The sequence below is a fragment of the Rousettus aegyptiacus genome, unplaced genomic scaffold, assembly GCF_014176215.1.
Source record: "Rousettus aegyptiacus isolate mRouAeg1 unplaced genomic scaffold, mRouAeg1.p scaffold_m13_p_13, whole genome shotgun sequence".
Classification (NCBI taxonomy): domain Eukaryota; kingdom Metazoa; phylum Chordata; class Mammalia; order Chiroptera; family Pteropodidae; genus Rousettus; species Rousettus aegyptiacus.
The window spans coordinates 17,508,365-17,796,722 of record NW_023416288.1 but is presented as its reverse complement, the minus strand read 5'-3'; the positions used below and the strand labels follow the sequence as shown (position 1 = coordinate 17,796,722).

The 288,358-nt window shown below is 34.7% G+C and overlaps 3 protein-coding genes across 5 annotated transcripts; 2 read left to right on the top strand and 1 right to left on the bottom strand.

Annotated features, from left to right (window-relative positions):
* The first annotated feature begins 23,439 nt into the window (after positions 1-23,439).
* CALCR (calcitonin receptor) lies at positions 23,440-70,995 on the top strand. Its single transcript, XM_036230204.1, has 12 exons — positions 23,440-23,497; positions 30,182-30,338; positions 32,045-32,155; positions 35,029-35,141; positions 39,205-39,296; positions 47,192-47,318; positions 54,496-54,649; positions 59,765-59,825; positions 59,911-59,977; positions 62,260-62,478; positions 62,874-62,915; positions 70,741-70,995. Exons 1-12 carry the CDS (start codon positions 23,447-23,449, stop codon positions 70,993-70,995), a joined length of 1,449 nt encoding a protein of 482 aa, XP_036086097.1. The 5' UTR covers positions 23,440-23,446.
* A 46,906-nt stretch (positions 70,996-117,901) lies between these two features.
* Positions 117,902-228,401, bottom strand: VPS50 (VPS50 subunit of EARP/GARPII complex). The gene is made up of 28 exons (XM_016161303.2): positions 228,260-228,401; positions 221,868-221,936; positions 209,326-209,448; positions 208,450-208,521; positions 205,516-205,569; positions 204,634-204,704; positions 203,829-203,946; positions 203,714-203,749; positions 202,508-202,590; positions 189,553-189,595; positions 188,133-188,231; positions 186,536-186,676; positions 172,822-172,954; positions 169,950-170,041; positions 165,697-165,791; positions 165,278-165,376; positions 159,339-159,429; positions 156,790-156,966; positions 153,520-153,638; positions 152,179-152,285; positions 141,130-141,251; positions 133,525-133,605; positions 127,365-127,513; positions 126,289-126,385; positions 125,090-125,248; positions 122,858-122,979; positions 120,885-121,074; positions 117,902-118,621 (listed from the first exon to the last, which is right to left on the bottom strand). Exons 1-28 carry the CDS (start codon positions 228,290-228,292, stop codon positions 118,502-118,504), a joined length of 2,895 nt encoding a protein of 964 aa, XP_016016789.1. The 5' UTR covers positions 228,293-228,401; the 3' UTR covers positions 117,902-118,501.
* A 5,786-nt stretch (positions 228,402-234,187) lies between these two features.
* On the top strand, positions 234,188-269,552 carry HEPACAM2 (HEPACAM family member 2). Of its 3 annotated transcripts, XM_016161321.2 has the most exons (10): positions 234,188-234,283; positions 241,520-241,870; positions 245,526-245,810; positions 252,823-253,119; positions 260,637-260,762; positions 260,849-260,873; positions 260,965-261,002; positions 262,400-262,473; positions 265,456-265,565; positions 268,529-269,552. In XM_016161321.2, the coding sequence occupies exons 1-10, from the start codon at positions 234,205-234,207 to the stop codon at positions 268,530-268,532; spliced, it is 1,389 nt and encodes a 462-aa protein (XP_016016807.2). In that variant the 5' UTR covers positions 234,188-234,204; the 3' UTR covers positions 268,533-269,552. The 3 variants fall into 3 exon arrangements, with proteins under 3 accessions (XP_016016807.2, XP_036086249.1, XP_016016808.2); XM_036230356.1 differs by lacking the exon at positions 268,529-269,552 and having other exon boundaries at positions 265,456-265,569; XM_016161322.2 differs by lacking the exon at positions 268,529-269,552 and having other exon boundaries at positions 234,189-234,283; positions 262,400-262,529; positions 265,456-265,567.
* Positions 269,553-288,358: the final 18,806 nt, after the last annotated feature.

Sequence of the window (288,358 nt, the reverse complement as noted above, 5' to 3'; positions counted from 1 at the left end):
AAATAGGTATTTGGGATTTATTTCTGATGCATATTTCATTTTCTCATTTCTTGTAATGCTTGGCATATCTCTTCAAAGAAAATTCAAGTCACACTTTCACTTCTGGTGTCAATTTTGAAATACTTTAAGTAAATGCTACAATCTTTAGTTAATATGGCCAAAGTTCTGAAAATTCACCAAAGTGCACATACTTAGTTGTACTATTACTCCAAAGTTTTGAAAATTCACCAAAGTGCGCATACTTAGTTGTACTATTTCTCGAGGCCCCTGGGTATATAAATGTCAATTTAATGATTAGTAGTCTACCTTGACTATTTTTAATGACCCTGGGCCTGATGAAAAATCTGTTTTGGAATTGTTAGAAGCACAGTTTGAAGTTTCTGATGAATTTCCAGGATGACTTAAAGTATATCAACCCAGAAAACTGTGCTTCTGTTTGCATGGACAGACTGTGAAATTTTCTGTTTGAAAAATCATTAACATTTTATCAGTATTGTAGGTCTTGAAATTAAAACAACAGCAGGTAATTATAGATATCTTTGCTAGGTCATATAGATAAATATAAATGAGATTTATCTATATGATAAATCTCATATAGAAAAAAGAAATCGTTTCAAACATTTTACAAAACGATACGTGAATAGCAGCATTGAGAGATTTAAAGTTAGATTTACCACCTGGAAAATTGGATCCTCAATTTTTAGGTTGATGAGTTTCTGGCTTCCTCTCTGATATGAGTGGCATGCTTTACACTACTTAAACAAAAATTCCCTGCTCAGTCACACACATATATACAGTATTTCATTATTATACTTATACTTGGGATATTATCTTGGAATTGTTAAAAATAAATACAAAACTGTGAAGGGAAGAGACTCAGAATTCACTGAAAATGATAAACTCTAGAAATGTATTCACAACTCTCTGATTACTCCAAGCTGATAGTATAAAGTCAGGGTCTAGTTACATAACAAAAAAATTTAGCAACCAGACTTAAAATTTTGATAAAGAGAAACTAGGACAGGTTTGAGGTGATATGTAATACAGTATGTAACAGATATGGAGATATCCATGAATCTTAATATTTGTGGTTCTACACAGTTCTGAATGGGAAAGTATCCCCAACAATGAATTTATGTGGATACAAAAAGAATGGGTTGGAAAAAGTCTAGGACAAAAAATAAAAGCAAACACATAGACCTCTAATTTTGACTCAGCAGCAGATTCTATCCCTAACTTTCTAATTACGGTATTTACTTTTTTGGAGCCTTAGCTTTTATGATTAGGTTAAAATTTTTTTGAGCAATGTGAATGTGTGTACTTTGGTAAATGGCCTATTCCTTTTTATCTATGAAAAGAAAGTTCCTCCCACTTACCAGTAGGATCTAAACAGTCTGTTTTTCATCTCCAGAGGAGGTGGTCAGTTGCTGCTGTACCACACATATTTTCTCACTAGGTGCTCATGTGTCCTTCGGCAGCTGGGTAGCTGGACAGACTTATGGCTTCCTGGTACTATGCAAAGTTACCAGGCCCACCCAGACCAGTCGTAACTTTAGCCTAATTGGCAACAAATCAGGCAACCAACTGGAACCTTGAGGTACTAGAACTTAAGAAGCTCTACAGATATTTACTAAATTAGAGTTAATGTGACAAATTATTGGGCTTCTTGAATAGCCTTACATCTACTAGGTCAAATGTCCGGACTTATTACTGGCTGTGAAAAAAAGAGAAAGGCAATATGCCTGCTACACAGGGCACCAACTGAGAAACACCAAATGATTCATAACTGTGGTCCCTTATTGCAGAAAACCACAGGACCTTTCTCAAATTGCATGCATTCACTGCTAATAGGCTCCTACACCATTTTAAAGTGGCCACGTAAAAAGTATAAACATAAAAACATACTTAACAGTTTGACCTTTGCTGATTTAAGTTCCATAGGCCTCAGAGTTTTTACTGGACTCACCAAAACTTAGCCATTATGTAAAGTGGAAAGTGCACCATGAGCCACTTAAAAAATAAATGAAAGGAAATCAGGCATTTTCTGTGGAAGAAAGCTTACATTTATTGTCAGAGTATTTATAACCACAGTCGGCCCTCTCTTTGATAAATCAATTTTTGTAGGGTTAGCTTTTTTTACTTTTTAGCTATAGGTGGAAATATTTTAAAGTAACATATTCTATTTAGTGATTAAATTACAGTATCAGTGACATGTTAAAAAAATATCTGGGTAAATTTCACACATGTTTACATGCCACATTTAAATAGAGTAAAAATTAACTAATTAAACTAAATTCCTATATATATCTGTATTCTCACTGACCCATCAGCTTGAATAACATTATTATTTTTCCTTTGTGAACCCTCTTTGGCAATTTTGGTTCAGGGTTTATTTTCATCTCATGTTCTATCTCTATTTTTTGCATATTCAATAATTTCTGCTTGAGAAATTGAAGGTAATATTTGTAACCTTGATATTTTCAACAAATGAGAAAGTTGTTTCACCTTCAGCAATAATAGCAATTTATTTTATTTTTATAAACATATTTTGGAGGTTGTTTGTATTTGAAGACCAGACTATATAGTAACAGAATAAAATTTGAAAATTACTTTCCAAGCATATTAATAATAATATATATTATGATCATTCGACACATTAATTGAATGCTTTCTGTGTTCCAGAGACTGTTAAACATTCTATGTGTATTTATCTAACCTTCCAACTGCTCTGTAAGGACTATCATTTACCTCACCGTACAAATGAGAAATTGAGTGGTTAAGTAACTTTTCAAGGCTCACACAGCTAAAAAATTAAGGAGCTGAGATATGAATTCAGAAAGTCTAATTCTAAAATCATTACCTTATAAAATAATTTCATTTAAAATTATTGTATTGATAATAGGTATCCATTTTCATTTAGGCTAACTTATGTTAAGAGAATCAGATGATTATGCTAACATTAATAATTCTAGATAATATCTCAACCAAATTTAAGGAAATCAAATTCACAAAACATAAACAGAGGAAAAGATTGGTAGGTATGAGAGAAGATGGAAACCCTTTAAGTCTATAATTTTAAAAAGGTCTTCATATAAGATTCTAAAACAAACAGGAGATTAGATATAGAAGTTAATGAGTATAATTTACTATGTATTTAGTATGATTTAAGCTTTATATTATAAAATTAACATGCTCATTATGTAAAAGTTAACTAATATAAAAAATTTACATAAAAATAAATATATTTTTTCTCTTAATTCCGCACTAAACTTCCCAAAAGAACCCACTGTAAACAATTTCTTTTGTATCCTTCTAGATACTTTTTAGATGTATGAGATATATATATATCTCATACATATAAAATGTGTGCACTAAACCAAAAAGAAAATAGCTTTGAGTAGAAAGATTTAGGTTCTAGTCCTTTTTTAAGCACTTATAAATAGAGTAATAATGGCAAAGTCCTAGAGCTCCTAGTCCTATGTCTAGCCTTTTATACATATAGTAAAACCTGGGCAAGTTCCACTTTTCTAAGCCTCATTTCCTTATCTGAAAAATGAATATTTTTGCATTTGCGATCTCCATTAAGGGTTGTTGTAATGTACAATTGAAATCATGTACGTGGAAATCAATTGCAAAATATAATGTAGCATTAGATTCGAAGACTCAAAACAATGCTAATCTTTGTATGACTCCTGCTCTTACTTTTCCAGTCTCTGTTGGTGTGAGGGATATACTCTTGATATGTAAGGAGATCAAGACTGACACAAACAAATGTGCTAATTATTCTGGAGAAGCATTGCATCTTTAAAATAAAAATTTCATCATAATATATTACAAGGAAGGTTTCCATCTCTTTCCTTGAACTATCAGTTAGCCAACAGTTTATTCTCATTATGTGGAAGACAGATATAACTCCCTAAAATAGGTCCTTTTTTGTCTTGGCCACAAATGGAACCTACTAACTTTTTAATTAGACCAATATCATGGCAGAAACAAATAACCAGTCAGCAAACAGAGTGGAGTAGATTAGATGTAATTGATGTCAATAGCATTTTCCTATTTTCAAGGCAAATGAAATTTCACATTTCTTAGTTTTAATGACTAAGATAAGAAGCTGGCCCTGTGGGTAGAGGTCAAGTGCAATTTAATATAGACTTTGATCCCAAAGTATATTAAACATCAAAACATTATATAAAAGAGTATGATGAAGTTTCCTGAGCTGTTATAAGAATTAGAAAATATCAGCTTTCAGGGGACCTTAGACATCAGCTAATAAAGTTTTTTTATATTTTATAGATGGAAAACTAGAGAGGTATATCGATTAGCCTAAGAAGATTTAGGTACAGTGAGTGGTAAAACCAGGATAAAGTATGAATCAATAATATCACTTGAATATTAATATTTGTAACTCTAGTAATTATTTACACTCTTTAAGTTTCCTTCTGATTTTAGTTGTAAGTGCTGCTTCATAGTTACTTAGTACACTCCCCAAAATGCTTTCTCCATCTGCCTAGGACAGAGAACTGGTTCTGTATACGAATTATATACTCAAAGAAAGCTTTACGTAGAGAAGAAAGAGAAGAGAGGTAGGAATGCAGTCATTCTACTGTTTTCGTTGTCACTCTTCCTTCTTCTTATTTCTTTAATTTGAAAGTTCTATGTTTTGCTCAGTTATATCCAGGATATCTAAGGCCTGAATATTACCCTTTTCAGGACATGCCATGTCAACTACTCCTTCCTCTCTTCTTAATCTCTCTGGGCCTCTTTTTGCTTATTTGTAAAATGGGGATGAGAGTAGTACCTACCTTATCCATTACTGTGAGAATTAAATGAGGCAACATATATAAAGCACTCTGAGCATCGCTCATACACAGTAAATGCTAATAACATTAGCTATCATTATCACCTTTGTTATTGTTGCTATTTGCTCAATCCTGTCTTCAGGCAGTGTCATTGAGATACCATTTTTTGAGGTGGTATGGCTATTCACTGGGCATGTGGAAAAATCTGGCCAAATTACTGCAGTATATTATTTGAGATTATTTAAAAGGCTAGTATAAGAGCAGAATAATTTTAAGATTTTATTGATTGCTTCTTATCATTTTAATAATAGTGTAGAAGATAGTTGTATATGAACAGAACTTTTTTGTCAATGTGTAAAATTTTTAATTTGATTAGGAAAGGACAAAGTTTACCAAGAATGCATAAAAACTATCTTATAAGTATGCAAATCTTTCCTGATAACCTTATGACACAAAGAAATAGAGGTTATTATCTTAATACTATAAGTTTTCTAAGGACTTTCTACTTCTCTGACTGTATCTGGGCCCCTTCTTGACTTATTAGGCTTTCTAGAGGCTACAGTTTTAAATTATAGTTTATTCTCAAAGAGCAATAGAACATGCTCAAGTCAAAATAAAAATAAGTGTCTACATATTGAATGCTTATTGCACACCAAGTGTTTTATGAACCTAACCTCCTTGAATTTCACATTACCACTGCAAGACAGGCATTAAGATCCTCATTTTTCAAATGAGAAAATGGAGCTTCAGAGAAATCGACTGACTTTTCCAAGGTCACACAGCTCATAAATGCCATAGCAGGGATTCAAACCTAGCTTGGTCATTTAACATTGCCATGTGGAAAGTTTAAGAGGTTTTACTGGGGGGGGGGGGGGGGTTGGGGGAATCTAGAAAATATTACTTTTTAAAACATAAGTAGAAATATTAAGAATAAAACATGAGAGCAGCTCAAATAAATGGAAATACAAAGACAGAAGGAAGAACTTATTAAATCAGATGTTCTGTGAAAAACCTGTGGTTCTATATTATATATACTTTTTCTCTGAAGGGTAGATATTACTAGAAAGTTTTTTTTTTCATTTTAACATTTATTAACATGAATGATTAGCATGATCTTCCTTGAAAATAAATAATTTTTTTCACACCCTCCATGGAACATTTGAAACTTCTAATAGCATTTGGCTTACTCATACCCCGTTTTTTTTCGAAGCCAGTATTACTGTAAGATAGTCCTGGCGGCACAGTGAGGGTTAGGGGGAGTCAGGATTTATACACAGGCGAAGACCATGTTTCCAGCTTCCTGGGGAGCATAGAGCACTATGGGGGAGCAGCAGCCCCCTGCAGCAGCTCTGTGTCTGGAATTGGGAATGGACATGTACTTGGAGAGTGTTAATGGTCACTCCTGGCCTTCATGAGGCCTCCGATTCACCTTAAATATTGTATTTGTTTCATGGCAGGCACTATTGCCTTATTATTTAGATGCCAAAGTAATCATAGAGTAGAAGAAAAGTGGTTATCATCAATTATGTCAGTGTTGCCGTTTTATCAAAAAGAAAAATTTTATGAGTGCTATTTAGAAACAGATACTTTCTGGGGAATTGTATGATACTCTTGCTAGGGTAAGAGGCAGAGGCAGCCAAAATGCATGCAGCCTCTTTTACTCTAAACGGGAGTTGATTTTTAATTCAACTTTCCAGATGATCTGTATAACTTATAGTAATTCATATTATCAAAAGTATAATTATCTTAAATATTTTAGGATCTCCAGTTGGAGTAAGCAAAAGGGTACTCCCATGTTTATACTCACCAAATGTTCATTGATTCCACATAAATTTTACACAAGTCTTGTGTTACATGTATTCTTAAGGCTTGAATTATAAATTTTATTACAAATTCTGGTATAAAACAAAAAAAAATGATTTTCTGAAATTAAGACACCATCGTGAGGTATTTGGAAAATTAAAATGTGAGATATAGAATCAGAAAGACCTAGGTCTGAATTTAGACTCTGCTTCTTACTAAATGGAAGTTTTCAAATAAGTCTCATAATCTCTCTGGGATGCAGTTTCTTCCTCAATAAAATGAAAAGATGCTATGTACCCATGCCAATATTGTTGTGAAGGTAAATAGCATGATGCGTGGTCATATCGGATCTCCAACAATTTTGAGTTTAAGATCATTAGTGTACCCTATGAATCCAATTTCATTCCATTCCCTTCCCACTCTGAAGCAATTTGTTAATATTTGTTATCCTAAAATTTCTAGTTATTATCTCTGTGATTTTTAAATTACATATATTTTGTTCCTAAGCAATATAATATTTTTTTTCACTTTACATATTTTTACATTTCGTGTTCTCAGCTCAAGGTCATCTCCATGAAGTCTTCCCCAGTTGCTCAGGCCTCATTTCCCCTACTGTCCCTGCTTCTAGCATTGTTCTTCCCCAACCCTTTCCCCAAATAAAATCCTGTCACTCTCCCAATTAACACTCTAGAGGCTCCCCAGTTCTCTCTGTCCAGACTTAGAGATGAGGGCTTTGATGCAAAACATGCAAACCGCAGTGTTATTCCTCGCTTTTCTCAAAACATTGATTAAAGCTCCTTTGGGAAGCCTTGCTATTCCCTGATGGATGCCTCCCTGTCCCACTAGGGTGTGGCAGAGTCTTCACAGAGTGGCCCCCAGAGAGGTCTGGAGGCTTTCTTACAGTGAAAGATGAGCCCTCCTTTATGTTTGCTGGGGACCTTTCCCTCTATGGCTATTAGACAGGTCTTTCGTTCCTCATGTTAGTTACTCTGAACCAGGTAAACGTGCAGCAGAGGCATGTTGACCTACTCTGACTTCAAAATATAGTTTTCAGGGGAAGACACATTTTTATATCATCAATGAAAATAATTTTAGAGTACTCACTACTCTGACTTCCACTCTGATCAGTGAAATATAATTAAATGCCTTTGCTCACAACAGGGAAATTTATAGGGAAAAAAAATCTCAAAAGTGTTTAGAAAAGATTTTTTAAAAGATATGGTTCATTGCAAATCATCTCTGACTATCCTTTCTATATTAAAAAATAGTAAAAAGTATTATAATGTCTAACTAATATGATTATAAGGAAACTTTAGGTCAAACTAATTATATAGACTAACTATTTCTATGTATTCGGCTTATAAAGACCTACATTTTGAAATTAGAATTAGCTATGACTAATTTTACCATAGAGATTTTTCAATTCTGTATTTATACTTCCAGGATTTACTGATGTCATCTACATAATTTACTTTATCTGAGTCTTATTCAAGGACATAGTCTACAAATGCAACATCGTTCTTGGAATAAATAAGATTCACTTGATGAAATTATTTCCATTGAGGAAATAAATTGAGAACTTCTGTATTTGGCAGAAACTTAATCTCCAATGTGAGTGTTCCAAATGTTTCTCTGGCCAAAATCTTTAGAAAGAAAATAAAGCTAGTTTCTGTTGTGAAGGCCATTGACCTCTCAAGTTTTAAATTGATTCTAAATTGGAATTTTTTGCTGAGTTGTCTTGAAAGTTTTTTCATTTTGTTTAATTTTTGTACTAGGGCATCTGTTTATTTATATGATATGAGGTTAGGAAGTCTGTTAGTTCTTAAATACCCGATCAGGATTTTCTCTTTCCCATGTAACAACATCATATTTCTAATAACTTGAGTCAGAGTCGCCAGCAACTCTTGAGAGAATGGCTCCTCAAATTATATTGTCAGAAATGTGCAAGATAAAACTTCATCATTTTTTGTCTAAAAACCAATATTGTTGGGGATAATTTAAGTGATCTGGGCACAAGAATTTCACCTGGAAAGCGTATAGCATCCTTTTCTGCCATGCTTTATTCTGAACCAACGTGGCACCACAATGCCTTGCTCAGCCCTCAGCTCAGTCACAGATCTCTCAAAGACCGAGTCCAACTCCAATTTCTAGAAACAAAACTTCATTCTTTCTCACTTAAACCAACTTTCAAGTGATAGTGTTCAACCTAATGGTCATCTAGTGTTGCCAATGGCCATCTTCATGTTTCCTGGGCAGAGAGACTGGTGTTTCTGAGATTAAAGTGATGCCCACTTACCTGATGTAGATATTCATTATGGCTCAGCTGAGTCATGGCCTCACAGCATGATGCCCATAGTTTATTTCAGCCATAGAGGATTTTTAATGTAGAAGTTGGATTTTGTATGTTCGAGAAAGAGGAATCGCATAATTTTCGTATAATTTTCTTTCCTCAAAATAACCATTTTCCTCAGTTAAGGATGATTTTGTTTCTAAAAATAAAATAGCATACCAATGTCCCAAGAGAGAAGTTCCCTTTTCCTCTCTTCTCTATTTCTCCTCAGGTAGAAATCTCGGGGAAAGTGAAGGGCAAGGGTAATATGAAGAGCTAAAGTTAATTTGAGATCCAACCAGACTTCTCCCCAAGAACTTAAGGGTATGATTTCTTACTGACACCTGGCCACACCCAGTGAATCAGAATCTTGAATGAGAGGCCAGGAAACCAGTGTGTTTTTGAAGTTCCCCAGGTGATTCTAGTAAGCATCCAGTTTTGAGAAGCCCTAGGGTTTCCAATTATGAAACAATATTGAATATCTCTTGTGTCCCAGCTTGTGCTTGCTACAGAAGTCACACTACCTGTGTGACTTTTAATATTGTCTGTACTATTTTCGCATCTATAAAGTGGAGGTAATGAGTGATAACAATTGCTCTTTAAAAAAAAAAGTAAAATGACTTACTTTCCATGTAACAATTCATTCTGTTTCTAGATGCTGTAAATGTGCATTAATGTTATTAGGATGATCAATATGTTATTTCCACTTCTCTCATTGTCAGAATTAAAGCTCCCAAGGTATTTAGTTAATGACTATTATGTTAGGTTATTTTTTTTAAGTTTTCATTTATTCATTTAATAAATATCCTTTGAGTGTACCTCATGATATTCCTTTACTTAGAATGTCCCATCATGGAATCATGGATCCTAGAACTGAAAGGAACCTTGTCCAGTTACCCCAGTTAGAAGATGGAAAAACCGAGCCCCAATGAGTATTGTGACTTATTCAAGACTAGTTACAGTAGGTTAATATATCTAGGTGGTCGTAGAGCTAGAAATAGATCCAAATACTCTATCTTAATCTTTTACCTGAAGCCCTTGAGGCATATTTTATTATAGTTATCTATTGTTGCATTAAAAATCACCCCAATATTTAATAGCTAAAAACAATCATAATCACTTATTAATATCTCACCTTTTTCGTGAATCAGGATTTAGACAGGGAACAACAGAAACAACTTGACTTTGTTCCTCGAAATCTGGGTCTTTAGCCGGAAGACTTATAGGTAGGGGGTTAGAATCATCTGAAAGTTCTTTCATCACATGTTTGGAAAAATATCTAGTGTTGTTAACCTACCAATGAAAGTCATAAGGCTTTTCAGATGGTTCATGAACTTTTTTCTTGAAGCATTAATGTTTATAATGTTTGTTTATAATTGCTGTCATACTTTCATTCTTAGCATGAACCAGTAACATATTTTTCCTGTCAATTCCAAAAAAGGAATATGTATGCAATGAGTATACATTTGTGTACCCACACCTGCAGTGGAAAGCATAGAAGGGTGAGATAAATGAGTCTTGAATTTCTTTGCCATTCAAGTTATCTGTAAACTGAAAATGTGAGAACCACGTATCTATGAAATATTTAATTACTAGTTTGCCTGAAATTTTCAGTTCATTAATTGATGTAATCTTTTCTGGCACTTATTTTTCATATATAGGTGCAGTCTATTTGAAATGAATTCTTAAAATATTCTTGATTAGTGAGTGCATTGGTATGTTAGTTGTTCTGCGGGTAGTGAAAAGTTTCGAAAACTATAGCCAGTATTTTCTGTACTTAGTACCTAGTTTATTTATTTTTGAACAAGGGAGTAAGAAAGAGAAACTCAAATTCCCAATCTTAACCCCGCTCTATGAAATTATAATCAAGGAGGCATTATTGCATAATCACTAAATACATTGACTATAGAATCTTAGAGATCTGATTAAATCCCAATTCTACCACTTTCACACCTACAGACCTTCCTCTTAAGGATGTTGAGAGAATTAACCTATGTAAATAGAGTAAAGGCCTTAAGCGCACTCTAGGCACACAGTTACTATCATATGACTAGGTCATTATAAGGGCTGCACTATACCTGTGATGCCCTTGACTGGACTTTCATTTCAAACAGGGTTAATTAAAAGTATTCTGTGACCCTACCCACTAGATATTCAACTAATATTTATAGTCATAACTTTCATTTTGTTTATTGCTACATGAGAGCTCAATGTCAATAGAAGCAGAATTAAGGTTTAAATCCAATTAAATTACATTAAAAGGCAATTGCATTTACTGCCTTAGAGTGTGTTGAAAAAGCTCTCCCTCCTTCATGAGTCCACATGCCTTCCGATAGCCATACTTCTGAGAGAGTAGTATATCCAACTGGAAAATGTTTTACATTTTGCTTTGACTTATTCCTCCCTTCCGTTGACTAAGTATATTGAATTTAGTTTGGGTAAAACACTCAACATAAGTATATTAGAATTCTCTTATGTTGACATTTGTGTAGTAAATGTTTACTGGTCTTTCTTTGGGTATATGCTAAATGGCAATAAAGACTTTAATTGCGTTTAATTCCTATGCTTCAATGAAATTCTCTGAGAGTATCCTATGACATATTGTAGACTTTATCCTGGAACTCCTAAGTTAATCAGAGATCAAGTTTTGTGAAATTGGGAGCCTTGATTCTTATAAGTGGAAATAGAAAAGAGGTAGTCATCTTCATTTCATCTATGTGAGCAGTTGCACGAGCAAATGCAGACTTCAGCCTGATTACAGTCCTGCACAAACAATGGTATAGAGGGTTTTTTTTTTTTTTTTCTGCTTTTCTTCTTTGGCCATGTGTTCTTTCCTGCTGGTCTGATTCTTCTTCCAGGCTGTTTCAAGAACCCCCATATTAAGGTCTCATACAGACCTGCCATACCTGAGTGATCCCTGCCCCTGTCAGTCCTGGCTCACTACCCTCCCTGCTCTTCATTGCCCTACAGACAAGCTGGTTAGACTTTAGAAATGCTGCTATTACACCAATATTTTCTCAATCAGGTGTTAACTGACTTAACAGCTTAATGTGTCCAATTTCTTTTACCACTCCTCACCCAATTAGTATATTTACCGTGTGTCTGTGTGTGTGTGTGTGTGTGTGTGTGTGTTCAATGAGGAAGTATTCTGCTGCCCCTCTAATGACACTAAGACTGCTTACTCTTCATTCTCACTAAACTAACCTTAATTTGGCTCTTTGGGACTTTATTCTTTTCTAATTATTAGCCACTTCCTGGAGGATAAGTTCTTTCTTAGGAAAGGAAGCTAATAAATTGAAATTCTCCAGATCTTATTCCCCAGTCATCAACTGAAGTGGAAAACAAACCAATCACCGCAAACAACTGTTTGTCCAAATGATTTAACAAACTGAGTCATGTGGATATTTATTTGATAGCACGTAATGACAACAGCAGAGTCCTTTTTGTTTTCTACAGGGCCATTTTGCAATTTTTTTCCCACATGTAGAAATCATTGTTTGGTTTTTGTTTGTTTGTTTTTTAAGGACATTAAGGAAACACATTAAGTGCCACCTTGGGTAGACACTCAAATGGTATCTCTTAAAGTGTGCCCCAAGAAACATGTCTCTAGGAGAGTATAGGTAAGAAATGGTTAATGAAGTTGGTATTTAGTGAAAACCGCTTAATGTCCTAAACCAAATTTAAATGCCTTCCCCACAAAATTTGGCCCTTTTCCAGGGTACCCAATATTAGTAAATCATAACCCCAACAGCCATGCTATAAAAGTCGGAAACCCAGGAGTCCTGCACACTCCCCATATTTAATCCATGATCAAGATCTGTCAGCTTTACCTCCTAAATCACTTCCAAATAGGCAATGTCTCTCCCTTAGAAAATGCAATCACCTCCTCAACTTTTTCTTCTATTCCTGCCCACTTCCAAATTTTCCTCCAAGTTACCTATCTATCATGTCACCACTCCTCCTTCCTCCCCTGTTAAAACACTCTAAAGGCTTTCCCATGGATCTTAGGTTACAGAGGAAAAGCCTTCATGGGGCTTGTACGGCATGTGAGTTTCCTAGGGCTGCTGTAGTAAAGTACCACAGACTGGGAGGCTTAAACAACAGAAGTTTATTTGCTCGTAGTTCTGGAAGCTGGAAGTCCAAGATCAAAGTGTTTATAGGGTTGATTTCCTTCTGAGGCCTCTCTCCTTGGCTTATAGATGGCTGTCTTCTCCCTCTGCCTACACACAATCTTCCCTCTGTGTCTCAGTTATCTCATAAGGAGACCAGTAATTAGGGCTCACCCTAATGACCTTGTGTAATTTTAATTATGTTTTAAAAGGGCCTAGATCTAAATACAGTCACAGTCTGGGATACTAGGAGTTAGAACTTCAACATATGCATTTTTTTGAGGAGGGACACAATTCAGCCTGTAACATATGGTTTTGTGTAATCTGACTTCAACTCCTTTCATAACCCCACATCTCACCTTAGCTCACAGAGATCTCAGATTCATCGTATTTCCTCACACCATAGGACTTTACAAAATATTTCCATTGCTCAGGACTCTCTCCCTCTCTACTTGCTAAACTCAGACTCTTCTATCACATTTAATTCCATCTATTCTGTTTCACGAATCTTTTCTGTCTACCTTTGCTAGGAAAAGTCCCTTGTTAGGCATCTCAGAACTCCAAGTTCTCCTTTATAATACTTATCATGGTTATGATTTTGCATTTATTCTCCTAATTTTTTTACTACCTGTTTCCTCAGTGTCACTTTAAATGCAATTTTGGTGGGAATCTTGTATATTTTTGTTTACTATTATATTTACAGGGTCTAACACACTATTTGGCACAAAATAGAAAGTAAACAAATATTGTTTGTTTGAATAAGTGATATAACTTTAAAAATTTACTGTGTTCACTAACACACATAACCAAGTGAATAAAATTAGTTTATAGAAATGGTATACATTTTGAAGTTTCCACAACTTTGAGTAGGAAATCAGAGATTTAACAGAAATCTCTAGTCATAACCAAAATCTAATATTTGTCTACTATGATATACTTTTCACCATTATTTGACTGTCACACAAGCAATCTAGCTGTAATAATTGTTAGTAGTTCATTCACAACTTCTGGTCACTTAAATAGTTACTATCGAAAATCTTATTTGTTTGATTCACCTTTCCTTCACAACTAGTAATGAGTATCTTTTCACGTGCTTATTGGTCATTTGTATATCTTCTTTGGAGACATTTCTATTCAAGTCCTTTGCCCATTTTTTAATATAGTTGCTCTTTGTTGTTGGGGTCTCTTTTTTTTTTTTTTTTTTTTTGATATATAACACTTGTCTCTTCCTGGGAAATGTCATGCTAAAAATATACCATTTCAAGATATAAGATAGGTGTAATTTACATAGAGTTCCCAATCTGGCATCTTTTTGTCAAAGATATATCACAAGTCTAGTCATTTAAGATTTTGAACATTTATCTCCTTTAGGTCTTAAACCTTAAGGATTGTTGTGGACATAAAGGCCTATCTTATTTACAAATACTATTTGAGTGTCTACCCAAGATGGCAGATCACAGATTTCACATACATTTGGGAGAAAGAATATGACTTGCTTAACAGAGGAAATAATATGTAGTTAAAGAAATCCTGCTAATATTCTTTGAATACCACATATTGCTGAGATTAGATATTGTAACTATCTTATGGTCTATTATTTTGCAGTCAGAGGTTGCCTTTATTTCAAGAACAGACATTGCAAAGGTTAACTATTTTTAGCTACATTTAAATAATGATAGTGTGTTTTAGGGAAGGCGAATGTAAAATGTAACATCAAATTTTTTGTTTTTTACCCTTGCCGGTGGGAATTTCCAAAGAAACAAAAGAATAATAAATAAAATGGAAACCATGGGCAATTTTCTATACTACCACTGAATGTGTTCTGCCTCTGTTTGTGTTTTATTGGGAGTTGTTTTTATGGGTATTCTTCATTGGCTATAGAGATTCATTTCCCTTTACAGCTTAGCAATTACATTTGTAAAATATATTTTTAACACCTAATCACCATCAGGGCACTCTTAAGAGATGTAATTACAGAGATCATCAGACATTCTGTCTCAAATGTATTACTAATTTAGTACTAACTCATTTTTTTTTTATTACGACTTGCTGTTGGTATCATGAATGAAGCTGTAATTATAGAGAATGGTACTCGCTGAAATGGCATTCCCACTGGTTTAAGTACCTTCTTTTAATTTGTGGCATATTCCAAACTGGGGATTATTGTCAAACATTTTTTTTTAAGTATACTTCCAGTTACTGGAAGGCAGATTGAAGTCAGACCCAAACAATTAAGATAAGATGAGTATAACTTTCCCTCCTCCTCTCTATAGCTTTCTTCTGTACTCCAAAGCACCGCCACAGGGAACATTCCTATTAGCGATGCTGAATAAAACCCAGAATAAAAGCGAATTAGTTTATTTATCGCTTTTTTTCGTTTTCTGTTTCAAAAGCAATTCCTGTATATTGCAAAAATTAGGAAATACAGATAAGCAAAAGAAAATCACCTGCAGTCCCACCTCCTGGAGAGGTTTTAGTACCATCTTTGCCACTTACTTTACCGTGGAAGCGTGTGTGATTTTCCTGAGAGAGAGAGAGAGAGAAAGAGAGAAAGAGAGAGAGAGAGAGAGAGAGAGAGAGAGAGAGCGAGTGAGAGAGAGAGAGAGAGAGAGAGAGAGAGAGAGAGAGAGAGGAAGAGGAAAAGAGAGAGATTGTTTCAAATTTTTCACTTTCTTCTTCCTCAGAAATGTCTTTTTCATTCCTGATACATTGACTTTAGGCTTAACGTATTGACTTGCTTAGGTAAATGAGATGTCAGTAGTTGTGCCTTACCTCATCAAAGCATAGCTTTTGAAATGTCATTCTGTGGTTTGGCTCCTCTGGCATGACAGCCCCTGCCATGAGAACCACATGCTCCAGATCAGTGCTGCTCCTTCAGTCTTGGTCACAGAAAGAAAGTCATGTGGAACAGATCCACACGGGAAGCTTCAGCTGTCCTGGAGTTCCCTGTAACCTGAACAAAAATAAACATCTATTTTTTAAAACCCCTGAGATTTGGGGGTTGTTTGTTTCACAGCAAACCTGACTAATCTTTTACCTAGCACCTCTAATACTCAGTTTCCACAGCTGCAAAATTACAATAATGGTAATAATACCAATATAGAAAGGTATTGAAAGGATTAAGAAAGATGATACATTGATTTTGCCTGCTGTGTATTAAGAACTCAAAATTAATTATATTGTATTGTTCAAGCCTTTCTTCTGTGCAATTATAAATATATACATTTATAAAAATAAGATTATACTGTATATTCAATTCGTAGTCATTTTTAAAGTAATAGTGTACCATAAAGCATCTATCTAGATAACTAAATATTCTAATACATATAATGTAATGGCTGCATGCTATCCCATAATGTAGATATACCAAAGTTTATTTAACAAATCCATTATTTTGAGCATTTAGTTTGTTTCCAAATTCCCCTATAGTTCCCATTACCATAACTATTAATGGATGACAAACAACATGAGGAAACTACTCACAAAATTGTTGCTTTTTATATTTGGAAATTCCTTTAAATTACACATTTGTTTCAATAGGGTTCTCCCTTTATACCTTTCTAAATTATTTCAACATTTCTCTTGCCAACGCTGACTCTAAAAGCATAGTTGATATGATATGAAACACATGGAAACATTTGGCTCGCTTTATTTCCCACAGTTCTTTGGTCCAGAGAGCCCTGGGATCAAGGTCTGTGAACATCGGCCTCACCACTTGTATTGGATTAAGAAGATCCTTGATGAATTGAGGATTTTGATTTTGATATTAATTTTCTTTCATTGTATAGATTATGCATTTGCTTCTGATAAAAGGAGAAAAATATAGTACTGCATTTTAAAATTACACATTGTAGGAACATTGAAGCAGTGAATTAAGAAGTATTTGTTGTAACATAGCCCAAAATTTAATTTGGTGGCCAACTCTAGACTTAACATAATTCTGCAGAGAACCACTTTGAAACTGACACTGAAACATGTGTGAATAATTGCTTCCATAAAGCTAGAGAAAAAATCTAAATTACTTATATCTGTCTTTAAGCAATAATTATTCTGAAGTATGATTATTAGTTTATATGCATGATTTAGATAAAAGTCAATATAGTCAATACTGCTGATCTTGGAAAACTACATTTGTCTAATGTTTTTAAAATCAGTAGCCATAAATCTCTCAAGTCTTTTAGATTTTTTCCTTATTGGAGGTTTTTGGTGGTTATAAAAGTTTGTTAATGAGAACTAAGAATCTTTGTTGGCCCATAACTCTTCAACAAGGAATGTTCATGAAGAGATTCTAAGAGAAGTATATTGTCATTATTAGGAATTAATTATTTTTAAAATGTATAAAAATTAGAATTCTATAAAAATGTCAAGTAAAATCTTATTAACCAAGAGAAAGAATGAAATACATTTAACATATTTAACAATCTTCAAATAGAATGTTGATTTAAGAGACAATAAATCTTTACCCAACTGCTATATTTTTTCCAGAGCAAAATATTACATAGTCTTTAAAACATAGTCTCATTAAAAAGAAAAATCATTGGCAACTTATTTTCAAGCTATCCAGACCTAATATTGATTTTAAATGTGTATGTGAAATTTGGAAAGAACATAGTTTTAAAGAAGTTTTTAAATTATGTCTCTGCCCTTTATTGAATATGAGAACTTAGTAAAGTCACTTGAAACTATGAACCTTTGTTTTTTTATATATAAAGTAGGCATAATGCTTACTTGTGTTTAATATGTGTATACTATATAGAATTACTTGACTTTTAGTATGAACTCAGCTCATTTTAATTTCCTTTCTTCCTTTCCAACCAGTTCACTTTTTTAAAAAGTCCTTTTAATACATTTTTTTAATTTGGCTAAAAACTACCATATATTCTTGAGCCAAAGTAATATACAAGTTTTCTTGATAAACATTAGGTTTATCTTTCCAAAGAATATCAGAACTTTCCTGAACCTAAAGCCTAAAGTACAAGGATGTATGTATTTCACTCATGCAGCTGAGAACAGAAACTGAGGGAAAAGCTATGTTACCTGTCACCTCCTTGCCAGCAGTTAGTTCAGGCCCCAGGAAGGCCTGCACTTTATCAGCTGTGCTCATTAGCAACAGCAGAGAAGCAGTGAACTCAAGTTAGAGTCAACTGGTATTGGAGAAGCTATTGCCAGTCAAAGTTCCTTTAGGGAAGTGTCACTGGTCCTGTTTGAGTAAACTCTTGGTCACTTTTTGGTTATTCCAATTCTGTTCATTGGCTTTGCTTAAATTCTAGCTCTTACTTCTCCAGTGCTTCCTTTAGCAACTTTCACTGAATGCAAATCACCAGAAAGAGGCAGAAGACATGCAAGGAGATGTCACAGGAATTTAGTCAGATATTGGGAAAATATAATGGGGATTAGAGGTTACCTAGATGCCCCCAGACACATTCCGAATTCACTGAATTTTGGCTGTGTGCTTCTCAGTTATTACTCCATTTACATGCTCAAACCTGATCATATTCATTAAGATTTCTTCTTCGGTGTTTCCAATTAAATTTGTGATTGGGTAAGTCTTGTTTTATGTACTATAACTTCTTTATATATTTAATTTTTTAAAAGTGAACTGGCAAAGTAAGTCATATGAAAGTGTCTCACAAGGACCAAGATCATTTTTTTAATAAAACAGGTTGCAAAATGTTTACTTAAATTGCCACATTGATATTGACTTTGACATCATTATTTTAGATAAAAGTCACCTAGATCAGAGCCTTGAATATTAGCTATGAGGGTCATGGTGGGAAACCACTGCTATGATGAAAACTATTTGTGTCATTATGGCTGACATTTAGGGATCCAACACAACTGGTCATCTCTGGTGTCATTAATTCCTCTGACTTCCTCTGTTTTTTCAAGGTAATCTAGCTAATTTGACAAAACTTTTTGAACTGCTTATACAACCATGCAAAAATAATATTTTCCAAAGCACTCGAATTTCAGAGAAATGGGTCCTTAAACAATTTAATGGGAAGGAAAGAAAAGCTCTGTGATGATTAAATTACATATGATAATCCTTTTCTCTATTAATGAATAAATAATACTGGATTTGGAAATACAGGGATAAACATGTCCCTCATAAGTTTGTATTTCACTTACTAGTGAAATATCTTTGTGTAGCCTTCCAGAAAAGGTGAGAAGATTGGAAAATGTGTATAAATAAGGGGGTACAAAGGGTAGCTCGCACTCAGGCATTTTCTGTAGTGCATAAAAACTCATAAGAGCAAGAAGTGCATCTGACTCAGTAAATATTTGATGAGTGAGTTTACAAATACAATAAATGCTCTCTCACTCTTTCCACCCTGCCTCCATCTCTGCAAACACAAACACACAGAGATACATTCACTATGAACAGCATGGTTACGGAAGAGAGAAGGAAAGAGGAGAACTCCAAGGCTGGTTTACAGCTGGTGAGCACTGGTATGACAGTGCCAGTGGTTAACAACCAGCGATTGTCCTAATTGGTGGATGTTTAAGTGTCAATGATAGTTAAATATTTTGAATAATATAGCATGTGAGTCCTGTCTTTATTTAATCCATTTTATTCAGGTCTAGACACCTTCTACCTTAAGATATCTTTGAAATCAGAATCAAACAGAATTTGTGAAGGTGATTAAGAAAAATCAAACTGGACTACAGGTGGAACTGTGGTCATGGGTTAATTCTATCCCAACCAGACTGGGTCTTAGAGGCTCAAGAGAGAAGCCAGCCAGGAAAATCTTTTAGTGTGAGGCAGGATAATAATTCAGAGTATACACTAGTTTGGGAATCTATGATAGAAGTGTATCCAGAGCTCTTCCACTAATTTTCTGATTTGAGCAAAATTACTTCAGTAGATTTTCGTTAAATATCTATACACAGTGAAAAGTTTGAAAACTTTGAATTCTAGAGCCCTTTCAATTCCATCGTCTAATGAAATCAGGCATAACTTTTCCTGAAAGAGGATTTTTTTTTCAGTAGTGTGTTTATATGGACACAAAATGTATATATAATAACTAAATCATAAACCCACAATTTTAAATTTCAGTTGGTATTTATAGAATGATTCGATGTATATATGATATTGAATCTACATAAATATTTTAATGTTTGACTTAAAAGAGTTTATAACTTTATCAGCCAATACAATGCCTCTCGGGAATTCTCCCAGGTAAGAGAGAAGGTCACTTTTCACATATCGGTATTTGTGAAAGAAGGCTTTTAAAACAAAGCACCAACATATTTAACTCAATCATCTATTCTTCAGAGTTACAATAATGCAGAAAAGTTGTGGCAAAGTCTTGCAATTTCTATTTCAATCTAATAAAGAAATGCTAAGTCTGTAACTCTTACCTATAACTATAGCCTTTTCTGCTAATAAAGAGAAAGCAACATGCTTTTCATTCACTGAAATCAGTGGAAATCAACTATTAGCCAATCTTGCCGATCCATTCCTTGAGTGTTGTTGCACATCATTACTGGTAAATATAACTAGTAAAAACAGCTAATTTAAATGAATTTATTTAAAAGGTCCATTGTTGCAAAACTTCTCAGAACCTTTAATATCTTACCAAATATTCTAACATAAACAAAATTTTTCTAGAAAAGAGCACATAGTAATCCACATTTCTCAAACTTTGTCCCAGTGAACTATTTTCTTTTCTGTTTTAAATGAGTGGTCATAGAGATCATATTTTGGAGAATGCAATGCAGAAAATGCTGATTTTGTTTATTTTCTATTAGAGGGTCAAATAGATCGACTATTTATCTACTCGCTGTGTTGTCTCTCTCTGAACAATATATTTTTTTGTATTTTATTGCAGCTCAATTAGAGCTAATGTAACCTTTAATTATGGTCCAGCAACCTAATTTTATAGATAATGAAACTGATGTGCAGAAAAGTGCAGTAACTTACGTAAAAGTCACGTAGTGAGTTTGAAGTTGTTCTAGGAGTAGAATATGGATCTCTTATTCCTTAACCCAGTATTTTTTTTTTTTCTGTACTGACTCTTTGTTCCATATTCACCATAGTGGATATCAACAGAAGTGCTTATAAAGAACCTGTGAACATGCTAATTACAATCAGGTGAATTTTAGGTTTCCAAATAGAAGACTCTGTTGACAACTCAAATCCTATTTGTTCAAAACTGAGTTTATTTTTTGTTATATGGCAGTATATATGTACTGACTAAGAACATGGACTTCAAAATCAGCCAACTTAGAATTTCTTCAATCCATGCAAGGATTCCCACATCCTCATCTTTGCTCATGTTGACCTTTCAGACTGAATTATTTTTCTCCCAATGTCTCCCATATTGAAGTTAAACTTTATCTTGAAATGGCATTAAAACATATGTAATAAATACATGATCTATTTCATTAAATTGATTAGAACCAACAATTTCTATCTCCCTTTTCCCTATCACAGATGCTACTGGAGATCTAGTACTAGAAAGAATCAGTGAGGTTACAAAACCCTTTCTTTAAATTAGTTTCAACTAGCCAAATTATCTATTAATAATATACATTTGAGTAATGGCACAATTTTGAACTGCACATGATTCTGAAACATTTCTCCAAGATCTCCACATTTATTAATGTTGCCAGCTGCATAATGGCAATCTATCTGATTCACTCAATAAATGTTTATTGAGCACTTATTATATCAGGTTATTGATGTGAGTCAAATAAAAAGTCTTATTCTTTTCAATATGACATTAGTTTTATTTTGCTTTACTTCTCATCTAGATTCTTCCTTTTACATGGTGTGCCAACCTGCTTACCAAAAGCAGCTCCCTGATTCAGAGAGCGCCGGTTTTTACCAGCTTGACTTGAAGTTTGGATCTAGATGGGCATTTTAAACTCATGATGAGGCACTCTGTTTTGCTTCATGTGGCAACATAAATTGGGTTTATGACAACCTTATGACTTGGCATATTAGTTACTGTAGTAATAAAGAATGATTTTCTAAATAGGTTATATAATTGAAGGTTATCCAAACGGAAGAGTGCTAAGGCCTTAGCCTATCCTGTGGTTTCACAAAATTCACTTCCTGCTCAGTCAGACTACATCTACAAACATATTAAATAGCTTCGTCTTCAAAAGAAATACCAAATTTCAAATTTGAAACAGATTTTAGATCTTGGGCGACAAAAGCCCATAGCTGCTTTTATATAAGCAATGCCCACCTCTTCTCGTTCCTATTCTTTGTCCACATCCCTCATCCTACTCCCTGTTTTCACAGCCAGAGTATTAGAGAGGCTCTTGACAAATAATGCTCCAAAGGAGCAATTGTCTCTGAGATGCCTTTTATAACTTTGGGTTTTGTACCAAGGCTAGGGAATATTTAAAAACTCAGAAATTCTACTTTTTTTCCATGGAAAAGAATTGAAAATTTTAAGTTAAAGAGCAGTTCTTTCTCATGACTTGCAGACTTAACTGGCTATGGTGGGTTAGAAATTGCCATTGACCCAAAAGAGTACTTTCCAAAGTATATTCTGCAATTGAGTTAATAATTGTTATTATAAATTTTCTTTTCTTGCTCAAACAGGTTTGGAGAATAAAGAGTTAAACTTAAACTAGTATTTTTGATACAGTGTTAGATACCATCATACCTACTCACCCCTAGCTGAAATATAGTTTTCACACAGATCTCACTGATGAAAAGAAATATTTTTTAAAAATTTTTGCCCTTTTATTATTTTTCCTTATCTAAAATTATCTGCAGAGTCATGAAAAACTGTTGATACTTGTGACAAAGCAGTCTGTTTCTCATTATTGTGTCTTGAGTCAAAATGGTAACCTATTAAGTGACATACTCAATCCTTGCTGTGAAAGAAATTTATTCTAATAGCAACTGGAAGCTTGAAGAAAAATTTGTAGGAAAGAAAAATAAGACTCCTTAAATAAAAGTTGGCCTTTTGATTACCTAGAAGGCATGACTATATCAATCCTTTACAAACCACACCTTTTACTTGTTTATACTCAATGAGGTGACTTCTTTGTGGATGTCCCTATTGATAATTTTAGCAGTTCTATTGATGCCACATGTTGATTGAAGCTCATAATGATTGCTCTTGATTCTCTGAAGTTTTTATTTTGTTCTTGATGTGTAAATGTGGCTCCAGGATATCTCATTAAGAGGACTTCAAAACACAACCAGACAACAATCTCTCCTGGATAAAAAGAAGGGCAATGGAATATGTAGCTACAAACATAATGTTCTTACTTACATGGATGTTATTTAGGATGTCTTGGGATGTTGATCCTCCTCAAGTCAAATAGAAAGACAAGAAAAAAGAAAGACTATAGTCAATATTAAAACTATATTAATTTAAATGTCTTTGTCATTTTTATATTTTCTAGGAATTAAAAAATTGTGTGCAAAAACAAAAATGAAGTTCACCTTTACTCGCTGGTGCTTCTTACTGTTCATCTTTTTAAATGTAAGTAAAACAAAATGATTCTAAGCTATGTCAATCAAGAATGATGAGATAGGAAGGAATGTTTTGAATATGAATGAATGGGCTTTAGCAAGGGTAGAACACATTGTTCTCCAGAAACAAAAACTAAGTTTCTCAAAACTATCATTTTCTTAATATTTTGTTAATAAATCTCCCCTCTGAACTTATACTGATTTAGGTTAGTGTTACTGTTACCCAGAAATGTGAACTTTGTATTTTTACAAAAATTTAGCATTAATTCAAGACATTTCTTCATTATCTTGGAAATTAACATTGAAGTTTAATAATGTGTTTGGATAAATGTTTTTCATGTTAGACACATAGATTTGAGTCATAGTTTCTGGGATGCTGTCTTTTTAAAAAAATATCTGAACTCTTTCAGTCTATTGATTTTTCAAATTTATTTCTTATCAAAAACTAACATGCCATCATCATTCCATAACTCTTCAGTCTTTTAAATCATTTTGACTTTACATAATTTTACATCGGTTTATTCCTAAATGATTTAGCAAGTATTTAGAACTATAATTGCCTTAGAAGACCTTACCAATGCCTATTTATTTGTGTCAGGTTTGCCAACCCACCATCATATCACTTTTATAGCACATGAAAAGGAGATGAGTAAATTTTACATAAATTTGGAGTTGTCTTGAACCTTATGCTATCTACATCAGAACAATAATGGCCAATGAGTGACAGCTGGTAGTAAAGATCACTTAGTATCTGATACTATTATACTCACCCAAACAAAGCTTGCCTAGGCTTTCAGGATTTCCATTGTTAATTAATGTGTCACAGGCTTACAAGTTTACATAAACTTTACATTTTTTAAGAAAAAATATTTCTAACATTCCACTAATGTTAATTTTTAAAAGAAATTTTTATTTTGTAATGTTATACATCAAATAAACAGTTTGTGGAAATAATTGTTGTTAATGTAACCCTTTTGTATCTATTTGGATAATGAGAATAGTTTATTTTATTATGTTAGATTATCATATTATCTTAACCTTTAGATAAAGTACAATATAATTTGCTAAAAGTAATCCAGTATTTGGAAATGCATGTGGCTATATGCCATTTGAAATATAATAAAAGCATTTAAATGAGAAATAGCAGAAACTATTAGAATACTTTATTTTGTCTGTAAAATGCCCATCTCTTACATATTATTCTACAGATAGAGAAATATTGGTATATTTTATTCATAAATTAATATTGTTATTTTTCATGGGTCAACTGAAATCCTATGTGATCAACTATTTGTGAATATGTCTATGTAATTTCATTTCATAAAAGATGTAATTATATTAGACATTGATAGAAGGAAAACTAAAGTAACCAACATATAATAATAAGATAGTTTAAGTATTATCTATTCACCTTTTCTATTACAAAGGCTACAGGTAATTTTTGGTGTGTTAAAAAAACTAAAGTAGGTCACTTTTATTCAAAACTTTTACCTGATATATTTTAAAATTTGAAGACTGAAAGAATTTCATGTATTTGCATGAGCCATGGACAGAAATGTTTTCTGGTTTGTGGGCATCTCTTTACTAGCAAACATAACTGCACAGGACACTTAAATGGTTTTATGCTCTCTTTGCTGTGACATACAGAAGTTTGTTTCTCTGTCTGATTTTGGATTACATATTTGATTTGGATAATTTGTCCATAAAACATTTTTGCTCTATCAATTTTCTTCTACCACACTCATATTTTCCACATTAATATTCCTCAGAGAAAAGTAATTTTTTTAACAAAATGACATTGATTTTAATTATTCCAAAATGTCACTTTTTAGGTATATTATTGTGAAAAAGCATTACTAATGTATTTATTGAATTCTAACAACCTGATTTCCAAAAGAACTTTAAAGTAGCAGTTTGGGTCACCACATTCCATTAGCCTCATCTACATTAAATCAAAACCACCCACTCTCTTCCTATCTCTTATTTGCAATAAAGCAATAGGCTTAAAACAGCGCTGAGCACACATAGTGAGCACTCAGAAAACGCTAGTAATGATGATGATAGCAATGACAAGACCAATGATGAAGACATAGAAAACCTAGGTTTTTCTGAGAAGCATCCCATCTACTATGCTGCATTCCCATTTGCTTTGAATTTGTTGTACATGCAGCAATTTTGTTCTTTATCTACTGCTTAAGTAGAAAGTAAACAGGATATTAACCAGGCATCTAATTGCCTGTGGAAGAACGAGGATTAACACTTTACAAAATTCTATTTTATCCTTCCTAATTTTGAAAAACAAGTAACTGAAAACTACATATAATTGTAACATATACATGATCATTATTAAGGACAGTGACATCGAAATCCTGTTGGTTTTAGTTGTGCATTTCGGGTTCATACTCCCCTTAGAGCAGTTCTGTCTGTACCGGACAGCAGGACTCTCTCCTTTCAGCATATTCGCAGGGGTCCCAATGCAGTAGATTTAGACCACTGCAGAGATGGACCATTTTTTCTATACAGAACAGCTTTATAATTGTTCTGTCTCTGTCCTTATAGAAATCATCCATAACACAAAAGTAGGCTGATTGTCTTCCACCAAAGCAGAAATTGCTTGAGCACATTACCATTCCCATTAGATTGCTTTCCTCTGGACTCCATGACTAGCGTGGACGAGACTTCCTAGACTGTAAGCTCCCTAGGGGCAGGGGCCTTGCCAGTTTTGTCCACTGCTGAATCTCCAGAACCTAGAATAGTGCCTGGCACATGGGAGGCAGTCAGAGTACTTATTACCTGAAAGAACCAGCGGTGTTTCGGCTGCGGACTACAGCTGTCGGTGGCAGCTTGGTGGTCGTATGTGTGGCGCCATTTACTTGAACTCTTAGGAGTGACATCACATATACGGCAGCTAAACTGCTGCATAGGACCACAATTAAGAGGTTGGGGTTTTTTTGTTTGTTTTGAAGATTCATGTGAGATGGCTTGTATGTTTGCATTGAACACTAATCTTCATTCAGAGATGCTATATGCTCTTAATGTCTCATTTCTATCTTCATATGAGCATAAAATTATATATTTATTTACAAAGCCCAAACATACCATATAAATATAACACTTATAAGTAGAATACTTTTAAGTCCTTTACTTGGTACTTTTATCTAATTACTACTGCTTCTAATTTGCTTCTTTATTGATGAAAATTATACCAACTTGCTAGCAATTTTTACTTGTATGAAATCATCAGCAAAAAGTTTAATATATTCAATGAATTTTATGAAATGTATATATGTATTTTTTAAGCAATAGTAATTCCATGATTGGAATTATATATAAGAATTTTCTATATAAATAATTACATATTTTATATATATTTATATATAAATAGTTTTATATACATCTATATCATCATATCTGTTATATATTTATATATAACAGAATGCCTCAATGTGTATGTTATTTTCAAAATAAAGTCACTGAACCATTCAGCTACCACTGGAAAAATTTCATCGTCAATACTTAAACAAGAGCCAGGCAAGAAGCGGACTCAGATTATTATGGCTCATCTAACAACGAAGTTCTGATTCCTCATTCCTTCAGTGCTGAAACAATCTCTACTGAACCGGCTCCAAACAAAGTTCACTGGAGATTGTTTCAATATTGCAAGAATGATAAGATTGACACTACTGTCTTCTGAATAAACTACACCTACTCTTTCAGATGGTCCCATCTTCACTATTACTGGTGTTAAAACTGTATTGATCCAAATAATGCTGTAATTGAAAGTAGAAGTATAATATTTTCCACCTGATATATCTGCACATACTGCCTCCCTATGGCTTCCATGAATTTCCAACTAGTGCAAGAACATTTCTTAATTGGTTATCCAGTCTACTTAAAGATAGAATTCAGAATTATACTTCTGGAAGTAATAAAGCAAAATAGTTCCTAGTGTCTAAAATATCTAAAATAAGTGACAGAAAAGATTTAGGTATGACATATTTCATCTTCTAATTTGATTTGAAGATGGCGAGAAAATGGCCCAGAAATAAATAATATATCAAATGATAATTATCATGTCAACTAAAGATTCTAAGAATAGAGCCACAAAGAATCTAAAATAGATACATAAGCTGAACCAATCATTAATATCTTTTATTACAAGGGTACCACAATTCATTAAAGATCATGGTTTCATGATTTTTCATTGAATTACTAATACATACACACATAAATGTGTGCACACACACACACTCATAGAAATGTTAGACTAATAAAATCCAAAATAAAGACTTAACATGAAATCTCTTTAAAATAATATTTTTTACTCCCAAATCACATTCCAATCCTTGATGAAATATCTGAGTATTTAACTACTGATAATTCTTTACTTTTCAGAATTTTCTGTGATATTTTATAGTGACCTTCCTGCTAAACTGAAAGGTCTACAAGGGCAGGGTCTATGCTTCTTTTATTCAGCACTGTATCTTCAGCATCTAGCACAGTGCTTGGCTCATCAAATTCAATGATTTGCTGATTAATCTTAAACTAGAAGGAAAAGGGTGTTCAGCTACATCGATAAAGAATTTGTACATTTTAAATCATTTTTTTGGCTCGTTAATTTCTGTTTCTTCTGTCAAATTCAAGAGGAATTGAAATTAGAAATAATCTTAATATTTAAATAGTAGTGTCAACTATATTCATAATAAGTATTCACCTAGAGTTATAATACCAATGTTATAATGGTAATTATTACTTACCCTCTTCAGTTTGCAAGTGATTTCTACTCAAATGGCTTGCTGGCACCTCCAAAACAAGTCCAAAAGAGAACTTACTTTCTTCCTGTAGTAAGATTTTTCTTTCCCAACACCTCTCTTTTCTCAAAGCTCTACCATTTTTTCCCAGTTACATAGGCTAAAATCTCTGGGCTATATGACTATTACTATTCTCCATTCCTTATTCAACTATGCCTTCACATTCTTATTATTTGATAAAATGCTGAGAGTTGCTCTTTCTTGTTCTGCCATGAGATGATCTAGTCCATACATTCAGCTTCCTGGCTGTTCTCCTCAACTAATTGATGGACATCTGATGCCTTCCACATGAATTTTACTGACACTCTCTCTTTACAACTTTACCACATTTAATAATATTAGCCAAAATTTATTGAAATTTTCATGTCTCAACACTTTGTATTTGTTTTTGCAGGGCCCTGTATTATCTGACTTTCCTTTACTCTATTCCTAACCCTCAAATATGCTCTCCTCTAGGCAGATGGTTTCCTTATAATATCTCATATATGTCATTTCCTACCTCTGGACTTATATGTGTTCCTTTCCCTCCATCCCTCTCCTCTGCACATGCATATACTACATATACTCAAGGTTCAATTCAAATTCTCCCTTGTCTCAGCAGCAGTCCCTGACTATTCTTGCAACATTCTCTCTCTCTATTCTGGATTTTTATCGTGTTGTGCACTGTACTATTCAGCATTTAGTGATATGCTGTCTCCTAGGACAGGATGCCCCTATCTACACAATGACATAGACTGGAGAAAAGTAAGGCTCTATCATGAATAGCCTGGGTTATATAGATTAACCTAATAAGTGACTGTGGGGATGAGAGAAAAGTATATAACACTATTATTTCATCAATACATATGAAAAAATTTCAACGTTAGAATAATTTAGACAGAATAAAGTCAAATAAAAGTGTATTTCAACAGGTGTGATAGAGAGAACAAGGGGTATTCCTAACTTTAGAAGAATAAAAGTCAGTGCAGCCTGAAGCTTGCAAGCCTTTTCCAAAAGAGTCTCTATGCAGAACATGGATATAAAAAAAATCACAGATTCAAGCACCACTAAAATATCATAGCATCTATATAACACAAATTAAGATGATATATTAGATAGTGATCTTTTTAGACACACACACACACAACTTTGATAAACAGGACCTATGATGGCAATGAGGATTAATAGAGACTGACAAAATTAATGTCAGCTGTACCAAAAATTCAAAAGATCTGAGAGAAATATTTAAGATTTACACTTATTTTCACCAAGAAAAACAAATTACCCTGTATAGTTCATTTGCTGCTGAAACCAATTAAAGAGATTAAAGCCAATTATCCAAGGCAGAATCTCTTAGAAGAACAGATTTGTTTGATTTATGGAATAAATGGGGTAAACTTTGGGCAGTGTGAACAATCTAAGCACAAAGAAAAATTAGCCAAAGAAATCCAATTTAAAAGGCTTACTTAGTGCACTAATATATCTATTTTTAATAACATGATTCATGATTCTTAGGAGTTCCAAAGAAGGTAAAGTTGATTTAATATTACTATTTTTTTGGAAATCAGGTTATATGCCTTGTCTACATCTAAATTTTACAGTGATAATAAAATTAAAACAATCTTATATGATAAAGAAGTCTGTGAGTTTGTATGGGCGCTATACATTTTCAGTAGTGAATGGAATAAATGCAAATATGAATTTCATAGGAAGAATTTGTAGATGAAATATAAATACTTATTAGTTGTAAAGCAAAAATATTTTACATGGAGACCATGCATAATTATTGCTTATAGAAGGAAATATAAATGTTTTTAAACTTTTTATTGCCTCATTTGCTTATGTATATACCCATCCCTACTTTTGATAACTAACTGATTTTTTTGTTGTTGTTTTTAATACAGCACCCAACCCCGGTTCTTCCTACCTCTTCAAATTACACCTATTCTCCAACACTTGAGTCCGAGCCATTCCTGTACGTCATAGGACGAAGGAAGATGATGAATGCAGAGAACAAATGCTACCACCGAATGCAACAGTTACCCCCATACCAAGGAGAAGGTAAAAAGAAGGATGTATGTAAACATGTGTTTCAGACATCATTGAAGGTTTATTTTCTTCCATGGGTAAATATGTGTTGACTAATTTTAATTTAATACACCAGGAGTTTTAACAGTAATTTCGTACCATGGTATGTTTGTGTATTTCCTGCAACAGACATACATAGTTTCTTTGTTCAAGTTCATCCAAAGACTTTCTGGCCAACTTCTGCACTTATGACAAAATTACTGCAATAACTCGGTATTCACACTTGGCAAGCAGGAACAATACAGGACTAAGCGAGGGAATGGAATAGAAAAACAATAGAAAGGAAATTGAAAAATGGTGGGCAGAGAATTTGTCTGAGGTAGAATCTGTCAAAACCCTATCTTTTTTGGGTTGATTAGGCAATATGTTTCCTTAGTTGTCACTTGGTTGACAACTCGTCTTATTCCTTCTCCTTTTCTACATCCATTTCCCAGAGAAATTAGAAAAAGATATCTCCTAGGCAGACACTAGAAAGTTTTGTGTGATTGCCCAAATATTCTCAGAGCCAAGCATATTCTATTAGCTATAGAGCCCCCAGAGGAAAACAAAAGGGAAGATTGCCAAGCATTGCTACGTCCATTTAAATTCTCTCCCCATCCTCTAAACCAGTTGAAAAGATCCAACGATCTCTTGTATACCTTTGTGTATTCTAAGACAACACTCTTGGAAGAGGGAAAATTGGTTAAATATACTCTATTACTACATATGGTTTGCCTTCAAATAGTTAGCTTTAATTTTTAGTTCCCATTTTTGGCATTTTTCTTTAACCAAAAAATCAAGTCTATAACAAAGATGCATGTTACTTTTCTGTATGCAGTAGTTTCGATGTTTTTAAGAAACTATAGAGGTATTAGATGCAACTTGCCCCCTCTGCCACCAAAAAAGAAACCATTTCTTTGGAGCAGATGAAACAGTAGAAACACAAAACTGATCTTTTGTGAGTACAATAACCTTCACTTCAGTCTTAGTTATCTTGAGAGGTTGAACTTTTGTGCTATTGATCATTATTTAAAACTTTATTTTTGAGATTTATCTTTTTAAAGATAAATCTTCATGTTTTAGGGTAGATTTAATTTTTGAAAGCAGTGAAAAACCGCTTGAAGCTAACATTGATAAATATATAAAATGATCAAACAGAATTGTTTTAGCTGGTAATAAAGTGTGATTCTAAAATAATAAGATTATATATGTGATCCAACTAGCTGCAAATGCATCTTTAGTAAGAATTTTGAACAATTGCATCACCCTTGCATTAAGACTGGAACCACCCAAGGCAATCCCTTTGAAGGTAGTGTTTGGTATGATACATACGTTCCAAAGCCATACAGTTTTTTTTTTCAAGGTAACCCACGGGTGAGACTGTGTATATTTTCACAAGAGTTCTCTTGTAGCAAGCATTTCTGGAGATATTTTAAAGGAAATATTTTGAAGAAAAGATTCCATACAGAAAACATGTTGTCTATGAGGAACAAAAGGAGAAAATCCTACAAAAATGTACCTTTCATTAGTAGTTGGTAAAGTTAATACCTTTATTTTGTTGCTGCTGCTCCTACTATTATTTTTAACATTTCAACATCCAAGGGGAGAGCCCCAGAATAACTATGTATGCACTGTTAAATCCTGCTGAGGATTCTGCAGTTTTTGACAACTGCAATGTTCATTTCTTTCTAACTCATCAGGTCCATACTGCAACCGCACCTGGGATGGATGGCTGTGCTGGGATGACACGCCGGCTGGAGCCATCACCCAGCAGCACTGCCCAGATTATTTTCCTGAGTTTGATCCAACAGGTGGAATACTTATTTTTATTTTATATTTTGTGTGTAGCTTTTAGAATTTCCATGGTCAAGAAAAGAAAATCAGATATAAAATATATCTACCCAACCATACTCTACACATTTTAGCATGTTCTGAGGCATTACCATAAATGAAATATTACCCAGTTGCACGAATATTACAAACTGTCATTATTTTTTAGGTAATATGACCTGCCAGTTGTCACATTGGTCATCAATTCTATTATATTTTGAATAAAAATTAACAATTTACATATTTTAAATATTTAATATTAAATCTTAAACATTTAAATTAATTTTGCTAAAACTACAAACAAATTTTTAATGTATTTTTTAGAAACTTTCAGTTGTCTCACATTTTGATAACTTATACAAATGCTTGACCTAGGGTTTGTGAATACTAGGCTGGTATAATATGAACAGTGGAAGTTTTATATAACCTTGAAAATGATATAAAACCATTATGTGTATGGGAAAATAAATTAGAAGGTAGTAACTACAGACACTAGATTTCTGTTCCAACAGTAGATTATTAAAATATGCTCAGAAACTAGAACAAATACTATTAAAATGGATCACATACCTAACTCTGTGTCCTACACAACACCAACAGTAAGCAAATGCCTGTTACATTAAATAGTGACACCATGTCCACTTTGGTTATAAAAGTAACATAGAAATGCTTTTCATTAAATATCATTTTTTTTTTTACTTTTCAAAACATTTTTATATATATTAGAGGAGTACCCTCTCATCCTCAGTTTTGTTTTCTGTGGTTTCAGTTACCCATGGTCAACTATAGTCTGAAAATAATAAAGGAAAATTTCCAGAACTAAACAATTCATAAGTTTTAAATTGAGCAATTCTATTCTCAGTAGTGTGATATAATCTTGTGCTATCATTCTCAGGAAGTGAATTATCTCTTTGTCCAGTATATTCCTGCTGTATACCCTACACACTCTTTAAGTCACTTAGTAGCCATCTCAGTTATCAGACCAACTGTCTTGGTATTGTAGTGCTTGTGTTCAAACAATCCTTATTTTACTTAATAATGGCCCCCAAGTGCAAAGGTTGTGATACTGGCAATTTGAATATGCCAAAAAGAAGCCATAAAGTGCTTCCTTTAAGTAAAAATGTGAGTTCAGTACAAGACATTTTGAGAAAGAGACCACACTCATAAACCTTTTATACCAGTATATTGTTTTAATTGTTCTATTTTATTATTAGGTATTGTTGTTAATCTCTCTTATTGTGCTTAATTTATTAGTTAAACTTTATAATAGGTAAGTATGCATAGAAAAAACATATATAAAACATTACACATACATGCACACACACATTCATGAGCAGAGTGAGCCTGAGCCTGCAGAGGGTGTTTAAGAGCCTCTCAGTGGTGAATCTGATCGGCTGTGGGACCAGGTAAGGCAAGCAGATCATTCCACCTCAATCTCCATACATCTTCTAACAAGATGTGATATAACATAACATAGTAATCCCTCCACACCTTACAGGGCTTATCTTCCTCCTTCTTTCAGTGTTCTTTAAGGAGTGGCTCCTCAGAAAGAGTTAAAACATCCAACCAGTGGAAGGGCATGCCAGGGTCTTGACAAAAGATCTTCTTTGAATTATCTGCTCTGGACTAGAAACAGCATTTTGAAAGGAGGAATCAGTGTTTATTTTGTGCTTAATGAACAATAGAAAATCGATCTCGACTTTAAGATTTTTTTCAAGAGTTGTTTGGTTAGAGTTTCTACCATGTTTCAGGGTCAACCAGCCTATTTGGTTATTGTCGCTCATTGACCATGAATGACAAGAGGCTAATTGCCAAAGACTGAAAGTGAAGACATCGGTTAAGAGAGAAAACAGCAGTTAGATTGCAAATCTAGTCAAGAAAGTTTCTGGAATTTGGATTAGAACAGAGAAATTAGTCTATTCCTGAAACAAGGTTTGGGAGATGCTTTTTGTGCTTTCTTCAAGGATGAGACCCTAAGTTCTACCCCAGCAAGACAGAAATAATGGAAATGAGATTTCAGGGGAGGTAGATAAGGATAAAGGGGGTCAAATACATGGCGAAAGAAGATGTGACTTTGGGTGGTGAAAAACTGGGATGTGAAAAGAGAAAGGGCTTAATCCTATTTCCCACTCAGCACTACATTACTGAAACTCCAACTAAATCCTTCAGATCTTTACCGACTCCTACCAATAAATGACGCTTCATTCATCTCGATTTGACAGCTCTATTAGAGGTAACTTGACTGGCAGAAAGAGCTGTTCTGCAGTTGCTCTTAATATGCCCTTTAGTTTTGGACTTTTTTGTTCCATTAAATTTAACCATATGAAATTGCCAGCATTTGACCCATTTGACCCCCCAGAAAACCCCCTGCAGTTTCATACAGTCAATCTAATAAATAAATATTGTGTATAAATGAAGAAAAGTATGGTCTTGCTCTTTCACATATTTCTAAAATCAGAAGTTTAATGTCTGTTAAAAAATATGAGGTATAGTGTAGGTAACACTTTGGAGTCTGAGGGACCTGGGATTAAATCCTAACTCACCCACCATTGACTTTTCAAACTCTATAACTTCTCTCACTCTCTACAACCTATTTGTAAAATGAAGATAGCAATGTCTGCTTTACACAGCTCTGCTAAAGATAAAATGAGGCAATCCATGTTAAAACATCTTATGTAATTAAAACATCTGTATAATCCAGTAGATTCACAATAATGTTTATTGACTGATATTTATTGATTGAACTTCTATAAAGTGGTTAACACTTCGGAATGGTTCTTAAGCCTTAATTTATTATTTTTCCTTCTTAGTATTTTGAAATACTGATGTAATAATGGTTGTGTTTTATTAACAGAAAAGGCTACAAAATACTGTGATGAAAATGGGGAATGGTTTAAACATCCCGAGAACAATAAAACCTGGTCTAACTATAGCATGTGCAATGCTTTCACTCCTGAGAAACTGAAGGTAGGTTCTATTTCAAACTTCGATGTTTGCTGAGAATGTTATTATTTGTACACAGAAATAGTGCATAACTATAAAGTGGTTGCTACCAAGAAAGTAATCTATATTATAGGAGGAAATCATATAGTGACCTATAAGTCCTATGGACTCTATGAAGTGGCATTAGAGGAAATGACATTTTACTTCTTGATTGGCACTCAGTGTCAATGAGAGTTCCATGAGCGTATGGAATCAGACAAGGGAAATAGTGTCCATGGAACGAATGATGGGATTCCCTATGATGCCAAACACTGGGCAGCATTTCCAGGGCCTCTCTAAGATCTCTCTTCTTCTGGAAGAGTTCCAAAACTACAGATTTTTTCATAAATCATAAGCTAACATTTTCCTCCAACTCTGCTCTGAGAAGTCTATGATAGTTTTACTATCAGACCTTAAAGTAACCCTTAGAATAGGGCTTCACCGTTTAGGTATATTCAGTGGAATTCCACTCTGATTTGTCAGTACATCTGCTTTATTGACTATTAAATATCTTTAATATCTCTACATAGAAACATTTAAGTCCATGGAAAAAACCCAAATACCTATTCTCTTCTTCATGAGCATCAGAAATATGAAAAGATCACTAAACCCACAACTAGTCCCCTCTCCCCACAGAGCTGGGAGAAACAGTTGCTTAGTGTTTAGTTACACAGAATATCTCTAAGCAACCCTGGTAGCTACAAAAGAAACCTATTGTTTTCTTCAAAAATATGTATATATGTTAAATAATTACTAAGTTGGAAGCTAAAAACACATGAGAAGCTGTAGAAGTATAAAATTTTTTTTTTTTTTATTAAAGACAAAACAAACAACAACCAAAAATGAAAAAGATGAACAGGTAACTTAGAAACCAGTTGACTAGAGGATACCTGGTCACAGGCACAGGTTGAAGGCACCAAAGCCAGTTACCTCTTCACAAATTGCTGAGTAACCCCTGTGAATCAGATGCATGTCTACATCCTAATGGAGATCTATTTACTTAATAAGGTCTGACATGTTACTTATTAAGGAATTTCCCGAATGAGTGCTGATTATGATTTTATAGGAATATATATGTAACATACATATATATTATATATATTTCTGTCCAGCAATAAAGCACATAACCAAAGGACTCTGCATGTTTTAAGAGCCTTTTAGCCAAATTAGTACTTCAATCTCAGAACCTTCATAAGAAAATTGACAAAAATCAGAATGTTCAAGGATGATTTGTACATAAATGCCACATTTTCTCCAGGAATTTAAAGAACTTCACAGAAATCATCCAATTTATCTATACTACATTTGTAGTTTTACTGTGGTCCCATAAACTATGGAAGGAACTGAAGACTGGAAGTCAAGAGACGGCATTGTCCTCCTTTAAAGTTATTTGTCCTCTCTGAGCCTCTGTATTTTTCATTCATTCAATGACTATTAGAGTTTATTTCTCTCCCAAACAAAACAGAGTAAAGGATAACCAGCTCTGAAAACAAGTTAGATGTTTGGGGGGTGGTACCAGTCAGTAAATAGAGAAAAAAATTCATTCATTTATTATCCGAGGAATACCAAAGGCCCACCTACCCACAAATGTCTCTCCTATGGGGATCATAAACATAAAAGGTGACACTGGAAAATCTAAAACTGTGAGGACAAAATAAGTAAAGAATTTAGATTTAACATTATTTTCTTATAGTACTTTCACCATTCACGTACCAGAGAACTTTATCTACCTGAGCCTATATCTATAGGTGACCAAAAATTACACCCAAAAGGTGTGATTTCTAATCAACTTTAGAACGTTCATTTCAATTTGTCGAAATTAGAGTTAGTCATCAATTGTCATTTTTTTCCATATTGATATTTAGCTGACCTGGCACCATTTATTGAAAAAATTTTTCCTATTGCTCTGTAGTATCGAGTGACCATACATGTCACTACAAGGTTCTGAACTCTTTATCCCAAAGGTTTATTTGTCTCTCCTTGAACTAGTACTACTCTGCTAGATTACAGTAGCTTTATAATAAATCATGATACTACATAGAGTAGGTCTTCTCACTATGTTCTTCTTCAAAATCATCTTTGCTATATTTTGTCCTTTGTATTTAAATATAAATTTCAGAATCAGTTTTCACATGCAAAGAAACTTAATAACTACATTGAATGTATAGATCAATTTGAAGAAGTTTGAGATCTTTATAAAATTGTTTTCCAAATATTGACTAGAATATGTCCATTTATTCATCTTATTATCTCTCAATAATATTTTGTAGATTTCTTTGTAGAAGTCACAGACATCTTTTTTTAGATTCATTCTGTCATTTGATTTTTGATGCAATTGTGAATTGCATTAAATGCCATATTTGAAATTTTCTTTCCTACTTCTTTATATATTAAAATTGTTATTATTTTTATATCAAGCAATTTTGAAAAATTTAGTTATTAATTTTAGTAGTTTATAAATTATTTTGCATTTTATATGTGTAAGATTATATCTGCTGCAAATAGTAACAGATGAATCTCGAGGTAACCATTAATCTGCTTCCTGTCTCTATAGAGTTGCCTATGCTGGACATTTCATATTAATAGTATTATATTATAAGTGGTCTTTTGTAACTGACTTCTTTCACTTAGCATAATGTTTCCAAGAATCATTTATGTTATAGCATATATCTGTGTTTCATTACTTTTAATGGTTGAATAGTATTTCACTCTATGGGAAAACCACAGTCGCCAGTTGATAGACATTGGAATTGTTTCCACTGTTCGGTTATTCTGAATAATGCTGTTATACACATTTTGTGGACATATATTTTCCTTTCTCTTTGGTCTTTTTTTTTTCTTTACCTTGATCGGCCTTCCCAGGAAGGATTGAAATTAATTTTTTTAAGAGCCGTTTTGTCTTTGTTGATCGATTCAATTATACGTTCAAGTTATTTTTATTGCTACCATTTCCTTTCTTTTACATTCTTTCTGTTTAATTTTCTTCTTGTTTGTCTTAACTCCTTTAGACAGAAACTTAAATAATTGATTTTCAACCATCTTTATTTCTCATATATGCCTTTTAGTCTTTAACGTTCCCTCTAGGTAGTTTCACCTGTCATTGCGAATTCTTTGATCCAATGCTCATTTAGAAATGTATCACTTAATTCTCAACAATATTAGGGTGTTTAAGTTACCTTTTTATTAAAGGTATTGTGGTCGGTAAAGTTGCTCTTTAAGATTTTAATTATTTGAAATATGTTGAGATTTGCTTTACTGACTAGTGTATGTCAATATGGATAAATATTCTTTGACTATTTAGTCAGCACTTGAAAAGAATGGATATTATGCTGATGCTGGGTGCAACGTTTATTATATGTGAATTAGTAACATTTGTTAATTATGTTTTTCAAATATTCTATAGCATATTTTTTGTCCCTGTGTTCTATCAACTACTATGAAGTATTATTTTTTGTTTTATGCTTTCTATGGTTTAAATTTATATTATTAGGTGCATAGAAATTTAAAATTATTATATCTTCCAGACAACATGTGAACTAGTATAATATTACACATTGTCTTATGGTTAGTGTTTATCTGGGTCATCTTTTCCCATCCTTTTACATCCAATATTTCTGTATCCCAGTATTTAGTGGTGTTTCTTATAAGCAGCATATAATTGCTTTAAAAATCATCCTAGTCCAACCAAATTATTTTACAGGTGAGGACCATTGAGGTCTAGAGAGGTGAAATGACTGACTTATGAAAGTCACATTCAGACTTAATGATAATATTCAGATAAATCCAGTTTTATGTTCTACATAAAACTACATCATGCATATTCTTAATCTTATAATATTCAATCTGTTAATCTAATTTATTATAATTCAATATACTTTAATTCTCTGAAATATTTGTTATAATTTTAGTAGGTTTTTTTAAAGGAAGAAAATAGTTGTTGGTGTATACTGATATTTAAAAATAGAAACTATGTTCTATTTTTATAATCATTTATTTACCTATTTATTTTTGTAATTGTTTTTTGTTCTTTTTCTTGTTATTATTCCAGAATGCGTATGTTCTGTACTACTTGGCTATTGTGGGCCATTCTGTTTCGGTTGTCACCTTGGTGATTTCGCTGGGGATTTTCACGTATTTCAAGTAAGTACCCTCATAGCATCTACTTTTAATTTTCTTCTTTAAGGTACTGAAATAAATGAAAAACACTGCAAAAGTTGTGTGGGGGTACCTTCTGCAAATCATAAAAGACACGGGACTCATGAAGTAGCAAGAAAAAATAACATTAATTAAAATATGCTTTTAATCCTATTTTTAAGGAAAATAGAATAGATTCACATTTTTCAAAATGCCCTCCTTTACAAAATAAAACTGTCCTCTGAGCCCATAAGTACACTGTGTTAACATGGTTAAGGTTCTATTTACCATGGCTAAGTGTTCATGAAATAGTGAAAAGGGGATCCTCCTCTTTCACCCTCACTCTAAAATACGGAGGCCGTGGCCATGAGTTCAAGTGCACCTTGTCTAATTATGAGCTGTATTACAAGTGGATTTGGTCAGAAGAGAAGGGGCCTGTGAGGCTCTGATAGTGTTTACACAGACAAGGAAGGTAAGTCTCCCTTCTGGCCTTGACTTACCCAGCCATAGTCATAGAGAATGTCTGGAAGATGGCCTGTTGTCAAGTGTCAATTTTTCACTCTTGAGAACCTAGACTTGCTAAGTGCAAGTATCTTTTAAGACACTGGGAGAAACAAAATTTCAATGAGGGTTTCTATTCTGAGGCTGTGTCTATACACTTGATTGCATTATCTGTGGCAAAATGATTAAGTATATATAGATATTGATTTCACAATAATGGAGAATTTAAAACGTTGATTCTGTAGTTTTGGAATGACTTCATAATGTATGTGAAATAGTAATATATATTAAATTTTGTCATAAAAACATGTCCTACATTTAGCCTAACTTTTTAAAACAAAGGCAGGAAGCACCACATTTTCCTTTCATGAGAATTTTAACTTCTACACAATGTGGGGTTTTCGTCCACTAATACTTTTTTTGTTGTCGTGTTGGTGTTATATGAATGGTGAAGAAAAGCTCCTTCATAGGCCCAGACTATAGATGATCCTTCACATTTTAAATATGTGATGTGTAATTAAATATACAGTAATTCATAAATAGAATAATAGAATTTTCATTTGATTTTTGTTAAAATATTATAATGATAATACTAAAGAAAATTAAGCCAAGGGAGAAGCATCTGTAAACCCACCTTTAACACAACTATTATTTTTTTAATCCTTTTTAATCTTTGCCTGTATCTTATATCAAATTTCTACATTATATTATGTCTATATCTTATGTAGTCAAGATTTTTATATTGACCTAGCAACATAACAGAATTTTTTTTTAAATGAGTAGCAAATAATAACTTAAATAGAGAATTAGCTCCTTCCATATATGATTTAACAGGAGAAAGACATACAGTGACAAGACATGATAAATCAACTACTAGAATTAGAATAAAAGAGTGTTTTCAATTACAATGATAAGAATACAGCAGAGTAATAACGTAGCATGATTAATCTTGAAATGTCTGTTCATTTTTCAACTGCACCTGACCATGGTGAATAAATACATCATCATGGCTCTCATACAACTTTGATTTAAAAGTCTGTCACTAAAAGGCTATTGTTAAAAATTTTTTAATATAACCTTAATAAAATTGGAATAAAAAGCTCCCAGATTTATAATGGTACAATTAGTAAATGTATTTAGGACTTTAAGGATAAAAAATGTCAAGGAGGCATTTCTTAGTTCTTTATTTCCTTAGTCACTTAAAAAAGTGACCAGGTGTGAGAGCCAAACCAGCAAAGAAAATAAGAATGTCCTAACAGTCATTTCTAAATCAAGCCACTGAAAATGGGTATTCAAAAGGGGAGCACATGGGCAGTGTAAAATATTTCTCAACTTCAATGAGTACCAAAACAAACTTAATCTGAGAGGATGTGGGAGCAGATTGTCTAGGAAGCACCTGATTTTGTCTTCTTATCTCTCAATCCAAGAAACTACCAAATAACAACTTAAATCTTGGGAAGAATAACAAGTTTTATTGACTTGCAATCTGAATATAATAATGAGAAGATATAAATTGAAATAGCTTGTTCTCCAGAACACACACAAGAGGCAAATAGAATATGAAAAACACATGCCAAGATGCTAAATATTCGAGTCCGCGGGAAGTCATATCTGGTTTTTATACTTGTTCTTAATCTTACCCTAAACCTACCCAAACTAAAAATATCTAGGGCATCTGTTTTCTTAAAATTAAAGTATGTTTCTGATTCATCAAATGTTTTCTTTACATTTGGATTTTCAAATATACTCAAAGTGATCGTGAAAAATAAAAGATAATTCTGATCTATCACTAGATTTTATCTTTTAATTAGCAACATTTTCCCAAAATTATTTTCAAATGTTCAACATCACCTTTATAGTCTTTACTGCAAATAGCAATGGAAGGTTTTATGATTTGTGCACTTAAATGGCATCATCTGTGTGAAACCTGAGCAAGAAATAATTATCGCTCCCTTGCTTAATCCTACATTCCCAGGGATGAGTTATTTTGAAAATCAAAACAATCAATTTCATAAAACTTTCATGAAACCAAAACAGGAAGTTACACCTAGCTCCACTTCTGACACAAAATGCCCCATTCATAATCATCCCATCGAAACCTCAGTCTAAACTAGTAAAATGTGCTTTGTAGGATCTATAAAAAGGAATAACCCTGCGGATGTATTCCTCAACCATCAGGCTAAAACAACCTACAGAGGAATTTAAAGCTATTGAATATACAGGAGGCTGTGGAACTGCCAATACGTTGCTCCTAAGTATCTTGGGCTATAACTTGGAATGAGATCAAAGCTGCCTTTAGTCATTACGTGATTTTATTCTGAGCATACCAGAGAAATTAACAGGCAGGGTTAAATAAATAAAATCTTGCTCACTGTGCTATCAGAAAATAAATGTAGAAATGTATATATAAAGCCTTTGTTATTCTAGACAATAAAACTGAGCTTGAAGAGAGCTGTACCCTCTTCAAGATAGAGAAAAAAAATTCAACAATTTAAATCATAGAAAAGACCATGCTAAATATTTTAACTGTGCACAAGTGGCAGAGTTAAAATATATTCAGCCAACACCATGCCATTTTGATTATTGTCGCTTTGTAGTATGATTTGCAGTCAGGCAGAGTGATGCCTTCAGCCTTGTTCTTTTTTCTCAGGATGTCACATGACATCACTTATATGTAGGATATAAACCTAAAAGCAACAAACAAATAGGACTAACAAACAGAGATTCATGGGCATGGACAATAGACTAGTGGTTACCAGAGGGTAGAGGGGAGGTGGGTAGGGTAAAGGGAGTCAAATATGTGGTGACAGAAAGAAATCTAACTATTGGAGGTAAACACAATATGTAAATATATATATGCCTTACTGTTAAAATGTATAGCTGAATCTTACTGGATTTCATTAACCAATGTCACCAAAAAAATAAAGGCTTTCCTTAGTAATGATAAAACTTCTGGTCCACTGGATTAAGGATGAAGACAGCCCCTTTAGGATAGTATTTAGTTTAGGACCTTTTTGGTGAAAATAGTTAAGAGCAATAATATGGAGAGTGATTAAATAGAAACATCAAATCAGTTTATCAAGACTCCTCATTACTAGATGCCAACATTCCTAAGAGAGTTAAAGGTGCAGATGCCCTTAGGGAAGACTGGCTTGAGAAAATCACGTAAGTGGCCATTGATTTGTGTTTGTTTCCTGGCCATTTTAAGCAAGTTTTCAATAAACTCACTTATCCTATCAGTTCTTCTTACAGTTTATTAATTGACATTTCTATGGAAGAAGCCTAATACCGAAACATCTCACAGTTTACTCTCTAGAAAGCACAAGAATAATTCATTCACATCTATTTTAACTGCTTAATACCTGTGCCTTACTGATTGTTAAGCATTTAGAATATTAATTACAGTTGCCTGAAAGTCAATAAAGACTTATATTGGAAGACAGAGACTATTTTCACTGCAATACATTGTCTACATTACATTACTTTAGCTATATCCACAAAAAAAAGGAGGGTTTCCACTGGGACCTCCAGAAAAAAATACTGATTCCTCTACTACTTATTCCGTACTCTCTATTATTCTCTGTCGCATCTGCAGTGGATGGATTGATAACTTTATTTTGTATAGTATTCACTATTATACATCTCTGGCAACCTTCCTAGTCCTCCAGAGAAACCATTTAATCAGTGGCATTAAAGATAACTTCCTTTCTCCCAATCCACCATTGACATAACAGGACACCAAGTAACTATCAGTCATATTTGGCTGACTGTTAGCTAAAAAAACAGTAGTAATAAAAAAGAAGCAAGAATTAGGATTGAGAGGAGTTCCTTAAGAATAAAAATTTTGTGCTAAATCTAAAGGTATAAAGTCTCTTGTGAGATAGAAAAAGGTATATAATATATTGTGATTTGAGATATTTCTAGGAATTTTAATGCAATCTATTTCACATTTCCTCTCCTCCCTTCACTTTTCTTGTTTATCATGAACAAGGTATGATACCTAGGTCAAGGAAAATTTCTAATTACACTGGAAGATGTGACCTTTCTCGTACCAATCACAACATTTATTCCAAATGCATATTTTTCATGCACTGGTAACTTTATAACAACTTTTACTTGTTTCCTTATTTGCTACTTTCCTTATTTGCTTTGAATGTGACCTTAATTATATGGTCTTATACGGTGTAAATACTATTCTTATTTGTCCTATGATATCAAATCGGTTTATGAGATCTACAAAACTTAAGGCAAATATTAAATGCTTCCTTGTGCAACTAAAAGCTCCCAAAAAGCACACACATACATAATAGGGTACCAATAACTCGAGACAAAATTTTCAGTGTGAAAGATTTGCACCAGGTACCACAACCATGAAAATGACATTTTACTTTAGCCTTAAAATACGACATCTTGAAAATCATGCTCAAGTAGATCGTTATCTCTTCTTCGCATTTGACTGACACCTTGACTGGACCAAGACAGAAGCAGATTATGTTGTCTTATCCTCCCCCTATTGGTGATTATGGTTCTGTGTCACTCTAAGAGTAAGTAATGTTCTGTCCATCTAAATATCTATTTTTTTATCAAGAGGAATGAAGTATAGCTAACCTCAGGTTTGTGCTATTTTTAAGACAGTTCAGATCTGACAAGAAAATGTTGTCAACTTCTCTCATGTTCATTCAAGTAACAAGATATTTGCACTGAGAACAATTTAACACATAATTACTTATGTTAAGGTTAGTTAATCCTCTTTAGCATCCTATACCTCTCCTTCAGAATAGTTATCACGATGAGAGTAAATAAGCAATTATAAGGTATATACAGTCTCTGAAGGCAGAAGCTATCTGCTTTGTTCACCCATATATCCCTAGCATCTACCAAAAGGTCTGAATTATTGTAGATACACAGTAATATGTATTGGGTTATTGAATGAATTTTAATAAATTTAAAGTACCTTTAACTCATTTCAAAAAGCTTAGTGTAAATGTCATCAAGTAAGTGTAATAAAATTTTTAAAACTTAATAAGCAGAAATTATATTGAAACCTTCAAGAAACAGAAACTCATATATATTAGTCATATTCTTCTTTTGGAGCCTAACAGCTTTAAATTATTATTTTTTTCATTATGTACATAATACAATACTCTATATAGGTTTTAGCTAATAGGATAATGTCCACTAATAGTTAATACCGTATTAAGAATTTGGAAAATGTTCAGCATGATACAAAGTATAAGAAATGAAATCATCTACCCTTTAATGTAATTCTTTGATGTATACTGGTGCTCACAGCTTGAAGAAGAAAATTGCTATTATATAAAAATTTTTTATTAAAAAAATTAGTATTAAACTTTACAATGTGTCAGACTGTTCTGGGTGCACAGAACAAATTGCTTTATTCTAGTGAGAGAAAAGAAGAAAATATTCAATAGAAAAAAATATATGATCTGTCAGGAGGTGAGAAGGAAAACAAAGCAGGAATACAGGGCCTGAGAATAAGCTAGAGGTGGGGGAAATACATTTTATTCAGGGTGGTTCTGGACATTGAACATTAACCAGTCCTTTAAGTTAATGTTGTGTATCAGCAGATTATTGAACTCCCTCTGATAAAAAGAAAATCAGTAATGAGAATAATAGCACTGTAGGAGGCATTCATCCACCATTCTTTAGTTCTCGATAATGTCAACTGTCATTGGATTAAACCAGGTTGAATCCAATAATGAAACCACAGATATTTGCCTCCCAGTGAGAAAAATTATAAAATACTACTTTGACTGTATGGAAAATGGTAGCTCACAAGTTTAACAGTGCAATATGGAAGAGTTTGTGCATTATAAACAGGTATAATGTTTTATGTAAATACTTTTTTCTTTTTAAGCCTTAAATTTGCAACCTACTTTTATAGCACTATTATAAAACCAATTAGGCTCAGTTTATTTAACAGTCTTTTCTGCTGCTAAATAAGGGTGTGTGTGTGTGTGTGTGTGTGTGTGTGTGTGTGTGTGTGTGAAAGTTCTTCTCTAAACCTCATCTTTACCATAAGCTGTCTCCTGGATATAAAGTTCCACATTCTACCCCTGCTCAACAAGTTGGGAATTTTAAGGTATTCTGTATTAACTATTTACTATTGCTTGTGCTTTCTGAAGAGTTAAAAAACATAGCTACTATAATCAAAATATGCTCTGACAGATGCCCCCATTACTTAAATTTACTTTTTATTACTGATAATTGACAATTCATTTTCCTTTGATTTGGAAATATAGGAAAAGCATCATAAGTAAACCCAGACCATTCTCATATTTTATCTTTACCCAGAATTTACTTTTCAAAATTTGTAGGATTCTAACTTTATTCCATGAAGATTTTTTAGGGATAGTTGCTATGCTTAGTCTTTAGTATCATTAACTGAATGTTTTAAATTTTCACATGATGCTAAACATTGTTGAACTGGATCAAATATGGTAAATACAAGGTTTTTATTCATCTAAGATAATCATTCCAATTTTGTTATAGCCATCCTATAGGCTTTCTTCATTTGCATCAAAAAGTGAAATAGGATACTCAAACTAATTTTTATTTATGTGAACATTCACACAAATACATATGTACAAATTTATGAAATGGAGGACAAAGGAATAAAAAATTCAACAAACTGCTTAGCACCCAAAAGGTGGGAAGTGTCTATGCCAATGAGCATAGGCATCCCTTGCACAGGCGTCCTTCCATCCAAACCACACTCTGCCTCTCAATGTCATCAAATTTGAGCCTACTTAAAATTCTTTGCTTGTGTCTGAGCTCCACCATCAGGAGGATGTGGAAAGGAGGAACCACAGAGTTGATTCCTGTTGGAATATGAGAAATAAAAAGATGTTAGAAGAAATGGCAAAAGAGAAGAATGACAGGAGACTTAATAAAGTCTGTATATGTGATGGATCAAGAACCTGGATTCAGTACTTGGTCACAGGCCTTGGTTCTGACTTCATGTTCTGTTATCCCATTTGCTACACAACTTCTGCCTGGTTACATCAAGGAACAGTCGACTTTTCATCTAAAGCACACTCCAACCCCTAATGGTTTCTCTTGTAAGAGTCCTTCTTTTAATTAATTTCAGGACATTGGTTATAATTAAAACTGATTTTATCACTCACTCTTTTAGTCGTTGTACAAAATCACTGTGGGGACCGAAAACTATGAGATACTGTGACTGAAAAACTGTTTAAATATCAAGCAGAAAAGTAGTAATATGTCTTAAAGATGGGGATACCCTCACTTATTTCTATGCGCTCTCTCATCTATTGCTAAAGGAATTGTTAAAAATATTACCAAAGGGTTTTTCTCCCCCAGGTACAGCAACATTTTGGCAGCAATTAATGCTTTTTTGTTACTTTTTTTTTCCCCAGGAGCCTTGGCTGCCAAAGGGTAACTCTGCACAAGAATATGTTTCTGACTTATATTCTGAATTCTCTGATTATCATCATCCACCTGGTTGAAGTGGTACCCAACGGAGAGCTTGTGAGACAGGATCCGGTGAGCACTGCATGATTTGTTTTTAATTTTTAAGGACATAATACCCATACGTAGTGAACATGGTGTTATTGTTCGACTTAAGCAGCTCTTAGCATGTGTAATTGTATTTACTTTTGTAGTTAAGTTTTGTATTAAGAAAGACTATTATTTCTATGTACTTATTGCAAGTAATTATATGCTATAGCAAAGGGCTGAAAATAATTCAATTATAACAAAATAAGAATTACACAACAAATCATGAGTTTTTACTACTAATTAAAAATTTATTAACATCTAAGAGTAGTTTACTGAGTCCATCTTGTGAATATAGACACTAGATGTATTAAGGCAATGCATCCCATTGGCCTCGGTGTGCCACTAATGGGTTACAGGTATGCCTAGACAATCCCTTCAGTGTTCTGACACCAGGCTGGGCCTGGGTCAGTCACTTCGGCTATGAGTAGCTATGTATTTACTCTAGTAAGCCATGTAAATATCATCATGGTCTATATCTGCAGGTCTTGAAAAAGGTTTAATGACCCCGACTTCACTCATTCTCATTTCTCAGTCTCTGCTGATGATCCCCCATTAACTGAGTTCAACTAGATACTAGAGGATAAGGAAGCCCTGATGGAGATGTACAGATCCATTTCTCTGGGCCCAGTGCAGTGAAAGCGTGGAAGGGTGGAGAGAGTGAATTTGAAAGCACAAACAGAAGCTATCTAGCACAGAATGAATGGCCAAGGGATATTTTCATTTTTGTTTCTCTGCTTAACTGTGTTATGCAAGCATCTGTAGATAGCCTCATCTTTCAAAACTGGCATTTAACTGCTTTGCCAACCCAATGACAAAAATGCGTGAAATCTGCCCAGAGCATGCATCCTGCGTGACAGTGGCGTGGCATGGGAAAGCAGCTTAATTTGGCTTCTAATGGATCCACAGTGTTAATAATGTTTGCAGCATGAATGTATCCAGAAAGATGATATGACCTATCTTTTATAACCATGGTGTCTGTTATCTGAGACAAAGTCTTGCCTTACCTGCAGAATGAGACCCAATGGGTTTACCTGATGAGTTTTCTTTCTTAATGTCAGCTGATTTTAATAAAAATAAACTCATTTCATTTAATCCTCATAAAACCCCAGTGAAGGGTGCATATATTACCTCCATTGCTAGCTGAGTAAACTGAGGCTCAGTGAGGGCACATGTCCTCTGTACTATGGATAGTTAAGATGGGATTTGAACCCAAATCTATCTCACATAGAACCCCATCTGCTCTCCACTATACTACATGGTGCTCTTGGTTATCTTGATCTATTTATTTGGGAAGACGTGTTCTTAAAGAAATTGGCTCAGCCATTCCAAAGTAATGGCTGTCCATAATTGAAGATGTAAACTACTGTTAATTAGGGAAGCTGATCCTCCACTAAGTTTAAAAAGAGATGTAGAAGCAAATAACTAAGCATCTCTCAGCAGAGAAGACTCAAATTTTTGGGTTCCCATTTCCCCGTAAGTACAGAAATCCTCAGAAAGTTATTGTCTGTACAAAGCAGACTAAGAAATGGCCATTCAGTTATTGAATAATCAACCCTGGGAGCAGTGCTAGTCAGATTATGAGCATTATAAATTCTTGAATAGACTCTCTCTCATCTCTCTTGTGAGGGTCTCGCACCAACAGAGCATACCAACAGAGCACTCTCTAGCTGTTAAAGTGTAGGGGGCTTCTCATCCATTGTGAAATTGTACTAAACCTGTTATCTTCCTGAAATAGTCTAAATTCAGAATTTGTCTATTTCGCTATTGAATTAAAGAAGCCATTTAACATTAGCCATCAAACGAGAATAAAAAAACCTCCCCACTTACTTCCTAGATGTTGTCCTAGAGTCTCAAAAAAAAAGCATAAAACTTTTTTAAAATCCCAAGGACATAATATTGCAAGCATTGCTCACAATTGCTCACTGCTAACCCTTGCCCTTGTGATTGGGTCTCTGCACATGACTTTCCCAACCAATTTGTTACTCTAGTCATCACTCTTAATGGTCTCATGGGTTATCATTGCGGAATGTTTTCACTTTCATCGGGTAGTTTAGGAGCAGAAATGTCGAGATGCTCCCTCAATCACTGCATACAGGCTGCCCCCTAGCCACCAACAAGCCGGCCCAGCTCGGCCTTGCAGCTTCCCTATTGCTTAGAAAACTTTAATATGCCCTGTAAGCAGGTGTCTTGGGACCTGGCTCAGCCTCTGTGTAGCCAGTTTTCTGGGAGAATGTAAGTGCAAGTGTAGGGGAGCCAGAGAAATGTACAGGAAGCCTTCTTCTGGGTATAGAGGAGTGAAGGCGGATCTTTCATATGTATTAGGCATCCTCAAAGTGACCTAAGTTTGAAAAACAGGAAAGAAGCTTATCTTTATGACATGACTAGCACTTGATTCTCTCAAATCAATATATTGTTAATATAACAGACTTGTTATTTTTAGCTATGCAGGAGCAAACTTTCTCGGAAAAAAAAAAACCATAAAATACTTGAAAGCTGGAATTTAATCCAGTCAATCAAGAGTTTTTGACTGCCCAAAACTTAAACATTAGTCTTCGGGATGAACTAAATTCATATTTTGTGAAAATATCTACTTATAACATTCAGAGAGTATGTGAGTGAGTGAGTGAGTGTGTGTGTGTGTGTGTGTGTGTGTGTGTGTAATGGAAAACAAAGGAGCAAAAAGTCTGTATGTCTAAATGAGAAGCCTCCTTTCCTCTGAGGGTAGACAAAATGAGAACAAGCCACCAATAACAGCCATTTACAATGGTAATGGGAAATGGGAAATGTCATGTGTGGACACATTGCCTTCTTTCACATTTCAAATGTCTGTTTCCTCCATAAGACAAAATTTGGAAACATATGCCTCTCATCAAATACATGTAAATAGTAAAGGCTAAAAACAAACTAATAGAATGACAAAAATTAATTTTGTTTGTAAATTGTGAAACATACATTTGACCTATCAGGAAAAAATTAGCTCATTTATTTTTAGTACTTTCTCTATTTGAATATAATCATTATTTTCCAGTAAGTCTTTGTTAAATCTCTTATCTAATCATCTATATACAAACAACACAAGACTAAGCAAACCAAATTAGATCAAGAATAGGCAGGAAAGAACCTTCAAGTGGATATATATGTTACTCATCTTTCAAGCTGCTTATATAATATTTCCAAGAGAGACAGAAGTCTTGAAACTTGAAAACACGTATTCTACCATAACCGTGTTTATAAAAGCCAAATTTCATGGCTATCTTTTCCCATTCAAAAAATTGTTAAAGTGAATCACGGTTGAAATTATAAATTCAAGTATCAAGAAAGAAGAAAATTTCTTTGTCAAAATATATGTAAGCATGCAGGAGACAAATAAGAACTAAAAAAGATTTAACTAGGAAAACTTCATCTTTCCTAGGAGTAAAGTTCTCTACCTCTAAAGAGACAAACAAACTAGCATCCAAACGATGAGAATAGTGTTATCAATATATTACCAAGTCACATGCAAAGTTACATATTTAAAATTTATACTTTAAATTAATTATTTGAAATATTGCATTTTTTTTGAAAAATTGACATTCCAGAAAACATTAGGATGAAGTTTTTCATAGCCAAGAATAGAGACAATAGAGAAAAATCCAAGAAGAGACAAAAAAAAGCACAAAATTTTTTTAAATAGGAAAGGTTTTGGACATTGCAAATCTGCAAATATTGAATGAAATTATAGCTAACATGAAAAATATAACTACAGTCACCAATTAAAGAAAAGCACGTCCATTGCCAGTTGAACACCCTGTGGCTCAGGCATATGTCTACTTTTGTTAAAAAGTGGAATATATAATTTTTAAAGATACATTAGCTTATGTAAATTAAAGGCAGAGTTACGGGGTTTTTTTTTCATTTTGACCCAATTCTCAGGTCACTGGATCAGCAGTTAGGAAGCAAAAAGATGTTACTTCCCAGTGCCCATGGGAATATATTTTAGAAAGTGATTTCTTGTAAAAGGTGGCTACATCATCCCAAATGCTGTTGCACTACTTCTGTAAGAGTTTATTTTGGGGAGGAGTGGGGTGGCAAAAGAAAACAGTGTTCTTAATCCTCAGTGAGTAATCCTATGGGTTTGTGGTCCCTTGTCCATCAAAGTAGTCAGTTTCTTTCAAGCAGATTCTCTCCTGTAACACCAAGTATAAGAATCTTTTTCCTTCACATTCTTTTTTTTTAAAAGTTAAACTCAGAATAACTTATGGTATAAATAAGGGCTGAATAGAACCTCAGTTTATTGAGTGATGTGAAAATTGCCCATTGTCATTTGTGTGATTTGAACATTTCATTCCATAATATCTAAAATTTCATTTTCTTGTTCTATCTGCTTATTTCTTCACGTAGAGAGTCAGAAGGCAGAATTAAAAGTATTGTTCTTGCTGCATCTAAAGGAAGCTGGCAGCATACTTGTCATTTTCTAGAAAGAAATGTCTCTTTGAACTTTTTATCTGGGTCTGAAAGGGACAATACAGGGAGATTAGTTTTTACTGGGAACTTGAGTACTTTGCAACTCAAAAGCCAAAACAATAGAGTCACATGTTACATAACCTCTATAAGTAAAGCAAACGAATTCCAAGTTCTGAAAAACAAAGTGAATTTCTTTTCATCCTCATTCGTCCAGAATACTTGAGCCACCGGACTATGTAGGAATTTCATCCTAGTCACAGGAAGAGCAGCTCAAAATGGATGCTCAGGACAGAGACACTAGGGACTGGTGACACCCAGGATGACATGTGAGGGAGGTGACAGGGACAGCAGAGTTCTTGAGATGAGAAACCAACGCAGATCAAGTTAAACTGGAATTATCCATTTTGGTAGCATATGGGAGAAATTAGATTGAGAATAAAAAGATATGATGGATTCGAGGGACAATGCAGAGAGAATAATGCCAAGGTGTGGGCATGGAATGAAGTGGCCTACGCTGGTCATTTATGCTACTTTACTTTACTCACATGTCCAAACCAATAAATGGTATTGCAACCAAGATTCTATGGTGCAGAACAGTATACAGAATTTCTTTAGTCATTTTAAATTTTATTATTTATAATCAACCTCTTTCCCATATGGTTTTGAAGAATTTATTCCTAGAATGGCTAGAAACATCAACCCAATATCCAGTTTCTCTCATCTGGTCAGTTGGGGTCATACTCTACACAGGAAATCAGTGGCTTACAAATGGTGTCTTGTGACATGGTTTATGTAGTGAGTCTTCATCTTAACATTGGCAGCTAGTTCCCTTGCTTTGAAAAGGCTATCATGCATTTAGCGCAAAACTTCTTATAGACTTATTTCATTCCCCAAAAGCTTCCAGTTGGGATATAAAGAGTTTTATACACTTCTTTGGGGTATGTTAGTTCATCCCTAGAAAGCTACAGAGCAACAGTCAGTTTGATGTTTGCTGTTCTTCGCTGGATTGTTCTTGCTAAACTATGGGATCTCAAATCCCAGCTCTTCTACTTCCTACCACATTACTCTGTAATCTCGAGCAAGTTGCTTAACCTCATTGTGCCTCACTAACCTAATGCGTAAAGTGGCGATAACAATAACACCTTCCTCACAGAGTTGTTCGTGAGGGTTATAGAAACCAATACACCTAAAATCCACAAAACAGGGTCTGACGCATAACAACTCTCAAATGTTAGCAATTATTATTTATATTATAGTTTTTACCATTGTCGTTAGGCCTTAAGCACTGTCCTTTTCTAACCGTGGCACCCAGTTTCATTTCCGTGTTACACAGCATAGGAGATATGGAAACTCAGAGCATTTATAAAGTATTATTTCAATCTAAAAGGTGCTAAATGTAAAAGCAGAATGCGGAATGTACTCAGAGGTCTATAAATCACAAATAATCAAAAGGCCTATGGTGTGAGACTACAAAACTTAATCAGTCGTGGCTTGAGATTCCCCAGGGAAGAGCAATATAATTTGCTCATTGTAACACATAAAGAAAGAGCCTTGAGCATAGCAAGCTGTTAATTTTTATTCCTCTGCCACATTTCTAACAGCCTTTCTTTTCCATCATGTGAGTATCCTGCTTTTCTATTTACTGTAGTTTTGTTTGCTGAACACTTCCAGAGTGCTTGCTTTGCCCATTTCTCAGTCATCTTCCAATGTTCTTATCTCAGATAGGACTTTTTTCTCCAGTAATATTTTCCCCCCTAAACACACCAAATCATTACTACAGTTCCACAGATTCAAGCTCATGTTGTCTGAAGTTTTATGAGAAATCAGCTCAGGATTGCATGACAGATTCACAGTTAATCAAAAACATTATATCTTAAAATTCCTCTGGGGAAAGACTTCGGTCTTTCCCTACAAAGTTATTTAATGCTGTCTTCCGGACTGAAAAATTTTTCTCTTTCATTCTGCTAGTTTTAAAGAGTGTAGAAGTTGACAGTTTTCAAGTTGACATGAGAACATTTTTGCCCTTTAGTTTATCAACTGCACTGACATCTTGACATAAAGTTGTACAATTCCTCCTCATGAGGTTTTAGTGTACATGTGACTCAAAGTCAGGATGTTTTCTATTGCACTGTGAATCTACTGGAACAGAAAACTCATGCTCTTGAATGGTCAGGATTATCAGCACTGGAAGGCCAATAAGTAACCAAAACAGGAGTCATCGGTTGGGTTCAGCATAGCTCCTGGCTCACGTATGAGAAATTTTTCACTTGGTTATCAACTCTTTGCTGATAAGGAGCTATCACCAAAAAATTAGTGAACTTCAGGAGCAGCATTAACAATTTCTGGGTTATTTGCCTCATTAACCATAGAAAAGGGGCCATAAAAGACATGTGACGAATCCTTGGATACTCTCAAAAATTATGGGTATCAGACATATTGCAGGAAAATGAACCTATCTAGTGTATATAAGTCACCAGAATGCAACAGGAAAAGAACATTTTGGGAACTAGGCTTCCATTCCCCTGGATGGCTATTTATACGTGGTGCTAATGATCTATGCACTATCACTCTGATTTGTGGAAACAGAGGGTGGCATGTGTTGACAGATGCTTGGGAAAACTGAATGCAGATACTTTGGCTCATTTTCACATTAACCTGCTGTTCACTGTTAAATTCTTGCCCATTTCTTCCGCTGATTATTTCCATTTCTTTCTGACAGGTGAGCTGCAAGATTTTGCATTTTTTTCACCAGTACATGATGGCGTGCAATTACTTCTGGATGCTCTGTGAAGGGATCTACCTTCACACACTCATCGTGGTGGCCGTGTTCGCTGAGAAACAACGCATGCGGTGGTATTATCTCCTGGGCTGGGGTATGTATTTCCCTCAGCTGAGTGTTGAGTCACCTTCGCCTTCATCTGTATATTCACAACCTCCTTCTAGTCTTAGTCTCAGAGAACCATCAGTGGCCAAAGTCCTTGAAGAATGACGTGACACCAGCGAAGACAGTTCATTCTCCAAGACAGCGTGGTAGAAGCCCTTTAACAAGTTCATACACATTGTGATGAACGTGGGGGTCAGTGCAGAGATGGAGGGGTATGATTATGAGTGTCCACAGGTAACCCAGCTAATGAATAAACAAAAATATGCCCTGATTGAGAGAAGACATGATTAGGCTCCCTTCAGTTATATCATCTACTTATAGAGCGAAAGAGAATTTCACATTTTGGATTCTGTTTGTCCTCCACCTTAGCCCCACTTCCCTTCCTCGTGAATACTCCTTCCTGTAAATTCATCAGCAGAACTCCTCAAGTGAAAGGTCAGGAAGTGGAGTCCAGCTGGGCAACAGACATAACCTGATGGGCCTCCAAGTAGAGCCTATCTGACATCATAGCACGTGGGGATGGTTTTGCAAAACCTGTGGTTGGATTGTTTAAACTGTGGCTGCTTCTGTACAGACTGACTGAAGTAGGTAGGGTGCTGAGGTCTGTGAAGGCTTGCTAGAATTACTCGCTTTCCCCCAGGGCTGCTAACAGTCTAGCTCACTCTGGTGCAAGAACAGATAGCAAGGTAGTGTGAGAGGGAAAAGATTTTGAGACAAAAATGCATGCTGCCTTACCAAAAAGACATATCCTACATTCCACATCGAAGGAGGATTCTCACCACAGAGCCAAGGCTGACCTTACTAACTACTGACTATGAGTCCCAAAGCAGAGGCTATGGATTACCTTTAACTAAACCTGCCCATTAATGCAACATTTGGGGGAGCCCTGAAAAATATTGATAAGAGGGAAGATTTACTGAGGAGAAAGGATAATCCAAAGCCTTTCTAAGAACATGAACCTTTGTATTTAAACTGCTCCCTAATAGGTATTGTTGCCAACTGCATAGATATGTCTATATAAGTAACCCAAAGACTTTTCCTCAATCTACCACAGGGCTGGCCTTATGCAATATTTGTTTCTATAACACTCAATCCCTATCAGAAATACATAGACTTTAACCCGTCACATGACCCAAACCCAAAGAGATAATCCGATAATAATGGATCGGTGCGGAAGATATTTGAGATATCTCAACATTGAACTGATGGTGCTACAACAGAGAATAAGATGTTCTAATTTAGGCAAAAAGAAAGAAATTATCAGAATCCGGGCTATCATATGGAAATCAAAAGCTGAAATATAGGTAGGCTTACAAAAGGGCTGTACCAAGGGATCAGACAACCAGGAGAACCCTCCCTCTATCCTCTGTGTCTGCTTTGCTCTGGGCATCTGTTTTAATCCTTCTCTTTCTCTACAAACCACAGATCACAGGTCTCTGTTCCTCAATCCTAATGGTAAATACAACCTACCCCAATGTTTCCTGAGTTCACATTTTTCTGTTCCAGCTACACAGAGATGCTAAAAGCTTGTCTTTAAGTCCTAATTCTGAATGGTAAGGCAAGCGAATCTGATTGGTCCAGCAAATCAGGGGGCCAGCCATGGTTCAATGAGCTGTGGCTAAGGATATTGAGAGGGATATTGTCATATAGTGCAAATATGTCTAATGTGGGTGACCTATCCAGAAAAAAAACAGTGGGGGGAGGTCTTTGTGAACCAGATGGCCATCTAGAATACACCCCAAAACACCTCATCTTGTGGGCCGCTCCCCCCTGAGAGGCAGCATGGGCAGTCCCAGTATTCTGTCTTTTTAACCATCCAGTGAAATCAGAAATCAAGCTTGTGACTTTCCTGCTGGTCCCACGACAGGTGTTAGGTTCTGTTCTTCCATGTCCTCAGAACGGGTCAGAATACAAAGGTCAAAATAGCCTTCTATTTTTTTTTTTTTTCTCTTAGCGCCAGCCTTTCACAAGAGGTTGATCTTTCCCTTTCCTGCCCTCCTCAGCCTCATACTTACATACGTATCCTCTCAACAGTTTCTAAACTTCCAAAGCTAGTCATGCCGGGAATCAATTAGGTACAATTTAATCTCCTCAATAGCAGTTTTGACCCCAACACAATAGTAATAACTGGTGCCGGTCACATGCCTTCTGATCGAAGGCCTGAAAGCACTATCTTACCCCAGGCAGGTATGCCACACGCATGCGCACACACAGAGACACCATTCGTATCCCACCCATTTTACTTATTTCCTGTGAAATAGAATGTATGGGTTAATTCTTGTGCATAAAATGTATGGGTTAATTCCTCTACTCAAGAACATCTATCTGCCACACTCAGAAAATTTTCATGGAAGAAAGGCTATAAATTTGTTCTTGCTTGTGACATTCAGCAGAGATTAGGGCACCCAGAAGGAACAATTTATACTGCTCTTTCCATACTGCTACATTGTGAATTAATTATAAAACTCTGGCATCATCACAAACAGCTTGATGAAGATATGCACTTAACATGCATAAACAATTCAAAGGAAAAAAGGAGCGAGCTTCAATTGTTTCAAAAGGAAGGTAACAAAAATAAATAAAATATTTATAGGATACCTTAACCTTTCTTACTCAATAACACTTGAAGCTTTATCAGAATGATTCAAGTGGAATCCTAAAGAACAATGCACTCAGTAAGATAACACAGAACTGTCAATTTAAAAGAATAAGAAGGATTTGCACTTAATTGATAGACATTTGGAAAAAGAGATGGGCAGCCAGTATAATTCTAAAATGTAATTATTTTTTAGCATGCCAGAGCTATATCCATCTTTCTTCGCTCCCCTCCTCACACACAAACACACACCCCAAAATTTCACCAAACTCTGAAATATTCAAAAATCTGTACCAAATCTCAACTCTGAGAACAAGATTGAGAGAAAGCCATGATGATGTGTTTTAAACCAATAACCTTCTCTTAGAACTTTAAGCAAGCATTATCTTTTATCTTTTGATGGGCAGAAAACAAGTGAATTACAACCGAAATAACTTTTTAAGAAGAATAATTTCACAAAAAGTTTAAAGACTTTAACAGACAATATTGTTATTGTTCTTTTGGCATTATTTTTACATCAAAAGAGTATTATAGGTCCTAAATTTTACAATGCCAAGACATAAGGCATAATCTATGCCTGAAAAGTCTAAAAGTGCAGCAGCAGAAAACTTGGCCCCAAAAAGCTGTCTTAAGACCTAATATCGTTTGCAAGTGACATACATCCCATGCATTCATTTCAGTTGTAAATAATACTACCCACTCCAGGATCTGGAAGAGATCTCAAAGAATTCTAACAGGCATGATGAATACTGTCTCTGAGTAAAGAGTATCTGGTGGTGAACCTCTCCCCATCAGAAAACGAAAGAACGTTTCCTTCAGTAGTTACTCCCTTACAAGTCTGCATGGGAAACCTTACTGGTCTATTTCTCTCAAATTGAAGCAACTTCAAATCCTGGTTTAGTTCTCAGAAAAAAAAAAAAAACATTTATTTCACAACTCTCTTCAGATTATTTCTTTGCCTGGCTGGTTCTCCTCTCTTTGTAAATCAAAGCACGAAATCCCCTCTTCCCGATGGACTTTTGCAATGAGCAAATAGAATTTATCTAATCCCCCTAAAAAAAATACTCAGAAACAAAGAATTATTCTTACCCTCATCATCTTTAGTAAGAGGGAAGGGTTGTTATGGCTCTTGGAATCTGGAGGAAGAAGAGGAAGAAGGGGAAAAAAGCAAATGCAGAAAAAGAGGCATCATGTGTAGAGGGAGGCAAAGAGCTCTAAGAAGAGCTCTAGGAATTAGCAGATACGGGGTTTATACTACTCTGTATATTAAATAAGAAACACACTTTCCTTTTTACAAAATAATGAGGTGGAAGTGAGATCTCCCTATGCCTCTCTTGTTGTCTAATTTAAAATATGTATTTCAGAATAAATCCATAGAATAAATTTCTCTTTCTAAACCCAAGTGGGTAAATGGTATGTTAGAACTGCTGTAAATACAACACAATTATGTTCTGTGTAAATAGTCAAAATCAAAATTCTTTCAGGTCAAACATTTAATCAATGGTCTTATTGAATTATTATATGCTTCATGGGTTTAGAAGCTGAAATTATTCTTGGGTGAAAACTCAATATCTTCAGGCATTCTCTTTTTGCATATAATTCACAGAAAATCAAAGTGTGTAGGTCTAATTCACTTCTGATCTGATGATAATTTTAAAACTCATTCAACAAATATCTCAACCAAATTAAACAATATTCTATTGTTAATGGGTACATCTGAGAAAAAAATGAGAATTTTTTTCTTACGAAAATTACAACTCTAGATTACCTTTATAGAATGAAAATCGATTTTAAAAAGGGGTAACCTGATGGGATGCATTGCCAGTAACTATCTCCATTGTTCTATTTATGAATTCAAAGTTGTTTTTTACTAGCCCTTCTAGTTTAGTCAGGGGAGTTGATACTAAGGTGCCTTAATAAAGATTCTGCAACCAGGACTGACAGGGTAAGGAATGAGTGCACCAGCTACTGGGAAGTGTTCTCACTGAAAGAGAACATTATCGGTACATCTGAGATAAACAGACAGAAAAACAGAAAGCCTAAAAGACACAAGTCTTTCAGAGCAATCAGACGATCATTTCCATATGCTGTCCCAGGTCATTTCCCTTTGTGGTGACCCAGTTTCTCTCCATATGAGAGCCCAGGTCACCTACAATAAAAAGCTTTCTGGTCTCAGTCAACAGTCATCCTCACCATCACACAGACATAATGGTATAATAGTCATAGTGAGAGTAACAACGTACCTGTCATGCTGGATAATTTGTAAACGGCTTTTAATTATTTGGGTGCTCTTAATCAAACTCTCTTAAAGCACGTGGTATTCTAACTGAGAGCATTTTTACCTGGTTTAATCAAAGATCATTTGTGGAGAAGCATCAGGGAAATATCTTGACAGAGACAGTTAATTTGCCATTATTTTAAAAAGTGAACTACCATTTTTCCCTGCAACTGAAGTCACAGCTTATGCCCAAGAAACCAGGTGTAATTTGTACCTTTTCACATTTTTAGGGTTCCCATTGGTGCCAACTACTATCCATGCTATTACTAGGGCGCTGTACTTCAATGACAAGTAAGTATTATCATGGTTTTTAGTTAACATATTTGTAAATAAAATGTATTTGTATTGATGTCTCCTCTTCCCCCCTTTTATTCAGCTGCTGGCTGAGTGTGGAAACCTACTTGCTTTACATCATCCACGGCCCTGTCATGGCAGCCTTAGTGGTGAGAATTGCTTTTTAAATTCATGATTAACTGTGTTATTCCTGGGGATTTCAGTGAAGATGGGTCCATTATAGCATATGTATTATAACTTCCAAATGAATCTAATTTAATGATAATCTATAATATGAAGAATAATTTGATTTTAGTCTTCAAACGAAAAAAATTTTACTAATATTAGAGGTGGGCACATAAGCTCATTTCTATATACACCATGACAATGATATAGTTTGGTTTTTGTAACAATTCTATAACTAAATTCTCCTAGTTAAAGGTAAAGACCAAGATGCTGAGGGATATAATGATAAAAATGTTGCTGATTAGAAAGTGAGAGATCACAAAGTCCCCCTGCACTATTTTCTCTGGGCTCTGCCAAACAAAACCATCTTCCACTCCATCTTTGATACATGAGCCATCATCCTAATTACCAATGATCATGCACTTAAAATTTTTCAGGCACTTCACATTGCCATGTTGTTTCTAACAACAGCCATTCAAAGTAGATACATCATCAGGACATTTTACTTATGAGGAAAACTAAACCCAAAGACTTAAGTAAACTAACCCACGATCAGATGGCTAGTAAGAAGCTGGGTTAGGGGAGAATATGACTGTCTGAATCTATAGCAAAGCTCTTTATTTATACTCATGGTTTACTATGTGTTGGCCAGCATCAGGACCATCAAATTTAATATTTAGACATTTTCCCCATTAACCACAAACATGGTATATTCTGTTCAAATAAGAGTGAAGAAAGTAAAAACAGTCTGAGTCATAGACCATGTTCTGCTCCTGCATTAAAGAGGCATCAATTTCTAACTGATTATAAATTGATTAGATTGTCTTCTAATTTTCCTAGGCTTTTAATGCAAATTCTATTTTGCTTGCTCATTTTCAGAGTAGTGAAGTACTTACTAACCCAACTGTCTTGACAAAAACCCACTGACACAGGCCTTGAATATTTACAATGCCCCATTAGAATTCAGTCATTACTAAAGGACTCTTTCCTTTCTTGGGCAGTAACATTTATTTCTTTTTCAGTTAGGAAAATCATCCTAATTATTTTTAAATAAATTATCAATTAAATTCTAAAAACATTTTATTCAAAACTAATCTTCATAGCCAAAAATAATTGTGCCCCACCAGAATGGCTAGTATTAAAAAGTGGCCGTACCGAATGTTCGCAAGGTGAGGAGCAACTGAAATTCTCATATAGTGCCGGAAGGAACATAAAGTGAAGCCACCTCTTGGGAAAATAGTTTTGCAGTTTCTTGTAAAGCTAAACATACAGTTACCATTTGAACAGGCAATTCTACTCCTGGGTACTTATTCAAGAGAAATGAAAACACACTTTCACGCAAAGACTCATATACTGATATTCATAGCAAGCTTATTCACGATAGTCAAATTGTGGAAAAGATTTCATTTTCATCAATAGAATGAATAAACAAATAATGTGCATTATTCATAGAGTACTATTCAGCAATAAAAACGAATGAAATGTTTGTGTACACGACATAGGTGAATCTCATAGGTAGTATGTTAAACCAAAGAAACCAGACACAGGAAAGTACAAACTCCATTTCTATGGTAATAGAAATCAGTGGTTGCCAGAGGTGGGGTGAGGGGGCCGTAGAGTACAAAGGGGCCGGAGGTGACTTTCCGGGGCGATAGAAATGCTCTTTTCTCGTTTGGTGGTGTTGTTACCCAGGTGCATACATTCGTCTAAACTTCTCAAGTGTAAACTTAAAATCTCCATATTCATGAATGTACATTATACCTCAGTGTAGTTATTTTCTTTAAAAAAAATGTTATTTAAAAAAGAAGGCTAGGTTAGCTGTCTTCACTATATAGACTTTACAGATAAAATTTTCAGTCCTCATTTCACTTAATTAAATCATCGTGGCTGTGGGATGTATCTTCATAATGAAAAGATCAGAAAGCAAGATCTAGAAGAAAGCAAGGTTTAAAACTTTTCTTCTTCGTAAAAGTAAAACTTAACAAACAAACCCCTCTGTATGGTTGGTTGAACCTAATATATTTACATGTATGGAAAAATATTTTCTTATTTAGAAAAAAATAAAGAAATATTAATTCAAGTCTGAAAAGGATCTTGGTTACACTGATGCTTTGGGGTAAATTTTAAATCTCTCACGCAGTCTCTCACATGCTATGTAGGTGACATCTGCTCCCCACACTGGACAAACAAGAATTAAGGAATGTGGGTGTCCTTAAGTGGTACTGACCTAGATGATTTTTTCATTATTAACATCATATCTTGGCAGGTCAACTTCTTCTTTCTGCTCAACATCGTTCGTGTGCTCGTGAAGAAAATGAGGGAAACCCATGCGGTCGATTCGCACATGTACCTGAAGGCAGTGAGGGCCACTCTGATCCTGGTGCCCCTGCTGGGAATCCAGTTTGTCGTCTTTCCCTGGAGACCATCCAACAAGGTGCTTGGGAAAATCTATGACTACCTGATGCACTCTCTGATTCATTTCCAGGTAAGGAAGTCATGGTGTATTTATTTTACTACTTGCTCAGCTGGTAGATGCAAGATGATCACTATAATCAGTATATTCTCCTATAAATCTCCATGTTAAAGCCAGCACTGTAACAACCAGATTGACTAGAGTTGTTCTTTTAGCTAAACAATAGAGTCACGACAACACACACACACACACACACACACACACACACACACACACATTTCTAATGGAATATGGAATATTCTTATAGCGAAGCACTGGATATAAGTGGTATTAATCATTTTTTATTGAGCCTTGACTTGCAATTGTAGTAGCAAACTATTCCTCTCCAGGTTGTCTATTTATATTCATTGTTAATCAACATAATGCGCGCATAATAACTTCAACTCTATTCTTCCTCCTCTTTTTAGGGATTCTTTGTTGCGGTGATTTACTGCTTCTACAACAGCGAGGTAAGCAGGCATTTCACATCATACCACCACACATTTATATAAAGCCAGCACTTTACAGTTTCCAAAGGGCCTCTTTGCGTTTGCTCTCACTTCTACAGTTTTCCTCACAGGATTTCATCACTTGCAGGATTGTGTTATTTCTACCACCACAAGCTGACTGTTTTCTATGTGTGTGTGGTACAATTACAGATATTATCCAGACAGGCAGCTAGGTTCTGATATCCTTGAATTGTACCATGAGCAATAGTGAAAGCTATTCTAGATTCCCATGAAAACACAAGTCATATCCTCATTCTCTTTAAAAAACCAAACTCTTCATGAGGGCAGAGACAATATCCAGGTCCGCTGCCTTCTTTTCCAGTTGCTTGGTGCCAGCGTCATACCACTTAATCAATGTTTTAAAAATCGCCCTGAAGTTAAGACGCAAAACAGATTCTAAAATAAGTAATTTATTCTGAATATTTAGATAACTAAAATCTAGAGAGCCTTATGGCCAGTGTTTTCAGGGGTTTTCAGCCAGAATTCTCTTTCTTCACATGAAATCTCACGTAGGAGCCCAGTTTGTACAACATAAAAGTGGAGCTGTTTAAATGGGTACCAAAGAACTCCCAGTGCTTCAGAGAACATTATTTGAAACCCCCCTCATTTTTTTCAGGCGAGAAATCTAAACCCCAGAAAGATCACGTGACTTGCCCGATGTTATAATCGTAGTTGAACCAGAACTAGAACTCCAATTTCCTGATCCTTAATTGAATGAACTAAACCTTCCACTGCACAGCTTTATGTCTATGATTTCTTCTGAATCTTTGTTAGTATGTTTTATGTAGTTACATGCCACATAACTTTTAATGTCAAAGTATTTTTCATAATATTAAACTAATTCCCATTCAGAATAATTCTATACTAAGGCAAATCATATTTTAAGAGATTAACATATTATTTTCTTGTAATTAGAAAATTTTCTAATAATTATTGATTGATATTTAATTGATTCGCTAGTCTTTATTTGTTCAATTGAGCAATATTTAGTGAGCACCTATGATATTTTGCCATTCTTTAACCTATTCCTCATCCTCAACCCTAATATCACAAGATTTTTGTTCCTTCTATTCTCCCTTTTACCTGGTACATTTTATTCTTTCCTTCATCCATTTATCCATGAACTCATTCTTTTATTCAATGAAAATATATAGTATATTTACTATTGCTAGGGACTAGACTGAAGGCCTGGGATAGAAATTAAAAAAAAAACATTCTTCTGTGGCCAACTGTTGAGGTGTCTCTTCCTTTAAAAAAAAAAAAAAAAAAGAATAGTAAATACTAATAAATAAGGAGGGTTTAGATCACCCTATCTTTATATCAATTTCTGTGGATGTATGTCCTTGCCTTTTAAGTTGTTTCAGTTTGGCGTACAAGCTAAATGTTTTCATCTAAAATAATATTAATATAGGGCTAATCTAAAAATCAGGTTCAAGAGGGGCATCCTTTGAAAACATGAGAAGATTGCAGACATTTGTAAAAATACCTCAGTATTTATTATATCTTAACTATGATCCTGTCTTTGAAGCGCCAGGCACAGAAAGCAACCCAAAGGTAATCCTAGCAACTGAATGTGTCTAGTTCCTTTGAATGTTATCTCTGCTTTTCGAAATAAAGAAACCACCTCATAAAATTAAAAACCATCTTAATTTTAATTAAGATCTCCTTGTCAGAGGAAGGTACAAGTGTGGCGTTGCTAATAATATAAAAGTTGCACTGTGCCAAGTATAGTATCACACCCCTGTTGGATTTAGGGATCTGGGTCTCAGCTGGGCCTTCCATGTAAGAGAATAAGTATCCTCTTACAACACTAAACACAGGCAGGGCACCCATCTGCATCAGAGAAGGGGCTTGGTTGAATCTTAAACATTACCAGGAACCTAGGGGACTAATATGTCAGTAATACAATGAGGATAGAGGCTTTAATTTTTATTTATTACCTATATAAGTGACTCTTATTATGGAAATAGCTTAGATAGTCAATGGATCGACTAGAACCCGTGAAGAAAGCTGGAGAATTACAGTCATACAAATCAAGAGATGACCATGAGAGCATGCTTCTCTATCAAATATTTCCTATAACAGCTCTTCCAAATATGTGGACACTGACCATCCAAACATTTCAAAAAATTATCGAGTATATGAGTCCTCAAAAAGATGATTATGACTCTAAAGATGCCCAATTTTCCCAAACAGTAGCTTAAAACTTGAGAGAATATGACAACACAGTGGATTTTCTCCTTTTTTCATGTGTCTTGCTATTGCCCTTGCATTGTGGATAAAATAGTTTGTAGATCAAAGCAGCATATGGGCAGAAGGATCTCAACTTAATGGTCACAAATTAGAGTGTATGAAAACTAAAATTTTGTTAATTTGCTGTAACTTACTTCATCTTGTTTTGAAAAGCCCACTATACTAACCTCTAATACAGGCATACCTCATTTTACTATGCTTTTGCTTTACCGCACATCACAGATGTTGTATTTTTTATAAACTGAAGCCAAGACCCTCCACCAGCAAAAAGATTATGAGTCACTTTATGCAATTCTCGCTCTATTGCAGTGATCTGGAATCAAACCCACTATATCTCCGAGGTATGCCTGCGGTTTACAACAGTCTCTTTCTAGAAAATGTTTAGGTCCAAAGCTTTTGTTCAAAGATACAGCTGGTTACCCAATATTATTCTGGCAGCTCACCCCTACATTGAAGTTCATGGTAGTTCCTGTCACATCTATGGACCCTCGAGGTCCTTTCACTTCGTAGCCTCCTCTACCAAGCCCCAGACCTCTTCTGATTCACAGTTCTCTCATCCGAGCCATCTGAGGAGCCCAGGATTTCCTGACCCTATCTTCACACTGTGACTCTGCCTTCAGTACATGTCCTAGTCCCTGCCGATCCACTGCAGGCATCATGTTGGGCATAGTACCAGGCCGAATGTGGGATTTCTTTCTTTACTGGGCTATCGATTTTCAGGACTATGCTTTCAGAATCAATGAGAAAAACCTGCTATACTGGGATGTTCCTATTATTCTTTGCTTGCTTTCTTCTCTCCATTTTTCCAGGTCTTCCCACCATGAAGGGAAAATGCAAGGTCATTATGTCTCTATGCCTCTCTCTCTCTCTCTCTCTCCTCTTCCCCTTGGAATTGGAAGAGCTCTACACTGACCCCTTCCACTTCCTGTCTGAAAGGGGCTCTCCCTATATCATATCCTACAATTTCTCTATGTCATAGTTTTTAGTAAAATTCTATTTTACTAAAAGTAAGGTTCTCACTGCATATACAAAGAGAAGCTTTTCTATTTAGAAATCCTTTCTTTCACTCAACGAAACCTGCTTTGTCAGAACTAATGTCTTTCTAGATATTCAGAAAAGTCAGCTTTGGGACTGAAAGCTAAGCAATTACTTCTTTATTCTAGACTAGTATTCTCAAACTTAAGTGTGCCTCAGAATTACCTGGAAAATTTGTTAAAACGGGTTGCTGGGCTCCTACCAGCAGTTTCCTATTCAGTAGATCAGGGATGAGGCCTAAGAATTTGCATTTCTAACAAGTTCCCGAGCGATGCTGATGCTGCTGATCTGGAGCCCACACTTTGAGAATCAGCACCCTAGGTAGAATCTAATTTGTCCTTTGAGCAATGAATGACCTCGACTTAATGAATGGAGGAGATGCAGGGCGATGTTATTTAAGAAACACAATAATTAAATATTTTCAAAAATATTAATTTTATTATAAATGATGCTTATTTATTATTATCATTTAGAATGAGATATCCATTCCAAACATAGAAAAGTTTGTAGTGAAAGGGAATTAGAAAGTCCTTATCTTGTAATCATCAAGTACTCAATTACCTTAAACTAAAGACTTATATAAATTATATAAGATAAAAAAATTCTGTAAGGTAAAGACCAGTAGAGATATTGCTGATATGTCTTCAAAAAGGGTGGGAAAAAAATATCAGTAACAACTTTGTGAATAATATTCAGAAGTATCCTTTAGCATTTAATTAATAGGATATAATAGGGATCCAGCTTCCAAAAGTCTTATCAAAACATTTAAAGCATGCAATTACTTTTTAACTTCCAAGTGAATTTAAAGTGTTTTTTTTTAATTACAATTTTTGTAAATTAATTAATTTAAAAAATAAAATAAAAGAAAATTACGATTTTTAATCTTAAATTAGATTGCAGCAGGTCTATTGGGTTGTAGTAGCAGAAAGTGAAGGAGTGAAGGACTGGGCCTTAAAATCTTTTTATTCATTGGATCAAAACTTCTAGTATAAACCCCGCCTTCTATTTAAGTACATAACTACAGGTGCTTATGATGGACTTAACAGGAAAACAAAGACTGGGACAATACTATTCGATTCCAATCTGATTTTCTTTTTTTAAAACAAAACAAAACACCTTTTTTACAAAAAGTTTTACATAAACTGAGACCCAAATAGAGCCAGGTGTAATAATTATGTCTTCAAATCGTCAGACCAGGACTGTTTTTTAAAGTTGGCAATAAATAAATTGATATAATCTGGGGAAACTCTAAAGTGACCTATGTTAATTGCTTTTATAACGGTGATGAATTCATATAGTAATTCAAAACTTTGTGCTATTTGTACATTATACTATTTATCCCCCTTGGCATCTCCTAACATTTCTGATGCTTCGGGGACAATGAAAATCTCCTTGTTTATTTATTTATTTTTTATTCAATGTCCTTATTCTTGGATCCAAGCAGCATCAGGCTCAACCTGTGGTATTGTAGGAGATAATTGCCCTTATTAAAGTGTGATTATTGAAGTGTCTTTTACATGCTGCCAAGGGCCTATTCTAATATGTGTGGTTTACAAATTAAAGCAGATTGCCATCTCCACAAAAAGGATAGGTTATAATTGTAAGATATAATTATAGAGGGCTATGAACATTTCTTAGTAATAATTTTAAAAAATTAAAATAGACTTCAAATGCTTTGGCCTCACGCTGAGTTGGGTACTTCATCAATATGCATGGTGCTCCAATGAGGATTATTTTCAAAAGACAAGTGAGAAGAAACAGGGGCTTCCTTTTTTTCCTGCTGGTCACTTTTACAAACTCCCTCTAAACTTATTATTGTCTACCTCAGACACCTCTAAATATCTGTGTAAGTTTTAATTATAAGGACAATTTCCTAACAGGGCATTTAGTGGTTCCTAGATTATAAACCTGGCACGTAAGGACCTACGTTAATAGGCAGTACGGCCAAAATAAAGCCACACCACCTCTTGGCTAGTCTCAACAAGAAAATATGTTGTGTAGAAATCTAAAGCCAAACTCCAAAAGAGAATTGGAAAGCCATCTAAATATAGACTAGATTCTTGAAAAGATACGAAAGGAGGAAATTCATTGCATGGCAAAAAGTAAAATTTACTCATGTTTTATCTGAAAGTGTAACTCGCTCAGTAGGGATGTGCTTTTCCAGATGTAGTCAGCTTTTGGTTTCATATCAATCCTTTCTGATATAATCAGTCTAGTCTCTCTCCAAGTCTGTAGCTCTCCCTATTGCACAGATTGCAAAACAAAAGCCCAGAAACTAGTCAGGGAAGCACAGGATCTTCTTGGAGAGTGATGTGGAAGATGAAGGGATCAATGAAAGGGGAGAGTCTGATGTACTTGCATTGGAAAATATATTCTCAGAGATGATCTCCCATTGAGAGTGTTTTCTTTCCTTTTCCCAAAAGCTCCACCAGCACCCTTTCCCCAATGCAAACCACAATGTGAACAAAACTCTTTTCATTTACATTAGCATCAGATATTTCACAGGAAGTGACAATTGAACATGATACCTGAAACTGCGTGTAATTGAGAGTTTTTTATTTTCTTAGCACAACCATCCTCCAAAAAAATGACAGAAGAGTTTCATTTTAATCTAAAGACTTGAGGTCAGCATCCTGTCATAATAATGGTATAGTAATAGTAATAACAGTGGCTTCGCTGTATGGTACTTCAAAGTTTAGAGGCCACTTTGATATGTCCTGTTACAATTTAATCCTTCAAACATCTAGGTGAAGTAGAAGAGTTATATTAAAGAAAAGAGTCTCAGAGAAGTTAAAGTTTCCTGCCCATGATTACATAGCTAATGTGGGCAGAGTTGGTCTCCCGATTCCATTCAATAGTTTCGTTTTTGGGGTTTTTTTGTTTGTTTGTTTGTTTTCATGGCATCACATAAAACCCAGTGAAGTGATCTAAAGGTTAAAAAGGAATAAAAAGGTGGTATGATGTTATTCAATGACAACCTTTCTCTCCTGCCCAGACGATTGCTGGTGCAATTTTACAAGTGATTCTCAGATTTTCCCAAAGTAGCAACCCACTTGAGCTCCAGGGCAATTCCCAGAAACATATACTTTCATGAGAGAGCCAGCAACAGTTGTAGAGGATTAGATGTCCAGTGGCTTGCATATCACCTCAGGGAGGAATTCACATTCTCCAAAACCTGTGATTCTAAGTCTTATATTAAAACCCAGGGTTTCATATTTGTATGAAAGAAAACTTTAGTTTCTCTCTGGTTCACTCTAGACATTTTCAGCATCCCCATCCTAATACTATCAGACACTGTCACACTAATTAAAACATAGTCATGGATGATCGTTTTTTGCACTGAAAGAGTTGTGAACTTGTTCTAGAATGACTGTTGGCAACCAGTCCACAGATATTTGTTGATTAAGTGCTTTATGCCAAACAGCATGACAAGTTCTGGAAATACAAAGAAGCATAGGACAGGGTTCCTGATCTTCAGCATTTCACCATACAGGAGGAAAGAGAGATATATTAAATCTTATTTTAAAAGGTAGTAAGAACAATAATGAATACCTGGATGAGTGCAACAAAAGCACAGAAAAGAGATGCCTAACTCTCTATTACGGATCAAGAAAAGTTTTCTGGGGAAGACAACAGATTTGAGTACTGAAAAGAGGTTTTAGCATTGGTGAAGGGTGGGCAAGGGGCATTCCAGGCAGAGGAAGTGAGTAGAGTCCTGATGGGAAGAAACCATACAGCTGGTGGGGTGAAATAGACAATTTGTTTCTTTTGGAGAATTAAGGTCAAGGCAATAAGTAGCTAAGAAACACTTTGGCAGAGAGAGGAGCCAACTCAGGTGAAAGCAGTGGAATGATGAAGGTTTTCACTTCTTCTCACTGGCACCGTCTCTGCCTGGCGTCCAACTGCTCCTACTGGACACTAAATCCCTCCTTTATGTGCCTGGCCGAGTGACTGAAATAGAAGCATTTTTGGTAAATAGCTAAAGAACAAAATTATCAGATGGAAATTTCATGTCACTTTCGATGTGGATTTAATCCCTTCTCCTGAAGAGAATAACCCTGATCAAGTTCAGCCCAGGTGAAATATGTCATCCATTGCTATCTTGAATGGCAACAGCTGAGTGCAGAAAGCTAAAGTGTGTGAAGGAATACACTGTTTCCAATTCTTTTTCCCTAATGGCATGTGTGTGCCATATTGATGAAACCAAATCAAATTTCATTCATTGGATGTAAGGGCTAAAGAAGAAACCTTTGCACAAAAATAGCAAGTAACCTTGCCATCGGTGGCTTCAGGCAGAAACTCAGTTCTCCAATTTGCAAATTCTTCTTCCAAGACTGTATTCCATAGCCAGAGCAAATTACTGCACCGCCCTTAAGTTCAGAATTGCAATTCAACCAACGCACCTCAATCTCTAATTAGTCCAAGAACTGCGCCCATAAATTTGACTGGGGTCATGTCTGACAATTATATGAGAACGAGACTCCCTTTTTTCTTCCAGGTCCAAATCGCTGTGAAGCGTCAATGGATCCAATTTAAAATCCAATGGGACCAGCGCCGCGGGGTCAGCAACCCCAGGCGCTCCCATTTCCGCGCCGCCGCTGCAGCTGCAGCCGCCGCGGAGGCTGAGGCTGGCGATATCCCTGTCTACATCTGCCATCAGGCGCCGAAGAACAACGAACCCGCCATCAACCTGGGCGAGGAGGGTGCTGAAGACATCCCTATGGAAATCATTGAGCAGGAGTCATGCGCTTAAATGTGAAGCAAATATAGCATTGTGATTACTGAGCCTTCATGCCCTGGGAGAAAGACCAACCATGCATTTAAAGTGATTCCCATCCTCCCAGGAGCCAAATATCATTTGTGAAGAATTAATTATTAAGTGATTTTTCCATAGTGAATCTGAAGAAAGTTCTTCTTGGTACTATTGCTATAGGGAGACAGTCTAAGGAATGGGGTCTCCCTAGGCAACACTTGTGAATTCCATCTTTCATCCAGGACTGAAATGCAGGTGTAATGCAAGCAAAGTATCCAAGAAAAACACAATTAAATTCGTTCAGATACAGGGTGCTCCTTATTAATCTTGAGCCATTTATACCTTTGAAAAATTAAAATCACTGTCACTATTTTTCTTTTTAACTCTAAACTTTGAATTAGAATATTTCTGTATTTGGCTATGGATCTGATTTTTAATTTTTTTTTATTTCAATCAATTCTAAAGTTACTCAGATGTTTTACCATCCACACGTGTAAAACACACAATTACAACATGACCTCTGCAAGACAAAGTGGCTTTCTAATATAGAGGTGACTGAGCATATGGTGGGGAAAGACCTGCATTTGGCAGAAAGATGTAATGCTTTGAATGAAAAAAAAAATTAGAGTCAATTTGATCAAAACATTAGGTGAGCCAATTTGTTAAATGGTCTATTAATATCGTATGCTCAGACTGGTCTTGGATGATCTCGTCCACTGGGCCGCCCTCACTGAGGTAAGGAGTTGGCCTTCGTGTTGAATGTGCTTTAGTCACTGACATTTTTAGAATGGGAGGTCGCAAAGAATCCTTTGCTAAATTTTTCACAAAACTGCCAAAAATATAATTCCTATTGGAAGAGAATACTCTCTTGAAAGAGAGTTCTCTACTTTCCGAAGCTCCAGGATTTATAAAGCAAATTACTCCAAAGTTTATAAAGCAGATTACCTCTTGCCCTTGGGTGCTATCTAGCTATAAAAGACAAATTTGTTTAAGACTGGTAATTAAAAGACTCCATATAAGTCCATTAACTGCCTTCATCCAGCTTCAAAGCTTAACAAGATCTCAGTCTTTTCCAGAAAGATCTGGTAGGGCTGATTAGAAAGCAGTGTGCAGTGACCTCTTGTTTGCTGCTATTAGCAAAACCAGAGAGAAAAAAATATAACAGCCACAAATTTAACCATATACCAAGTTATTTTTTTAAGTAGTTTCTCATTAAAACCCAAAATTATATTTCCATATCTCTCTTTGCTTTCTCAATATAAAATCATTTAAAATTCCTGAATAAGTCAGTATCATTACTGGCACCTGAAGTTAATTTGTGAATTTCAATAGTAATCAGTTTCTGATATTTCATTCGTATACTAAATGAGGTAGATACACTGAAACCTTCCAAATCTCAAGTCTCATCTATGTCATCTTATGCCACTGCCTTTCAGAAGTGATTTAGTTGTGAAAAACAAAAAATTGATTTGTTCTGCTCACATATTGAGTGTACCAACCCCCTCCCAAAAAGAAGAAAATTATATTCTTTCAGAAAATATTTTGGATACTAAAGTAGCTTAAGTCTCCTTTACTGAATGTAAGGGAGGAGTTAAAAAGAAGGTATATTTTCAATCACAGTGTTTATGTAATGATGTTTCTATTTTTGTTTACAAACATGGAAAACAGTGTATTTCAGGCAGCTCTAGTACAAATGTGATAATATATTGCTGAGATATTCTAGATGTTATTGAGCTAATATAGTAGGGGCTGAAAAAAATAGCTTACTATAGAATTGTACTTTGTGCCAAATTATGTGAAACGCTTATGCTATTATATGTATAAATTAATACAGAGTATGTTATAAGCAAAAAGGTGTATATTTGCATATTTTTCTAAAAAAATACATCCTTCATCTTTTCATTCATTCATTTTGTCTCTGCTCATTTCATGTTTTTTCATTTCAGTCATGGTCTGCTCACATCCCATTTGCCTTGTACAGCAGGGGAGGAGGGGGGGCAGAGATAAACCAAAAGCACAGGTTAGAAAACCAGGTGCAAAAACCTTAAAGTTATTATCTTTGTCAGTTCAACCATCTTCAATCTTAACCTGACTATACTCCATGGCACAGTTCTCATACTCTTGATAATATGAAAACCACATACGAGTGTCAATCTATATTGTATAAGTTTTGGAAGCACAGCAAAGAAACGTAGGCGAGAAAGTATCATTATCCTTTTATTTTTCTTGGGTTTTTTCTTTTTTATTATTCCAAGACCAGACTTGAACTGTCCAACATCATATCAGATCATTAGAGTTGTTACAATCATCAATTTTTAACATAGTTAGAGAGACTAGGCTGAGTAAAAGACAATTAATTAAATATCATTAGAATACAAAAAGGGCACTATTGGATTTTCAGATCTGGAAAACATGAAAAGGAAAAAAAGAAGGGTTAAATGAGAACTGTGATGGACTAATAAAGGGGAACAGGGGATATTTGGAGGTTCTTCATACTATGAGATAGCATCTGAAATTTTGGCCTCATGAGAGCTGGAGAACTTTTTCAAGAAGGATACATAAGGGCAACATCTTTCCCTTTATGTTCCAATGTGTGGTATAAGTAGATACTATTACCCCTGTGATGTTGAAGAACAAAAGTAATTTCCCATCATTCCATAAAACCTGATTCTTCAAGAAGGTAACTTGAACTGATATGGTCAACTGCCCATCTGCTTTGATCCCTATTATGAAGTGATCCAAAATAGGCCTTTGGGTACACATGGATATCATAGGTCTTGAAGAGGGAAAAATGTTGGAAAAGACATGACAGAAATGCCATCATCAATCATCATGGAACTCCAACTCTTCTCTTTCATTCCTTCATTCATTATCATTTATTCAATGAATGTTTCATATACCTTTCATTCATTTATACAAAAATATTTGTTAATTGTAGTTATCACGGCAAAGTTTCTTTGCAGTGGTAACTGCTTCTTTCCTATATCAATGGTAAAAATCAAAACCTGCTAAGTGAACCATTATCCTAAAACTATAACCACTGACACATGTGGTTGGATGTAGTAGCCAAACATGATCTTTCCTCTTCACTAGCACTGGGTGGGACAGTTCAAGAAACATCGTCAAAACATCTCTGCATAAAGCTTTAACAAGGACTCATTTTCTTGACAAGATCTAAAATGCTGATTCTTCCATTGGCCAGATTACAGTTCAACTGCTTATCACAGGAGTAAACACTTTTGACTTTAAAAAATAAAACACATTACTCACAAAAAAGGGAGATAAGAAGTCATATTTAGAAAAGCAATTAGGTAAACTCAGAAGCAAACTTCATTTGTTACTTTGAGAGAGGTGACAAGATGCCTCACTCTTATTGAAGCTTAGTAAAATTGATTTTGCTAAACTAATCCATGATAACTTGTGTGGGGTGGGAGGATTAGAGAAACAATACCCGAAAGCATAAAGAAAAAGGGTGATGATATGTGCGCGTGAGGACAAAAGAAGGTAGAAAAACCACATATGAAAATTAAGAACTAAGTATATTTCTGGTTTTTGTTGTTCTAGATGTAGAATTAACTTCTATTTGATATCTGTGAATAATATGAAACACTGAAGGAGAGAAACCAGCCACTGAAACTGGAAACTAACTTAAATCAGAAAGAGTTTCTAATATCCTATCTCCCTCCATTCAGATCAGCAAGCATCTCTGAAAGATTTTGGAGATTTTCCATTATTTTAAGCGTTGATCAGACAGTTTCTTAGGTCACTGATCTGTGTCCATTTTCCTTTTGCAAAAATTTGATGCCTTCTATCTAGCTTTCCCAGAAACCCTCCCATTGAGACTCAAACTGTGCCCTCACTCTTCGCTGATTGATCAGCAATGGCACTGCATGTCACCGCAGTCTCCTTGACTTAAGAGACTTATTATCTTATTTTAATTTGGAGAAATTGCCTCCAAATAAAATCTCAGAGTATTACTGGTGAAGTGCTGAATAGAAATTCAATAAAACCAGCTGAAATGTCTTTAATTAAAAAAAAAAAATCGGAATAGAATAGGGTATTGGTCCCCATCTAATTATGGCAGTCTGGCTGATCAAAGCTAGCACCCAGAGGCCCTACACTGAAACATACACCCAGCTGGAAACTCTCAAAACCGTTGCACAGCAGGGTAGGTGGTTAGCCTGAGGGCGGCAAATATTTCTCTCGATATAGCGTTTCTCCACTGTACCCATGCATTACAGTTTCTGTATGTTATCATCATGAAAAAAAAAAAAAAGATATTATGGGCCTTAAAGTTATAGATGACATCCCTTAAATAGAAATAATTTGAGAAATAAAAATGAAAGGAATGGTCACCAATTACTGAAACATTGCAGTCAACATAGACCTACAGACATTAACTTACTTACTCTTTATAACAACCAAAACTAGTTTCATACCCACTTTAGTGAAGAGAAAACAAAATAGAAGTTGGTTAATGTGTCCACCACAGTCACACAGTTAGTAAGTGTCTTAGCATCTTAGCTAGGATTTGAATCGTGAGTATCTAGCGCGTCTGCTGTAGTGGTTTGCCTTGATGTGCCATCCTGCCTCTCAAAGCAAAACTGTTCCTGGCTATTGAGAGGACAGACATTGTTTGCAACATCTATCTTTTCAGTCCAAAATTAAGTTAATTAATGGTCCACAGCTTCCTTCAAACATGAGGAGTCTTCAGATATAATTTATCCTTCTATAGTTTGAAAGGCTACTTTCTGCAGTGATGATTTCCTTCTCTAGCCAGAGGTTTTTCACACACGATGTTGGTTTGCAGCTTCTCAACTTTCAATGTGGTCCTCATGCAGATATTTGGGAGACAAAACATGTTTTGGGAAACGTTCCATGGTCACTCCACGGATACATCTGGCCTAACCTGAGGCCTGCTGAAGAGCTGGGTAAGAGTAGGCAAGGCTGTTCTTAGTGCTGTCTGTAGTAAGACTTCTACTTACTGGTTTTCGGGATTAATTTCTAAATAGATTAGATGGTGAGAACCATGGATATTCATTCACCCATTCTTCTATGAACCAGGTGGTTAAGAGAGGTGGAGAGTGGAGAAAGCAAAGGAACTGAGAACTTTAAGGCCAGCCAAGATGGCAAACTAGTTAGGGCCATTGGCTCCCTCCCCAGACATCAACCCTGGAGAAGCTATAGAAGAGGAGGAGAAACATGTATTTCAGGAATTGGTAATTAATGAAAAAAAAGAAAGGAAAAAAAATAAGGAAATAGACTTCTCAAACTACTGTATATTTTGAGGAAGAAAATAAAGGAGGAGGGGGTCTAGAAAACAGCTAGAGACCACAGGCAATAAAAAATAAGGTGGAGGAAAGAGTATTATTGTGTTCCACTCTTTGCTTTCTCCGTTGCTTTGGGAACTCACCTGCAGCAATGAGCCTTGTTGCTGGTCCCAGTGTCTGTCTATAGGATACTCTCACAGCAGCACTATAGCTCTAAAGGAGTAAGGACTTCATGAAAACAAACAAGTATGTATTTAGCAGTGACCTGGGGCATTCTTCTCCTATTTCCTTCTTCTCCAATTCCACAAGACTGGTGGATTACAACCTGAGAATCTTGCCTCATCCCCGTGCTTTTACTCTGCAAGCTTTATAAGTGGCCAGTTTAAGTTTACCTGATAGACTAGCAGCTGAGGAAGAGATCTAGGAGACTTCAGTAGTGACTAGGATTTATTTACTCTGGGACTTAGTCTTTCCATTCTCCTTAAATTCACCAGGATCCACAAAAGCAACACCCGTCTTAGGCCATTCCCCAATACACATTAGACACCAATTACTCCAGAAACAGGAACTCATAGGCAAAGATAATTAGATGTCTCAGGAATATAACTATTACAAAGGAAAGCCAACAAACTAAACTAGGTCTCTTTTCTGACAGAGGAACTGAGAAATGCTGATGAAGAATCCATATGAGCTTCCATATGTACATCGAGGGACATAAATACAACTTGTGGCAATATAAAAAGGAACACAAAATAATGCAGAATACTGGTTCTGAAAAAATGCAATACTTAAATAACTTTGTATGCAATAGTTAAATAATAGCAAATTAATAAGATGGACACAGCTCAAAAATGAATGAGTTAGAAGATCAGATTGGAAGTTTGATCTGCTCAGAGGAAACAGAAAAAAATACAGTGATAAAATATGGAAAGAAAAACAGAGATACAAGGGTGGAAATGCCAATATCTGAACAACAGGAGTACTGAAAGACCAAAAAATGAAAATGGAGAGGAAACAATATTTGAAAAAATATCTTTAAAATCTTCCAGAATTAAAGATAAAAGACCTCAAATAAGAAAAACTCAGATTGCTAAATAAATATCCCAAACTAAAATTCTTGTTAATATTAACAAGATTAGGGCAAGATCAATACAATAAAAGAGCAAACTAATGCTTTTCTTTTTTAGGAGAGAAGATAGAAATTTGGACAATTAAGAAAGCAATATGAATAAATAAACATATTTATTGGGTCTTAAGATATATGAAATATGTGTCTTAGTATAAGGTTAATTAGAGTAAATTTGTAGTAGCCATCAATTAAAAACAGAGAATGTCATGTCGGTTTAAAATATTAAAGCCCACAATGTATAGGCAACAAGAGATACACCTAAGACAAAAGGAAAAAAGAAAAAAAAAGTTATACTAGGGAAATACAAACCAAAAAAAAAAAGTAACTTTCTCTCAATATCTGACTAAGTAGAATTTAAGACACACACACACACACACAAATCATAAAGAACAAAAAAGAAATTATATACTAGAAAAAAGAATAATTGAACAAGATGATTATATCCATCATAAACTCATATGCATCTAAAATACAGCTTCAAAATACAAGCAACACTGAGAGAACCTCAGGAAGAAATAAGTGATTCATCAATTGTATTTAAAGATTTTAACATACTGTCTCAGAATCTGATAAATCACATGTATTTTTCAGTATCTGAAAAATATAACTATCAAACTCAAGCTATTAAAAATATATCAAACTTTATATTCAACAAAGAAAAAGATGTACTCTTTTTGAGAACAAAAAGAATGTTTACCAAAAAATCCATATTTAAGACAAAAAAGAAAACCTTCATTAATTCCCAAGGATTAATACCATTCAAAAGATCTCTGACCAGGATGCAATCAAATTAGAAATTAATAACAAAACTGTAGCTTAGACAATCTGATATTAGAAACAATAAAAATGTCTATACAACCCTTACTTTTAAAAAGATTAAAAATTATAGAATGGTGACTGTTTTATATTGATGTCATATTAGTTTTGATCAATACTAATTAGATAAAGAAAACACCACATCTTTTAATTTATGTGACACATCTAGAGCAGTTCCTTGAAGGACACTTAAACTTTAGATGTATTTACCTAAAAAGAAACAAGAAGGTGAGCAACGGAGTAAAAGCAATAAATAGACAAAAAAAAAAAAAAAAAAAAAAAAAAACCCTCACAAGAAGAAAATGTTGTTTGAGAAATAGATTCGATGCAATGGTATCTTCCAAGTATACTATCAGGTAAGCTATCTCAGAGGTCATTGCCCAGAAAGGCTCATGGACTAAATTAAGATGCTCAAATCATGCAGTTTATTTAATCAACTGAAAATAGTGAGAAGATTGGAAAGAAGATGGGATAGGCTAGCACACTTAGGATAAAGCACTAGCAGGGTGGACTAACCACACTGCCTGAATCCTTGAGTACAGTGTTTCCATATGCTCTCTGGGCCACCTATTCTCTGCCAAAGGTATGGATGTGAGGACCAGAGAGTTGAAGTTTGAGCAATGGACACAGAAGATAGAAGATGTTTAGAGCCGACATATGGTACTTGCACTTACAAGACAGACAAAAGGCCAAGTACTCATGGTTACAGTTGCCTTTTGCCAATTATCATAATTAACACCTCTGTTTTTTCTGCATTTCTTATGCAGAAGACATAAGAGCTAGAATAGATGTCATTATAGTGGCATATTTAAGATCTCATGACTATTGAGTATCTTAGAAGCCTCATGTATATGTAGAGAACCATGAATATTAGGGGTTCTAGTGTCTCGCTATCTTTAGGGTGTTATAAATACTTGGTGTCTCATGGTTCCTCCATATTTTATAGTCTGTGTGAAACTTATGCGTGTTCTATTCAATTTATTCTATGTCTAATATATCTTATAAATTACTAACCTACTTATTGCCCATACTTCTCATTTATTTTCCTTGTCTTTATAGCAAAATTAAACGTTCTATTTGCAGAGGGACATGAGTTTCAGAGCAGAAATCAGTGAAATAAAGGATGAAAAAAAAAAGACCAATAAAACTAAATATTTAGTTCTTTGAAAAAAATTTAAAGAAAATACCTCTAGTGAGACTGATTAAGGGAGAGATGCTTATTTTTAAAATACATCAAAAAATAGTGAATAAAGATAGTTCAGAGATTTAAAAAACAATAAGATTATTATGTCCATATGTATATGTTTGATGTACAACTATATACTAGTAAATTTGAAAGCTTAAACAAAACAACTAAATAGATAAAGAGGAGACTTGAATAAACTAATTAGTCAGAAACCAGTCATAGGTGGTTTTATAGATAAATTCTATCAAATTTATTGAGGAACAATTAATTTCTACCTTAAAATATTTCCCAGATACATAAGATTTTCCACAATATATAACAAAGTGACATCACACATCAGAGGAAAACAATAAAATTACGGGAGATGTGTTGAAAAAACTGTCTCACAACATGTAGAAAAAATAAAATTGGATCTCTTACTAATCCCGCGTAAAAGGAAGAATCCAGGGAGATTAAGATATAATTGTAAAAGATAAATATATGCACTTACAAAAAGAATATATAAGCAAAGAAAGATTTCTTAAACAAATTATGAAAACTAAAAGCAAAAACAAGATGAATTTGTTTACATTAAAATAAAGATACCTAGTCAACAATGAAAAGTGTCCTTGATAAACAGCTATCTTTGACAGATGATAAAAGGGAAGATAAAAGTGACAGTGAAGTAATATCTACATTAAATGAACTCTAGCGAATCAACAACAAAAATAATGACATGGGATATGCACAAGCAGGTTATAGAAGAGATCATCCAAAAGGTTAAAAAGCATATGAAGACTCATTAGTTAACAGAGAAGTGCTTACGAAACCAATAATGCTGCTATTAAACACAGGGGAAGGACCACTTCCAGGGAGAACTGTTAAGGCCTGGGCCTCGTCTTGTGGGAGGGAGAACCCGAAGGTGGACATTAGGTTTATCTGATTCAAAAGTTTCACAGATGATATGTATTTTAGAAACAAGCGGGTACCTCTATTTGGGGGTAAGCAACCCTCCTTCAGTTCATTGAAAGACTAGAAAGGATAGAAGAAAGTAATTCTGAAAGTTCAGAAAGGAAGCAAAGCCTAAATTTGGAACTTAATAACTAGAGAAAGACACATAGGAAAGGTAACTCTTGACTTATTTGCATGACAGGTATGTGGTCAAGGAAGGTGAAACTGAAGCACTTAATAATAAAAATGACAACCACCAAAACCCCATCAATTTAAAAGTCAATTAATAACAAGAAATAACCTGCCTACCCCTACATTTAGTGTATGTGTTGAAATAACTGAATCAAAAAAATATATATATGTTGATACACTGATAAACCAATCACAACTCCTCCATCCACACCACCATCTAAGAGAATCTGTCTTCTATGTTTAGACCAGATAGCCTCACTGTCTTTGCCACAGCACATTGGACCATAGAAATTATTAATTATACGGTGATGGACTTTGGAGCAATAAATCTACAAAGATTCTGAATTCACAGCGATTTTTAGCCATATATATACTGATAAATAAGACAAAGAATCAGGAAAACAAAATAGACACACTGAGAATAGAGATAAGGAACCATGATGAGAGAGAGAGAGAGAGAGAGAATGAAAAAAATAGTTGCCTGAATACTTTGTCTCTCAACAGACCTGTCTGTATGTCCAACAATTCGATTCTGTAATATTGCCAGGTAATTTTACAAGTAAGCCCTCTTTTCCTTGAGATAGTTTCAATAGATTTCTATCCAAATATTATTGTGTGTCTGAAGATAATTGGCTTCTTAGAGCATATACCTAAGACCTGAACAAAAGCTTGCCAAGGCTTAATAAACAGACCACACATACTCTTCCTACTCCTATAGGAATGAATAGTAATGTCATAAAAAATGTTCCTTGTCAGAATTTTAGGTAAAAAACTGAGGGTCATGGAAGCACAGATGGTTTTCATCTCTTCTTCCAAATGAAGGTTGTATTGCTGGAGAAAGCATATAAAATAAGAAGACTTCAATCTGAGAATATCAGTGAAAAATAGAATTTGGTTTTCTGAAACTTGTCACAACAGTATAATGAGTCCCTACTGAGGACTTGCCCATCTTAAAGGCTGAGAGAATTCTAGTGGGCAGAAACCTACTGGTAAAATCAAGAAACCTTCTAACTGAAAAACAAGGATAATAATACTTAGATACAGCTCCAAACCTCCTCTGAAGGACCCCAGCATGACTGATAAAGTAGAACCACAGGAGAAAGAAAAGCCTATGTTCAACAGAAAATTATCTGGGAAGAAAGACAGCCAAAATTCTTATATCCTACAAAGATTATAAAACAGTGTGAAGTACTGTGAGAGTAGCAAGGTGAATTAGAAATATTAACACAAATAGAGAAGTATGTCACATGGATGTTACAGAAAGTTGAAGAGACAACAGCAATAGAAAGATATGATACCATATAAATATATATATAAATAAATATATAAATATGTAAATATATATATATAATTATGGTGACATTGGTTGACGAAATCCAGCAAGTTCCAGGTGTACAATTCAACAGTAAGGCATATATACATTACATTGTGTGTTTACTGTACATAGTTAGATTTCTTTCTGTCACCGCATAGTTGGCCCCCTTTACCCCATCTACCTCCCCTCTTCCCCCACCTCCTACCTTCTGTTAACCACTAAGTCCATTATCCATGTCCATGAGTCTCTGCTTGTTTGTCCTGTTCATTTGTTGCTTTTAGGTTTATATCCCACGTATAAGTGATATCATGTAATTTTCAACCTTTTCTGTCTGGCTCATTTCGTTTAGCTTAATTATCTCGCAGTCCATCCATGTTGTCACAAATGGCAGTATCTCATCTCTTCTTATGGCTGAGTAATATTCCATTGTATATATGTACCTCAGCTTCTTTATCCAGTCATCTGTTGTAGAACACTTTGGTTGCTGCCATGTCCTAGCCACCGTGAATAATGCTGCTATGAACATCAGTGTGCAAATATCTTTTTGGATATGAGTTTTCAAGTCTATATATGTTTTTTAAACTCAACTATTGAAGGAGTGAAGACTAGAATAGTATATTGAGAATGCATGGAAAAATCATTGATTTACCTATAAAACCAGCAGTCAGCTTGGTGAGGAAGGGGAATAGAACAGGTAAAGAAGCCAGCACAGTATCCATGAAGCTCTCTGAGCAAGATGCAGCACATTATGACGAAACATGCACAGCTGAAATTCCCATTTCTATTAGTGGATGATTAGGTAATTCAGACTAAGAAATCCTTTCTCCCAAGGCCTCTTTACCTCAACTCTTTTATTCTCTCAAAGTGCATGATAAGACAATGTTGGAAAATTAATTTATAATTTCTTAAGACCCCAATGTTTTAGGATATTCTGTAGGGATATTGGTCATTGTAGTCTCAGTCAAAACTGAGACATAAGGAGTGCTATTTTCATATTCTATTTATAATACTAACATATACGTACATGAATTTCACAAACCTTTTATTTGGAGAAAAGGTGGTATAAAGAGCACAGCTTCTATTATTGGATAGAGTTTGGTTCAAGTTTGATCTCTGCTATATAGTAACTGTGTAACACATTCTTCATCTTTTAAATGTAGATACCTAACTTCACAGAATCTTGACAATTAAACTAGATAATAAGTAAATATAATAACATTATTGACTCACTGCAGAAATTCAACCAACGCGCATCCCTTCCAAGCTACTGCGAGCTATACACTGTGATCACCTATTTCCTTATGACATTATGTCAGGAACTAACCGACGGAAACTATCCTCAAGCATGGGCCTTCACACTCCAAGTGTCACTCTTTTTACCACATCAGCTTGCCTTTAAGTAAGAAAGCTTGAGATTGTGATAGGTGCTTCTGATAAACATCCTTCTCCATGGGTCATCGAAGTCTGTAAACCTTAGCAGAGATGGTAGAAGACGTATTCCTAAACTTGCTCAGATATTTTCATGCTGGTTTAGATAAGAATTAAGCATCCTGATTGAGCCCATTTGTGTTCAGAACTGTGATTTGTTAACAAATTCACAATAATTTGAAAATCAGTTAAGATTCAATTCACAGCTCTGGGGAAGGCTATTGATGACTATTTATAGAGACTGGTGTGCATAGAGCATGATCGAATGTTTGTCAGGTCCTAAACACTATCATTAAATGTCTAAATTATTTTTGCATTCAGGATGTTCAAAGTCTTTACATTTGTATGCGTATTCATATGAGACATCGATCTCATAGGCTTATTTATTTATACAACCCATGCATCCGCAGGTTTGCAGATTTAAACAAACAAACAAACAAACAAACAAACAAAAATAGATTGGGATTGTGGCAGACATTGCAAGTGTCATTCGGTCCTCCCTTTAAAGGACTGGCTGCCCAGATGTGTCACCAGCTGTTAACTCCAGGTTCCCCTTGTCTTTTGAGCTGAGCACACACTCTTTTCAGGGTGGCCCCAGCCAATGACTAAGTCATATTAAATTTCTTTAAAATGAAGTCTAAGAAGCTAAAACATACAAAAGAATTCAAAGCTCAAAATCCTAAGATTTTTACCCCTTTTTTCAATCCTTATAGTTCTCACCCACACTATAACTTCAACAGCAATTTGTATAACTTATTCATCGTTATTATTGTCCCAAAGCATTTCACTTAGTTTTCTTAAAACAACAAGTCTTTCTTTTCACATTCTTATTTAGATTAATATGATACTTAGTTAAATTATGTAATCACAAAAGCAAGAGCAACTAGTGCCAAATGATTTGGAAGCAAACATTAAATTAGCCATGGAACACAGGTCACAGTGCTTTTTAGTCTTTGATGTGCTAACAAATTATCTGGGGATTGTTAAAATAACAGAATCTCATTCAGCAGTTCTGGGGTGACACCTGAAAAATCTGCATTTCTAACAAAGTGATGCTAAATGATCACTGAGGTGATACCAGTGCTGCTGGTCCTCAACCACACTTTCCTAAAATAGCTGCTAGCCAGGAGCATTCAGCATGTCATGGAATCCACTAGTATGTTTTACAGGGGGAAGGAAGAATATGGCTTCACCTGAAAAATCAAGAGGGTTTCCTTAATAATGACAAATGAGGTTTGGCTTCGGCTACATGCTACACTGAGTGCTTTGCATACATTATTTTATTTTATCCCCTGAAACACTGCAATCAAGGAAGATATTATTCCCATTTAATGGATCACAAAAGTAAGGCTCGGGCAGCTAACTTGGTCAATGTCACACAGCCCACAGGTGGCAAAAGACACTCTGACTAGGAGAAAGCAGCTACTCTTGTTTCCAGTGCAGGTTTTGAAAATCAACTAAATGGAAGAAAATATAACCAGCCTGAAGAGAAAACCAGCCCACCTCTCAGTTTCTTTATAGTTCAAGGAATTTTCCTAAAAGAAATGTGAAAAAGAAAGAATGGATAAAGTGTTAAATCTGACACTTCTGAAAAGATTCTGAGGGTGGTAAGCTCATGCCATACTTCATTTACTAAAGGCAAAATTTTATCCTTAGTTACAGAAACACTTCTCATGCTTAGAATTCTATCTTCCCTATTAACTTATAATGTCATGGATTTTCGATTGCTCAAGAATCAAACATACACATTATATTATCCTTAAAAGGAATGCAGTATCAAAAATTCTAAGTATAAGTATGTGACCAAACCCAAATTGAATTTTACTGAATCTTAAATATTTACTAAATTGCTGAATAATCCAGCCCTTTAAAAAGCTGAAAGAGATTCTCCTCTCTGTTAGCGAGAGCCTAAAAAGAGGAGTCGCACTATCTTACCACCTACAAGAGGAAAAAGCAACACAATAAACTAGGACCACGATAAAAGAAAGCAGAATCCAGATATTTTTAAATTGTTCTCTCTTGACAATAGTACAACTAAAAGCAATTTTCGATTCCATAAAAATGTTCTCCTCATTACGTTAATTACCAGTTGACAGAATTTTAAATAATAAATTTAATTTCATAATGCACCCTAACAGAAAAAAAACATTTTACAGGTAGTAATTTCAGTCTGTTAGGCATTCATGGCAAGTCTTACTCAGCTCGGCAAATGTCTGAGGGCTTACTAGAGATTAAAAGATAGCACAGTACCAGGTGGCCTCATCTGTTAGAGAAATCAAGGGTCTGCATGCGTGATTCAGTCTGCAATAGCCAATCGACTTTCACTCTCTTTCTTCAAAAAATCGAATCACTTAGGGGAAAACAGACAGAAAAAGTATAATATAGTATCTATTATTTGTAAAAATATAACTTATAATGTGCTCACAAAGATCTTTTTCTTAAACTAAAAAATTAATGACATAAACCTGAATCAGGTGGAGTCCATTGAAAGAATTATGGATTTGGAAGCCAAATACCAAAGTGCTCATCCAAGTTCTATCTATATCTTGTTTTCCAGATCTGACATGAAGCTCTTTATGACTTTATAATGCTAAGACTATGTAAAGGCTTTCCTTAGTAATGATAAAACTTCAAAAACATAAATACAGCGATTGCATTGCACCTAACCTTTAAGAAGTTAGGTTATAAATGAAAGAAGAAGATCTACAGTTATCTAAAAGAACTATTAAAATACTCTTTCTTTTTCTGATACATATCTGTGTAAGACTAGATTTTCTTTATAAACTTCAACCGAAAAAAATATCTTTCAACAGACTGAATGTATAAGCAGATATGAAAATCTTGCTATCTTTGTTAAGCCAGTTACCCAAGAGATATGCAAATATATAAAATAATGCCACTCTTCTCACTATCATTTTTTAAAATTTTTTATGGAAAATATAATTATATTTATGTGAATATGCTATTTATGTTATTATGTAATAACTTCATTTTATTTTAAATAGATATTTAATTAATAAATAAATACAGCGAATGTTCACATTTTACAGCACACATACTGAAGTGATAGTTACCAAACGTTAACAGAGGTCACTCATGATTAATGGACTAGACTATTAAGGGAGTTTTATTTTCTTCTTTAAGTACTTTTTTTCCCTGAATTTTCATAGTGAGGACATATTACTCTTTCATTCATAAAACACCATTTTAATTTTGAAAAGAAATAAAATGAACTACAGTTCTTTCAATAGTATGTATATTACATAGCATATACATAGGATGTACATACATAGTATGAATATACATGCTATGTATATTCATAGCATCCATGAAAAATTATCTCTCTATTCAATTCAAACAGTATAGTATACATATATTATTTATAGTCATTTGTGCCAGCATTGAGATATGTTGCATTTTTAATAAAGTTGATCGATATTTATTTTTTATTAAATTTATTGGGGTGACATTGGTTAATAAAATTATATAGTTTTCAAAGTGTATTATTCAATAATACATTATATTGCATTGTGTCTTCGCCACTCAAAGTTAAACTTTCTTTCTTTTAGTAAAAATAGATTAAAAGTGGAATGTTTTCTTCACTTGGAATCAGCTTGATATCATCATGAAAAGAGACTTTTTCTTCTAATCTTCTCATAACTGATTCCTCTCCAGATCTCAAGGGATGTCACTTTTAGTACTCTTTCTCAAGTAACTTCTTTCCCTTCCTGCCATTATTTTATTACATCGCCCTGTACTGTTTTCCTCATGATATTTACCTGAAACTATATTGTCCCCTAATTTATTTTGTTTCTGTCTCTCCATGCCTGAACCTAAGTTGCATAACAGTAATACAGCTGACTTACCTGCTGCATTATCATTAGAGCATAGAATAGTATCTGGCACTAGGAAGCATTTAGTAAGTATTTGCTGATTGAGGTATTTACTCATATGATATTTGTGATGCCAGTCTAGTTACTATAATTCAAAAAAAAAAAAAAACCCAAGAGTATGAATTTAAATGTATATTCAATTTTAGTTAACCATTTTTTTTTTAAACCAAAGCTTTTTTTTTTTTTTTTTTTTGCGGGGGGCGGGGGGGAGAGAATAAGTGAAAGATTTATTACATATATACATCACTAAATTTTTTTTAAAGCTCCAGAAAGTGCTCCCCATCCCCACCTCAAGCATTTGAGTTGTGCTTTAATAGTGACAACATACAGAGAATGGTTTTTTCAATCCCCATATACTCACCTAAGAATCTCAACGCTTCTACTTCTCAGCTGTGAATTTGGGCAACTTAACCAACATTTCCAATGATGGGGTAGGGCTACTGTATGCATTACTGGTCAACTGCCTCTAACATTTATTTCTGTATACTGCTCTGAGAGGTCAAGTCTGGACTCTAGAAACTACAGATCCCAGATTTTTTTGCCGGCTAAGATTTTTGCCAATTAAGATTTGTCAATGGGAGTCACAGGCTGGTGATGGGAAAGTTTCTAGATTCTCTGAGTAGTCCCTTACCCCTTGCTGCAAATGACCCTCCAGATCGAGCTCCAGCTTCCAGCTTTTCTTGCTGCTCCCAGCACCAGCTATAAGCCCTTTCAGAAAATCAGCCAGCTGCTTAGTTAGCATCAGTGATCCAAGCACTAGGCAGTGTGGGTCCCAGAGCATCAGCACCAGTCACACTGCGCACTTCCTGCTGTATGCTCCGCATCTAAGATCCAAGCACCCTTCGCTTGTGCCCACACCTCAGAGATCCAAGCACCAGCTCTAGAAATGGAACAAGGTGTGGGGGCTCTCCTTTGAGCCCCTGGGTTCTAACAACTTAACTTTGCCCTTCTTTTCCCCAACCTACAGGTCTACTAATCTGCCTATATAGATAAGCAATACTCTTCTTCAGTCATCCTTCCTAATTTTTGCCTCAGCTAACTACACATTTTTGATCTTTTGGATTGCATACAAGTGGTATAAATGATACATTTTAAAGTCTATCATGTCAAAGGTCTACTGTATTTCTAAAAATAGTTTATAAGAGATCAGACAATAAACATGATTGTAGCTACACATTTGCATGAATGTTCAAAAGTCTATAATTTCCTGTTTTCTCTGTAAGGACCATTTTACCCCAAGAAGTTTCACTTCCTAAGTGGATAAGTTCCCAGGTACTCAGAGAACTGTTTTCCCTGAAATAAAGTGTGTCATTCATTTCCCAAACCACTAACTTTATATTCCTCACACTTCCATCCCATCTTTATCTTGGAGGGAGGGAGTAAGATAAATTACGTTGCTTAAAAAGACCTCTACTTTAATATTTCCATGAGAGTTCCTTAAAGATTTTTCAATCAGTAAGAAAGCCCTCTAAGATAATGATCAAAATACTGGTTTTTTTTTTCCATAAAGCCAACTTTTAGTTGTGACATGACATTGTCACTAAAGTGTTATATAACAGACAGAATTTCTCCCTCTAGGTAAAGAAAAGATAGCATTATATTTTGAGCATTTCATAACAGACCTAGTAATCAATAAGTAAAAAAAGTTGCATAAAGCCCAGAGTCTGTTAGTAGTTGGTATATACTTGTGATGAATGAAGTTATTATCTGAAATTTTCTAAATTCTAAGCAATATAAAAGGAGGGTAATTCAATTGTCCTCTGTGTCCATACTTGTCTGGACCAATTTATAGAGAACTAAGTGTCTTTCTCCAATTTAATAACTATAAATCAGCAAGGAGTTGTTTGGAGCAAGGAGAGAAGGGGGTGATCTGAAAGATTCTAGGTCTGTTGGGAAAAAATTTTAGATGCGTGAATTCTGCAGAGCTTAATGGCTCTCCTGTCTTTACAGTAGAGTTGTTTTTTCTATGCATCATGAGTGGGCCTGGCTAGTCTTAAAAAAAAATGCAGCCCTTTCAGGGCATGTAGAATGAAATGCTATTTCTGGGGCAACACACTAGGTTCTAATTGTAGAAACTGATTTCTTTCCGGGAAACCAAGAGAAAGCTGAAAGGAAAATGTGATGACATCTGGTCCTATACCAGCCAATTTTTTAGTCTCCAAGAGGAGGTAGTTTTTAAGTAGAAAATAAAAGACAATTTTCACAAGTGACTGTGTGAGACTCAGAGCGTGAGAAGCAATGCTCAGGGCCAGGTCCAAAGTGAAGCTCATAATACGAAGAAGACAACCAATCCCACACAGACCACAACATGGCCAGGTACAGTGAGGATTAAAAACAACATAGCAGTTTCATACTTTAGGGTTTGGTCATGTTAGCAATTGAAAGTGGTGATACTTTGGACTGTCTCAGAAGTCAACACCCAGGTGGATCCCCCATGAAGACATGACCAAACACAGGAGATATCCACAAGGCCAGGCTGATGACCTAAAGGCCTGGTGACGTGGCCCAGTACTGAGAGAGCAGCAGCACCCTAAACATGATGTGGGTCACTCCTTAGGGACAATTGTGCTGGGAACTGGTGCTTTAGATTACATACAAGAAGGCTACCAAATAGTGAGACTGGGAAATTATTGCTAATAATATGTTCATATACCCACAAACTGGAAGAAAGTGGATTTTTCCAATTACACATACTTACCATATATTTGACTTCATATTAAATGGAAGGGAAGTTAGCAAATGTTTGATTTGCAAAACATTTTTCAATCTGAGACCATTATTCTTGAGGTGTCTAGTTAAAATATATGTAAATCAGTCTTCTTATCTTTGTGGTTTTCCAATGCCACCAAACTAGGATTCCAGGTAGAAACCATTTTCCCTTGCGATTACTAAAACTGAACATCTTAAGATTTTTCTATGCAATTCATTACTCTAACTTCTTTACTGTCACATTTCAACTCTGGATAGTTCTGAAATTAAAAATAAAACTATTTCCTACATAACAAGAAACCACATTTGAATAGAAACTTAAATAAGTTATGCACAAATAGCCTATATTTCTACATGTATTTTAAAAAATCAGCAAATGTAGGAAGAAAGATCTCTAAGGAAACCACCTTAGGTCTCCTTTGGCACTTTATATCTTGATGAATTCCCCCATTTTCTCCCATTGGTGTTAGACAGCTCTATTGAGTCCAGCTGGTGCTAATTTCTAAAAACTGAGAACTTTTTCCAGCTCTCTAACTCAGTGGTCTAAATGCCTCCATTTCAGTCTATAGTTTGGGCCACAACCTCCTCTCAATAGAAACTGTCTGCTCTCGGGTGTCAGGGCTAGAATACATGAAACAGCAGCCTGTGGCCCAATTAAGGGCCATCTGTCTCCTCCTTGCATTTGTCTTTGCAAAGTAGGTGAGAAGGGGATGCATCGTAGGGCGTGGGGGAGAATCCTTGACCCACTAGCTCATTCTTGCCTTATTCTCACTCCACACAGCCAAAGAGAGGATTTGAGAAGAGAGCACCAGGAGTATACTTTAAAAGCATATCTATATCACACATGTATAGTTCCTCTTGCCTTAACATCTATGCTTATTCTGCTCTATGACAACCACTTTAATCAATCATTTTTGCTGTAATAAGGAATGCATCATCAAGTAGACACATAGTTGATTGTTTTAAATCCATCATCATTGTTTTTACACAGGAGAGAACCGAGGTATAAATGGAATTGTATGTATTGCCTCTAAATTTAGAAAACTGGTCAGCAAAAAAGTTGGATTAAATAAATGAATACTTGGGCTGGGTCAATAGCAATCCAATGATTCCACGTTTCCCCAAGGAATGCCTCAGACCCTGCATCTGTGCAAAAGTGGCATGTTTGTTGAAGTTTAACTTTCCTCTTGTTCTTTAGCTCTCCACTAGATCCTCTCAATATGCTTTGGCCCAGGTCAGGAAGCAGAGTGAGCAGGGGCACCCAGAGGGTACTGATGGGACAGTAAGAAGGTACTGGCTGCATGGAGAGGCTAAAGAAGGGGAAAGGAGGAGCAGGATATATTTCTTGTCCTATTACATGCTTCCTTCTCTCTTGACCACGTAAACCTTCCCTGCCACTTAGCTCAGAAGGATGAGGAGTACATGAGAACTGTCCAAAATTTCTTCTGACTTGGGTCTGAGTATTGAGACCTATTTTGCCATTTCAAGTATAAATCAAGCAGAAGTCGTAAAATGGCTTCCTTGAGAAACGGTGGCCTGCTGGACATGGTTGAACTGGGGAGTCAATAAAAGAAACTCGAATATAATGTAAAGACGTTCACAGTATTTAAGAAAGGCAGTGGCATATAATGGACAGAAGTGGCAAATATTAGAAATGTATACTCAAGTTAGTTTGGTATTGGCTGAAATCAGCTAATGCTTGTGTAATAAAAAGGAAATGGCAGGTATGAGAGGAACTCCAGGGGCAGAACCAACTAGAATTAGTATTTCATGGGATGTAGAAGATGAAGGAAAATGTGGAGCTGAAACGGCCTCAAGATTTCCAGCCCTATGACTAGAAGGGTGTTTATGGCAGGAAAGGAAGAGGTCTGGAGAAAGGATGCAAGTAAAGGAAATCTTGGGTTGGATTCATAATATGCTTCAAATATAAATGAAAGAACAAGAAAACATGATCCAAGTTAGTCAAGAACTTTAAATTCTGACATTTAAATCTTTTTCTTCCTGTAATTTATGTAGTCTTACCAAAACCCATTCCTTCTTGGGAGACTGGTGACTGAATATATTAAACCTACTCTCCCCAAGACTCTGTTTCCCTCTAAAGGAGAAATAACCAACCCATTATACCTATGAATCAAGATGCCTGAAGTCAAGACAGACTATATATTCACACTTTTCTAATAGCCTCTAATTATATGTAAACAAGTGAGTATGTGAAATTTCCTGTGTTATTAAATAAACTTGAAATGATAAACAACTATAATAAGTGTGTTCACCATTTTCACAACTAAAAAATTTCACTTTTTTGTTTCTAAAGATTAGTGTAAACCCAGTGAGGAAGGAGGACTATTATATTATGTTCATGTTTAGACTTCCCTTATAAACTTTTCTGATGTATCCAACAAATATCTATTTTACAATGCAGTGTAATTTTTAAAAGTATAATCTAATATATTCCATTGATCTGAGATCATAGTCCATTTCAGACTTTTGCAGTGAGAAAGATAATCTTGCTTTCTGATAAAGTGGGCAAATACTTTCCTGAAAAATTGTTCCCCTTTTAAGCTCCATATTCCAGTTCCCATGAAAGGTCTCTGGATGGTTTTTTCCTATAAAACCAGTTGTATTGTATTTAAATTTCAGTCGTATAACAAGTTAAACTCATTTAAACTTTCATGCAAGATTTCTGCTCTTTAACTTAACATGACAATCATGTTTTGTAAGTTTAAATGAGAAAGATACTATCCACCCAAAACTAAAAGAAAGAAAGACAAAAGACTTGTTGTAAAAGGCCTGTTCACTTCTTAATCTAGGTCTATCACTCATTCAATAATGCAATAAATATTTATTGAGTGCAATTGCTGTGACAGACACTTGAGGTTACAAAGTTGACCAAGATAGGTCCCTTCTTAAAGTTTGGGAAGGGAGATAGACAAATAAGCCAATAACTACAGAGTTGCATGATAAGAGCAACGACTGATGACTCATCGGGTTCTATGGAAACACAGAGGATGGAGGAAAACTACACCAGGATGAGAGGGAGTCAGAAAACTTTCAAGACAGTGAAGCCTTAGGTGAGTCTTGAAGGATGAATGGGCCCCCTGTCTTTTTACCTTTATGCTTGATTAAATATACCCATGCCAAGATGTTATGATTGAGAGGGCCTAAGGAGTTCTTGCTCATAAACATAATCCCTGCCACTATGCCACATTGTTTGAAATTCCTTGTAAATTATTTTACATTAAGACTCTCTCTGAGGAAGATTATTGTCAAATGCAAATTTTTTAACTAGAAATGTTAACACAATTATAACAACCATTCATAGATATAGTTCATCAATTTCTGAGCAATGGACAAGATCAAGAAATGGGATTCTAAAAAGAGAAAATTGGCAGGAAAGAGCATGAAAATCGAAGATCCTGTAAGAATTCTGTGAAGGGCTTGGCCCAGTTGGGTAACACCACAGGAGGAGTCACCATACAATAGCTTCCTGATAAGATTGTAGCTACATGTAGAAGAGAGATAGGGTAGTACTTAAGAGAAGAAGGAAAAGAGATCTAACTCAAAATTTCACTCATGTTATCTCAAGTCTTCCACTTTTCAGGGAAGAAGTAAAAAACTCTCATGATATTTTAGATCTCAAAGTGGAAGGTAGCCAACCCAATGAAATGAACCGAGACATAAAGCTTGGGTTTCAGTCTTTCATTCCAATTGAGAAGACACTCAAAATGAGTCACTGAACTGTCAAAATATTTCGAAGTAAGAATCGCGTTTATAAACATGTTAATAAACAGAAATCAAATGTGCAGCATTGACTCCAAGCTGGCCGAGAAGACAGAAAATTGACACTTATTTAATCTACATGTTAGAAATCAAAGAACAGGTAAGTCTTGCCTATCATGAAAACATTGTGGAGAACCTGGTGTTTTAAAAAACACATGTTGTGAACGTCTACTTCCAGGAAAATGGAGCACTTGTAAATTTCCCATGGTGGCTCCAATGCCATGGTAACAAACTAACATGTAAGCTTGTAAATGTCTCAAAGTTATGCTGAAAATGCTAAGGACAACCAATCACAAACCGCCAACTAGGCTTTAAGCTATAGCCAATCAAATAACTTCCTTTCTTTAGTTCAGCGCTTTCTCTATGTGTCTTTCCCCTGGCTCCTTTCAAGGAGCTTCTAACCATTTATGGTTTTAATGCTACCTGATTTGAATCGATTTTTGTTCAAATAAAATTTTCCTTCGATTAAAATTTTTAATATGCCTCTGTATTTTTTTTTTTAACAATCCTTAACATGTGCTTGTGAGTTCATTATCCAGTTTTAATTGCTCAGTGTTGTCTTCCACAGTCCTAGTGAGTTCTCATTCTGAAGTGAAGCTGGCGGTTATACATTGTTTCCTACACCGCGATGCTTCCTGCTGTGACCCTCATTAGCCCCTAAGTGTCTTTTCAAACAGCTTGTCCAGTCTTTCCATGCAGACTGCCAGCCTTTCACTGTATCTTCCCTCACGAATTAGATTTTCAAGGCCTCCGGTCATGTCTGCTACTTATCTCTGAACTCCTTTCATTTTGCCCATATTTCTCATGAAATAAGATGGTCAGGACTGAATACATTACTCACCAAAGTAGAACCAAAGGAACAAACAGCCTCCCAAAATTATGATGGAATTCTTTGGGCTATGCTTTTTAATAAGTTTTAAAAATCCATCTCTCATTTAAGATTTGAATATAATTTTCTGTCTGCTAATAACTAATTGCATTTCTGTTCCTTGGGTTTATCCTTCTAGTTCAAAATCATTTGTGAAAGTATTTCTCTAAAAGGACTAGCTCCAGTTCTCAGAGAGTATATTATTTATATTATTTCAATATGCTTAATTTTTCTATTTTTAATTTTTAAAAAAGTATCAACATGACCAAAATTTTGAATAAGTAAATACTAAAAAGTACTTTTTAAAAAGTAAAATCTTTTAGAAATAACCTAGTTGAAACAATCTTGTTTAGAGAGTGGCAAACTAAATCTACTTACATAACAAATTCCTACAGATTATTTTTTAAAAACTAGATTAAAAGTCATTATAATTAAACTTTTGTTTTGACACAGCATCAAAATAACAAAGTACACAGTCTTCAATTTCATTGTCAGAGGAAAGATGTTCTCAAGTGTATCAGATCTAAAAATAATTATTCTATTCATGATCATTTGAATTATAAAAGTTCATATAATTTTAGAATCTTTAGGCAATGTGAAATAATCAATAAAAATATTTTTTCATTATGAGTTCAAAAGGGACATATTCTTAGTGATTTTGTTAAGAATAAGAACATACTATATGCAATAGTAAATATGAACAACCCCCCTTCCTCCGTGGTTCTATTAAAAAAAAAAAAAGCAAACAAGCAAATGAAAAACGAACAAACGGGGTATAGATAGCATAATCTTTTCCATCCAGGCACAGAAGAAGGCAAAGCTATGTCAGTCTACCCAAGACCAAAGGTTTTGCCAAAAGGAAGGAAACGCATTTTCATTAAGAAAAGTCTTGTAAACCCTCCCCAACCCTCCCCTCTCTCTCTCTCTCTCTCTCTCTCTCTCTCTCTCTCTCTCTCTCTCTCTCTCTCTCTCTCTCTCTATCACACACACACACACACACACACACAGGCTATCAAAAACAAGGAGTTATGATGAGATAAGAAAAAATTGTAATTGCTGGGCCTTAAAAAAATTATAAATTGTGTTTTTAGGGTATTGAAATATTTATCGACAGTGAATGAGGACAAAAACAATACACAAAAGATTATATCAGACAAATATCTGTCTAAATGAATCTGGCAGGAAATGTCTTCTTTTTTAAAAATAAAAAATCACAGGTCAGTCCCTGCTGAAGAGCTACACTGACCGATTTCACTTAATGGAAGCATTTTGCCATTTTTACCTAAAATATTTTAGAATTTCTTATGTTCATTGCAAATGGTAGAGCAAGTATAATAAAAATGGATTAACACCAACCATCCTTCTAGGAAAGGCCCTAGGAGAAAATAATGTAACTCCTGTTCCTTTGACACAAAAAACATATATAGTAATTACTTTCTTCCTCCTGTGGATGGTGTAAATAACGTGATCTGATTTTAAGTGGCTTATTTTGGGGACTTTTCTAAAGAAGTTCGAAAGTATTTCTGAAAAATACAATCGATAATATTCCATATTGATAGATTACAATCTATTTAAATATGGCTTTTCACCTTTTGGTGAATCGACTTGACAACTAACCAGCATAAAAAAATTCCTAAATTTGTATATGAAGTAAAGATACTTTTGACTTCCTTCCCCGGTAACCTAATACTCAATAAATGTAAGGCCAATTTCAGACATTGTTATTAACCTGAGATCTTGGTTGCAAATGACAGTAAGCCAACTCAAAAGAACCAGGGATCTTAGTTACAAGTGATAGAAAGCCAGCTCAAACCAGTATAAAGAAGAAAAAAAGAATACATTAATATAGCTGAAAAAAGCCAAGGTTAAACTGGGTTCAAGCATATTTAGAACCAGAAGTTCAAGGTATCAGTTGAACTCCGTTTCCCCTTCTCTTCTCTGAGTTTGGTTTCCTCTGTGTTAGCTTCGTTCACTGGCAGGGCCCTCTCCATTTAATGATCCCTGGCATTTCCATCTTTTCTGTCCCGGTTCCAGTTAAATCTCAGAATCATTAGCTATATCTGGGTCATGTTTCCATGTTTGCAACCACAAGCGGGTGTGAGTAGGGTTCTGTGTGAGCCCATCTCCAACACCGAGAATAAGGAGGGGTGGTTCTCCAAAGGAAAATCAAAGTACTAAAAATGGAAATAGCAGGATGAATGCTGGACGAGCAAAACCTACAGATGTATATCAAGAATAGTCAGGACTTTCTGGCTACATATAACAAGCCCAACCCCAGTTTAGGTAATAAAGGTGAGCAATACATTCCCCAAAGAAGAAGCGGGGTAAACTGAACAGTAGTTGTCCAGATTTGTAACATGGCACACTATTAGGTTCAATTTTATTATGGTCCCTATAAATATGTCTTCCATGTCTCTGAACCAGATTCGAGAAATAAACAAACAAATATCACTGTGGTAGCTATGTTCCAATGAAAGAACTTGTACAGGGTCTCCGAGTCTCATCCTCTGTGCACTGCCTACATGAAGAATTCTCTTCCAATACAGAGCTGTCCTGCAAAAACAGTTTTCTAAGAGGCAAGCATTAGTTTGATCTGGTACCTATAAATGCACCTGGAACAACCCAGAAGTAGATTTGGTATCTATGTAACATAAACTATCTTTCTTTTTTGCTTTGACTCCCAGAAAGGTGATATGAATTCTTCCATATTATTTCAGTAATTCCCCAGTAAGTGAAACTGTAGAGCTCTTTTCTCTCCTCATATAATATCTGATTTATTTTTATATAGTCTGTATGTATATATATATATATATATGTACATATATATATATATATATAGACTGCTTCAAATTGGAACAAAATAAACATTAAGATATTTTAGATATTTATAAATGTCAATCCAGAAAATCTTCTTTTTTCTGGAATCTACATCTTATTCCTCATAGCCCCAGTCTCTCATATTATAGCACAAGTTAGAAGACCTTTTAGGAGTTTGTTTATATCAAGGAAAATTTGAAAACAAGTCCACGATTCAGAAAAGCTATCTTACCTCTAGAATGTATATGCACCAACTTTTGATACAAAAAAATAAAACAACAGCCCTCTACAAACAGCCTCTGTTAAACAAAAGAGCCATTTCTCACCTAATAAGAAGTTTAAGTTTACATTGCTCTTCAGTTTGTAAAGTAACCTGGTGAGGTGGTCAGTATTTGAGCTATTGCCTGTTAGTATCCCTGGTTTTTGTTTGTGCTGAGCCCTGTGTGATGTGAAAGAGCCAGACGTGGGACAATCTAGGAGAACGACATGTGCAGAGGCCCTAAAGGAATGAGAGATTCATATATGTGGTGATAGAAAGAGCAGTGTAGCTAGCCCATGCTGAGCAAGGCCAGAGCATCAGCTGAGGCCAGAGAGGTTCACAGAGTGTGACCAATATTTGGCGTTAGAGAGTCAAGTTGGACTATGCTTTCTGAAAACAGTATCAGAGCAATGATCTACAGAGGATATGTTTCAAATGTATGAATTTATTGCATTATAAAACATGTAAGTGTATAAAAATCAAAGCCCATATTGCTGTACCTTTGAAATTATCTTTGTAATAATGAGAGAGCATGACCTTGAGCACAAAATGTCGCAAGAATCCAAGACGTGAAGCTAGTATAGCAATAGCCTATGGCGGCCTTGAAATGCCTCTGTCCGAAAGACACAGAAACAACCTCAAACTCCTATAAAGATTCACTTCGAAGTCTTCTTAACTTCGATTGTCATAATATGGGGCAGTTTACTTTGAAGACTGGAACACAATCAATCTCTTGCTGAAGATATTATTCCTTGCTGAACGTTTTGTGGCTTTCTGGAATGCCTTCCATTTGCACAATGCTGTTGTGTGAAGAATGGTCAGTTCATGCAGGGGAAATAAGAATGCCCCATGTTGCAGTAATGGTCTTTAACTCAGATGGGTATCTCACATAATGGGGGTAATTGAACATCAACTGAAAAAAAAACTAAGGTTGGGGGAAGAAAGCCTCACACAGGCCTGCCCTGAGATTCAGCATCACAGTATATTGTATGTATATTGTATGTACTCTTCTGAAAACTTTGGTGCTCATAGAAAGAGAGCTATTCACTTTACAATCTGAGAGACACAAAGGAAATACCAAATGGGGCTTCTCTGGAAAAGGACATGATACCCTAACTTTAAGCTTTGAATGAACTTTAAAGGATCTTTCACGAACTGCTGTGGTTTCTCTTTTTCCCTCCAATTTCTTTCTCTAGTCCCTGCTCCTTCCACCCATTCAAGATATCCTTTGATCACTGTCTACAACAGGCCCTCTTAGATGTTTATCAAAGCCGAAAAGAGCATTCTTCTCTCTAGACTTGCAAACCTGTTTTAGGATATATCCCACATCTAATGTGGCCCAACTGGATCTGTTTTATTTGTCAACCCAAGAGCCTTAAGCAATGCTTAATGTCATATCTTTTCACTTATAAGCTGATTATTAAAAAGATTGCTCATTGCCCCAAACAGAAACGAATGGTGTTATGACTTTTAACAAACACACACACACTACTCTACCCACTCTGGCACTGAAAATATGTGAGACTCATCACATGAGGTTTTTGGTTTTGCTCTGAATGGGAACATTTGCCTGCAGTTAACATAGGAGGAGAGGCTCTAGTCAAAGCAAGGACTTTCTGAAATCACATCTTTTCCTGAAATTGCTTTATTCATATGCTAAAGTTTTTGAGCTCAGTAGGAGAAAGGAGACTAGAGAAAATAGTTAATACTCATATTTCTGTAGGGTCCAAGAGGACATATTAAAAGTAAGGAAAACTAGCAATAGTAGTCAGGGTTCTCCAGAGAAACAGAACCAATAGAAGATATATACATATATAAAGAGATTTATCATAAGGAATTGGCTTAAGTGAATGGAAACTGATGAGTCCCAAGATATGCAGGGTGACTCCGCAGTCTTGACACTCAGGAAGGGGAGATGTTTCAATCTGAGTCCAAGGACAGGAAAAAGCTGATGTCCCAGTTTGAAGACAGTCAGGCAGGAGGAATTCTCTCTTATTTGGAGGAGAATCAGCCTTTTTGTTCCAGTCAGGCTTCAACTAATTGCATGAGACCCAGCTGCATTAGGGAGTGCAATTTACTTAGTCTACTAATTCAAATGTTACCCCTAATCCAGAAACACCCTCATAGAAACACCCAGAATAATGTTTGACCAAGTATCTGGGCACCCCATAGCCCAGTCAAGTTAACATATAACATTAACTGTCACACTTACAAATATAACTAAACCTTAGGCCACATCCCCAAATTAATTGTTTGATGGAAGTCATAGAGCCAGAGGCTGGCTCTTCTCATCCAGAAATTAATGCTATTTCACTCAGGGCATTTTCAGAGGATTAGAAGTTCTGTACAGAAATACTGGAAATACTATGTTATAACTTTTCTTTTGTACAATCTAGATTATACTCTATGAAATTTGATGTAACTAAGACTTGAGATTATTTGAAGCTGTAGACTTCCTTTATACTGTCCCTGACATTAAGAAACTTATAAACTTCCTTCATGAAAAACCAAAGTGGCTAGATATTCCCTACTAGCTTCAGAATAAAAATAAAGTAAAATCTCAAATAACCAGGCTTTGATTAAACAGTATTTTTCAATATTTCTTTTGGGAGAAACAAAACACAGTTAACCAAGCACAAATTATGAGATTTGGTCAAAATGCCAACTCCCAAGAGAGGATAGATAATAGTTGATCTCTTCCATCTATACCGATACGTTCCAACAATGAGAATTAATTTTGAGTGATGATTAAATTACTTCAAGGTCTTTAATCATTGTCAAACAAACAAATAAATAATAACAAAACCCTCAATTATATACCAATGAGTGTGCATTTACTGGACTGAAATTATTTAGAAATATTTTGCCAATTATTATTGAGCCCCAAAGAGTCTGGAGATGGTTTGAGTTTTAGAGTCAAATACAATGATGTATAGGAGTATAACATGCTGTTTAAAAAGGGTCTTTGTGTTTTGCTGGTACTCAAGACAAAAATGTTCACTGGGCTTTTGTTTGGGCTCATGCAGGGGTATAATGCTGAATTTCCAAGAGAAGGAAGAACTCCAAGGATGAATGAAGGCAGAAATGACCCTAATTTTGAGAGTAGACACTTCCCTTTTTGTCCAAATTTTATTCAGGACTCCAGATAGGGATAGGAAGACAAGGTACTTATAGAGGGTGACTACAGAGAGCCCTGAGATTCTGTGCAGATCTCCGGGGCTGAGTCTTTCGTTAGCAGAAAAGAACTGTAAGTTGTCTCAGGTAGACTCAAGTATGAGCACCCAAGAACACGGGGGCGGGGGGTGGGGGCAGACTGTGGCAGCATCTTCAGTGGCCAAGGCCAACTGGCCCTCATTCATTTTCCAGGAACCATGGAAGTCCCTTTAATTCTTATATGACCTTAGTAGAGAGGATGGCCCCTAAAAACATAACTGAAATTAAACTTCTTACTATCTTGGCAAGTGGGAACATAAGCATTTAACTTTTTTTAACAGCTCCATTGAGGCAGAATTGACACACAATAAACTAAATTTGTGATTCCTTGATAGCTAATACAGTTGAGCTTTCCATTCCATGTGCTTATATAGACAATCGATATAACTTTTCTGGTTATATATAGATTCACATATTTTGTTCATTTTTAATTGGGTTTTTGTTTACTAACTATTGAGTTTTGAATGTTGTTTATATATTCTAGATGCAATTTCTTAATCAGATATGTGATTTGGAAATATTTTTTCTCAGTCTGTAACATCTTTTTTACCTCCTAATAATGTCTTTAAAAAGTATAAGGTCTTAATTTTTATGCAATCCAATGTACAAATTTCTTTTATGGATCATGTTTTGGTGTTGAATTTAAGAAATCTCTGCCTGATCAAAAGTCACAAAAATTTTCCTAACTTCGAGAACCAAAATGGCGTAGATGATAGATGCTCCGTTCATCCCTCTGGCAACCAAATCAAAGTTGTGATGGAAATAAAAAGCAGCAGCAAGGAACAATCCCCTGGAATCTAGATGAACAAGCCATACGACGAGGGAGAACTTCAAGAAATCACCCTGCATCGGCAGAAGGTAGGACGGGGCGAGGACGTGGGGCTCCAAGTCTGGAACAGCTGAGTGAGATGGAGGCTGTGGCAGCGGCAGTGGCAGCTGCAAACGCCTCTTAAAGGGGCCACATCTGCCAGCAGATTTTCGCAATGACGGACCTCCTCACTCTGAGCACCAGAGCCGATTAGGCTGCCTGCAAGGGGTACCAGGGACTTACAGAGAGATTGTCAGTGTGAGGGCTGAGGTGAGACTCACTCTGTACGGAAGTGCCGGGGGTGTCCATTGTTCCCTGTTGAGTCCTCTCCACTCCCAATGTCTGGACATAACACCGCGAAAGCCATGAGGTCATTAGACTGGATAACAGAGGTCGCTCCACCCAGAGGATTCCCTGAAACTCCGCCTCCCCCAACTCGGGGCTCCACCCAAGCCACATCCGGATATATCCTCAGCGAGTCAGGTCCTTCTTTCTGAGCAGTGCCTAGACTCACATTAGAGTCAGCTGGCCTCAGTTTCTGGTGTGGCCTTCTGAGGCAATTGTAAGCATCTGTGGATTACTTGCTGAATCTTAACAGGTGGCTCTGGAGGAGTAGAGGCTCAGGCTAAGTTTGGCCTGTAACTGAGCCCCTCTCAGGACTGTGCCACAGGACACCTACTTCACAAATCTACACTAATAAGACTGGAAGACTTAGGAGCTTTGCTTAGTACATAGAAACAGACATGGAAAGGCAGCCAAAATGGGAAGACAAAGAAACAAAAACTATATGAGAGAACAGATATAATGGAGTCAAGTCATCTAACAGATGCAGTGTTCAAAATACTGGTTATAAAGATGCTCTATAAACTTTTGGTTAAATTCAGTGACAACTTCACCAAAGAGATTTTAAAAACCTAAAAATAGAAATGGAAATTATAAAAGGAAACCAGCTTGAAATGAAGAACACATTATCTGAGATGAGAAGTATATTAAATGGAATAAACAAAGGAATAGACAGAACAAATAAAGAAAAGGATCAAATGCCCTGTCTAGAGGATGGGAAAGCCAAGGACACTCAATCAGAATGGCAAGAGATAAGATGCCAAGACTATAAAAATAATTTAAATAACATATGGGATACTATTAAGGGTTCAAATATCCATCTGATCGGCACAACTGAAGAAAATCAAGATGTCGAACAGCTGTTCGAAGAAATAATGATGGAAAACTTTCCTAACCTGGTGAAGGAAATGGACATAAAATCCCAGGAAGCTCAGAGAATTCCAAATATCATAGATCCAAAGAGGCCCACACCAAGACACATCATCATTAAAATGTCAAAGGTTAAATACAAAGAAAGAATATTAAAGAGCAGCAACAGAAAAACAGTTACTTAGAAGGGAAAACCCATAGGACTGGCAGCTGATTTCTCAAAAGAAACTATCCAGGACAGAAAGGCTTGGCAAAAAATATTCAACAGGATGAAGACCCAGGATCTACAACCAAGAATAATTTATCCAGTAAAGCTATCATTTAGAGTTGAAGGACAGATAAAGAGCTTTCCAGAGAAAAATAAGCTGAAGGGATTTATCACTACTAAGCCTATATTATAGGAAATGTTGGAGGGACTTCTTTGAGAAGAAAAAACATGTATTAACAACAGGAAAAAAGAGTAGTAACAACTATATTTCTATCAATAAGTACTTTAAATGGAGAACAATTAAGTACTCCAACTAAAAGAGTAGATGAATGGAAAGGAAAACAAGATCCCTAAATGTTGCCTATAAGAGACTCATTTCAGGTTAAAAGACACAGATTAAAAGGAAGGGGATGGAAAACCACATTGCTTTAGTGGACCTAGAAGGTATTTAAGTCAGACAGATAAAGATAAACACTTTGTGATTTCACTTATATGCAGAATCTAAGGAATAAAAAAGACAAACTAATCAAAAACAGACTCACAAATATAGTGGTCAATTTAGTGATGGACAGAGGAGAGAGGAGTTTGGGAGGCTGAGAGAATGGGGCGAAGGAATAAAGAAGTACAAATTAGTAGCTTATGGATGGACATGGGGATGGGGAGCACGACATAGAAAATGCAATTAGAATAAATACGTTGGCTAGTTGGAGGGTCAAGGGAGGGAGGGAGCAATTGGCGGAGGTTGTGCCGCTTCACGAACTATATAGACGTCTAAACAATGTACTGTTTACTTGAAACTAATTTTAAAAAAATTAAAAATTAAATAAAATGTTCTCTATAAAAATATTTTCTGTTTCCTTCTAGAAGTTTTAAAATTTTAAGATTTTTAGTTTTATATTTAGATCTAGAATCCACTTTAAGTCAATTTTTATGTATAATGCAAACTATTAAACATTTTTTTGTTTCATTTTGCATATGAATATTTAATGGTTCTAGCTCCATTTGTTGAAAGGACTTTCTCCAATAAATTGCCTTTGTGCTTTGTTGAAAATCAATACAGAACCACATATATGTGGGTCTATTTTTAGAATTTTCATTATGTTGCATTGTCTATATGTCTACATCTTGACAGCACTATGAAACCATCTTGATTATTGTAGCTTTATAATAAGTCTTGAAGTCAAAAGCAAAAAAGACTGTTGAGAGCAGACATCCTTGCTTTGTTCTCTAACTTGGGGAGAAAAAATTCAGTCTGTCACTATTAACTATAATGCTACTTGTAGCATTTTTGTAGATATTCTTTATTAAGTTGAATAAGCTCCCCTCTGTTCTTTTCTCTGAGAGTTTTTATCATGAATGCATGAAAAATTTTACACTTTCTCTGCATTATCCTTTTTCCATTGAATTGGCCCCAGTGGAATCAAATGGGAATCAAAAGCAGGAAGATAAGAGGATAATCTCCAAACGCTTGGAAATACACTTCTAAAGCAACACACTTCTAAATACCCTATAGATCAAAGAGAAAGACTCAAGGAAAATCACAAGAAAAATCAAACCAAATAAAAAATCCATCATATCAAAACTTGTGGGAAAAAGCTAAATCAGTGCTGCAAGTGAAACTTTCAGCATTAAATGTTTATATTAGAAAAGAGGTCTCAGACAAATCAGTTAATTTAAGCACCCACCACAAAAGATCAAAAGAACCGAAACAAGCAAGAATAAGAAATAAAATAAGAGCAAAAGACAATGAAATTGAAAACAGAGAAACAATGGAGAAGGTCAATGAAACAAAGAACTGGCTCTTTGCAAAGTTCAATAAGATGGAACAAACCTCCAGCAAGATTTAAAAGTGAAAAAAAGAGAAAAGATAGAAATTATCAATAGCAGGAATGAAACAGTAGATATCACTATAGGCCCTGTGGACACCAAAGGGATAATGAAAGAAAATTACAAAAAAATTCTATACAAATACATTTGACAGCTGACATGAAACAAAGCACATACTCAAAACACCAACTACCACAACTCACTCACTAGGAAACAGGTACTTTGAACAGCCCTATGTCTATTAAGGAAATTACATTTGTAATATAAAATCTCCCCACAAAAGAAACCCCCAAGCTCAGATTGTTTCCCTGAAGAATTAACATCCATTCTAAACAATCTTTTCCAGAAAATAAAAGAGGAGAAAACACTTGCCAATTTATTCTATAAAGTAATTACCCTGACATCAAAACTTTACAAACAATTCAAAAAAGAAAACTGCAGACCAATATTCCTCATGAATATAGACATATAAATTCTTAAAAATACTAACAAGTAGACTTTAGTGATATATAAAAAGACTTATACACCATGTCCATGTGGGTTTTATTCAGTGGATACAAGACTAGTTCAATATTTCAAAAAGCAATGAATGTATCAATAGACGAAAAAAGAAATTACATATGAATTACATTTCCCTCACCAGCCAGAGTTACAACTATATTACACACCTGGATAGGCTCTATCTAGAACCATGTCAACGCAAAGGCACGATAGAGATGGGTTTTGGTCCACCTCGTAAAACTCCTCAGACATCCTAATTAGGCAAGGTATCTAGGCTTGTTCTGTTTGTTTGCTGCAGGTTAACATTACCAACTCATACAGCAACGATGTTCATTTTCCAAATTACTGACATAGTCACCAGGGAAAGGGAAAACAAAACCAATCCTCAGCTAAAAGTTAATAATAACAATACCAACGCATTAGCTGATAAGGCTTGCTTTCAATACAATTCGTAAAACAAATTGCAAAATGACAATTATAGAGCAGATATAGTGAGTCCTTCTAATCTGTCAGCTCTTTGAACTGGTGCACTGTAGAGTATTAAGAATACCTTGCCCTAGGTAGAATCGTCTAAATTCCTGGGCCAGTAGAAATAACAGAGAATAACTGAAACAAAAAGAAGGCTCAATGTTAAAAGTATTTATTATGTGACTCAGAAAACTATAACACAACTTAGAGACATCATAGCGGTTAACTCATTTCCTATAAAGACACATTATTTTTAGAGGATTCTAAGAAATTAAAGCAAAGCCAACCAGACTCATTACCATCCACCTGCAGGATTGCAGAACATACAGCAGCATTCCTTTAGTCTTCAATTGCATAGCCTATGTGTGGGATATGGAGGTAACCAAGAGTGATAAGTAAGAACATACAGTGAGTAGGCAACTTGCTCAAGGAAGGTGCAGTATTTAAATACAGCTCTAGGTACCATTATACACATACCATTCACCGCATCCCAGTTCCTGCATAGAAGTGGACCTCAAATAAGATCTCTTCTCTAAGGCTTATTCTGCTAAAGGCTGAAGAATTCTTGCTTTGCCTTGCTGATGGTTTCATCATTCAGGGAGTAGCAGAAGGAACAGGACCAGTGTGCATTCCCTGCACAACTGTAGGGGGCACTATTATCACTGCGGTCTATATGACTGTGGCTTCCTGCAGTTGTAAAGTACACACACGCGCACACACACACACACACACACACACACACACACACACAGCCCTGAAGGCAGCTTTTTAGAACTACATTCTTCAAATGAAGTGAAGATGATGAGAATGTTAAAAGAATAGAATCAAATTCCTAGGATTCACAGAAGCGTGGTCAAAAATGGTCACCACACCGTAACAAGAACTCATATATATTGCCTTGTGTCAAGCATTTTACTAAGAATTTTACATTTTATTTTATTTAATCTTCCACTATGACATATTCTATTATTCCAATTTTACAGATGCAGAAACTGAGGAACAAGGAGGTTAAGTAATTTGCCTAAGTTCACCTAGCACATGAAACTCTGGAGCTGAAGTATTTAACCACTATGCTATATACTAACTCCACTGAGAGAGACCAGATTTTAGAAAATAGTCAGGAGAATATCACAGTCCTGTGTCTGGAGACTAAAAGATAATTTAACACAGGGAAAAAAAAAAAACAGTAAAAAAGAATGAGAGAGAGAGACAAAAAAGAAGGAAGAGGAGGAGAAGGAGGAGGAGGAGGAGGAGGAGGAGGAGGAGGAGGAGGAGGAGGAGGAGGAGGAGGAGGAGGAGGAGGAGGAGTTGTTCTCCAAGATACCATTGTAAGGAAGGAACAAGAGCTGTGTGAAGATGACAATGTTCCTGCCCAAGAGAATATTCTATAAAATTTTACATATTTTTTACATAGCACAGTTAAAAAGTACAAAAGATGAAAACAGAGGTAGGTGCATAATCAGTCAAATAGAGAAGAGTGACAAGGAAGTTAAAGAACAGCATGACGTCATATATAAGAAGCCTCAGGACAACTCTAAGGTTCTTACATATGTGTTCCAAGCAGGAAGAAGGAGGAAAACACATCACTCACTGCTTGAGGTATGTGGAGTAATATTAATCAGATTAAAAAAAAAAAGAAGAATGTTCATTACAATTAAAAGGGAAGAACAAACATGATTAAAATAAATGGAAGTCAGAGACAGATAACATTCCACTAAGTAAACACACACCTAGAAACTTTACATGAGCACAAGTCTTCTTCCTGTGGTTATATAGGAACAAGAAGTGAGAACAAGCAGAAATTTCACAATTATATGAATGAAGGAGAGGTGTCTGAAGTTGGGAATTAGATGAATAACATTCTAATTTATTGAGAGGAATTAGGCTTCCCCCCACCCCCAACCATCTGGTGAGCTTATCACAGAATACTTGGCAGAATTTAAGAATAAAATAATAATAATAAAAAAATTTGAGAACACTTTTAAAAAGAAAAGGTCATTATCAAAAGCCAGCATGGAGTTACTTTCCATTTTTGGGGTGTTACTAATATTTTATTCCCAGCAAAGAATTTCACAAAAATTTTATATTACCTTTATGGTCAAACTGAAAAAAAAAAATGGGGAAAGTGATTAAAGGTAGTGCATTCAGCATGGCTCTTATGCACCTATTTAAAGAGTTTTGATTACTGGAGTTGTCTTATGCTGGGCCTGAGAGTTCTGTCCTTGTTTCTGTCCCACTTACATTTTTTATCCACTTGACTGAGGACATGCAAGAAATACTTCCATATCACTAGAGTAGTAGAGTAGAACATAATTCATTTTCAGCATGACAGAATCTAAAACCGAAAGATTCTAGACAGGCTGTAACAAGGCCAAAAGTAAAACAATAATTAGATGAAAATTATGTAAGATCTTGAATTGATATTTAAAATTATCCACTATATAAATGCGGAAGAGGATAGATTTTAACAGCATTGAATAAACTTAAGAGCTTTGGTTGACTGCAAGCTCAAAATGGCTTAACATTCTGTATGTGTTCTGGTCATCGGTCAATGCAGATGCAGGTAGCATTAATGGGAGGGAGACAGACAGGTTTCTATACTCTCCCTGATCAGAGAAAAAGCATAGGACAAGGACTGTAGGCCACATGGAATGCAGTTTCAGATCCAAGAAGACCAGAACTTGTGAGTTTTCTGTTGCTGGAAATTCTTGAGAAGTAGCCAGGACTGACCTGGTAGGCATGCTGTAAAGGATTGTGTAGAGGTTACAAAAATATCCATAACTTAGTGGAAGGTTGCGCTAGGTGACTTCTAAGCTGCCTACCAGCTTCAAAACTGTGAGATTTTATACTGGAAAGTTCTCGGTACCTTGTCATGTTGTCCCTGGGGCTACATAGTATGAAATCCCTGCTGCCAGTTCCAGATGCTTCCTCCCAGGCAGATTCACTGGATCCTGGATGAACAGGATGTTCCTTTAGGTTCATAGGACTCCTGATACTACCTACCTACTTGTCACCCTCCGCTTCGATGCAGATCCCCCAAATCATAGCTAAGAGATAATTGCTTGTCTTTTTACTGCATGTTCAATTGTTATCTATTTTTATTAACATATTTTTTACCCTTCACCTTGCCAGATGAACAAGTCTAGTGTGATGCTGTCATTGCTAAATCTTCCCATGTCAAACGCTACAATGATGTCATTTATACATTATCCATGAAGCTTAGGAAACAGCAGCTCATAGCATGAACTGCACAATTCCTGCCCAACCCAACCCATGGACAAAGTCTTCTAGCCACCATTGTTTTTATAAAATCACGATCTCTTCCCAAAGTTCCTCTTCATATTCTGAAGATGAAATCTAAGAGCTGAAAGAGCAAAGAAGAGTCAAAAGAGAAAGAGGAGGAGTTTGACCTGTAACAAGAAAAGGAAAAATCTATTTGGGCTTAAAAAAAAAGAAGTTAAAATGCCTAAAAACATAAGAGCCAACATCCTATGGTAATGATTAGATACCAACCAAATAACATGTCAAATTGCCAATGTACTGAAAATTTCTCTAATATGCTCAAAGTGAATAATAGAACTTCAATTATAAAGATTCTGCCTTTTCTCTACAGGATGGTTAGAAAAGCATTTAAATCAGCTTCCAACAAGTGAGCTTTTAAAGATGAAGACAAAGTACTTAATGAGGAAAGTATATCGGGCACTGCCAAATCTCAGTCCCTGGGTGAGCACTAATTAAAATCTCATTTAGAATTTTATTACTGACATGCACTTAAATCTCAGGGACAAAATTGCAGTTAGTTTACTTACAACAAACCTTGTCTCAAAGATTAACGACTCGGAAGAGGTAACCAATGGACCTCGACCCAAATAAATTTTAAAATAACCATCCTATTATCTGAAGAAACAGATACCAGGCAGTGCATTTGTTTGTTTAGACACTGAAGTTGGGGGTGTGGAGAGATGTGTGAACATGAGCTAGAAGAGAAAATATGAGGTCCTTGTATTTATAAACTTATAAACTACAGAGAATTCTACTAAAAGAATTGAGAATATTCTGACAATCTTAAGATACTAATAAATGGTAGGGTTATATCTCTAGTAACACCTCTGTTGATTTTCTGTATGTTTCCCTTTTCTTTGTTTCTCACTAGCATCCAAGTGCCATTTTTCTTCCTTCGACCTGCAATAATAAGTCTAAGAAATCATTGACCTAAGTGTGAAAAAAAAAAAAATACATGCCTTGTGCAGAACCACTTTCTCTATTCCCCAAAACAAGATTGAGGCTAGAGAAAAGGGCTGCAGGAGGTGACTGAGATGAGAAGGAAGGCATGGAGAGAACAAAGGAGGAAAAGGGAAAAGGCAATTCAGTCACGTGAGCAAGAAAGCAGAGTAGGAAGGGACTCAGAGCCCCAAGAGTGGATACTACGTATTACTTATGGGCCACCAAATACTCAACAGTCTCAGACTTAAGGCCCCTGAATAAAGATTGGGAGGACTGGATATCTTGTTACAGAGATGAGGATAAATAGCAACCTTCCCCATGCCCAAGGTGGAACTGAACATAACACTTAGTTTCCTCAGAAGCTGATGTGGCAGCAGAAACTCTACCAATGTCACATGAATCATTCCTGAATTTGACTTAAGCTTCAGAAGAGGATCCCTCGGGTGGTTTGCATGATGGAAAAGACTCTTGAGCATTCACCTATCATAATGGCATAAACACCGATTCTCACTTCCCAAAATCAGGACACATCACTCACTTGCAATGGGCTGTGCTATTCAATCTGGTGTTGCTCAAAACAGGAGTTGCATTGAGAATCAGCATGCTTTCTGCAGTGTGCCAACTAATCCCTCGGGAAGGAGGCAAATGGGCAGCCAAGGAATCGATACTAGGATGCAATTCAGGTAAACCAGTGCTCCAAAGAAAGGTGATGAGGTCTATCAGTGGCCAAGACATGGATCACATGGCTGCTAGAAACATGATGGGAAGAACACTGGATTCAAGTTCTGGTCCCATCCTTGTAGTGTGACCTTGGGGAAATTGCTTCAGACTCCTGGGCACTAGTTACCATCTCCACAAAACAAGATTAATAATAATGACCATCATTTACTGGACTCTTACTATAGGCTATGCTGTGTTCTAAATTATTTTTTCATTTTTTAAAAATTCTTATAATAGCCCTATAAAGTAGGCATGATTATTACTCCCATCTTAAGAAAACAGGAATGCTCTTTAAAATTATGACACAGAAGGGTAAGCAGAGACTATGCAAGGATAAAAGAATATTAACTCATGCTTCAGGAATGTTATCTACTTAGATTATTACTACAAACTGGCCAGTGCTGGGCTGAGTGTGAGAGAGATGTGCAAATGCAATGTCCAGCCCCTTCCACAGGAGACCAAGTCAAGATAATGCATCCAAAGTAATGCAGCACAGAGAGCTCAGAATGAGGTATGTTGTAGGCTGGGGAGCTGAAGTGATAACGTGGGCCGAAGCAGCCGGGAAGGCGTCACTGAGCAGATTCCTAAAGGTGGATAGGAAAATGGAGACTGCTGAATGGGTGGTGAAGACAAAATCCTGCTGGGAGGCGCTGACCCAGGATGTAGATGCTGAGGGGACTGGTCGGAGCAGATTTAGTCTGCAGGCTACATGCAAAATGAAAGTAAGTTGCATGCATATTCTTTGGAGAAAGGATATATCTTTAAAAGTTCTCGGAAAGTGTATGTATTTCTTAGAATTTGTTTCATAAGAAACATACAAAAAAGCTATGCACTTTGTCCCATAATCCTCTCCTCCAGTAATTCTGGCTGGTCATGATGGTCACCCTAATGTATTATGAAAAAAAATATAACTCTATTTTTCATTTTAGGTGCAAAAAGATGTTCTCATACACCTCCTGTATAGAGTGCAGCTATGGCTTTGTAATGGAACAGGGCTTCCACAAATCCCGTATTATTTGTAACCACAGATGTGCATTAACCCACCTGTTAGATGTTTCAGCACTTCTTAGATTTGGGGACTGTCAGCAAAGTGAAACTTTACAACAGGTGATTCACCAACAATAACCCATGTGCCTAGCTTCCCTGATGAAACTGTCAACTGGCTTCTCTCTTCACCTGATTCAATTAATTGCTGAACAAATCAAAAACTGAATCTCTGTAAAATATGATACATTGTATTAATAATTCCTGTAGTTTCAGGTGTCATGATTCACACGCCAATTCAAAATCTCCTGGGACAATCTTTCTCATTCCACTCAAGTCAGTGTGAAGGAGACACACATTGGTGGCCTTTCCAAACACTAGCCACTCATAGAGGCTCATAGGGAGAAGGCAATGCTCTAATGTTTATTTCACTAAAGAGTAACAATTCTTATACTAAAGTGGACAAAAAGGAAATATTGTCTGAAAACAGAAAAAGGAGCCTTCTCAGAGAGTCTTTCTGGGTAGCTATACTACAGTCCGTGTGTGTGTGTGTGTGTGTGTGTGTGTGTGTTTGAAGGTAGTGGTTCTCAAACTTTAGCATCCATCAGGGCTTGTTAAAATACTGATTGCAGAGTCCCATCCCCAGAGTTTCTGATTCCCTCGGTCCCTGGTGGTGCCTAAGAATTTGCTTGTCTAACCAGTTCCCAGGTGTTACTGAGGCAGCATCACCTTTGAGAACCACACTTTGAGAACCACTGGTCTAGAACACTCTATCAAAACAAGTTAAGCTTCATCTCAGGCAGCTTGCAGGTATTAAAAAAAAAAAATTCAAGGAATTAAAGTAAGTTATCGCTTTTCAACCTAATGTTTCAGCTTCAGGTGAGGTGTGCACCTCTCTTAAACAATCATTGAGCAATTAATCCTCTTTCCATATTGAGAAGTTAGTAAACAAACACCAATTGTGTCTGATCCAGTATAAGGAGCTTTGGAGTATAAAGTATACCCTTAACAGCCCTGACCCAAAGAAACTATACTGGCTATTCAGGAGAGTTTGAGGGGCCTGAGTACCTGCATTCCAACAATTTGACCACTCCATCTATTGTGTAGTTTTGAGCTAAAGTCCATGCTAAGTGCTGCCAAGATGCACATAGGAACACACGAATGGACATTCTGGGTCATTCCCTCCTCCCCCCAGTTGATGGACCAGCAGAGGTAATGTGTTCATTTGTACACAGAGATTAAAAATATAACTCAAGTGCCCAGCCTGCACTGTCTACATCTAAAAATACTTGTCACTCACTATTGAATAACATCTGCTGCTTCATTTGTCTTTTGCTCAGTCACACAAGACACGTAAGTTTGCCGCATTTCCTGTCTTCTCTGTGCCCTTTCCACTCACCTTCTGTGTGCCCACCACACTGGCCTTTCTGACCCTCCAGCAAACTCATCTCTCAGTCTGCTCTCCTAACCCCTACTCATCTCCAGTCTCCACTCGAAGGTCTCTTCTTCAGCTGAATCTTTCCTCATTCCCACTGCTGATTTTTTTTTTTTTTAATACTTACCCAGAATGTTTGTCTTATATCTGTTTATTCTGCTAGATTTAAGCTCCTGAGGACAGGCACAATCTGCCCAATCCACTAGAGCCCACCCAGTGCCTAACAAAAGACAGATACTGGTATGACCCTGGAGCCCACGCAGGCTGCATGGATGACGCTAACTAGGGGAGAGGCTGCACTGTAATTCATCTTCCTAAAGGAGATGGCTTCCTCCTTCTGGCCAAAGGAACTACAATGTCCACAGGCCCCAGGTCACTAGGTGGCGGGCTGTTCTCATATTTGCTATTTAAAAAACCCTCCCCCAGTACAATATCTGTACTCTGCTAGCCCTGTCACATCTTTCATAGAGACGATGGCAAGGGAATGGGGGACAATGCCTTCTCTTTTTTTTTTGGTGTACCAAGTTTATAAGTTTTCCCCCCAAAAGACTATTCCTTAACTTATCCTGCGTAGTGTGGAGGAAATTGTCGAGGGCCCAACTGCGAGGCAGATGGCAACTCTGAAGGGACCAAATCTGCATGACCAATATCCATTAATATTCATGGGCCAAGTATGATTTTTATGCTCCCTAAAGGAAGCTTCGGCTTTAAGCTATATTCTGATGACTCCCACATTTACATCTACAGCCTTGACCTCCAGATTCATGTGTGTAGCAGCTTCTTCTACACCTCCAATGGTAAATCTCAAGATATCTCAAACTTGCCTTCCTAAAACTGGTTTTTTGATCTTCACAAACCCAGTTCTCCCAAAGATGTCTACTTCCTCAAGCAGAAGTCTTAAATTCACCTTTAACACTTCTTTTCTCAAACATCACATCAACCAATCAACAAACTCTAGTCTCTATCTTTGAAAAAGTCCAGAATCTGACTACCTCTCATCATATCCACCACTGCTATTCCAATACAAGCCTGTCTTGGTTTACTCTTAGCTCTTTACTTTGTCTCCTTGCTTCAGTCCTTAGTCCCCTATAGTCTTTTCTCAAATACACGGTACAGTGACTTTACTAAAACCTAGGTCAGAAATCAGGTGTCTACTCTTCTTACAACTCTACAAATGCTTCCCATCTGAAAGTAACGTCCAAAGTCCTCTCCACAGTTCATAGGCCTTCGCTCTGTGTGACCCTCCTGCCACGTCCATTCTGCTCTCTCCCCACTGCCAGACACACTGGCTTCCCTACTGTTCTCAGAACAGCAGCCTTCACCCTCGGGCCTTTGCACCTCCTATTCCCTCTGCCTCTAACACTCTCCCCCAGATGACTGCAGGACTAGCCTCACTTCCTTCCAAATGAGACCTTTTGCAGTCTCCCTTGTGAAAACTGTATTACCACAACCACCACCACCATTCCCTATTGCTTTTACTCCATAGCACCTACTCCTGAGGATGTTTCATGGAAAAGACAGCATCTTGGTTGGGTTTTTAAAGGTGGAATTATGATTAAGATGTAGGGATAACAAAAGAGAAAGTAGATAGCGGGTAGTCAGCAAAAATTGTCTTCCAATGGTTACCTGAGGGTGTAATGACACTTTAGGCTCCAGAAGTGACCTCGGTTGAAATGGAAACCCTGACTAAAATGTCTCCATGTCCCCTCTGTTTAAGGCAAAGATCAGTATGCTGTTTGCAGTAGCTGGACAAAAACGCCCTCAGTATGGAAATATCTTTTCTTTAAAACATAAATCCTTTAGGTTACTGATAGACAGAAACAAGAGACCAGGGATGGGGGGTGGGGGAAACAGAAGAACATGTGGGTTGTTGATCAAGAAAATCCCTTTCTAGATTGAACAGCTCAGCTCTGTGTGGAAAAACTCCTTAAAGAGTAAAGTTGGAAATCCTCAGCAAGGCAGTCTTCTTGGTCTTGACATCAAGAAGTGATCACTAAAGCAACTTACAAAAAATTGTTCTTCATCAAAAGCAAAAAACAAAATGCTCTAAACAAATCATATTTTTAAAGTACAAAAATCCTAGAGGGACACTAGTTACCCTTCCTCCTCAAGTTCTTACCCCTCCCCTAAAACCCTTACCAAATGAAGGATATTTAGTTGTGGTTTTATTTTCGAATTAAAAAAAAAAATGATGCAGGTATACTTTGCAATATTCACAAAAGGATGTGACGATCCAGAAAAGTATTATCGGATCTAATGAACTACTTTGCTCTGCTCATTTTGAAGGAGTTAAGATTCTCATGTATAAAATTGGACGTAGTTCTGTCCTTGAGAGAGCTGTGGAGATTAAACTTTTTGATGGCCTTTAAAAATGTGTGTGAGTGAAAAGAACTGAGCAAATATTTTTCATTAAAAAAAACTAAAAAGCTGTGCTGGTCTTAACATTTACAAAGCTAACATCAGAGAATTAATAATTCTTGTCGTTAATCACTGTCGAGAATTAAATATCATTTTGTTAACCACTAAATCTGTATTAAAATTACTCCAAAGAATAACTACCAAATGTAAATATTTTTCCCCTGGACCACTCCTTTTTGTTTTGAGCAGAACTTATAATTCATCTTCAGATCCAATTTTTCATTACTATGTTTTCAAAGTTAATTGAATTATGTCTTTTTTATTCCTATATTTTAGTGAGTAGGTTAAAAAAAAGCTATTTTATCTAAAAGTTTCACTTTAGCACTCAGATAAATAGAAATTTCAAGGGAAATTCTTCTGAAAGGTTTGATAAAATACCAAATGTTTGGCTTCAAGAGAAATTCTATTTCATTTTGTAAGTTCAGCAAATGAGCTTATTAGTCAAAGTAAACTTATAAGATCTGTACAGATTTTATAAACTGAAGCAAACTAGTTCACTTGAATTGCTATGTATATCCTTAGCATTTTATAATGCAAGAACTATATTTGTGGAAATAATCATTCTTTCTCAGGGGATAATTTACCATCCTCTCATATCAACTTAAAATTCTGAATTCTACAAGATTCTTTCATATAAAATGTCAAAGTTAACGAAAATAAAAAAGGTAAAGATTTTGGAACATGTATAATGCCATTTAGATTCTCAAGCTTTTCAATTCTATTTATCCTAAAATTAGTTTCACAAAATGTTTTATGGTTATAATTAATATCACTGCATAATGTATTTGAAAAATGTCTGCTAACTCTTGTTATTAAGTGATTTAATGATTCAAATCTCCTATTAGTTTTGATATTTTTAGCACATATTAAGCTACCTTTTAATGCAAAACAAACAAACAAAAAACCTTTTTAAAAAAGTATCAGAAAGATTTATGATTTTTATTTTGAAGATAGAGAAAGCAAAGTTTGGATAAGTTAAAAGGTCTGACTGCATGGTTAAGGCTCTAGCAAGTAATTCTTTTGTATTAACTCCCAACCCTGGAAAACACTTTACCAGATAGATAATTGCTGCTCGTACTATCTAGGGTGAATTAAAGTAGAAATTAAAAGATGTCAATTATAAATTCCATGTAAAAAAGAAGAAATAAGCAGCCCCTAATCAACTGAGAAATAAATGAGATTGATTAGCTCTTTATGTGCTAGTTGAATATAGCATTTAAACACAAGGACCAAGCTTATCTCATGTTTGTTTTCTTCAAGTGGCTGTATATAGATAATGGCTACCAGCAGAATCTACCTTATAAATACACAGTCTATTTCCACAAGTGGATCATAATGGCAACAAACTCATACCTTCCCACAAAAGGAAAGATTTACTGTCAATATTAAATTGATGGCATATGAACTGAGAAGTGAGAAGGTGAAAACAAAAAGCTCATCACAGACACAGACGCTAATACTCACACACGGACATATTCTAAAAGTGCTTTGTATTATAATGTGCTGGTTATGGATATCTGCAAGGACCAATGAACAATGAGCAGATAATCATCCTTATCACCCCCATTCTTGATCACATGCCACCCTTTGCCCAACACTTCAGCACCTCAGCTCCCAGGAGACTCAGAGGTCACAAGGTAGGTTCATTTCTCATAAGATGCTTCAGGATTCTGTGAGCTACTGATGTTATAGATCATGTCCAGTAATCCTGGACCAACACTACACAAGCTTAGATGTCTTCTACTTTCCAGTCAGAAAGAATATGCAAAAAATTCCTTATCAGACAGCTGGCAGGAGTGCATGGGAAATCAACTTTCATATTGTATATGTTGGAAGAAAATTCCTGACTTCAAAGCAAAGTTTAGAGGAATAGTACACGGTTACTAAAGACTGAGTTCCAAAGTTTACCACTGGCTAAACTCACATTATTTTACACTTGTGGTACAAAGCAGACACTTAAGAAAGGCGAACACAATTGTATACTTATGCTTGACCAGCAGACAGCTCTTCCCCTGAGTCAGCTAAGCTAGGTTTTGTTGTCTTAAGACAAAAGTTGAATTCGAAAAGAACAAAGCTTATATGAAAAAATGTCCCATATTTAAAAAAAAAAAAAAAAAATCTCAACAATCATCATTCTGCGTGCTATTCAGGCCCTGAAAAGGTATACCCAATGAAATTACTTTCCACCATTGGTTTCAGAATGTAACATGACTAAAATGAGAACAAGCTAAGAAGATTCCACTATAGTTCATGAAATCTGCCTGCCATGGAAAAATATCAAAATGTAGTCTCACAGAGGCTGGTCATGTTGTAGCATTTATTAAATTTCATCATTTATGATCATTGTATTACAACCAAATTAACCCTGACATAAACCTTTGACATTTGAAAACACAGAGAACATACTGATTTTTCAACTATTTTGCTTACACGTACTTTCTAATTCTCATGCAGTGCTCATAATTAGAAGATTCTGTACATTAATGCTCTCACGTTATGCTGATTAAGAACCAAGTTCAGAGGGTAGAAAAATGCCAACAAAAACTCATTCTCCAAAAACTGCTCATGGATATTTTCACTGTTCCCTATAACTATTTACTTACAGTCCATTCTTCAGTAAAATGTATAACAATAGTCATATGACAATAGTTATAATGAGGCAATAATATCATCTCAGGAAAGGAATAGAACAAATAAAAGCTGAAGAGAAGAGATCGGAGCATATTAAAGCCATTGCAGAACACCACACAAACGTCAACGTTTTCCACTTTCCAGTTGGGAGAACATGCACAAAGTATCCTTAGCAGACGGTTATCAGGAGTGCATGACAAATTGGCCTTCATGTCACACATGTTGAGAGACGATCAATGCCACTGAGGACAAAGAATTGTGTTCATTATCTTTTGGGTCTGTCTATATCATCTATAGCTGCTAGAAGTTTCTGTCTTGCTTTTTTATTGATATGGGATCCCAGGCAAACGTTTACCAGATTGGTCAGCTGCTTCGTTGAATACTCCTGCTCAAAAAAAGAAGATCAAAATTTAGTACACTGAGAGACAAGTATTTGATCAATGCAATGAAAGGACAGGCAGACATTCAGATCTCAGTGAATAGTTACTGAGCACTACAAACCAGTGAAAAGCAGTGGAAATTACAGCTGAGACATGAAAGACAGACTGTTTACTGAGCTGTAATAACGGGGAATAAGAATATCGTAGCAAACATTTGGATCAGGCAGCATGAGAATCTTTTTAACATGGTAGATAATCTGACATGCCTATGCTTTTTATTTTTAAGATCACACACTTTTTGCTTGTTCTGTGACAGCCTTTGTTATAAAGTTTTTAAAATACACTGACATTTCAAATTTTTTAAATGCTACTAAATAAGTATTTTCTGACACTCTACATTTTGCAAACATTTTATGTAAAAGACAAAACTCTCCAACCACAGAACAACTCTTCTGAGAGATAATAAATGAATCAGGTAACAAAGATCAGAAAGTTACTGGTTTTTAAACCTTCATATTTAATTAGTAGCTAGTAAGCAAAATTAAAACTATGCCTATTTTCTGCTGTACAAATCTACTTGGTTCCTGAATTTCGGATAACATGTTGCTAGGATGAAAATGAATAGGTCTCATCAGAAAATTTTACATACTGATGAGTTTCTGGGGGTTGAATAAAAGAAGTCAGATAGGGAAAGAGAGCTGTGTCAATCATCTAATAAGAAAAGAACAAGACTTCACTGGATGTAACTATTAAAGAAAGTATAATTTCAAAATATGAAAAAAAGTTCATTTAAAAAACTTGACAAATTATCCGGCTTGTGTATCTGGCCTCAGAGCACCTGTAAGCACCTGGTAAACTCTCATAAGTACTTGGTCAACACCTAACAAGTGCCACTGTCATTAAGCACTGGACTAGACACTGTGGGGAGGTCCCTGGAAGACAGGACAGTCCCCGTTGCTGGGAAAATTCCACTGAACAACAAATATCAGTAAAACTCGTCCAAAATACTACACTAAAAATTTTAGTTCACTATATTAAAAGAACACCTAAAATAGTCATTGTTCTTGCATCAAATAATGAATATCTAAGAGCTGTGCGTTTTCTCCTCAGCTTCTTGCACTCTTTCCCTAGATCCCATACTCAGCACCAACCCCAAAATGTTTACAGCTTACTTTACTAAATGGATCCTAATAACACTCAGCAGTCCACCTGAGTGTTGGCTCTCAGATGTAAGAGGTCAGTGAGACTAAAAGTTGTCAATTTTTTCTCAATTCTGAAATCACTGAAAATAATATGTACATTTCTACTTTGCTCTAAGAGATCTGAAACTGACCTACTAGTAGGCACATGTACACAAAACTCAGGCTAATGGTCCAGGCTAATAGTCATTTCATTCTTCCAGAGTGTTGAAATCAAAAAGATGAGCCTGATATATATAAATAATTCCTTATTCCCTTACCTTACCCAATCAAATGAAATAAAAATTTATCTAGCTTTTACTGATGTTTATAGCATAAATAAATGTGAATGCTGGAGTTACTGAAGAAATAAGATTTGGTAATAATTTTAACATTTCCCATATTTTCATTAAACTTGTCCTCACATATTGCCTTTCTAGACAAATGATGTAACAATCATACAGAAAAGCTCCCCATACCAGTATGCTCTGGTAAGATATGCTGATTTGAACTGTGTCAAAAATTTAGCATCTTAAATAACATTTATAAATAGTATTTTTCTACTTATCTAAATGTCTACACAAAAGAAAAATCTCATCTATACTTAAGGTAAAATCTAATGAAGGCTGAAGTTACATTTAGCCATTTAAATAGCAACATATTCAATCATCACTACTACATGTCAGTCTGTTCATGATGTCACCAATTCATTCATTGTTGAGGGCTATAAGAAGATTTTTAGCTTGTGAATCATTTCAGTGTTGCTGTATTCAATTTGTTTTGATGTTAACCAACTTCAACCTTTCCTTACATCACAGGTGCAGGACAAATATAGCTAACGTTCAGACTCTGACTATATCCTTCCAGATAATTACTGTTATAGTTCACAAAAGTCTCAAAAAGATTTGATTAGGCAAAGGGCATTGCACAGACACAGTGTGAACATGGTAAAAAAAATGGCCTGAATAGTTCATGCTATAAAAGCAAATGTTTCTTTATATTTCACTCTATGACTTTGAATTATATGATATACCAGACAGGAACAGAACAAAGGAAAAGAAGAACTTAATTACTGTTTTCCAGCTCTCACCCTGTGCTCTTTGATCCAGCGTTCCATGTCATTCTCAGTTAGGTAGTAGGCTTTAATATAGGTTTCCACAAATTCTTTATCAGGAATGGGTCTAATATCTGTTAGTTTTTCAAGTTTCATTAAAAACTGTTGAAAATCCAATTGCATCAAGGCACGACCCTCATTACTACATTTCTTGACATTGGCATATCTAAGATAGACAATAATAAAAGAAACATAAATGATAAGATGGTTAGAAAAAGCAACCTTTAGGTTCTTAAACTTTTCTCTAACTCCAAACTGGACAGATTCTCCATGAGTTTACAGGAAAAAGAGCATGAGCTTTGAGTTAGAAAGACTGGGTTGTGTTTGTACCCTGTCGCTCAGTAGTGATTTTACCTATCTGGGCCTCCGTTTCCCCATTTGAAAAGCAAAAAGATTAACAACTTCTAAGAATCTTTGCTGCGCTCCCAAATTCTCCATACTCAATTAAAATAATCACCTGAAAGAAAGTTAAACTGGTATTCCAGTTAATTTGGCTACGAAGAATTATTTATAAAACTAAACTATGAATACTCCAAAGTAATCTTAGTTTCATAAAACTGTTCAATATTGTAGCTACTTGATACAGAGAAAATAATTTTTCCATGAACATTCGACAAAGCTAAAAAAATGTGAGAATATAAGTGTAGAAAGTATATACATATTTTTCATAGTAAAACATTTTATAGACTTATTCTGATACCCCACACTATTGAAAAATGGTGTGCTCTGTGATTAACCAGTAATAAAAATTAATATATTAACCCTCACATACTTTTTATTACTCATAAGTCAGTATCTCAGTTTTTCAATCATAGAAAAGATGGAGAATCCAACCCTAGAAAATGAGGTACTTCCCCTCATTTCCAAGAAAAGTAAAGTTTATATCATTTAAGGTGACCACGCTTTTTTTGTTGTTAAATAAAAAGTGCATTATACATAAATATAATATTTCTCATTCATTTTTCTACTTTATTAAACAAATTTATTAAAAATAGTTTTGGGTCAGGATTGTTGACACAGCCATTTTGTGATTTTTAGCACTGTTGGTTTCAATACAGACTGCAAGATTGTTGTCAGCTTGTCATTGTCACCTTCCCACTTTCTAATACATTCTTTTTTATAACTAATAAAAACTGATGAGAAATCAGATAAATGGTAGTGTGAAAATTCAACTGATGTGCAATTCTAGATCACTCTGAATGGCCTCTGAAATAGTGGTTTGCTCCCCAGGAATACTGTAAATGTATTACTGATTCTTACTTGTCTCCTAGATATATGGGCAGAGTACGCAGAGTCTCTAAGTGAGAACACTATTACTGATAGATCTGTGAAGTCAACATAAGAAAGATTTATTTAGTTTACAATGATATAATAATATTATTAACAGTGATACAGTGGTTAGCAGGACTCATTTTGCCATCACAAAAGTTTACAAACTGTCTCTGCATTTAAAAACTGTGAATTTAGACAAGTTATTTCACCTTTTTAAGCCTCAATTTTCTGAGGCTAGGTTTTTCCATTGATATAACAGTAGAATAACAGTGTCATCAAGGAGAATTTATGTTAGGTTTTGATGATATAATCCTATGAAGTCGTTGGGTCAGAAAATGACACATAGTGCTCAATAAATGTTATGTATAAGTATTAATATCATATCATTAGGTAATTATCATTAGCTTAACGTTCGGATAAATTAGATGCCACATTCCTCTCTTCCATCAACTGGTTCTAGGTCACCAACAAGAAAGCATAGACAGAGGCAACACAATGGAGTTTAAGGTTTTGTCTCTAATCATATTCTAGAGTCAAACCTGAATTATTATGGGGTTATCTGCAATTCATCACTATCTCTACCTATTCTCTCCATCCATTAGTGACAACATATAATGTTATTCATATGTTAAGATTTACTATTGAAAAATCAGATAACGCTTTCATGAAAAACTCACCCTTCTACAATAGTTCTATTAGCCAGTCGTATACAATGTTCCCAAAGTATATTAGATACGGGTAAAGGTATCCGAACTCTCTTAGAAACGTCATTTAACTTCCTGTTAAACTGCTCAAATTCCTAAGAAGACAAAAATCATAGCTATATGTGAATATAATTATAATGTCACATTGCTTTCCCATCTTAGTGGCTAAAAAAAGATTTAGAAAGACTCAGAATCAAATCAAGTAAAACAAAAAAAGATAATGACATTAAAGGCAATTTAAACTTAGTGTGAGGGCTTAAGTATATCGAATTTAATAAATGATGTTTTAATACAGAGTATATATACTATATTTCATCTCAAAGGGAATAAGTGTCATTAATTGATCAAACAGTACTAACAACGTTCAAATGTTTTTACATTTTAAATTTTCCTATGATTCAGTATGGATTAAGAGGGTTTAAATAACCTAAGTCTTTAAAAATATCCTCGAGAAACCCAGTTTTTACAAAATATTCTTAATAAGCTTTTGACTCAAAGTGAACTATTTGTAATGTGTGGTTATCTTCCTTACAGAGCAATCTAATAAATTATTCTCTTCCCTAAGTATTCTTAGAAAATAAATTATTATATACCAAATAATTCAAAAAACATGTAATAGGTGCAAATTTTTAGTACAGAGGATAAAATAAAACAAAATATTTAAATTACCTACAGAAAAACTGAACATTTTTATTACTTATTAGGAACTTTTATGATACCACTCTACTAAAAAATAAAAACACAGATAACTCATTTAGACAACTCCAACAATTACATGAAAGCAACAGCTGGTTCACCCTTCAATAAATATATCTCTGGTTTCTTTGAAATATTCTAAATATATTCATTTACAAAAGTAAATGCTTTTGATCCTTCCTTGACAATATATTTCAAATAAATTTAAGAAAGTTTAAAAGGATATTTTTTCTTCAGTTTCTCAAAAGAGAGCCACACAATGTTTAACAAAACTGATGTGTTCTAATTTTCTAATAACATGTAGGAAAAAACAATCTAATCTGATAATCACCAAACTACCATATAATGATTATTATGTTATCCTTTGCTACTTCCTAAATCAGAATTTTTTAAAATTTATTTTTTGATAGTTAATTGCTTTTAATTGTTTATGAAAAAAAATGCACCTTCAACCATAAGCTTACTTTTGAAAATCAAAGTTAACAATTGCTCTTCATCTTTTTCATTTCAAGAATCTAGCAGAGCAGTAGTATTTCCTATATTTATGCTTCACTAAAGTCTGCTTTGGATTTCAAGAGTCATGATTCAATATTTTTCATTAATATTCTAAAGATAAAATCTTTAGATGCTTACTGTGTAAAATGTAATTCTATCATTGCTAAAATCATGTTCAAGAATGCTTGTTGTTAAATGAATAATAAAACCATTTTACTTATGAGTCTTTTGAAGCAACGATGCAGACTGCTTTTACGTTTGGACTTGGAAAAGTAATAGAACAAAAGTTATCATAAAAGTTTCTTTATGAAGGGTTTGAAGTTGCTAAAAATTAGGTTCGGGTTAATAATCTGAATAACACTGTTTTTTTTTTTTTCCTTACATTAATGTTTCTTGGAATTAAGAATAACTGCAGCAAGCTGCCTCCTTGTAGTACATACATTCACTGAGTCCAAAGTCTCTTTCTTGCATCCCTATGAGTACTATGGTTAGCATGTCATAAAAAATAAATTAACTTTTTGGAAATAGAATTGTTCAAAAAAGAGAGTGTGATTATTTATAAATTACACTTATCTTTTACATTTCAAATTAAAATTCCCAACTGAAATTGCCTGGGTGCTCCAGAAATGGTGCTCTCTAAGAGTCATCAGTGGCATGGTCTCTTGCTAATGAACATCCACTACTGCAGAAATATCTTCTAATTAAACAGAAATATATTCTTGTCATGACAGTCATGGCTATTGAGATGATATGAAAGTCAGGCAAGACATGCCAATTAAACTCTAACTCAAAGTGGAAAATTAGTGAACAAAACAAAAAATTTACAAAGTATTCTTAGATCTAAAAGAACACAAAATTCAGAAAGTAAGCCTAATCCAATACAGGGACTTAAATATCATGATGCTAGAAATGAGGCAATACTGTAACTATAATCCCACTACTTTAGAGCTATGGCAATTGTAAAAATAGTTCTCTTTAATCATTTTTAAGAAAGATGTTTCCCAGAGTACTTGCCTTTAACAATGCATCTACATATATGTTGTGCTGTGACATAATTTCTTTTACATCCCATTTCACATTAGCCATCAGGAGCAGCATCTGTTCATAATCAATGGCTTTACCAGCTACGATCCAGTAAATTGGTTTGCGTAGTTCACTGGCGGTTGAGACTGTCTGAAATAAATTCCAAGAAATGAAAACAAATATTTTCTAAAAGTATCAAATTTATAAAGAATATTTTGTTCTTATTTCTAGTATTCATCATATCAGAAGATAAAGCATTATTCATCTAGGTATTGCAATTATAAAAATAATTAGCAGAGGCAAAGTTCTAACTACATATAATTTTGAGACATTCAATAAACTTGAGGCCATAGACACTACTACTATAAAAGAGCTACAGATTTTCATGCAGTCTAGCAAATACTTTTCAAATTCTTTCACTTCTCTCTATTTCAATTCCCATTACCCCACCTTGAGATTCCACTCTCTCTCAACTGTATTTCTCTAACAGCCCTCCAGCTGGTTTCCATGGCTCAAGGCTTGCCAACCAAAGTTTATTCTTTACGCTGCCTCCTAAGTACTCTTTCTAAAACACACACCTGCTCATGCCACTCATTTGTTTCAAATCCTCCAGCAGATGCCCAGTACCCTCGGAATAAAGTCCACCTCCTGGCTCATGGCTGAGAGTGCTGTACATCATGTGGCTCCTGTTATCACTCCGACATCCTTCTCATCACTAGCCCTCTTCTCTGCTCTGACAATTTGAGTTGTCTTCAGCGGCTCACATGTACCACGCTTCCTCTCACCTGCTCTTCATATAAGCCATTCCCTTGGAATATACTACCCATTGACCGGGCTGGTCAAGGTTAAGCATACTTCTTCCAGACAGTCTTTCTAGACAACCTGCTTCCAACTACACTCCCTTTTTTCTTGTGGCCAGGATTTAATACACTGCCACTGTTTCTTTCCTCTTTTCATACTTTACTCTGAATACAGTATTATTTGGCTCTTTCTCACTAAACTAAAAGTTTTATGAGTTGCTCAAAAAGTATTTATTTAATACAGGAAATTCAGGAGTGAGTAAACAAATATTCTAATCCAACTCTCTTGGAATTTGGAGAATGACCAAAAAACAAAAAAATGAAAACTAAATGATGTGTGATAATCTTATCTTTCTCACAGTTGAAATGATACACAAGACCATCTCTGACCTGAGAATAAAACTGCTGAAGAAAGGGCTTTTTGACTGCAGGCATCACAGCATCCAGATGTGGTTGAAGGAACTCAAATTGCTCAGCCAAGAATACCCTAAAGGAAATAAATAATCCATCATGCAAACAAAATGCAGGAGTTAGAACCTATCAATACTTTTGTATATGTCATCTTTCAGAACTCTAAGCAAAAGTTTGACAATTAAAATTATTTTCCACTTTAGTGAACTACCTTGTATGACGACATGACACACACACTTACAATCTACACAAAATCTAATGCTGAGTTTATCCCCAAATTGAGCTGAGAGAGAAGAAGGGTGACTTTAGAGGAGCTAATCTGGATACCCAGGTGTACAGTCACGTTGCTTTGCATGTAAGATATGAGCACAAATAACATAAAAGACTGAAGAAAGAATACAGTACCATTTTTTCAAAGGATTTCTCTTAAAGATCCCATTCAATTACTCGATTAGCATTTAAAAGTTATTTAACATCAGAAGTCACCCAAACATTTATAATATGCAACAAACTAATTTGGCTGAGACATACATGTGGACTTCAGGTTATTTGCCTGGAAGACTGTCAGTAGCTGCACTGTTTTTTCTTTACTTTTTGTTATGCACATAAAACTCTGACTGCATTTTATGGAAGAAGTTATATGCTCTAATTATATTAAAAATCAGGGGGTTTCTAAAGGTCAGGAAGCATTCTTACTGATGTCAAGAATCAACTATATTTAAAACTGACAACATAACTACAGTTTCTCTAGAATCACAATTTGATAGGAAAATAGAAAGAATACTATAACATGCTTTTTTAAAGTTTTACTGAAAGTAAAGATCATGCTGTTAATGACTGACACCTAAAATTTTCCCTCCTTCCATTTATATAATTGAAAACCAACCATGCAATTTTAAAAGTTGATTGGTAATCTATTTTAGAATATACTTCTCAGAAATATGTAAGTGATATAAGTGGAAGATGTATACAGCTAGAAGTCTAATTATATAATGCTTACTTTTATAACCTTTCTTAAATATTTAATGACAAAACAACTGTTTTTGAAAACTTACAAGGATTCTGTAGCTACCACTCTTTCTGCCAACCCGTACAATGTATCCCCAGATGTCAAAACCACTAGGTGACTGAGGTGTGGGCTCGGTACCTTCTCCTTTCTCTCTTCTGCTGCTGTGAGCGTGGCAGTAGGATCAGCTGAAACTTCCTGAAAACACAACACACATGTACACACAACCTGAAACAGCAAATCTAATAACAATAAACAATGTGATCTGACAAAATTAGAACTATAATTAAAATACTCTTAGGCATATATTAATTACATTTACTGTCTATTCCTTTTTTCCTCTTTTCATATTTTCTAACTACTGAAACTTTCCCTTGTATACTAAATGAAAATAATCCAACTCTATATGGTATTATCTGTGCATGATCTAAAGTTGGCCAACAGAAGGAATCTTTATGAACTGACAGATTTTCACAGAGACAACAGTGAGATCCCCTTCAAGAACTTGTAAATGAGGGACAAGAGACTGCCGCTTGTTAACCAAACTGGTAAAATCTAAAATTATGGTACAAGTAACCATTTCACACTCATTCCTAAATCAAGATAACCCTGGTATAAACTCAAGAAGGCAGGACCAGAATGTAATTATAAAGTGAAACAGAACCAACTGTATTGTGTATGTCTGGGGACGGATTATTAATGAGAAGGAAGACGGTTAATGGGAATAAAAGAAAAGGGATGCCCCATAACCAGGGTGTGTTGAGCTTTAAAAGACCCTCAAAGAAAAACAGCACAAGATTTGGATACAAAAAATCTGGTGAACAAACATAAATTAGATTATTTTTTAAATCAATTACAGAGTCACAAACCTTCAACATTTTCTTTGTGAATAAGAGACATCAAATGCATAGGACTCTGCAAGTATAAGTTAAATTTATAAATTTAACAAAATGGAAATAAAACGAAAACCTTCACATCAGCAAATGGTTTTATTCTTCTTTAGTTCTTTCATATATCCTAACTTCTACTAATGATATCTCTTTTCAATCTCTAATTACTCAATTAGCATTTAAAAGTTACTTTGAGAACAATTGCGCTTTCTCTAGGGAGAATCAAAATAAGGGAACTATGCAAGTTAATCAATGCTGCAGCTCCATTATTTATTTATTTCTTTAAAAAAAATAATAATCACTGTACTCCTGCAAAAAAAAAAAAATCACAAAAGTACATACTGTTTGGTACTAATTGGTTGCCTGTGCTATTTAATTAATTTCAGTGGCTATTAATCACTATCTACCAGACTACCCAATGAGAGACACAGCATCATTCATGAGGCCCCTTCCTCCTCACCTCCATCATATGCCTAAACAGACCTCTCTAGTTTGTTTCTCCTCATGTCACTACTTCATCAGGACCAAGACCACAGCATTCCTAACTAGAATATTCTAAAAGCCCCCTAATAGATACCTCCCACTCTAGCTTCTCCTGTTTCTACTCTACTTTCCACACAGTTAACTGGTTTATTTTTCTATAATACCAGGCGATCTTTCTAAAACGATGACACCACTCCCTAGTTTAAAAGTCTCAAATGACTATCCACTCTCTACAGGAAAAACCTTACACCTGTTACCATGATATTATTTCTTTACAACTGACACCAGTTATCTTGCCAGCTGTATTTCGAGGTAATCTTGTAGAGAAGAGCCCTAAGGTCTAGCCACACTGGCCTACATGCTCTGCCTGTTCTACTGACACACTTGTCTTACTAGCTCTCTTCCTCTTGTCTGCATAGCTCTCTCCTCGTTTTTTTAAGCTGAGATCATATTCACCTCCTTTCCATAACTTTCTCAAGAAGAATTAGTATCTTACCTGTGTTAACGTTATCAACGCATATACATTTGTCCATATGTGGCATAAAGTGCACTGTATCATAGTTATCCCCCACCCCATGAGGGCAGGGACCAATTTCATCATTTTTGTATCTCAAGACCCTGGCATGCCTTCTGGCATTAACAGGCCCTCAATTAGCTTAATTGATGGAGATGATAAGAGTCTTCATGTCCTCTCCTCTAGTTCTCTTTCAAGCCCATTCCAATGAGGCTTTCATCGGTCCCACTCCAAAGAAAGTTATCAAGGTTCCCAAAGGCCTCTTTATCGCCAAATCCAGGAGTCAATGCTGAATACCCATTTTATTTAACTGATGTGTAGCACTACATGGCTGATCTTGAAAAACTTTCTTCACTTAGTTCCCAGAACGCCATACCCTCCTGGTTTTTCTCCCATGCCAGTGACCACTTTCCAGACTTCTTTGTCTGTCCCTCTCTCCCTGGTCTTTAAACACCACAGTGCCCTACAGTTCAGTCCTCAGATTCTCTAACTTATATTCTACTCCCAAGAAGATTTCATCCAGTCCCATAGTTTTAAATGCCATCCATTTGCCAACAGCTCAAAATTTATATATTAGCCTTGACCTCTCTCTCACCTTTAGTACATTTATCATATCTGAAACTGAGCTCTTGATCCTCCTCAAATGTGTCCCTTCTAAAAGTCTTATCCATCTCCAGTAATGGTACCTCCATTCTCCACAAGTTATGTGTCATCCTTGACTCCTCTGAGTGTCATACACTGCTTCTAAAAAAAATCCATCAACAAATCTTGATGTGTCCACCTACAAAACAGGACCAGAGTCTGACCAAGTCTCACTACATCTTCCACTAACTCTTGTACAAGCCACCTCATCTCTCTCCTTAACTGTTACATGCTGCAGCCAAAATAATTATCTTTTCAATAATTAAGTCAGATCATGTCAATTCTTCTGCTTGAAGCTCTTCGATGGCTTTCTGCCCTCCTTACAGTGAAATCCAAAGGCTCTACATGATCTAGGCTCTGGCTACCTCTCTGGTTTCATCTATCACTGACCCTCTTGCTTACTTCATTCCAGTTATACTGGCCTCTTCGCTCTTCCCAGAATAGTGCAATTATGGTACCATCTCAGGGTCTTTGCATTTCCTGTTCTCTCAATTGAAACATTTTCCCCTGAAATAGACTCCCTATGAGAAAATAAGCTGTACATGAGTAGGGAGTTTTGTCTGGTTCCTGCCTCTCCACAAAAATTGTATTCTTAACTCACAGAACAGTGTTTGGCATCATGTATAAAGTGTTCAATAAACACACACTAAATAAATGTTTGCTGAATAAATGAATTCTCATCCAGATGGCCCTCTCCTGTTTCCTTCAGGCATCTACTTCAATGTTACCTTCTCTGAGGGACCTTGTCTGATTACCTAAACAAAACCACATTTTTTCTCCTCTTTTTACGTTTCTTTCCTAGTTCTTCATTACTCTCAACACAATCTGACATGAGATGACATATTCATTTATTCTTTATCTGCCTCCTCCACTAGAAGAAATGCAGTCTTCTACAAAATACCTGGGCACTCAATATGTATTTGCTGAATGAAAAATATAGATATCCAACTACTGTGCATCCTGAGTCTTATCTGCTCATCACAGAGCTCTTTGTCTTATATTTCCAACACCTCCTACAGCACTCTATATTTTTTCTTAGTTCAGAGTTGTGAATATCCACCTCAGAGTAAGTCAAGTAATGATGAAAAAATCTAAAACAAGAAAAACTAATAACAGAATTGGGGGAAGAGAAGAACTCATTTGGGCCAGATGGCTAGGCTAACCAAATCAGACCCAAATACGATGGAAATAGGAAGAGCAGAAAATAGTTTCAGAAAGGTAGATTTAGCTGCTATCAGGTAAAAATGTAAAGTGGGAAGGATTACTTTGCATGGTTATGAGTTATTTCCTTATGGAAGGAGAAATTCAATCAGAAGCTGTATGTATGTATGTATGTATGTATGTATGTGGTCTCTATGAACACCCTATAGGTTAAATAAGCATAGATAAGTTTTCTTCTATATTTCTGTGAGTAGAAATTTGGAGTATTATATTCCACAAGTACAATGAAATCTTCTAAAAATTAAACACACACTCTTTCTAAATATTTTGTAATTAAACAAAAACTGACAAACTTCCACCAATATCGTATAATCTCAAATTCAAAATAGCTCCAAGATAACCATGAATACCACACATTTATAATAGCAGTTACTTTTGAATTTCATTCTTTTATAATTTGATATCACCATATACAATATATTTATAAAATTAAAAGTTTCTTTGAATTTAGATACTAACTGGTTAATTTAAGATAGAAGAGGGAGATGGGGCTAGAGAGTGGTGTGGAAGGCAAATAGAGAGTATAATCTTTAATCTGAGGGAAATAAAGTTTATCTCTGGGGTGACAGAAGAGGCCAAAAGACTTACCGAACTAGCTCCTTACCTACCTCCGAGAATTCATCAAATGTGTTGTACCCCCTTTGCTCACAAGCTCTTTTGTAAAAACATTCTTGTAGAGATAATTGGAATTGTTGCCCCCACTTCAAAAGGTTTTCATTAACATGCTTTCCTTTGCTACCAGTTAACACTGGTATTTTGGGCATAAAAGTTACGGTAATTATCCATTTCAAGGCTAAAGTTCTATGTTTACATTTAGGGAAATATGCTTGAAGAGAGAGTTAAGAGTCACAAAAATGTCAAGTAAATAAATGGTATATGCTTATTGCTCACTTAAATGGATCAGTGTTTCAGCTTACACCAGTATAATCAGGAAAGGATATAAAACCTTTTGAAGACATTAAGAAATGAAACCTTAATCAATCTTTACTTTCACGGTGAAAGTCACATTTTTTTTAGCCTTTCCTACCACTAACTATTACTACTAAGAGAATTCATATTTATGGACTTTTCTGGATCAATTTAAAATATATTTTTATTACCAAAAATTAGCCAAAAAGGTCTTATGCAAACAATTTAGTATCACCAAGTAGTAGATAACTAAAAATTCAAATTTCTGGTGCTATTAACAACTACATTAGCTTCCTTCCCCTTACTCTTCCCCTATCAGACCCCTTTTCTTTAACTCTTATTTGATGCATCAAACAAACTTTCTTAGTTTACATTGAATTTTTATGATAAACAATTTCGGGTGGCATTTTTAAGACCATAATGACTCCATTTGCCTTTTATAGCTTAAAGAGAAGCAAAACTTAGAATATGAAAAAAAAAATAAGATTACTAAAAAGGTGCTTAAAATTAAAATTTTAACACAGGAGAACTTTAAGGAAAAATACTACTTCAATTTAGCGGTTCCAAATTAAGTATCAATTATTTTAATAGTCAAGGATGTATTGCATAGCAAGAAATCAATTAATGGTCTCTGCTAATATAGATGCAAACTAATGAAGTCAAGAAATTAACATACTAGCTTACAAAAAAACTGAGATAAAGTCTAGTAAATGACAAATATATTTTCTAATATAACAAACTAATGCTTATCAGTATAAGTAATAATTTAACATTTAAAACATTGGAAACTCATTAAAAATTTCAGAAAAAATTCTAGCATATTGCTCTGGAGTCTTATCCTCCAGAGGAGTAGGGACCCTGGAGAGGCCCTGTTAAAGGTCAATAAGCCTTGCAAACTGGAATCATTGAACTGTCTTCTAATTCAAGGTGCAGTCTTTAATTTAAGAGATGGTAAGAATAAGGACATAAAGAAACTGTATCTTTAAAAGAGAAGGTACCAAAGAGAAAAATAGGCACATTTTTTTTTTTTGGGGGGGGTAGGTGTAGCTGTTTTTGAAAAATACACTTCTAAAATGACTACTACACAACAGTTCAGGAAAAAATTTATCCAATGAACCTTGAACTAGTAAGAGATACTACAGATAGATACACTATTATCAGCAGATGGGTGGCAGCTTGTCTCGAAGAACTCCTAGTGTGGTGCCACTGTTTATTCAATCACACTTTTTCATTATACAGTGGATGACAAAATCTGAAGCATTAAATCCATGCCTTAAGGGTCAAATATGGAACTACGGTTTGACCATTGCAAGCTAGTAACTAGCAGAGGTGACAGGAAAATATATAGCCAATATCACATTCTTTCATATATACTAATTTTTTCTCTCCAGGCTATAAGAAACCTCCATTTTACTTCCTAAAAGTACCTAGTATAATACTAAAACTCAGGCACTCAGTATACTTATGGACATATATTTATATGCAATTGATTAGATGGCTAATTTCTATTTTATGTAACCCAAAAGAATCAATTCCAATTGATTCCTTACCAGATCAATAAGGCTCTCTTGTATTCTGTTCAGAGTTGTTCTTAGTCTACTACTGCTAAGGCCCAGTCCTGTTGATTCCAACTGAAAAAGAAAAAGAAAGGCATGTTAAATCACTCTGGAGATAATCTCCCAAATGTTACAGCTTCAAATTAACCCAAGTTAAGTGTCTGATGAGTTCTTACTCAGATACTTAGCCGTCGGAGGGTTTCCGAACTGCATTTAAAAATTCCAAAATAAGTCAAACCTTAGCCTTCAAGGGAAAAAGAACTCTTTTTACATATTCATTTACAGATCACACAAACATCTATCAATCTAATAAATGCATCAGGAGTAGTTCACCAGAATTTCTTTCCTATAAACTATTATTCGTAGTTACAAAACTTAAGATTTTAGATACTTAAAGATAGTACACCATGTTGTATTTATGTAGAAGCATAATAATGTAGTGTTGCTAATTTATTTTTCGACACAAACTAGAGACAGCCTAAATCCTTATTCAAAATTTAATGAATTTTTTTTGTTAGGCTAGGTAAGCATTTCACAGTACAAAATTCTTTTCACTCCAACACAGCCAAAGCATTTATAAAAATCTTCACATAAGAACATAAATGAGAACACTTGACTGCTAAGACTTGAAAGGTTGGCACCTTGTGTGATGATTCAATTGATGAATACAAATTTAATTTAAAGGCAATCACAGATACACACAGATATCTGGCAAAATGTTAAAATATTCTAAATGAGCCAATAAATTTAAAACTTTATTAACAGTAAATTATAAAACATATAATCCCACTGATTCATATAAATTATATATATGTGTATGTGTATATACACACAAGTAAACACACACATCACTGTTCCTCATCCCTTCTTATGAGGTACAAAAATGAGATATTACTTATACAGCATGTGTTGGAAAGCCTCGAGCCAAAATAGTTGTCTGATAGCACTGTGTAGTAAAACTTGAACTAATTTTATATGGTAATTTTACAATACATTTTATTTTTACTAGGTTTTATAAATTTCATTAATTCAACTTCCTTTTTCCACTAGGTATCATTTACATATAGTTAAATTCTGTCATTTTAAATATACAGTTTGATGAATTTTGGTAATTGTATAGTCTTATAACTAGCACCACAATCGAGATATAGAAGAGTTCCCTCACTTTTAAAAAGGTCTTCATGCCTCTTGCACTTAATCCCCTCTGCCATCCTTAATCCCCGATCTGCTATGTCGCTGTAGTTTTGCCTTTTCTAAAATTTCATATAAGTGGAATCACACAGTAGTATGTACTCTTTTATGTTTGACATCTTCCTTGTGTTTAGCATGCTTTTGAGATTCATCCATGTTTTAAGTCTAATTAATGAAGTTTATAAAAACCTAGGATTTCATTCTCTTTTCCTGACTAATAGTATTCTATAATATGACTAAAGCCCAGTCTTTTTACTTATTCACCAACGAATATTTGGGTTCTAGTTTGGGCTATTTTGAGTAATGCCAATATGAGTATTCACGTATAGCCTTTGTGTGGACATGTAGTTTCAGTTCTCCTGGGTAAATACCTACAATAACAATATACATTCTTAAATATCTGGTTCTATAATATATTTTTAACTTAATAGGGTACAGATATACTGTTTTCCAAAATGTCTGTACCATTTTGCCTTTCCACATGTATGCAAATTCTACCTGCTCCATGTAATGAACTGAATGTTTGTTGTCCCTGACAAATTCATATGTTCAAGCCCTAATCCCCAATACAACTCCATTTGGAGGTGGGCCTTTGGGAGGTACGGGGTTAGATGGGACCCCCATGATGGGATTAGCACCCTTTTATAAAAAAAGTCACCAGACAACTCACTCTCTCTCCTTCTATAGGAGCGCAGAGGAAAGGCCTGTGAAGATACACCTAGAAGGCAGCTGATTCTCTGTCTACTTGTTCTATTAGTTACTGTGTGGTATTAAAATCAATAGCTATGATTATTTTTTTATCCTCTTAAATTCTGTCAATTATTGTTTCATCTACTGTGATGCTGTTACTAGGCACATACACATTTATAATTATTATGTCATATTTGAATTCACCCTTAAATTCATTACGAATCCCTCTATTGCTAATACATTCTGTTTTCAAACTTATTTTATCTAATATTAATATAGCCACTGTAGCCTCTTTATGCTTACTATTTGATGGCATATCTTTACAAACCATTTGCTTTCAACCTTGGTGTGTTTTTTAATTGAGTATGGGCTTTGTTTTTAATCCATTCTGATGATTTCTGCCTTTTAAGTGTTTAGTCCATTAACATTTAATGTGATTACTGGCTGGGTTTACGGCTACCATTGTATGTTATCTCTTTTTTGTTCCTTGGTTATCCTATTGATTACAATATACATTCTTAAATTTTCAGTCCATTTACTCTTACCAATGTACTGCTCTACATAATATACAGAAATCCTGCCATCTTACAGGTTCATATACCCCTATGAGCCTTGCTACAGTTGTTCTCTGTCATACATTTACATTTATTATGAATTCCAGAAAACAATGTTATGATTTCAGTTTGAAACAACTACATGGTTTATAAAGAAATTAACTGAGAAAAGAAAAACAATCTTTTGCATTTCCTCAAGTAGTTTCAACTGCCAATGTTCTTCATTTTTTTTTTTGAGGATCGATGTTTTCACCTGGTATTACTTTCCTTCAGTCTGAAAAACTTCCCTCAGACTTTCTTGTATTATGTGCATATCCGTTGATGACAAATTCTTTTCTTTTTAATCTAAAAGTCTTAATTTCACCTTAATTCTTGCATGGTGTTTTTGCTGGATATAAAATTCTAAATAGGCATTTTTCTTTTCTTTCAGCACCTTAAGGTGTTGTTTAATTCTCTTCTAGCCTCCAGTTTCTCATGAGAAGTCAACTGTTAACCAGATCATTGGTCTCTTTTATATACAGTTATTCTTCAGTATTAGTGGGGGATTGATTCCAGGGTCCCCTACTGATACCAAAATCTGTAGATGCTCAAACCCCTTATATAAAATGGCATAGTATTTGCAAATGACCTACACAAATCCTCCTGTATACTTTAAGTCAGCGATTGGCACCAGGGACAGGTGCTCTTATGAGATTCTAATACCTAATAATCTGAGGTGGAGCTGAGGTGGTAATGCTTATGCTTGGGAGCAGCTGCAAAAACAGATGAAGCTTCTCTTACTCACCCACTACTCACCTCCTGCTGTGCAACCCAGTTTCAAAAAGGCCATGGACCAGTACCAGTCCATGGCTTGGGTATTGGGGACCCATGCTTTAAGTCATCTCTAGAGTACATATAAAACCTAACACAATGTACATGCTATGTAAATAGTTGTTATGCTGTACTGTTTAGCGATTAATGACAAGAAAAAATAAGTCTACATGTTCAGTACAGATACAACCACCACAGGCCTAACTAGATAGTACAAATCGGTAACAGCATATTTTATATTTTTTGGAATATTTTCAACACTTATTAGTTCCATGGATGTAGTACTTGCAGATATGAAGATGTAATAAGTCTAATGCAGTTTTCAAGAGACGGCTTCACCACGAGGTACCCTACTATGTTTCTTTGAGCTTATTCTGCTTGTTGTTTATTTGGCATCTTGTATCTGCAAATTTTTGGCCAATGTTTCTTCAAATATTTTTTTCTACCTCATTCTATCGCTCCTGTCTCCATCTGGTATTCCAATTACAGATATGATTGATCATTAGATATAACATGTTGCTGCGGCTTTGATCATTTTTGTTTTCCAATCTTTTTTTTCTCTATATTCTACATCTTAAATAATTTCTATTGATTCACCTTCAAGTTCACATATTCTTTCCTGTCATGTCCATTTTGATATTAAGCACATCCATTCTATTACTTCTTTTTGACACAAAATTGTATTTTTAAGTTTTAGAATTTCCCTTTGGTTATCACTGTTTCTATTAGAACTTCCTATTTCTCTGCTGAGACGATCAATCATTTTGAACATTTTACTTTATTGAAGATAGTTATAACAGTTCATTTAAAATCCTTATCTCTTAGTTCCAACACCTTGAAGCCAGACTAGATTGTCTTTTTACTTAAGGATGTATTCCACTTTTTTGTTCTGTGTATGTTGGGTAAAGATGAACTGCATAATCAATTTGATTCTGGAGATTCAGTTGACTCTGGATTCTGTTCATTTTCTCCAGTGAGTAGTTTCCTTTATTTTCAGTATATAATTTCTTGGTGGGGCTTGAACTACAAACTGTCTCTTGTACAGTAACTTCAGTCTCTGTTTATAACTTTTTTCTCTGGCTGGAGTCATTCTGATAAACATAGTTCATAAGTTAGTCAGAGATGGAAGTAGATAGAATTTGGGGACTCCTTCTCTGGTTCTCTCCCCTCTGAACTTCTCCCTATCTTTTCAGTGTTCCCAGTTTCCTGGCTTTACTTTTCTGGTTCCCCAATCCATGAAGACTGCAGGTCTTCCTATGCTTGCTCCTACTTGTGTGCCATGTGGACTGCATTTAGTCTTGGGTTAAGGGCCATAGAGATGGAATTTATTTTTACAGCTTCCCTTTTCCCAACCTTCACACTAGCATGAACTTTCCAATAGAATCTTTAAGCTCTTGTTCGTACTCTAATGTCTTCAGATAGTGGTCTTTTGTATAGCATCTAGGCTTTACAGTAATTTTCTGCAGGAAGTATCATCCAGGAAGGTCTTGGTCCATCATACCCACAAGCCAAAGTTATTCATTCTTAAAAGTTTAGATACTGAATCATAGACTCTCTACAAAGAAAGTTTCATTAAACAAATGGTAACTTTAAATGAGGCTCACAAACTCTTGTTAAGTAAAATCCCTTGTAAGATTTACTTGGATATGAAATAATTAGGACATCAGTCAACGTGTCTTAAGAATCTACTATGTGCTTAATACTCTGTTACGGTAAGCTATAGAACAGTCTTCACTACAGAATATGAACAGGAAGAACCAAGGAAAACCTAACTCAAGAGGTGAACAATGGAAGGCTGGGGACAAGACAAGATGAAGCAATCCTACGAATTACATAATAGAATCAAATGTATTCGATATGCAACTGAACATGATGTAGTAGGTTACAACCAGTTCAGTGCAGAGCAGAAACTCCTAGAGGAATTAGTATGAAGAGGAGGAATCACTTAGCCTAATGCATACAGTGTGTCTCCCCAGCCAATGACCTTATAGAACCCCTGGGAAACAGATGCTTATTCTTCCATGAACAGCATCTATCTAAATTCACTCATATGAGTGTCTTTCTTCTGGGAAAGAAACGGGAGCAACCATGTGCTCTGTTCTTACCATTCTACTCATTATCTGATTCCCCCTCCACTCCTACCCACCTTAAGATTCAACAGCTAACAAGGTAATATGGAGTATTTATTTACTTATTTAAATATGGAAACATCTAGGATTTCTAATAGGCCTGAAAAGCTTCTTAGGAAATTAAAAGCTACCTCTTCAATCTTATATGCTTGCATATACTTATTTATGCCATTTATTTAAATTGTCTTATTCCAAAGGGATTTAAAGTAGTAATCAAAAATACAAACTTGCAAGGTTAAAAAAAGCTTTAAATGCATATAAAAATTAAGCAAAACAAAATAATGGATAGAAAGTAAAATGGAGGGTTTATGCCAATTTGTACAGAAAATCCCTTTTTATAGAGATGCAAAGTCTTTGTTTTGCTTTAAATAGTCTTTCCTGCAGTTTTGCAGAATCAAAAATAGTAGAGTCTGAACTATAAGTTGCTCTGTTTGAAGATGTGCATATTTTTGATGTTCAATACACTGAATACATTCAATATTTAATACATGGTAACTAAAAGCTAGTATTACTAAGCATGATCTAACAATAGGAAAAGTAAGTGTAAGTAAGAGGCAAAGTAAATGCAACATTTACTCATATATTCTCACTCATATGTACTTTCTGTATTGGTCGATATAACACAAATTGCTTCTAAAATGACATACAGGTAGACACCCAGGCTAAGGACAGTAGGACAGTAACCCTATATCTTACAGCTAATTGTTTGAATACAATAGCTTTTATTGAGTACTACATTGAAAACACTTCAGTATAAAATACCACATTAATATGTTCTTTCAAATATAATAGATTTTAAATAAAATATGAAATATATTTTATAATAAGCACCTATCTATACTCGCTAACTTTCTCAGGTTCTAGAGAACTCTACTGTAAAAAAATTCTGTGTCAGTATATAATGAGCTGGAAAATCATGTCTAAAAGCATTTAGTTCCTCAAAGTTTCCAAAGGAAACTCTGACGCTTTAACACATCTAATCAAGAATGTGGTCCAGAACTGTTCTATTCAATATGATTGTCACTAGTCACATGTGGCTATTTATATTTAAAGATAAATTAGGTAAAATTAAATTCAATAAAAAATTCAGTTCCTCAGTCACTCTTGTCATATTTCAAGTACTCACTAGCCAGATTTGGCTAGTAGCTACTATACTGGGTGGCGCTATTATAAAACATCCCATTATCACAAAGTTTCCCTTGGACAGTACTTGTCTAGAGGCAAAGCCCAGGAGATACAGTAAGGCTCATCTAGAAGCCTGGGAGATTCTGACAATTAGCCAAAACTCTAGAATGTCTTTCTTTTTTAGTATTTATTTATTGCATTTCCAAATTCAGAATAATGAGTATTTTATAGTAACATAAATTCTGCAGCAACACTTTGTCTTTAGTTATATTATTCTTTCTAAGGAACATACTGGAGAATTAAGAACATGAGAAATTCAGATTCCATATTACAACATCGTGTCTTTATTATATTTGTAATCATAGCAAAGATATGAACATGTATATGCTAAATGTAATTATCCATTAAAATTCACATTTTTTAAAGGTATAAAACATATTACACGAAAAGTTAGTGTTATGATATATGCAAAGGGCCAAGCAGTATGCTCTTACACAGAAAACTGTCAAATATCTAGGTGAACCACATAATAATTCTCAAGTATCAGGTCAGTTACCTGCCAATATCATGTTGTTTTCCTTAGGAGTAGAAAAAGATAAACTCGGTAAGAGTTTTGGAAACACAAAAAGGAGGAGCAAGCAACATTACTTCTGTGGCAGGCAAAATGTTCAGTTCAAAGATTTTCAATTATTTTAATATTTGCTATTATCTTCTGAATGTAGTAGTGCCTGCTAAGGTTGTTAGCCCATATTTAAAATGTCTCATTTATTGTGTAGTAATTATACACCAGGCCAGATTTAAACAAAGCAACCTGCACATTTTTCATTGCCAAAATATGTTAAGGTTAGAAACAGATGCTGTGTGTTCTCTGCCAAAAATCTGAATAACATACAATATGTTTATCATATCAAAGCTTAAATTAACATATAAATAAGGCAATTAGGTAGACAGCTGATATCAATAATTTTGTTGGATTTTTTTTATGGATATTTTCAAAATAATGTTATTTGTGTATTTTATACAGAGAGAATGAACTGAACTTTACACTTAAAAAAACAGATTTTAAAAGAAATAGACTTCCCCACCAAAGGTTGACTTACTGAATCATTCCGACCAAAAAAGGTATATATTGCATATAAGTAATAATCAAATAGCTGAGACATGAAATGGATAACATCAAAGGCAATTGGCTTAAGAATGTTCATCATCTGCATATATTTACCTGAAAAGAAAAAAATTAAAAATTAAGTAGAACAAAATTAAGTTAGTTTATAATTATAAAGTAACAATAAAAATATCAAAATACATTTTAAAAATGAAATAATACATTCCTCAGTCATACTAGTCATATTTTAAGTGCTCAATAGTCATTTGTGGCTAGTGGCTACTGTATTGGATAGCACAGATACAGAACAGTTATATTATCTTGGAAAGCACTATTGGAGAGCACTGAAATAAATAATACCTACAAATGTAGATTTTTAAAATATCATTATTTTTGCTGTTTGTCAAATATTCATGGAACTCCTATAGTGTTCTACATATGACACTATACACACAACACAGTTCCTCATTTCTTAGAGATTCCATTTAAAGTAATTTTTCAAAACTATTTAGGTGTAATAAAACAGAAGACAATGTACTTGAGAAAGCCATTTTTTTTTAATAAGTGTATACACACACAACGAAAGTAAAAAATTGAGAAGGAAAAGGACACATGGAAGGCACTTCCCACTTCCTAATCCTACCCCTGTGAAATCTTCTATCAGAGGCCAAGAATATTTCTTTATCACTACATCACTCAAGAGCTCGACACTCTCAAAATGCCAAGAACATATCCTTCTCATTCCTTCCTTTGGGAGATGCCAATATTTCATTCTCTTCCCTCTAAATATATAATATAGTTACAGAAAAAAAATAAAAACCAAAATTTCTACTCTTACAAACGTGTTAATGTATTTGAAGAGTGCATGAGAGATGGGCTGACTCAAATAATAAGTCCCTAATAGTGTTTCTTTTTTATGGGAAATAGAGAAAAAAGCATATTATAACAAATGCTCTTCTACAGAAGGTATTAAAACAGGCCGCTTGCTTAATTTTTAAATGAGCAAATAATTCAGGTGCTGGCTCTACTTTATGTAACTCCTATAAATTTTAATTGGTACTATTGAATGCACCATGACTCAAGAGAAATCACATTAATGGCAGTAGGAAAAAAATGACAAATTTACTCTAATGAAAATATCTACCATTAAAACCATGTCTCTATTTCCTAAGAACTCAATACATCTGTCTTAATTTATATGAGAGATGATTCTAAATGGCAGTCGGATGGTCAGGAAGAGAAACATACACCCACACACATCGAGAAGTAAAAACCATTCAAATCAGATTTTATTCTTCTATTTACAAGTCTTTTGTTTCAGTACCATCTTCTGTAATTATTTCACACAATCAGACATTCTTATAACTCACGATTGAAAATTATTTTAAAAATATGTTCCTACAACATTCTGGATTACTATGCAGATATTTTATCAACTACAAATATACAGTCATTTAAACTGTGACTATTTATACATGAAATAATGAGACACTGTGGGACAACAATGGAAAAATATTGTTACAATACTTTAACTTGTAAAAGAAAAAAACAGAAAGAATGCAAATGTCTGGGTTGCTACATATCCAGAATACAAAGCTCCTCTCCATTCCTAGTAAGATTAAGAGCACTGTTCATATAATTAATCTTAACAAAGGAGATAAAAATAAATTATTTGTAGGTAAAAACTACTTTGAAGTGCATTCAGAAGGAAAAAAAATTAGATGTTCCCCACCACTCTAAATAAAAAAACTTAAACATAATTATATTCATTAATTCAATATATTCTAACAAAAACTTTTAGGTTTACTAAGTACTTGACCTTGTGCTAAGACACAAGGAATTCCAGAGTCTCTGTTCTCACACTTAAATGATCACACAAGGCAGCCCTTAATAAGGAGGCTGCCTGCATATTCAAATGTACTCTCTTTTTCCAGTTCAAGAGAAAAGAGTAGGCCTTTAGAGGCCTAAGGAGGCTTATATACCTCTCAGATTACTGAATTGAAAGAGAATTTTACAATGAATGAAGCCTGTATCCATGAAAAGAAGAAAGTGAGGAGGTAAAGGTGGGTAGGTATAATCACCAGAAAAAGAAATCTCAAAAACCTTCTAGACCAGGGGTTGGCAAACCTTTCCTTTAAAAACCAAAGAACACATAGTTTAGACTTTGCATACAATACAGTCTGAGGTAACTACTCAGCTCTGCTGGTCTCTGTTTCAAGTACTCAACTCTGCCTCTGTAGCACAAAAGCAGCAACAGGTTATATGCGACAAAGGAGCTGGCTGTATTCCAATAAAACTTTATTTACAAAAACAAGCAGCCAGACTGATTTGGCCTGCAAGATATAGTTTCCCAACCCCTGTACTAAATGACAGACAATAAATGAGAGCAGGATGATGGAAAAATGCAAAGACATCAATAAACTTATAAGGACTGCAAGGAAGGTGGGTGATATTAAATAGGATGGCGACTGCTCAGAATCAGCAGGTACAGCCACAGAGGAGTGAGAAATGGGGCTGAAAAAGAATAGATTAACTGAAGGTCCACATATGGGAAAAACTCTACCAATCCACATGCCTCCCTCTACCACTATCCCTTGGCAACAGTTAGAATATAGGCTGCCAGAACTTTCACATAGACAAAAAAAAAAAAAAAAAAAAAAAGTAAAAGCTCTTAGGACTCCTTCCTAAAAGAATTAAGCAGATTGAACAGCAACAACAAAAAAATTGAGCAAACTTAAGAAATAATAAATTACAAAACTTAGGGCTTCTAGTTTGAATGCTACCCCATTCTGAAAATTTGGAGATATATCCCCTTAAATAAAGGGTGCCAGTAAATCCACCCAGCCTTGCCCTACTCTATATACAAAATTTAAAGGCAAGATTCCTACTGAGGAGAAAGAGCCAGCTCGAACACAGTTCTAACTATTCAGCAGGGAAACCCACACCAGCTATACAAGACTGTTTCAGACATGAAGATAATAAGAAATCACCAAGTCCATAAGGAAAATTCAGAGAATAAAAGTAAATAGTTAATCCCAGAGAAAACAGAATAATTCAAGCTAAAGAATATATAATACTTACGTAAAACTTTATGACAGGAGAATATGGAGGAAAAGACAGAATATAGAAAGGCTCTTAAAGATTAAAAATATGATTTTTAAAGTAAAAAATATTAAAAGAAATGGGAAAAGGAAGTTTTTAATTCGTACAGCAAAAAGAAATATTAAGGAAAATATGAGACATAAAGGGGCCAAACACTTGAGTAATGGGAAAGCAAAAAAAAAAAAAAGAAAGAAAGAAAGAAAGAAAAAAAAAAAGACAATGGGGAGATAGAAATCATTAAAAAAATATAAAAAAGGCAGTATCAGTCGCAGCTGAGAACCACGAACCTTCAGATTGAAAGGGTCGCAGACTACTCAACACTAAATGAAAAAAGAATTCACACTCATGGGGAGGAGACATACAGAGGGACCTGCAAAGAAACCAACCAGTAGCAGCATGGACAAGGACCACAATCATGAGGAACAACCGAGGGCCTACCTTACCCACTTTGTCAGCAGGGAGCACAGACTGTGATTACTACATAAAAAGTGGCCCAGGAGAATTCAAACAGTGAGCCACAGTTGTGCAGAAGAAGGAACACAAGGGTAAAAAGAAGGACTGTAAGTGTGTGTGCGAGGAGGAGGGCTGTGATTTAATTCCACTGTGAATTATAACGAGAGGAAGAAAAAGTGTTTCTCCAATATTCATGATTTTAAAAATTAAGGTTTGTCAGTCCAATGCATCTTGGGCAACTACAAAAGCAGAAAGTACTTGGCTGGGGGCTCTATATGCTCTGAAAGATGACCCAACTCTTTTCATCTGTAGGTGCGGACAATATGATGGGGCAAGAGCAAGAACTGACTCTGAGTTGGAAGGATATTCATTATTCCTATTACAGTGCACTAAGTTGAAAGACCATTAATGAATATGAATAGCACAAAAAAGGCAACTGGACATGCTATAAATGAGGCATGAAGGTAAGGAAGGAAAAGTTAGTTCCGCTCAAGCAATTTAGAAAAATCTATAGAAGTAATGAAGACCAGAATAAAAAATTAACGAATTACATCAGAGTAAAAAAATTAAATCCCTATCTACCAATTTTTATTCTGCTGTTTGAATTTTATTTCTTAGTGCTCCAAATCTCCAAAATCATTTTCTTGTAAAATGTACTGAGGGATGACACTTCTTAGATCATCCTCTCAAAGTATCATGTAGTAAATACAGCTATCAACTTAGAAGGTATTTTAAAACTGCTTAAAAATATAAATTCGGTCTACAGCCATGCTACCCTAAACAAGCCCGATCCTGCCTGATCTCAAAACAAAAGCTAAGCGGGGTCGGGCATGGTTAGTACTTGGATAGGAGACCACCTAGAAAGACCAAGTGCTGTAAGCATAAAAAATATATATATAAAAATAAGGGATTGTAAGCCGACAAGGTCCTTGCAATCTGTGAGGTCAAAGGTTGCCTCACCAAAAAAAAATTTTTAAAAATAAAAATATAAATTCATATAACTACTTTCAGAAAAACAAATATTAGAATATAACCTAATGATAAATTTTTCCTTAAATATTACATATGAAAGTTTCTTAAAAAATAACTTTTAATTTAATCATGAGACAAGGTTTTAAAGTTTTAAAACAAACAAAAAATGCACTGTGATCTATTGTAATCTTACACTATATAAGATTGGACTTATGATTTCACTGACACTATAACTTTATCTTAGTATTTGAAATAAGTATTTAGAAAACAATTGATATGATTACTTGAATTTGTCAAAAACAAAACAAGCTACCATTTGAATTGACTGTTATACGATAAAAAATGTTTCTGTTATTTAAATACACATTGTTTACCTTTCAATTAGAGCAACACAGGAATAATAGTTCTCAAAGTTTGGTCCTCTGATCAGCAGCATTAACAGCACCCAGAAACTTGATAAAAATGCACATTCCCAGGTTACATCCCAGACCTATTGAATTAGATATTCTGGGGTGGAGTCCAACAATCTGTGTTTTAACAAGTCCTCCAGGGGATTCCAATGCATGCGAAATTGAAGAATCACTTAGACCATCATAAGACCAATAAAAACTAGCCTGCCTGACAGGCTTTTATCCCTTGGTTTTCAAAGTCTCCTCTTAACTTCCTAATTTTTCTCCTGCCTCTCTACCATTCATTCATGACCCCCTTTGCTGGTTTCTCTTGCTGTCTGTCCCTCCACTGCATCCTCATGTCCTTGCAATGTATTTAATGGATGTGGATACATATGGATTCTCTATGAACTCAAATGGTTAAGATCCTTTGCCGAGATAAACTTATCCACTACCGGGGTTTAACTCGTTTTATAGCAAAGGCTCCAATGACCTGACCATGTTTATTTCCCTAATCTCCAAATCTATCTATCCAAATGCATATAGGCTATTTGTATTTAAATGTCTGACAGGTACCTCCATATATCCAAAACCAAAGCTATCATCAGTTCCCCAAACCTGGTCTTCCTCTCATCTTTCCTATTTTAGTTGTAGCATTATAATTGATCAGTCACACAAATCTAAGATTTAAGAATGACCTCTCATAATGAATGTACCAATCCTGTCCATTGTATTCCCCAAATCTCTCAAATCTGTCTTCGCCTTTCTATTACAATGACCATGGCTTTAAGTGGACTCAAGTCTTCCATGTCTTGCCTGGGAGACTTCAACAACCTCTCATCTAGGCTTTGATCTCCCTCAGCTTCTCCTTTACCTCACGTTATCCATTATTCACGCTGTGGCCAGGGTAATTTTTTTTTTTAAGGTTTCTTTCTTATTTTTTTTAATAATTTTAATTAGTTTAAGTATACAGTATATTGGTTAGACATCTATATTGTTCATAAAACGACCCCCCCAGTTGCTCCCTCCCTCCCCTAGTCCTCCACAAAGCCATCATATTAATGCTAACTGCATTCAGCCAGGGTAATCTTTTTTAAAAAAACAAATCTGCTTGTGTTTCTCCCCTGTTTAAAACTCTTAACAAGTTCATGTCTAGAGGACACTATATAAGGCCCTCTGAAATCCAGCTCTTGCTCGCCTTTCTTGGCACATTTCCCCCGCTTCTTCCTCCTATCTCCCGTCATGTTTCTCCTATGCAGCAAACTAAACTGCTGTCTTCTGTGAATACGCCGTGCCCTGCACATGTTGTTCTTTGCACTCTGGCTAGAATGTCTTTAACTGGGCTACAGAATCTATTCATCTTTCGAAGTCAGCTATAGTGTGACCCATCCAGTGAGTCAGCCCTTTTATTTGCTACCCAAAAAAGAAAGTTGACCGTTCCTTCTGCCTCTTTTCTGCTTATTTATTCTTACAATACTAAAATGTAAAGATTTTTCTTTTGTATGTTATTTCCCATATTGGACTCCTTAACTACACAGACTAGATCTTATGCATCGCTATATTTCCAATAGGTAGCAGAGTGCCTGGAACGAAGTAGTAACAAAAAGCTGTAGGAGATGGGGTTAAGAGGGTCAAATACGTGGTGAAAGAAAGAAATCTAACTATGGGAGGTGAACACACAGTGTAAATATATATATGCCTTACTGTTAAAGTGTACAGATGAAACTTACTGGATTTCGTTAGTCAATATCACCATAAAAAATAATTTTAAAAAAAGCTATAGGATTGAAAATGAATGAATACAATACACATGGCAGAAAAAAGACTAATTTCCTTGATGTAGAAATTAAAACACATAATTTCCTTATAAAAGATGGGCAGTGAATATGAGTAAGTAGTTTACAAACAAAGGTATCTTTCAGAGATTGGTCCCCAATTTTTTTGGCACGAGGGACCAGTGCTTCTCTGAGAATCTAATGTCTGATGATCTAAGGTAGAGCTGAGGCGGCGATACCAGCACTGGGGAGCGGCTGTAAATACAGATGAAGCTTCACTCACTCACTCACTGCTCACCTCCTTCTGTGTGGCCCTCTTCCTAACAGGCCACGGACTGGTACTGGTCCATGGCCCGAAGGTTGATGACCCTGGTTTTAGAGCATATAAAAGATGTTTAAACTCACTCCTAATTAAGTACATTTTGAAAGAGATGACATTTTTAACCCATCAGACCGGCAAGCATCTGAAGTAGGATGATATTGCTGACAGACTGGGAAAAGAGATGCTCCCATATGTTGTTGCGTAAACTAACAGAATCTCTTTAGTAAGTTCTTTAGTAACATTTTTTGGTAAATTGAGAATCTCTATCAAAACTGAAAATGTGTATGTTCTTTGATCCTGCATGAGGAAACATTTGTAGGAATTTGTCCTACAGCTGTATTTGTATATGGACAAAGATGTTTATCCAAGGATATTTTCTGTGGTAATGTTTATGTAGCATCAAGTGACTTGAAACAACCTAAAAGTTAAAAAAATAGAGGACTTACAAATTGTGGTACGTCTATATAATGAGATCATTAAAAAAAAAATGAGATCTCTGCATGCTAAGATATGTAAGTTTAAGCTTAAGATAGTTGAAGTCAAAAAAACCTGAGAGAACGGTTAAGTATAGTGTGATCTGATTTTTGAAACAAAAACAAGAGTCACATGTTAAATATACTTGTAAAAACATGTTAATATTCCCCAAAGAAAATAAGGCGAAACAGTAATTTTCTCTGAGAAAAGAGACTTGGAGGTCAGGGGCTCTGTTTATACCCTGGGGCATTTCCATGTAATTTAAAACACTCCGTGATAGAATAATAATATTAATTATTATTATTATTAATGAACCAATGAAGGGGTGGATCTCTTTCCTCCTCTTTCTGTGTTCTCTCCACCATATACACTATATCTCAGCCACACTAAGCCTCAATATCCCTTAGATGTACATATTCTGGTTAAATCACGAAGGATGTGATGGTGTGTATTTTTTTGAACTGCTGAGGTAATAATTTTGTTATAAGGCCTGAAGTTTTTATTAGTATGAATTTTGGCAACTTATCTTCTGCGCCTCAGCCCTATCATCTCTGCTCCAGTAAGAGATGCCTCCAGAAAAGAGCCCTTGAATACCATGGCTATTACAGTGATAGCACCCATTCCTTAAAATTTCTGAGGCTCTGTCTACGAGGGGTTGTCAGGGTGAGTCCTCTGCACTTGCGAAAGGCTCCCTGAGCTGCTCTAACAGATTCAGGTACCACCTGGGCTGGGAAGCCCCATTCACACTCTTTCATTTAATCTCTCTTAATGATCTGCTAAATAAATACTCCATGAAAAGGACATTTTGAATATGCCTTTAATGTTCTAAAATGTGTCTCCCAACTACTGAATAATTAGTTCCTTCATCTTCCCAGGCACCAAAAATGAATCTATCTTCTCTATACATCTGCAATTCTGGTTTTGTAAGAAGAGACATTACCTTTGCCAGCTTATAATCTGTAAGCATCTTGTGTGTAACTAGAGAGGATGGAATAGTGCATTTATCATGGGAGACCCCTTAGTGAGTGGTTCCCTTAAAGTTCCATTTTATGAATATGTACAAACTGAAGATAAAGACATCCCAGAGAGAGAGAAAGTGGTAAACATAAGCGACTACTGGGGGAATAATGCAGCATTATAAAAGATCTGGTGGCAGAGCAGCTGAAATCACAATGGTCAGATTCTCTTCAGTGAGCATGGTTTTATCCAGGACTGCTGTGCTTCACAGGGTTGATAGACAAAAGGACCAGAAGAATGCAGTTTTTCTCAGTTTCTATAAATCCACTGTTAGAAAATAATGTAAACTATGCTGATCAGTATCTTTATATAAGAATTTACTGTTACTGTCTTTTGAATTTAGCCCCAGTGGCACATTTTTATCATTATTCTATCCTTTTCTTAGATAATGAAAATAGCAGAATGCATTGTTTCTTCATTTCCTTATGCCTACCAAGTGAAGATCTGCATTTGTTGTTTGGATTTAAATGAAACGTGATTTCCTCCCTCAATTTTGTTTTAGTTTTATATTTGATTTGATGCTACTAAATACATCTTTTAGAGTAAAAAGCAACATGATGACCTCTAGTCCTTTTTGAACTAGGTAGATTAAAAAATATAAACAACCACTTAAGTGTGGCTGATTATATTATATTCCCCAACTTTTTGCTACTCCTCCCTCATTCCCTGTAAGAGGATTATGCATCCTTGTCCACTGCCCTAAGCTTGTAGTGCCTTCCAGCCTTTCTGGGACAGAAGTATACTGTTCTCTCCCAGGGTCAAGCCTGACTTGCTGCAGCCAGTGACACATCAGAGGAAGCTGGTGCCACATCAGAGCAGAAACTTTAAGTCATAACGTGGTTCAATTCTTGCTCTTCTCTCCATGTTCAGACAGGTGCTATTCTTTTGAGCCTGCATCTCCGAGTGAAAACACACATGGAGCAGAACAAAGTTGATCAGGAGCCAATATGTATCACAATAAGCCTCCGTGGTTGAATGCCACTGATGTGTTAGAGTGGTTTGTTACTTCAATATAATCAAGCATAAGCGGACTTCGTTAAAATACATTGCGAGCAGTGTCTTCAGACACCAAAAACTATAGTGAGTCCAGAATGATGACACGAATTTTGGAATATTTATCAGTGAAGACCATATAAAGGAATTGAACACACTGACCCTGAAGACGGATTGGGGGAGGAGGCTATAAGGAAAGGAAAAACATAACTACCACCACACACATCTGAAAAAAGTATAGATTTACTTTTTGCTTTTAAGAGCAGAGCTAAGACAACAGAATTACAGAAAGAGACAGATTTTAATTTACCATAAGAGATTTCAAACAATTAAGTCAGTCTGATAGTAGAACAAGTAATCTTGCAAAATAATATGCTTCCAGTGATTGTGAGACATAAAACAAAGGTTAGATCGCCATCACATACTAGGGGCGCTATAGAAAGAAATTCTTATTTTATGGGAATTTATACCAAGTGACCTCTCAGAACCCTTCCAAATCTGATTCTATAAATTCTAGAGTAAGTCGTGACTCTATGTTCAGTTAGCTCTCTTTGATAAAGAAGAAAAGCTCATTTCCCTGGCAATAATTGGCCGAAGAATGGCATTTTTGAATCTGTCATTTCTGTTTGTCATGAAAATATATACCTTTTCCTCTCATCTCAAGTCATTATTACTTTTCAACTGTTTTCCCTAAAGAAAGTGAGACTTCTAAAAAATATTTTTTCAACTTTAATCTGTTCATTAATGAAAGTGAGAAATTATTTTCAAGAACACAGACCATTTTATCAGAGCTAAGTATAATCAAAACAAACAACAGTCAATTACCATCACCATAAATAGAACACAGTGATTTTTATAGAAAACCTGACTAGTATCAATGACTTATTGTCAGAAGACATTTCTACAACTTATTCCTCATATATGCAGACCTATTTGTGAGATATAAAGGCTGAGGTAGCATATAAATGATGAACTAGACAATAAAAAATATACTTCAGCTTCAAATCTAAATATTTTAAAAGGCATTTCTTCATGTTGTTGCCTTCTACAAAATCATCAATAAAGGTCTTAATCCGTAATAAGAAAAACATTTCCTATGGTGTTAATATTTAGCTTGTAGAATTCTTGAATCTGAAAACATCAGAGACTCACTACTCATTCTGCCTGACTGAAAGATTGTGAAGATCAATGAAACAATTAAGTAAAAAATGTTGTGTAAATGTAAAACTGGTACTATCATCACCCTACACATACCTCTAGCGCACAGAGCATTCTTCATCACATTTCAATTAATTAAAAAATTTTAGAAAAAGTAGAAGATATAAATACTTATTAAATAGTTAACTAAAAAAGAAAAACAGACTCTATATAAGTATTACACTATTAGGAAGAATTAAGATGAGAAAGCATCGACATACAACAATTAAATCCTTTCCTGTGGTGGACACTGGCGTGTACAATAAAAATCCCAAATAATAATAATTTGGTAACGAAAGCAGACTAACTTAACTGCTAGAATAACTTTTTTAAAAGATGCAGCTACTTACCAACAAGTCTTATTACATTCAATGTTGTATTTGTTAAGATGGGTGCGTTCACTTTATTTAGACTGTAATCTGATTTCTTCCTGCTCTTTAGGGTTTCTCGAGAAATGCTTAAGAGAAAAACAACAGAACTGCATTTTGGGTTGTCAAGTAGTACATGAGTGAGTAATTCAGCTTATGATCTATCCTTCATTCACTGATTAGTTACTGAAAATCTTACCATGTATCAGGTGGGAATACAGAGATTATCCTCCTGCCCTCACAGAGCTTACAGCCCAGAGGGAAAGAGAAATTAGTAAGCAAAGAAATAAAGTACTTTAATGTATTTCTTTGATATTAAGATATTAATTATCAAACATTAATAGAAGCTACGTCACTTTAAAAAAACAAATGTTCTAGGGAAATTATGTATCAAATGTACTAAACATCCTTACTTCAGACTTATAAATATAAAAAAAAAACCACCCTCCTTAGAATCTGAAATAAGTATAAGATATGACAGTTGAGTCTGGGGTTCAAACAGATCATAGATGTAGATGCTTAAATATCACACATATATGAAAACCAATAGAAATATATATATTACCAATTAAAATAACCACTACTATATCAGTTGCTCACTTTTCAGGAGAGAGATTATATCAATCAGGCTTTCAGACCAATTGAGTATTAACTAGGTACTTTGAAGGTAAAAGATAAAGGAGAATAATACTTAAATCTGCCATTAAAAATAAGGTATATTTGTGGTCATTAAATGTCTGACAATAGAAAATTAACTAACTCACATATCAGAATCAGGCCCACATAACTGGGAGAAAGTAACGAAAATTCTTATATAACTACCTAAATTTTCAAAGGGGACAGTTTATCATAAAACAAAACTCAAGTACAAAAAGGGAGCCTGAATAGAAGTTCAAGTAGTGAACATAAATGACACTGGGAAGATAAGTGGAGACTTTCTGTATTTACTAGATTGAGGCAGAAACTCAACATACAAAACAAATGACTATTTTCTTCCCTGAGGTTTTCTTATCTATGTGAAACATAAATTGCCCACAAAGGTAGCATCGATTTTATAAATCAAAAGTTTGTTTTCTGCAAAAACCACTGATCTCTAAATTAAGAGCTCTTTGAGTAGGTCCAATATCAAATAATAATAATAAAAAAAACCTATATTTTGAGCCTTTTGGTAACCATTTTTTAAAACATTAATTTCTGTCATGTTATACAATTAGAAAATTTTAATTTTTGATTTTTGCTTTTTCTTAACCTTTAAAGGAGATTCTATATGTTAAGTGTGCAACATAAAATGCAAAACATCATGCAATCTAGGAGCAGTTTTACCTTTTCACAGGAGCATCACCTGTCTGTTCATCCACATAATCTCGTTTCAGTTCCTCAGGAACATCACTGTCACTGTCATACTCCTGATAGGCACTTTTTTCTTGTTCATCAGATTCATACTGAAGAGAACACAGTCTATTTAACAATAAGCATGAAGAACTAACCTTTCTTGGAGTCTTTCAACACAATAAAAGTATCCAATTTTATAAGGAGTAGCTTATAGAAGAAAAGTCCTTAATAACTTAGCTTTAATTTTGCCACTAAGAATATTATACTTCCATTTTCCTCTTCATCATCCTACCTTAACCAGCTCCAGAGAAAAAAGATAAATATAAACATACCTACAAAAGCTTGTAAATGTCCCCCCAAAATAAAATCTCCATATAAAGAAAATAAATAAAAACAAACACATGCCCTGCTAGGACTTAGGAGAAAAGAGTGTACATTTGATCTAAAAAAAAAAAAAAAAAAAAAAAAAAAAAGTCTCTTCTCTCAAGTGGTTTCATCATAATTTCCAATTTGCTAATTCATTGTAAAGAAGTTGAGTATATAATTCTGGGACTCTGGAAGTTAACTCAGATTAAACACATGCAACACACATGTTAGTATTCTTTTTTTTTTTTTGATACTGAAATATTTTCCTATTTTGTTTTCTTAACATAGAGTATATTTTAATCATTAGGGATTAATCCTTTTTTCCATTCCTATATATTGGATTAATGTTATACATACATCAGGTGAGCTAGGAAGAAGGCCATTTTAAAGATTATAAATCATTTATACTCAAGATTAACATATAAAGAGTAATAATCAATTATTAAGTTCTGAAATCAAGAATTTACTTAAAAAAGCTTTTCTAGGTTTTATCAGCTAATCCAACTATGTGTTTAAAAATGTTTCTAGTATCAAATTTAAGTTTTTTCTTTTCCCAAGTCGCTTGAATCTTTTTCTATCTAATGTTCTACCTAATTCACTTTGATGAAATTTCATTCCAAAGGCAGCTTAGAAAATTAAGCTTAGCACCTAGGGACTACTGACAGCAAGGACAAAAATGGCCGATTTGCTCTTGAGATGAAGGTGCCTTACTAATATTTTCATCGTCTTTACGGCACCATGGCCCAGTGCCATCATGGCAGAGGAGTGAAGTCCAAGCACAGCAAAGGAAGCAATGGCAACATCACCATCACCATCACCACCAATTCATATTACAAATTACTATGTTTAAATAATGGCTAATATTTATTAAGTTTTAACCAAATATTATGCTAAGTGCTTTCACAAAATTATATCACTGAATCTTCAAAACAATTCTATTAAGAAGTTTTATCTCTCATTTCTCCATTTTGGAAGCCAGTATGATTACAACATAGAAAGAAGTTAGTCTAATTGAACAACTATTTTTGAGACTCTAAAGCATTATGACAGGCCATATTAAGATGTGGACCCTGACTCTCAAGGGCTTATGCTGTATCTAGAAAGATGAGATCACACATTAATAACTGCTAATAAGCATTATAGGCATTCTCTCCCACTTGTACACAATGTGATCCTGATGACATTCAGAAACGTTTTCTACACAAACTCGGGTCTCCTGGCTATAACAACGTGGCTTCATGATTAATAGTAGAGCAGATCCTCATTTTCAAGAGCTGTGTATTTGCAAATTTTCCTACTCACTAAAATTTATTTGTAGCATCAACAATACTTCCCAACACTTTTGTGCAGAATGGCAAAGACTTTTGAGGTACCCAACATGCATGTTCCCAGCTGAGAGCAAACGAGGTGATACTCTATCTTCTTCTATCAGTTCTCCTGCTGTAAACATGGGTCCTTTACACATTCTATTTAGTACCACACTTAAAAATTTTTTGTGCTTTTTGCCAGTAATTTCACTTCTTAGAATGGCTACCAAGCACAGTACGTAAGTATTGTCTAGTATTCTTACATGTAAGAGGGCTGTACAGTGCTTTACGGCAAAAGTACATGTGTTAGATGAACTTCACTGAAGCATGAGTTACAGTGCTATTGGGTGTTAGTTTCATGTTAATCAATCAACATTATATATTAAATTAGGCATCTTTAAGCAAAAACACATAAAATAAGATTTCATATTGATCAGTTGATGAAAATGTTGTGACTACAGGCTCACAGGAACATAATCCAACATTTCTCCGAGGAACAGTCGTTCTGTATTTGGTAATTAAGTGTTCATAGCTACTTCACAGAATACAACTGCCATCAATAATAACAATCAGATGCTATGTGAAATTTAAATGAACAAATCACCAGTACAGAGGAATGATATTTCAAAAATATTGGAATGACTTTAAATTCCTTTTAATTTAGTCCACTTATGATGGCAAAATTTCACAAAAAATCACTAAATTTTAAATATGGTTTACTATAAAATAATATCTACTTCATAATAAAAAGTGATAATGGTATATTTCATGATAATATTTTACTAAATTATATCTTCGCTAAATAAAAAAGAAAATGCCAAACTAAAATACAGAGACAAATTCAACAAATTTTTGTCTGAACAGTTTTCGATTCCAGCTTCATCGAACTTAAAATAAAAATCATACTGGGTCTCTCTGGAAATTATGAGGATCAGAAGGATCGATCCAAATTAAATACTGTGAAAACACCCTGTAGGCAACTATAAGTATTCCCTCACTGTAAACATGGAGAAACTGAGGGTCACAAAGTTAAAATAATTTGCCAAAGGCAACATAGCTAATAAAATTTCCCTTCAAACCCATTCCATTAACTATTGTTTTTGGAACTGTTAGAAGTGTTACTAAAACATGATTCTTCTAAATCCAAAAACACCCCTGCCAGGTAAGCAAACATTATCCTCTCTCAGTAAAGGGAGACAGAACAAAATAACACTCTTAGTTGGCCAAGAGCAGAGTTGAGAAAAAAGTACGGATGATCTATTCCCTCATCATCCATCTATCCAACAAATCATATAAATGTGCAGTAAAGAAACTAATGTCCTATTCAATTAATAATCTAGTAAGAACATAAAGTAACTTAATAAGAACATAAAGTAAAAATATGGGCAAAATTTATCGTTCAAAAGGACAATGCCAACAAAGCATGTTGTAAAACCATTACCTGTACAAGTACATAGGTATATAGGTTAGGAAGATGGTTGGTGAATGGATAAATAAGTCTAGCCAATTATCTTGCTCACTGGGTAGAAAACTTTTCTATAAGGAAATCTCACTTATATTCCAAAAATGTTTTCAAAACAATACATACCCCATTAGAAGCCAGGACATCCTCTGTTTCTTCATCTTTGTGGTTGGCCTGAATTTCAAATGGATTCCCACCACTACAGTACTGCTCAAACAAGGTCACTGTTTTTGAGGAAGTGGAAGCTGGCTGCTTACTAGGTGAAACTGATGGGGAACGAGATTGTTCCATAAATTTAAATTCCTAGACGTTAAAAAAGGAGCCAGATACCTTTTAGCAACAATAATAAAATTCAAATACATAAACATTCCATATGTCAATATAGAGCTAGTAAAAAAAAATTAATCCTGATTCCTCAAATTATTCACTTTTAAATCTTGCAAGCTGTCTGAAAACACAAACTTAGAAAAACTCAGTTACTGATATCACAATAGTGTTATCTGCATCAAGCTACTTTAAGTTTACTTTATGAAACTGCATAGAAAATTTTAGAAAATAAATGCGAATAATAATTGTAAAAATGTTAACATAGTAGCAAAATACTAGAATATTGCTTTAATCAACATTTATAAAAACTAATTGTTGTTAGATCAAACACCTTGTGTATTTATATGTTTGTGCTGTTTAAGATATTCTATATGAATACATCAAACAAAGCATAAAGGATATATCTTTCTTCATATTGCTGGTTAAAAACTTTCATTTATTTTTCTTCATATACCAAGAAGCAGATAACACAAACACACACACTGAAGTCAAATGATACATCTTGTAATCCTAGCTTTCCATTAATCCATTATATTTCATTAACTACCTATATAATGTTGGGAATGTTACCTGGCTTCTCTGTAAAATGAGAGGGTTAATACAGAATGAAAGAATCACAAATGCTAAAGCAGAAGAGTTGCAGCACCCCGTCCAAATCATGCATTTCCCAGAGGAAACAGAGACAGTCCAGAGGGATTCAGTGTCAAGTTCAAGATCACAAAACTAATCAGAAAATTTTATAAAAATTTGTTATACATTTTTCTTATACCTTTTAACCTTTTTAATGTTAATCCCCAATTAAATTTTTTTCACATTCAATAATAATCTTAAAAATTACATTGGCTTGTTAAGTTTCAAATGATGTGTTTATTTTCTTTTTAAATTGCAACTATACATTAAATCGGATCTATCATACTGCTTAAAATGCCATTATTTATATAATACTAAACAAAGGGGACTATAAATTAACGAGATAATTTTTTTAAAAAACCAAATCTACACGAATATGTGTGTCAAGTGATCACTATCTCAGTTGTGAATAATTTTCAATATAACTACTATTTTTTTGTTGTTAGAACACTTAACATGAGATCTATCCTCCAAAAATTTTTAGTGTGTATTGTTAACTATAGGTAAAATCTTGTACATTAGATCTCTAAAACTTATTCATCTTGCATAATTGAAACTTCAAGGTTATTACTTTAAAGGAGATAATGCTTACTTGAATGGAAATGTTTCAATATATCTTGTAAAAAAATCTGTCTTATAATTACACAGTGCATATGCGCACACACACATACACACACACACAAAATTTTATGGTTAAATACAATTTCAAATAAATTTAAATAAAGATTCTAAAATCAATGTTAGAATTCTAAATAATGTTAAAGAATTATCTTAGAATTCTAAAATAATGTTCACATTCATATTAATTTTGCTGCCTTTAAAACATTTATTAATCAACATGTTTCAGTTTATTTAATATTTCTGCATTAGAAAAGCAATACAATTTAATCAACCTAATAAGAAATAAGAAATTATACAACATGAGCATACAGACTATCCCTATAAAAGAAATAAAAAATAAAACTTTTAATCATGTATTCCTTACATTTATCCAGAATAAGAAAATTGCTTCTAGAAAGTCATTCCTTTCGAAGGAAAAAATTAAAGACACTGGACATTCTAATCTAAACAGGAATCTAAGTTTTATATCTTATTTTGACATTTGGTGCTTGTAGGACACAATCTATCACACAAGGAATATTTATCTACAATGTGTTTCTACAATGGGAAAAATAAAATTAATTAAAGATATTTTTCACAGATTAAAAATTCTTTAAGGATTAAAGGAATAAACTAATTAATAAAAAAATTAGTTAAGAGTATTTTTTATAAGTGACCCTTTTATCTCTAAGGCATTTTCTCATTACAGGCAAATTTTTGAGTCACAGCATAAATTAAGAATCTCTCAGTCCCTTTAAGAAATGACAAATATTTTACAAATATATATATCTTCATTAAAGACTATCAAAATACAACTGATTAAATTTCAACAAAATTTAAATAAAGCAGTAGACCCCCTTCTAAAATCATAAGAAAAAAATTATTTTAATTGTGACTCTTCTTAAACAAAAGAGTTTTCCTTAGGTGTATAAACTGAATTTGTAAAATGAAACGGATTTTGACATCCAAGAAAAGATCACTCTTGTAAAAGAGACTTGCTATTACTCGCTTTTAAGGAAGGAAGGAAAGGCACTATTCCTTAATTTAGTTTATAAATGTGCTCACATTTTTTTTAAAGATGACTAAGTAAAAGATTTATTTGCTCTTAAAAAACTTACATGAAGTTGCAAGATGCTGAAGTTTGACTTCACAGGACAAAGTTCCCAGGTTTCATTCTCTAGAAACATTCTCAGTTCATCAAGCCGTGTTCTTAAAAAATAAATAAATAAAATGAACATTCCAAAAAGAAAAGTAAACTGTATACAAGAATTAAGAAAATAAAATACAATTATAATTATCATCATTATCATAATGGACTTTGAGAACTCATTCAGACCAATACAATAAACACACATATTTACTTTTACTTGTTAATATCCTTAAAAGAAAAAACTTTCTCAAGTATTACCAAACTCAGAATATTTTTTACTATATTGCAAAACTAATGAATGCATAGAAAATGACATTTTTATTAAGGGACTAAACTAAAAGTTACTCACCAACTCATATACTTAAAATATCCTCAGCTAATCATATTATCAATGCCCCCAAAACAGAAATAATTTACAGGGCTTATGAGATCATAAATACTAATAAACACTTTTCCTTTAGCAGCACAGGTCTTAATCATCCTTACTAAGCCACAATATCAAGATGATTACCACTCTCCAAATATATTTAGTGCCTATTTCCATACAGCATTTATGAATTAAATTACAAGTATGGCACTAATATACCCAACATTGCTGTAATCACTTATGTCATACTGATCTCTTCTTTAATGTTATTGCTCTTATGTCTATCTTGAATAATCAGTACATTATATAGCAATTACAAAAAAACAAATACTCTCTTTCAGTTAACCCAAGAAACAAAAAACCAAAAAAGCTAAACAGTAGCCAAAAATAATAGCCAAAAGCAAAACCCCAAATGTCCATTAAACGTCCAGTGCCTGTCCTACTCTTCCCCTTCCTACAAGAAGCCTTATGCTAAAAAGAACTATAGATTTTTTTAATCCACAGGTTTTAAAAATAGAAACAATAAATTGATAAATCTGTGAAAAGTAGAAAATTGCTCCGAATATTAATTAGAATTAACAGACAAGGTCTTTAAAGTGACTATACTAATTAAGTTAAATAAAATAGAGAAAAAGACTCACAAAATAGAAAGGAGAATTCAAAATAATTGCAATAACAAAAAATATCAAATACTCTATAGCTGAAAAATATAATACCTCAAATTAAAAATTGACTAAGTAAAACAGCAAAAGACAGAATTAGTGAACTCAAAGACTGATCAATAGAAAATATCCAAACTGAAGCACAAATTGAAGAAAAACGGAAGACAGAAAAGAGATATATGTGAGACACAGTCAAAACATCTAGTATGTATGCAATTCCACTCTGTATTGGTTTCCTGTGGCTATTGTAACAAATGACCATGAACTGGTTGACTTAAAACAACAGCAATTTATTCTTTCACAGTTCTGGAGGCCGGAAGTCTGAAATCACCAGGTTAAAATCAAGGAGTCGGCAAGGCTACACTCTCTCCAGAGCTTTAGTGGGGTTCTGTTCCTGTTGCTTCTTCTAGCTTACAGTGTTTGCCACCATTCCTTGGTTTGTGGCCACACACTACAACTCTGCCTCTGTCTTCACATTACTTTCTCCTGTATTTGTGTGTCTTTTTCTCTGTCTGTTTCAAATCCCCACCCCCCATCTCCCTCCTAACTGTGATGACATTTAGGGCCCACCCTAAATGTGATAGTCTTCTCATAACAAAGCCATTAATCGATTTACAACTATAAAGATACTTTTTCCAAATTAACATTTAGTTTCCAAATATTGGGACTTGATTTTTTTGTGGGGAGGAAGGTGGAGAGGAAAATCACTTTTCAGTCTACCATACACTCCTAGGTACACACTGAAAGAACTGAAAACATACATCTATGCAAAAACTTTTACAAGAATGTTTGCAGCAGCATTATTCATAATACCCCAAAAGTGAAAAAAATCTAAATGTGCATTAACTGTGGAATGAAAAAAAAAAAATCTGATATACCTATCTATATAATGGAGTATTATTCAGCTATAATAAGGAATGAAGTTCTGTTACATGCTACAACATGGATGAACCATGAAAATATTATACTAAGTGAAAGCAAAAATGGAAAAGGCCACATAGTGTATCTTTCCATTTTTGTTAAATGTCCAGAATAAGCAAATACATAAAGACGAAAACCAGACTGGCGATTGTCAGGGGTTGCAAGAGGGAAAGAATGACTATTAAGGTACAGGGTTTCTTTTGGAATGATAAAATATTCAGAAATTGGATGTTGGTCATGGTGGTGAACTTATATAATTTAAAGAGATGAATTTTTACTATTCTTGACATGTGACATATCTCAATAAAGCTATTATTTAAAAAATGACTGAAGTAAGCAGAATTATAAAATTACCCACTCCAATATGTCCACCCTAATCCCGAGAACTGACTATGATGAGGACTACACCTATGACTATGTTACCATATGTGGCAAATATGTAGCAAAAAGGGATTCTGCAGATGTAATTATGATTAATAATCAGCTGGTTCTGAGTTAATCAAAATAAGGATTACCCAAGTGGATCTAATCTAACTGAATGAGCCCTTTTAAAGTAGAGTTTTTTCCTTCTCCTGATGGCAGAAGAGGAAATCAGAGAGAATCAAAGCATAAGAAAAATTCGACATGCCACTTCTGGCTTTTAAAATGGACAGGGTCAGGTGCAAGGACCAGACAACAGCTTCTAGAAGCTGACAGCCAGTGAGAAAATAGGGACCTCAGTCCTAAAACCACAAAAAACTGAATTCTGTCAACATCCTCAATGTGCTTAGATGTAGGTTATTCCTCAAAGTCTTCTGAGAAGAGCTCAGTTCAGCTGACGCCTTGATTTCAGCCTTGTGATAACATAAGCTGAAAACCTAAACAAGCTAGCTGATTCACACATTTAACCTGTGAGACAATAAATGGGTAACGTCTTAAGCTGCAAAATTCATAGTAGTCTATTACACAATAAAATAAAATTATTACATTGATAAAAGATACCAATTCAGAGACTAAAGAACTTAGTTAACTACACATAAAAGTATAGAAAATAATACAGAAAATATATGACAAAAACACTAAAAGGGCAAGAGAATATACAGGGGGAAATAAGTAGGTCAGTTATAGAAGATTTAAGGCCCAACATTCAAAAGAGAAGAGATGATGAAACCACTTAAACCAGACAGAAAACAAAGATAAGTATATGGATAATAAATTCGATCCTAGAAACACACATTTTAAAGATACTTAAAGAATAAACCTTTTTTACTTAGGCAAGAGAAGTTTTTCTCCCTAAAAGGATAGGTGACCTCTCCCCTCCTCTAATATCAGTCGATGAGCCTTTAGGATCTTTGAGAACATTTTATAAGCTTTGATTATCAAAGTAATTCCAAAATAAAATGTACTTGTTAAATAGAATATTTTGCCAATTATACATTGCTACACGATTTCTATGTCATTACTGTTTAAACTAGATTATCTGTGTTTTGGGGAAGTTGGCAGAAGAACGACAGCTTTGGGTGTACATAAAATTTAACCTGAACATAAAGGAATTTGGGGGAATAAAGCTTATATTTTTGAACGATAAGAATTCAGATTATGGAAACTGATATGCTCAAATGTGTTCCCTCATATGCTCACAAAATTTTGCCCAAGAAGAAGATGGTGGCATGCAAACTTTAATGTAACCACGAACTACATGAGTCCACTTTATAAACAGATGTTCCACCAAAAAGTAAAATGCTTCTATTTTCACCTTTTTATTATGCCTGCATCTTCAAGCCAATACCCTACACATACTCCAAGTCAGAATAATTTGGTTTAAGAATTCTTTTATTCTCAAGAACACTATTTGGTAGTGAAAGATCATGAAACAAACTGTAAGTATATTTAAACACTTTATTAACACAATTAAAACACCTGACCTATATTTCACCATATTTCATACTGTTTTTCAGTATTTACATTTGATGGAGATATTAAATTGGAGTTTAGGCAATGTAGTGAATTTGGCTAATGTAATAACTTTCATCAATTCAATATATGCACATTGGCATCATTTCTAAACTACCTGTCAAGTTTATCTTGCTTTATAAAGAAACAGATGTACTTCAAAACACACTGATGGTTGAAGAAACATTGGGGAAAGAGAAGAATACTAAAAAAAAAAATGAAACATTTACTTTGTAACCTATTTCAATTTTTACAATACACAATGAAGCAAGAAAAAGGGGCAAGATTTACAGGCAACATTTATGGAGATCTTTTAGTCTAGCCAACTCATATTACAGTTGATGGAACCATAGCCCAAAGGGGTCAAATGATTTGTCCAATGTCAGTGAGCTGAGCTGGCAAGCAGCAAAAACGGGATAAGAACCCAAATCTACGATCTCCCAGTCCAGCTCTCCTTCTAACATGGATGGCCTCTCCAATGGGAAACAAGTTCCATGGATGCTTCTAAGAGAAGTCCATTAAAATGTTGAGCTTTGGAAAACATTTAATAACTCATTTCTATATTCTCTAATTTCATCAAGGTGAACTTTCATGAGGAATCTCCACCATGATTAGAGTCTAGACATGCCCATACCTAGTTGCCACAGATACAGACACCTTTTGACAATAAACAAAGTAAAATGCAGAATGGAGACCATTAAATAAATTAGTTTTTGCATTGTATATATCTTGCAGTCACAAGGAGCATCAAAAGGCCTCCCAGCTGTCTTGCTGGATATAAAACAATCTTTGGGAAATAGACATCCAGCATGCCTACATGCTGACAAAGTGAGGCTTCTGACTCCTTCACTGTTCCTTATCTTGTCCCATATGTAATTAAAAGGCCCCATTTCCTTTTGTACAGCAATGTGTACAGTCCAAGTCTTCTGTTTTAGCAGAGCTTAACTTTTAACAAAAAAGTAATTTATAAATAAAAACAGTTTCATATTTTTCCCTTACCACAGTTGTCCTGAAGTTTAACCAATTAAAAATTTTTAAGACATTCTTTTCATTCATCTATGAAACTATGCTTTGTAACAGGATCAATTTAAATCTTTTAAAACAAATATTAACAGTTCATAATTAACAAAGAAAACTTGTACTTAAAGATATTTAGTAATTCATAGTCTGAAGTCCAGTAATCTCTTCTGACGTCACATAATACTGTGATTAGGTATTGATTCTATATAAGGACAGATAGCAGAATTTCAAATCCTGAGTCTCCCTGGTGTCAGATAACAACAATGAAATCAAAACTGAATTTTAAAAAGAAAAATGCAGAATAAAAAGCAAGATAGAACTCAATTCAAATAATAAAATGTATGTAAGGGACATAGCACGGGGTCCAGCTTTTATCAAGGTCTAATAAATGTTAGCACTCTCAATTTAATGCTGCTTTAAGCATTCAATCACATTGCTATATGAACATTATTTCCCACCTTCCTTCATTCCCCAAACCATTCCTAGCCTCCTTGTTTAAAGTTGGTAGTAATTATTTTGCAAAGCAATATAGTACATAATCTTGGCTTTGGAGCTGGATTCTGAATAATGCCCTCTTCTCTAGAAGCCTTCTTACTCCTACAAGGCAGATGCTTTCAAGTTACCCGCCTCCCCCCCACCACCACTGAGTGTTGCCTTTACTGATTTAACTTCCTTCCTACCTCACACCATATGTGTAGGCACAGAATTGCAGCCAGACCTTTTGGGTGAATTCTAATATAACAGTCATCTTTCACACATAAAGAAATCAGTACAATATTTAGTACAATATATTGAGGCCCTTAAGACAAAGAATATATTAAATTGACAATGCATAAATAATGAGAATATTTTATAAGATTTTTGGTGAAAAATCCTGAACGATCCTAAAAAGAGCTAAAAAGAACATACTTTTTCGAATTCAAAAGTAATTGTTTTAAACCAATTAATGCTGTAAGGTTAAGCATTAGACAAAAGTATTCTCAACATCTAAATAAGAGTTCTTACCTATGGTAGTTTTTAAAATAATTGACACTTTGTTTTCTAATAGACTCTTGCAAAACTTCAGACTTGCTACCACAAAATTCTTCTCCAACTTGCATCAACCTAGTTGGATAAAAAGATGTACATAAAGTTCCGCAATATCCTTATTACAGTAAAAAAGAAGCCCAGAACCTCTTTTTCAAAGATAACAAATTATAAAATTTGGATGTTTGAAAAAAGTTCTAAAAATCACAAATCCATCATGGTCTATAAACATCCAAAGGGCAAACACACACAAACTCAGCAGAAATTAAATTATAAATGTTCAATTATCTTTATATCCATGAAGAAGTTATAACAGATAACTTACTGATTCATGATTTCTTTGATTATCATGGTTGAATGAATCAAATTAAAGAATAAGACAAGATCTCAAACACTACCTGCTGATTATATCCAAAACAAAGATGAAATCATCGTATTTGAATATAGACAAATCGGTTCCAAGCAAGTAGGTTTTTACTTTTAGCTGAACATCCTGTAAAACAAACAAACAAAAATTTCAAGTAAACCCAAAATATTGTCAGAAAGTTCTTAGAACCATTTATTCTATAGTCACATTAAAATAAGATAGGAACACATTCTTAACTTGGTAAACAATATACTCAGGCCAACGGCCAACATCCTTAGAGTGATATCATACATCAGATATAGCATAGTAATGGTTATGATCATCACTATTAACACATATGTCCGCACATGAGCAGTAGGAATTATATTCTCATACAGGGATATGAAGATAAAAAATCATCATTATTTATGCAGGGGTTAGTAGCCTAGCAATCCCAAAATAATCAACTCAAAAACAGAATTAATTAGATAACTATGTGATTATATACAAGATAATAATATTGATAGTTTTTATGTATACCTTTCAAGCACATTAAAATAGAGATTCCATTTAAAATAAATATTAAAATATATTTAGAAATAACTTTCATAAGAAATATCAGACCTATAAAGAAACTAACAACTCTAATGGGATACAAAGCATTTCAATAACTTGAGTCAAGGAACAGGATAACTAAATAGTGTAAAGATGTCAATTTTTCTAAATTAATGTAGCAGTTCAATAAAATTCTAACCAAAATCACAACCAAAACCTTTCTTCCAAATAACTATTCTAAAATTCATCAGAAATAATAAACAGACAATAACTGCTTTTTAAAAAATAAGCCTTTGAAAATATGGAGTAAAAGTTAAATGTAACATTGGAGGACTTATACTACCTTTATTAAATATATTAAAAACTTAAAAAAAAAAAAGAATGCTAGTAAAATATAGAAAAATCAGTGTAACAGGACAAATAACTCAGAAATAGTTAATATATATACTAGAGCAGTAAAAATCACAGTTTCTGGTTGTTAACTCTGTTTCAAGCATTTTGATAAGAACTTTACATAAAATTGTTAATCCTATAACAGCCCTGTTGAGCAATCATATATTATCCCCCTATAGGGAAAAAAAACTTAAGTGAATAGGAAAGCTAAGACTTGAATCCAGGTCTACCTGCCTTCAAAGTCGCCTCTTCATTGTACCTTGCTACAAAGAAGCATCACACATAAAGAGGGAAGAAAAAGATTAACCAGCAAGTAGTAAAGGAAAAACTGAGTAGGTCTGGGGCGGGTGGGAGAGAGTCCTCTCTTTACATCATATATCAAAAGATTAAATATGTTTTTATGTGTTTTCAAAATATTTAAAATTAATTTAATAAAGCAAAATATTATGTTAATGCCTATTAAGTTTTCTAGGCAGTAGTCTAGCTACTTAGGGATATAGCAGTTAATACAAAGCTTAGATATTTATAATTATCTGATGAATATCTACCTGAGCTTTACATAGAAAAGAACATTTTAAGAACAAATGTAACATGTCACAAAGAACAAAGGTCACTCATTTGACCTCATAATATTAACAACCTGCATATTGAAAATATAAGTGAAAATAGACAAATATATACAAAGGATTGCTCATTATCACATACATTATTTAGAACTTATGAGCAAATAATTCACAAATCAATAACCAGTACAGTTTTAAATGTTCAATTTCTCTAATAATCATGAGTATGAATTAAAACACTAATAAAAATATAAACATTCCATTAAAAGATAAAGTCTCTCTTGAAAAAAATTTTTTTACATAAAGGGATGGTCAAAGATTTACCAGGAAAATATGAACGAAATAAACACAGCAATGGTAATAATATAAAAACTAGAATTCATAGCAAAATGCTGCAGGACCAAAGAGCTTTTTTAATTAATGAAGGGAATTATGTACAAAGAAGGTAAGTAAAGTAGTTAAGTTATTCGCACTGCAGCATCAATCATCCAAGTATAAAAAAGCAAAAAAAAATAGAAATGAAAGAAAAACCTAATAAAACTACAATCGTTCTGAAAGATTAAAACTGCTCCCCCAGAACTGCACAGACCAAGAAAACAAAAAAACACATAAAGATATAGATTAGAATAATACAATTAATAATGAGATTTCTTTGACATATAGAACCTAATTTCTAAAAATAAGATGAAATCAGGGTTATTTTTCAAATGCTCAAAGAAGAATTTTAAAAGTGGGTGGCATACCAGGATGTAAAGAAAATCTCAAATTCACAAAAAGTAGAAATATTGCAACCCTGACTCTCTAAAGTAAAAATAAATAATAAGCATTTGAAATGTAATTTCTCACATATCAAATATTTAAAGATGAAAAAGAAAATCTTGAAGACCAAAACTTTGATATGGTTAGATGTGTAAGTTCCATGAGGTCAAGGACCATGGGTGGGTTCACCACTATGTTCTCAAATCCAGTGTCTGCCACACAGTATCACTGATGCAGCCTTTTCTCTTATTCTAATGCATGAGAAATTGTCCACAAATTGTCACATGCTCACTTGTTCTTTGCACTTTAGAAATTCAGATGTTAGAAATGTATTATGGTATGTATAGCACATATTATATAACACCCCCAGTGGGATCAGAAGTAGTATCTCAAAATAAAACACATTACTATCCTTGCAACATATGAATGTTCAACTCTAATGGGATAAATAAATACTATAAAAAGCCTAATAACAATACTGGTCAGGTTCTGCTGCCAAATGAATTCAATTCAGGTTAGGTCTTGACTGCTAAATGTGTTATCAAAAAACATGTGTTGTTCAGAACTTTTGCTTTTTTTCAATTGCCTTTTAATTGCAATTTAACAAATACTCAATGAGTTTCTAAAGTATGCAAACTCCTGTTCTAGAAATGGTTGAGAATTGGGGTTGGGGGTAAAACAGTAGAAGTGATAGAGATGAAGATATTCTAAAGCTTGAAACCTATAGCACAGTAATCTATAATCGAAAGCATGATGATTTCTGGTAAACTGGCCAAATGGTTAAATGAGAATAGCTTTACAAAACTGTATATTTGGTTTTTCTATATCAATAATGATATCAGATTGCCAGACTGAATGGAAACTATATAAAATGCCAGATCAATATTTTAAAGTACACTGAATTACCAAAAAAATCTATGAATTCTACAATTTTAACTAAGTACAATTAGACTCTATTAGGAGGCTAAATTAGAAACAACTCTTTATCTGACCTTGGATAAATATTCAATGAGTATGAGATTTCCCTTTCCATTATACATACTATTCAGAAAAAGTCAGACCAAACTCCCAAAAAATGGTAAATTAAAAATTAGTTTAATATTGTCAAACAGGAAAATACAGAAATTGAAGCTTTTATAACTCACATGAATATATTTTAAATATTAAAGTAAAAATTCAAATAGTATATCCAATATAAAGTTATCAAATTTAGAACAGCACTAAATTATAGCTGCTATGTAATTCTTGAGAAAATTTGTTTCAGTATATATTCATGTAAACAACTTTTTCAAAAGAAATCCTAAAAAGATGGCCAAACTAAAAGTCGGCCTCATTAGAAAAATCAAAAATACATTTTATAAGACCATAACATGTCAAAACATCTATAGTTTTCTAAGCTTGGAAGAAATCCAAAAAGAAAAAAGTTATCTTCAAAGAAATTATACTTTTACATAGGAAGTAACAAATTTTAACAATTGATAGATTTAATAAAATGAAAATTGAGCTACTAAACTGTCTAAGAAGCTTAAGAAGATACATTCAGCCAATAAACATGTAAGATTCCCTCCAAACGCAAAATCACGGACTTAGAATTCTTCATTCTATATTAGATTCCAACCCAAGTATGTCACATATTTAGTTATCCTTTTAATTTACCCTTAAATTAATCTAAAACTTAAATTTAAAAAAAATAAGGAGTATCTCAATAGGAAAACAGTTTCTTTAGAAAAGCATAAATTTGCTAGGACACTAAAATCAAAAATGTAATCAAGGAAAATATAAGTATTTCCAATGGAGATTTTCAAGTTAAGAGACTTTTTCCTACTGCCACTTATAATCAAATTTAATTGTCAACTAAATTATAAAAATTAAATTCAATGATAGACTTACTCCAAAGAAAAACTAACATATGATTAAATATGCAAGAAATACAAATAAATACAGAAAATTTAAATACTGACTTTCTAAAATAAGTTTAACGTGAAGGCTTCTATTGCTTTTGTTAAAAACAAATAATAATTAAAAAAAACCAAACCTGCCATATTCGTGTAAGTCCATGTTCTAATTTCTTTTTTATATAGCCACGATCAAAATTTGTTTCTTCAGTACCCATCATATTACTCCCTTCTGAAAATAAAAAGATGACAGTTTTAAATTTGTTTCACAATGTTTTTGTTTTCTAAAAAAAAACTCTTTGGACTCCCATATATTGTAAGCCTATGTAAAATATAGAAAATATGTTCAGTATGTATATAACCAAAACGATGTCAAAAAGAGGTATTAGGATTATACCTATTTGTTAAGATAAACTTAGATCCTGAAATGTTTACTTTATACCTAAGACCACTCAGCTCAATATACAACTGGAGGTGGACAAGAATGTAATTTGGGTAGTGTGATCCCAAAGACCGGGTTCTCAGTGATCCATACACTGCCCACTGTCAGGGCATTACAGGGCGAATTAACACAATTATCAATTAATATGCATGTTAACAACAGTACAGATTGCAGATAATCTAACAATGTCTAGGTCAACAGTTAAGATCAATGATTTGCCTCAAAATAAATCTCCCCCTAAAAGCAACTGAAAATACACATGTACATTTATATTAAAAAGAATATGTCTTTACATAAATAAACTGTGTGGAACAGGGTGTCCACACAGTTAGGCTAGCACAGTGGCCACCGGTAACCACCAAAGTCCCTTGAGTAGACCAGGTCCCAGACACATGCCTAAGGTACCTACAACCACTCCTATAGCTTCCGCCTTATTTTCTGTATGGTCTGGCTATTAGGGACCCAGAAGCTCAGGGCAGCGGATCTGAACTACAGCTTTGGAGTTTTATTTTAGAATGGTAAAGTATCAGGATATCAGTAGTATCACTTTAGAGCTACAGCAAAAGAACTCGAGACCCTTTCAGCTTTAGGAAGTTCTGTGAAGAATAATTTTTCAAATTACTGATTCCTACAATTTTATTCATTAACGTGAATAAAAAAGGAATAACTGCAGGTGAACGAATGACTTTTTTGGAGTCCTACATATTGTTGGCTTGCCACTAGACTAATCAGAGTCCTAAATACTCTTAAATATAAATATTAGGATCAAGGAATTTTAGCAAAGAGGACTAAGTACATAAGGCTCAAATAGAGTTTTAAGTTTGACTCTACACCCCAATGAAACCAATGAAAATATAGACATATAACCATATAATCATACTTACCTACATATGCATAATAACTGTAAACTATCAGCCTGAAGCAAAAAGCAAACTTTACCATGATGAATATATATTGTCCCCTAAACTCTGATCTTATATCTAAAGTATGTGTTAAGCTTTTTCGTTGGTTTCTCCTTAAATAATGTACTAGAAAAGGGGAAAAAAAATATTAAAATGTCTTAACAGTTTCCACATCTGGAAAAAAATAACGGTTGCCATAATAGGGAACCTTTGTGAAAATCTGGATTCCCAGTGAGCCCAGGAATTCTCTGAGTAACCTGAGATTTTTTTTAAATGCCTATGAACATTTCATTATTATTATAATTATCTCAACTCATTTTTATTGATGATATTAATAACAACACAATAACCAGTGTAAGCACTTTACATTTTCTCTAAACTTTACAGCAACCCTACAAGTAGGTGTGTTACCATCCTATGGGGCTTTTGTTAGCTTTGCTTTTATAAATCTACCATGTTAAGGAGCAAACTTAGGCCTGGAGAAGATAAAAGTAACTTCCTGTTCTCACCTCTGGTAAGTGGCAGTCAAATTTGAAGATAGATAATCTCTGATTACAAAGCCCATTGCTCCCAGAGGTAGTTCAGGGATGAGAATATACTCAAAACAGTCTGGCCCAGAACCCTGCTTCTGTGCCCAATCCTCTTCCCCGCTTTCTCCTTTCTCTCCCTTCTTTTATTCCCCTCTGCCAATAATATTTCTGAAAGGATGAAAATCCTTCCACAGAATTTTCCTCTCATTTTTTGCTATGTATATTTATGAGCTTTTTATGAATAGAGAGAAATATTAAACACATGTCTTCCATACTCAAATCCTATTTAATCAAACAATAAGATCTGGGTGTTCCTCCACTCAACCACAGAAATCAAGCACTTTGACTAGCTACATTTAATTGTATGTAATACAAAAAATCTTGTGCAGTATAATTTATTTTGCCCACATTAAAATGTTAATAAAATCATTTATTACTCTTTAAAGTATTTTAAATACTTAATCTTAGTTACTGTTCAAGGTAATCCTAAAATATATAATTACAGAAAGTAATTTAAATATATTACTTAATATAATTTCTCAAATATTTATTCTTTATTTAGCTGACTATACTGGTCATTTAAAGTTGCATTTTCCATTCAAAGACAAATATTTTAAAACATCATTTTTTATGAAATTTTAAGTCTTGCTATATTTTCAGGAAGAAAAATCAGTTTAGAATTTAGCTTTATTAGTATGGCTTGAAAATTAGCAAAATAGATTTAATACTGAACATTTAGCATTAATATTACAGTAAATCTGAGGAGACTAATGTCTATCTAGTTATCAACTAATAATATATATTAATATAGCTTATCTTAATATACATTAAAATATAATAATATGGTTTATATTAATATATATTTAAAAAGTCTTTTCTTAATCCAGTCCTAAAGCTATCAGCACATATTCTTGAAAACTGGTAATATTTGTCATTAAGAATTCCTTTGACGCAGTTAATCCCCAAAAGTAATGGAGCTTTCGTAGTAGCTGAATCATTTTCTTTGATGAACGTTTAACCTATGGTCACTATAGTCCCTGAAATTCTAAAAGAATGTCTGTTCCTTTTCTTTCTCCTTACACTAGAAATATGGCATATTTATAATTCAATTTTTTTAAAAATTGAAGTAATTTCCTACCAGAAGCAGAAGTGGTATCCTCATTGTCATGCTTTTCATGCCATTCCATAGTCCTATAGTAGCTGAGCATAACTTCCCACAGTGCTTTGCACAGGTCAGCAAGGCATGGAATGTAGCTGTCCGGTGTAACGTGCTAAAGAAAAAGAGAAGGGCCAACTTTCAAATTATTACATTTACTTTAAGAAAATTAATCAAAATAAAATGTTATTAATCAAATTAGAAATAATTAAATTAGAAATAATTTCAAGAATTAGAAATAATTAAGAAAAATCTTCCACTAAAGAAAAAGTTCAATGACAAGAAAATTTTGTTCAAGTCATTTTTATTTCAATATGACTTTTAGTATTCATTGGGATATCAGCCCATATACTACTTATCAAATTATAGTCAGAGAATCAACATGTCTACAAAAAATTTTGAAGTAGCAAGTGTTCCCATAAACAGCAGTGTAAACTTCCCCAAATGTATTTTTTCAAAGACATGCTTTTTAGCATGCACACATAGTTTTATATTTATCCTTGGATCTGGAGTACAACTTATGAAAAAGAGGTCAGACTTATAATTTAAACATGTCATTTACGTAAATTAAATAAACACCTTTGACAGTCTCTAAATTCTTTAAATAACATAAATACAGGTATTCCATATCTGACAATAACATTTAAAAATATTTTTTTATATGGCACGGCTATGAAACAATGTGGTCTCAAATCTTCTTCCTAATGAAAATGCATGGAATTTCTCCCCTCTCTTCTTTGTAAAAACTATCAGTTGTCATTTGCCTTTTTTTCCTGCAGGTAGAGTGATGTATCCATTCTATTTTTGCAGGCTTCCAATCTGTTATAATGCAGCATTTGCTCCATCATTTGAGATTTCCTAGCATTTCTTCAGTTTGTAATCAACCCACCACAAATGATCATATGGACAAAGGACCAGAAGGTTAATACTCTGGAATACGCCCTCTAAGATAAATAGCTAGAAGAAATAAGCTAGATAGCCAATATATGTATAGTGTGATTGATACTCAGAATACCACAGCTGGTAGTGATCCTCACCCTTTCAAAAAGTATTTTATCTCTATAATGACCTCTCCCTCCTCTAAACTCATTTACTAAAACATTCATCTAGCAAGTAATAAAAATACTAACTTGTATATACGACTCAGTACACTTTTGTGTAAGCATGCCAAATCTCTGAAACTCAATTAGGATGTGGTAAAATAAAGGAATTGTTAACCTTTATAGTTAGAGTGCCCAATCTTGGTTTATGCCAAGATTGGTGAGATAGTTCAATCTTACAAAATCTATTAACCTAATTTGCCATATTAATAGATCTAAGGAGTACTTCGCTTCAGCAACACATACACCAAAGCAGGTCTAAGGAAAAAAATTAAATGATTGTCCCGAGAGATGCTAAAGAAAACAGCCATTCCTAATAACAACTTATGAGAAAACAAAAATGGATGGGTATTTCCTTAAATGAGAAAACTCTAAGACATACCTACTGTGGTCATGGACAAGACAAGGATGCCCACCATTTCTACTACTATTTAACAATGTTCTGGAGATACTACCCAAAGCAATCAAACTGAAAAAAATAATTAGAAGCAAAAGAATAGGAAAAAAGAAATACAACTATTTCTATCTATAAATGACTTATTAATAATATACTTGAAAATTCCTAGAGAATCAATGATAAAGCTAACTAACTCAAACAATAAAAGAATTATGCAAGGTAGCAGGTTATAAAGTTAACAAGCAAAAACCGATAGTATTCACACACTCAAATAATAACCATTTAGAAGATACACTGAATGAGAAATTTCCATTTATAATAACAGCAAATATAATTTTTTAGGAATAAAATTTAACAAGAAATGATCCAAAACTCTTATCAGGAAAACTGACAGACATAAAGTAGACTTAAAAAATGGAAAGATAACCCTTCTTCTTAGTTTTGATATCTCAAGATCATGATCATCAAGATGTCAGTTCTGCCTAACTTATGAATTATTGAGATACTAAGAAAAAAGTTCAGAAATAGATCAAGCCTCATATGAAAATATAATATATAATAAAGATAGCACCTCACATCACTGAGTTGAAGATAGTCTTTTTCATAAATAGTATTGGGACAACTAATCAGATAGACAAAAAGAAAATTAGACCACTCCTCACACTGCACAGAAGAAAGAACTCCAAATGATTAAAAGATCTAAATAACAAATAAAACTATACTAGCCCTAGAAAAAAACATAAGTCAATTCCTCTCTCATCCCCATAGAGGAAAAAGCTTTCTAATTATGACTCAAAATTCGGAGATAATAAAACTAAAATCTGATAAATTTTACTATGTAAAAATTAAAAAAGGATTTGGCAAAAAAAAAAAAAATACAGCTCACAAATAGAGACTTAAAAATGGCCCTTAAACATATGAAAACATGTTCAACTTCACTGCAATAGGACAAATGTAATTTAAAACTATAATGGGATACTAATTTTCAACCACCCATCAGATTGGTAAAAATTTTAAAACTGACCACTGACAAAGATTCTGTCCTTGACCAAATTCCAGACAGGCTCCTCTGAGCCCCTTCTCAATTTTGATCTATAAAGATGTGAACAAACCACAAATTTGGTTTCTAACAGCTCAAGTCAGCATCCCTAAGATGACACTAGCCCCGCCTTAAATGGCCTGCTTGAGAAAACTCAAGGCTGCCAAAAGAATTTAGTATTCAAACCAGCTAACACCTGAAGATAGGGCCCCCTGTCTCCCAGCTCTAAGGGAGGAGTGAGAGCCTAACTTCAACAAACCCTAGTTAGAAAACCTGGACTAACCATCTGCCTTTTTTTTTTTTTAAATAAGTTTTCATTTCCCTAATTCTACTGAGCCCCACTCACTCCCTTCCCAATTTCCTCATCCACTGTTGAAAATGTCCAGTCACTTCAGTACAACGGAACTTGAGTTCTGCTGGACTCTTTTCCCTCTATTGTAATGGTATATTACTAAAATCTGTCTTTATCACTTTAATTAGTGTGTCTACCTTGGCTTATGTTTGACACCATATATACTCTATTGACAAAACTGTGAAAAAAAAAAAATAGGCGCTCTCATATATTGCTGTTAGGAATGCAAAATGGTACAACCCCATGGAGAATTTGGTATGTCTACCAAAACTACATGACTATTTCCCATTGGACCTAGCAAAATACTGGAATCTATCTACATGTCCAAATATAGGATACCAGTCGAATAAACTGTATCGTTCATACAAAAAAGAGAACTATGCAACTATGAAAAATTATAAACATACCCATGCATTTTTTAAATTTAAAAAAATTTTTAAAGATCTCTTTCATATGACATATCTATGAAAGGAAAATTTTTTTAAGTTCTATATATGCAATAATACAAAAATTTTTTAATGCATAGATCTGCTTATTATCGCGAAAATAAATGGGGAAAATAAATAAGCACTGAAGTTGGTTACCTACAAGAGTTGGTGTGGGGGATGAAATAGAAGGAATGTAGAAAGGAGGGATACTTCTCTGAGTACCCCAAATTGGCTATAGGTACCTATTTACAGAAGAATTAGAATGGCTATCCAGATTTACACGTGGCTTGCAGATATCAATATAAAATATTGTTGTATATTTATGCCATAATTTTGGGTAATATTGATGTTTACTTTTCATATCTACTTTTATAATTACTGCCTCTACAATAAACCAGTCTTGACTTTTTTCCTCAGTTTGTTTTTACCACATCATTACACCTGACATATCTCTTATACCACACACAAGCAATGAAACAGATACTGACGCACAAGGTAAAGAAAAATTTAAAAGCAGAGAGCAAAAAAAAGCAAAAATCACAAAAAAGTTCTGGGCTGCAACTCAGCGATCAATCACCTGAATAAAGGTACTCTTCTACAAGTCAACTTTTCTAACATTAATAAACTCAGCTTTGCATAAATTTATATTTATATTATGCAATTAAAATCTAATTATATCTCAACAGTCTTTACGGTAGGTGGATGGAAGGCGATGTTACTCTTATTTTTTCCGAAAGAAAAATTATGTCTATACAAATAATCACATTATAGCCCGCCAATTAATTTTTATTATACTTGTCACAGTTTAACAAACCAGAAAATTAAAACTTAAAACACCCTCTATTCTCCACCCAATCACTGTCTAGCTACATTTGCCTATTTATTTCAGGAAAACAAGTTTTTTACTATGTTACTTCTTGACGATTTGCTGAAATTTAATGAGTTTGGATGAGATACACACAGAGAAATGTATGTGTTAAATTTTTTTCCAAAAAAAGTTGAAATTCAGTGAGCTTTTTCTCACTAAATGGACTCAAGTGAAAATAACTCACAGATGTAGCAAAACCAATGCACCTGCCAAAAAGTCTCTCCCCCCAAAAATCCATATTTATTATCTTCAAGTATGCCCACATGTACAAATATAAGACTGTGATATACTGAGTATCAGATAACAAGATGGTTCTTGCCTACATTTATATTCTAAACCAAAAAAAAAAAAAAAAAGTAGAGATTCATTGCATGAAATACCTATACAATAAATAGTTTAAGGAAAAAAAGGCAAGATGGGTAGATAAAAAAAAAAAATACTGTTTTCAATAGATTTAAACCCAGGTTTGTTAAGCTCTGTACTTGAAGACTATGCTGGCAATAAGTTAAAAGAGTCATTTCATTTAAAAACTGGACTCCACAGACCACTTTCCACCATACCATGCAGCCACTGGCATCAACTCTCACGGTGCACCTCTCACGTTGTCAGCGCTTTATTATTAATTATCTGCAACATTCTCTCATCAGTTTATAAATATCACCTCTAAATTTCAAACAGAGAATCTTATTATACAGACATGGGTGAACCATAACTATAAGAGAGATTCAAAGAAACCAACGAATCAGCAATTACATAAGTAATCAAAAAATAAAAGGTAGGCCAAGAAGAGTCTTGAGTTTCTGAATTAATAGCCCATGCAATTTCTACCCAGACATCAATTCTTCTTCACGCAGGCAAAACATAATAGAAAGAGTTACAGACGTGGAACTGGCAGCCCTGGGTCCCAGTCAGTTCCACAACTTACCACTCACATGCCCTTAGACAGTAAACTACCTTTCATAAAAGTGTTAGAGATTCCTGCCAACCTCATCACTGCTTTAATCCATTCACTGTTTACTAAATACCTAACATTGTGACACAGTTCAAGTCCCAATTAAGAAATGCTTCTTTTAGTATAAGACCAGGAATACCAAGGCAGAGGAAAACAATTCTGAAATTCCATTCTATGTTCTTATCACATATCAATAATAGCAATGAAAGTCTTGAATTAACCAATTCAAAAAATATTCACACAGTGAGATACCCCAAAGAACTAAAATACATGTCTTGATTTTTTTTTTAAGTTAAGAATATATGGGAAATAGAAATTTAATTGTCAAACGGTTCACTGTATTCTAGAGCTATTTTTCCCTGCCGTTCTTTGACTGAAAGCTAGTAGCAACGATCTATTCAGCAAAGGTTTTGAGGTGAGGGGAAAAGAGGGGGGAAAAAAAGTATAGCATTTTTAGAAATATCTCAGAAAATATGCAGAAAAGAAATATTTTAAGTAATCTAAAATATTTTTTTAAATCCATAATGTCTATAAAGATAACATACATGCCTAGTAACTGGTGATTATAAAAGGTAAGAAATATCCTATGGAGAAAGATTTGGATTCACAAATCTGGATATTGTAATGCAAATGCTCAATCCAGCATTTTGACCATGCTTCACTATTCAAACATCAAAATAAGCTCCTAGGTCAAATTTTGACCAACACTTTCACATAATCCACAGATCTGATTTCCCACCTCATTACTATCAGCTAAGAGTAACATTTTACACCTTCCATTTCTATTGTTAACCATCTCAAGCAACCTACATGATCAAAATAATGATGAAAGTAGCTTATTGTAACCAGCAACATCTCAGCCTTAATTATAAACAATAAGTTTGATAAGAATCTAGAGGCTATTTCAAAGAACAGCATAAATCCAGAAATGAATATAAGCAGGCTTTCCAAATTTTAAGCACATAATGAAAATCATCTTTTGAAAGTTGCTTAAGTGCAAAGTTAAGTGGTAAATATAAAAAGGAGGCTGCTAGATTTAGTCTTTTATTTTTAAAAATTATTTTAAATTATTAATTTACTTTTATACCCACCAGAAATCTCTACTATCAAACACCTACAAAAATTTCAGGAAGATGATTTTTACACTAAAACATCAAAATAAAAATTCTTAGGATAATCCTTAAAGTATTACTTTGTTCTTGCTTCACTTTGACTTAGCATTCTAATCACATCCTAACAAACCTAAAGGAAACAAGTTTTGACATTCTCCCAGAGATCCAAAACTCCTGAGGCCAACATCCACCTCACTCCATCCAACCACACACACATACTAATAGATGGATTACAAAAAAAAACAGCAAAAAAGTTATCAGTATGTTTAGATTAATGCTGTTAACACCATGAGCTCACAACACCAGAAGCTGCTGGGAGGACTACTGCTTATCTGGGAGGCTTCTGCATGTGCTGCAGTTCAAAACAGCACTAGGTCCAGGGAGCGGAAAACATCTCTAAGGAGACTGAACTCTGGACCAAAATAAGTGGCTGGACGAAGCAATTACAAGATCTCTCCGACCTCCAATTACTTCTCTAAGGGCCAAGCTGTACAAAATGTGAATATCCTAAGTACTTTCTAACCACTAGAACCAGAGAGATGTGGACTGGATGGCACATGTTTGGGTCTGGGGCCCAACTTTGTGACTTACTTGGTCCTGATTCCAGCATATCATTTCACGTATCTAGACCCCAAGAGATAATGCAAATAACCTAGCGTCTATCTGGAGCTTTAAAAACGAAGACTGTCCATAGATAAACATATGCAAATGCTGTAGCAAAACTTTATTGAACCAAATTGGAATCATTCGTGATTTAAAAACAAAAACCTCATGGTGAAAAAATCATTCTCATCTCTCAGGCATTTTATCATTAATACTAAATATGTATATAGACATGAAGATATATGTATTATGTCTGTTATAAATAATGCCAACTTAAAACTAAGTAACCAGTACCCTCTAATAAATTGTAAAATAGACGGGGGTGGGGTGGGGTGTCTCCTTTAGTACCATTCTCAGGTTTTTCTAATTGCTATTAAAAGGCCTTAATCAAATATACAGCTTAATACTATAAAACAAGCAAAGCATGTATAATCAGAATAAACAATTTATCTTTCAAAGTTTCAAGTGATAAAATGTTACAAACCCCTGTGCTGAGATTATCACCAAAAAAGGGACAATACTTAAATGTAAAAACACCATCAAGTTAGGAATAGGGTTTATTGGCAAGTTTCAAGAATGGCTTTCTATCATTAAATTATTTTGTGTTTATGCTGGCTGCTGAGTGCCACCCCGCTCCCACACACAAAGCCATCCAGCAGTCTAAATTACATTGATAGTTTTAAGGGTTCTTAGATGGGCATTAGAGAAGCCTTGCCACACATGAGCCAGTTTCAAATGACTAGAAAATCCCTTCTCTTCCAGCCAAGAGAGGGAAGGTTGGTTACCCAGGTAACTACAGCTCAAGGCATGCACTCCATAGGCACTTATTAGTCCCAGGATACATTAGAAACAACCAAGTCATCATACTGAAACACAGTTAAAGCAAGCCAGGCAACCTACTGTTCTTTTCACCTACCCTACGCTGCCTTCCTATCATGCCATCGTTTAGGATATTTCTTTACCCCTGGACCCAGTCACATACACTGTGTTGAAATATTACCCTAAATATTTACAAATTAATATATAATTCATATAGAAGAAAACTGGCTGGGTGCTAGATATATGTGATAAGAATAAATGTGACAGCTGAATTCTTAGAGTATTCTAAAACTCACCTGATAAAGCACTCAAGTAAATACTAACTATTCCTCTAACTAAAAAGGTTTCTCTCTGACCAAGTGTTTAAATTTGTAGCTTCCAGTAGGAAAGGCCTACTCACCTATTCATCCAAATCAACCTCAGCAATTAATGCAAAGTTCCAGATTAATTTCCTTCACACTTCAACTATGCCTGAATGATATATTATTCTTGATATGCTATCTTCTAGTATCTGAAAATCAAGCTATTAAATGCAAAATAATCAGCATGCATATGTACACAGAAATGGATAAAGCTGACACTGCTGATGAAGAGTATGAATTAAAACACAATTTCTGGAGGGCGATTTTGGAAATATGAACCAAAAGCCTTAAAAATGAAAAGCCTTTGGCAATGCAATTTCAGGTCTTGTCATTTATCCTAAAGAAATAATTAAAATATTTGTGTAAAGATTTAGCTTTAAGAATACTTACTACAGTGTTGTTCATAATGACAAAAGCTAGAAATAACAAATAGGTTAATTAATCCACAAGATCTCTTACACTGAAATATTGTCAAGCCATTAAAAGTTATGTGGGTAGCATATCTGCAGAAATGGAAAATTGTTTATAATATAGCAGGTGGGAATAATGTTATAAAACTGTGTTTACAGCATAATCCTACTTTTAAAGCCTATTTGCTTACATATACGTTAAAAAATAGCTTTGCATGCAGAACTGTTAATTTCTATTTTCCCCTTTTTATCTGTATTTTCCTAGATTTAATATGTTTTAGCTGTATAATTTAAAATATGGATATTTTAAGAGTAAACATTAATGACTGCTTAATTTCAACAACTATATAATCTATATTCTAACTCTATAAGACTGAGTGATGTAAAAATATATAAATAACAGACTAATTTGAAAAGTCAGAAAAGAGAAAAAGGAAAAAGAGGCAGTCAATTCTATGCATAACCCCAAACAAGATGGTTACTACACATGAACATTAAATTTAGCTCAGAACTTCCTGGCAGTTTATCATTTACAGTACAGAGAATCTATACTCTCACACTTTTTGCTAAGAGAAAACATTAATTCTTCATAACAGAAAGTATCCTGAGAATTTAGAAACAAACATGTTTTTGACTCGAGAAGAATTTGTCTTTAGGTTTCTATAGAAACATCAAAATAAACTATATCTTCAACAGAGATCTTACTAAAGATATTTATTGACCCTCAAAAAAATTGACATTAAATTACGATTCAGCATCAGAAGATATTTATAAGAATGAAAATTTAAACGCCTGGAAGAACAGTATACTAAAAGAGCCTTTGGTTTGTCTTTCAATGACGTATGCACATAAAGCAACTGTAAAAGTTCATGGCACAGAGAAGGTGCTCCATGTTGGTTTTCTTCCTCTTCTACTTAATTGAATTTTAAATGTGTCAACACTACAGGAGTTAAGAGACAAAGAGGACAATCCCGATTTACTCAAGAAACATTATTAAATACCTTCAATGTGCTAGACTCTAAGAAAACAAATACGGAAAGTTTCTTCTAAAAGAAAGACTACATTGTTCCCCCAAAGTATTACTACTTTAGCAAGTTCATTTCAAAAACAGAACTCAAAACTCATTAAAGTCATTTGGAAAGGAACCATGGGAAAATGGCTGAGAAAACTTCAGCCAGCTTAACCAGCTATGTTATCATAAAATTAATCAATAATATCCTAAATAACATTTTGAAATAAGTCCCCCAGGGAAATCTATCAGGCTGCCAAAAATAATTCTGAAAAAATAAATTGTTTTTAACTTATGTATACTTCACAAACTTTCATATAATCTACAAAGGATTTCTCTAGAAGATCACTACTTAGTATCTTTAAATCTACGAACTGGTGTAAACATGTAAGGTACATAAAAATGTAAATGTAATCACAAATAAGACTAAATTTTTAAAGTGAATAAAAAACAACTATGCCTTTTTACATTGGCCCTTTCCAAAAATGAATGCAGTTTAATTCTCATTTGAAATTTTTGCTAAGTATTAGTCATTTATTTATGCTTCAAAATAACATACACATTTTTTCAAAAGAACGTAAAGTACTGATCTAAAAATTGTAAGCAAATACCTTTAAGAAAAACAGGAAAACCAAACTGAAAAATAAATTATAAAAAAAAACAAAACTGTGCTTCTAATTAAATCATTTAGAAAAACATAATTTAATAAAGAAAGAAAGTACATTCAATTGCAAAATGATTTCAAAAGTTCAAAGCCAATTAAACTTCTTACTCAGAACAATGGTGACATGACACAAATGGCAGAAATTTCATAATGAGGCAGGATGATGGGCTTGAGTACTCTGAAGTTCTCTGTTAGCCAGAGTAAACAAAAACAGAACACTAATTTTGCCCCAGATTTCTTTGTAAAGGAATATTACAAAAAAAAAAAAAATTGGTTCAATTTCATTCTAGCCCATTTATTAACACACTGATATCTGTGAGTGGTTTAAAACAATACTATTAAAAAGACCAAGCAAAATGATTATCTCTTCATTTCCAATCTCTTTCCATTTAAAGGAAATATAATTGTTCACTGTTTACAGAAACTCCACCCTTCTCTCAACTCCGATTGGTGTACCATTTCATTTATTTCACTTTTTAATGTTACTTTTAAATTCTATCTATAATTAAGGACTTCCCTCAAAATACTGCTACTGTACAGAGAAAACCACTGCCCAAATGTCTGGGATCTTTCTTCTCACTTCCAAAATCTGCCAGTCAATACCCTATACACATTTCCTGAGGGCTCTTCTTCCATGACATTTCACAGCCGCATACATTCTCGCACTAGTACAGCCTCAATACATCACTTACTTCCAATTAGGGCTAAAATGATTCTCGACTGCCCACATATTGAAATATTATGAACTTTATATTCTAATACAAAGCTCCTTCATGAATTATCTCCCTTGCCTGAGCTGTAACATTCCAGATCCTTGATATGTGTTCTCACCAAGAAAACATAAATTTCCTTTTATCAGCTTATGTATTAAACGTCTAAGGGTTCCCTCCATTTTTCCTCTCCTGAGGTAACCACCTTCAACTAACCGAAATCTGATGTGAAATAATCTCTTCCTAATCTCGCCTGATTTAAACATGTCAAATGTAACTCAATATTATAAAATAATTTAAAACTTAATTAGGTTTCAAAGAAATGTCCACATCCCTATCAGCCTGTAGCAGCACTGACTGAAATAGTTATGAGATTCCTGGGATAATCTCTGACTTCCTTAAATTTTTATCAAGATAGTGCCAAAGAAAATGAGCCACCTTAAAACGCATCACATTCGTCACCTCATTATTCAGCTCTTCTGAGTCTCTTCTTTCAACATAAAGAACCTGCCATATCTAACTCTATTAAATCGTTTCCTCAAAAGAAATTCCTCCATGAAGCCATCATAACATTTGCTACTATTCTCATCACTTCAAACTAAAACTTTGACAGCCTGAATGTAAATCAGAACTGTACAACAGTGTTGAACAAATAACAATATATGTACCTGCTGCTCGGGGGGCGGGGGGGTGGGGGTAGAAGGGGGAAATGGGTTGTTCCCCAAGACTAAGCTCTAGTATACTTTAATTTAACTACACACACACACACACACACACACACACACACACACACACACACCCTCTCACCTACTATATTATACATATGTAGATAATTTTATGAAGAAGTAGCAAATGTTCCTGGCAGTAATTTTAACAAGCATTTACTCAAGATGAAATCAAGAAAGATGAGCCCTTCATCATCCGAAAATTTAAATATACACAGCTACTTCAAAAGGTTATTTTAGAGTAAGTTTCAAGAAAAAAGGTTAAGAAAATTCATGATAAATGCTATGATAAACACTTTAAGCCCAATTTTTTGTTCGTAATAATTTGTTAAGTACGACTTCTAGTTTTATATTATATAAATGCACCAATGATCTTTTTCAAGAAGCATAAGCATAAATATGTATCTGATTTTTAAAAGAATACAAAAGTTTATTGATAACAAAATACACTACACTCACAGAAGATTTAACCAAAGTCAAGAAGACTGAAGGACAAAAGCCTAATTTGTTTAAAATGTTTGTTTAGTTATCAAAAGTTATTTTCTGCTTTAACAGAAAAATCACTAACTTGAATTAAATTGTTTTATTATTTAAATCATCTATTAGTGACAATACTGAGAGAATCGAAAATAAAATTGAATATTTCATTTAAAAATACATACTATCAACCTATGAAAATATATGAATAAGAAAATAACTGCAATTCGTCAAATGATGGCTGTACTTAAAACTAGATATTTAAAAATGATTACGCATATCACACTTAAAACTAATAATCAAAATCTGTGAAAGTCATGATTTATAAAATTATTTTAAAAATATTTTTTAGCTATATTATCAACTATCCGCTGTCATTAACTTCATTCTTATCTAGCACATATAATCACATCCTTCTGAAATATCTATTGTAGCTCAAGTAAGGATATTTCTCCAGTTCCCAAAGAACATAATCTGAACTTGTGGCAAATAAACTCACTGAAGAATGAAGATGAGCTTAATTTCACATGAATTCCTGGACATAAGTACAGTAAAAAAATAGATATCTACTTCCCAGAACTGTTATTTTCTGAGCTGACATTAGAGAAGTCTCCAGTGAGAGAAATAACAATCTTGGGCTAGAATTAGAGATCAAGGTCAACAATGACCTCCATATTGTCAAACTGAGTGGTCAATTCTGTGATATCACCTTATTTAGACTCTCAGAAGCATCTGAGATAGTTTTACAGTTGACTCTTCTTGCAACAGTTCCTTCTGTAGGGCTGCTGTGACACCACCATCTTCTACTTTTCCTCCTACCCAGCTAGCTGCTCTTTCTCAGACTCTTCTACTGGTCTTCTCTCTACCCAATCCCTGAATGTCACAAAGCCTAGGGCTCTCATGTCTTCTTTATCCACATCCTTACCCCAATCTTCCCATCTAGTACCATGATTTAAATACAATTAGATGCTGATGACTACCAAATCTATAACCTCAACTCTGAATACCTTAGGTTCTTTTATCCAACTGCCTCTTAAACAAGTCCACTTACATGTTAATAGGCATTAAATAGAATTCATAAATTTCCACTACAGACCAGACTTCCTTGTAAAAGCAAATGACACCCTCATTCTCCCAGTTCATTCTCTTTTCATCACACTCTATCTACATCAATTCATCAGTCGGACAAATTCTAAAACAGAGCCCAATTCAGTTCACTTCTTACTTGTGGGTTACATTATCTATAGAACTATATTTAAGAAAGAAACAGAACAACTGGTAACAGATATTGACAGAAATAGCATTTATTCACCCAAAAAGACTGAATCTAAGTGTATATGAAAAAACAGCAAAAATGATGGCTCAGAAGCATCTTAGATGCAATCATAGAAGAGAATTAAGAGCCTGAGAAGGGTAAAAGAAGCTATGAGGGGGTAGAGAATTCATTTAGAAGCAACTGCGCTCCACAAATCTGTACCATCAACTTTTACAATCTGTATGACTGAAGCTTCTAGTTTCTTTTTGAGGACAAGAATAATAAGGGAGAGAAAAAAAAAAAAACTGGCAACATTTTTCTATATTAGTAGCATCTTCAAATAATAGGTGCTAAGGAAAGTAGAATGTGAATTTAAAAATTGAGACATGTGAACAGTAATAAGTTACTACATACTGTACAGAGATCTTTATACTGCAGCTTTTGGAATTTTGTATCTGTATTTCCTGCACATAGTTCCACATAACCAAGGACAACTTGAAACACAGTATTATGAATGGCTTGGGTGAAGTGCATATGAAGTTGATCCATTGCTGTCTATGGAAAGAAAACATAAAACATAATTTCGTGTTACTAAAATAAATTTTGACAGATTTGAAAAACATAGGCAAAAACCTTTATGGATTATAGCTATAGCACAAAGATCACTATTATTCACAGAATTATAACTATAATGTTGATTATTTGCAAACAACCTTTCAAATAACCACAACATCGTACCTATCACTAAAAATAAATTTGAATTGCATTGCAAACACTGCTCTCTTGCTCTGTATTTATGATTGGTACCCATTCTGTTCTTTCTCAAACATCATACACAATCATATCTTTGGATTCCCTCTGCCATCATTCCTTTACATTGTTCAGGATGCATTTCAATGGTCAACCTCTCAGATAAGCCTTTCCTGACTACCCTGTATAAATCAGTACTTTTCATCATTTTATCAACTTACCCTGATACATATTTCTTTATAGCACTGTTACTGCCTGACATCACATTCATTTATTTCTTTAATGTTTGTCTCCCTCACTAGAAGGTAAGACATGAGGCCTTATATCCAGGTGTCTGGAGCAGTGCACAAAGTAGGTACCAGTACATGTTTAATGAGTGAAAGAATTTCTCTAATAGGGAAAATTAGAAGTTAAAATCATATTTTCAAGGATCTTCCAACATGTCCCTCAAAATTACCAAATGTCTTCTTTCTTCTATGTTTTTCTAGGTATAGCTGAAGACAAAAATAAAGTAAAACAAACAACCAAATATCTTTATTCAGATTTTAAAACGTAAATAGAGTTTAAATGGCTTGGTAAAGTCTTAAATTTCTTTCTAAGACAGGAAGCCAATTAAGGAAAGAAAACATTTACATCTATGATGTTTAGGTGTTCTATAGATACATGTATAATCCTGTACACACAGAAGATACAGTTAACTTACAAACTATGGCTCATTTCAAGTTTTTCAAGGAAGCCCCCCCCCCCCTCCCTTGAGCAGTAAAAGTATATAAAACGATGCATCATTAGAGTACTGAAGATATTCTGGGGATAATAGAATGCTTTGAAAAACCTGGTGAATGCAATTTAACTGTTTTACAAACAAAAGTACGCAAAGCACAAAGGTTTACATACCATTCTGAGGGAGCCGTGAAGCTCCAAATTAAGAAGTTCTCAGTCAGGACCAAAAGCTGAAGTAAAAGAGACTACACATCCTCTCTCATTGAATTATCTTATACTACACTTGTTTTAAAAACTACGTAAAATTGTGAAAAACCTGACAAATACTTCATAATTCAAAACAAACGTATGTAACATTTTAATCACACTACATACACTGAGTGTCTGTGAACAACCATGTTACTACTATTAATACACATAAAAATTTACTTTGTTAAATGAAATTTTAAGGACACTACACTAACAATATTCAGACTTAAGCAATCATGAAGATCAATGGATTCTTAATTTTAAAAAAGTAAACATCCTTTTGTTTACTAACCTGTGTTTTTCCAAGAAGTCGATAAGCTTGCTGAACTTTGGTGTAATGGTTAATGTCAAAATTCTTGCAGATTTTAGAAAGAGCTACATCCAACTGTTCCTTTGTATTTAAAAGAGGAGGCAAGTGACAGTCAAGGAATTGTATTTTCAAAGCAGTGAGAAGAAAATATCAAGATTAATTTCTCACTTTTACTTACTATCTAAACACATTTACTATCACACTAAATTTAACAGTTAAAAAGAAATTTAAATAAGAATATAAATAATTATTCTCACCTATCACCAGCTATAATCAAGTTTACTGAGAAGTTATTAATATATTTCTAAAAACTCATGCCTCATATTTCGAAGGACACAAATAAGTATAATAGTTACTAAAGAAATTTTTTTATTTTTACTTAACTCTATGTCTCTTCAAACACCTGCTAAAATCTTATAATTATATGAACTGAATTTGTAGGACAATTTAAAAAAATAAAAAAATCCTTCTGTAATTGCTAAAAAGGAATTTTCAACAAAACTACACTGACCTTAAAAGTACTTTTACATCTAAATGCAACAACTTTATAGATTTCCGTTTCAAAATTATGATTTTTCCACATAAGTACAGCAAATATTATATATTAAGAGTAAAGAAATACTGAGCTTTCAAAAAAAGTACTCATTAAAATATTCAGGTGATTATTTACTTAAAGGATTTTCAAAGTAGTTATCTTTATGGCTGTCAAATAAATTGTCATTCTTAAAAAATAGTAAATAACTACATTAATGATCAAAACTTATTTTCAAAAAAGGTCTTTTAAAAGTCCAGCCACAACTTTTATCAGAAAAATAATAATATAAGACGAAACCAAATAATTCTTATTAAATTTATTAACATGAATACTCTGCTTTGCAAAGATTGCCAAGGAAAGAGATGAACTCTGGCTAAATGAAGGAAGAAAAGCAAGACTTCATGCTCACGATGACTTTTCTTTTCCAGTTTCTAAATTTTTATATAAAATATTATTATGAAGTTAGGAATTTAGGAGGGTTTTCATTAGCCAATAATTAATTCCTAAATTAATTATCTCACTAAACTAAAAAGAAGTAGTAGTTGGTAATCAAAAAATATTTACTACACAGTAGTAAATATTCTGGCGCTATAATTTACATGAGAACATACCTCTGACTAAAAGTTTGGGGATCTTTCTGGATGTGGTGATATTTTCAAATACTGTTTTCTGGTCTCATAATTCTGAAAGTATTATTGACTTTACAAGTAGATTAACACTAACTTGACAACACACAAATATTCCAAATGAAAAATGACAAAGTGTAGCAATCTAGAAACACTGGTAATAACAAGTCAAAACATAACATGCATCTATGCTAATCAAAAACTCTTGAGTAGAAAAAGTCATTTAACTTATAATTCTTACCTCAATTTGTTCTAAAGTATCTTGCAGCTTTGAATTTAGTTCACTATTAAATGAAACAGAGAGTTAGATGTGCCTTTTTTAAAAGAGATATCTAAGTGCTAAATAAATACATGCTAGCTGAATAAATAATCAATAAATTCACAGATTGATAGTATGAGCAGTAAGTTGTTTCGCTGATTCTATAATAAGGCAAGAAAAAAAAAAGAATTAGGAAAAAATAAGTATCATTACGCGCAGCAATGGAATTGTATAGGCAGAAAATACAAAAGAATCTATATATAAAACTAAGAATTTAAGAATTAAAAATTGATATCAAGTTTTAAATTAAAAGTATAATATAGATAAAGTAAATTTTCCAAACTGAAATTAATTTATATATATATTAAGAACAAGATTTTAGACAATTTTTAATCCCATTTCAGAACACCAAACACCTGGGAACAAATCTAATAAAAAATATATAATACAAAACTGAGCTAAAATAAAGACTTAAATACACATAGGTATATATCACATAAACAGACTAAAACCTTCAATATATTTACAATATCATTTCTCACCAAAACAATCTTCTAAAACAAATAAAATTCTAATAGAAATCCAGTAGTGTTTTTTTTAATTGACCTGACAAACTGCTTCTCAAGTTTATGTGGAAACACAAAGGACTAAGAAGTCAAGAATATCTTGAAGAATAATCCTGAAGGACACCTACTAAAATAGGTAAAGACTTATGATAAAAGTACGGCAATAAGATAGTGTGGTACGTAAACAGGTCGACAGAACACAATAAAAATAAAAGGCATAAAGCTTGAACAGATACATGACAAAGATGTTATCTAATTGGCCAATAAATATAAACAGGCATTCCAATTAGGTATTCAGGAAATGAAAACTAAAACTATAAGACATCATAACAAACAACCGGGGCTAAAAATATTTTTGTTAATTCGAAATGACATCAACAAATGTTGGCAAGAATGCAGAGAAAATAGAACATTGAATTCAATGCTAGAGGAAGAGGAAACAGATAAAACCTCTTTGGAAAACTGTGACATCTACTAAATCTCAATACTTAACTCTATATCCCAGAAATCTTAGATATGTGTCTAACAGGAATGCATGTACAATCCTTGTACCACTATTTGTAATAGACAAAATACTGAAGCAATACAATTGTCTACAAACAAATAAATGATAATGTGTGACATATTTATATGATGAAATACTACAGCAATGAAAATGTATTACCTGAATCTCAAAAAACATGATATTGGGCAAAAATGTCAGTTAAAAGTACATACCATATAATTCCATTTTAGTAATGTTCGAAACCAGTAAAACTAACTTCAGTGACAAAAGCCAAAACAGTGATTACCTTGGGAGAATAATGACTGAAAGCATGAAAGAAATTTGTGGGGTGCTAGAAGTGTTCTATTTCTAGGAGGTAATTACACATCTATGTTCACTTTGTAAAAGTTTACTGCACTTGGGATATGTGACTGAATCTGATTTCATTACTTTCAATTCTCCCTAGGTCAATTAAGAGGGAGAAAAACAAAACTAAACATAGAACTGATATTCGAATTATAATCTCATTACTAAAAAAAAAGATTTTGTGATATTTAACAAAATAAATACAATCATAGGGAAAACATTTAACAAAAAGATTAAAGCAAAAGTAAAATAAAATAATAAAAACAAGTGAAGATATAGTTTGGTACATCAAGATCATACAAGGTTTTTTTTACAACTGTCATTTGACTCTCAAAGTCCTAGCAGCAAAAAACAAAAAGGGAGGGCCACAATATATAATTCAGTGCCCATAACATCAAAACATACCAGTAACTCATAGGGGAAAACAAAAACAAAACAAGGGGAAAAAAATCATTTTTGCTGTCATTAAGTTCTAAGAGAAAATTTTGCCAGTCTTAATAAACAGGATAACAACCTTTATATTCTAAGACACAACACCTTAGAAAAGCCTTACTGAAAATACAATAATGGATTCCTTGCATTTGCTTTTTTTTTCTTAATTTATTTATTTAGTTTTAAGTATACAGCACATTGGTTCATAAAACAGTCCCTCCAATTGCTCCCTCCCTCCCCTGGCCCCCGAGCTAGCCATTGTGTTAATGCTAACTGCATTCCCTCTGCCAAGCTCCCCATCCCCATGCCAACTAGCAACTACTAATTTGTACTTCTTTAACCCTTCACTCCATTCTCCCAGCCCCTCAACCCCTCTCCCCTCTGTCCATCGCCAAATGCATTTGCTTCTTATAGAACCTTTTACTGCAAGGTGAGGAGAAAACACCAGAGTAATGTGATATATATAGATATAGAGATATAAAGCAATTTGTCAAAAAAAGTAAAACCAATAATTACACAAGTATCCAGTTTTTGATTGTCTCAAGGATAAATGTCCAAACATCTAGAGGAATTAAACCATTTTCTACAAATACTATCTATCATCGGCACACTTTTGATTAAAGTTGAGATTTGGAGATTATATTCTGTGAGTAATACTACATCCTTTGACAACCAAAAGTATAGGACTGATACCTTATTAGAAAAATTAAGGTCTCTAAACAAAATTTATACCTGAAAAATAGCCAGATACAGGTTAAGAGAATACTTGTAGACAGAACAAAGATTTTCCTTAAAAATGTCATTATGGGACAATTTTTGTCCAAAAAAAAAAAAATGAAAATAAGAATGAGAGTTAAAGGCCCCAAAATAATACCCCTAAGAGTATAGTCATAGCAGTACTTCAGCACTTGAAGGAATTAAATCATTCTACATCTCACCCCCCAAAAAATCAGTAACCTCTCCCAAAGTTGTTCCTTCTCCTATGTTCTCTGTCTTTTAATTCATATCATCACCAACCCATTCAATCCAAGTTGGAAATCTCAAAGTCAACTTTAACTCTTCCTACTCTTCATATGTAACTGGTAATCAAATCTTGATGATTTCACCATTTCAGAATTTCTCATATCCACCTATTCTTCTTTCTCAATTTTGTGTTTTAATTCAAGCATTATCACCTTTTACTTGAACTATCTTAAGAACTTCCTAATAAATCTCTAAACACAACAAACACACCTTACCCTTCAATCCATCCATCCATTTGTTTGACAATTACCACTGATCTACTATATACCAAACACTGTATGACATTCTCCAAAAAACTTTCAGGGATGGCTCTGAGCAGGGGTCTAACTTCAGACTGGATTTCATTTGATCTGGCAGCATAGCATTTTTAAATAGCTTATATATGAAAGGCTTTAGGCAGGGCCTAACCAGTCCTGTGGGCTGGACCATTTCTGCTGTCTTACATCTGACAGCTCTACATATATGTTACCTGCCTGATCCCTGAGTTTGCAACTCCTAAGTAAAGTGGAAATAAAATCACATTAACCCACTACTTTAAAACCTTTTTTAATGGCTCTCATTAAGCCAAGGATAAAGCCCCAAATTAGTATGGCATGTAAGACTCTTAACAACTGACAGGAAAATTAACTTCCCATTCATTTTTCAGTGCCTATATTTTAGACATATGGACTATATGCAATTCCTCAAGCTAACTCTAGACTTTCACACCCTATGTTCTTACAGGTAATGTTCACAATAACTAGAACAGACCTTCTCCTTTTCTTACTCGCAAACGTCCATCTTTCTTTCCAGGCCCAATCCAAATGTCATCTTTTCTGAGAAGTGCTCCCCTGCTAACTAATGCTCTGTTTGCAGCTCCTTTTATTATAGTGAGGAATATCTGTGATTGTCTCTCTAAGAAGAGACTGTGGCTTATTCCCTAGTGACTTCCTAGGGCTGACTAAACTCACACCTGACTCAGAGCAGGTAATAAATACCTGCTGAGTCAAATTTTTAATTCCAACAAAAATGGCGAAATTTTACTAGCATAACATTAACCCTTACTTTCTACCTCAATAAATAAAACAATAGAGATAGAAAATAAGGAGAATGTTTTAAAGAAAACCACACTAGATCCTGGGTCTATAGGTGCCTTAGCAAGAGGCATAAAGAGGTAAGCAGAGCTAAATCCAGTTTTACTCCTTTATCATATAAGACTCATAAATTCACCTAAGGCAAAAAGATATGGAAAGGAAAGAATACCAGGAATAATAAAGTATATTGGAACTGGGAAACATATTCTTTCAGAGAATATTTTCAGTTTGAAAGAAAAATATACCTAAATTCATTCATAGGTGAGAATAATAATTTCTTCAGTTTCTCAATTGAAAAAAATAGGCTTTAGTGTTCATAAAATTATAAATCTAGATGTTTTTATTGCTTCTATTAATTATGGTTAAAATTATTCTATATTCTATACATTAAGTTAATGCAAACATGGTCATTTAAATAGTATGTAGATTTTAAATATAAAATCTATAAATCAAACATTTTTGTTTTATTAAAATGCTTTCGAAAGCTACATCTGCAGTTTGACAAATTAAAACACAGATATAAAAATAACGTGATTACAGAATGGACATATTAACTGTATAGTCTTTAAAGAACTCCTTAGCCATCATTTAGAAACATAAATTCAAGTCATTTCAGTCAATTAGTCAAAGTATATTAAAAGGATCTATTCAGAAACTTTGGGATAAATAAAAGCAATATTATTGTCAAAAAAAACTAGTACTAAGATGGAAGGCTAAAAGCTATTAAAGGCTATTTGCAAGCTTAATGAAATGAATCAAACAATTTTGGGGACATTTTTACCATCACTACAGAAAATATTAAAGATAACATATCCATACATAGTTAATACTGTTCTTTTAAATAGCTAATCTAGGACACACACGTGCAAAATGAGTCCTAGAAAGGCTGCGTATAAATCAAAATTTTGTACAACTTTGACCAAAAGACAAGATGGAACAAAGGTAATTAACACCTTAATGATCTTTCCCTGCTCTGTTATTAAGGAGCCATGTGATTTAAGTAGTCTCTTAAAATCTCTGAGCATCAGTTTCCTGGGCTGCTTCCAGCTCTAAAGAATCTATTTAATATTTCAGTTTGAAAAATCTATTATATACTGAACACAAGTGTACCCAATTATTACATTTTTGTAATATGTTTACACAGAATGCTAAAATCACTAGAACAAACTCAAGTAAAATTTATAAGTTTACAGTGTATCTCCATGACCTGGAAAAATTCCAGTCTATTTAGGTCAGAGGTCTACTCTAGTGGTTTCAATCCACTCACAGCTGACAGTTAATCAATAGACTTCAGAGAGACCTGATTTTCAAACATTTCAAAGCCAGACCAACAACCCTGAGGTACCAGGAAATGTCCACATAATCCTTCAAACCATGAACAGACTACAAAAGAACTCTTAAGATCATTTTGGATCTACCCAGATCTTTGTCCACACTCTCTTCAGAAATCCCTGACCTAACCCAGAAGACAATCATATACCACAAAGAAAGCTCCATTACTAAGGATACTAAAGATGTTCAAAACATCTCCGAATTTTATAAATTGTAATTCTAAAGCAGAAACCAGGCCCAGGAGCCAAGTCTACCTAACAGTCTGTTTTTAAATAAAGGGTTTTTTTTTTTAATTAAATTAATTGAGGTGACACTGGTTAATTGGGTTTCAAGTATACAATTCAATAATCGTACGTATATTGCACTGTGTTTTCACCACCCAAAGTCAAATCTCCTTCTGTCACAATATATTTGACCCCTTCTGCAAGCTTTTCCTACCCCCCATCTCTTTTCCCTCTGGTAATCACTAAACTGTTGTCCATGTCTATGAGTTTTTGTTTGTTTGTCTTGTTTGTTGCTTTCAGTTTTACATCCCACATATGAATGAAATTATATGGTTCTCAGTTTTTTCTGTCTGACTTATTTCACTTAGCATGATAATTTCAAGATCCATCCATGTTGTCATAAATGGCAGTATTTCACCTTTTCTTATGACTGAGTAATATTCTACCGTATATATATACCGCAGCTTCTTTAGCCAATCATCTATCGAAGGACACCAGTTGTTTTCACATCTTGGCTACCATGAATAACGCTGCAGTGAACACAGGGATATACATATCTTTATAGATAAATGTTTTCAAATTTTGGGGTTAGATACTCAGAAGAGAGATTGCTGGGTCATTTAGAAGTTCTAGTCTCAATTTTTTGATGAACCTCCACACTGTTTTCCATAATGGCTGAACCAATTTACATTTCCGCCAGCAGTTTTACTTAAACACAGACACATGAATATGCTTACACATTGTTCATGGCCCACCTAGTAACCCAACTTCTAGGGCAGGGCTGAATAGTTGTAACCAAGATCTTATAGCCTATAAAGTTTAAAATATTTATTATACATCTCTTTAATGACAAAATTTGCCAAGGCTGTGTTAGAGTTTAGCAGAAGACTTTTTAGTTGGTCAACTGATCAATGTTAAAACAGGAATATTTATATGTATATGTGCTTGTATTTACATGTATATTAAATATTTTAACTAAAATTATATAAATGTACTTCATCCATTTCTGGTTTAGAACCAATGTTTTTCAATTTTATTGGAGTCTTAATATCTTAGTCTCATATGAGCCAAATCACAAATAAATTGTCTGTAATTTTAAGTTTCAGTTTCTCTAAGATGAAGTAGGAACTTTAAGATGATATAAAACAATCCGAATACCAAATAACATTTGGTTACCTTATACCCCCCAATTTTTATAAGTTGTCTCATCTTAAACAAATTCAAATTTATTTTTAACAATATGTTTTGTTTTCCCAATGCATTCAATTTAACTTTCAAAAACTTGTTTCATTTCATTAGTTTAACATAAATACGGCTGGCAGAAAAAAATACAATTAACTTTATTAAGTATATAACTCAACTGCTAAAACAGAATAATAAAAATTGGCCTACTAGCCTCGAGCTTCCACCGTATATAATAGCTATTAGTGTAACAGTGGTTAAAAACAAGCTCTGTATTCCAACAGACCTAAATTAAATCCTGGCTCTGCCACTTATTTTTCAAAGCATCAATTCCTCATCTATAAAAAGAGACAATCATAACACCCCTGAGGAATATTTTATCAATACTAAATAAGAAAAAGGTAAGGAGAATGATTAGTACAGTGCTTGACACATAGTAAAGGTCAATTTCAAATATTATCATAACCATCACCATTACCACCATCATGATTCAATGTTTAAAAGCTAAAACGTAAAGCTCTAGTGAGAAAAACCTTATTGAAATCTAATTGAGAATTTCTGAACAGTCAGTGCAGCCCTAGTTAATGGTGCCTAGCTCCTACTGCTGCTCCCATAAATGTCAATATTTCCCATTCCCGCAGGAGTATAAGAATGAGCCATTCACAGCATGAATATCTCTGATGGTCTTTTGTTTGTGTACTCTGTGCTCTTAACTGGCATATTATCCCACAGTCCTGCCTGTTAACTGCCTGTTACATTAAATTCCTAGGGAACAAATAAATTTTAAAAGCTCCTGGCATAACAAGGACATAGCACCTCATGTGGATAAGCATTAAATAATACTTCATCCATGTCTCATTAGGAGTAAAGAGTTTGACACCTATCACTTTTCTAGGTGACTGGTGAAATTTAGAACATCAAGTACAATGGAAACACCCTAAAAATTTCTAAAGGAAAGACACCATTTATGATGAAATGAAAACAAGAATAGTATCTTTGTCCTATAGAACAGTGGGCTAAAAGACAACTAAGTAATGTCTTCCATTTTCTAAGAAAAAAATATTTTTCGTAAATCATGTTTATAACTAAAGATCATTTCAAAATCTGAAAATTTACCTCTGATATAGCCAATATCAAAAGAAAAAATCCTCAGAGGTCATTGTAACGAAACAAGACAAAACGATAAACAAACAAACAAAAAAAGAATATATATATATTTAAAAAGGTTAGCAACTGAGTAGGACCCTAAAAAAGTAAAAAGTGTTAAACAGAAATTTTTTAAAAAGTAATGGATTTTGATTTTCATTTAGACACAAAGGACCACTTCTCTTTTTTGATAAGTCCACTCTTACTAATCACTCTCCTTACTTTTGCATATACTTATATAATCATATAAACAGTAAATATGGTTTTTATTGGGTTAATTTTCTTAGAAGTAATATATTGAAAAAGCACAGAAGATTTTATTACAGTTGCAAAAAGAAAATAAACTTGACCAAGTAAAAAATACCAGTTTCACTAACAAAACCTGAAAGACGGATAAAGATAAGTAAAAGTATACCAAATTCCTATCTCTCATTGTTATTTTATTACAGAGCATCAATAAATACCTACAGTAATAAATCAGAGAAAAGATATCTTACTGTATTATCCTAAAATATAATTTGATCTACTTAGAAAAAAATTCATCAGCTATAAAATTAATTACTAAGCTGTGGTTTACTCCGGGGAGTAGAAAAGGGAAAGGTGCGTGAGGCAGAAAGAATATCCTTTACCTTTTGTTCAAAATTCTTTTCTTTAAAATGTTTTGCCATGTGATTTTACTTTACACTAGTTTTTAAATGGCGCAGCATGAGAAAGGGTGACAGGGGAAAACAAGTTAATGCATAAGGTCAGGAGAGCAGGTGGTGTTGGAATAGTGTGGTATCAGCAATTCAGCCCAAATACACCGAGCAACAGGGACCGCAGATCTATGCATAGCTCCAGCTAAGCAGGCCTAGTGACATCCCAGAAACACTCATGGCTTGACCACTACTCCAAGCAGGGCCCCTGGGCTCCCCTTGCCTGACCCTACAGAAAGAGATGACAAGTACATCTTGCTAGAAAGGAATCAAGGTCAAAAGGATAAGAATAGTCCCTATATTGGTTATCTGAAAGCTGGGTTTACTCGTCTATAATTAGAGTTCTACAACCTAAAATTTTCATTCAACTGTCAAGATCATGTTATGAAAAAAGTAAAAAAATATTTTAATGATTACAAGAAATTAAATAGTCATCCCTTGGTACCCTTGGGGGTTTGGTTCCAGAACCCCTGCAGAAAACAAAACCCAAGGAAGCTCAAGTCCCTTATGAAAGATAGCACAGTATTGGCACATAACCTACATTTGCGCAAGGCCTCAGCAGGGTATGCCTACCTATCACTTCATTCTCATGGATTCAGTGCAGTGCTAGACACAGGGCAAATTCAAATTCTGCTTTTTGGAGCTTTCCGGGATTTTTAATTTTCCAAATATTTTTGATCTGTGGTTGGTTGGACCCACAGATGCAGAATGCAGGGATATATATGGAGGACTGGCTAAACATCTCATTAGAGTACAGTACTCAACAAACTAGTTCTGACGGTGTGCAAACTTTTCAGTGCAAAATCCAGAAACGGTCTCACGTTTACTAAAGTAGTTCCTTTCAAATAAAATGAAAAATAATGAAGAAGTTTTGACTTTTAAAAATAACTTTTCTTGAAACTAATTTGGATAAATTTCAGGTGAAAAAAATTAAATGGTTCACTCAGATATAGTTTCACATAAACACACTCTGATTCTTATTTCCAGTAAATTCCAACTACATGACTTTCTGTCAGTCAACTCAAAAAAAAATGTCAATTAAAAATGTGCCCTGTCAGTTATAAAGGTGTATAAAACTTGTGTTACAGTATTATTTATTAAAGCTGAAACACAGCACATCTCAAGGACAATATAAAATACTAGAGAACTTAACAACATGTTCAATTTTGGATTTAAAAGACCAGGAAAAACAAACAAACAAACAAAGAAAATTGTATAGAATTAAAAAGGTACACCTAATTTAATAAAGACAAAAATATAAGAAAGTTAGAATAAGATTCCTGTCATTTTTATGGACTCAACCTGTCCTACATATAGACTAACTAGCTATATTCCGTGTCACATTATCTACAAATAGACAAATTTCTCATGCCCTTCCAACTAGAGGCAAAAGGGTTAAATAAGAGGTAAGGGGAAAAGCAGATAAGTTAGGTAGGATAAATGTCGGCTAGCAAAAGCAACAGTCTTAGGATGTGGAGAAGAATTGCTGGTGGAGGTGCTGTCATCACCACCGAATAATTCTGACTAATCTCTCTGTTCTTTGACCACCCTGACACTGTCACTAAATCGTCAAATTTAAAACACAACTCTAACAGTTTTCTCAGATAAAATCCTATTACAATGAATTCCTTGGGCATTTCAACATATTTGTGGATATATTTTTACCTATTTTCAGATGATAAGACAAACATTATTACATGAATGACTCGCATATGTAAACATAGCATACTTCTTTTATATTGTACTATCTAAAATAAAACAATTATTAATTTAAACCATCATTACAGATAATTACAATTTCAAAACCTGACCAGGTTGGACAATTGTAGTTACACATACTTCACATATCATAGTATACATTAGTGAAAAAGTACTTAGAAGCAACTTCATGCTAACTTTAAAAAGCCCAAATAAGAATTACTTTCAAAATACATGTTTTACAGTTAACCTTCATCAAATAAGATACATGCTTTAGCATAGCTAAAATTTTTATTTAATAGAAAAAATAAAGTATCAACCCAAGTCACCTGCTCCCTTTATTTCTTGCTACCAAATCTCTACATCCATTCCTTCCTACTATAACAGTGACCTTTTCGAAGTCGATCTGTTATAATCCCTGCAAAGCCTTAATATATTACTATGTTCTCTATTTTATTTCAACTTTTCACTCTTTCCCATCAATTTTCAATTACTCAGGTTTCTCCATCTCGATTGCTCATCTTTCCTCTTTGTAAAATTTCCTCATTCTATACTTAAAATTTCAACCAAATCTGTCCCTAAGAAGGTCAACTCTGACTTCTTTGTTGTCATAAAGTCAACAGACAGATATTTTCAGTCCTCACTTTCCTTCACATCTCTGCAACAAAGACTTCACGATTCCTGTCCTCTCGCATACACAATCCCTCAGCTCCTGTCTTTCGAGCTCCTGTCTTGCGAACTCCTCTTGGTCCTCCCTCAGGTCCTCCTTGGTCCTGACCCCCTACGGAGAGTTAGATCACAAGCTTCCACCGTATGTTCAACTTCCGTCTCTCTAAGGTCCCATCCCATCCCACCTGTGCCTTCTTCAATTCCACTCCTTCTTGATAGATTATGTTCTCTAGAAAAACAAGATTATTAGTATATTATGTAGGTTCATCACAATACAGCCAATTTCAAAGCAAAACACCTGGCATATAATAAATGCTCAGTAAATCTGTAAGTACCTGAATTTTGTTTACTCAATCATAAATAAGCTGTTCTCACTATAACGGATTTATCACCGCAGAATGAACTAAATGTGTGCTATGCTTTTTCAGGACCCGAAAGGCCTTGTTAAAATTTTCACATACATTCAACATACTACAGCTAATTCTCTATTCACTCGATTAAAGAGTGTAAAATACATAATCGAGTTTTTAATAGTGACAGTTAATCACTGTCAAAATGATAAAACCAAAATATCATTGGTACTACTTAACTATGTATTTCCTAATCCAATAAAAAGTGTGTTGCTTTAATATTATAATCCTGAAGAAAAAAGTACCATAAATATTTAAATAACATCTCTAGGAAAGAAATATCTAGCCCTTATCCTATACCCAGCAGAGACCTACGATGCAAAAATACAGTAAAAGGAAAAAAATAATTCGAAGCTGTACTAATGTTTTGGTCTACCATAATCTTTTTATTTTTCAGATACTAGCAATCAACATCTACAATATCAGTGTGCTCGCTGACTGCCAGAATTTCCATACCGGAGAGACTAAGGGCCTATATTCTAGGATAGGTATGAATTTAATTTGAAACTGGGTTTGCTTGGTAAGCACACTATTTTACTGAGATTGTATGTTTATCTGTGATAGTTTTATAGGAATGATGGAAATTATACTTAGTACTGAACCTTCCAAGGTACTGTCGCCAGTAATACAAAACCTCCATTTTAAATAGACCAAAATCCATTAATAAAGTTAGAACTAAGAGCAAAAGATGAAGTAGCCATTTTTACATAGAACATTTTATAAATAAACAAAAGATATGCTACATTAAACACTTAAATATTACAAACATGACTGTTACATAAAGTCAGTTCACACTTAAATTTCCAAAAAAAACCATTCTTATCATAATGAGGCAAACACTTGAACTATCTGGATCTGAAAAACAAACTACAATAACACTCTCAATATTTATAAGCTGAGTGAAGTTAAAGAGGAAGAATTCCCAAGAGATACAATGGAGACATGAACAAATTTATTCTTCTGTACTACTCTACAAAAATGAAATCAATCAGATTGGAAAGAATATGAGTTTCAGAAAGGTGACAAGAAAGGGTAGGATCAAAAATATCTAATCTTTCAAACCTTAAAAATTATTATTTATAATTTTATTGTACTGCCCATTTATGAACAGTAGTGCTAAGAGAACATAGCACTTAATATTAATTTTTAATGTTTACTAACATTGTATGTTACCCAATTCCTACATTAGAAACGAGCAACCTAGAGGTTATTATGCTGAATGAAATAAGTCACAGAGAAAGATAAATGCCATATGATTTCATTTACATGCAGAGTCTAAGGAATAAAAAGACCAACTAATCAAAAACAAATTCACAAGTATAGAGGACAAACTGGTGACAGCCGGGGGGTGGGAGGGCTGGCAGAATGGGGTGAAAGGTTTAGATGGTCGTGGGTATGGGAGCACGGCATAGGGAATGCATCGGCGTTAGTGTAAGGCTAGGTGGTGAGCCAGAGGAGAGAAAGAGCTATCAGGAGTATCGTTTTATAAACTATATAAATGTCTAACCAATGTGCTGTATATTTGAAACAAATAATAAAATAAAATATTTTTAAAAAACAGCCTTAGAGAAATTTTTTTTAAATAAACAAACAAAAAACGAACAAGAGTCAGCTTAAAATTTTTTATATTACCTTACCTTATACAGCTATAATGTTTAAAAGTACTGGCAGCTTTCTGACATTCCAGGCACAACTGAATAGCTCCTGGATAGTCTTCCTCCTTAGATAACAACAGGAAAAGTCATTAGACTGGAAACATTTTTCTTAAAGCCCCTGAAGAGAACAAATCTCTGCTCATACTCTATCCAAAAGTTACAGAACCAGAAAATTTTAATTCCTTTTAAATGAGGATTAGAATACCAATGATAGATAATAAAATATAAAGAGGCAACTAGGTCCAGGCCTAAAATGCATGCATAGAAAAAATATTCTGTTCCTCAAATACACAGTAACAGCTCTCTGAGACCATGGCATGTAGATAAAGCCTATATAGAATTATAAGCTGTTTCACAGGGAAAATGTTCTTTAACTATTAACATACCTTCTTTTAGTAATGTTTACATAAAATGTACCAAAACAATATGCATTCTACTTATAATCAACATTTAATAGCTCTAACACCAAGAAAGAAATATTTTTAAACAAATAAATTTGGGGGAAAAAGTGAAATATTCACTCATTTATAGTCTGAGATTATTTTTTATCACCTAAACAGTAATTTAATGTCAAATGAATTTTTCACATGGATTTCTCAAAACCTAGTTCAGTGTTGATAGCTTAGAAGAGATTATACAGAAAAATTCTAATTTTTTTTTTTTTCTTAAGCTCATATCTAATTTCAAAAATGCAATTCAAACCACTAGGGATCCTGGGATGATGGCAAAGTACCCACTTGAAGGAACTCAAGCATTAATGGAGAATACACACATATAACATTAGGCTTCTGTGACCCTTAAAACAAAAGTAGATTGAGAATGCTAAGAAAGCATCAAAAATAGATAACTCACTCACAAAACCAATTAACATATGAGTTACCAAACATAATACATGACATTACCTTAAATCACTGCCATATGTTAGATAAAAAAGATATTGTATTGCTATTTGAGTGTAAATACAGTTAATCTTCCCACGTTGCTAAACCATGTCTCCAACTATTTTTTTCTAAATGAAGTATGTTATGTCGATAGAAAAATGCTCTAGAACAAGTACCTTTACATGTCTAAAAATGGTCTTTATACCATATATCAATTTGAGAAAAAAGTTCATCTGAATTTTTTTCACTATAATTTTCCTGTTTAATATTATCAGGATCATCAAATTTCCAAGCCTCATTAACTTACCTCTAGCATTTCACTTAAGCGCACATCTGTTCTTTGCTGAAAAAACAAAAATCAAAGGTAAAATCTGTTTCAACTATAAAATTAAATTTTAATTTTTAAAAAGTAACAAATATACCAATGTTTTTATAGTTCTCAGAGATTTCAGAAGTCCAATCAGCAACTGACGTTTCCTTTGATTTGCAAGAAGACCTAAACTAGCTTGAGTAAAACCTTCCTTTGCGATATTCAAGTGTCTGCAAAAATGAGCAAAAAATAGTTAAATTTTTCTAGTATAATAAAAATACTATCCACACAGAACAATTAGTCAGCTAATGAGGTATATCCTGTATCACTCTCAAAATCAGAGATTGTGACTACTATCACAAATTTATTTGACATTTATCCAACAGCTCAATCTAAGCCAGCATTACTCAAAGCATGGTGGGTGGAATGGTGTCAATGCTCAAACTGTTACTGGTCCATCACGAGAAAAGTTCAGAAATTGAGAATAAGCACTTAAACCACTTAGAGCAAAAGTTGGCATAATAATTTGTTTGATGATTTAATAATTTAAAAATTGAGGTTGTATTTTGTATGTCTGGTTGGTTTTTTTTTCCATTTCCCTAGTGTTTTGCTTTCATTGCATTTTACAAAAATAAGTCTGTTACAAGTTGGGAAAAAAAACTGGTTTCTCACCATAGATAATTTAAGAAGCACTAATATAAGCAATATAGAAACAATAATGTTTTTAAGCCATGACTAAATTTACAATTTTCCCCACATACCTTTTTAGTGCTGTTTTTTGATCATAATACATGTTCGGTTAATGAATGGTATTCTACAAACCTCAGTCATAATAAAAAATCAATTATCAATATAGTTTCAGTGTTTCTTGAAATGTTTTCTAGCTTAAAGAACAAAAATATCATCAAATGTAATACCTCCTCCCATTTGTGCAGATAACAGCAGCTAACTGAAGACCTGTCTGTAACGAGGTAACTCTTTCAAGTTCCTATGGAAAGATCAAGTATAAGTTATTGTTTGAGGCATGTTATATTTCCTATTTGCATGATATTCTAATAAAACCTTTAGTGGGTTTCAAAGAAAAGCCTGCTTGAAAAACAAAGTAGCAAAAAAATTCCTAATCCTGAAAACTGATGGTATATTTTCCAACAAAGTTATTTAAAATGAAAACCTTCAGTTGTTTTCACAATGATAAATGACAAAATATTTAGTATTGCTTATAAGGAAATCTAAACCCAACTTGCTTTATATAGACATAAATGAATAGTGATAATATATCTATTTAAATGTTTCTACCCAACAGAATTTCACAAGGTAATCAAGTATATAACACATATGATTTCTGTTTGCCAAGATGCTTTGACAATGAATGTCTTCATTTGAGCACTAGCAAATATTTCAATGAAATTTGAAGTCTGATTTTCTAATGAAAAAACAAATTCAGCTAGACAATTCCAATTTTATCAAACTTTAAAGGTAGATAGTTATATTGCCATAAAGCATTCATTATTAATAATCTAAGTGTTATGAAGTACATAGAAGCAATTTTCACTGGCCATTCTAAAGTTTACAAAACCTAAGGGATTACTTTGGAATCAGTTATAAAAACTCTTTCATTTCTTCACTTGGTAAATTTCCCCAAATGTGAGAGACACACACACACATACACACACACACACACAAATAGTTAATATGTTGCTACAGAACTACAGACAAAATAAATTAAAATATTTCAACAGTTTCAAGAGTCACTCAAACTTTTTTTTTAATTTCACTATTGCAAATAACAAATATCCTACCTTTACATAAGCAGGCTGCTTCTCAAGGATTAAATCTGCTACTTTTTTAGAGACCTAAAAGAACATGCAATCAAACAAAAGAAGTAAAAGAAAAAATCTCAAGCTTCCCGTGACATTTTACATTTAAAATTTTGCAAAAATATTCCACAGATCTTCCCAAGAACTTCTGCAGCAGATATCTGCATGCTATGACCACACACATTTCTCTGGGCTATAAAATTAGTAAAAGAGGTATAGAGCACAGAGCACAGCACTTTGTCCTTAACGGAAACTCAATAAATGGGCAGTAAGACTGTTAATAATATTATCAGATTTAACATGCACAGTGTGTAATCACCTTTAAGGGTACAGGATTGGCTTTAAAAGAGGAATTTGTTAAGATAAATAAATGCATGATAAATCAAATTTATAGAGACAATATCTGGGAAACAGCACAACCGTGTGCCCTTTAGATCCTTTCATACCACACAAGAAGACAAATACTAATTTGGTCCTCTCCTTTTGAAAAACTGAAGACATGTATTTTTCTGGAATGCTATGAAGGTATCTCAGTTTTTCTTTATCAATTCCATGAATAATGTTAATGTATGCAAGTCAGAATTACAATGAGTTTGAACAGGAGGTTCTTATTTCACAATTTCAGGTGTTCCTGCCAGACTACACTATGAGGTATTACGTCTAACACAAAGCATGGTGCACTCAAGGTATTTAGTGAATGTTTGCTAAAGAAATGCAACTGGCTCCCTTTCCAAGGCCAACTAAGAATAAAACATTGCACACACATTCAAGTACCACGTGAATCCTTTTATGTTTTTTTAATCTGCTTTGATTTGTGTACGTATATTTGCGTTAAGTATGAATTTGTATAGATGAACCCAGACAAAAAACACATCTAATTTTACTAAATTTGTTTTTATTTTTAAATAAACGTAGTTATTGTTAGTCTGCACTGTGCCAGGCAGTGTACCTGATGCTTCTCCTACATTATCTCAATTAGTACTCATGATAATATCTATAGAAATAGGTTATATGCATCCTCATTTTCCAGATGAGTAATCTTAAGCATAGTAGTAACTTGTCCACAGTCCCACAATAAGTTGAAGGCCAGGATTCAAGCCCAGGTTTATCAAATTCCAAAGGTCACTATGCTACATGGCCCTAGTGATGGGGCACATTTCCAAAAGAATACTACCACATAAAGTACATAGATGGAGTATGTATTAAAACATGTTGAAACCAAGAGAAAAAGAAACTGCCACCATCTACTGAAATCTAATTCTTCAAAAGCACAACAGATTTTTTCCTACACAACCCTCTAGTGCTCAAAGCCCTTCCTCACACCACGGCTGCTGCCCCCAGGGAGATCCCAGCACCCACCGAGACATGTGGGTGTAACACAAAAGAAAGAGAAGAATATAGTCATGAGTCGCTTAACAATCTGTTATGCATCATTAGGCAATTTTGTCATTGTGTGAACATCATGGAGTGCACTTACACAAACCTAGGTGGTATAGCCTAGCACACACCTAGGCTACATGACATAGCCTAATGTTCCCAGGCTATAAACCTGTACAGTATGTTACTGTGCTGAATACTATAGGCAATTCTAACACAATGGTACTTGTGTATATAAATGTATTTAAGCATAGGAAAGGGACAGTAAAAGTACAATATAAAATATAAAGTGTATGTGCAGCATGCACGTTGGTGGAGGCAGAGGAAGGGCTGTGGAGGTAGGAATGAGAGGGAGAGTAGATGTCAGGAAGGGAGAGAGGGAAGGAAGAAAAAGAAGAACAGAGATCAAAGGAGACCCAGAGAGATAAAGCCCAACTGGAGAAATAATAAGAGGGAGATGGGAGGGGGAAAAGGGAGAGAGGAACGGGACCAGGAGAAAAGAGAGAGAAAGAGAAAGGAACAATGAGAAGGGAAGTGAGTTTGGAGGGGCAGCTCCCAGGCTCACCAACTCCCCGGCCTTCTCTTCTCACTCCCAATCCCAGGCACCAGATTCCAGCAGGCACAGGGCAGGTGGACAGAATGCTTAGCCTCTTCATCTATTTAAATCACCCAAAGCTAGCGGTAAATTCATCATCTTGGATCCAGTCTTTTCTTTCAAAATCACAATCGAAATTTTTGCTTATAATCCATTTTAAACTCACAGAACCACTGTTGTATATGTGGTCAGTCACTAACCAAAATGTTGGTATGTGGCACGTGACTATAGCTTCCTTTATCTGTCAGATGGATTACTAAAAATCGTATCTTAAAATCAAATAGATAAATATATTATTATTGCTTCTTTACTAGTAAAAAAATTAACAAGAGCACATCCTACCACAACTTAATTTTTTACAGCATAATTTGAGTTTTATAAAAGTGCAGCCTAACATTGAGGAAAATATAGAATGACAGAATTTTACAGCATTAGAGATAATGCAGGCCTAACCCATCACTTAACAGACTAAACAAAAGAGATTTAGCAAGGCTAAGTGACTTTCCCAACATCGCATAATTAAATAGTGACTAGAATTCAGACTTTCTGAATCTTAGCCCTGTATTTTCTTTGGGCCTATTTCAGCTAGAAGTAGGGGCCTTTTATTTTGAGATAAGAAGGCTCTGTCACAAAACTATGGGTAGTTTTGCAAGACAAGAAGCCGAAAGGTACTTAGTAATCTGGGGAAAAGTTCAAAATTATTTGATCACATTTATGATTCCAGAGAAAGAACTACAAGTTCTAGAAGCAAATCTATCAAGGTAATGAATGTGAAAGAAACTAAATAGGCATTATATTTTTACATAAATGTACCATTTCAAAGTCATATTAAATAATAAAATTTAGTACATTAATATATTAGTTAAACCATAAAATCTGCAAACATTACACCTCTCCGCTGTTTCACTTACAGTTTGTCAAAAAGAAATGTGTTTTTTACTTACTGCGGCTTGCTGTTGTTTCAATTTGTCTCTGTACTCCTCTAATTCTTGCAAATTGAGAACAGAAGGGAGCTTCTGAAAAACAAATCCATAAGGGAAAAGCAAAAAATAAATTGTTTAATTTGGTTTCATTTACCTGCACATCTCTGATTTACGAACTACAATCTGTGCATATAAAACAGTGTTACACCCCATTCTTGTCCATTTCTCCTGGCCCCACCACTTACCCACTAGACTCTGGACACGAAAGTCTACACACCTTTGTTACTCAACCCTCTGGTGCTCAACTTCCATCCCTCACTCACTATCTGCCCTGCAAATGCCTCCAACCTCCAGGAAATTCCAGGAACCTCTGGCCCCTGGGCTGGGAAGACACTGCCTCCATGGCTTGTGGCAGAAGAATGTGAGAAAGTCCCTGAGCCTAAGTCCCTACACTACTAGCCACAGGTATGGGTACACCCTTGCATATGAGAGAACTCAAAACATATTTCCCCCCTGAAATACTTTGAATCATGACTAAACAATTATATAAATGTACATTTATAATTAAAAGTTTTAGAGCTTTTAAAAACATATTTAGTCAATATAAAATAAAATAGAGGCAGCATACTAACATACTGTATGCTAACAGTTAAAAAACAAAAGTACAGAAATGTTTCCTGGACCAATATTCTAAGCTGCACTTATTTTTACATTTTTAAAAATAATTCCATCTTTAAACAATACTGACAGTTCATTTAATCACAATATGGTCATTATAGACCAGTCCTGGAATCAAAAAGAAATAATGTCCCTAAATAAAAAGCATTCAAATCTTACTCATAAATTCAATCACTGAAAAAACAGGTTTTAGGTAGATTTTAATGAAATTTTTTTTACCTCCAGCTCATATTTAACAATATCGAATGAGTCTGTAGAAAAATATACTTGTTCAATACTATTAATTAGTTCTTGTTCAGCTTGAGGGTCACTAGGCTGTTCTCGAAGTTCTCGGAATTCCTCCTTTAAGGAAAAAAATCACAATTACAATACTTGCAGCTGTTATAATTCTATCTGCATAGAAATAAGTAATCATCTGTCTTAACAGTCACAAATCTCCTGGGAATGATTCTGACCAAGGAGACAAACTGATAGAAAACAGGAAAGTTCATGGAAAATTAGGAAACAGTCAAACACTAAAAACTACTCATCTATTGGAGAAAAAGACTAGACAGTTTGAAGATTTGGATTTTATTTTCCATTCCTTATGTGCCAACTAGTAGTTGAGAGAATTTAGATATTTAATGAAAGAAAAACACAAAGTAACCCTCTAGTATCTGTCATACATATGTATCACATATATACATGTTTTCATCATTTAACATTCTAAAATCTATCTCAGCACAGATAAACAGGGAACAACATCTCGATGGCTTCTGGGTCACAGTCACCATTAGAACCCTGAGCAGCAGACATCCTTCCTTCTGCTGAATATCTCACTGCTCTGCTAAGAAACACTGGCTCCAGAAAAGGTTCACAAGTTTAGCTGTATAAGTCTATGAGACTTCCTTCAAAGTGTTCTAATACCGCGATTAATCTGATTGTGAACTTAAAGCTCTGTATTTGATAAAATGCAAATGCATCTTTCTGATGATACAGAATGGGGCTTTAATGAATTTATACAAATAAAAAGAGAGTGACAACAAATTCCTACTCCTGATGTCAGCATCCTTACCCTATGCAATTTCACTGCATAACTGGATAAAACTTTAGTTAACTGGGAAATTTCAGTAATCCAGATACTCTCTGCCACACTAATTAATCCAAGACATTATTACAGACATATAACAATTTAGTCATTTGATTTTTTATTCAAATTAATCTCAAACATTTAAGTACACAAAAAGGAACTGGTACTTTAAATCATTTTAGTCATTAAAAGAATACTTAACAAAAATCTTAATGAATCATCACTAATTAAACACAAAAATTATATGGTCAACTAGAGAACATTATTTTCCAAACAGAGGTACTCTAGGTTATTTTATTGCAGGGCATGGTTTTCATTTGTAAAGAAAACCTCATATAGAAAAGAGGCTTAGAGCTTCTATATCTTTTAGACTTTAAAACTTGTATTTTAAATTTATGAAACTATTAACTATAAAATTATCTTGTTAGATTCAAGTGAAAATATTAGAGCAATAAATTTGAAACTCAAGAGAATATTTAACTGTTTGATTTTGAAATTTCAGTAAATCTAAAAGAGAAGGCAAAATCATATAAAATTCAGACCTGCATAATTAACAGTGCATGAAATAGAAAATGCCTCTTCAACTTACAAGGTACACTAACAAAAAAAAGTCAAAAGTACAGCCATCACCAATTTAGCATGCAATTAGATACTATGAGTACAGTAAGAAATCATTGGCCTATCAGCGGGAGCTGCATTCCTGAGAAGGTTTATCTACAACACTAATCTGTGTAGCGCCCTGAACAACAGAACAGCACTGAGAAACAGACGGGCCAAAAACGTATCACTTGCAGAAGGGTTCCCAACTAGCCTATCCAAAGCCAATTCCCTCCCTACATGACAGTGAAATATGAAATAGAAGAATATCAGAAATTCCTGGCACTCTCCCTCCCTAAAAGTACCAGCTTTAAATTAAATGCTGCAAGCTAAGAAAGGGAATAAAGCCCAAATGAGGAAATGACAATGTTGCCTCCCTAGGAATTCCACAGCACCACAACCAAATAAATATACCTGATATTATTCAAAAAAAATTTTGAGGATTATAAAAATTGCTAAGACTGAAAAATATCAGGTATGGAACTAAGCCAAAAATTCAAATAAACAGTAATGAATGAACACTTTCATCTTAAGCATATAAATGCCAATGGCATATAACTCCACACCGAGGTTCTCCATATACTACCCCACTGATTGACCTAAAGGTAAGGGCACCTAGGTTTTAGTTGCAGTTCAGCTATTAACCTTGGGCGACATACTTAGTCTCTCCAAGCCTAGTTTTGTTTTTGCTTTTGTTTTTGTTTTTGTTTTTGATGCCTGTAAAGGACTGACACTCTCACTCTCTCTCTCTCTCTCCCTCTCTCCCTCTCTCTCTCTCTCTCTCTCTCTCTCTCTCTGTCTCTCAAAATGACAGTGAAACAAATATCCGAAGTTATAAGAATGTCAAAGGGAAAACATGATTTCATTTATAAATATCTCACAAGTGTACATTTCACAAATGTGATGAATCTGTAAAAAGAGCAAAATTTGTTTATGTACATAAAAGGTCAAATGTCATTCCTTCCTAGAAAACTAAGCAATTATATTACAGAGAATAGACAAAACTATACAATTTCAAAGAACTGACATATAACACTTGACACTCTAATCTAGAATAAAGAGAATAAAATCAACAAAGGCAGAAAAAGAAACAGCACATAAAATAGTATTTAATCCGAAGCAAATGTCCAACATTATATTTCTATAAAATACCCTCTCCTTTCGAACAACTTAGTGGCTCCTGTATGAAAACATAAATCTGAATTCATTCAGACAAACTCCATTCTGTTTAGACTCCAAATTACCTTTTAATCTCACTGCACTTGGAGCCTATAAAACTGTCACCTAATCATTCTCTAAATGTTTCATCGCTGTTAGTGCTGCCTGCTCAATCAGATTATACACTTCTTGAAAACTGAGATTTCTCCTTATTCTCCATCATTATGCTCTGTAGTGCCAAAGCACATTGTAGATAACCACTGATCAAACTGAAATGAATGACACAGCAAGTTATATTAAAATATATATATATGAACAAAAAGAAAGGAAAAACGTGCTTGTTTTGATAGTCAAATTTTTCCACAAACTCTTAATAAAACGTTTATTTCTTCAAACTAGAAATAAAAATAAATCTTAAATGATGTTAAGGCTATTTATGCATGTAAATTAGGAAAAAAAAAAAACCCAGAGGCATCTAGTTTACTTCAATTACTTCACAATTACTTCACAATTTTGCTATTATATAAACTGGTTACCTAGGTCTGAAAATGTAGAAAAATACATGATTCTTCACCTAAAACAGAACCAAATTTGCAAGCCAAAATATATATATGAAACAAAATTTTACATAAACAAAATGAACAAAAGATTTCCTATAAAATTCTGGGGTATAGGTTAACAAATGAAACTCCTTAAACCATAGTAAAATATGTGACTTTTTAAATATTAAGTATTAAATACTTAAGCTAAGTTGGGAATAAAATATTTTAGTCTTATAGACTATTATATTATTACTGAAATTTTTCTAGGATTTTTATAGTAAATTTTATGTCACACAGTAACTAAAAAATGCATATTATCATCAATAGTCATATAAATACTCTGTAAAACTTGAAAATCCAAAAAAATTTGTCAGCAACTACAGACTATCAAACATGACACAATTTGCCTGCTAAGGGTAATCAACCACCTAAAATAAAAGTACATCAATGTCACCCCAGAATTAAAGCTGGAGAAAAACTACAAATAAAGTATTAAATTAAACTGTAAAAAAGGATAAAAACAAAAGTTCTTTTGGCAAAAAAGTACAAATCAAATCTCTTATATACTATCATTAGAAAATAACCTGCCTGAAAAAATTGAAAATCACATGATATCACTTATTTGTAGTATATAAATCTAAAAACAAGAAATGAACAGGACAAACAGAGACTCATGGACATAGACAATGGACTGTGGTTATCAGAGGGTAGAGGGTGGTGGGGGGAGGGACGAGGTAGAGTAAAGGGGGTCAAATACAGAAAGGCAGGGGAAGGGTGAAGTTGGTAAAGGAGATCAAATATATGGTAGCTGAAGGAAACTGAATTCTGGATGGTAATCACACAATAGAATATACAGATGTCAAATTATAATGAACACCTGAAAATTATATAATTGTATTAACCAATGTTACCCCGATAAACTTAAAAAAAATTAAAAAATAACCTACCAACTTTCAAAGCTCTGTTAATTTAACCTTTCCCAGTCAAGTCCTATATTCCAATTTAATAATTTTTTTAAACTCCACCAATGTAAAAATTCTCCATACTAGGTCATACAAAAAGAAAGATAAGTAAAATATAGCTTTTTCCTCAAATAGTTGCTAAAGTAATAGGAGGGGTCAGATGAATAAACCATAATAATGCAAAGCCAAACATAAGAGAAATACAGAGGGCATCTATAGAGAGTGAGTTCACATATGATGGAAGAGGTGGCATTTAGAGAATATGAGAATAGGTAAAATTTCAAAATTGAGAAATTGGGGAAATAAGGTTACAAATATAAAGCAAAGCATTAAGTAAAAACACTGTGGTGGGAATGCATACAACAGGTTAAGCATCACAAGGTGGCTTCCTGCAGGGTAGAAAAATGTCATGGGAGACAGTGTGCATGTACACTGAGAGGCAATAAAATGCAACACTTGAGTTTTTTTTTAATTCGATATATTTTTATATATGCTAGAACCATATTTTTCCTTTATTAAAAATAAAATATCCTTAACACATAGCACTGTGCCAGATGCTATATCAAAAAAAAAAAACATATTCAATATTTTCTTAATATAATAAACCAAGGAGGATTATTTAGAAAAGTGGTAGACAACAAAAAAGTATTTTAATATATCAGAGGCTGTCTTTTCCAGCAGTCACAATACAGTATAAGGTTGCAAATAATACTACCTAGCCTATTTTCTATTTTAATCATCTCAATGATAAAGCTACATGAAATACATATAGAAATGCACATCATCCAATCTGGTGCCAGCCAGAGTGGAGGGGGGTGGGGGTGTGGGTGGGGGGCTGGGAGAAAGCAGTGAAGCATTAAAGAAGTACAAATTAGTTGATAGTCACCAGGATGGAGGGAACAGCATAAAGGAATGCAGACAGCAGTAAGGTAATGGCTATGTGTAGAGCCGGAGGGAAGAAAGAGTAATGGGGGGAGGGGGAGGATCGTTTCATAAACTATATAAATGTCTAACCAATGTACCACATACTCGAAACTAATAAAATAAAAACGCACGTCATAAATGTAACTTTATGACAAACAAAGGAAAACAATTAGAAATTTAAGTCAACGTCTTTGATTTTTTTAGCCAAGCTATTTTTCCTCTCAACAACAAAAGGTTTTATGAGAACCGAGGATTCAAGTCTATAAAACAATTGGAACCCTCAAGTGTAAGGTGTTATAAAACACTTCCAGTGTATTTACGGTTTCTAAGAACCAGGCTATAACTTTACAAAGCAATTTTCCACTTAAGAGCTCATCTTTTAAAAGGTATTCAAGTTTAGGAGGAGAAAAAAAATTACAAATTTTGCATTTAACCACAACTTTCAAATTATACAAAATACCACCTATTAAATCTACCAGTACAAGTCCAGGATTTTCCATTTTATTTACTTTTATAAGTGTAAAAAGTTAGACAACTTAACAGTTCTTATCGTTATTAAAGGCATTTAACCTAATTTTTAAACACACAGAACGGCTTGGAAATTTATAATCCTCAATAGTTGGTTTTTATTCAAACAAAAAGATGTAAAATCTTCATTTCACAGGTCAGGTTTCAAAACCCCACAGAAAATTTGTGGAATCAAATATGTACTTAGATGAAATCACAGTTCACATTACACACCTGAATGTCAGAATACATTGTGTTGGTAGGGAGTGGGGGAGAAAAGGAAGAAATTTTACACTTGTATAGTATGAATTTGAGTTTACTAAGATAAACCTTATCAGAGGCTTTTTTTTTTTTTTTTTACTAATTGTCTTTCTTCAAAGTAAAAAAGCTATTCTGTTACAATAAATTCTAAAGATGGAAATCATTGTCTAATCAAAGTTAACATTACATTAAAGCTCTAACTTGAACAAAAATAAGTTTAGCTACCAAAATCTATACAGAGCTAAAAGAACAAATAAAAACATGAAGTTTTCAATATGCAATCAGCATTATAAAAATCATAAATCGTTGAACAAAAATAGGTTTTATGTTTCCAAATGAAATAGGATTCAAGATCACAGATACCCTAAAACCATATATATACCACATAATTTTGTAATAAATTGCCAGATGTCTGATTACATGAGGAAATGGCATATTTTCTTAAAACTCCACTAGAATGACAATAATAATCCATCAAAGCAGCCGGTTCATCAGTTTCTGTTTGTGTGTTTTAAATAAAACATAGCTTTTAAAACTTACCCTATTTTTCTTCAGGCTTTCAGTGCCATCTAGTGGAATACTGGTGATGTTACAATTTACAAGGTTTCAGCAAAATTATAAGATTTTTATAAAAGGTTATGAAAGTGGCATTATTTTAATCCAACGCTGCAACCATTTAAGTGGAAAAAATAATGTATTTTAATCACTTTCTATACAATAATAGCATTCCAAATATACAGATTTGTTTTTAAGGAAATAGATCATAACTAAAAACTAATTTTATTCATAGAATTGTACTGGTTTACTAACGTGTACTAAAAACACAAAATTAGAAAGCAAAATTTTCATATTTTACACTCTACCAAAATTTTTATTTAATTCTCTTATTCAATAATTACATTTTAACAAGTATTTTCATAAACGTATATGAAAAGGAAAATATTAAAGACTGCTTTAGAGACACCAAATATATTTTTAAGCTATCTTTAAAAATTTCTTACTGAAATTTTTCAACTTAGTGAACAACATCATGTTGTTTGCTACATGCCTGTCCATTTCAAGTTAATGCTGAAGAAAAGACACGTCACAAATTGCAGTACAGAGAGAAAAAATCCACTGTGTAAGGCTTAACTTTTTTTTTCTTTTAGATTTCAAACAGCTCATCAGAACTTCATCTAAAAGAAGTATTATCTAATTCTGAAAAAAAAAAAAAATCACAGCACCATCAATCTCAGTGTCTAAAAACCAGTCTTTCCAATTCCTTCACCTTCCACATCCAATAAAACCTTCGGTCCTAAATTCTGCTTTTAAAATGTCTCTCAAATTTTAACCCTTCCCTCTTTCCTAACTCTCATTTTCTTACCTTCTGAATCAGTATCCTAGTGTCCTGACTGCCGCTCAAAAATCCACCTGCACACTAGTTATCCTTCAAAAACAAATTAATCACCAACCCTGGAAGACCCTGCACTCACCTCTACCTTCTCTGAATCCTCTCCCGGCTGTGCCCCCACCGTGCCTACTTTAGTATAGACCTTTATTGTACTTATACTACTCTGCAATTATCTATTTTTGCTCATCACTCCCATATAGATGAGGTAGGAACAGTCTTATATCTCTTTACATCTTCAAAACTTGTAACTATGGCTCAATAAATGACTGCCAAATGCACTGTGTGAATGATCTTTTATGACTAGCTATGAAAAAAGGATTAAGAATCTCAAAGCATCTGAAGACAGAAAATCCAATCAGTTTAATATGACAAAATCTATTTCTCAGGAATTAAATTTCAGGTCATCCATCACTAACTCTTCATTTTATTTTTCCTCACGAAAATTGTCAGTAAAATTTCCAATTTTTTTTAGGGAGGGAGGGGAGATAGTTCCTTTATTTCCACTTTCTCCATTATCATCCTCAACTCCTCCAATGGTTCCTATACTTGGCTTCATATCTGGATAACCTGGATCTTTAAACACAACTGAGACCTGGCTCCATCCTACACACTGTGATTTAATTAGAATGGGCTATGGCCTGAGTACTGGTAATTCTAATGTGCACCAAATTTGGGCACCACAGACCTTGGCTCTGAACTATATAAGCTAAGATTTTTGAAACCTGCCACAAAGTTTCCTTTCCTATAGCAATTTTTTACTTTTCTATGTTATTTTCTCTACCAAAATTCTAACTTTTCAGTATGAGTTATTTGACTCACATCTCTTAAAATGGGATACACTGTCATTCTGTCTATAAAATGCAGAAATTATACTGCATGATTTCCAAGATTTCTTCCCATTCAGAATTTATATATTTCTCAAAAAATACCAAATCAACAGTACTTTCTGGATTATCGAACACACCTAATGCCCTTCTTCAGTTTTCCTTCTACTCTTCTTTTTTCTAGTGAGTTGAACCATATCACGTTTGCCAATATTAGAACTTTTTACAGCTTAACAGCCATTTCACACGATTCATCCTATTTTCTTCCTCCCACTTCTTCATACTAAAACCTTTTAACAACACAACCCAAGCTAAACTACTTTTCTTTAAAACCCTACTGAAATTGCAATTCTTTGTTACAACTCAGACATTATGACAAGAAAATAGAAATCAGTCCACTCCATAAGACTAACCATAACTATTTTTATGTCCCGCCTATACTTCAGTGAAGTAGAGCTATTAAATAAAAACAATGTTTAAAAGTTTCTCAATACAAGTATGTACATTGACTACTTAAATATAAACTGTTTTTTGTTGATTACTTTTTTTTCATCTTGCACTAGAATATCAGGGGAACCCGATTAAGATACTATTCTATTTTATTATTATAGTATAATTAATATACAAGATTATATTAGCTTCAGGTGTATAACATGACTCAGTATTTGTATATATTGTGAAATGATCACCACAATAAGTCTAGTCAATATCTGTCACCATACATAGTTACAGAATTTTTTCTCGTGATGAGAACTTTTTAAGATCTACTCTTAGCAACTTTCAAATATGCAATACAGTATTATTAACTATAGATGCCATGCTACACATTACATCCACATGATCTATTTATTTTATAACTGGAAGCTTATAACTTTTGATTTCCTTCACCCATCTCCCATGTTGACCACTCCCCAATCCCCACCAATCAGTTCTCTGCATCTTTGACTTTGGGATTTTGGGATTTTGTTGTTGTTGTTTTTATATATCACATGTAAGTGAGATCATACAGTCTTTGTCTTTCTCTGACTTATTTCACTTAGCATAATGCTTTTGAGCTCCATCCATGTTGTTGCATATGGCAAGATATCATCCTTTTTTATGGCTGAATAATATTACATTATGTATATATACATTATTTTATCCATTCATCCATCTATGGACAAACGTTATTTCCACACTTTGGCCATTATAAATGCTGTAAGGAACATAGATGCACATATATCTCTTTGAGTTAGTGTTTTCATTTTCTTCAGGTAAGTACCTAGAAATGGGATTGCTGGATCATATGGTACTCTATTTTTAATTTTCTGAGGAACCTCCATACTGTTTTCCATAGTGGCTGCACCAATTTACATTCCCACCAACAGTACCAAGGGTTCCCTTTTCTCCACATCCATGCCAATGCTTGTTATCTCTTGCCTTTTTGATAACAGCCACTCAAACAGGTGTTAGGTGCTAATTGTGGTTTTGATTTGTAGTTCCCTGATTAATAACAATATATATTTTCTATGATTTATTTTTATATAATCACTTTAAAATTAATGTTGCAGCTAGTTCTTGATTGTATGAACTTTAATGACTTCAAAAAATGATCTTAAGTTTTTCAAATTACTAAAAGCACTTCAACGAAATGTAAAATATTACTTTTAAATGATTATTTTAAAATACCTTTTTCCTTTAATAAAAAACTGACATATACTGTGAACAGGAAATATGGTAAATAGAAAAAGGTACCAAATAAGAAAAAAACAACAAAAATCACCAACATGATCAAGGTAAACACTGCCTTCTGGTCTCATACCTAACACCTGTTAGAATGGCTATTAGCAAAACTACAAGAGATAACAAGGTTAGCCAGGGTGTAAAGAAAAGGGAATCCTTGCTGTAGGTGGGAATGTAAACTGGTACAGCCACTATGAAAAGCAGCATGGAGGTTCCTCAAAAAATTAAAAATAGAATACCATATGACCCAGCAATGCCATTTCTGGATGTATCCAAAGGAAATAAAAATAGGATCTTGAAGGGATATCTGCACTCCCATTTTCAGTGTCAGCCAGTTGATGAATGAATAAAAAGTTACACACACACACGCGCGCACCACACAAAGGGACACTCTTCAGCCATCAGATAGAAGGAAATTTTCCATCTGCAACAACACAGATGGATGTTGAGCACTTTATGCTAAGTAAAATAAGTCAAAGAAAGACAAATACCAATTGATATCACTTACATGTAGAATCTAAAAAAGCAAAATTCATAGAAACAGAGACCAGAATGGTGGTTACCAAGGGCTGCGGGGAGGCAGAGTTGAAATGAGGTGATGTTGATCAAAAAGTATGAACTTCCATTTATAAGATTAGTAAGTCGTGAGATTTGAAAGACTAGGAAAAGCTCTAACCTTCCACCTGACTAAAAGAATTTCGATAGAGGACCTGCTTAAGGAAGGATGCTATCATTACAGATGGGGAAGAATCCAGCAAGGCCTATTTGATCAAAGTGCTCTCCACGTACCATGGTTAAAAATGGCCAAACGTTTATTTACCAAACATTTGCTTTTCCATCTCGAGGTAAATTGCTTTCCTGTCCTCTGAAGTCCCAAATTATTATTTCCCTTTTCTCCTTAGCTCGAGATAGCATATAAGCCTCAAATGCCAATTTGTCACCTGGTCCCATACTCTTACAGAACCTTGTACATACCTATGTAATAAATGTGGTTGTTTTCTCCCATTAATCTGACTCATACCAATTTGATTATTAGACCAGCCAGAAGAACTAAGACAGAAAGAGGCAAATTTTCCCCTCCCCCACACTATGTGTATAGAAAATTTCTGAACGTGAGCCCTCTTAACTCTTAATTTCAAAACTGAGTGCAAATTGACCCATATCAAACTTAGTGTCTAGTGTGCTGACTGGAGCTTTGCCACTTTCTGGACCCAGCAACTCTGTCATTCTCAAAAACCACCTCAGCTCACCCCGCAGCACTCGTGATGTTTCAGGAAGAAACAGACACAACATTTTCTTAGTGTAGGCTAAATTTAAGCTTAGAGCATTAATACTGATTTTACTATAAACTTTTACAATTTAACTAACTTATTTCTTAGTATGTGTCGATAAGACCAATGACCCAAGCTTAACCTTCACCTACTCATTTACATTTGCTGAACTTGTGATCTCAGACTTGTCTTTCTACCCAAAGCCAGTCATCTGAAAGTATACACCACTTGCCACTGGTGGAGCTAAGGGGGGACTCAGTAAGAATACCATGTAATGAGATCACCATACATTCACTTCCTACCACTACTAGAAAAATATCACAGCTCATGGTTTAAAGATAATAGAAAGTTCTTATGCAACACATTCATGTGCTTTTTTTAAAGATGCTCACTCAATTTTATATTGGTTCTGGAACATCTAATGCAGTCTAATCCAAGGCATGTCTATAATGCATGATAGTCTTTTCTTAAGTCAAAGAAATAAAGAGAATTACTTATCGATTAGGATTTATGGTTATCTCTTAGTTCCCAAGTTTATCACTTTCAATAATCTTCTATAACATTATATAAAACTTCAAAATTTATCTTTAAGGTTTTTGTCTGAGCCATTTAATGCAAAAGAGTTGGCTAGAATGTTATCATATTTGGTGGACATGTTTGGATCTGACCTAAAATAAAGGCTAAGCAGTAAATGCCATGTTCACTGTATGTGATAAGGTGCCTCAAAAAGGAGGCAACTGATAATGAGCAATTGCAGTTGACAATGAGGTGTGACGAGAGGTCTTATGATTGCTAATCAAGAGAAACAAACCCTATGTATTATGATTCCAGCCACAGAAAACAAATAGTAGTTTCAAATACGATCAAATTGAAAATCACAAGAGCAGACATTCAGAAGAACAGGCTTTGATCTGTGATGGAGCTCCTAGTCACAGAGGCAGCTCCAAGTGGCAATGATCCAGAAGGAGAACAAGCAAGGATTTATTTATTTAACAGTGATTAATAATTCTCCTGAGGCCAGCTAGCTTTCAAATAACACCTATTAAATTTGTAAACTGAGACGTTCACATGAATATCACTGGATTAAAATCTAAAATATCTACAATTCAGTATATGTTATGCTTTAGCTACTTATTCAAAAATATCTCCTCTGTAACAAAAACATAATTAACTTTGATTTTTGGCTCAAAGAGTGTCACAGCATAAATAAAGCATATTATTTCATTTTTTTCATTTTATTTTTCCAAATTACAGCAGATAAACAAATTTCATATATAACTGTTTTGATACAATAATAAACATTAAATTTATCAATTTCACATTCTCTGCTTAACTTTTAACAAATTATACTAAATCCTAATGAGTAATGAAAGCAAAAACAAGTCCCAAGCCTACTGTATTACAAAAGTTTACCTAGCTTATCATAACAACCATCTGCCTATGGGAAGGAAAAGCTTCTGTGAATCAATCATTATCGACGACAATATTTTTCTTAAAGAAGCAAAAAGTCATGCTCACACACATAGATCAATACCTTTCCAGGGACCCGGAGACTTTCAATGGCACCAAGATCACCGAGGCTTTCTGGGGGGCTTTTCAGACCCTTCAAAAAAAAAAAAAAAAAAAAAGATAAGAATTTTAATTGTGTTGCAGAACATACCTATAAAAATAGACGTCGTTACTTTCCTGCTTTAAAATATATAAAGCATATATTCTAAAAACAACTGTCATTAATACACATAGTACTACTATTAAACCTAGTAAAGATGTACTTTTGGTTGTTTAAAATAAAAGTTTCATACAGCACCTTCATAACTAATGGTTAAAGTTTAACTTAACTATGATTTTAAAATAACCAATAAAAGAAATCTGAGTGACAAAAAGTATTCTATAAAAGCACACACCTATTAATCATTACCGAATTCACCTTATGACAAGGTCCAAGTATTATGATTCACAGATATAATATACCAACTGAGCAAGTCAAAGATTTTTAAATAACACTAATTGCTTAATTGATATGTAAATAATCCCTTGATTTTACCTAATTATTTCTCATCAATGCAAATTATACTGCATAATTAAGACTTAAATCTCACGTCTCAATGCTTTCTACCAGTTCTTTACCTCTTTGGTACTCAATACTTTCTATATTCACATCAACTGAAAGTATCATTTGTGCCAGGTAAAGTTATCAAGACAGAAAGAAGTTAGCAATTTAAATTTTCTTTAAAAGCCTATTTTTTAAAATAGGCTATTCAAAGCAGACACGCAAAGTCCCATAATATTAGTCTGTCTGTAAGCAAAATTAGCTGGCACATGAATTTAAGGAGAAATTTATGCTATAGTCAAGGTTTCATCTTTTAGGTGCTATATACTGGCCTCTTGGTGTCCTTAGTAATCAAAATATATAGTACATTTAGGTTGAATATTTGAGACTTAGAGAAGAACTTGATTATTTTTAAATTTTAGAGGTCTGTATTGTATCTTCCTTATTTTAAAATACTACCAGCATATGTACAATTTTTTTGTCAAGGTGCTCTGCCTCACTCCCAAGTCTTCCATTAACCCCCGAATACTCCATCCACTTTTTCTCTTTCTTTCTCTTTCGTACCTGCTACCCTCTAAAGAAGCCAATATCTCCCTTTCAGAATGTACTCCTTTAGGCAGTCTTCCTAAAGCCCTATGCTTCAAAGGACACTATTTCTCAGTATTGTCCATGAATCACCTCCACCAACGTCACCTGGGGATTTTTTAAACAAGATTCCTGGACTCCAGCACAGATTTAATGAATAAGTATTTCTGGATTAGGACCAGGAACCGTACTTAACAAGCAACCCAGGTGATTCATATAATCACTGATTTTCTAAACACTCAGCTAAACATTTTCCAATACAACACTTCTGCCAAAGTAGTGAAGTTTTAAATATTAAATATATCTCTTTTCTCTCCCAAACTGGAAGTCTCAAGAGAAGGGAGATACCTAGTGCTATTTGCCTCTAAAATTCCAGAAACAAGAGTAAATATCAAAGAAATGAGTAAAGTATTCACAAGTTCTTGGTCAGGCTCCAATCTCCAATTAGAACTATTCCCATGGGAACGTGTAATTGACTTTAAAATGAAGTTTCCAGGGAAGTTTTCTGGAATAACAGAAGCATATTGAAGTTTATTGTCTCACAATGAGTGAGGAAATAAAGGTATGTAACTACTCTTGTGTGTTTGTTCTTCCTTGTCTCAATTTCTCACCAACAGTCATCATGAGGGCAAAATATCAAAAGTGGTAGAGAAGGCAAGGCTGGGTTATAGAACTAAACTTCTATAGACATGCACATCTAACCACACATACACATGTATGAGAGTAAAACTTCCTAATTTGATTCAAAATCACCACCACCCTGAATTACCTTTTTAAAAATATAATTGACATGCCTTTTAAACTAACATTTTTTAAAAGTATGGATCTGTTTAACCAATCTAACAGAAATCTTTGGGGGAATATACCATGTGTAATTTTCTCTTTTCCCAGAGCTGCTCAGTAAAGAAACTAGTACTTGAAATGTAAACAAGTGATAAATGCCAATAACTGGAAAATGGTCTTACCTCCAAATCAGTCACCACTTACAATAATTTGCTACTAATATATGGCAACTTTCCACCAAATTTACAAAACAAAAATAATGAAAACTAGAAACCCTATGGACATGTCAGAAAGCAGGGGGATGCAGTGATTCCAGGAATGGGCTCCCAGGCCTTGAATAACTTACATAACCTCCCTGTCATTTTATTCTAATGATGGTGACAATAGCTCAGCGGCTGTTATAAGGAGTAAAGGAGATAATGTATGTGAGAGGCCAAATAACAGTGTCTGCTATGTGGCAAGCATTCTTTAAGTGTTAACCATTACTCTAAATATTATCATCACAGAGAAATGCTTTTCTTTTATCTTATCAAAACAGAAGGAAAGAATTACATAAATGTCTCAAAGCACATCTGACACTCTCCTGTATTTCAGGATTATAGATCTTGAACCCTTTGATTTACAATTTTATAAATTTCTACTAATAAACATGAAGTCATCATTTTTATCTTCACCTCTCTAAAGCAGAAAATCATGGTTATAACTGTAGTACTCTGAATTTATTAAATTGAAACTCTCACTGTAATTATTAACCATTATTTGATACTTTTGTATGTGGCTTTTGTTTTGATAACGTCTTCAGTTTAAATTTATACAAAATGCAGGATAAATTAACGCCTGCCTCTGTGCTTTATTCCTTTGCTCAAATCAGATTAACACTTTAGGCTACTTCCATTATGTCTACATGAATCTTCAATTTTCAGTTATGGGACCAGCAACTTAAGTCTCAAAGATCAAAAGAAGCATGTGAGATGATATGTGTTTCCTTCTCCTTTCAGCAAAACTTAACAGGGTATTTATACTCGGTCTTCAGTTTCTTGAAGCCACCCACCCTAATCCGGCTTTCCTCCCCACCACTTCACTAAAAGTGCTGTTGTCAAATCACTGATGACCTTCATACTACTCAGTCCAAAGGTCCGTTCTCATTTTCACCTTATATGGCTTATCTGTGGAATTTAACCCAGCTGATCACTCCCTCTTTTAAATTCTTTACTTGGCATCCAGGACCCACTCTACTTGGTTGTCCTCTTTACACATTTATCCAACAAATATTTCGTGAGCATCTGTTACGAGACAAGTGCTCTTCAGGATGCTGCAGACTTCTTACATCATTGGCAATCTGCCTTGCTAGATCCACTTCTTCCCCCAACCCTGTAACACTGAATTCTCAAAAAGTCTAACTGTGGACTTTTGTTTTATGTCTACATTCACTACACTGGTGATCTTGGCCAGTTTATATGCTCTATATGTTTGTTAACTCCCAAATCTTTACCTATACCCTGAATTTCTCCTCAGGAATTCAGGCACTTTTAGCCAACTGCTTATTTATTGTTCCACTTAAACATCTAGGAGGCTTTCAAATGAACAAGCCTAAAAGCCTTCTTTCCCTCAACCTGTTCCTTCCTTAGCCCTAACCACTTCATTAAATGGCAATTCCATTCTTCCAACTGCTGAGGCCAAACCATTTGAAGTCAGCCTTGATGCTTCTCTTTCTCTCATAGCCCAAACCCAATCTGTCAAGAAATCCTGTCAACTCTACATTATAATATAACCACAAGTGACCTTTTCGCAACACTTCCACAACTAGCACCCTGGTTGTGGCCCACATCCTCTCTCACTTAGATTACTGTAATAGCATCCTTAATGGCCTCCCTGTTTTTTTGCTTTTTCTCCCTTCAGTGTATAGGCACACTTCAGAGATAGTGCAGATTCGGCTTCAGACCACTGCAGTAAAGCAAGTATCTCAATAAATGAATCATAATCTTTTTTCTGATAGTCTTGCTTTCGATTTGTGAAAAAAACATCTGTGCAATAAAAAAAGCAAAGTGCAATAAAATGAGGTCAGCCTGTATTCTTAAAACAAAGACCAGAAAGATATTTCTGAAGTATATGATATATAAAATTACATCACTTCTCTGCTTGCTATTTCAGTCAAAATAGAAGCATGGCCTTGCTATGAGAGAGGAGGAAAGTGTATAAGATGAGATTAGGATAAGGTTAGCTTCTGTGTTATCTGGATTCCAGCTCTCGGCTCTCTTACCTCATCCTGACCTCATCGCCTGCTACTTTTCTCCTTATTCCTTCCCTTCACTCCATCCACATTGTCCTCTTGCTGTTCCTCAAACATGCTTCTGCATCAGGGCCTCTGCATTTTTTTTTTCCTTCCACCTGGAATGTTCCTTCTCAGACATCCACATGGTTCATCTCCTCACCTCCTTCAGGTTTTTACTCAAATGTGACCTTCTCAGGGAGGCCTTCCATGGCACCCTATCTAAAATTATAAATGCCCCAAATTGCCAACAACTTCCAGGACTCCTTAACCTCTCTCCTTCCAAAGTAGTTCTCACCATGTCTCCCTGAGCACTTTGTTTTGTTCACTGCTGCACCCTCCCAATATAGAATAGTGCCTGGCACGTAGTGCTCATAAACATTTGTTAAATGAACTGTTAGAACAAAAGCCAGTATAACAGAGAAAGGTGAACAGCAGATCTTGTCTAAATAAAGAGAGCCAATAAAGCCCACACTCCCACACTATTCCAAACCAAGGTCCTGGGAGAGCTGAAATTCCAAAAAACCTAAGTTTCATAGACCTTGGTTTTATATCTCTCCACATTAACATTATGTTATTAGCATATTCTGTAGCCTCACAAAAAAGAAACATCTTTGTGAATACTACTTTAATACTACATTTAACCCAATAGTAAACAGCACTAAATCAAATCCCGAGTGTAACTCTAGGGAGCACCCTACTTTCATATCTCATAAAGTCAAGAACTGTGGAAGCCAAGTTTTAAATATATATAAGTAAGGTGACTTTAAAATTTGTGCAAAATTCCTAATTTTACCTCACTTTTTACATATAGATGTAGCTTTTCATATGTGTTCTTTAGCTGTTTTTTTTTTTTTCATCCTGACTAAACACACATTTCACCTGATCATGTACAATTAGCAACTAAGGCTCGAGTTACTATTTTCAGCACAATTTTTACTACATCTAAGAGACATAAACTTATTATCACTAGCATCTGGACTTTTGTATTTTTTCTCTCCCACTCATTACTACAAAACATGGTTTAAAAAAACAATAAACCAACCACAGTTGCTGTATGATGACAATGCTAACTACACTGAATTTATTTGGCAAGCAACAAGAGAGAGCACCAAACTTAACTAATGCACAAAAGTCTAAATTCAGCATTCCAAAGGGAGTTTAGGGGTATGAGTGGTATAATGTATGAAAGTTCACATAGTTTTAAAAGTCAAACAGATACCAAAGTCAGTCTGAAATAATCTCGTTTGAATTACTGCAACAGCCGGCTCCCAGTTTTCTTGCTTTCCCACTATAATGCAGCCACTGAGATGATCTCCATGACCAAGCACTTTCTTGATAAAGCCCAGGAGCTGTGTTAATTCCTTTATTTATCTATTTACTTTCATCATATCATAGCGTTATTTATTGTTCTCTGGAAATCTACAACTTGTAAGCTGTTCAGATATAAGAATGGCCAGTTCTAGTGAAATATTAGAGTTGAAATAAATAACATTATCTAAAACGAAGTCATGATCAATAAGCATATAAAAGGAAATTTCTCCCTTATTAGGAAGTCCCTAGCATTTATAAGATGGGATGTAAAACAGCCTGTTTTTATTCATGAATTATCACTGTGGAGAAAAATAAGATTATTATTTTGCCATGACAGTGATAAAAAGTGTTTCACAAAGAATTTTCACATACATTAGCTTATTGATGACCCTCATGACAGAACTGAGAGACAGAATTAACAACAACAACAAAAAATTCTCATTTTCAGAAACTCAAACTACAAGGTTTGGGGACTTACCAAAAATATGCATAAAGCTACCAACTGTTATCAAATATCCGCTGTTTTCACTCTTTCGAAGTCATCTGTTGCACAGACCTCATCTCCCTAACCTGGCCGCCTGCCCAAAGACCACTGACAGCTTGGATACGGGGAACCCTGTAAAGCAGCTGGGGCTGTCAGTGGAAAGATGGCATATAAGGTAAGATGGGAGACAAAGATAGCTCTGACTCCCCTCACCGACCTCATCTAAAGGAATGTTTCTGGAATGCCGCTACCCGTTGGAGCAGAGCTCGATCTGGGGACTCAGGTGAATTTTCCAGAGTGTGCATGGGCTTTCCCTGTATCCCAGACACCTACCACCACCAATAAATTAGGTCTCTTCCCGCAGCGGCCCAGGGACAGACCATCTCGGCTCCACTCCAAATGGAGATGAAGGAGGCCTTGGCTTCAGCCTCCATGACTTACCTGTCGGGTCATAAGAGATTTGATTTTTTGCATGTCGAAATCGTACGAGGGGCACCCCGCTGCAAAGAACTAATAAATCACACTGAACCACCAGACAGCTAGTCCTGACACAGAGAAGCCATAGTGAGTGGTCACGTGAAACTGCCGGCCTTTCCTCTTTCCCTGAGCATGCTGGGAATTGTAGTCTTCCGCCTGCTGCCGGCATCCACAATGGAGGAGTGGGAACAGCCCAGGCACTACATTTCCCAGGAAGCAAAAGAGTCGGTGCTTCAATTAAGCCTGCAAATCTGAGCGACCTAGGTGATCACCAGTCTTTACAGCGATATTTGCTCTCTCTAGGTATGCCTTGGCGAGGCGAAAACCTAACTCACAGGTGAACAGGCATTGAACGACAGAAACAAACACTGAGAATATAGTAAATAAACCCAACCGACATAATGCTCCCTGGGAGTGTGAAGCAGCAGAAAACCCCATCTGGTCCCGAGAGGCAGGGTAGGAGAAGGTGAGACTGACGGGAAGGAGCAGAAACTCAAGGAAGGCACTCTCCAAGAGGTGACCTGAGAAGCTGGCACTCCCCAGGTAGCTCTAGGTTCGGAAAGAAAAGGTGTGGTTCGACTCGTTCAATAGGCAGATGGCCAGGGTTAGGGCTGTTCTTCCTCGGTCTTGGCATCCACTGCAAAAAGCTTTAAAACTAAAAGTTGTAACGCCCACTTATTTTACTACCTGTCATGATCTAAGGCAAGTGAAGAAGGAAAATATAACAATTATCAGCACACACGTCACTTTAAAGTCCTCTTTTCAACTTCTAGCAATTTAGTTAAATTGGAGAAAGTAATAAGTCGTTTGTGGATTAAATTAAAAAAAAAAATACCGCAAATTATGAGACTACCAGGGAAAAGCGACCCAGTGCTAACGATAATAGCTAACACTTACTGAAAGTTTCCTACATGTCAAGAACTCTAGTAATCGTTCTACATGTATCCACACAACCAGCCTATGGGATTGGTAACTATTACCTCCATGTTAAAGATGAGGAATGGAGAAATTGAATAACTTGCCTAACATTGTTGCAGATTTGCATAGAGAAACTAAAAGTCTGGTTATCCAGGTCAGGTTTTAAATAAAGGTTTGATGTATGGTATTGAGAATGAATCCTGAAGCATGGTACCAATGATTTTTTTTTTAATTTACATTTATTTTTAATTAATGTTTATTGGGGGAAAAAGTTCAAAAATATTTCTAAAGACAACTTAAAAATGTTAAAATGTGCCACATTAATGAAAAAATTAGGAAAACAATAGTATAGGTGGTAGTCAGTTATGGCAAATGTAATAAAAACAGTTTGGAAATGACCAATGGTTAGGGGACACTAATATAGTTATTTTCAACTCTGAAATTCTAGTATTAGACCTCTCAGAGTCTTGTACTTATTTTTACAAATAAGGTTCTAATATTTGGCCTAGAGTTTTGTAAGGAGAAAGGAAATGAGCTATGTGAATGCAATTTATAAACTGTAAAGGACTTTACAATTATGAGGTATTATAGTCACGATTCTGCCCAGTTTTCTGCTCCTTCGAAACAACCCTGTACATACTTCAATCATTGTGCTTTAAAATTCCTTTTAAAATTATATGTTTACCTATATGCTTCTCTGACTCTGTTATCGCTAACCCTATAAAGAAATTTCAATCACTTTAGGGCAATCCTAGTTTAGTTCTTTTTTCACATGCTCTAATCTTAATTACCATACAGTTCTTAGTGTGTGAAAATCTTTTAAAATTTAGAGGTGTCTGAAGACACCAAAAGAAACAAACTGCCAACCATGTTAGCTTACAAACTGAAACCCAATTCAGTAAACATTTGTTTATTGCTGGACACAAGTCAGCACCATTCTAAGCACATTAGACTAATAAGGTGCAGCTGTGGTCCTCAAGAAGTTTACAGTTTAGTTGAAAGGCATATATTAGGAATGTTCCAAATCCAGTTGTTCTCAAGCCTGACTGTTAAGATTCACCTGAGGAGTGTACCGTTGTTCTTGCTATTGTTCTTTTTTGGGTTCTCTGTTTAAAATCTTCAGTGATTCTTATAAGCAGCCAGCTCTCACATTTCCAATTCATCCTTTATGGAATGAGAAAAGTTATCTACCTGAGGTTTTCAGGCTACATGTATTGTTAGAGCTCAATCCAGAACTAGAACCCAAATCAAAAAAAAAAAGTGTTCTTTTAATTCAATGTATTTATTTTTCTCTATCAGCCACATTTGAGGAAATAAGAATTTTCTCTATCAAACAGATACAGAAAAGTCAAGAAAGTATTAAAACTCTAATCCTGTACATTTTAGTTTATTTCTTAGAAACTAAAAAGAAATGGGCAACTCGAGCTTCTAAAAGTTCAAAGACTGTAACTGTAATATTGAAAATATGTAAAGTAAATCAGTGCTATTATTCCAAATAAACTATATTTCCTAATTCAACATACCCTAACACTATAGAAAATAATTGAGCCACACACATGATGCCTTTTTAACTGCCTACAGAAAAAAAAAAAAAAAACTACAGCCTTAAAGGCTTTTTTTAAAGGGGAAGCAAGTTATTTCATTTCCGTTTTTCAGAAATACATATACGAGATTTATTTAGGACTTTCATACTCATCCGAAGGCCATTAGTGGTAAGCCAGAATGAAATCATAGAAAATATGGATGGCCTGCCAACAAGTCTTGAGGAAAACTTGCTGGGTGAGAGTTGTTTTATAAAGGAGTGCTGGCCCCATTTTTGCGGATTGGAACATCAGGGCTAAGAGTTGAGTTGATCCGATTCAGAACAGTAGCATTAACAGTAAAGTAGGATAATAGCATATTTCTGAGGCCCACACAGGAGGAGCCTCTGGAAGCTTAAATAAAAGCTGAGATCCTGGTTTGATTAAGAAGATACATTTCTAATCATCCTATAAATATCAGCAGTGGAAAGATGTGACCTTTCCAGGATAACATAATTACACTTCCTGGGCAAGCAGTAACAGAAAACAGAACAGTTGCTGAAGATAAAACTGTGACTTGGAGAGGGACCCAGGAAGGAAGATATTGCTGCATAGTCATTTAGCAGCCTTGTCAGTAGATCTAGGCTTCTGGGAGGCAGCATTGTAGACATAAAGATATAGAAGTGAACACCAGCACAGGCATAGGCAGTTGCTATGACTTCTTCTAGCAGCCAACTCCTTCCTCCCTGTAAACTGTAATCTTTCCTAAGATCTATCTAATTATACCATAAGATGGTGCTTTCTTTCCCTAGTCCCCACTGGTCTATGTTGACTTGGCATTTCACCACCTCTCCTTCCCAATTGTTCCTACTATTGCAAATACTCACATGCTACCAGTAATTAAATAATGTGGATGTTTGAAATGCGTGTAGCAGACTGTTTGCTTTATAAAGAAATACCAGACTTACTTACAACTTATAAAAACTAGACAGTAAACTATAGTGTGACTTGAGAGGTGACAAAAAGTCCTGCACCACTACCCTGCAATCTCTCTCTCTCTCTCTCTCTCTCTCTCTCTCTCTCACACACACACACACACACACGTGCACACACACACACTCATACACACTACCCCCAGTGGCTCCTTGCATTGCTTTAAATTTAATCATTATGGATGTGATTGCTTTAGATTCATCAGCTTTTTCATTATAAATGCAAACATAACTAAGCTCCTGAATAGTATATAGTATGGTAGAGCAGAGGTCCCCAATGGGTTACAGGTGAAATGTGAGATATTAATAGTGGAAAACTTCTTATAATGATAAAACATTTTAAACAATCATGTAAAAATTCACAACAGTTGAAGTCATATTTTAACATTTCCTGTAAGGCTTCCTGTGTAAACATCCTGAATTCAGAAATTACTCCTACAGGTAAGAGTTTATGCCTATCACCTGCCACTAGAGGGCGATTGTCATGATTATGCCAGATAGCACTTTAACACGATGTGCCATACGTATTATTTTTTTAATGTGTGCTTTGATGTGAAAAGATCATAGCTATGATTCATTTTGTTATTTACTTACCAATAATTTATTTCTTGGTAATATTATTTGCCAGTTATTTATTCAGACTTTATGTTATGACCTATGTCAGAAAAGAAAGAATACTTGTGAATATAAAAAAAATAATAATAACAATAGAAATCACTCCTTTAAATTGAGCAAATTTAACATTAGGAAAAACTCACAACATTGCCTTTCTTTCATTTTCATAGGACCCAAAAATTTTCATCATGAACCAGCAATGGGTTTGAAACTGGAAAGAGCTTATTTAATAAAAGCAATTCGAGATTAAACTGATTTAAAAGATGTGATGAGTCCATGTGGAATATAGAGAACTTCTATATTACTTTTCAAATATTATTTTGTGCAATCCAGTACTAAAATTTATATGCTATTCTTAAGCATGAACTGAGAATAAGGAGACATGAGCCAAGGAGAATTTGGGGTTTATTTCTTAGGAAACAACTTAAGAAAAATACTAGTTAAGGTAAGAATTCATAAATGAATAAGACCTGTCTCTATATTCAGTGAGCCCGGAGAGAAAGTAAACATGCAATAAAACTAACTGAGGTTAATGACATAAGTGCTGCAATAGACATATGCCCAAGATTTAGAGATAGCACGGAGAAAGTCGCGGTATGGTGATTACCTGGGAGGAATATCTTGCCATTTTTCTGAAGCCTAGAGAGATTGTAAAATGACCTCTGAAGAGGCCTCAGCTTTTCCAAAAGTCACTCACCTTCTTTGCCTACAGAAGCACTTTTGGAAGAGTTGGGAACCTTAATACAGAAAGTGTTTCCGAACTCGGATTCCAAAATAACTACTATTCCTTTTTACATCTTTAATTTTGCTGGAGGAATATTCTTCCTTCTCCTGTTATCACTGAACTTCTTCAGTGAGCCTTTATTGTTAAAATTGATTTATGCAAGGGATCTTGGTTGATTGGTTGCAGATTTGGTTATATACTTTTTATTTTATATAGTGGAAGGCTTAAACTAGAACATTCTTGCAAGAAACAAAAAATGGGTAAACTCACAATTTAGTAAATTAAGCAAAAGTGTTCAGAATGCCCGCTGCCACGGCAGTGAAGAGGAAAGGCTGAGAAGCTGCGGCCCAGACACCACAGTAGAGGCAAGATCTTCCCTAGGCCATTGGTTCACCACTTCCTCTATGCTTCAGCAGTGAAACTGCGGCCTCAGATATTATCTGTTGGCATAGGCTTTTCATTATAACTGTGCTAGCCCATGATTCAGTATCACTTGGAAACACACCTGTGGTTTGCTTTTAAAAATAACACGAATCCATAGATTCAATAAAATCATGGCAGACATTTGTAAAAGGAAATACCACATTAAAAAAAAAAATCATTTTTAAAGATATTCACCTGCTGTGTTTTGATTTTTTGGTGTAACTTTTATATGTTACTTTGTGACTTCTTGATGATTTGTAACTGTTTAGCAGATATAAAATACTTCAATTTTCATAGAAAAAAATTTTAATTTCAAAATGATGGCATAGTTTTATATGATAGAAAAACAGCTTTTGTTTTTGAAAAAATTTCACAATACGCTCTCATTATGAAAGCATAGTTTTTCAATAAAGTCACTCAAAAGGGTGTTTTCTTTCATGTAATTATTAATAACTAAAAATAATTCATGAAATATACTGACAATTACTGATAATTGCTAAGAAGCTGTTCTGAAAGTCATAAGCCTGTATTCTTGCAGAACCTATAACAGGTGTTTCTACTCCCTGTGTCCTTTGTATACACATTCATTCTGTATTCAAATCACAGAAGCAAGAGGCAGGATAGGGTCTGTTACCTCCCTGCTAATTTCCCTAGCAAATAAACGAGCAGCTGCTGGTCCATGAACCAAGTTGCCACTACGAACAGGGCACTGTATACATGGGACAGGATGCTTTCATGGAGTCTGTCAGCGGCACCATTGGGGTCTTTCAGTGCAAAATATACCTCCTCCTTTTAGGTAAGGTACTGCGTTTTAGCTCTTTTTTTTTTTTTTTTTTTAATTGTGGCTTTAAGGTAAATGTTTGCTTGAGGCTGTAGATTTACTCAGATGATTGAAAAAATAGCTCAGAACCTTTAAACAACACACTTTGTTCCAGCAAAGAAGCAAAAACATTTAGGAGAAATAAGGTTCAATAAATAGATGGTTATTTTCTTAGAACAACTACTGTCAATAGAATTCATTAAGAAAGTTAAGACATTCTAAAAACCTAATGAATTTCTTCCTTTTACAGAGAGTACATATAGGTTCAATACTCTTTAGTATATTTCATTTTGGCAAATATAGGCCATGAATTTATGACTGCTTATAGTGAAACTCAAACAATTTATGAAAATGATTTTCTGCTGTTTTTATTAAAGATAGTGTGACAACTGTTAACTCCACTTCATTTTAAATTATATATCTTATGAAATATGGAAAAAGGTGAGGTTCAAAACTGACAAAAAATATTTTATGCAAAATAGAGACAAATGTATTTTTAGAAGCATTATTTCTCCAAAATGCCTTTAACCTTTCTCTTTGCCCAATGACTGTTCCTATGAAAATTTTCTTCTCTACCTAAATATTTTTTTCCTCACTCTCTTTATCCTTAGAATTAAAGGAGTCTTTCTCCAACGTTCCCACCGTTTCTATGTCATCATCATTTTCACCAGATATTCTTTCTCATTCTTCCTATTTGTCAGTTTTAAAAGTCAAATGACTTCCTTGTTTATATTCATTCAACAGATAGTAATTGAAATAAGATTTTATTTCTTAAATTTTAAGAATAGCTTAGCTAAATAAGCAATTTAAGTTTTAACCTTCTTCAGCAGTTCATAGCTTTGCTTTCACTCATATATTTCATTATAGTTTTCATTGTAACTGGGATTGTTATTCAAATTTATACCTAATGTTGTACATATTTGAAATGTACAGTTTGCAAAATGTTTTAAAATGTTCGAGTTTTCCACAGTTGTAATTGTTCCAGTGTTTATATTGTCAAATTCAAACCTATATTGATTTTTAGGGTTTTTTTTAATTTTTAGAAAAATCAAACATTACCATAACTAGCTTTTTATCTTTATTCATTTTTCTGTGACTTAAAAGTATCCTGTGTATCATTTTGTAATTGTTAATTTATAACAGGACTGCAGTCATTTCATAAGTAATACTTTGTACTTGCCTTTAAGAAGAAGTTAGAGATAATTCATTTGAGGAATTTGACTAAAATAAATTTAAAAATACTTTAGAGAAATAATATATTCATAAGTAGTTAAAGCAGTTACTATCCCCTAATACTTTCTCTCTTTCTTACACAAATTTACTTTTTTTCCATTGGTAGTGTGTTATAAAGAAGGTAATGTGGAAATCTTTCTGGTTTTTTTTGGAATATTGAATTATCTGTTTTTTTCTGTTTGAAAAAACTTAAAATTTTGAAGCTCAAAGTGCTTTGTAAAGTCTATTCAAAGGAAAACTTCATAATGTCTGCTTTCTATAAAGATTCAAGAGTTTATTTTCAGTCAACAATAGTTGTGTTATGCTTGCTAATATCATACATGATAATGGGGAATTAGCTGCCAACTATTTTGAGCTACAGCTAGAGGTCACTTTGTGAAGTCTGATGTTTATATTTGACACAGTGAAACTGGTCTAGGGAGTCTTTTGCTGGAATATAGATAAATTTCACAATATGACTTCAGGTGTTCCTTAACACTGGACATTCCTTTAAAATGCTACTGTTACATAATTTAGGGGAGTCTCTACAGGAGTGATTATTGCTATATCTTTGATGTCAGATTATTAATTGTATTAGCAATGTTTCTCCAGATTAGTGTAAAGTTTTATATGTGAAAAAAAATATGAGTTTCCCTTTGTTATACCCCAAAAGTATTAGTTAATCTAATAATAAAATTGAATTTTCATTTAAGTTCAAATATTTGTAATATCAAAAGGAAGTTAAAATTTCAACAATTTAGTATTATTTATTTTATTGAAGTTTATGTGTTCATACGGAAGTTAACTTTCTAAAATCAATAGTTTTAGTCCTTTAGGTTTTCTCATACAACTAGAAAAGAGCACTTGAAAAATTCTCAAAATGAAGCTAATTTTTTTAAGTTAATAAACTATTGTTTTGACAGCATGGATTCATTCATCACATCTGTAGTGAGAAATAAAGCAATGGCAAGAGAGTGTGGTCATAAAATGTAGAGGAAGCATCCAATTATCCGTCTAGTCCTTAAAGTTCACTACAAGTAATGATTGCATCATCTCAATAGATTCATGTCTTACAAAATAAAAAGATTTTAGGAGGCTGATATAAAATACCATGTAAAGAAAATTCAAGTCCTTGGTGACATTTTTGCTACTTATAATTTATCTGATTAAAAATGATGTAGGCAACCTAAGCAAACCGCTGTTATAACAGCCATGCTTTCTCTCATTGTCATATATATATTTGAAAAAAATTTCAAATGACACAACTTCATATCATTTGCTCTGATAAGCACTGGATATATTCAGAGATATTAATGTCAATATATTATTTAAGGTATTATTATGTGAAGCAGTTTCTAAAAAGACCCGAAGAACTGGTTCATCCTTCCTAAACAATACTGTAAGTGCAATATAAAATGGCATTTTCTATTAAAGTAGTTTCATTTTTACCTGGGCTGAAATATTCATATTTAATATTTTATTAAATAAAATTTGCTTCCCCTAATTTCAGTCATAGACTCTCTAATCAGTCTTTTCATACTTAAGAGTCAATGTTCTGATGCAAGATCCAAAAGTACCGACATTTCTATTCTAGTCATGCTAGCACTCCACGGTAATAAAGTAAGTGTCTCCCAACTATTTTCAGAATATTACTATCTCTGTTAATCTTTTTCAACTACAACTATTTTTAAAAGTAGATAAGAAAGGGTTCTTATCTTTTGCAAAAAAAAAAAAAACTAAATGAAGACTTTTGCAAGACTTCCCTCAACGACAAGAACAGACTGGCCAGAACTGTATTCGGGCCCTCTAGATCTACATCTCAGTCCGGCAGTGGTTTCTAGGTCGAGCTGTGAAATGTATTAAATGGACCAATAAATCAATGACCAAACTGCTCACTCTCAGGGGCAACTACTGAGATTTGTCAGCAGCCATGCAGCTTTTTCCAGTGCGTTCCCAAAGCGATGACGTGCATCCCCACCATCCTCCTCGATTCTTTGGTAGCAGACGCAGAATTTCCCATTCATTAAAAGATATTGATGGACTGATGATAAGTACTTCAAAAAATTTTGAACGCTCTCTCAGTTAAATATGGACCTTTCACCTTCAAATGTAGGGTAGTTGCTCCTCTGAGAGAAGCACCTCAGAATATCAAGCATATGAACATAAAGAGTAAGGGAGGCCTTAGACCTCATCTAATATTACCCTCTTTTTGCACAGTAGAAAACTGAGGTCTAGAGAATAAAAAGTGACCTTACTAAGGTCACTTAACTGACCAATCTCCATTTTATCCCAAGTATGTGTCTTTTATTAAGACTTCAAGCATTCAGTGGATTTTGATACTTTGTCAAAGTATCAAATATAGCAATCTCTGCAAGTTTAGAGAATAGGTTCCTAAAATTCCTTATTTCAAGACAATTAGCAAGTGATAGATTTAAGACTATATGGTTGAAATAGGATAAGGGAATTCAAGATAAGGAGGGAATGATGAAACCTTCAAATATTTTCATATATATTCAAGTCAAAAAGGGGAGAGTAACACAATACGATGGAAATTACATGTTACATGAGTTAGTAATGATTGGTACGAAAAAACTAATTTTTAATTTTTTGCTTACCAGAAACTTGTTAGGGCTTCCTATTACCAATTTCAATGAAAGACGTAAATGCATGTTGTTTTGCACAAATGACACATATACTAAGAGGAATCTTTTCCTATACTGGTCTCCCACCCAAATGCTCAGTGTCTTTATAAATCTGTTGACTTCAAGAGTTTCATTTCCTTCTGTCAGCCTCACATATCTCAGACATCTCTAGTTTAAAGCCCTACATTTACTCTCTCATCTTTCCTTCTCTCTCTTATGATTTCTTTGTAGAAACAAGTACTCCTTTTCTGCAACCCACTTTACCTCTTCTTTAGAAGTCCCAGTTCCTTCTTTTTTCTAATGATTCAAATTAGGAACAACTACAAATTTAACATTCTTGCACTTGCCAGGAAAAAAAAAAACAGAAGCAAATCCTCATGACTTTATAACTCCTTTGTTATGGACCAAATCACTAAAATGAATGTGCAAGTATAGCCATTATCAGAAAAAATAAAATAAAATTATAAGTCAATTACAAATACACACAGAACCAAAAAAGGCTGTAAGACATATTTATTTTTCCCATAGAGTCACCTTTCAGTTCATACTGTCTGTTTCAGTTGAGCGTCTAGAAGTCCCTTCTTTTTCTAATGTCTGATCTTCCTCTTTGTGCTTTCTTCTCCTGAGTTATTCACTCTAATTCCCCTGCTCTGCTAACAGCTAAGCCAAAGACCAAAACCATGGAAATCTTTGCTCTTACCTTCCCCTGGGAAGGAAAGAGAGAAATATATTATCGGTAGAACTTGATTCCTCACAGGAGCAGGCCTACATCTTTCAGTTCCTTCAGAGAAATCATCGGAGGACAGGTCTTTCTACCTTTCCCTCCCCTTACTACTGATGGCTTTTCATAACAAGGCTTAGATAAAGCTTAAAGATTCCTTTTTTAGTAGAGATGAAAAGAGGAAGCCATCAAAGATGATAAACATTATACATGAGAAAATTGGAATTATAAAACCAAGGGCCCGGTTTGATGTATGATTTCTATTCATTTTCTTCACAGCCTGCCCTGTAAACCTTAGTCCTTTCTCTTACTAGTCATTAACCCCAAGGCAACCAGAAACAATGGCCATATCTTGATTAAGGGTCACAAGGTATGGATTTTTGTTAAGCTAAAGATAATATCTTGACCTAAGTTATGTTTCGGCTCTTAAGCCCTAAGGTGGACTGAACCCCTGGCTACTTTTCCATGAAGCCAGACAGAGGGGCGCCAGAGCAGACCCGAGAACTGTCCCCAAGATCTGAAGAAATTATTTATTACCCTTATCTCACTTCCGACCCATCAGCTCCCAACATAACCCAGAAATGCTAACCCTAGGTGTCTTGTGATTTTGCCCTGTATAATCTGTAACCTACATGCCACTGGGGAGTTCTGGTTCTCCTGGGTGGTGCCATTCGTAATAAACGAGCCCATCTTTCTCCATTGCAATTCTCAGTGTTTAGTGTTAGGCTCTGCTCGCACTAGGTGGTTGAACTCTTTCCATTCAATAACAAGTGTAAGACACCCCTATTTGGGCCCAAATTTCCTTCTTTTCTCATCTAGGATTTTATTCCAACTTAATCCATATATCTTCTGCTTCACCAAGATTTCTCTTTCTAGTGCATCATTCCTATAGCAAGAAACATTCTGTTCAGCATCCATTTTAAGAAAAAAAGAAAGAAAAACCGGGGTGTTTTTGTTGCTCCCTTTCACAGCAAAACTCCCCAGTGGTGTGGACTGTACTCACTGTCTCCAACTTCTTTTCCATTCTTTCTTTTTTCCCTCACCGTTCAAAATACTTCATATTTAAATTCCTTCTATTCCCTCCCCCACTATTTCAAATGTTCATACGATGTAGGTACCATATTGCGCCTTTTAAAATGAGACTTTTGAAGCAAAGATATTTTAATTAGGCAATATCGAAGGAAGACTCTCTTCTCAATTACAAATACGTAGACGTGCTAGACAAAATAAAACAATATATCATGGCTCGAGGTAAAGGTAAGGAAATCTCTAAGTTCCAGAAACTAGAAAGAAACCTGCAGACAAAGCAATGAGTATGTGGACTCAAACAACCCAGGCAAGCAGCAGGCCAGGAGCCAGGGCTATGGATTGGGCAGAGCAAATGGCTCAAGGCCCTCCAGACCATCAGTTCCTCTTCAACCTACTATAATCGGGCTTTTGTGCCTAGTATATCCTTTCAGTAGTCCCTCTTGAGTGTCCGATGGCCATCTAAAATGAACATGTCCAAAACTGACTCTTGATCTTCCCCCAGAAAACCTGTTCTCCCTACAGCCTTCTCCATGATTAATGTATTAGTTGTCCATTGATAAAGGACAATTTCATTCTTCCAGTTGATCAGGTCAAAAACCTTGGAATCATTCTTGCCTCTTTTTTGTTCATCAAATCCCGTTAGCACCATCAGCCTTTCCTCACAATATCTTTTACTATCACTCTGGTCTACAGCACAAGTATCTCTTGCCTACTTTATTGCGGTCACCACCTAAGTGGTCTCCTAGTCCTGCTCTTGTCCCTATTTTGGTCTATTCTCACAGCAGCTAGAGTACACCTTAAAAAATAAGAACGATTGTATCCCTATCTGCTCACAAAACTCCAGTTACACCCCCATCTCACCATGACCCTAATACACTGCCTGATTGCCAGCCACCTTGCTCTGACCTCGCTCTGACCTCATCCCTCCTTACCACGCTCCTCCTCCACCCTGCTCCATCTGCTCCTGTCTTTTGCTGTTTCTAAAACACACAAACCGGATTCCTGCCTCTGGGCAGGAATGAGAGATCATGGCTGATAAAGCCTGAAAGCCACTCTTTTTGGGATATTTGCATTTAGCAAGGTGTTGGCTAATAGGGAGGTTTTATCATTCGTTATTTCTAATAATGGACTCTTAAGTCATCTCAAAAGACTGGATTCTTGGAAGGAAGTAATTCTTCGATGTTTCTCGAATCACATAATTTGATTAGGGAATGATATGATTCAAACATTAATTCAGTCACAATTTCAAGCTTTTTTTTCCCAAAGGTTTCATTGGATTTCATTGGACTTTAGAACTAATATTCTTTTCTAGTTCTCCTTTTCCCATTATTCTTTAACAGACATAGATAATAACTTCTGCTTTCCCTTTTTATCTTGCCTTTAAAGAAGTCATGAAATCAACATAGTCTTTGGGTGGAGTTTTTAAAATGCAGGAGGTTTCAGAGACAAATATTTACCTCTACAGGTAACCGGTACTAGAATATTCAGTACCTAGAAGCCTGTCTTCTTTGAAAGGGATTATCGCCTGATCAGATTCTCTGTGCACTGCCTCTTTAGGTTGTGAAATGTGGCTCTGGATCTTTACTGCTTTCTTTTCCTTTGCAACAGGTGCTTGCTCAGGGCTGAAGGTGGTGGTGCCATCACACACCGTCCATGGCATCAGGGGTCAGGCCCTCTACCTCCCCGTGCACTACGGATTCCACACTCTGGCATCAGACATCCAGATCATATGGCTGTTCGAGAGACCCCACACGATGCCTAAATACTTACTGGGCTCTGTGAACAAGTCTGTGGTTCCCGACTTGGAATACCAACACAAGTTCACCATGATGCCACCCAACGCGTCTCTGCTCATCAACCCACTGCAGTTCACTGATGAAGGCAATTACATCGTGAAGGTCAACGTTCATGGGAATGGAACTCTATCAGCTAGTCAGAAGATACAAGTCACTGTTGATGGTGAGTCCACTATAGGTGGCACTTTGCAATAGCTCAGGAGATTAGACTACTGGGCTTTAAGTCCTGGCTCTGCAACTTTGGGTCAATTAATTAACAACCCTCAAACTTCAGTGCCTCACAGCACAAATGACATTATCTACCTCATGAGGTTTTCTGAGGATTAAATGAGACATACATATGAAGGACATGCACTGTGCCCAGCTAAAGGTAATCAAGCAATAAGTAGAACTTATTTGTTTGCCAAAAAACTATCAAGTATAGTTGCCGATAAAATGAAATGGAGAAAATTTTCTCTATAACAATATGCACCCTGAGAAGAGCCCTATTTTTGTTGCATGAATATTTTTATTTTGGAATACTGTTTGGGAAGGAAGAGACTTGCTCAAGGACCATACTTAAGAAACAATGAAGGTTTCTGGTAATGTCCTCTGAGGGAGAGTGAGTCAGCTAACTTTAAAACCTTTATTTTTCTTATGGAAGTGTATAAGTGGCATACCTTAAATATTCTACGTCCAAAGTCCAACTTCTCCTTTTTCCCTCTAAATCTTTTTTTAAAAACAATATTTCTCCATTTTAGCAAATACCAGTTCCATTCCATCAATTGTTTAGGCCAAACTTGCCATCACAGTTGACCCCCTCTTTCTCTCACATCCCACATCCAATCCATAAGTTAATCTTGTCAGCTTCACCTTCAAAATATATAGAGAGTTCAGTCACTTCTCACCACCCCACTACAGCTCCACTCCACTCTACCACCAGCTCTGGCCTGGACTGTCCTAACAGTCTTCCCCCCAGCCTCCCAGCTTCTACTTCTGCCTCCTATAGCTTAAAATCTTCCCACAGCCTTCTGTGTCACTCACAATAAAAGTCAAAGTACTAACAATGGCCTGTAAGGTCCACCGTGATCTTCCCAACATTTCCAACACTTTCATGACCCAATCTCCTACCTCTTTCCCCCTCACTCAACTCTGTTCTGGCAACACTGGTCTCCTTGCTCTTTCTAGAACAGGCCAAAGACACTCACACTCTAGGACCTTTGTACTTGCTGTTGCCTTCACCTAGACTGCTGTTCTCCTAGATAATAGCATGGTTCCCTCTCCTACTTCCTTTAGATATTGGTCGAAATGTCGCTTTATCTATGAGCCTTTTCTGACCACTTTATGTAAAATATAACCTCACTCCCCCAAACAGAGAGAGAGAGAGAGAGAGAGAGAGAGAGAGAGAGAGAGAGAGAGAGAAATGCAAGTCTCTATCTTGAATTCTTTTCATAGCACTTATTTCTACCCGACGTATTATATATTTTTATTTGTTTGTTTCTCTTTCCCACCTTTGAATACAAGGTCCACAGGAGCAGGAACTTTGTATTATGTTCTATTTTGTCCTCAGCACCTAAAACCTGTTGCTAGTCATGAGTAGGTACTCAGTGTATATCTGCGGAGGAAATGAGTGGAGACTAGAGACTGCTACAGAGCAAATACACAGGATATGAAAGCAGATGCCTGGAGAGTAAATTTATTGGGGGCTGTTGGAGGAGGAGAAAATTCTAAAGGGAATTTTCATGAAATTCTCCTGTGCAGTATCCTCTCTCTCCCAGAAATTTTTAATAGAACATCCATTACCTATTAACATGTGGTAAAATTATATCTGTTTAGAGGAATGCAACCAAAAAAACTTAATAAGGGTTTAGGGCCCACACAAAAAGTCTTCTCAGAAAACTCTCACATCTGAGTTACATGACTTTAGGCAAATGTATGATTGTACAATTCAAATGTCTATTTTCATGATTGATTCTCCCCACAAGACCTTCAACATCGTACAGATTTGACTTACCTCATCATGTGTGTATTTCCACACATAGACATGTTTGAAATACAAGCCTCTTTAATGTAATAAATGTACACAACTCATTTTTCTTTTTAAATCATAATAATGTAAACAAAAGATATCCCCAATCCTCTGTTCTTGCTAGAAAAAATAAAAGATTATGTTAAATGGACAAGCCAGTCGATTACACCCGTCTCGAGAAAGGTTGGAGGCCTCAGAACTACTCAGCTGCCCTGCAGATCACCCTGCAACTCACTTTCTCCTTATCATTTATGTTTTCCTATCTCCTCTGGGCTGAAGGCTCCGGTCTGTTTGTTCCGTAATGAACGTTTTTCAGTGTAGGAAACTATATGAGTCGAGACAGATTTAGGTTAGAAGATAAGCAACCCCAATGAAAAGCTTAATAGGAAATTGAAATCTTAATATTGGAGCCAATCACCTTTCACTTATGTATCATCTCACTCTCTCCATGCCCTGTAGTCATACACAGAAGGAAATTATCAATTTGAGTATATGTGCTGCTGAAGCGAACACAAGAAGGAAATTATCAAATGCATCTCTCTCCAGAACGCTGGAGAGTGACATTGCCAGGTGTAAAGCCCTCTTCGTTTTGCTGCTGACTGCTGTGTAACTCTGAGAAAATCACTGTCCTTTATCAAACGTAGTCAAGAACCTCAAAAATTAATGAAGGTTGCTGAAAATAGTTATGTATACTTACATAATTTCTACCCTTATTCAATGATTTTAGAGTTAAAACTCAGGGAGAAAATATTTACTCATTTTTGGAAATGTATTCATTTGACAAATATTTTTGTGTGGCTATAGTGTACCAGACTCATGACATCAAACTGTTTTCCTATGTCTTCCAGTTCCAACTGGAATTTCTTTTCTTTTCTTTTCTTTTTTTTTTTCTTGTGAGGCAACCCTTGGTTACCCTCACAGATTGCAAGGACCTTGTCATCTTATAATTCCTTTTTTTTTTTTTTTTATGCCTATAGCACCTGGTCTTCCTAGGTAGTCTTCCATCCAAGTACTAACCAGGCCTGACCCTACTTAGCTTCTGAGATCAGATGGGATCGGGCTTGTTCAGGGTAGCCAACTGGAATTTCTATTGGATTTGTCTTTTATATTTCTAATTTGATGCAATCCCAGTAACACCTTTTATCCTATTTTCAGATTGAGTTAGTGTTGAAATGTAGGCTTTGGTTTGGCAAAGTGACAAATGTTGCAACACAAATGCAAAGCAATAAAAACAAATAATTAGTTTGTTTACATAGAAGGAAAAGTAAATGGTACATATATGATGCTCTAAAACTTTTCCTCAGTCTCCCATAAGTATAATGTATGTGATCTTGATATTTTTCAAATGGTGGATAGTAGCTTGGGTTTACTACATCTACCCCAAACAGCTGTTCTTGGGACCTTAGGACAAATCAAGAGAGGGGAGCAACCATGTTAGTTTTGTCTATGAGAGTATACCTTTATGGCATTGGTGAAAGCACAATAAACAAGAAAGAAGGAAGCTAATGTTTTCTACCACTAACTGCATTATTTATAATGCAGTTAAGTGAAGGTTTTCATTAGAAAATCCTTGAAGATTAAGTTCTAGAATGTGGTTATTTCTACTATAAATGGTATGTTTATATGTTATCACTTTGCATTTTTCACAACTTTTTTGTTCTCTTCTTTAATTATTGCCTCAACTGTCTACATTCACAAAATGTAAAACTGTGGAATCATTTCCACTGGATTTAATATTTGAGAGACCTCATAGACTTTTGCTATAATTCTGTGGTGGCAAAAATCATTTCTCTCTCTCTTGATATTGCAGACCCTGTCACAAAACCGGTGGTGCAGACTCAGCCCTCCTCTGGGGCCATAGAGTACGTGGGGAACGTGACCCTGACATGCCTTGTGGAAGGAGGCACCAGGCTGGTTTACCAGTGGCTAAAAAATGGGAGACCAGTCCATCCCAGATCCACCAACTCCCCTTCTCCCCAAAACAACTCTCTTCATATTGCTCCAGTGACCAGAGAAGACATTGGGAATTACAGTTGCCTTGTGAAGAACCCTGTCAGTGAGATGGAAAGTGACACCATTATGCCCACCATATATTGTAAGTTTTTTAAAAATCATGAGTTTTCTTCTGGGAAGTTCTCACAAGGGTGGTCACTGACACTATCATCGTCAGATGCCACTTGGTTTTTACTATTGTACTGTAGTTGTAATCATACTTCCTAGCACTGTCTTATCATGAAATACATTCGCTTGCATAACTCTATTTCTTGAAGATCAAGCTGAGATTCTAGCCAGGGGCCTTTCAGGATACATTCTGTGACTTAGTCCATTGTGTGACCTTATTTCTACCAGAAAAAAAAAGAACCTCAATTTCAAGAATGCAAAAATACACAAAAGGCACTAATTTATTCATCCCCAAGGAAGAAAAGTTGGTAATTTTAAACTAGAAGACAAATGTGCTCTGTAGCTGACCACAGGGTAAAACATTCCCAGGTTGTGGGAAGTGCATAGATAGTGCATTTCAGAGCATGGCTGCTCGTCCTGCCCATTTTCTCAGGTCCAATTTTAGAGTCAGGATCACAGGCAGAGAACACTCAATTATTCAACAGTTAGGTATTCAGTTTCCAAGGGAATAGTAATTATTTCAGATTTTAATTTCCTTTTTTTCTATTGTCTTTATGGTTGTTGTTGAACCTCATGCAAAGTTCATCAAACTCTTCAGTTCATGTCGTAGCATCATCACCAACCCAAACAAGATTCCTCTCTTTACTTATTGTATTTTTAACTCAGTCCTCTCTACTCTGTAGCTCCACCTCTAACGTGTTTAGTATTACATTCTAATATCAGCTTTGCACAGTTTTCAGCCTCCACACTAGTGACATTTTGAGCTGAACATCCCTTTGTTACGGGGCTGTCCTATCTACTGAATATTAATCCTGAGGAACTATAATTCAATGCAGTGAGAGACAATAGGAAGTTAGATTGTGTTGCAGCATTCCTTGTTAACTGAAGAGAACCTGATCAAGTTTTGTTTTGACCATGTACTCTAGTTAACGTCACGTCACATGGGGAGTTTAATGGATAGCGCAGTGGTTATGAGCCTGAGTTGTAAATTCAGAAGGCCTGAGTTGAAGCCCTGGTTCTTTCATTACTAGTCTGTGCAAGACACTTACCCTTTCTGTGCATCATTTTCCTCATCTCTTTACCTACACTGTTCCCAGTGTAAGAGGGTTAAGAAGGATTAAGTTAAATTTTATGTATAAGAAATCAGTGAGCAGCAAATAGGAAGTACTCGATAATGTTAGCTTTGTTTTTCCTTATTTTTTTTTTTATCTTTGAGCCAGAACTATGCTGACATAATTAGCAACATGGTGGTAAGAAATTATGGGAAGCTTGGATAATTTAAAAGATACCTGCAAAGAGAAAACTGAAAGGATACCTTGAGAGAACTTTTTCTTCCCCAAGCATTACCATTTTTTAATTTAATATATTTTTCTACGTAAAAATATTTTCTTTACATCAGTTCTTTCTCATATTTGTTTAACTCTCTATCTTTAAAATCTAGCCAAATTCCCAGGGGGGAAGTGCATAAACAATTACAGACACATGAAAATATCATTTGCATCTTTAATTACACTTTTGTTTTGCTGTATTGTTTATTTTAATCTTACAAAGTGAAAATAAGATCCTTCTTTCACCCAGGTGCAAGTTTATGCCCCAATCTCATTATTATCACAGAATATGCCTGATAAACATTGTGAAAAGTATAAAAATGGGGAGAAAATCCATAATCACACCTGTAAATGTTGAATATTATGCTTTAAACTCTGTACCTTCTTTTCTTTCCTGTGTAATTTGAAAGAATTAAAATATCCCAATTTGAATAAATTCAGATACCACATACATATCTTCTATTTACAGGCTGAACTTTCTCTTTACATTCTTTTAGACATAATGTATGGAAATCTCACAGAGAAATGTCTGTCATGAGTATAGACTAATGACAGAGTAGAAAGAACATTGAGAAAATTTACTAATTTGGATTTTATTTACACATTGTAAAGGTGAGTATCTGCATGATTTAGGAAAGATTTTTACTCTTAAGTGATAATTGTATAACATTAATTTTTCTTAATTTTACATTCAAATGCAAAAATCTTCACCTAGTCGACTTCTCACCTTAATGATATTAATTCCTTCACTCATTTATTTATTCACTTATTCACTCAGTTTGAGTGGATTCAAAAATCAATCATCATAATCTTGTTAGTGCTAAGCAATTATTACCTATAGAAACGTGTATAAAACATATGTAACGCATAGAAACACCACCCAGACTTGTTACTTTATTACTTTTTCTTACTATTACCATTTTAGCCCTACTTTGTTTTTGTTTTGTTTTCTTGGTTTAGGGTAGTAAGAATCAGATAAAATATATAATCTGAAGATTTGTCATTTATCCTTTCTGTCAATGTGGCATCGACATGTTTACAATCTCGGTCATTCCATGCAAACTGGGACTATGTGCTTTAGGTGATGTTGTTCCCACTTCTCTTTCTTCGCCTGGATACACATTTCTCTCCCGTCACATCTTCTCCAGTCAGGCTCATCTGCCCCCACTTTGTCTCACCTCTTCTGTGTCACTAGGAGGTTCACTATGCTCCCACAGCACCCCAGGCCATCTCTCTCCTGGTGCTCCTATTTCCCTTGAGTCTCTTCCATTTATAAGTGTCCCAACCCCAAATAGGAGACCTGAGTTATTCACCTTTTTATCCCTAGGGCAATACTTGACACAAATTAGAATTCAATAGAGGTTTCTTGAGCTTGACTAAAAAGAAACAGATTATCTTTCTTCACACCCTTTTCAGATTCCAATGTTACTTAATGATACTGTGGTAGGGCTAAATTCCCATTATGGATAAGAACTTCTTGAAATGTTTTGGCCCTTCCTTGTTGGTTTGTTTTTGTTTTTGTTTTTTTTTCCTGACCTTTAGCAAAGTTCCTCAATAATCTAGTAAATGTCACATTCCAATATTCCCCCATAGAGGTCCACATCCTAATTTAAAATTTCAGTATGAATCACCTCTTCTGTTTTCTTAAGGCACCGGGTCTATGATAGTTTCCTTCATGAAAGCAGGAATTATTTTTTATTTTGACAGAAAAAATAAAATCTATTAAAACTGACCATATATATTTATGAGGTGATGATGTCATAATCTGGTACTGGTCTTGGCGGAATACGATGTCAAGCCAGTAATTCAGACAAATATCTACTTGCAGTTCATGAAATGTATATGCCTTCCAGCTCTAGTTGTAAATAATAACCCAGTAACCACTGCGTTTTGTTTGTAACATATGGCACTGCTGCAGGGAAGTACTCTAAGTGATAAAAATTAAAGAAAAAAAAAAGAGGTCATTCACAATAAATACTTACCATCTGCTCACAAGCAGGGTGGCAAGCAGCAAAATGATGGAAATTTAGGTTCTGTTCCCGCCCAGCCGTAAATTGTTAAAGAGAACAGATGATGTGTGATTTTATAAGTCATTTATTAAACAGCCATTCCTGAGGCAAAGGGTTCATTTCTCTTGGGAGTTCTCTGCCAAAAGCAAGAACCTGAACCATAATCCAAAGTCAAAACAAAATTATCTTTCTGCTTTCATCTTCAATGTTAGAGGGCACACTGGTCGAATCACTCCAAATGTCTCCAATTGGATTGCTCATTCCTATGAATAATGTACTAGGCTGCACTTCAGAGGAAACAAATGGTCAGCTGAGGTGCCAGTGAAAAAGGAAATAACATCAGTGTAATGAGAAGAAAACAGATTGTAAGCAGTGTGTAGAGTATGAAAGATAGATCTATGTGTCTGCCTGAGGGAGGGGGGAAAGGAGGCAGGGAGGGAGGGAGAGAGAAAGAAAATAGAAGAAAAACTTGAAGTTCATACAGTGAAATATGGATATTTGATCTCTGAGTGGTAAATTACAAGTGTTTTCATCTTTGTGCTTCTCTGAATTTTAGAATTTTCTGCAATGAACATGTATTTCTTATATAATCAAATAAAATCTGTTACATTTTAAGAAATCATATCAGAAGAAAGCAACTTAAATGCTTCAAGATGTTAGGTTCCAAGAACTTTAAGAGATGCTCGTAGGGGGCTGAAGGAGTTTGGGGAATTTGAGGCTGACTCTAAAAAGCCAGATATATAACTAAGACTGACGGAAGACAAAAGATTATACCAATCACAAAAATCCAAAATATGGGAAGTAACAAAAGAAACATGAATGTGGGCAAGGTAAGCTAAGATAATCAGATTCCTCTCTTTAGAAGTATGTTTTATTTTAAACTAGAGTGATGTTATTAAATTAGATAATCAAACTTATTCACCAGCCTTCTCTCTAAATAACTTTCTCTACAAATTGAACCCACTCTCCAAAATGAAAGAATTACATTTTTTGAGAATATTCCATTATGTTGCAAGGTCTTAAGGCAATTTCAAATGAGGAGTTTCCAAAAAAAGCTTTGAGTAATGTCAGCACACTTTGAATGAAAAATCACTCATTTTTATGTGATAAATTATCAGGCAGTTTGTTTTTATAGCCACATTCTGTAAACCCTGACATCCAATGGGAAGGCAGAAACTTAAAATGAATAACTATTTTTATGAGCACACTTTTCTTTCTCAAGCCTGCATCGCTCTGCTCTCATACTTTAGGTTTGGTGCACAGACTCCGGTTCCTCGTTTGCTTGATCCCTTCCATTGATTTTCTACTATGTGAACTACTATCAGTGCCCACTGGTTAGTGGCCTTTGCTTTCCTATTGTTCTGTCAGTGCTGAAAACTTGAAGGGATCCTGTTGCTGCACTGGGCCTGAGATGAAAGCCACAGGAACTCTGTCTGTGACACCTCAAATTCCCTCACAAGAACAATGTCATGTGCATGGCAGCAATTCAACATTGATTTTAGTTGAGTGAGTGAAAACAACCTTTACACAACTCAGTACTTAGTGGAATTCAGAATAAGAGGGTTTCATTTTACATCACATAGTTCTTCTCCCCGAGACCATATCACAGCCTGAAATGACAAGAGGAGCGTGACAAGTTTCTAGAGCAGTCACAGGAGAGGGGCATTCATTTCTCTTCACTTTACTACTCCATCTTCAGTTCCTGGTTACTTCAAATTTCTGATTACTTTCTGAAAGTAGGATCATCTCATGAATGCATATTAGTATAAATCTATAGGTTTCCTTCAGATGTCTGTGTGTCTTTAAGAAAGCAAACAAATATAAAGTTTATGTTCCCTAACTAAATATAATTATTGTTTTGCATCTTCAGTTTCTGTTATATCTTAGAAAATTTGTTTCCAAAAGAGTAAATTGGTCAGAAAATGCTGATCTAATAGAGAACTACTCTGGGAATCTGCAAATTTGAAACTAGCTTGCCAGTATCCAGAATAGCTTTAGTGTGGCATGAATTATGGTGTTTCAAAGGTTAAAAAACTTCAACAGTCATCTAGTCAACCTTTTTATAGTAAAGGTGATAAAAATGAGACCCAGAAAGGTTAAATGACTTCTGAAGAACACCAAACTAATCATTGACAAAATCAGGATTTAACTTAGTTAAGTCACTACATTATTCCATAGAATGAGAGATGAAATAGTCAGTACTTTCTTAAAAAAAAAAAAAGAAATCAGAACCTTTGAGATTAGATCATTACTGAGCAAACTATACATAGCCTTATTCAGTTCATAAATTTCTTGAGAGTAGGAACTGTGACTTACACATTTTTTATCTCTCATATATTAAATATATTATCTAACATTTAGTATCTCTCAAACAAGTATTTGTTGATTACTTATTAAATAAGCACAGAATTAATATATAATTAGACAATAAATTATTGTAGAACTAATAATATAATTAGACACCAAGGAAACTATTGTGATATAGAAAGTATATCATTTACATTTTTAGAGAGGTAATATGAATAATTAAATGCATATATTTTAGAGTCCCAACTCTGCTATATAATACCTATGTGACCATGGCATAATTAATTTTTTAAATGTCTCTTCATTTTATAATGGAAATAATAACATCTATTTCATGTGTTGCTTTAAAGATTAATTGTGGTTGTCTACATAAGTACTTAAAGGGCCTTCGAATGGCAAATATCCAATAATGTTGGTTATGATCAACTGAAAAATGAGCACGATCATACCTAAACCTTGAAGTTTTTAGAATATAAGCCAAAATTTAGACTGATTGAGAAAAACCTACTTATCTGGGGAATATTTTTAAAATCTCTCTCTTTATTCTCTGAAGAAAGCAATGGGAAATGTGTCTTCGTCTGCAGGTCATCCGATGCTACAGAAATAACAAAATGCTACAGGAATATTGCAGTGTGAGGAAAACCACCATAGATATTCATGATCCAGTAGTTTATTGATGATAAATGAATATTGGTTAATGATAACAAAGATGTATTTTTTCCAAGTGGAATTCTAGGCTTAGCTTGTGGAGAGGAATTTTTAAAAATTCTTTAACTATTAAAATGTCATGAAAATATGAAAATATGGAACACTCCTATACCTAGCTGCACAAATTTATGCTCCCTGCGAAACTATGTATTTTATAAACATTTCCATGACATATCTTAACACTGAGAAAAAAATAAAACAAATAATGCTCAAAATATGATTGTCAAAGAGAAAACAGAGGCCATAATCTGTTTTTAAAATGCTTTCAAGTGAAATTATTGTTTCAGAAAGATTGAATTTGTCTAACAAGACTGCATACTCATCAATATATTACTCAAAAGCTTAGAATCACAATTATGATGATGATGGTGTCTGTAAAATTGTATATACTAAGTTTCAAGGCTTTCACTATTTCAATCACATCTCAAATAATTACTTTTTTCATGGATATCAGAATAAAACATTTTTAGGTCCTTATCATTTCTTGGGAGTCTAAATGAGGACGTACCTGCCCAAGTTTAACATGAAGACTTTCACAGAAAATAAAATGCTGCTAAGCTCTACAAAATTTGTAAACTATGTCAAGATTATTTATGTTACTCCTTTTTTTTTTTTTTTTTTCCAACTAATGTAGATGGACCTTATGGACTTCGAGTTAATTCTGATAAAGGACTAAAAGTAGGGGAAGTATTTACTGTTGACATTGGGGAAGCCGTCTTGTTTGATTGTTCTGCTGATTCATACCCTCCCAACACCTATTCCTGGATCCAGAGGACTGACAATACAACATATGTCATTAAGCATGGGCCTCGCTTGGAAGTTGCATCTGAGAAAGTAGCCCAGAAGACAGCTGACTATGTGTGCTGTGCTTACAACAATGTCACTGGAAGGCAAGATGAAACTCGATTCACAGTCATCATCACTTCTGTAGGTAAGTGTGACATAAAAGGCAGGGATCCCAATGAAACACAAAAGCATGCTGGCCTTACTCTGCCCCTATTTTATGCCTATGCGGAAGAGAATATCACTGTGGGGTTGTTCATATACTCTAAGAATCTCTCTTTCCTGAGTTAAGGAAGCCATGGCTTCTATGAGTCAAAGAAAGAAAACTCAAAACAGAATGGAAAAGGAATTCAATTGCTAACTCTGAGGCAATGAGAAGAGAGAACTCAAAAAATTATGTATTTCTAAATATGTATCCTTGCTCTCCTGATTTTACAAAAAGGAATTTAAGAGAAGCATCTACTTATTTAAAAGGCTTATATCTACTGTTGTATTGAGTCAGATGAATAAATCTCCATGAATTGGAAATCTCGTTTTCCTATTATTTGACTCTCCTTCTCACTGTCCTTCATGGGCTTCCTTTCCTCTTTCGTAATTTAAACACCTGAAATCTGTAGTTCTCAAAAAAGGTCTCAGTACCTTGAAAACTACCAAATTTTATAAGTCTATGAATTTTGACATTCTCTAGGAATCATTTGATTTTTCAGAATGCTCATGGATCCACAAAAGTTTAAGAATCACTGCCTAAAATATTTATGCCCACCAAATTCCATCCTTCTGAGCTTCCTCTTCTCACTCTGCAGTATGATTTTATTCTCTTGTATGATTTCATCCACTCCCATGGTTTCATGAAACATTAGTAGATCCCAAATCCACATATTTAAAGCTCTAAGACTTTATACACGGTTGCCTTCTGGATGTCTTTACTTTGAAGTACTAGAGACAGCACAGAGATCCAAACACCAAAACGAAACCATCTTCTTTCCCCCAAATCACTACTCTTTCTGTATTCCCTGTTTAAATGAACGGCCCTGCTATCAACCGACCTGAGACAGAAATCCAAAAGCAATTTCAGACTCTTTTCTCTTCCTTATTGCCCTGCCCCCTCGCAGTTTGTCCATTCTTCTTTCTTCCTATCTCTCAAACCCATTCTCTTCTCTCTTTCCTTCTTGTTTCTCTTTTCTTTTTTCTCCCTTCTCCCGCCTTCTCCTCCACCTTCTTTCCCTTTCACTCTTCCTCTACTACTATCAGTAAACTTCTATACCTACCATCATGTCCTTCCTGGACTCACCTTAGCATGAAGACAAAGACAAGCCAGATCGTACTTCGGGAACGCCTGAGAGCAGTGGTGTTCAGGGTGCCTATGATTGGTGAAGGAACAAGCTTGCAACAGGCACCACCACTAATACCTTTCCCATTTGATATCTTCTCTTTCTCTGTCTGTATAGCTTTGGTGCTTAACAAAGAAAGAGTCAGAACATTTTGTTGAATAAAGGAGGCAAGAAAATAATCCTGGTAATTCTTAGACTAAATTTTTCAGTATGTAGCCCTTGGGTCATGTGCATCAAAATTACCTGGAGCAGTCTAATAATGTATTTTCATTATGACACCTATGATCTATTGGATCAAGATTTCACAGCTAGAATCTGAGAATGTGAGCATTTAGCAAGCACACGTGTGATGATCACTTAGTTCGGCTTTTTCCCTCTCTATGTTGCCTTCCAAATTTATTTAAAAGCTCTTTAAGAGCCATTAAGAATTATAAGATTATCACAAAATTATAGATTGATATAGAAATATATGGTGGTTTGGGTCCTCCCAGGCCTCCTTAAGGTTGGGATTATTCATATTTGCAAAATCATCTGAGTATACTGAAATTTACTTACTAGCTTGGTGGGGTATGAAGAGTGCTATCCAGTAAAACTTTCTGCAAGGAAGGAAATGTTCGATATCTGCACTATCCAATATAGTAGCCACTAGTCTCGCTTGGCTTTTAAACACTTAAAATATGGCTACTAAGGATCTAAAGTTTTTATTTCATCTTTATTAATTTTAATTTAAATGTAAATAGCCACACGTATCCAGCGGCTATCATATTGGACAATGCAGCTCTAAATTTTTACCTGAGCTATGTTTCATTTGCGCAGTAAACAATAATATATTTTCCTTATAGATTCCAAAGCCTATATGTATTTAGGATGATATAAATCAGGCACTCATTCATTCATTATTTAGCACCTATTATGGGCCAAATACTGGGGTAGGCATTAAGAATGTCATTTGAAAAAATAATTTCTGGTAAAAGATGCTAACAACCTAATATGGGTAGCAGGCATGTAAGCAGCTAAGGTATACCCTTTGCTTTCTATTTTACTAAATTTTAAATAGGCTTAACCAGCTTTTTACCTTAGTGGGTAACCAAAACATGATTTCAAAGCAAGCCATAATTAAGCATATAAAATAGTTTATCGGTAATCTGGATGTCATCTTAGATTTATTCTTCATGCATATTGCAAGTGAAATATGGTTGCAATATGTAGCCATATACTGCCGTGAAGCCTTTACTACTACCTAAATTTTCTCCATGAATATTGAGCCAAGGTATTTTCATAATATCAGAAGCCCCCAATATTTGATTAAGATCTTATTACTAAGGTTCAAAGACAACTGCAATCTTAATATCAAATAATTGCCTTCTGTGAAATCTAAAAAACCTGTTCGACCTGTACAAAGACCAAGCATTTGTTATTATAGTAAATAAGAAGAGCAGGTGCTTAGTTTCTCAGAGGGATTCGGGTTGTCAACATTAGTGACCTCTCTGTGGTTTTTAGAGCTATATTCCAACCTCCAGATACCCACAGAACTTTAACTAAAACAGTAACAAATGGTAAAGAAAATGTATAGTATTAATGTGTTTTGTTAAGTATTTTATTTCTTAAAAGTTTTCCAAATGAATGAATCACTGCAACGCAGTCTATGTGTACACCAGCCTACAGTAAAAAAAAAAAAAAGAGAGAGGGAGAGAGAGAGAGAGAGAGAGAGAGAGAGAGAGAGAGAGAGAGAAAGAAAGAAAGAAAGAAAGAAAGAAAGAAAGAAAGAAAGAAAGAAAGAAAGAAAGAAAGAAAGAAAGAAAAGAAAGAAAAGAAGAGAAGAGAAAAAAGAAAAGAGAAAAAAGAAAACCACTTGTAACTATTAATTGAACACTTACTGACCATCCACTTGGATGAGCAATCTGTATAAAGATCTGTGGAGAATTTGAAATGATTTTGAGGGATAAAATACCTGACTCTGAGATGTTTTCAGAACCAAGTTATGTTTAGTATAACCAGAATCGAGTTATTTCTTATTAACCTCTTCATTTTTAATGAGGCAAAGAATGTGGCCGACCAAAAGTCTCAGCAATAGGGTATGGAGGGCAAAGGGAAAAGGAGTCAAAGATGACTCCAATGTCATCAATATGGAAAGAAAATAAGGAGGTCAGGAAAAAATCAAAAGTTTTATTGGGGACTTTCAACTGGGCAGAGGAAGGTTAGGAAATGTGACAATTAGCTCTATGTTTTCCTGCCTATGTAAGACTAGACCAGATGGAGACTTCCACCTCTGTGGGCTATGATTCACATCTAATTTGAGATATTAATTGACCTTTCTGTGTCTCGGTGAAGATAGCCTAAAGAAAACAGGGCAAGCTCACACCACTAGTAAATGATAAAATATCTGAATTCAAAGCCCTTGTTTTGAACCACTGTATAAACTGTTTCCCTTGCTGTTTCTGACTGAGAATATCGATAAGACTATAGTCTTTCTAAAAGATATGTCACATATATAGGATAGTGTGTATATTCTCATTACCTTTGCTATATACAAAGGCATACTCTGGTTTGTCTATGACATGTGTATAGTTTCATTTTAATGAGAAATTATTAAATATCTATAACTAAAAATATCTAGAATATAAATTTCAAGGAAAGTATAGCAATTAAAATACTAAATTAGCATCTGTATTTTGAAAAAACAATGATTTCATTATCTTATTTAAGGACTTCCTTGAATGCAGGCGTTCCTACTTTTAAATTGCAATGGTGTATAAATCACTATTGTGCCATACAATATATACATACAATGAAACTATTTATGATTAGAATCGAAGTGTTCACATTGAATGATGACATTCGAATGTATAAATTATTAGAGTCCCCAAGGTCCACATGGCTGTAGTTTGAGATTTAGACATAATAGAAATGTTTTTAATTTGTATGTGATCTTGATAAGTCTATCATTTTTATATTTATTTATATTAGGAAAATGACCTAAGGAAGGAAAATGAGTTTACTAATTTCTTCCATGTACCTGGAAACGTGGGTTAAATGTCCAAGAGGTGTATTTCACTTTGGGCCACAAGAGAAAACAACTGAGCTCTGACATCCAGACCTGAGACCTTAGGTGACATCCCGTGAGCATCTAGCATATAAATAAGTGTGTCTGTCAGCTGCGGCCATGATGGAGTGTAGAAATAACATGCTCTCCCATATGGCACCTTCATCAACATAGGGACATGAATCAGCTGGCATAATCAGAGAATAGACTGGATGGGAGAGATCTCAGAACTCCATCCTGATCTAGAAATAGGCATGCCGACTGGTGGTGGCATATGGCTGTCCTGTTTGGGGTGCAGTCTCTCAAACAGCCGGGTTGCGATACCATGGATACCACACCTCTTGCCCATATTTGCACTTAATACGTTATTTCATTTTATTTGTTTGCCCAAGGAGGGGGCAAAAAGCATTTGCACTAGGGCTTTGGTAAATGAGTCAATCGTGTTTAAATAATAGGGAGGATGGCATGCTATGTGCTAAAGAGTAGAAATCTCTCAGAAAGGAGGAAGACTGGGGCTCCTGTCAGTGTCCAGAACTACATTCGGGATCCCTAATCATTCTCTGTGGCAATTAGGTCAGAATATGTCTTCTGTTTTATTTTCAAATTGTGCTTCTGGAAGTCTATTTCTCCTAAAAACACCTGCCTAGAGCTGAGACTATAGCAACCATGCCCCTTGATTTGATTCCTTGACATATTTGGCACTTTTTATTTTGTGGAAGGGAGTGCATTTCAAATGCTGGACCTGGTAAATCTTGTGTGTTCTGAAACAGGATGAAGCCATGTTAAGAGCAGAGAGCCAGGATGTTCTAGAGGAGAGAGGGGGCTAACAGGAAAGATCATTTGTTCGGAGAAAAGGTCTATCCCTATTTCTCATCTCCAGGAGAAGGATGTTTGGCCTTTGCCAGAGCCAAGGTTTTGGGCTCATAGGAGCTGGTCACTACAGGGCGGTTGGTTCTCTGATGTAGGGCAAACAGAGCCAGGGGAAGAGAGGCAAGAGGGCAGTAAGGAAGGAGTCTAAAAAAATAAGGAAGTAATGCTAAAGGGGAACGAGAGGGATGCTCTGTAGGACAGAATGTGCAAACCTGGTCAAATAGTGACAAAAAGTTAAAAATGAAGAAGATGCGTCTTACCTAGTGTAAGACACCTATTCATTGTATATTAAACCTACTACCAGGCCTCAGAATCCTGGAGGTATCTGGCAAAGAGCTGATGTATGCTAGAATGCGGCTTCACCAGAGGATGAGAAGTGCTCTGAATAACAATCATTAGCATTATCTTCAAGTTTAGGAGGAAAAAAACCTGAGACTTGAGACTATACTAAAATGTTTTTCTGCAGTTTTTCTCAGGGTAAAACAGCAGAAACTTGATTAGAATAAATTAGCACTGAATACTTCTTTGAGGGGTGAGAAGTTACTAAATTTTGGCGAAGGCAGCCTGGCTATGAAGAATTGGGGGAGTCCGATGTTAGAAAAGGCTAGAGAAGAAACTGAATATATAGGAGCCTACCTGCCAATTATAAAACCATTCTCTGGCCACAGATTAACAGGAAAAAACTGCACTTGCGGTCAGGAAAAAAAAACCTACGTTCCAGTCTCAGTTCTAGGACTCACTGACTGTGGCCAATATTTTACTTTCTCTAAGACTATTTCCTTATCTGCACCTAGAAATAGTGCTTTAGTTTATTATTATTATCATCATCATCATCATTATTATTATTATTTTCGCTATTATTGGTATGATACATCTATACCAAATAAATGGGGGAAAATGTACATTTGGTTTCATGTAAACATAATGCTCACACATTATGCTCAACAAAAGCATGAGAATCAATTAGATTGTGAAATTAAAAATAAAGAGTATTGCGTTTTATTATTTCTAAATTATGTGCTATACACCCTTTAAATCAATAAGAATTTTAACTTTGTATGTGTATATGTGCACATACAAGTTACTAGCATGCCACTGGATATAATGTTCTATTTACATAATAACCTTCATGTAAAACTCTCTGGCTGCCCCAAATTATGTAATATCAGACCTATAAGAGAACTTAAAGAACTGTTACTCTAACCTTATTTTACTAATGTGAAAATCCAGACCCTCAGAGTCAAGTGGCTCAGCAAAGGTTTTATGGCAGAAGATGACAGGTGCAGGCTGGACATTTATTGCAGAGCTGAGCAGCCACCATGTTCTTCACCACGCCCAGATTCTCCAGGCTGTTCCCACCGCCGCAGAACCGAAGTGATGTCCCACCCATGACTTTCACTACAACATTAAGCTGGACAGAGACAGGAAACTTCTTGATTCATTTCCATGTCATCAGTTTCTGATTCACACGATAACATGAACGACACCTGTTGCTCTCCTTTGTTGGGCATCACAACTACTTCCCAAGTTATAGATTAACTGTATGTCTAAACATATTGTCGTCTGGAACTACTGTTAACATTGCCCTGGTTAATAAGCTCTGTTAAAATAACATCAAAGTGAGGCAGCACAAAGTGTCAAGAGCCTAGGAGTCCCTTCTGGACTCTGTCACTTACTTGAGCGACTTTGGCAAGCCTTAGCTTCTTCATATGATAAGAGAGGATAATAATAATAATACCTCCAAATAAGATTGTTATGAGCATTTAATGGGTCAATATGTATCATGTGCTCTTACAACAGAGCTCGTATTTTAAGTACTCAGCAAACGTTAGCTATTTGCACTGTATTTTAGATAGAAATATTAATAAAAGGAATGACTTGCAAAATAAAGTGATTTTTAGTCACAAGGTGGGACTTTAAGTATTTTGACAATCATACACACATTGTATATTAAGGATTAAAACTTATTAGTCAAAAATTGTGTATTTGAAATAAATACCTCCCCTTTCTCACCTTTAATCACATACCACCTCAATTCATGTACCTGAATTATACTAAAAGAGTGAAATGGAAGGAGAGAAGGACTAACCTAGTAACTGAGGATGTTGTACGCAAGGAGATCAAATAGATATAAGTCAAACAGTGACAAACACCATTGAAAAGTATGACAGGAATTATTAGCTATATCTAGTATAACATATCAGTGTTATCCTGGGCAGCTCATCACATTTCCAATCACAAATATCCTTAGAGAGTTTATTGTGTGTTCTACAACAAGTGCATTCCTTTCATTTCATCTCTCTCATTCATATTCTCATATTTGCAGTAGTGTCTCATTTAAGATAAAGCATAAACAAGTCAAAGCACAATTTATTATTGATCTTTAATAAAATATTAAAATACATTTGTCTTTTTATTTAGGACTGGAAAGACTTCCACAGAAAGGGAAATCACTGTCCCCTTTAGCAAGTATAACTGGAATATCACTCTTTTTGATTATATCCATGTGTCTGCTTCTCTTATGGAAAAAATATCAACCCTACAAAGGTAGGTTAAAATTAGAAAACAAATTTTAATTGTGTTATATATGTACTAAAAAGTATCTTACTGTGTTTTTTCTCTTTTGGTTTTAGTTATTAAACAAAAGTTAGAAGGCAGGTAATGCATACGTTTCTATGAAAATAATTTTTTGTTAAATGCTTTTTCCTCAGTTGCTAAGACTGACAGAAATACCAATTTGTCTTTTCAGGCCAGAAACAGACTACAGGAAAGCACGAACATTTTCAGGTAATAGCTAGGCTGAAAGGGGGCTATTATCAAGGTAATGTATATTTATTCATCAATATTGTTGACATTCATTATTATATATAATGTACTATCGATATGATACTAAAAATCCCTTACCTTTGTATATATAGTGCCTTCACTTGACAAAGTGCTATCCCTTGTATTGGTTTTATGTAAATCACACAAGTCTGTAAGATAAGCATGATTTTTTATTATTAAATTTATTGGGGTGACATTGGTTAATAAAATTATATAGGTTCAAGTGTACAATTCAATAATATGTCATACATATATTTCATTGTGTTCGCCACCCATAATTAAATTTCATTCTGCAATCTTAAGAGCAAAAGGTACTTGACTCCATTTTACAGTCAAGAGGGCCAAGTAAGTCTGGGAGAGCAGTCATTTGCCCACTGTCACTGAATCCTGCTGAATCCTGTTCCATCGATCTTATTATTATTTTGAAAATGCCCAGGGTTCTCTCATCCTGTTAATTCGCCAGGTTTGGGGCTTCTTTGTCCCCAGCATGCCACTCACTACTATCACCACTGACTCCTTACTGAGTAGTTATAAGTTAACAATGGGACTTTTGCTCAGGCCTTGGAGCCACACAAAGCTGGGTTTCAGTCCCACATATGCCACTTTTCCCCAATGTCACCTTTGGAAAATTATTTTTACTGCACTCAACTTCCTCATCTATATAACAAAGGTAATAACTTCCCCCAGGGTTGCTATGAGAGTTAAACACCATGATGTATGTGGGGTGCCTAATATGATTCCTGGCTGCTTACTAAATGCAAGACTTCTTCTTTTTATCTAATCTTTTCTCATAAATGATAGAATGTCAGAGCTGGGAGAGGCCCCAGAGAGACCATCTGGTTCCTCCCAGCCACCCACTCCTGCCAGTTTTCAGATGATAGTTTAGCTGATCTTAGCATTGTATTGTATTAAATTTTGTATCTATGGGCAGCTATAGTTATTAATCTATTTTTATTAGTCCTAGTGATCTCTGTTAGATCTAGCAGGGTACAGTAGATACTATGGGTGGTTTAAGACCTGCTCTGACTACCAGGTTGAAGCCTTGGTGGCCCTAAATCTCTGGTAACTGCAAGTTTCAAAGGAGAGGCCAGCCCACAGGTGTTTATTTGAATATGTAATACACTGTCCTCACATCAACCTCTAAGAGGATTTTCTCAATTCGGTTTCAATTCTCGGCTTCAGAAGTGATTTCCAACACCCCTTAGAGGCAATATGACTGTAGGGGATTAGGAAATGTTAAATTGTTTGGATATACATACCACTTGAAGCAAACAACAAAGATGAGTTTTACAAAGGCTTAAAACACAATAACACGTTGAGGTATTTGGTTTGTAAGTAGTATTTGTTTTCCATTTCAGGCCATGAAGATGCTCTAGATGACTTCGGAATTTATGAATTTGTTGCTTTTCCGGATGCTTCTGGTGTCCCCAGGGTTGGTTTCCCTTGTGGCTGATTAACAAAGAAGTAGAATTCTGCTTCACCAGAGGTGTAAGCAGCACTCATTTAAGCACTTGGGCATTGTGGTCAAATGGCTACATTACCCTCAGCAGTGTTTGTTTACTCACTCTGTAATGAATGGTGTAGCTGAATCAGGGGAGGTAAAGCATCTTTCTTAGACTTTATAAATAAGGCTAACAAAAATACGGAAGTTACACTAATTCATTTAATATTCTTTGCCTGGTAAGCTCAGTGAAGAGAGAACTAACTGGGTAGGTCAAGAAAACTGCAAAAATAGGAAATCAGGAGACCCTGGTTTAAATCATTCTGCGTCATTCAATGACCGCAACCTGTCACTTCACTGAAATCTCTGTTCCTCAGTTTCACCTTCATTTCCCCCTCATATCTCTTGATACGGTGCAAAGACAATTGCTGTAATATTAGGTTAGGTAAGTTAGTTATGCTCTTCAGAATAAAGGTACCATATAAACTCAAAGTATGCAAGTTCACAGCTTTCTTTTAATCTAAAGGTCCATGAGATGTGAGAGGGGACACTTTTATGCAGTTGAAGCCATTTTTTTCAGTCTGCAAAGACAAGCTATTTTAAAGCAATCGGTTTTGTTTCACAGACATGCAGAATGCTTCTCTGAGCTACTCAGCTCATTAACATTGTTTTAGATTTGTGTAGGACCAATCTTTTCTTGGCTTCCTTATTCCCCTATGATTAGTTCACTTAAGGAAAGGGCCGTAAACAGTCTACTTGCTTCTGGGTGTTTTGAAAACTAGTGTTAGGGACTAGTTACCTTACTTGTTTAGAGAATTCTATCAATATAAGATTCATCCAGTAAGTTTCCTGGCCCCAGATCTTCTTTCGCAAATGAATGTGAGCAGTGGGGGCTGGGGACTGACTGGATTTCATCCTCTCTAAGGGTGAGTCAGTAGCACCGAGCCCACATCACACTGATGAAGGGGCAGAACAGCGTTGCAAAAGCTCTGCAATGCCCTATTCAGTCTCAGACCAGATTGGCTCACCCTTTGCTTCTACAGCCAAAAAGACAAAAATGAATATTTGGTGGATCAATTATTTCAAACAGCTTTTCACCATGGCAGAAAGCTCCCCTCTCAGGTGTGTGGCTGTTAAATGGGAGAGCAGAAAATGGAAGAACTAAAAAGACTTGGAATTGAATTTTTGAAGTCAGGAGGTTCTTTACGGTCATGCACAGTTTTTATTCCTAAGAATACATTAGACAAAAGTGAGATCTATGTAAGAAACTTTAAATTTAGCCTTATGATTAATTAGTACTCAGTTTGAAGATCTTATTGGGAAGACCTCTATTTGCTGAAAATGCTAAAATCTTCACGAACTTGAGGCAGAGAAATGAGTGCTATCATTACATATCAGAAGCCCCACTTATTTCTATCAAAAGTAGAATGACTTGATTTGGAGACATGCCCATCTCCGAAGTTGAAAACTCCTAAGGAATCAGCTGAGGCTCTTCATTGGTGGTGCCAGGTGCTTAGAGAAAAAGTGAGAAATTAACACCAACAACCAAAGGAGGTCGATGAGGACCAGGACATATGTAGGAGGATATGTGTGATGAGAAGCCAGAATAGCAGTTATGTGTGAAGATTAGCAGCCAAATGCAATGGCTTTGAGAAGAAGGAAAAATAATAACAAGACCAAGATCTGAACATTGACGTTAAGGGAAATAAATTGAATTAGTAATTTTTTGAGATTTTAAAAATCAGGATCATCTCCTACCTTTTTGTGTTACATGTACAGACAGAATACTCGTCCTCCCTCTACTTGCTATACATTTCACTTTAGCAACTCTTTCAGAAGCTGGACAGACAGCAATGGCATGAACAAATTCATTACTTGTTAACAGCTCTAATATTAAGTTAGGTAAGTTAGTTATTATCTATAGATTGCTTTTATCATAGCCTCTGAACACCTCCATACCAAAGAAAGTTGATCTCAAGTACAAAGTGTAAACCAAAATCTCTGTGACACACAAATGATAGGATGAATCATGCATTCTTGCGCTGCCCATGAGAGCTTTAGCAAGTGGAAGAGAGATAGGCAGTTTCCAGAAAAACATAAAGCTAAGATGTTCCAATATAACCTAGCAGGTAAAACTGGGATAAGATAAAAAACTTTCAGATGATTTATCAAGAACAGAGTCCTTTAGGTGAGCTGTAGGAATATAAAGGACAGAAAGTGATCAGAAGTATAATTAAAATAGGAAGAGTTTTGGATAAGGAGACGAACCAGACTTTAGCTAAATAACTGGAAGGCAATGTTTATAGAAAGAAGAAAATTCTCAAATACAAGGAATGGGAGTTAATAAAACACGAATTTCAGTTTCAATAATATACATGTTGGCTTTTACCAGACAGATATACACTACTACATTTTCCACATTTATCTCAGCATTTAGTTTTTAGAATCCACTACTGCATTCAGACAAAAACATCTCCCTTTATGTGGTCTATATTTTTTGGCACTGTCTTTACTAATGTGCAATGTGACAAGGGCTCTCGGTTATACATCATTCTTTCTTTTTGACCGTCCTTACACACATAATTGGCAAATAGTGTCAAAAAGAAAATCAAGATGTAATATAAAAAAATGATACATGCTCTCCGACTCTAAGCTGTCCTGATATCTTCTCTTTTGCTGTTTTTTTTCCTTTCTATTACATGTCCTTTACATTACTGCTAGCTTTTTTTCTTAAATGAAGAAAAAAAAAATAATAGCCTTGTCAAGCTATTCCTTGTCTAACTTCATAGCTATGCTGCTGCACTAAGTACCATAGGGTAAGTGCAGGAAACTGTAGCAAGGAGGAAATGAGCATTGCGGGGAAGATAAACAATTCAATTTCTCTACTCATCACCACTTCCATTTGTTTTCAACAGTGCAGCATGTGGAATACTATTTATTAGTCTGCTAATTTTTTTAATGTACATTTTCTAGATGCCAAGTCGGTCTGTTCCAGCCTCTGATGGTGTATCGGGGCAAGATTTGCACAATACCATTTACGAAGTTATTCAGCACATCCCTGCCCAACAGCAAGACCGTCTAGAGTAAGTATGCACTTGCCTTTGGAGACCCTAGTTTGGAGGGGCTAGGCGTGCAGCTCTTGCTTTCCCTAGAGTTTATTATAAGGCTCAGAAGAAAAATGTTAAAATGGGAAATTATTGTTTCTGTACATACTTACCCACCTGATAATAATCTGAAGAAACAAAACAACACACAAATATCTTCTGGAGCCCTGGGTTTGGGCCAGTGGATGAAATGGAGAGCTCTCGGATCCAGCATTTTCCTCCAGTGAGTCCACATCTGGGCATCAGAAGGATCCTCAGGCCAGTTCTCAAAGCCACCTTCCTTGTCTTAAAGATTTTCCAGTGGAAATAGTGGTTTTAGAGCCAATGATCTGTCACTATAAATAGGACCAAGAAAACAAAACAAAAAACCTACAAAATGTGCTCAACACTGTCACCATACAAATGCCCAACCCCTTACAGATTCAAAGCAGTCTGCTCCCCAGGGAATAGAAGCACAGTGAGAAGCACAGTGAGAATAGAAGCACAGCGGCCTTCCACCTAGAGGATAAAACCTTAGCTGAGGCCAAAGCCGGGAAATTACATATCCAGTTAACCTCACTAAGGAGTCATCAACCTTCCCCGCCTTGGAGAAACTAAACTTGCAGCCTTCTGAAATAGTGAAATGAGCTTCCCTTTTTCGTGTGGGCTATAGCCGCTGGCAGGCATAACTGCCACAAATCATCTTCCATCATTTCTTTTATTTGCCATTTATTGACTTTGAAAAGAACATCAATAACCACATATAGGAACTTCCCCCGCCCCCTTCGGCAAAATAAACAGTTCGAGAAAAGTAATTTATGCACACCTCTGGGGTAAGTACCAAAAATAACAGTTAGCAGCGATGAATGCATGGGAAATCACTTTCAGGAAGGAGACCCAGTCCTGGGGGATTATGCAGTCATTTAAAGACTAAGTAAGTGTCCAGAGCACCTCAGAGGACCCTATCAGTGCATTCCTATTGTCCCAGGGAACCTGGAGACATGGGAGTCAGGTAAATTAGAAGCAGACACTGACAGAACTAAGAACTTCTGGTTTAAAAAGAAAATTGTTTTAAAGCATTATATTTTTAATCTAGTAAAACATTAAGAGTGGAATATTATTACATGACAGTTTTAAAAAACTCTCTAAAATGATACCTAACTCTACTTTCTGGAATAGAAAATTAAGGGATATTTTCCTTGTTAGATATAAGAAATAGAAAGAATTTTTAAAGTATGTGTCTTTCCGAATCTTAAGATTGTGTTCAGTTAAAAATTTCATCCTATTTAAATTCATTTGTTTTTCTATATGTCCTTTATTCTACATATCTATTTTTCTAGTTAGAATGCAAACAAACCAAATGAAAACTTCAAATTTATCTTTCAAGGCTCCCAATAATGAAATAAATGCTGATTTCAAACTGTGGAATATGACAGCTACAATTTCAGAAAACAAAATAAAAGGATTAGGTTGATTTTCCCTGCAAAAAAACCTCATCTTTGAATTAAAAAAATAAAAATAAAAATCACCCTCTGAAACTAGAATGCTTTCTGACATGCACAATATCCTCACATATGAATATAAAACTGTATTTTAGAAATGAACTTTGAAGGTTGAAAATAAAGCAGAAATGTTTGCTTTCAAGCACATTAAGGACTATTCAAAGCCGCTATCAAAGACATGCTCCTTCAAGAGGCAATCAACCCAAGAACACCAACTCACGTTCCCAGCCAGAGTGACCTCCCCATCTCCATTCCATGGCTTTTCTCTTCTCACCAACTTCTCGTCTTCTGAGTCTTTGTTTCCCGTTGTGTGTCTTTTTATCTTCCTGTGACTCTCTCCTCCTTTACCTGCATCCTTTGATGTCCTCCCTCTCTGAATCTGCCCTTCTCTTTCTTCTCTTTCTCTGTAAGACTGTCTCCCTTCTCGTGAATATTTCTTAAATTTTTCCTCCTCTCTCTCTTCCAACTCATCCCAAAGGTGAGCCAACATTTTTAAAAGTGCTATTTTCCTTGAATACAGATTTATGTTCCCTATTCTAAAATTTAAAAACAAACAAGTAGAATGTCTTTTTATTTCATCAGAAACTGTTTTGCTCTTATTTTATTTAAAATCAATCCATAAAAATTTCCAGGACATTAACTATGTGCTAGGGATAGAGATTAAATAAGACTCAGTCTTTAAAGGATTTTATACCTCAGTGGGTTCCTGTTTGCTTATTTTAACTAAGGATTAGTAGTCCTTAGTAGAATAAATACTCACCAGTAGAATAAACATGACCTAAACATACAGAGATCATTTTTCTCTCCTGATTGCCTGTGTTTTTATGCTCTAGGTCTAATTCAATTCAAAGATCGATTTCATGAATAATGCAGCATTGCATGTGCTTAGTGACTCTCTCCCATCCCCCATTCCCAAAGTGAATGTGCCAGCTCTGGGTAAAGAATCATAAACTTACTGCTTTCCTGTACCTCTATTTGCCAGTTGCTTCTAAGATATAAAAGACAGCCAAAAAATGCTTTTCTTTGCCTCTTACACTATTCTAGCAGTGTTGTTTTCATTACTACATGTGTCTTTTACCTAACTGGACTGGTGTTTAACAAATTAGTAAGTTGATTTGTGTTAATATTCTAGTAGTCAGCCCAATTATTTGTTTTTTGAACTTATGGCTGCGTTTATTTAAATGCTGTCTGTGCTCTTGGCACAGTTTGTTTTGAATCCAAGACTGTTTGTTAGTATCTTAAAAACAGGACATTCAAGTAAGTAAACCGTTAGTTGCAAAAGGAAATTATCTACAGAATTTGATGACTGCTTACTCTTTATACTTATTAATTTTTCCGAACTAGTTCAAAACACTCATTGTTTGCAGTTATGGAAAAAAATAAAAGGATTTAAGGTTCTTCTACCTTTAGAATTGGTAATCTATATAATAATTTACATATCTTATAACATCTTATTGCCAGGTGAACATTCATGGGCAAAGCACTGCATTCGAGTGAAATAATGAAGGAACATTTTGAGGAAAAACAGTGGAAATGTATATTCATCGGAATCAGTGAAGAAATCAAACTCAATACCTCTTACTTATCATAACCCTTTTAAGTGCAGACTAGTCATTCATAAAAATTGGACTGTGGGATTTCCAGCATGCACAGAAGAACATTGTATTAGAGAGAAGCGTGGCTGGGAGAAAGTCCTCAGTGGATAGTCTTTATCATGCTGACTGAAAGAAAAGGCTGGGACTTTCCAATTAGTTTTTTTGTATATCAAGTTTCTGTAAAAGGCTCAATTAGTTCCAGTACTTTGACTTTCACCAACATTGACACTATTATATTTGGCCTACTAATGTGCAAACAATATTTGGGAAGTTTTTAGCAGGCTTTGTTTTATTAATTCTCATTACTGTGAAGATTACTGTATTTATTTATTTCATTCCTAAATTTTTTTCTTGCTATTTGTACCACAGAATAATGATGGTTGCCTTAAAAACAAGATTATGTCTTTTCTAGGTTGTGAATCACCAATGGTATTTTTGAAAAGACCTGTAAAACACTGAAGAAAATGACTAATCAGTCTTATTATTATTATTTTGTTCCAGGAAAGATGGATTCAAATAAATTATTCTGTTTTTGCTTTTATGTGGCCTTCTTTGTCTTGTAGAGTAAAAATTTTACGTAGAAGTCAGATTGTAGAATTAATTTTTTTTTACCCTTTATTCTCATTGTGCAATAAAGTACAGATTATTGAGAACTACTAAAATAAGAATCTTGTTGTCTCACAACATTTTTTTCAGGCTTGTAATTTTTATTGCACTGACTTTGTTGATTCTGAGAAAGGTCTTCCTCCTTGTATATTGCTGAATTTTAAAAAATCAGTGAAAGATCAAATGGTTAGATAACACAATTTCACAATCCCCAAGTGAAAGAACCGATTCAGATTTCAATCATTATTAGGCAAGACTGCTACATAAAAGGTGAAACTACTAGATCAGAGATCTGCAACCAGTACTGTTCCATGGCCTGTTAGGAAACAGGGCACACAGCAGGAGGTGAGCAGCAGGCTGGTGAGCAAGAGAAGCTTCATCTGTATTTGCAGCCATTCCCCAGTGCTAGCCTAGCATCACCGCCTCAGCTCCACCTCAGATCATCAGACATTAGATTCTCATTGGAGCACTGGTCCCTAGTGCCAAAAAGGTTGGGACCTGCTGCAATAGATAACCCAGGGTCAGGTTACAGAAACTGTGAGGGGAAGGTGGTCTGTGGCCTAGAGGGAAGTAGATACACAGAGTAGCACAAAGCAACTGTTTAGGGTGCAGTGACACCTGGGGAATGGAGGCAGAACGATCGTCTGAGTCTTGTAGATCTTGAAGAAAAACAAGTATTTATATTTAATCAAATTGGCTACAAACACTCTGACCTGGCAATGCCAACCTTTAGGGTTTCATACAGGTAGAAACAACCCAAATACCCAACCAGAGGGGATTTTAAAATGATGTTAACAATATTAGATCTACATAACAGTTTGCACTGCAATTATTTTTTTAAAAGATGTATAACTATATGTATACTGACTGTAAACTATGTTTCATGGCCTATCATATTATGCAGAAGAAAAATATCAAGAGAATAGCATTTATTTTTTAAAGTGTTTGAAGTGAACCACTATATTTATACTGTATTTTCCACATTTTCATAGAAGGCCATGGTGAAAAGAAAACTAAGACTAAGTCCCACAACCCCTTTCTGGTCTTCTTTCTCTACTACCTTTATATATTCTTTTCTGCTGGAAAACTCCATCAGTCTTGCTACAAACATTTTCTACTGCAATTGGTATAAATAAATAAATAAATAATTCATGCCCACTGTAAAAAATATATATATTTGGAAATACAGAAGGCTAGCCATAAGACAATTAAAATCATTTGTAGAGAGTAGATCTTACATGTTCTCATGACAAAAAAAAAAATTGTAATTATGTGAGGTGATGCATGTGGTAACTAATCTTATTATGGTAATTATTTCACAATACATATGGATACCAATTCATTACACCTTAATCTTACACAATGTTTTATGTCAATTACATTTCAATAAGGCTGAAAAAATAATATCATATCACTTGTATTCTCACCTCTTAGAAATAACGAGCTAGCATTTTCCTACATTAGTTATGTGTATGTTTATTTATATTTTTCCAGTTCCAGAAAGGATTTATTATAGCTCGTATAAATGCATAAAAGATAAAATACACCCAAAAATATTAAGTTGTTAAAGAAAACAAGATGAAGGAACAATTAGAGTTTTCAAAGGCAAGGTGAAAGCAGAAATGAGGTTAATAACTAGGATGGTGTGAATTCCCTTTATCTATGAATATGGTTTTATACCAACAAGGTCACATGGAGTATATAGGTGGATGTCTAAACTAAATGCAATATGTAATTATTAGAGCCAAAGAAAAGTCGGAATTCCCCTGCAGGGCTAGGAGAGAGCAGGGCAGTTTCCCTAGTCACCCACTTACCCCAGGTCCATCTATTTCTCCTGTTCTTTCTCAGTCTTTAATCTCATGCCTCCCTGACGTCCTTACATCTATTACTTTGAGAGCAGATACTAAAACTATAATGAGTTACAGCTGCTTCTCTGTGTTCCCCTTCCTAGACCCAACCCTAAAACAATCTCAAGCATCATTTTATTTAATAGGTAATAATACATTCACATGACTCACAAATCAAAATCTTATAAAAAGTATGCGCCAAGGTAGCTGTAGTTATTAGTTTTTGGTTTTGGTTTTTGGTTTGGCTATTTTTGTGTATCCCTCCAGAGTTTCTTATCACAACCAAAGGAAATACAAACACATATTTTTATTTTTTCAAACTCATTTTCTATCACTTGTAATTCCTCTCATTTCTGTATCTCTCTCATACACACAAAAATACACAGACTCTTAGCACATGGTTCCACTCACGGCAGCAAGGAATTGCTGAAGGGAGAAATGTGAAAGGATCTAGAATCCAATTAACTTTTGCTGTCATCGATGTGTAACACTGGATGACTCACTGCTTTTTTAGTAAAGAGGGATGAAAATCTCATAAATTAATCAAGGTTTCCAAGGGAAGTGATGAACCAAACCCAGATGTTCACCTAATTAACAAATTAATCTTTAAAAACCAGCCTGAAGTTCTTTCTTTATTATTAAACATAATCTAAGCTGTTAGTTTTTAACTTTATATTATTGCTTCTAACTTGGAATAGAATTATAGTCTTAGTGAATATTATTTTTAAAGACTATATCCTACCAATAGGCTTTTAAGCAAAAAATTAAAATATTTATGAAAACACATTTTCCTTGTCTTTTTCCTGACATTTGCACACTTCCATGATAAGACAATTTTAAAAATTTTTTAATTATTTAATGTCACCACATATATGACCCCTTTTACCCCACTTATCTTCTTCCTTCCCCCTCAATAAGCCAATTTTAGTCAAAATAAATTGTACACATACACTCAAAGAAGGTCCATGTGACTCCTCAGTTCTACAAGAGCATGCACCTAATAAAGTTTTATTAAACTAATAAAATTGAGTGATAACGAAGTACATGGCATGTAGGTGGTTATTTTACTATATATCATTAAAGATTTATTTTTAGAAAGTTTTTATTTTCTGCTTCTATATTGCTATGTATCCCTGTGAATTCTCATGTCATTCTTATATATTCCTCTAAAATTAATGTTCAAATATATATATAAATGTGTATGTTTTAGTTGAAATGGAAATTTTTCTTTATCATAAGCAGACACAAAAATCAAACACAGCACCTGGATTTAACACGGTTCCTCTCCCTCCTTCTCATCTCCCAGATACACTGTTTATTGGGATTACCATGTTAATCTTGAAGTTTATAAATACTTTTATACCCATTATCTCCTTTGATCTTCACAAGAACTTTGTGGGCTAGACCAAGCATGCCCACTTTACAGACAGATAATGGAACAAAAACTCAGGAAGAAAAAGACTTTCTTAAAGTTGACAAACCAGAGTAGCAGAGCTGATCCTTAAATAGCACCTCTGGCTCCAAGACCAGGGTCAATTCCAATGCACCACTCGATTTTTCTGAATGTGGCGTGCACACCAGTTTCTTCTATCAGACTTACCTTGAGAATTTTACTAGTTTCAACTATTATTGGTCTCTCAGAAAAGTTTGTTTTTGTTTGTGTCTGACACTTTTTTTATTTGCATATGCTCCTAGGGAAAAATGATAGCTCAATTGCTCTCCATACACTAAAGCATGAACTGGCAGATTGCTTCTTCCCTGTGTAATAGCTGAAAAATGACTGCTAGAAATTTATTACTTTCAGGAAAATTACTGCTTGGCTATGCCCATGGGAACATAGGCTGCCACCCATAGGAACATAACATTCTAACAATAAGCTTTCTGCTTCTGTACCCCCGCTTACACACCTGACCTGTGGGACAACAGGTAGTGAATAGAAGAAAGATAGTCTTTGTGTTCAGATAGAATGAAGAATGGAGTTTTGGGCTTAAAAACCCGGTATCTCTACATTTCGGGGCTGCTTAATTTGGGGTTTGCGTACCCCTGGCAGACCCAGCTGAATAAAGAGTGTGTCTTCCTATAACTCACTGAGTTCTGGTGATCCATGTGTCTTTTAGGAGCTGGTGGCTACAACACCTGCAGCAGAATTCTATTTTAGGTTTATGACAGAGGCTAACTGTTGTGATTGGATCAAATCTAAGACCCACGGAGCCAATTGAGATGAATTGTGAGTCTTTATTAGCCGGCAGGCGACTGACTCTCTACCATGCAGGGTTAGAAGAGATCAGTCCCTAGCTCCCAAAAGAGGCAGTTTATAAAGCCTAGAACCACATCCTGGTTAACATCAAACAAGATTAACAAGCAAGCACATTACAGAATCAGAAGTTGTCCGTTAGCATATCTTTGAGCAGATTACCACACCCTGGTTAACAGAATCAGAGTAAATCCTTAATGCTGGTTTACTGGAAAATTTTCTACCCTTAACACTCACTGAGCAGTCAGTACCTTAAATTCTACAAAACCAGTTGTCCCACGAAGTAAGGACTTCAGAGACTTTCCATGATAGCCAGCTTTTCTGATGTCCTAAATGGCTTGCCTGCTCTCTGTATATTTAATATAGAGACCATTTATAGGAGGCAAATAAATTACTGTGTTTCCAATAATCGAGTGTTAGGTAGGTAGTCAGGCATGAGCTACAGGAGCAAAGGCTCAGCTCTGTAACCACAGAAACTTCCCTTGAAGACCTACTTTAAGCACAAAAGCCATAAAAGCTGCTGGCTAAACCGGCCACAAACTATGTTTATGCCTGCAAGTTCATGAATCTAATTAAAAGACTGAATTCTGGGTAAGCAACTGTGCACTAGGCAAAGTTATATAGCAGCCAGGTGTCAATCAAAGTGACCTCACTTACCAATCACCTAGGAATGTCTCTAGGACCACCCCATTATGGCCCCCAAATATAATATAGACCTCTCCCTCCCCCAGGGTTACAGCTGTCCATCTTCCTTGGATGTAACCTGTACCCCTCCTTATGGGTATGTAACCTCATTTCCACATGGCTAGCTGGTTTTAGGCTTGACCTGTCTTCTACCTCATAATGTGCTTTTAACAAACAAATATTTCTCATATTCACTGAGTTGAATTTCTTTGGCAGTGAAAAGGACCTAGAGGTATGTGTGTGTTACTGGAACTCTGATCGCTCCAATGGTAACATTCCCACTTCTGGGTCCTTTTTGGGATTTTTGTTGTTGCGATGGTTGTTATGTTGCGATGGTTGTTATAGCACTCTGTTACAGCTCTTCACTGAAACCATGTGCCTCCTTGGGGCATGCTTTGTCTTCCTAAAGTCTACTTTTAATAAATCTTTTCTAAATCTCACTGACCTTATTGTGGTGCAATCAAATCTAAGACCCACAGAGCCAATTGTGATGAATTGTGAGCCTTTATTCGCCGGCCGGAGACTGACTCTCTACCACGCAGGGTTAGAAGAGATCAGCCCCGAAGTCCCAGAAGAGGCAGTTTATTTAGCCACCAGCACATCCCTGAGCAGATCACCACACCCTGGTTAACAGAATCCTTGATCAGATTACCACACCCTGGTTAACAAAATCAGAAGTAAATATTTAATACTGGCTTACTGGAAAATTGTCCACCCATAATAACCTGTGATTCTTCACTGTATCAGTGAGCAAGAACGGAGGAAAAATGCTAACTACACTTCTGCCCCATTATTCCCCATACCCCCGCCGCTGTGGTGACACCAAACTCCGACCTGCCTCAATGGTAACAAAGTTCCTTTGAAATTGACACTCAGGGGGACTTGATAAATTTGGGCACTAAGGCCCTATCAAACTATTTGTCTTTCAGAAAGTCGAGAGTTGTGAGAGTGTGATTGTATCTATAAAATTTTATCCCCGTTACTTATAAAATAAATGGTAGTTTATGACCCATGAATCACTTGTCGGGACTAGTTTAAGATTCCAAACAGGAATACCTGATAGGCAGTTGTATATCCAAAATGAGAACTTCAAGGAAAGATCTGGGCTTAAGAAATAAATTTGAATCACACTATTATTTATAAAACTTTTGGCAGCAAATAACAGAAAACTTTGGCTAAAATTGTCTTAAATAATAACATTACTTCAAAAGATAAGAAGATGAAATACTAGGTGGAGTCCAAGACCGGTTGATTTAACGTCAATGATATCATCAAGAACCCAAGTTCTTTTCTATCTCTCTATTCTGCCCTTGTGGCCACAGGAAGGCTGCAGTAATACTAGAAATTACATCCAGGCAGCACAAAATCCAGAATATGGATAAAGCCATCTTTTCGTACACGTACAGTTTTTTCTTAGGTATAAGATAATCTTTCCCAAAAGCCTCCAATAGAATTCTAGTGTTTCCTTGGCCATACCACACATTCTTTCCTAAGGAATTGCTGGCATGAGGAATGAAATTGCTTTGATTGATATAATACTCAGAATTTACTCCTCTGGAGATAGAGATGAGTCCAACATCCCCAGAAGCACATGATTGGATAAGGGAACACTGGATATTTGAATCAAACCAAAGTTTTTATGGAAACGAGGAACAAGGGGAAACGGCTGCAAGATGGTACAACTGAAAGCAAATAAAGAGGGAAACACCCTTGGAAACATCAACTTCAGGAAATTGAAGAGAAGTCAGGGAAAGTCAAGAAGCAGTAGTAATGGCACAAGAGAACTTGGAAACAAACTTTAAGGATATTGCATGTACGTTTAATATGATTTTGAATCCACTTGTTTATGGCTTAAATGAAGTTGATTTATTCACTTGTGTAAGACAAAGACAAAAGAAGTTGCTTTGATACAAATATAAAGTAAGTCATGCCAGGATATTATCATTCTTCATCTGCTGTCATTGATAGGTAGTCAGCAGCCCAACTTCTGAGGGTCCTCCCACCCCATACAGACTTGTCAGTAAGAACACGTGCTAAGGCGAAGCGGCTATGGCAAGGGGCTGTTTAGATATACTGAGAGAGTTTGTGAGGCCTATTTGTGAGAGTTTGGTTCAGGGGAAGTGATCCCTCACTAACGTAAAAAGTCTCCAAAGACCCTTGGGGCACTTACTCCAGTCTTAGGGAGACACTCCTTACAGGCAGTGGTGGTAAACCACTCTGTGGCTCTTGGAAAGAGATAAGCCCACCTACAGATATTGGTGTCTTCATTCCTTAGCAGTGTGCTCTACTAACAGGGGACTTCTACTTTTATGCTGGCAGCTGGAAATCAGCTCTTGGTTGGTCACTGACTCCCAGGGGTGCCTCCTGGTATAAAAAGGTACATTTCATATCAAATTTGAATTTTATTCCTTCACCTTCTCTTGCCTGGAATATAGTGTGATCAATACATCATTTGTTTGGGGTATGTTATTTCTTTATTTGACTTATTAAGAAATACTTTCCTGTATGCTATTGGCTTATGAAATTATAAGTCTCACAGAAAACCTGCACTAAATAAGTTGCTGGCAAAGATAAAATCAGTCTTTGAGCATAACTTTTGCTACCTCAACCAAACCAAACCAAACCAAACAAAACAAGACAAAACAAAACAAAACAAAATGAAACAAAACAAAACAGGATAATCTGGGCACACCTAAAAAAGGCAGGGAAAGGGAAAAATTGAACAGTAATTTTACTGCTGTGTATCCACAAATATCTAAGAAAGAAGGTTGTCCTCTATATTCTGGTTCCCAATGAGGGAGGTTCCTATTCTTACAATGACCACCACGCAAAAACACATTTTCTCAGACAGTTCTATTTTAGTGAAATTTTATTAGTCTAAATAACATATACTTAATATATCATTAAATTAAACTTAATTTTTTAACTTTATAATTTTTTATTTTAAGAAATTTACCAACTGAGGGTCTTGGGTCTTAGTTTCAAACCCTTAAAAGAAGAGATTGATCTGCCAAGCAATCATAATTGGATGTTAATGGACAAATATATTTTCTTGATTCCATATTCATCAAATAACCTCTGACCTTGGTTTAATTTCCCGTATTATGAAGGAAATTGTCCAGCATCTCCCTACTGTTCCAACATATGCACTTAAAATCCATTCGCTCAAGCTTTCTATTCTCAAAATGTCCCAGTTTGGACAATAAATTAGATCTTGACTGTACATGGAAAGCTCTAATCTGCCTCCATGTCCTTCTGGAAAATTACAGTCTACTCTTCAAAACTATGACTGCCAATATCACCTCTGCTGCAGCTGTCTCTTATGTGATACCATAATGATGCCCACAAAACTCTGATGGAGCCTTGGTCATTGACTATTTTCCCCTACAAGACAATGGGTGAAATAATTTTAAATAAGTAAAATAACATTTAGTTACAAATGTAGAAATATAAGCAAAATACTAAGGTGTATTTTGCAATGTGCATACAAAACTGAACACTGTTTTTAGTGTCTAGTCCCAGTTGTCTAATCTGTAATATGAAAAGGTAAGACCAAACAAGCTCTTTAATTTCTTTACATTCCACAGCCTATGATTTTTATTAATTTACTAAAAGTATCTGTATCTTCTTTACAGATATTGTAAGATCTAAATCTTTTAATCAAGCTGCTGCCTTTGCTTAAATAGCTGAACCAGGAATTAGACATTAAAGGTTTTTTTTTTTCTCATTTGAAAACTTAGCATGGCACATCTCACTTGTACCCTTATCATTTATATGCAGCACTACTTAGCGTAAGCACCAATAAGTAATTACATACACAGTGTAGTGTTACGTCAGTAAAATGTTCACACTTTTTTCAGTCAGTATTTTGGGATTTTTTTCTTTTTTAAATTATCTGTATAAAGGAAAAGAACAAGAAATTTCTAGATAATATAGATAATGATAACCTTCAGTATACCAATGACTTTTAGATACAACACCAAAAGCACAATCCATTAAAAAAAAAATGGATAAGCTGGGCTTCAATAAAATTAAAAACATCTGCCCTAAGAAAAACTATATCAAGAGAATAAGACCAGCCATAGACTAGGAGAAAATATTTGCAGAAGACACATCTGATAAAAGACTGTTATCCAAAATATACAAAGAACTCTTAAAACTCAACAGGAAAACAAACAAGCTGATTATAAAATAGACCAAAAACCATAACAAACACCTCACCAAAGAAGATACAAAGATGGAAAATAAGCATATGAAAAAATGTTCCACCTCAAACAGCACCAGGAAAATGCAAATTAAAACAACAATAAGATAACACCTATTAGAAAGGCCAAAATCCAGAACACTGGCAACACCAACTGTTGGTGAGGATGTGGAGCAATAGGAGCTCTCATTTACTGTTCCTGAGAATGTGAAATGGTACAGCCACTTTGAAAGACAATCTGGTGGTTTCTTATAGAACTAAACATATTTCATAATTTATTATGAAATATATGCAAAGCTCTGCTGGGTATTTAAAATATATTCTCCCTTAACCCTCAGAATAACTATATGAAGCATTATCCTAACTTTATACATGAAGAAACTGAGGTTTCAAGGAATTAGGTCACCCCCACCAATGTCACCAACAATTAAATTAAGTAAATGTCTGTGTCCCTCTCGGCTACCTCCTGGCCCGATCCAGCAAAGACTGCTTTGTGAAATTATATGGGAGCCTTCATGAAGCCATGTGTTTACTTATAATGTCCCCAACTAAGGCCTCTAAGCTCGCTAGAGTCAAACAGCTGTAGAACATCAACTATTCAATTTGTTCAGGGCTCAAGTAGCTTCCACTTTACAGATGGAAAATAGAAAAAAAAATGGTGAATTTTGTTATAAAGCAGAATCAACTAGAATAAAAAAGGAATGTTTCTCTCTTAATACGTATAAAATATATACTCACATATATGTACAAATATATTTATTTCTCCATAGAAAATCTATATAAATATTTATATATATTCAGGCAATGTTTCCATTGCAGTGAGGCAGACTACAAACTTCTTTATCTGCAGAAAGATATGGTGGTGTTCTTGACATTTCTGGAATTGAGTATCCAGAATTTCACCTCGTATATCTGATTCCAAGCTGCTACCAGAGTGTTGTCAGTGAGACCTTTATTTAGATGAAATCCAGAAGTGCTGGGTAAGCAGGCACATGAACAGCAAGAATAGCTGAGCAAATCCAACTAACACTGTAAACAGTAGACAGTTGGGGACATACAGAGCCATCTCCACCAGGACAAGTCAGTTTGGGATTTACATATTGTGTTTAAAACACAAACCCATACTAAAAACGTAGAAAGTCACCATACCACTTAGCAAACTAATTATGTCAGAAATTCATATCGAGTACTACAATACTAATTTTTATGTAAGAGTTCTTTACCTTTCTGACTCATGACTACGTTTCCTTCTTTAAAAAAATTATAGAAACAGAAGAATGATTCAGCATAAGACAATTGGTATTAAGGAATAATTTGCAAATGGCATGGCGAAATACATTCCACAGTCTGGAAGACAAGATAAATGCAAAGAGGCTAGCATTGTTACAGTCTCAAGTATGAGAGAAAGTTAAGACTAAAAGCATAAGATTATAATGTGTGACCAAAGTGACTTGTAGATAATGTTAACAGAAAGGATTATTTTTCTAGAAGTGTTTATAGCTTGCTATAAAAGCAGGTGGCTGAGATGTCCATTCAAAATCCCTTCCACAGGATTCTGAAAGTGGTTCCATTCCTTGATCCTTTAGTGCCACCTATGGTTCCAAAAGAGAAAGTGTCAGTTTAAAATATAAATTCTAGATATTGTGAACAGTACCTGGTTTTAAATTAGCATATTTATTACTCAATTATATTCTTCCTTTTGAGTTTGACTAAATGAACAGAATATCTATCTGGAGGGCATCTGACAACATGTTTTTTAAAAAATAATTTATTTATTTTAATTAGTTGCAAGCGTACAGAACACTGGTTATATATTTATAAAACGATCCCCCTAATTGCTCCTTCTCTCCTCTGGTTTTCCACCTAGCCAATATATTAATGCTAACTGTATTACCTGTGCTGTGCTCCCCATCTCCGCAACCATCTATCAACTCTAATTTGTACTTCTTTAACCCTTCACCTCATTCTCCCAGCTCCCCAATCCTCCTCCCTTCTGTCCATTGCCAAATTGCCCACTATATTTGTGAGTCTGTTTCTGATTAGTTTGTTGTTTTTTTTTAAGAGATTTAAAAATGTTTAGACTCTTTAACCCAGTAATCCAGGTTTAGGAAATGAGAGACAAGGACACATGTATAAGAATATTTATTACAGTATTACTTTAAAAAACTTAATGTTTAAATAATTATAACATATATGGGGTGGATTATGATACAGCCATTTAAAAATGTCAAAAAAGAAAATTACCTTTAATTCTTATAATTTTTCTCCTTAGAGAAAGATTTTATCTTTCATAAACTATCAAAATCCTAGAGAGATAATAACTGTACATTGTACAATAGTATACAACAAATAATAAAATTTATAATCCATAGAATTAGAGAGCTATGTGACTAGAAAATGGAATATATAAATATACTGGAAGAGATTATAGTCTTTCATATATATATATATGAATATATATCAGTCAAGATAAATGAGATAAAGTTCCTACTTTGCAGAAAAAACAGAAGTCACTAAAAGGAAGCTCCATCCTTCTAAAATACAACATGAACACTTCCTTTGGGCTTCCATCATGGTCTGCACCTCTCTAAGGATCATAAAGGGACCTAATCTCTTCACTTTGTTTTGGGATTGACCCCGTTACCTACTCAAGAACTTTATACCATCCATTATCCCTTTCTTCTCTTTTGTATATTCAACCTTTCCTCTCAATTGAAAGTGTTCCACCACCTTTGAAAGATACTCAAGTGTCTGTTACATAAAATAATAAAAATGAAAAGTAATATATATGTATATGTATATCTATATGTATATCTATATCTATATATCTATATCTATATCTATATATCTATATCTATATCTATATATTTCTTTATTTCTTAGAGGTCTGTAAGGCATCTCAATCTTATTTGACCAAAACCTAACTTGTGATTTTTCCTTCTTAATTTACTTTTAGTCTTTTCTTTCACTTCTGTAAATGGTCCCATCGCCAATCTAGTTATGCAAATCAAACCTAACAATCATTCTTGATGCTTCCCTCCCTTTCACCATGCACATTTAATCCATCTCCAAACTCTTTTGCTTTGAATTCCTACCTGTTAAATCCATCTTCTTCTATCTTCACTACCCTTTTGATTCAGATCACCTTCACCTCTTGTCTGAATTACTGCAATAGTCTGATTTTTAACAATCTTAATAGTTCTGTTTCTTTTCTCCCAAAATGTATACCATTCATTTATTCTTTTGTCTAAATGCACTAGCTAAGACTTCCATACAATATTGCACAGGAGTGGTCAGAGAGGACATCTTTACCTTGGTTTTGATCTTAGAAAAAGCATCCAGTTTCCCACTAGTATGATGTTAGCTGTAGGGTTTTTTCAGATGTTCTTCATGAAGCAGAGAAATTTTTCCTCTGCTCTTAGTTGGTTGAGAATTTTTGTTATGAATGAGTGTTGAACTTTGCCAAATGCTTCTACCATGTCAATTGGTAATATTGTATGATTTTTCTTCTCTAGTCCACTGATGTGGCGAATTATATTAATTTTCAAATGTTGGGACATCCTTCATACCTGGAATCAGTCCTACTTTGTTGTTTAATTCTTATTAAACATGGTTGGATTTGATTTGCTAATACTTTTTTTGAGGATGTTTGCATCTTGGTTTCCCTTTCTTTTTTAATTAAATTTATTGAGGTGATGCTGGTTAATAAAATGACTTAGGTTTTAGGTGTACAATTCAATAATACATTCCCTTTATATTGCATTGTGTGTTCACCACCCAAAGTCAAACTCCTTCCATCGCCATGTATTTCCCTTTATCCTTATCTACCTCCGCTCTTCCCAATTTCTCTCTGTAGTTGTTCTTTCTTATCTTTCTTATGATGTTTTTGTCTGATTTTGGTATCAGGTTGATTCAGGTCGATGTTAGCCTCACAAGATAATAAATTAGGATGTGTTCCCTGGCTTCTATTTCTTGCAAAAAGATTGTATATAACCAGTATTCATTCATTCTTTCTTTCTCTTTCTTTCTTTTCTTTCTTTCTTTCTTTCTTTCTTTCTTTCTTTCTTTCTTTCTTTCTTTCTTTCTTTCTTTCTTTCTATGTATTTAGTTGTTTGTTTGCTTATTTATTTATTTATCTATTTATTTATTTATTTATTTATTTATTTGAGGCAACCCATGGTTGACCTTAATAATTGCAAGGATCTTGTTAGCTTACAATCCCTTATTTAGTTTATTTTATTTTTTTTACACCTACAGCACCTGGTCGTCCAAGTACAGGCCCTCCTGCGTAGCTTCCGAGATCAGAAGGGATCAGGCTTGTTCAGGGTAGCATGGCTGTAGATGTATTGTTTCTTTTTTAAATGTCTGGTACAAATTACAGTGATTTGGTATCTTATATGTTGATATCCTAACCCTAACATAAGCCTATGCAGATTATCTATTGCTCCGTTTTTGAGTTTTAACAGTTTGTGTCTTGTGAGGAACTGGTCTATTTCATCAAAGATTTTAAATTTGTGAACAGAGTTGTTTGTGGTATTCCTCTTATCTTTTTAACGTCAGTGAGCTAAGTGGCAATGACCTCTCTTTCACTTGTGATATTATCATTTATATTTTCTAGTTTTTCTTTGTTAGTCTGTGTTATAGGTTGAATTCTGTCCCCCAACCCAAATTTATATGTTGACATCCTAATCCTAATAATTCCTAGTACCCAGGGATATGACCTTATTGGGAAATAGAGTCATTGCAGATGTAATTAGTTGAAATAAGGTCATACCTGAGTAGGGTTGGCCTCTAACCCAATATGACCACTGTCTTTATAAAAGGAACGCCAGGTGAAATGACGGACACACATACAGAAAAGACTATGCGAAGATACAAGGAATCTAAATAATCACCACCCCCCAACATATGCCCCAGGGAAAGTGGTGACAATGGGTACCCTTTTCTCCACAGAGCATTATTTGTTTGGGATAATGCAAGGAAGAAAAATTCAACAGATAATTTTTTTCTAGTTATTTGTTCCTGCAAAGTTGTTCTCTGCCATTTGAATAAAACTTGCACAGAAGCTCACATGAAAAGGTTAATACTTGCCTAATGAACTACTTTTATGCTCAACATGTTCAAGCATGATTCAGGAAGAATGATGCCAAGTATGAATATTGAAAGAGCTTTAAAACTGAGGAGTGTGGTCACTTAGAAGCCTCTGGCGCTCACAGACTCTGTCCTTTGGAAGACACGGGTCAGATCTTCCAGGAGTCCCACTTGCTATGTGTCCTGAATAAGATAGAACTTCAACTAGGAACACTGATTCCAATGGGCTCATGACTTAGCCAACCAATTTCAAGTTCCAAAACACTTGAATACCTAGGAAAGTTTGTGTTTTAACAGACAGAGACAGCCTCCAAGATAGTTCTTTGGCAGGACACTGGAGAGAGTCCAAGTATTCAGAGAAAACAAAAGGAGCACACCAACTTGGATGATTACTGTACATGGAAGGTAACTGAGAAGTCAAAGAAAGCAAAAGGCTACCTCTACCGAGGAGCTGCTCCCAAATGCTTAAAGAACCCCCAGGGTCTCAGGACCACAGGAGCTGCTGCAGGCACCTTTCCTTCCCTTATCATATGGCAAATCCTAGAACATGTAACACCTCTTCCCCTTACAACCTACGCCTAGAGACCACAGCTCCGCATCCAGAATTCATTCTTAACATTATCCCTGATGGTATCTAAAGGGATTTTTTACACATCATCCCATCTCATATGCTCTTATCTTAATAGATGGAGAAACTGAGACAAAGGGAGATTAAACAACTTAGCCAAGATAACAAGACTAACATATTATTGCGTGAAGACTCTCAGATCCTTCCAGGACATCACATCTTATTGCCTTAAGATGGATCTCTTGATTCGGATGCATTTTTGTGTGGAATCCCATTGTCAGTAAATCATACATTCTGTAATCACTCAGATGCTATGCATTCCAAAGGCACTCCAGGTAGGAAGACAAACACATATGCAGAGCGAGTTCTGTCCCAGCACAGAGAAATTAGTCCAGGATGAGAGGAGTCTAAAATAATCAACCCACAACTAAGCGCGGGGCTTGTATCCTCTAAAAGGCAGTGTCATATTGAGAGTCAGCATTAGTCTAGGCTATGGGCAGGGAGATTGATAAGCAGGAGCAGGAGCTAGATCCAGCTTCATGCGTGGGAATTCATGTGATTAGGTACATGAATAGCCTCCAAACTTGTCATTATGGAAGGCCCTCCATTCAAGGGCCTATTGTGCAAGCACTGAGGTGGCCAAGAACATAGGGTTGCCCTGTTGGGTAGACACGTTGGTTGTTCAGTGCCTTCTCTTCAATAAATGCTTTCTGGTGTGCACAATGGAAGGTAAATAGATCCACAGAGTTTGTAATCACTCCGCAAAATTTATCCATATCCTGTTCCTCAAACTCCCTTGTTTCCATGATTGCAGTTGCTCTTTCCAGGTCCCTGAACAGCCAGCTTAGCCTTCTGCCACTACTCAGGGGTCCACGTTGTCCATACTTCAGATAATTTCCCTGTCCATACAAGTTTGCTTATACTTGTCATACTTATCATACATCTAATTCCTAGTAATATACCACGATCTCTTATAGACAAAACTCAAGCCTTTGGTTTGCCATTCTGGTCTTGCTGCTCAGTATTTTTATATTTCCTTCTTGCCTCTCTTTGTAAGTGATTCCCCTGGACACTGCCACACCAGAATTCCTAATTATTGAGTCTAGTTCTAAGACTTATCTCCTACTGTCAACTCTGGCCCTCTGCTGACAGCCATTGTTGAGCTTCTCGAAAGCACTGGTACCCCCTTTAGCAGTGCATTCCCTATTACCTTAAGCAAAAGGGAGTTCTCTGATGAGCTGCCAGGAAAAAAGAAGGAAATACTGGGTTCTTTGAAGACATATAATAATTGTATTCCCATCTGCTATCCTCTATGAGTCTTGTGATTTCTTTTTCAATATTCTTCCAAAGTAATTCCAGCACTTCTACCTATCTTACTATAAGACATTATATCTTGGCTAGAACATTAAATCCAGAGTCGGGAAATAGAGCCCCATTGATAATAAATTTCCCATTCAGGTTTCCATTCTGCCACTTTCATACCACCAGGCAATGCCTTTAAGATCTGCTATCACATATGTTAACTTGGCTTCAGTAGGTAAATAGGACAGGTCTTGTGCTTCCTGGGGTCTGTATTCTCAGGCTCTAATTTTCCTGCTCAAAATATACTGAGAGCTGATCCTACTTATTGGTCCTCAGGGTACTTACTATATTATTGGGTCTGAGTTTGGCTCATGATAATGTCAAACATAAAAACATTGTTAAAACTTCTCTAATCACAGAAGCTGTCAGCACATTTATTCTCCTACCTCTTCCTGCATTTTAAAACACTTCATTGTACAAAGCCTCAACTTTTCCTGTGTTACATGATTTTTCTTCCCGCATTTTACTATGCCAGAAAAGCCTATTGGCTCTGAAAACTGCAGTATGTAGAAGTCAGTTTTTATAGATTTCAGGTTCATTTAGGGGAACATATGCTTTTCGAAGTCACAATCATGGAAGACATGGCTAATTGTCTCTCAATATCTGTCCTCTCTTCATATGTAGCAACAGAATGCTGCACAGCTAAAGACAACCCTGTTCTTGCGCTTCCGCGTTATGCTCTCAAATAAAGAGTGACTGCTATTTCCCTATCCCACCTCCCAGGGCTGTAACACAGACATGGCAGCAACGGAGTAGCCATCCTGAGTCATAAGATGGAAGCCATGTGTTGAGGATGGCAGAGTAACAAGATGGAAGAAGCTTGAAACACGATGGCTGTGGAGTTTTCACACCAGTCTTGGTCTATCTATCTGGACTTCTACATGAAGTTAAAATGAGCTTCTACCCTTATCAAGCCACTGGTGTTTTTGGACAGAGTAAATAAACTAATGTTTTATCTTATATAACAGTATTCATATACGCTACCATTAATGTTAAATTTTATACTTTCTTTCACAGTGTAGTGGATAAAAATTTCCTTAGCTCATTTCCCTGGTACTACTGTTGTGAAAAGATAAACTCAAGAATGGAATTTTTTCACCAGGGAACATTACAGATAAAACAAACGATTTAAATCATTGCTCTAGCACTGTGTTAACTATTCAATTTAATGAATAAATGAAAGGGTGCTGGCTTTGGCAACAGATTGGACAATCAACATAGGCTTAAAACAGTCTTAAAACTTATCATCTTTTTTCTTCTCCCCTGTATTTTCTTCCTTCATTTTTTGGACCACCATTCAACCTGTTTCTCAAATTTAAACATTTAAGACTTCTTCCTTGCCCTCACACATCCACATCTACCTCATATATCCTAACGAGTCTTAGCAGGAAAATCACTGGAAATTTTCTAGTATGAATTGAGTATTTTTAAGTAAGCTTTTCATAGGCTTATATGACATATATGGAAAGCACGCATATAAAAATGTACAGCTTGATAAATTTTCACTAAGCAACCACAGCTATGTAGCCAGCACCCAGATCAATAAACAGAACACTATCAGCAACGTAGAATGTAACCTCATACACTCCCACAATCAGTGTATGAGAGCTCCAGTTGCTTGATCTTTATATATATTTTTTCATGCATCATTTTTTCCTTTATTATTAGCACTTTTTTTGGTCCTGTTTAAAAAAGTACTGGCCTACCTTTTTAGTATTCGATACTTTTTCTTTAGCTTTCTTTTTGAGTATTACGTAGTTTTGATAGATATTGTTGAATTTCTCTCAAGGTTATCATCATGTACATCTCTACCTATGGTTTATGAGTTAGCTTGTTTCCCCGTGGCTTTCCCCCATACCAGATATTATTAAACTTTTTCATTTTGGAAACATGATATGAGAAAAATATTTTATAGTGTTTTGCTTTAAAACATTTGATTATGAGGTTGAGAATATTATCATGTTTACTGACTTCTTTTTTTCTTGAAAGTCCTCTTCATATCCTTTGCTTATTTATTTATTTTTTTAAATTGAGTTGCTGGGTTTTCTGGACTGGTTTGTACAGATTGTTTATAAATTAAGAAAATTAGTTCTTTATAGATATTATAGGTGTTGTAGTTTGCCTGGTTAATCAGTGCTCTTTTGGTTTATCTTGTAATATCTTTTGCAAAGTGATTTACATGTTTATGCAACTCAAATTTATTAGCTTTTCCTCTGTATTCCTTTTAGGATGTGCATTATGCCTTCCCATTTGGATCTTATCTACCTGTTTCCTTTTTTGACCTTCACCGCTAAAGATATTCTACTTTAGAAAAATCTGATTTTTCTGTCATCTCTCTGCTACTTTCCTGTGGAGTGAGGACAGAGACACTGAGATGACAGGAAAGGTTTGTATTCTCAAGGGCTTTCGCATCTCTCCTCCTTGTTGTCTGCTGACCCATTTTGGTTGCTTTCACCACAAGCTAAGAGTATTTTCAGGATTTTCAGGATTTTCTATACTTACTTATCTTATTTTGAATTTTGAAAGTAGATTCCACATGTCAATTCTTGGATTATTGTGTCTCTCTTTTCATGATTAACACTTTAAGTTTAAGAAATAAACTGATACCCCTTCATTTGTTTAGATGTGACTAGAGGTGTTTTTCTTCTGATTTTTATCTTCCTTTTTATTCATTTATTAAGTTTGAGTAGGAAGTATCTTTCATTTATTTTAATACAAAAGAATGAAAATCCAAGATTAGTCAATTAAAAAAAAAAGCTGGAATGTTTTTCTTACCTACCATCAACTTAATCATAAAACAACAATCGTAATATGTCAGCGTTGTTTTTCATAAAGGAGTAGCCAATACATAATGAAACAAACTATAGAGCTGAGAATTAGGCCAATGAATATTTGGATACTTGAAATATGGTATGGTTCTGCAGCTCAGTAAGAAAAGGATGGAGTTTTAAAGATATCGTGTGTGGACAATTTGTTAACCCTGTGGAAATAAATGAAATTGAACCCCTTACCTAATACCCTACACATAAATCAACTCCACACAGAAGGCAAAAGTAGAAAGTATTTATAAAACATTATGG

Coding starts and splice junctions, on each gene's coding strand:
- CALCR (XM_036230204.1), top strand. CDS start 23,447: ATGAAGTTCACCTTTACTCGCTGGTGCTTCTTACTGTTCATCTTTTTA. Junction 39,297..47,191: donor GGGATTTTCACGTATTTCAA/GTAAGTACCCTC, acceptor TTTTTTCCCCAG/GAGCCTTGGCTGCCAAAGGG. Junction 47,319..54,495: donor AGCTTGTGAGACAGGATCCG/GTGAGCACTGCA, acceptor TCTTTCTGACAG/GTGAGCTGCAAGATTTTGCA.
- VPS50 (XM_016161303.2), bottom strand. CDS start 228,292: ATGCAAAAAATCAAATCTCTTATGACCCGACAG. Junction 141,252..152,178: donor GAATGTAATAAGACTTGTTG/GTAAGTAGCTGC, acceptor TTTTCTTTTCAG/GTAAATATATGCAGATGATG. Junction 133,606..141,129: donor TTTTTGGTCGGAATGATTCA/GTAAGTCAACCT, acceptor TTTCTTTTTCAG/TTGGAATCAACAGGACTGGG.
- HEPACAM2 (XM_016161321.2), top strand. CDS start 234,205: ATGGGACAGGATGCTTTCATGGAGTCTGTCAGCGGCACCATTGGGGTC. Junction 260,874..260,964: donor AAACAAAAGTTAGAAGGCAG/GTAATGCATACG, acceptor TTGTCTTTTCAG/GCCAGAAACAGACTACAGGA. Junction 262,474..265,455: donor ATGCTTCTGGTGTCCCCAGG/GTTGGTTTCCCT, acceptor TACATTTTCTAG/ATGCCAAGTCGGTCTGTTCC.